This window comes from Orbicella faveolata, unplaced genomic scaffold (genome assembly GCF_042242905.1).
Source record: "Orbicella faveolata isolate gen_17 unplaced genomic scaffold, um_ofav_v1 contig_34, whole genome shotgun sequence".
Classification (NCBI taxonomy): Eukaryota; Metazoa; Cnidaria; class Anthozoa; order Scleractinia; family Merulinidae; genus Orbicella; species Orbicella faveolata.
This window is the reverse complement of record NW_028301563.1, coordinates 14,883,609-15,126,433: the sequence shown is the minus strand read 5'-3', so window position 1 is coordinate 15,126,433 and position 242,825 is coordinate 14,883,609. Positions and strand designations below refer to the sequence as shown.

Below are 242,825 nucleotides of genomic sequence, written 5' to 3'. Positions count from 1 at the left end.
ATTTCCAGGTTATTTACAGGCTCCCTTTTTCAATTTACAGGTTATTTACAGGCTCCCTTTTTCGATTTACATGTTATGCAGGCTCTCTTTTTCAATTTACAGGTTATTTACGGGCTCCCCTTTTCAATTTCCATGTTATTTGCAGGTTCCCTTTTTCGATTTCCATGTTATTTACAGGCTCTCTTTTTCCATTTACATGCTATTTACAGGCTCCCTTTTTCGATTTGCAAGTTATTTACAGGCTCCCTTTTTCGATTTACATGTTATTTACAGGCTCCCTTTTTCAATTTCCATGTTATTTACAGGCTCTCTTTTTCCATTTACATGTTATTTACAGGCTCCCTTTTTCGATTTACATGTTGTTTACAGGCTCCCTTTTTCGATTTACATGTTATTTACAGGCTCCCTTTTTCCATTTACATGTTATTTACAGGCTCCCTTTTACGACTTACATGTTATTTACAGGCTCCCTTTTTCGATTTACATGTTATTTACAGGCTCCCTTTTGCCATTTACATGTTATTTGCAGGCTCCCTTTTACGAGTTACATGTTATTTACAGGCTCCCTTTTTCGATTTACATGTTCTTTATGGGCTCCTTTTTTGATTTCCATGTTATTTACAGACTCCCTTTTTCGATTTACACGTTATTTACAGGCTCCCTTTTTCGATTTACATGTTACTAACAGGCTCCCTTTTTTGATTTACACGTTATTTACAGGCTCCTGTTTTCATTTTCCATGTTATTTACAGCCTCCATTTTTTTTATTTACATGTTGTTTACAGCTTCCCCTTTTTATTTACATGTTATTTACAGTATTATGGCAGCCTCCCTGTATTAAATTTACATGTTATTTACGGGTTTCCAGGTTGAATCACAAGAAATTTACAGGCTATTTACAGTATTTGCAGGAACAGTTACATGTTATTTACATGCTTTGAAACATTTACAGTGTTTTCTTCATCATTTACATGTTTCACTTGAAATATTTACATGTTTTTTACATGAAACCTCCAAAACATGTAAAAGGGGAAAAATCATGTAAATTAATCTTTACAGTCTCTTTTTGATTATTTACATGTTAATTACATGTTATTTACATACTCTGTAAATTTTCAACTTTTCCAGTGATGCAGATTTATAATCCTTTCATTTTCCTAAATACACCTCCCATTTTTTTTAACAATTTAACTTCATAAACTTTCATCCATCTTTATACCCTTTTCATCTATTTTCGTATCCTTTCCATTTATCTTCATCAGTTTGCGTTCTTTATCTTTATACAATTTCCAACACCTCACTCTATCTTTATACACCCTTATACATACACCTTCATCCGAATTCATAAACCTTCATGCGTGTACATATACCGTCATTTTCTTTCATTTATCTCCATGTTTCTTAATTTACCCTTATCAACCTTTACATTCTTATATTCGGCTTCATCAACCTTCAGATACCTTTATCAAAATTCTTTTTCTTCCATTTCCCTTCCATATACCTTCGTTTTCCTCCGTACATCATTTTTTTCGAAACACTTCTCCTCGTATCCCTTTTCTTTATATACCTTCACCCACCTTTATTTATCTACGTCATATACCTTAGTCTGATCTGAAATCTCGTAGAAATCTATTATTTAACGGGATCGGGATAAATGTGGGATAAATTTTGCATTCGGTGCCATAGTATCTGGCGCGTAATTGATCACGAATACCAAATTTACATTGCAAATTTAATTCAAAGAGCGCACGCTTGGGCTGATAATTATTCATCGCAACTCCAACTTGCCATAACCTTCGTTGGTCACTGGTTTATGTTTCTGCAAAGAAGAGAAACGTTTGCCATACAAAGCTGGTAAACCAGACGAACAGCGTTAGTAATGGAAGGCAGAGATGCTCCCAGGCGAATTATGGAAAATAGAACCGTAACAAGGATATAGATCAAGTGTAAACTGACTCGAAGGTACAGCACACGTGGTTTATTCTGGACGCTCCGAGACGAACTATTTATTTCTGAATTTAAATGTTAAGTCTTCGAAGGATGTTTCTTAGGTTGGTAGAATTACAGACGTTAAGTCTTAACAGCTTGATATTAGTTTCAGTGTAATTTTCTTACGCTTCAAGACTGGGGACTTGAAAGAGTACAATGTGAATGTTTGACTCGCTAAGTTATGCATGCACTTTTATGTTAATTTGAGGCAAACGATGTTTTCTCTTAAAAGAAGTTGAAGTATAATCTTTTCATTTTTCAGATGGACTGTGGACGACAGCTTTAAAGACGAAATGAACAGGCCTTTAGTGAACGTTTACAATAGGTAGGCTATTGAAATGGTACGAAAGTCTACATATAAGCAGCTAGTGATCAACAATGTTATAACATATAACGACTGTATCCGCATAAACACTCGATTATAGGCCCTGGCCTTGTATTCTTTCAAAAGACGTTTTTGGTAGGCTCAATATTGAAAGGGATTTTGAGTTTCAGAAATATTTTGGTTCATATTTGGAAGAACTTAGGGGGATTGTAAAACTCTTTAGCGATAGACATAACAGTTTGATGCACAAAGCATTTAAGTTCTACAGTTATTGTATGAGCATCACAAATCTTTGAAGACATAACAGAAACACAAGATCTACAATGGTGAGCTTAGAACTGCCAGCCGGTTATATATTTCTTAAAGAGTCAAAACTAATTTTGTGCATACATTTGGTGGAACAGGGTGGGTTGGGCAGGGAAGGGGTTACTTGTTTTGTGAGGTATCCTTGGTGGAAGGGAATAAATAATGTCGGGTATCATCAGCGGAAAGGGGAACTTGTTATGTCGGTTATCACCAGTTGAAAGGGGCGGGGGCTTGTTATATGGGCTATTATGGGAAAGGACTTTGCATCTGAGATTTTCCGAGGTTTTGCCTGAGAGAGATAGGGGAACTACTAGGAAACGTATTATGATTCCATTATTGTCTAAATCTGACAGATGCTAGTTCTCTGTTCATTGTTTTAATTCATGTTGACAAGGACATCACAACTGGTAAGTTTACAATACTTTTTTTTATTATTTAATTGATAAAATATTTGTTATTTTGTAATTGATGGACAAATTTTTCGGTGTAGGCCTTTCAAAAATATTTATCGAGACGGTCGATGATTTGGAATTCTTTTGAAATTATTTCATCTTTTTGAAGGAAAAATTCAAAGCAGTTTCAACCTTCAAGGGGAACTAGTTCGGAATATATTTGAAATGAACATGTGGTAGTTCGTATTATCACACTGTTTAGAGCTACCATTTCGTAATATATTTTTATATGTATGTTTTCATAGCAGAGTTCTCGTTTTCCTATTTTCTAAATTTTTCTGGTGTTTTCAATATTTCGTCAAGTGAAGGTTAGTACTGACATAGACGACAAGGAATGAATTTTTGGAGCTCTGCTCAGCAGTATTATTGTCTATTATCACTTTTTTCACTGAGCTAAACAATTTAATACCGGGAGCCCATAAGTAGGAGTAAACATGTGTCATATCTGAGCCTCCTGTGGTCCAGTACACAATTAGATTGATTGAGCTATTTTTGGCAGTGTTTCCCAAAATAACTGCCTTTTGCTCGATTTAAGGTTTATCCAAATAAATCTGGTATGTTCTAAATAGAACGGTTTACAATTGATTGTAGTAAAACCAAAAGCAAACTAACCACTCTGGTCAGTCATAAAGGACACAGGCAATCAGTAGTGAACCAATCATATACAACTGGCAGCAAATACAGTCAGGTAGCTGACGCGAAGCATGGTAAAACGTGTACGATGGATGACAAATTAAGAGTGGGCGAGTTTTTTGATTCTTTATTTTTTGTTGTTGTTTTAAGCCAATCGCTTTAGCGTAATAATGTAGAAACAAAGCACATACAAATTACGTTCGACTATCAAGTTTCCAGCAATCTACCTTTTTTGTACTGCTTACCTGATTGGTTGAAAGTATGTCGAGATCTGAATTGTGTGTTCAGTCCGCCACTCTTTTTTTTATAATTTTCAAGCATTCTTTCCATTATTTTTAATCTTTTAAAATGTCTGAAAACTCGTGGAAAGTCTCTTTTTCGTGTGCCGTCATTTCTCGCGAAAATCTCTCAAAATCGAAAAACAAACAAACACGATTGTAGCTATATAAAATAAATAAATAAAGTAAAGAAGAATTGAAAAGTTGCAACCAAAAAAAAAACCTCCCGCGAAATGGTCAGGTGATACTGATCAGCGGATAGCTTGTTTTGACAGCTGTCAATTAACCATAACACGGATACCCAAAATCAAAGATGATAAGAACACTGATAAGGATATAATAGAGAATCATAAATGGGGCATACATCATGTGAATATTGAATTCGGGGAACTTTAAAACGCTTCATTTGTCTTATGCTTGTTTTGTATAACATATTCCTTGCATACAGCTGGCGTGCCGGAAATTTGAATTGACCAATCAAGATTCAGCAGGCGGGAAATTTTACTGTCCTGACGTCAATGTACGTTAACAAGAAAGACATTGAAATCAGGCTACTTTACTGACTTTTCCACCACTGGAGATAGCATTAAATACTCACGAAAAAGGATTTACAATTCCAAAAACCATATCAAATTGCAAAAAGTGAAAATTTTGAAACATTTTGTGTCTCCAAGCTTCTAATTTGGCGCCAAAAATGGGTCACCGGTGTCCGGCATGGCAACCTGCGCGCAGTTCGTCAGGTAGGACATTAGTTGTGTCTTAAGGGCAACTCTCTGGTATAGAAGGTCACCTTCATACTATGGACAGTCAACCTTCTACCAAAAAAAAAAAGAATTTATGAATCTGTCTATATAATAATTATGGACACCCCATCCTAAAATACTTCCCTACGGTTACTAATATGCTGACAGTATATATCGGTCAGATCTTCAATTAACCCAGCCCGTCTATTAAGAAGCCTCTAATTTCTGATTTGAAAACCCTATCCCCCTTATCAATTATCTGTTATCTAATAAAATAAATTTCTATTTTTGATAGTTGTGTACAGTGGCAGTGAACGCCATCAATCAGTGATATCTTTCACACCTTCTCTCTACAATTAATGTATCTTGACTTGGAAACATTACATAGTAATTTATTACATGTGGGTTCCCAGTGAAGAAGCAGTCACCCTTTACCCAAATCTAATTCGCTTCCTCACAAAAATCCCAATTTCAATCTTGGGTAGACGCAATGTTTCAATCATGTGGGTGTTGACATTTACCATCAACAAGAGTCCCACTCACGCCCCCCTCCACCTTCCACCTTCCACCTTTTACCTCTCTAATGAAACCACCATTCAAAAAGATCCCCTTCCAAGGTTAAAGATGTTATGCAAAAAACACAGAGTAAAGCTACACGTTAAAGCTATACCAGAAACAACTCCATCCTGTTACAAGTAGTCCAAGAGGGGGAAGAAACGAAGAACAAGTCTAGAGCTACCATTTCGTAATAAATTTTTATATGTATGTTGCTAGGAGTTAAGAAAGAGACACTAACCAAACAAACTAGCTTGCTGAATGACCAAACATTAATGTACAATGTACCTGTAAGTTAACGATTTGAACCTAAAAGTATCATGTGCCGACTAGGCAAGGGTTGTCACCTGCAAATGATTCATACACTGTCAGGTTTCCATTGTTTTACAGAAATCAGTCAGATTTTTCAGAATGACTCAGAAACCCAAGAAAGAGGACAAGAGGGAATTAAATCCAAAACACTGTGTAGGGGAACATGCCCATAAACACATGGACCCCAGTTTTGAGAAATCGGTCACCATTTACTCTAGATCCGTACCCAAGGCTGTTGGTCTAAGAAAAATTATGAGTAGCCCAAAGGTTCCTAGCCAAGAGATCCTGGGTGCTCAGCACTTAAGCTTATGTGAAAAAAAGTCTTTTATTTCCAGTCGCCCAAAGGCAAAAGCTAGTCGCATGTGGCACCCGGGCGCTTCTAGAGGACAGTCCTGGTTCCTGGCTATGCTGAACAGCATTACTGTTAATAATTATTGAATTTTGACAATCTGGCCAGAAGCTATCTTGTGTTAAATCAGCTCTGTTAGTCAGTCAGTTGGTCAGTGGGTCAGTCCGTTACATTGATATCCTCTCACAATGTTATCCTGTTCTAAAGACTAGCACATAGTTACTTATCAGGGATAGTATTCAGTTATGGTCTAAGGTAGTGTAACAACATTTTAGTCCCAGTTACAAGTTGAAAGTAATTTGCACAACAATCATGTTAAAAAAGGTGTATTCAACGCATGGATTTACATTGAAATCCTGGTGAAAGAAAATTAAAGTAAGCAAATCCATGGAACCATTGGGAAAATGCTTGGAAAAACCAGTGGAACTGAGCAAGGCAACTCTGGAAACGATTTATGCGTCCAAACATGTACATCATTAATAAAAGTACCATGGGAGAAATTAAAAAAATTTTAATACAAAGAAGATTTAGCTGATTTTTAGCCAGGGAAATGGAAAACCATCTAAACTAACATATGATCAGTAACAAATTAAAGCAGACAGAAACGAGCTTTATCTAAAAATTTGACACACTCTGTTTTGGTTTTTGATGAAGTTTTTTGGATCTTATTGGTTACCTGATTTAATTTTTTGGACAATAATATTATCAGCGCACTCTCGTTCTTTTGCAATCTCTCCTTCATTTTTCCCACTTTTGGTTTTCTCTTTTTCTTTCCCCGTAATAAATTAATAAGCCAAAATTATAAACCAAAAGTACATTCTCACCATAACACCCATCTCCCATCCACGAAAATGACCTCACCGAATTATTCCGTCTCCAGGCTCTGGATATACATGCATATGTACACCTTTTTAAAGAAAATTCCTGCTGAACCGCTGGCTAAATTTCAGTAATGTCATCTAACATTTCTCAGACTAAGCCCAAAGAGTACTTTGGTACATGTGGGATTGTAGAAAATATTTGCTTTCGAGTACACTTTTATATGTTATATTTCTCAGATTGAAATCTGGGTATTGTAAACGGTGCCTTTGGACTGTTTTTCTCCTACAGGTTGGTCACCATGTTAACAAAATACTGCTCCATTCTTTGCTGATCGGCTTCTAAATGTCTATTGCTTTGGTCATCTCCTATATATTCCTTCTTTTGGAAATTGCAGCTACTAGCTAAAAGAATAATGATATTTATTATTATCATTAACATTGTTTGAATTGTTTGAATTGTTGTTACAAGCCGTGTGCGTAACCGTATTTCTATTGGATTGACTTTCCTCTTTCACCATCTGAGCGTAGTAATTTTTTTTACCTTTTTTCCTACGTTTCGGTTAAATGGAATAGCGCGTAAGGTAGTATTCTTTAGGAAAAATTTATATGTGAAAGCGTTGTCCCTGAAGGCCGAGTAAAAGTTGAACCTGCATGATTATTCATTACCCTTATTGAATAATCAAATGTGCAGATAACCCTCTTTGCTTTGGTTTTCCACACTCAATCGATCGCAGTGGGTTTTGCCGAATTAATTTACACTTCTTTGATACAAATTTATGCTTTAAATCCTAAAACAAGGCATTACGTGACACTCGCCACGCCGAGAGCTGCCCCGGTAGGTGAGCCAAAGTGTCCCGCTTGCCAGGGAAACCCTACCAGCCGAGGCGATACAACTCGCCCAACGAAATGTCTTTCCCCCTCCCCAACCCCCCCCCCCCCCCCCCTCACCTACCCCCTCCGAGACGGGTTCGCGATCCTTATGTAAACGGTTGGTTGAATTTTGCAAGGAAATAAGTGAAAAATTAGATTGGCCAGGGTAACTCGGGGAAGGGCTGTCTCGGGTATCCGAGACCATTTCAACGGGCCTTTATATGAGCCATTTTGAAAAGCACAGAATACCACCGCCATCAAGGTATCCAGAACTTGAACTTTTTCTATCTAGTGTTAGGCGTGATTTGATAAACCCTCGCAACATTAAATCAGCTAGAGATAATTTAACCAAAGGGGAACGGGTTGCGTTAAAGCAATTTAGAAATTCTGATGTAGTAATTCGGATACAAGATAAGGGTTCTCGTTTCGTCTTAATTGATAAAGGGGAATACGAGGATAAAATGTTTGGCCAGCTTCATAACCAGCTCCATTATAAATCCTTACAGGAAGATCCTACATATAGGCATTTGGCTGTAGTTGAAAGTTGGTGCAACAAATGGGTCAGAAAAGGTGAAATTTCAGACCAATTAGCTAATTGGATAATTAACAAAAAAGCCAAACCAGGGGTCGCCTTCGGTAATATTAAAACCCACAAAGCAGGGAATCCACTCAGGCTTATCACATCGTGTTGTGGTACGGCCATAGAAAATCTTTCAGCCTTCAGTGAATTTTACTTGCAACTGTTGGCTCGTAAGTTGCCATCTTTCATCAAGGATACGACCGATTTACTTAATAGAATTGAGGATCTTAACAGGAGTGGCCCTTTTCCCGAAGGCACCCTTTTAGTTTCTTGGGATGTTGTGTCAATGTTCCCTAACATAGATAATCAACTCGGTCTTACTGCAGTAAAGAGGGCACTGAATGCCAGAGAAAACCAGCTTCCATCCACTAATTGCATTTCAGAAGCAGTAGAAATTTGTTTGAAGAGCAATCACTCCGTTTTTAAGGAAAACTTTTTCCTACAAATTCATGGCACAGCCATGGGCCCAAAGAACGCCTGTAGTTACGCGGATCTTGCCATGGGGGAAATAGATTATCAAGCTAAATTTTCTGGCCCCATAAAGCCGACTTTATGGTGGCGATACCGTGACGATGTTTTTGATCTCTGGCAACAAGGCCTTCCTGCACTGCATGAGTTTACTGACTTTATAAATTCCCTATATCCTACCATTAAATTTGAATTAGTTTTTTCTGAACGCGAGCTTCACGTGCTAGATTTAACTTTACATCTCATCGGGGGTTTCATCCAGACAGACGTTTATTCAAAGCCAACTGATAGCCACTTGTATCTTCCACCATCAAGTGCTCACCCCAAACACGTTTTCAAGGCTATCCCTTATGGCATAGCAACTAGGTTACAGAGAAACTGCTCTGAACAAGTATTTCTTGCCGAGAGAACAACTGAATACAAGGGTTATCTAGTCAATCAGGGTTATCCCACAAAACTAGTGGAAGATCAATTTTCTAAAGCCTTAACTACATCTAGAACTGACTTACTTAGAACTCGTGCCAAAGCTGAGAAGAAATTGTTTCCATTTGTAACAACATTTAATCCAAATTTACCTGATGTTGGTCGCATCATCAGAAAACACCTAGGTATTTTGGAATCCAACCCCAAATTAAAAGAATTTTTTCCGCCAAATTCCATCATAGCCTCTTTTCGAAGATCTAAAAACCTTAAGGAGTTGTTAGCGCCATCTCGTTATGGCTCTAACACTAAGGTTGAAGAGGTTGTTGAGGTTAAGGGTTGCTTTAAATGCAAAAGAACAAGATGTGATCTCTGTCGCAACTACTTTGTTGAATCAAATTCTTTCCAAAGTTTTCAAACGGGCAAGAGCTATAAGATACGATTGAAACTTTCCTGTGATTCAAAAAATGTCATTTATTTGGCTTCGTGCAAGAAATGTAACTTACAATACATTGGCTCTACAACAACAGATTTTAGAGTTAGATTTCGCAACCACAAGTCTGCTATGCTGACCAAGAAAAAGACTTGTGAGGTAGCGGTGCATTTCAACAGAACACCGCACGACTTAAACGACTTTTCTTTCCAGTGTATTGATCAAGTGCAGATAAATGCAAACAATACAAGTAACATCGAAAAGCTTTTAATCACTAAAGAGGCATATTGGAGTGCACAGTTGTTCTCTCTGGCACCTTTTGGCTTGAATAAACGTCAGGAATTCCACTCGAAAAAAAGAATAAACTACAATTAGCGCAAAAATAACTTGCAAATTTGGCGGTTATCTTAGTTCAGGTGTTCAAAGGCCCTGACCTTGGATCTTGTTAGCTTTGTTAGCGCTAGGTTTTCTCAGGGGCCCCCATCGGGGAATTTATTACATTGTTGTTTAAGGGCCCTGTTTAGGGCGCCTGTTGTGCCTTGCCGCGGCATAGTTTCAAGGGCTTTGCTTGGGGATTTTGGGACCGCCATTTTTGAACATTGAATATTTTACACGCGGGTCCCTTCACACTTTCGGCTGACTCGACGAATCGCGTTACTTTTTTGATATTAATCTTATTTGTATTATATTCGATTATTTATTCTTATTTGGTTTGTGTCTTTTGAGTTTTGTACCGCATTGTCATAGTATCTCGCTTAGTAATCACCGATTGTTTATCATTGGTTAATTTTTTCGTTTTCATGTGTTACCACGCCCTGTTATGTAATCATCTTTGTAATATTATGTCATTTTTTATACTGTAAACTTATTTAAGGTTATTGTAATTTATTATTCACTTGCACTGCAACTGATGAAGGTCTTTGACCGAAACGTTTATTTTTATTAAATTTTTAAACTTTTTTTTAGATTTCTTAGATTTTTTACTGTATATATATTTTTTTTTCGCTCGAAGTTGTCCGTCCTCGTTTTCCACAATTGCCTACAAATTTCATTACTCGAGGTTTGGACTACGAATCCTTTTGGATCCTTCTGGCACGTGGCATCCCTGTTGGCTCGAAGCATCTTAACTTTATATATATATATATATATATATATATATATATATATATATATATATATATATATATATATATATATTGGGGGCGTTTTTAATAAAACAATCATTCCACTCGCCCTTGTTTAATATGAGGTGATTATAGCCATCTCGGCGCTGCGCGCCTCGTTGCTTATCTATCACTGATCTCGTATTCTGATCTTGGTTGTAATTAGGTTAATTATAGCTAACATTCTTTTGTAGTATGTGCATAAAAAAGAGGTTTGTTAATTGATATTCTTAATCTTTTTAATCTATGGCCAATCATATAACGTGTTTTCGTAATTCGCAAAAACGAAAAGAGATATTCCCATTTGAAGTATTTATCCATATATTGTAAAATAAAGCTCAATTGCCCTGAATTCCTCCTATTCTAGCCACACAACAGATTCTTGGGCAAAAAAATGAATTCCTTTTATCCTAGCCGCGCAACAGTCGATTCTTGAAAAAAAAATTGATTCCTTTCATTCTAGCCACGCAATAGATTCTTGAAAAAAAGCAAAAACAAAAACAAAACTAGCCGCCCAGCAGATTCTTGGAAAACAAAAGCACTTCCCTTTGGTTAAGTTACCAGACGCCGGGGCAAGAGTGGCACTTCCTCGCTCATTAGTAATTCAATTCGCTTTGTTTTGCGGAATTTTGATTTAAGAATGAGGCTGCGTCTACAGTACGCCGGAGAAATTTGAAAATGGGGTTTCATTCTGAAAACGGATCGAATGTTTTCCGCCCACACTTCGCACGCCTGAGGAATTTAAAACTGGAACAATCACCGGTTATTTTTTATTCGTGTTTGTGGAAAACTCGATCAGGGAAATCACGTGATGTTCGTGGCTACATCGTTTTCGAAAAGCACCGTTTTCAAAACGTTTTCCGTCCTCACGAAAACGAAAAGCCGTCGTTTTTAAATTTCTCGGACTTGAAGAGCGTTTTCGATAAGCTCCTAATGGTTCTTTGGTGATTCATAATAGCTGATCGAATCTCACGGCCTTGGGATGGCGATGTTTCATTTTCAGTCTACCGTCCATGAGGACGGTAGGCCAATCCGTAAGTATAAAGCTGTTTTCAAATTTTTCCGGTGTGGTGTGGGCGCTGCCGAAATGATTTGAACTCACAAGTCATTGTAAATGTCAGTGTCATTGCAAATTTCACTGAAAACGAATTTTTTTTCTGGCAACAATTGTTTCATGGCTTGATATGACACGTGCATTGACAAACTTTAAAGATAACAACGGATAAACCATATAACCTTGCAAGGCTTACGTTCAAAGAAGCTTACGTATAGATTATCTATAGACATCGATTTAGCGCTTCTCAGGTTAAATAACTAATATGCAACCTAGACAGTCAGGTCACTGCCAGGATTTTGCATCGTAAGTCAGCCTGTAAATTGACTCATTTTCATATCCCAGCACAACAAACGACCAAGTTCAAATCTGCTTCATTTTAGAGAAGAGGGCTAAATCAGCGTTTTTTCAAAAGTAATTCACAAGTAAGATATTCCCTTTTGTCAGTTTGCGGTCAATAAATGACACAACACTGTCTATGATCATGATTAAAGTTAACTTAGTAGTTAAATTACATCGGTTAAGGTTACACCAAACCTTTGTGGGTGTCCTCCAGAAAAAAAAAAAAAAAAGATTTATACGCGCACTTTTTTCAAGGAAACCCTCAAACTATATATATATCAACAAAAGGTTATGAAATCGATAAAATTGTATTCTGTTTTACCGATTGCTTTCCTAAGGCGGCAGAAGCCGTTAGCGCCAAAACGACCGACTGAAATTCCGGCGAATTAGTCGGGCATCGACTGCGATCGATGATGCAAAAAAACTGTGCAGTGTTACGAAGCATCAATCTGTCAAAGGGTGTCAGCATTTTTCTTTATTTCCATTGGTTATCTTTTTTCAGATCTGTCAAGTTCCACTATCGAAAAATTCGCGTGACGTGTTGCGTTAGAGGCCGCCACGAGAAAAATATTTAAAGTAAAAGAATTATCGTTTCTTATCTGTCAGTGAATGTTCTGACCAAATTTCACGGAAAACGGTCGATTCTACATACCCTTTTAATTCATTTAAAGAGGACGGATTCTCTCTAAAATCAAGTGCAAATTTTCGCGTTCTAAAGATTTATATACATGTCACGCCTTCTCAGAGGGATATGTCAACTCAAAAAGTCGCCAGCCAATAAAATAACAAAACCCCTAGCATTCACAGTATGCAAACTAGAGATTCGCTGGAAAGCGATAGTTTTACAGTTACGTTTTAGGCGCACATGGTTTAGGCCAGTGGTCAACAATAATGGGCAAAACAGAAAGAAAGCGATGTGCAACAAAACGAAAAGAAACTGAGGAGCGATTGCTGATGCGTGACTACAAAGAGGCACTCTTGACGAAGTTGAAACTAAAATAAAATTATTTGAGATTAAGCCGTTTGCCGAGAAAAGGTCGCTGAGGAGTCCATGCCTTTTTGGGGTTGTGACACCTTAACGGTCTATTAACTTTTACTGAGAAATCTCTTTTTCCCAATAACTCGCGCGCATTTTAATATATTATCTTAATTTTTTTTGGAAAATGATACCTTAAATAATGAACTTTAATTTGTTTTAAAAAGGAAAACTTGGTAAAAGGAGCCCCGCGAAGGTTTGGAGTAACCTTAAATTACAGTTTGATTGATCAGTGTGTAGTCGCCACTGAGCCGGTTAAACCTGAGGTTGGCTCACTACAGTTTTAATGGATTATAACAGTCCAGCTTCTAACTCTTTTGAAAAATGTTGCAAGATGTTTTTTCCTTTCGCTATTTACTGTTTGCTTAAGTCTTTTACCATTCTATGCGAAACTTGAACAATTAAACGTGAACAAATGGCCAAAATGAACGACCGAGTGGTCCGAGTACCTAAGGAGAGACTGGGCACTTGTAGGTTAAATCACGTTTTTCTCAAAATCCACCCGTATGACCCCACCTCAAAATTTCAGGAATAAGAAAATGGCTCTGATTTACCATTAATGCAAAGTAAAGTAAAAATCTGCAAGACAATTTTTTCGCAATCTAAGAAAATGTGAAATCAAAAATAGCTCAAGATTTTTTTTAAATTTTGGCCCTAAACGTGATTCACCCCTACAAATCAACTGTTAAAATTTCATCATGGGTTGTACGGTAGGTTGTCGAGCAATCGTCGACCAAAGACTGGCGTTTACAACTTTGGACGAGAATTGAATTGCGCATGCCCTTTATTTAAGCGCTCGTTTATGTGACGCCATGTATCTCGTGCGAGAAAGAAAGAGAAAACTAGAGCTCTTTTACCGGTTGTTTATCCAGTGTTTTTGTCATATATTTTGGCCCTGGGCTTAAACACATGTTTGAACTGAGTTTGAAACTATTGCTCCGTATACCAAAATGATTTAACGCCTGTAGATGCACGTGTGTCCCTGTTGTCGTGTTGCCAGCGTTACTACCGCCCCTTCCCAGATCTAATTAATTTTGCCAAATAGACGATGCTGTTCCCTTGTTTTCTAAGAAAATAACGCACTTCTGAGGTTTAGAGAAAATTGCTGAACGATCTTGCGTACCGCTCATGCGTTCACTAGCCGTTTTGTTTTAACCTCAAACGTGCTTTATTTTCTTAAAGCGAACATGTGACATCATCATCTTCTTTTTGGTAAACAGAAAACAGAAAACAGAAAACAGAAAAAGAAACAGTGTCAGATACTACCTTAGGTTTTGTTGTACCTCAGCTGATCGTACCACAAATTATTATTTGTTTTATTAGTTTCGATATCATCCCGAAAAAAAATGACAAATGCCGGAAATTTTCTCTATCTTTTTTTTTCGGTTTTCTTTCTTTAAGCAATTTGATATTTAGCAGATCTTTAGAGGTCGATCGTGATTTCTGGTTGTCAGTTTGACTAGTCTTGCATGGTTCTTGTTCATTTAGCTACAGATTACAACTTGAAGGAAAATGACAGTCCAAACTATTTTTATCTCAGTGTTAATTACCTCGAATCAGGTCACATGTCATTAATTACAAAGTGATTTGTCCTGGAATACAACTTTCAACGCAAAATCCAAAATAGACAAATATTCAATCCGGATCCATAAAGTAAATATTTCCTTAAAATTTATCAAATCTTCAGTAAAAACAACAAAGATGACACACGAAAAAAAATAGGGGCACTTAAGTGCGGATTCTTTTTTCATAAATAAACTAACATGAATTCTCGTGTAGAAAATCAGGTCACGAATCGCAACAAAAAAATTCAAGTCCAGTCTGGCCTTTGTGCAGTAAGCTCCAAGATTACTGTCATCACACGATTTCTGTCCGTTAGACGAGTCGAGTTTCAGTGTCTTTAACGTAGCACAAATGCCATTTGAGCCAGACAATAGGGTTATCTTGATAATTCAAGAACAAGCTTGAGATAAACAAACAGCCTTTTTTTTTCGTTACAATGAAAACAAAAGAATGGTTAATCTGCCAACATACCATATACACAGTTAAAACTTACAAAATGAAGACTGGATGCCCTGAATCATTCTGAGCTGTTTACCTGACGCCAGATTCTAAAGCATTGCATTACACCAAAGAAAGAAAAACAAAATTCAAGGTTAGTAATGTTAAATATATATATATTTACATCTGAATTATATTGATTTTTTTTCTGTTAAAGCATTGAGCTTTTATTTACAAAATTAAGACAATACTTTTAAGGAAACCATAGGAAAATAAAGCCATATGGTGGCTGTAATGCCTCGTTTATGAGGTATAAGGGGTTTGTGGAAAAGGTCTTCATTACAGTAATATATAATACGAGAAAGAACCTAGCTTCCAAATATTTTTTGCGAACCAGTAGCATTAATTGTAAGGTTCGGACAAACAATGACACGATCATTAGACAATTCAGTGTCGCTACATCTGTAAATAATTCGAAAATCGGGACATTAAGAGGCACAGTGCCAATCGGACAAAGCTATACTTGTCCTGAAGTTGAGTCGTTTCATCAAAGTTCTTGCCAAGAGGACTTTGCTTAAATAACTTCTCTAAACTGGCGTTGGGCGACAAAGCAAATCTGTGAGGTTTCTTCGATTAATATTTACAGAAATTTGTATCCTCAGTTAGATAAAATCGCTCTCAGACAAAGCTAAAAATATAGAGCGGCTGAAAAGGCCAGAAGGTGATATTATAAAGCAGACATCATGGCTGTACATAGTGGCTTATTTCTTCTCATTTTCACTCCACAAATTTCTTTAGCTTATTGAAGATACAATTGTGGTAGTGTATGTTGAATCCATCATGATTTCTTCTAAAAGTAACCAAACTGGCTTTACACTTTCTCCATTCAGCGAAAGCTCTATATGTCAAAATATACTTTACCGCCTAGTGTTTTCATCTCCAATGCAAACGCTTGTTAAATTTTAGTAACCCTTCAGCAGGAATGTATAAATTTCTCTCCGTTGCTATTACCTGTCATGTTTTGTTTCATGTAGAACGTGTAATTGTTTACATATATGCGGTGAAAAGGAGCAGACTTACTCACTTATTCATTTTCTTTTTTTTCTGATATAATACCCAACTTTTCAGGTTATTTTTGGTCAACGTGTTATTGATTTAAACCACATTAGAGTAGTAACCAGTTACACTGCTGTCAAACTAAGTGGGTGATCTTAATCAGCGACCTTCATCATGGTCTCACATGCATAACTTTCTTTGCTTCAAAGATACAAATCATTTCATATGGTAATTACTTTTTGACCGTAGGACGACAACTTAGCATATGTTTTCAGCGTACATATTTTAACGATGGCTTGCAAAGCACATACACCAACATTAATTTATTTCTGCGAAACGAGTACGAGTTGGAGTAAAAAAAAGTGTGTAAATATAAATGAGAATATTAAATTTAGCTTGATAATGAAGCACTCTCTTAATGTGCAAGGTGGATGAGATTCCTGAGGCATTTGTCTGAATGAGCCTGATCTGAATTAAATGACGCCGTGAAGCATTGAAAGAGTTTATTTTTTAATCCTCTCTCCAAGACCCGTATAAATGGATGACCTTTTTCACACAAGGTAGTTCGTCTCACTAACACGCATTTTTTAGTGATAAAATTATAAAAGGTTGAGGAAAGGCCAACTTCAGTGTGCAATTTCGTAAGATAAATTAGGATGATAGATAATCTGGTGCAAGTCTCTCCATGTAAAGTTTGGAACATGATAATCAATGGTTTTGGAGAAAAACCTCTAATTGCTTAGGTTGTTACAATTATGTTTGAGAGTAAATATAGTTGTAACAACCTAAGAAATTAGAGTTTTTTCTCCGAAACCCATTGATTATTATGCTCAAAACTTTACAATGAGCTGCCAGATGAATTTGTACTGCTATGAATCGTTCCTGAACATCAGGTAAAGAGTTCAAATACGTTAAGATAAACTGCTTATCCTCTCTTTTCCAATTCCCTATAATTCACTCTGTTTGCCCTCCACATTTTCCATAAACTATTTGTGTGAAATGCTTTTGAAAATACGCAGACCTCCCAAGAGCATTTCCTAACGACAGTTTATGCAAAATTTGGGGGACAAACAGAGTAAGTTATTAGGAATGGGAGAATAGAGAATACTCTTTAAAAACGTCTAGCAAAGTTTGTATATTAAAGAATTCCACTCTAAATATAGAAAATATTTTTTTTATCAAGCTCAAAGTTAAGAAATACCAGTCTCTATTGCAAGGCCGTAGGAAGACTAAGATTATTAGAGAGACAATATCAGAAATAAAGCTTCTTCAGATTAAGAATAGCCTTTTCCTGGAAATAAATAAATAAATAAATAAATAACTATAAATAATTACATTTAGACCATTTTCCCTGGCAATAGGCTCTGTTCGTTGTTACTGTAGCTACAGCTCTGTATTGTGTTTGATATTCAACTGCAAATGTGGCAAAGTTGTCTGTCTTGAGGCATTTTTGTGTATCATAACTAAGAACAGTATTATATTCCCTGCTGCTCCAAGCATTGTGATAGCTCTCACCACATTGCATCAAAAGCTTACCATGTAAACTCCAGCATTTGTGATGTAATCTGAGTCCTTAGTGTTCTAATCGTGCGGTAAAATCAAAGCGAGGAATCTTCATTGATGGTGAGCGTTTCCGTAATTTGGGCATCTGGGGCACAGAGAAACTCCAAACGACATGAAAAATTGTTGGTAAGAATTAATACAGTACGCACACAAATTTTCTCTTGAAAAATAAACTGAATACGGAATATTCAGAGATAAATACTGCTTTCAGCAGCTTATACAAGTTATGAGGAAGGTTTATGACATTTTGGCGGGATCCTCGTGATTTTAGTTTTCATTGAGAAGTTCTACTACTCTGGAATTAACTGTACGTTACAACTTATTCTGCATAGCAAACATAAATCATCGCTTGGTACGAACTTTCTTCAGATACAGTTAAAACATTATACCGTGATGCAAGTCTTTAGGAAAATGATTAAAAGTGGACTCTATCGAATTCCTCTTTTCCTCATCTTCTTCTTCTTCGACTACTTCTTCCTCTTCTTCTTCTTTTTTGCTACGTTTTTTTGTTTCTTTGTTAGTATTTCTGTTTCTTTACACACCCCATCAAGTTAAGTTCACCTTTTCCATAAAGTTTCATTCCTATGAAATATCTGTTCATGTTAACATACAGCTCTCCCGATCAGCGGTAGGTGCAATTAGCACTGTTCTGTCTTCTTTCCATTTCTGAGGAGAAACTAATCAATGCCACAGGAAGAGGGAATTTAATCCTATCGTTCTTTAATCATGATAACAATACTATGCTGTAAAAAACGCCGGTAGGTCAGAAAAGTTTCCCAGATTCTCGATGCTTCCCTTTTTTATGCGCCTTGGACTCTATCCTTTAAGTGGAAACACACTAAAACCGCTTTGGAGCGGTGCGATTGATATCGTTATTGATCACGTTCTAACGAAGGCAAATGCATTCTGTCTGATTATGAATGACAAGGTTAATTATCATAAATTCCAAAGCCTTTGTTCCTATAGCCCGTGCCCTGTTACACGCCTAACTGGGTAACATTACTCCCAGAACAAGAAGCATAATGGCGACAACAGGTATCGCATCTTCCACACATTTCATCTCTTCATTTTCAGCCAGTGAAAATTCATTCTCCATCAAAAATATCTTAAATTTATCGGATGAAACAGTGGAGGAGCAAAAGTGGATTTCTAAAGATAGCGCGCAAATTAACATGGTCGATGCACCGTGTTCAATGCCACCATTGCTCGCCGCTCCTCGTGCGATGTTCCCTCCAGGGTACCACCATCCACTTTTGTCATCTTGTTTGCCAGTTGGGATTTTTTCACTTCCATCTTCTCGACCAGTTGCTCGGATAACTCCATTTAATTTTCCGGTCCACGTATTTTCCCCTGGTAAGTAGACAAAGGGATCGGTAATGGAGCTAACAGGTTAACAGCAATTGACATATTTTTGGGCTCTTGTTGTAAAAGTGGTTTCGCACTGTATAAACCATTTAGTGAAAACCAGATTAATTAAATCCATTACACTTAAGATTTCATTTAACTAGCCTTGGGACAGTCCTTCATGATCAGGTGATGTTTTTTATCAAAAGATATCGAGGGGTGACGATAATTGGTTTATACCGGCATAAAAACAACCTCGCTGCTCTCGCCGGTTTTCCTTTAACTTTCAAGATGAACATAGATATCGTTTATGAAATATATGAAACTTCTCTTAGAAACCTTTCATTTAAAAGTCTGTTGTTGATAAGCCTATGTACGGAATGAAAGCTTTGGTAACTTTTTTGAAATATGTTTATAAATGAATTCGTGGCACTCTTCGGAATAGTGTCTCGTACTTGTAGAAATGGGTAAGATTTTATGTTCACCAAATTATTGAAAGTACAAGACGCTTTTGACTTCATTTCATAGAAACTAATTTCACGCCTGCTTGTTTAAACTGTTGTATAATTAAGTGTTATTTTGACTGAATCTCGGTTCATGGCATTTTCTTTCCATGGCACGCTGCCTTGCAATGCTTGTAGCTTGGATTTTGACCGAAGCAGCTGATTTCTTCTGCTTTTGTGAGGGACTCCAAAGATTTTAAAACTCCAAGTCATTTTTCGTCTAAATTCCTTCTTCGTAAACTAGTCTCCGCAGACATCGTTTTGAAAGAATGTTACGGAACTCGACATAGTAAACATTCTTATAAGATACCTTCAAGGTGTAAAATTGTTTACTTCCAAATCTTGATATATTCAACTTCGTTAACTTGCCCTCGAAATTGACCGTGCGTATTCCTCCTTCTGTAGCCTCGTAAAATGCAATTACTTTTTAGAATGTCTACTTCTCTCTATTTTAAAATACGTAATACCTAGTTTGATCGAACTAACAAATGAGACAGGCTCGAGATATGTTAACACCTAGTTATTTTCACACCTTCGAATCAGACATCAGTTTATACACACTGATCGTGTACAACCATACAGTGGCAACTTCCCCGCTTCAGTTTTACGCATGTGTTTTCACAAAAAATTATGTTTCAGCAAACGCATTTTAATAAAAGAAATCGTTTGAAAGAGAGCATTTTGCCCCGTTAACAATTCCATTGTTAAGCAGTGTTGTGCACTTTGCTTTCTACTTTGCATACTTCGCTGGCTTGCCAGAAGTATCATCCTCTTTACCTAATTTCCTACTGAGCTCGTAAAATGTTAACATTTTATGACTTACGCTAATAAAGTTTCTTTCTAAGGGTTTTTTTCCAACTTTCAGGTATAATTGTTCAAAAGAAACGAAGACGTCCAATGAAGAAAAGGAAATTACGTCCCTTGTTTTCCGCTCATCAAATCCAAACAATGGAGAAGGAGTTTGCAAAATGTCGATATGTCTCGGAAGATAGACGAGCAGAGCTTTCATCAGACCTTAATCTAACAGAAATGCAAGTGAAAACCTGGTTTCAAAATCGACGAACAAAGTGGAAGAAAGAAACCCAAGAAAAAGTCGAAGTCCAATCATCGGAAATGCCACTCTTTTACGAAGGAAGTCGCGAGCAAGGTTTCCTTGGGACAAACACGATGAGCTTTTACCATGTGAACTGCATCAAAAGTTTCGCTGTATTGTGAACACCAGCCTTTCAGTAAGGTTCGTCAAGAGATATTTTTGCTGCATATGTATATAGATATAATAGATGAAGAGTATCTTATGAAAATCTAAATTGAAAATAGAACAAATGTGGACTGCAGAAACACACTGGGATTCTTTGTTAGCATTAGTGCTCTTTACGACATAGTCGTTTTAAAACTTAATTTTCCTGAAAATATGAATATATCGCTTCACTCTATTTACGATAATATTTTTATAAACGAAATAATGCGTTTGGTGGAGGTGATTAACAAGAATTCGCATTCAAGCACGTCGTGTAATCATTCAATTCTGTTTGTACTCATTTTTGATCACAAAATCCACATACAATCGCAACAGAATTGCTGATTTTGTTTATTCCCTCTTGTGCTCATCACAGTCCTGTTTATACTACAAGCCTGAATTATGAATTACATGTATGCGTAAGAAATTCAATTTTCTTCGGTTGTCTTTATGTTAGTTATGTGTTTTTGGAGTGATACCCTTCACAGTATATTCCACCAATTTGTTCCAGTATATTGCGACATCATATTCTGTGGGTATTACCTGTTTTTACATACTTTTTTTCGACCTTCATCGATTAGTTCGATGTGCTAATAACGCGTAAAGATAAATTATATTGCCAATACATGTTGGAGGCCTTCTGTATTTCTTGTGTCTGTGGGTAGCATACACACTTGAAGTAATAAAGGCTGACTGTTGTGTTTCAAGCTTGTCAAGATGATTGTTTATGAAAGTTCAGCAATACATTATAGAAAGTTGTTGTCTAATAATCCCAGAATAGCAACTTTAATCTTTAGCTTTAGAACTAGTGATTGGTAATTTTTCATAGTCTTGGATTCAAAATTAAGAATGAATCCATTCTGACAGTAAAAACGTCTGGGTCACCTCTTCTACTCATTAAAAATTTCCTTTAATTAAAACCATTCAAGAATAGAATCTAGCACAGCATGGAAAAACAAAAGTGATTTTTGATTGCTTCTATTGACTACCTCTGGCGAAAACAGCTCCTATATCATCAGTTTACATTACTACCTTTGGAAATTAAAGGAAAACCAAATTAGCCATATTTTGGTTTATGCAACAACTCTGCCATCCAGATGGAAGTGGAATTTCTGTCAGCTCGACAAAGAAGGAAGTTGTTCCAAGTTTTTATCGATATATTTGTGGCGGCTTCTGGGGACTCAATGAACACATTACTAGTTCACTGAATTAAATAATTACTAAGAATATTTTGAATTGATTCTAAGAGTATCATACATAAAGTAAATAAGTCACCCTGGGAAATGGATCTTCTCAAATACACGTTAAAAATATACCGCGTATTTTAAGTGCAAATAAACAGTAAATCAAAAGAATTCTTGTGAAAACCACAGGTTTTCGATCGTGTTTGCCAGTATTTTATTGTAACCAGAAATTGATTTTATAGTTTGATGATTGCCCTACCGCAATACCCTGATAAACCAAACAGTCGATCCACAAAGAAATTTTTTGCAGTCTTTGCCACCGAGCACTAGAAAATTTATCAGTGTACAGGGAACCAGGAAATTCTGTTGAAAATCGACTTAAACATCACACAGAGAGGCATTTATCGCATTAACACCTTGTTTTCTCTTAGTAAGTCACATTTTCGTACTTTAGTATGCGGTCAGGACAAACACTTGGAAACGTAAATATCTCGGGAAGGTTGCCAGATTGTTTGATGTGTACATTAGTAAGGCGCGGTTGCCCAGTTGTTATAGTTTGCTGGACCCTGGGTCCAACCTGCTCGGTAGTGTCTTTCTTTCTCCATCCAGGAGTGTAAATGAGTCCTGGAAAATTGTTAACTTGGGGGAAATATAACAAAATACCAGAATTAATCAGAACTTAGTTTTTATTCATTATAATGCACGCCCATAGCAATGTTTCTTGTGACGTACGAGTGCATCACGATCATTGCAAACTGTAACGCGGCATCGTGGTTGGCAGATGGCGTGGATGACAAGAGAACTATATGAAATTCGAGGGTTCTTCAATTGATATAGTGATAGTTTTGCTTAATATGTTTATTGATATAATAAATGAAGAGTATTTTAATCAAATAAAATCAAATAAGAGCAAATATGGACTGCAGAAACAAAGTAGGCTTCTTGGTAAGCATTAGTGGTCTTCGCGCCATAGTCGTTTTAAGTTTAATTTTTCTGAAAATATGATTATTTTGCTTCACCCTATCTACTATATTAATGATATAAACGATGGAACGCTTTTGGTAGTGATGATTAAGAAGTCTTCGTATTCAAGCTTATCGTGTAATCATTCAATTCTGTTTTTACTCATTTTTGATCACAGAATCCACATACAATCGTAGCAGAACTGCTGATTTTGTTTATTCCATCTTGAGCTCCTTAAAGCCCTGCTTATACTACAAGCCTGAATTATGAATCACATGTATGCGTAAGAAATTCAATTTTCTTCCGTTATCTTGATGTTAGTTATGTGTTTTTAGAGTGATACTCTTCACAGCATATTTAACCAATTTGTTCCAGTATATACCTACATCTCTCTCTGCGGGTAGTTTGGAAGCAAGAAACCCAAGACAAAGCAAGAGTACGGCCAACTGCCCAACGGTAGCTTTTCACAACATGGCCGCGGAGCTGTTCTTGAAAAACACCCTGGGACAGTTTATGCCGCTCGCGAGTTCTCCACGCGAGTCCTCAGGGGTCCTCACATAGTTCCTTGGAATGAGTTCAAAAGATCGAGCTGTATCGTAATATTCTCAGACCATTCACAGATACTTTTCACAGCATACACATACTATTCACTGCATACCTCCCAACTACTTATCAACCGGAATAGTTTGGAAACCAAAAAATTACATTCTCACCATAACAGCCATCTCCAGTCCCCGAAAATAACCTCACTAAAATATTCTTTTCCATGCCTGTGGATATACCCTCATATTTCTTGAAATGGACTTTTTTAATGTTATTTTCAGCTTGGAATCTGGGTATTGTAAATGAAGCCTCTGGTGTTCCCTTCTCCTACGGATTGGTCACCATGTCAATGACATATTGCCTATTCTTTGCTGTTCGGCTTGTAAACGCCCATTGGTTTTGTCATCTCCTATTCTCCTTTTGTGGAAATTGCAGTTACTAGTTAAAATAATCAATCTCGAACATTGCTTGAATCTTGAATTGCTTGAATTATTGTTTTTCAGACTGTATACGTATGACATATTGAATTGACCCCCTTCTTTCACTATCAGAGTGTAGTAGAGTGTAGTAATTTCTTACCATTTTTTCTACTTTTCGGTTATGTAGAAGAATACGCGTAAAGTAGTATTCCTCCCAATTGTGCCATTTTGAAAAGCACGGTAAAAACTAGTTAATTTGCGGTTTTCATAAAGCTTTAGAATGACTGTATTAGGTGAAGGAAAATAAAGAAACATTACCGCGTGAGAAGTTGAGTTGTTTAACTATATTTAGTTCACTATTTGTCCCTTTTTATTCCTTATTTAGTTCCTTATATCCACATGACATTTTTTTTATTTATAGTGTAAACAAATTATATTGAACCCCTTTCCGTTCCTCTTTAGGTCACTGCCGAAACTTAAAGAGGTTTCATGACCTCACATTTTCTCCCATGGAATGAAATATTTGGTTGCGTATCGTTTACATTTTATCGTCAAAACCATCTGTTGGGGAAAGGTTTCAAATGCATTTTCCTCGTAGCGTATTAGAGAATGATAATGCATATCAGGTCGACGAATCATCAATATATACAGGGTTACTGCATCAAAAGTTGTCTTAAGACAGGAATTTGTTAAAACACTTCGATGACTTAAAATAACGTTATTTATCATATTTGTCAGTTACTATACGCGCACTGTGAATGGTAAAATTTAACCTGCTCGTGGAATAGTCGTTAATTATATGGCACTCGAAAACAAAAAAAAACACGGCTTATGACCTCAAGATTACCTTGCCAAATAATAAGTTCAATTATTCTTGGTTATAATTAGATTAATTACAACCAATATTCTTTTGTAGTAGTTGCATAAATAAGAGGTTTCTTAATTAATATTTTAAATCTCTTTAATCTATAGCCAATATATATCGTATTTTCGTAATTCGTTAAACTGAAAAGGGAAAGTCCCATTTAATGTGTCTACCCTGATACCGTAAAATACCGGATATAACATCAAACCTCGCCAGGCTTACGTCGAAAGCAGCTTATGTGTATACATATAGTTTAGAGGTTCTGGGGTTAAATAGCTGATATTCAAACTAGACATAAAGGTCACGCCAGAATTTGATTACGTAAATCAACCTATAAAAATTATTCATTTTCATATCCCAGCATAACAAACGTACGACCAATTCCAAATTTGTTTAATATTACAGAGGGCTAATCGAGCTTGTTGTCAAATGTAGTATTTTCCTTTGGTTTTGCAGACAATAAAATATATATACTACCCTAGCTGTCTCTGATCATGTTAAGAGTTAACTTAGCAGTTAAATTACAGCTTGATTGATCTGCAGTAAAGCTGTGAGTGAAGCGTTAAACTTTAATTTCAGGCTATTTTCCGGATGTTGTGTTGCCAGCCCAATCACCGCCGCTTCTCAGATGTAAATCTTTTTACTTTTTCATGCAAGATTCTACACTAAAAAGAAGATGGTGTTTCTATGGTTTTTTAGAAGATAATGCTCTTTTGAGGTCTAGAAAACTGCTGAACGGTCTTTCGTTCCGCTCGGGCGTCTACTGATTAATAACAGTTTGATATTTAGCAGACCTTTCCAGGTCGATCGTGATTTCTAGCTGTCAATCTAACTAACCTTGTATGGTTCTTGTCCATTTCGGTTACAACATGCCCCGTGTTGGTATTTTTTTTTTTAGATCAGTGTTATATAATTAACTCGAAACATGTCACATGTCATTAATCACAAAGTGATTTGTCCTGGAATACAACTTTCAACGTAAAATCCAAAATAAACAAATATTCAATCCGAATCGAAAAGTAAATATTTCCTTAAAATTTATCAGATCCTCAGTTAAAACTAAGAAGATGACACACAAAAACGAACAATAGGGAAAGTTAGCTGCAAAATTACATTCCGTTTTTTGATGAATAGTCTCGCGTGAAAAATCGCGGGTCACGAATGGCAACAGATCACATGAAGTCCAATCTGGCCTTAATACACTAAGCTCCAAGATTACTGTCAACACACCACTTTTATCCGTTAGATGAGTCAAATTTCAGGGTCTCAAGGTGGCTCAAAGGCCATTTGAGCCAGACAATTGAACTATGTTGATAATTCTACTACGCCAGAAAAAGGTTTTAGATAAACAAAGACTTTCTTTCTTAAATTGAAAACAAAAGTAAGGATAATCTCCCGACATACTAGTAAACACAGGTGAAATTTACAAAATGAAGAGTGGATTCATTGAATTATTCTCAGTGAGCCCTTACCTTGACGCCAGATCCTAAAGCTCGGCATTAGATCAAAGAAAGAAAAAAAAAACATCAAGGTTAGTTGTGTCAACTATATATATTTACATCTGAATTATTGTTAAGTTTTTCTGCATTAGCTTTTAGTAGCTTGAAGCTTTTATTTACAAAATGAAGACAATACTACTAAGTAAACCTTAACAAAAGAGGCCTACGGCAGCAGAAATTCCTTATTTATGAGGTGCGAGGGGTTTGTATAATCGAAAAGTTTGATAACTGTAATAAATAATACGAGGACGAACCTTCCAAATATTTTACGAAGCAGTTACATTACAGGGTACGGACAAGCAATTAGACAATTCAGTGTCGCTACATGCATCTATTAGAAAAGTAATTCGAAAACGGCGGCAATAAGCTAAGTAAGGTACCAATGGACAACGCTATACTCACACTGACGTTCAGTCGTTTCATCAAAGTTCTTACCAAGAGGACTTTGCTTAACTGCAGTGGAACCTCTGTTTAACAAAGTTACTAAGTTTCATGGGACTGACAAAATATGTTCACTTTAACGAGGTTTCGTTGTATCGAGGTTCTTTTCCATATATTTCCCTATTACTGGAGCGAAGAATATCGTTGGTTATACCCATCGCACTTCGTTATATAGAGGTTCGTTAAATCGAGGTTGCAATGTACTCTAAATTGTCCTTACAGTACAAAGCAAATCTGCTGGGGCTATTCAATTCTTATTTGTATCCCCGTTTAGATAAACTGTAATCGCTCCCAGACAAAGCTACTGAAAAATATAGAGGAGCTGAAAAGACCAGGAGGTGAAATTATAAAACAGACATCATGGTTGTGTATGGTGGCTTATTTCTACAAGTTTCACTCTCCTCTCTGACCCATATCAATGGATGGATGACCTTGTTAATGCAGGGTAATTCCTATCAGTAACATGCATTTTCTTTAGTAAGACAATTATAATAGCAATTAATAAACATATATAGGGCTAATCTGAACTAACTACATATTCAAATAGAAATAGAAAAAGACAAACAAAAAGCTCTAATTTTCAGGGATGCCGTGTGTTTCACTCAAGTCCGAAAGAACGTATTCTGGTTTGAAATTCGCCTAACGTATTAAATAATCTTATATTAAGAGAAAGGCTTTTCTACAACGCAGCACCGATATAGGAGAGACGTTTTGAACATAATTGGTGTAAGGCTGAGGAAGGGCCAACTTTATTTCACAACTTGGTCATATATATAATTAGCTGTATCATTAAGAAATATGAATTTAAGATGATAGATATATAGTCTGGTTTATTTCCATGAAAGCGGCTTTAATTGAACAGGATAGTGGCTTTGGTAGAAAGCCTCTGATCCCTTAGCTTGGTCCAATTACGTTTACCTTCTAGTTGCCAAATCAATTTGTAGCGCTCTAAATCTTTCCTCAACATCAGGTAAAATGATAAGATAACTTTGGATATGCTGTAAATAAAAAGATTTTGCAACATGTCAAAACTTCCTTCAATCTTAAAAGCTTCTAGGAAATTTTGAATAATACAGACTACCATCCTGAAGATAGAACAACGATTTTTTTTTCCCATCAAACTCAAAGTTAAGAAATACTAGAGATTCTATTATATTGCCGTAGGCGGACTAAAAATGTTACAGAGACAATATCAGAAATTATGCTTCACTAATATATATATTGTAATTGTTTAATAAATAGCCTGTTGCGAGAACTTTAAATTAATTAATTAATTTCTTAATTAATATATAAATAAATAGATAAATAAAGAAATAAATTAATACATTAGAATATTTACCCTGGTAACAGCCGCGGTTCGTCTGTTACTTGGTAAGGCTCTGTATTGTGTCTAATGTTTAACTGGAAATGTAGAAAAGCTGTCTCCTGAAGCCCTTTTCTTTACCGTAACCGATAACAGGATTATATTTCAATAGCTAGTAATCACGTGACCATATTGCGTCAAAAGATCATTATGTACACTCTACCATTTATGATACAATCTAAGCTCTTAGTTTACTAATCGTGCGGCGAGGAATGTTCAGTGATGGTGAGTGTTTCCGTAATTTGAGTATCCAGGGCAAAGGCACTCTAAACAATATTAAAAACCGCTGTTAAGAGTGTTTTAAGTAATCACAAATATTCTCTTAAAAAAATAAAGATACGACACACACAGGAAAGGCGGATTTTAGCAATTACCACACGTTATGAGAAAGGTGGACGACATTACGTTGACCGAGACCTTCATGATTTTAGTTCAGTCAGAAGCTCTAGTAATTTAGAACTAACTGTACGTTACAACTCATTTGGGCATAGCAAACTATAATCATCGCTTAGCACCAACTAATTAAGAGTCCCTGTCCATAAAAATGGAAAATAACTCGGCAAGGGTCGAAAATTCGATTTCGCTCATATTTTCATGGTAGATTGGCTAGGGCATGGCAAAAACTACTGGATAGTTTTTTTTGGCAAAACATCCTTTCATTTCAAAGAAATATGCAAGTTACCAAATTCCGTTAAAATCGTCATTTGACGCACCATTTTATTAAACAAGTTTGAGAGCCTCGCATGCAAAACCGCATCATTCTTCCGTCTTTAAAACACTCAAATATTTTTGTGCAATGTTCAAATGTGTACTGGGTTGGTTTTAGGGAATGTTGCGTTGTCTTTTTGGGTGCAAAATAATTAAATTTCGAAGACATGTATTTCATTCACTTAAAAGTACTTCGTGTATATAATTAATTTTCACCATGTGCGAAACCTTGAAATGGATTAAGCTTCTGGTGGTTGAATCGCAGAAGGATGATCTACAGATTCCTGTAAAAATTTCTTCGGGCAAATGATTGTGAGCGACGCGAGAGCTTTTCGAAGTACGTCAAAAATGCACATATTTGACCATTCTCTCATCAAACTTCAATTTACGGGTTAGACGTATATTTTAGCATGCGCCACATGACTTGACCAATGTTAAGTTGAAATAGACACAGAGCTGATAATTTCGAAATGCTCTTACCTCATGTGCTGTAAAAGGCAGGTCCAAAGCCGATTTGACGTGTTTCTCTCACCATTCGTCGCACATAAAGCAGAAGTTTGCTTTTGTTTACACAAAGTCCGATGTACATCGCCAACTGTCAACTTATTTAATGGTCGAATACCATGAATCTGTGACCCTCTTTCGACACATATGATCACCACTCCATCTAAGTCAAAAACGGCTAAGTCATTTGTAGATAGTTGCTTGCTTTGCACTACACCAAAATATTACGTTTTGATCGTCATGGTTTGATGGCTTGAATCCTTGCTTGCAGCGGTTCCTTGTTCGTCACGCAATGCTGTCATCCCATTTGAGGGGGTAGGGGTAGGACAATTTCTATCCTAATACATAAGGCTCCGTAAGGCTGGGAACCACTGGGAGCACACAATCGTGTTGAGTAGGAAGAGATTAAATTAAGAAATGAGAAGAATGAATAGTTTACCATTGCCCCTGTTGTTATCTTTCACTCGACCACCGCTACCTACATGCCCTGCGTAATACTGTAACGCTAAACTCATACCTAGGTCTTTTCGCGCTGTGCAATTATTTTTAGTTTACATGTAATACAGTGGGCTACCCCCGGGGAAATGGGTGGTGACCGCTTAATGGGGCTAGCCGCTTAAATAGAGGTTGGTGTACCTTGAATATTTAATTTTTCACTATCGGGTTATAAATTTCTTGGTGAACATGGAGTCAATTCAAGACAATCATGATCGACGTGTATTTGAATTATCACTCGTCATGCACCTTCAATTTCAGACAATAATGAAACCCTTATCGGAACGACCAAATGGTGGCCGCGGAGGTAACTGGTCAATAGGTGTTTTATTTACAATATTTTACTGACAATAATTTTGGACTGTATTGACAACAGTCCTCTGTTTCCTGTTACAAACATACCAATGCCTCGCCACAAGGCAAACAAAATACGCCAAATAAAATGGCATGGCCAGGGCTATTTACTCACGTAATTACTAACTAAATTTAGTCTGTTTTTCTCACGAATTAGACATGTTGCGATTTTCTATTTTTATTTCAGCTAGTTCTTGCTTCATTGATCTATAATTTGTTTCATAGCGATTTTTTTAAAATTCTAGTGAGTACAGGCACTAGCTTTATCAGCTGTTGTCTGAAACATCAAAACGAACAACAAACGTGATTTGGACCTAGGCCACGTACACTTTAGAATACGATTATATAAATATACACATGTTATTATACATATGAATAAACGGATGAACAATGATTAAATTGTTTCATTTATCCTGAGAGTGCTCTATACAAAATAGATCAAAATGTGCAGCATATGCCGTGACAGCATTGCGTGACGAATAAATAACGACTGTAAGATTGCGGCTGCGCCGACACGCTTATCAGCAATGGTCAGCAATCGATCAAACGTATTATTTTGGCGCAGTGCAAAGCAAGCAACTATCTACAAATGACTCAACCGTTTTTGACTTAGATGCAATAATGTTCATATGCGCAGAAAGATGGTCACAGATTCATGATATTCGACCAATAATAGGTTGACAGTTGGCGATGTACATCGGACGTTAACCTTGTGTAAACAAAAGCAAACTTCTGCTTTATGTGCGACGAATGGTGAGTGATCGACTAGAAACACGTCAAATCGGCTTTGGACCTGCCTTTTGCAACAAATAAGGTTAGAACATTTCGAAATTATCAGCCCTGTGTCTATTTCAACTTATTATAGGTCAAGTCATGTGGCGCATGCTAAAATATACGTCTAACCCGTAAATTGAAATTTGACGACGGATGGTCAAATATGTACATTTTTGACGTACTTCGAAAAGCTCTCGCGTCGCTCACAATCATTTGCCCGAAGAAATTTTTACAGGAATCTGTAGATCATCCTTCTGCGATTCAACCACCAGAAGCTTAATCCATTTCAAGGTTTCGCACATGGTGAAAATTAATTATATACACGAAGTACTTTTAAGTGAATGAGATACATGTCTTCGAAATTTAATTATTTTGCACCCAAAAAGACAACGCAACATTCCCTAAAACCAACCCAGTACACATTTGAACATTGCACAAAAATATTTGAGTGTTTTAAAGACGGAAGAATGATGCGGTTTTGCATGCGAGGCTCTCAAACTTCTTTAATAAAATGGTGCGTCAAATGACGATTTTAACGGAATTTGGTAATTTGCATATTTCTTTGAAATAAAAGGATATTTTGCCAAGAAAACTATCCAGTAGTTTTTGTCATGCTCTAGCCTATCTACCATAAGAATATGAGCGAAATCGAATTTTCGACCCTTGCCGCGAAATCAAGAATTTGTCTGATTTTTACAGGCAGGCACTCTTAAGACATTTTACAATCCAAGTCTTTTGAACCTCATCGAATACCTCTCCTTTTTTCTTCTTTTTTCCCCTACCTTTTTTTAAAAAAAAATAATGATAATAATAATAATAATAATAATAATAATAATAATAATAACCCCTTTTTGGTTACTCTTTTTGTTTAATTTATCTGTTACATAAAGGTTCTTCAGTTTGCTATGAAATATCTAGTCATGTTAACTTACAGCTCCCGCGATCAGTGGTACTTTGCAAGTAGCACTATTCCGTTTTCTTTTCATTTCTGAGGAGAAGCTTATCAACGCCACAGGAAGAGGGAATTTAATCCTATCGTCCTTTCATCATGATAAAAAACACTATGCGAAAAAAAAAATCGCCGTAGGTCAGAAAAGTTTCCTAAATTCTTGAAGCTTCCCTTTTTTGATGCCCTCAGTCCAGTGACTATATTGTTTTAGTGAAAACACATTTAAAAGCCTTTGAAACGGTGCAGTTGATACCGTTATTAATAACGTTCTAACGACGACATATGAATTCTATCTGATTATGACTGACAAGGTTAATTATCATAAATTCCAGAGCCTTTCTTCCTATAGCCGGCGCCATTTTACACGCCCAACTGAGTAACATGACTCCTTACAGGAATCATAATGGCGACAAGAGGTATCGCATCTTCTACACCTGGCATCTCTTCATTTTCAGCCAGTGAAAATTTATTCTCCATCAAAAATATTCTGAATTTATCGGAAGAAACAGTGGAAGAGCAGAAATGGATTTCTAAAGATGGCGCACAAATTAACATGGTCGATGCACCATATTCAACGCCACCATTGCTCGTCGCTCCTCGTGCGATGTTCCCTCTAGGATACCACCGTCCACTTTTGTCATCTTGTTTGCCAGTTGGGATTTTTTCACCTCCACCTTCTCGACCAGTTGCTCAGATAATTCCATTTAATTTTCCGGACCAGTTATGTTCCTCTGGTAAGTAGGCAAAAGGATCGGTCATGGCTGCTCACAGGTTAACAGCAATTGACATATTTTTGGCTCCTGTTGTTAAAGTGGTTTTGCGTCGTATAAACCAGTTAGTGAAAACCAGATTAATTAAATCAATTCCATTGTGGATTGGATTTAAACAGCTTCGGGACAGTCCCTCATGATCAGGCTATGTTATTACCGAAAGATATTGAGGGGCGACGACCATTGTTTTATACCGGCAAAAAAAATCTCTCGACGAGTCTGTTTGGTTTTCCTTTAACTTTCAAGACGAATATAGATATCGTTAATCAAGTATATGAACTCCTTTAAGAAATCTTTCTTTTTAATTTATTGCTAATATGTTTAGTTCACGTGTAGGGAACGAAAACTTTGGATTTTTTTTTTTAAAGATTTGTACAAAAATATTCGTGGCATTATTTGGAAGAGTATCATGTACATTAATGGGTAAGATTTTATGTTCACTAAATTGTAGAAAGTACGAGATTTTTTTGACAAAATTTCATTTTAACAAATTTTACGCCTTCTTGTTTAAACTGTTGTATAACTAAGTGTTATTTTGACTGAATCTCGATCCATGGCAAGCTGTCTTGTGATGCTTGTGGTCTTGGATTTGGACAAAAGCATCATTTCTTCTGTTTTTGTCGCAGATTTCTAAGATCTTAAAACTCCAAGTCATTTTTGGTCTAAATTCCTTCTTCTTATGCTATTCTCAGCTGATATCTTCTGAATAAATATGACGGACCTCGGGATAAAACATTAGAAAATCCCTTCAATGTGTAACATTGTTTACGTCCAAATCTTGATAGATGCAACATCGTTATTTTGCCCTCGAAATTGACCGTGCTTCTGGCTCCTAGTGAGTAGTAACAGCGTACCCTTGAACTCGTAAAATGCGATTACTTTTTAGAATGCTTCCTTTCTTTCTATTTTAAAGTAAGTAATACCAAGTTTGATCTAAATAACAACTGAGACGTGCTCGAGATATTTTAACACCTAGTTATCTTCACACCTTTAAATATGACATCAGTTTACACACTGATTGTGTTAAGCCATACAGTGGCAACTTCCCCGCTTCAGCCTACGCATGTATTCATTCTATTCATTAAAAATTTCGTTTAATTAAGACCATTCAAGAATAGAATCTCACGCAGCATGGAAAAACAAAGTGATTTTGATTGCTTACATTGACTACCTCTGGCGAAAATAGCTCCTATATTATCGGTTTAAATCACTGCATTTGGAAAGCTAAACCAACTCAGACATATTTTGGTTTATGCAACAAGTCTGCCATCCAGATGGAAGTGGAATTTCTGTCAGCTCGACAAAGAAGGAAGTTGTTCCAAGTTTTTATCGATATATTTGTGGCGGCTTCTGGGAACTCACTGAACACATTACTAGTTCACTGAACCAAAGCATTACTGAGAATAGTTTGAATCGATTTGATGAATACCATACATGAAATAAATAAGTCACCCTGGGAAATGTATCTTCTCCAATACATGCTAAAAATATACCGCGTATTTAATGTGCAAACAAACAGTAAATCAAAAGAATTCTTGTGAACAGAATCTCTTAAGCATGAAACCAGTGGCACAATAAGAACCACAGGTTTTTGATCTTGTTTGCCAGCCTTTTATTGTAACAGAAATTGATTTTATAGTCTGATGATTGCCCCACTGCAATACCCTGATAAAACAAACAGTCGATCCACAAAGACATTTTTTCAAGTCTTTGCCAGCAAGCACTAGAAAATTTATCGGTGTACATCGAACCGAGAAATTCTGTAGAAAATCGAATTAAACATTACGCAGAAAGGCATTTAATCGCATTAACACTTTGTTTTCTCTTGATAAGTTACATTTTCGTACTTTAGTATGCGGTCAGGACGAATACTTGGAAACGTAAATATCTCGGGAAGATTGCCAGATTATTCGATGTGTAAGGCGCGGCTGCCCAGTTGTTATATTCTGCTGGAGACTGGGCCCAACCTGGTCGGTATAACGTAGTGTCTTTCTTTTTCCATCCAGGGGTGTAAATGAGTCCTGGAATATGGTGAACTTGGGGAAAATATAACAAAATACCAGAGTTAATCAGCCATGAACTGGGTCTTTATTCATTATAATATATGCCCCATAGCAATGTTTCTCGTGACGTCTCGAGTACATCACGATCATTGCAAATTGTAATGCGGCATCAGGGTTGGCAGATGGCGTGGATGACAAGAGAACTATATGAAATTTGAGGGTTCTTCAATTGATATAAACCATCAGCAGGAAAATTTATAATTTGAGAAACTTACCTGTCAAAAAGCTCCTCGATTATGATTGATTACACGTGGAAAATCGCCAAAAGGGTATGTAACTGTATTTTGACAAGGTTTTAAATGCTAAGGTGTAAGACATTCCACCAAGCATTAAAAATGCCACTTATTGTTTGTAAATATCTGCATTAGTTTCGAAAATTTTTAAGTTTAATTAATGTGTAAAATATGCCAACGAGAGGACTGATGACGTCATGCCTTCAAGCCAATATAACATGAAGAATGTAAATAGAATATATCTTGTTTAATTTGCAGCAGAGACCATTGAAACTTGGTAGGCTAATAGTTCTTACGGCTATCTAAAATTATGTTCCTAGAGCAACTCAATCTTTTACCGTCCCTGCCAGCCTGATTTTAGTATTTTAGTGATTTTCAATTCTAAAAGCGTTACAAAAAGCCACAAATTTAACCAAAAAGATTTATATGCTTGCTTAATCATGCACATGAGGCACCAATGGCAAATCCATCAAGATGGAACGCCGAAGGCGGCCAGGAAACGCATCAACGGCAGTTTTCACAACGTGACGAAACTGTTCTTGCAAAGCACCCTGGGACAGTTTATGCTGTTCGCGAGTTGTCCACGCGAGTTCTCAGAAGGTCCTCACAGTGTTACTTGGAATCTGTTTAAAAGATCAAGTTTTATCGTAATATTCTCAGACCATTCACATATAACATACCTCCCAACTACTTATGAACCGGAACAATTTCGAAACCACAAATATACATTCTCGCCATAACAACCATCTCCAATCCCCGAAATAGTATTTTCGATGTTCAGGATATACATGTACTCATTCAAGAAATTTCCTTCTGAACAACTGGCTAAATTTTAGTACAATCTTGTCACATTTCCTAAAACTAAGCCCAAAGATTATTTTGGTGTATTTGTGATCGTAGAAAATATTTACTCTTGGATAAACTCGTGGATACCCGAAGCGTAGAAACGTGTTTTGGGGGGGGGGGGGGGGGGGGGACTCCGATATGCAAATGTGTCACTCACTCACTCATGTGTAGACACTGTTCGCAATTAGTCGGGCCGAAGGAGAGCGCCCAAGCCCGACGCCATGTTGGAATAGTAACCGAGCCCGACGCCATATTGGAACAGTAACCGAGCAGTCAGTGCTAGCCTCGCTATCGTGTTTGCGTGGTTACTACTCAATGCGTGCATCGAGCCCGCCCGAATGATGATTTTGTGGCTTGTACACGACCATTAATTTTAGGTCTTTCGCTAAATTGATGTGGAGTTGGCTTCGAATGTTCGAATTAGTACTATGGCCAACTTGAGGGCCTAATTTCATTAGCATTTGGCTCGTCCAGGCGTTAAAAATGACCAGGAGATGTGCATTTGTTTGCTGGAAAGTGACCTGAAAGTGAGTAAATCTTATGCTAATGTGGTAACCTTTGATGAGAATGTGTCTTATTCGTCGACCGTAATGAACTTATATGAGCGAAACGAACAATATTTAATGAACGAAACAGCTATTGAAAACAGGGCAAACATCGGCACCATTATATAATGCTATAATTTCATTTTTATGATTTAGTAACATCTGAGCCTGAGGCCAGCCGAAGTATTGTTTTAAATATAAGCTAAGCTTACGACGTTGTGTCAGCCTTGCAGTAGTCTTTGACTTATTATCGTTTTACTTTTCAAGTTTGGTTCATTAGATCTCCTGTGAGATCCAACGTTCAATCAAGCAGGACCTTCGTTCACAGCTTTGCAGTTTATAGCACTTAAGTTTTCCATGTTGAGTTCTCCACGTTCAACCGACATCGATTTAAGTTTACATTAAAGTTGTGTTCTCTATACTTGTCTTAGATATTTTAGTACATTGATCTGAACTCTGAGTGGGATGTGAAATGCACATAAACTCGGAAAAAAAATTCCTAAATACTTGATTTTGATAAGCTTAAATGATTTTTACCCTGTCTTTTGTTTACACTTTTGCTTCCTGATTGAAAAGATGACAAAGGGAAAGAAACCCCCTTTGAGCTTGTTGGAACACATATTTATGGGTCGACAAATTTTTTGGATCAACACTGAAAATGTTTGCAAAAGAGGCTACTTATTTTGATTTATTTTACATGCAATGTATATAGAGACAAGCGGTCCCACATTGGAAAAGAAGTGCTGTCTCATAAGAAACCTTACCTATAGCCTTGAGTGAAATGCACAAAAACAGGTCTGTAAGCTCGTACGACTTGAATACATGCAAATTTTCCCAGCAGGCAGACAAAGAGTACTCTATGAATTTTTTGGCAGGAGTGCCCTCTGTGACCCAAGAACCCTTAACCTTTACCACTCCATGTTCAGCTGCAATTTTGCCACCCTAGCTATTCTGGACGTATGTGTTTGTAACATGTGTGCAACAAAAGCCAACAAAAAAGCCTACGTTTCTGAGATAAGTGCGACCTTGCGTGGAAGGAACCCGGCTTGTTTTAACAGCCTTTAATAATAGACCAATAATTGCAAGTTCACCAACATGTTTCATCTCTAGATTACTTAATCCACGAGTTTGGCCATGGGTCTCCTTTGATTTATGTTATTTTCAGATTGGAATGTGGGTATTGTAATGGAGGCCTCTGGTGTTCCCTTCTCCTACGGATTGGTCACCAAGTCAATGACACATTGCCCATTCTTTGCTGCTCGGCTTGTAAATGCCCACTGATTTTGTCATCTCCTATTTTCCTTTTTTGGAAATTGCAGTTACTAGTAAAAAAATAATTTCATCATTAAAATTGTTTGAATATTTGAAACGGTTTGAATTGTTATTGCAAACCGTATACGTATGGCACTGCTATTGAATTGACTCTCATCTTTTACCATCGGAGTGTAATAATTTTTTTACCGTTTTTTCAACGTTTCGGTTATGTAGAGTAGTGCGTAAGGTAGTATTCTTCCCAACTGTGCCATTTTGAAAAGCACAGCAAAAACTAGTTAACTTACTGTTTTTATAAAGCTTTAGAATGATTGTATTAGGTGAAGGAAAATAAATCCACATTATCGCATGAGAAGTTAAGTGCCTTAACTAAATTTAGTTCCTTATTTTTTCCTTATTATTCTTTATTTACCTCTTTATATCGCCATCACATTTATTTTTTATCTATAGTGTAAACAAAGTATTCAACCCCTGTCTGTTCCTCTTTATTTTACTGCCCCAACTTAAACAGTTCCTATGCCCTTACAATTTCTCCTGTAAAATGAAACATTTTGTTACGTATCGTTTACGTTTTATCGTAAAAGCATCAAAAGTTGTCTTCAAAACAGGAATTTGTCATAACAAAAGAGAAACAAAACGCTTAGATAACTTGAAATAACGTTATTTATTATATACCTTGGTTACTACACGCGCTGTGATTGGTAAATATTAAAGCCGTTTTTGTTGCAAGAATGTTTCGTGATTTATCGTCAAGTGTTCTTAGTTTTTATAACAAGTAAGAGTTTAAAAAATTCTTTTACTTTAAATTGAGTATTAAAACGTGCTAATGACTTTGAAACGACGATTTTCAGTGGCGGATCCAGACTTTGAGCTAAGGGGAGGGCCCGGTTTAGTTTTACTTGCCCTGCCGACTTTTCTTTTTTCGGTCATTTCTTCTTTTCTCACCCAAAATAAGGGGGGCCCGGGGCCCCCGGGCGCCTCCCCTAGATCCGCCACTGATTTTAAATTGATTCCTTCCCCTTTCGACGTCAGAAATATGAAACCGTTCCGCGTGAATAGAAATCGTTCCCGAGCCCGTCAGACACACAGTATACTGACATATAATAAATATCTTACTAACTTTGTCGTCGTTCAATAAAACAATTATTCAGCTCGCGCTTGTTGGATATGGGATGATTATAGCCCACTTGAGGCTGCGCGCCTCGCTGGCTATCTACCATCTCTTATCCAACGTGCGCTCGTAGAATAATTATTAGTTATATATATGGCACTCGAAAGCAAAAAATACACGGCTCATGACCTTTTTCCATGGAAACGGTCCGTATGGCGAGAAAGAAGCAATCAGCACGCCCGGATTTACATCAAGGTTACCTTGCCATATAATAAATTCAAATATTCTTGGTTATAATTACGTTAATTATATCCCATATTCTTTTGTAGTATGCGCATAAATAAGACGTTTCTTAATTAATATTCTTAATCTTTTTATTAATCTATAGCCAATATACAACATATTCTCGTAATTTGCAAAAACGAAAAGGGAAAGTCCCATTTAAAGTGTCTACCCTTATTAAAATGAAGTTTTAATGCCCCGAATCACTTTTATCCTAGCCACATGACAGATTCGTGGAAAGAAAGAAAAAGTAATTAATTTTAATAGTCAAGTTACAAGTCGGCGACACGAGAGTGGCATTTCCTTGATCATCAAGAATTCAAATCGTTTTGGTTCCTTCCTTTGTCTTTGTTTTCAGAACAAATGATTTGAACTTACAAGTCATTGCAAATGTCAATGAAAACGAATTTCTCATTAATACCAAAGCCAGGCAAATTTTTTTTTTATTCGATGATATGACATGCGTATTGTTTAAATAGATAATAACGGATATAACATGAAACCTTTCAAGGCTTAGGTCAAAAGAAGCTTATATGTATAAATATAGTTTAGAGGTTCTGGGGTTAAATAGCTGATGTGCAAACCAGATCAGACATAAAGGTCACTGCCGGGCCAGGATTTGATAACGTAAATCAGCCATTAATGATGACTCATTTTCATATCCCAGCATTACAAACGACCAATTCCAAGTTGATTTAAGCTTAAAGAGAGCCAATCACGCGTGTTGTCAAATGTAATCGACAAAATTGATATTTTCCTTTGGTTTCGCAGAGAGTAAAATACATACAGTACACTGTCTCTGATCACGATAGGAGATAACTTAGCAGTTAAATCACAGCTTGATTGATCTGTAATATAACCGCGCCCGGATGTTTTCACTTGTTCATGCTATATTCCACACCAAAAAGAAGATGGTGTTTCTATGTTTTCCATGCACTTTTGAGGCCTAGAAAAGCTGCCGAACCGACTTGCGTTCCGCTCGGCCGTCCACTAGTAGTATTTTTAAAACGTAAACCGTGGATTATTGTCTTAAACAGAACTTATGTTTGGTAAAATAACAGACAACGAAACGGTGTCCCTTATTACCTTAGGTTTTGTTGCTCTATTTTTAAACATTGATTATATAACGAAACTGACTGTACCTTAAACTATTATTGGTTTGGTTAGTTTCGCTTCTATCCCGACCAGACCGGCTGACAAAACTGCTGGAAATTAATATATATCTCTCTTTTTTTTTCTTTTTTTTTACTGTTAATGTTATATCTGATTAATACGAGTTTGATATTTAGCAGACCTTTCCAGATCGATTGTGAATTCTAGCCGTCAGTTGAACTAGTCTTGTATGGTTCTTGTCCAATTCGGTTACAACATGCCCTGTGTTCGAATTTTTTTTTAGATCAGTGCTAATTAACTCGAATCAGGGCACATGTCATTAATTACAAGGTGACTTGTCCTGGAATATAACTTTCAACGCAAAATTCAAAATGAACAAATATTCAATCCGAATGTATAAAATAAATATTTCCTCAAAATTTATCAAATCTTCAGTAAAAACTACAAATATGGCACACAGAAAAGAACAAAAGGGAAAGAGAAGTGCAAATTCCTTTTTCGATGAATAGTCTCTTGTAGACCATAGCGGGTCACAAGTGGCAACAGATGCCATGAAGTGCAGTCTGGCCTACACTTATCTTATTACTGTCAACACACCATTTCTATCCGTTAGACGAGTCAAATTTCAGTGGCTCAAAGTGGTTCAAAGGCCATTTAAGTCAGACAGTTGAAGTATCTTGATAATTCAACGACCCCAGAAAAAGCTTTCAGATGAACAAGCATATTTTTTTTCTTAAAAAAAAAAGAAAAGTAAAATTAATCTCCCGACACATCAGTAAACACGGATAAAATTTGCAAAATGAAGACTGGATCCACTGAATCATTCTGAACTGTTACCTTGACGCCAGATCCTAAAGCATGGCATTAGACCAAAGAAAGAAAAAAATTCAAGGTTAGTAGTGAGAACTATATATATTTACATGTGAATTTCTGTTACGTTTTTCTGCATTACTTTTAATTAGCTTTGAGCTTTTATTTACAAAATTAAGACAAAACTTCCAAGTAAACCTTAAGAAAAAAGCCCTAAGGCAGCAGGAATTCCTCGTTTATGGGGTGTAAGGGGTTTGTATTATCGAGAAAGTTTATGATTGCTGTAAGATATAATGCGAGAAATAACTTTCCAAATATTTTGCGAAGCATTTACATTATATTGTAAGATACGGACAAACAATTCCACAATAAGACAATTCAGTGCCGCTACATGCATCTGAAAATAATTCGAAAACAGCGACAATAAGCTAAGTAAGGTACCAATCGACAACCCTATACTCACACTGACACTCAGTCCTTTCATGAAAGTTCTTGCCAAGAGGACTTTGCTTAACTACAGTGGAACCTCTATTTAACGAAGGACCACAGGACTGGCGAAAGATGTCCGCTATAACGAGGCTTCGTCGTACTGAAGTTCTCAGTTTCCATATATTTCACTATTTAATTACTGGGGCGAAAAATGTCGTTCGTTATACTGAGTACTTCGTTATAAAGAGGTTCGTTGAATTGAGGTTCCACTGTACTTTAAATTGTCCTTTAGGTTACCAAGCAAATCTGCGAGGCTTCTTCAATTCATAATTGTATCTTCGTTTAGATACACTGTAATCTCTTTCAGACGGAGCTTAAATTATAGAGCGGCTGAAGAGACCAGAACGTGAAATTACGAAACAGGCATTGTGCATGGTGGCTTATTTTTACAAGTTTCGTTAGCTTATTGAAAATACAATTTTGGTAGTGTAGGTTTAATCCACCCTGATGTCTTCTAATAGTAACCAAACTGGCTTACATATTCTCCATTCATCTAGAACTCTAGATATGTCAAAAACTGAGATACTTTGTTGGCTGACGTTTTCCTATCCAATGCAAACACAAGTTCAATTTAATCGTTGCAGCAGGAAAGTAGAAAGTTTCTCTCTGTGACTTTTGCCAGTCACGTTTTGATCCATGTAGAATGTGTGAACTGATTACATGCTAAAACGAAAAGAGTCTTAATCACCACTGTGTTTCTAAGTGAGTGAACTCCCAATATTACCAAAGCACAACAAACGAGTGGTCATCAGTTTTCTTCGGGTAACAGCGGAGTGCAAAAAAAAAAAAAAAAAAAAAAAAACACACAACTTTTTTTCCAGTTATCCTTGGTCTATCTCTAATTAATCATGTTTGAACCACACTAGAGTAATACTGCTGTCAAAAAGAGAAAGAAAAGTTGATACTGCTGTCAACTTCAGCGACCTTCGTTAAGTTTCACGTACGTAGCTTTCTTAGGTTCAAAGATAGCAATGATTTCATGTGTTAACTGCTTTAGGAATCGTTTATTTTCCTAGCCTCCATATTCTAACGTTGGCTTGAATAGCACATACACCAGCATGAATCCATTTTAACGAAGCGATTAAATTGGAGTAAAAAAAAATGTAAATAATGAGAATATTAAATTTGGCCTGATTATGAAGAACCCTACCACTTTATTTAATTGCAACCTGGACTGGATTCCTGAGGCACAAGAACTGATTCAGTGACATCATGAAGCATTCAAAGAGTTAGCATTTTTTTGTTTTACTCTCCTCTCCGACCCATATAAATGGATGGATGACCTTGTTTATGTAGGGTAAGTTCCTCTTAGTAACATAGAGTTTTTTAGCAAGACAATTATAACAGCAATTAATAAATATAAAGGACTAATGTAAACTAACATACCTATTCACTGAAATAGAAACAGAAAAAGACAAACAAAACACTTTCACGTAGGGGCCAAACCATCCCCCTAATGTTTCATGAAGGCTATATTTGCTTGGTTTATATATTTCTGAACCAAGTTTGGCAGATGAGCTTTCTTTGTTCTCCAATTTATTTTAATTTAGAAGTTGTGACAAAATGTCAGATTATGACGTCATAATTAATGACGTCACCAAAACGGGCTATAATTTTTTGTAAAATCTTATGTAAAGATTATGGCATTGGAAAGGCCCTGACTTGAGGAGTAAAATGCCGGAAACCGTTTTTTGCTATGATGATTATTTTTTGAGATATGGTAAGTAAATATTTTTTGTTGTCCCCCCCGGAATTTGGTTAACCATACTGTCCTTCTTAAGTCAATCTCTCTGGTTTATTTTTTTCAGTTTTATTCTAGGAAGGCTAATAATCTAGAAAAATAGAAAGCTTGATGTTGTCAAAAATCGTATGGTTTTAGAAATTTGATTTTCGGCTTTGTTACGATGGTATTAACAGTAAAAAACGGGTGACGTCACAGGTTATGACGTATTATTTAACGCAATAACACTAGAGGGATAATTTTTTATTCCGATTTTCTTCTTTATTTTTGCTTTAGTCATCTGGCACATCACACGTGCAACATAGCTGCATTTGCTGGAACAAAAATACAGCTCCAATTTGGGGATTTTTCTCAAGGGGGGGACCCCATATTTTGCAGAGTTATTTTTCATATTTAAAAATGCCATATTTCATTTAATTTTTGTGATATGGACAAAATTTTTTCAGGTTTCAACTCCCTTTGATGTGCTCTTTCGAACACATTGTAAAAAATAAGCATATTAAAAACTACAAAAGTGGCAAAAAAACATGACGTCATCTCTGTGACGTCACAACTTTGACATTTACCGAAATTTTTCACGTAAATATAATTGACAATAGGTCTCCTGCTCATCTGCCAAGTTTGGTGTAGAAAGAGTCAATACTTTTTAAGTAGTGCGAAATAATGTGAAATACCCAAGAACTGAAGAAACATTTAGGGGGTGGTTTGGCCCCTACGTGTTTGATTTTCAGGGATGCCGTGTGTTTCACTCAAACCTGAAAAAACGTAGCCTGGTTTGAAAGACTTATATCATATATAGAATTAGCTGTATCATCAAGAAAGATGAATTAAGATGATAGAGTCTGATGTATTTTCATGAACGCGGTCTTGAGCTGGATAATGGCTTTGGTAGAAAGCCTCTGATCTCTTAGGTTGGTCCAATTATGGTTACCCGCTAGTTGCCATATGAATTTGCAGCGATCTAAATCTTTCATGAACATCAGGGAAAAAATTAAGATTACTTTGGCTATGCTGTAAATAAAATGATTTTGCAATATGTCAAAACTGCCTTTGATCTTAAAAACTTCTAGGAAAGTTTGAATAATACAGACTTCCACTCTGAACATAGAATATACGATTTTTTCCCATTAAGCTCAAAGTTGGGAAATACTTAACTCTATTGCATGCATGGTCGTAGGTAGACTAAAATTGATTAATGCTTCTTTAATATGTATATTGTAATTGTTTAACACGATAACTTGACATAAATAAATAAATAAATAAATACATTTAGAATATTTACCCTAGTAATGGCCTCGATTCGCCTGTTACTAGCTACGGCTCTGAATTGATAATAAATGATGATATTAATAAATAGTATTTTTATGGGTCTATCCAAGCGTGATCTAGGCGCTTTAGGCGAATTGAGTCTGATATTCAACTGAAAATGCAGAAAAGTTGTCTCTCTTGAAGCCTTTTTCTCTACCATAACCAAGAGCAGGATAATCTTTCGGTAGCTCGTAATCATGTGACCACATTGCGTCAAAAGATCATCATGTACACAGTACCATTCATGATACAATCTAAGCCCTTAGTTTACTAATCGTGGGGCAAAATCAAAGCGAGGAATGTTCAGCGATGGTGACAGTTTCCGTAATTTGAGCATGCGGGGCAAAGAAGCTCTAAACAATATGAAAAACCGCTGTTAAGAATTTTCTAGTAATAAAACAAATTTTCTCTTGAAAATAAGGTACGGCACACGCAGGAATGGTGGATTTTAGCAACTAGTACACGTTATATGAGAAAGGAGGACAACATTACGTTGGCCGGGACCTTTGTGATTTTAGTTCATACGGAAGTTCTAGTAATTTGAAATTAACTGTACGCCACAACTTAATTTAGGCATAGCAAACTTTAATAATCGCTTGGTACAAACTTTCTTCAGATTCAGTTAAAACATTTTACAATCCAAGTCTTTTGGACACTGATCGAAAGTGGACTCTATCGATTTCCTCGTCTTTTTCTTCTTTTTTCCTACGTTTTTCGTACGTTCTTCTTCTTTCCATTTCTCAAGAGAAGATTATCAACGCCACAGGAAGCCGGAATTTAATCCCATCGTCCATTCATCATGATAAAAAACACTATGCTAAAACAACGCCGTAGGTCAGAAAAGTTTCCCAGATTCTTGAAGCTCCCCGTTTTTGATGCCCTCAGGCCAGTCCCTTGACTATATTCTTTTAGTTGAAACACATTGAAAAACGGTGCAGTTGATACCGTTAGTTACTGATAACGTTCTAACGACGACATATGAATTCTATTTGATTATGAATGACAAGGTTAATTATCATAAAATCATAAATTCCAAAGCCTTTCTTCCTAAAGCCGGCGTCATGTTACACGCCCAACTGAGTAACAAGATTCCATGAGCGAGAACCATAATGGCGACAAGAGGTATTGCATCTTCCACACCTGGCATCTCTCCATTTTCAGCCATTGAAAATTCATTCTCGATCAAAAATATTCTAAATTTATCGGAAGGAACAGTGGAAGAGCAGAAATAGATTTCTCAAGATGGCGCACCAATTAACATGGTCGATGCACCGTGTTCAACGCCACCATTGCTCGTCGTTGATCCTGCGATGTTCCCTCCAGGGTACCACCGTCCACTTTTGTCATCTTGTTTGCCAGTTGGGATTTTTTCACTTGAACCTTCTCGACCAGTTGCTCAGATAATTCCATTTAATTTTCCGACCCACATATATTCCCCTGGTAAGTAGGCATGAAGCATCGGTCATGAAGCTAATAGGCTAACAGCAATTGACATATTTTTTTTGGTTCCTGTAGTAAATGTGGTTTCGCATTGTATAAACCATTTAGAGAAAACCAGATTAATTAAATCATTCCATGGTGGATTTGATTTAAATAGGTTTGGGACAGTACTTCATGATCAGGCTATGTTATTACCGAAAGATATCGAGAGGCAACGGCCATTTAATTACTTTTTACCAGTAATAAATCAATCTCTCGACGATTCTGTTTTCGTTTTCCTTTAACTTTCAAAATGAATATATAGATATCGTTAATAAAGCATGTCAACTCTCAGAAACCTTTTTTTCTTAATTTCTTGACGATATATTAAGTTCAGTTGTATAAGGAACGAAAGCTTTGAATTTTTTTAAATATATGTACAAATATATTCGTTGCACTATTTGGAAGAGTGCCATGTACATGAATGGGTAAAATTCTATGTTCACTTAATTTTTGAAAGTAGAAGATTGTTTTGACAAAATTCATTTTAACTAATTTCAAGCCTGCTTGTTTAAACTGTAGTATAATTAAGTGTTATTTTGATTGAATCTCGATCCATGGCAAGCTGTCTTGTAATGCTTGTGGTCTTGGATTTGGACAAAAGCATCATTTCTTCTGTTTTTGTCGGAGATTTCATAGATCTTAAAACTCCAAGTCATTTTTGGTCTAAATTCCTTCTTCTTAAACTACTTTCAGCTGACATCGTTTTGAATGAATATTACGGACCTCGAGAAAAAAAAAAACAATTATAAGATGCCTTCGATTTTTAGAATTGTTTACGTCCAAATCTTAGTAGATGCAATATCGTTATCTTGCCCTCGAAATCTTCCTTGTGGGTAATAACAGCGTACCCTTGGTCTCGTAAAGTACAACTGCTTTTTAGAATGTGTACTTCTCTCTATTTTAATAGGAAAAACTAACTAGTTTGATTCAAGTTACAAGTGAAAAACGCTCCAGATATTTTAACACCTTTTTATCCTCACATCTCTGAACCTGACATCAGTTTATACACACTCAACGTGTACCGCCTTGCGTAGGCATCTTCCTTCACTTCAGTTTGTAATTGTATTTTTAACCTTGTGTGAACTAAAAATTAGTAAATTAATCATCTTGCTAAAAAAAATTCTAACTTTTAGGCATGATTGTTCAGAAGAAACGAAGACGTCCAATGAAGAAAAAGAAACTACGTCACTTGTTTTCAGTTCATCAAATCCAAACAATGGAGAAAGAGTTTGCACAATGTCGTTATGTCTCGGAAGGTAGACGAGCTGAGCTTGCATCAGACCGGCCTGAATCTAACAGAAATGCAAGTGAAAACCTGGTTTCAAAATCGACGAACAAAGTGGAAGAAAGAAACCCAAGAAAAATTCGAAGTCCAGTCATAATCGAAAATGCCACTCTTTTACGAAGGAAGTCGCGAGCAAGGTTTCTTTGGGTCAAACACAATGAGTTTTTACCATGGGGACTGCATTAAAAATTTTGCGTTACTTTGAACATCAGTCTTTCAGTGAGGTTCGTCAAACGATAGTTTTGCTAAATGTATATAGATATAATAAATCTAAATTCAAATACGAGCAAATATGGACTGCGGAAACAAAGTAGGGTTCTTTGTGAGCATTAGTGATCTTCACGCCACGGTCGCCGTTTTAAACTTAATATTCCTGAAAATATGAATAGTTTGCTTCACTCTATCTACGATAATAATGATATAAACGAAGGAACGCGTTTGGTAGAGATGATTAAGAAGTCTTCGCATTCAAGCATGTCGTGTAATCATTGAATTCCGTTCGTACTCGTTTTTTTTTATCACAAAATCTACATACAACCACGTTAGAAATGCTGATTTTTTTTACTCCTCTACCCTTGAGCACGTCAGAGTCCTGTTCATACTGAATTATATGAGTAAGAAATTCAGTTTTCTTCGGTTCTATTTATGTTAATTATTTTTTAGAGTGATACTCTTCACAGTATATTTAACGACGTTGTTCCAGCTGTATATACCGACATCTCGTTCTGCGGGTATTATCTGTTTCTTCATACTAGTATTACGATCTTCATCGGTTAGTTCGATGGGCTAATAACGCTTAAGGATAAATTATGTTGCGAATACATGTTGGAGGCCTTTTTTATTTCTTGTATCTCTGGCTAGCATCAGATACCTACTTGAAGTAGTAAACGGGGTGACTGTTGTATTTCAAGCTTGTCAAGATGACTGCAGTTTATGAAAATTCAACTTGAAAATGCAGTATGGAACTGACATCAAAGTTGAATGTTCTTCGCTAATATTTTCGCTCTAAGAATGCCAATTTTAATCTTTGGTTATTAGAACTAGTGATTGGTAGTTTTTGATAATTTTGGATTGAAATAAATTTATCTTGACAGTAAAAAAGGTCTGGGTCACCTTTTTCTTCTGATGATTAAAAATTTTGCTTAATTAAAACCATTTAACAATAAAATCTCACACGGTATTGGAAAACAAATGTGATTTTTTAACGCTTCTACAGACTACCTTTGGCGAAAACAACACCTATCTCAACAAATAAAATTCCTACGTTTGGAAAGGAAAACCAGGTAAACCATATTTTATTTTCATGCAGCTACTCTGCCATCCGGATGGAAGTGGACATTACTAGTTCACTAAATCAAATCATTTCTTAAAATAGTTTTAATCGATTTTAAAAACACCATACATGAAATAAATCACCCAAGGAAATACATCGTCCCAAATGCATGCTAAAAATATACCGGGCATTAAATTAATTTGCAAACAAAACTGGTAAATTAAAAGAATTCTTGTGAACAAATCCGCCGAAAGAAACCAGCGGCCAGCCATGCGAAAACAATTTTTTCAGCGGCCTGTTTGCCATCCTCTGACAATGAAACAGAATTGACCGGTTAGAGTTTTATGATTGCCCCTTGCAATGTCCCGATAAAAGAAACGTCGGTTGATTGTTCCACGAAGACATTTTTTGAACCGCTTCCCAACGAACTTTAGAAAATCTATCGTTGTGTCATGAACGAGAATTAAAAATATAGCGGAGAGAGGCATTATATCTCATTAACACCTTGTTTTCTCTTAATAAGTTATATTTCCGCCCTGTAGTATGCGGTCATGCCGCAAACTTGGAAATCCAAATATCTCAGGAAGATTGGCAGATTACTCGATGTGTACAGAAGTAAGGCGCGGATTCCCATTTGTTATAGTGTTATATTAAATGCTACTGTGATCAAATTTTTACCCCTTGAGGTTTTAGGTGTATCACATACACTTTCCACGAAAGACTGAAAACGTCATTTATCGTTTGCAAATACCTGCATTAGTTCGGAGATATTTAAGCTTGATTGTTGCGTAAAATATGCAAATTTGCAAATATGCACTTTACCCGCTATCCGCACTCGATCTGCAGTCTTCGTTTTACACTGACCAAGTGTCATGCAGGGGGAATGGCACGACGTCTGTTTTCGAAATATTAATACAGAATGGAACAATACAACAATGAAACGTAAAACAAGAAAAAATTTTAACTTGGAAATTAGAAGTTACGTTTTATATAAAGAAACAAAAGAGGACTGATTTTGCGTTTCTATATTTAACAATTATTCGCCGAAGGCGAAGTTAATATTGTCGAATAATCCGCGAGACGAAGTCGAAAGGATTATTCAACACTATTCGCTGAGCCTGAGGCGAATAATTGTTTTAGAGACGCAACAGAAACGCAATCATGATTCTTCGTTTGCATAAACGTATGCAGCCGTAGTTTTAATAAACTTACATCTAAACTTACATCGACTGTGAATCAATTTACTCATCGTGTTCGGCAGTAAAACAAACAAGCGAAACACTGCGAAAAATAAATTCATCCGGTACCTTTGTTTTATCGTTGTTGACTTCATTAAGAGCTGTCATCATCGTGTAAGAATGAGTAGTTTTAGTCTGAAGAAAAATTCATTTCGGTCAATCGATCTGTCCTGCTGGCCTCAACGTAACCACTGTGCTTACGATTCTTAAATGTCTTGAATACGAGTTCTTGAAAGGATGTTTGGTCCAAGGGTGACAGCAGTCATTTTGAAAATTCTTCATCCTTTCAAATATCCTGGACTTGGAGTGATGTCTTCCGAATAGATGAAAATCTCATTGAGCAACTGTCCGCCATGTTTAATTACCTGCCGAGATGGCAAAGGTGGCAAGCTTAGTAATCAAGCTCGGAAATATTATATTCGCTGCCTGGCGCGGTTAATATAACGTCATACATGTATAAGGAATCGCTCAACCAATGGGACCACTGGAAACTCTTTGTTCAGATCTGAAAATTTAGCCAAGTCTAAAAGCGGAGCTACTGATCCCAATAATTAAACGTGAAGGAAAAAGAAGATTTGTCTTTTCTTGGATCAGAAACTTAAAAATGATCAATTGTAAGCATGTAATTATTCAGCGTGTGGTTTCGCTATTTTTTCCAGTGAAATTTCAACAGACTATACCCAATAAGCGTAACCAAGACTACAGAAACTACGTACGCAATATATCAATGACTTTTCAAGAGACGATTCTGCAAGGAATGTGTCGGAAGAAAAGTCAACAACGCGCCAGGGGTAGCCTACGAATGCAGACGTATTTCCGGCTGTCGCTTGTCTCCGCCGAAAATAACGTCTGCAAGCCCGAGCCAGGAAACGATTTCTGTGACGTAGGAATTTTAAGCCAATCACAGTTTAGCTCCAGTAGCCCCAGAACTACTGCGCGAGGTATTCGCTGCGAGGAGCACTCGAGTTTCATTCTATCATAGAATCTGATTGGCCAAAGAGAAACAAAAGTCATTACGTCACAGAAATCGTTTCCTGGCTCGGGTTCGGAGACGTTATTTTCGGCGGAGACAAGCGACAGCCGAAAATACGTCTGCGTTCGCAGGCTACGCCAGGGGTGAATTTGTGCAGAAATATTGCCTTTGCATGTACTCCCTCGTTTTCCCCCAAAGTAATAACCTGACTTGAGCCTGCGATCCAGTCGAAAACCAGTACCAAGTCATCTTCAAAAAACGCGCGACCGAGCACACGACCTCTTGACCTCGATGAGCTCTAAACCTGAGCCCGCGATATCGTTAAGTGATACTGTTCAGCCGATTCCTGGTTTGGATAGCAGTCAATTAGTCATAACATGGATGTCCAATATCAAAGATGTACCTACAGTCAAACCTGTATTACGCGGACCCAATATTAGACCGACGCCCTCTTTAAGCGGACAGTGGTGCAAGTCCTATTTTTTTTCTTTTCCCACCTGTTCACTGTAAAAAAATAACTGTAATCAACGGACACCTCTATTAAGCGAACGGGGACAGCTTAAACTTGACTTTTATGGTCATTTCTGCTGTTAGAAACTTGTATTAAACGGACACTGCAAAAATGATTCATGTTTTTTTGACCACGTTTTAATAGATCGGTCACTTAAGCTTGCCGACAAAGAGCTGTCACAGAAATGCGATATTTTATATATTATTCGGTTTTCTTTTTACAGAACGTTTGTTCTTGTTTGATTTTGTTTACCTTTACATAATTTGATCAATTTAGATGCTGTTGCTGTATACTCAAATCGCTTTACCTCATATACTTGCCACTGTTTATGGAAATACGGTATTAACGGACACTCTGTATTAAGCGCACACTAGCACAGGTCCCGAGGGTGTCCGCCTATTGCATTTTTGACTGTATTGTAATGGGCTACTCTCTTATTTTTCAAAGTATTGGGCCTGGCGTACGGACGAATGGACCTACAGACCGACGGACCGTCACGTAACAAACAAAATTTTTGAGATCGATGGGTTATTAAATTTTCTTAGGTATGGGGCTCCCCTTGTTCGTTTTCCTTCAACGCGCACGAGCTCCGCTGATAATTCCGGCTTGATGCGTACAAAATTTAAATGTGTGGCCAAATTTGTCACTAGTATCATGACAAGACTTTGATTATTAAAACAGTTATTGATTACATGTGTGTCAATTTCTATTATAAAATAGGATGACCTACCCCCATGAGCACCTGAAATTGATCAACTCACCCCTTATCAATGACTCAAATATAGATGACTCACCCCCTCTCTGCTCCGCCCTCCCGCCCCACCCCTCCACCTAATTGTTTAGAGATATGAGTACCTTTGTGTTTATGTCAGGAGCCCTGGTTTATGTCCATTGTGTTCGTTTGTCCACTAAAGTGAGCCCCAGATGGTTACGCTATTTTCCAGCTGCCATGTTGGTGCAACCTTACATACGGCAGCCGCGCCCGCAGTACGTGCGGCAATCAAAACTTACTTGTCCTGCCGAAACGACACAATAAAAGTCATTTTCTGCGCAGCCAATACAAATAAAGAGGATCGCAGAGGGGGTTCTCTGACACGGTTCACGAACGGAAAATGTAGAGGATCACGGATCATGGATGTAAAATTTCGTTTTCCCGAATCACGAAAATGAGCAAGTAAGATACTTTTTTTTTAATTGCTTGTTTTCAGTGTCACGCCATTCAAAATAGATCAAAATAAAAATCAAAACCGTTCAATAGATCAAGTCCAGAATCTGGGAAATGAAAGAAGGTAAATATGCAAAGACTCTTGCCTAGATTCTGGTCACAATAATTTTTCTTACGCAAGATATGCGGAGAAATTTTTTACCCAAATTTATAGAGATTTGTATGGAGACGCCATGCTGGTGCCCATCCGTATGGGCACCAACATGGCGGCCGGAAACCAACAGAAACATCCGCCACTGAGTCAAGTTGCTTCAAAGGCGTGAATTTATCCCTCGAGGGACTCTAAAACATTAAAATAATACCTTTTCTAAGACATGAACTGTTCAGATAGCCAAATTCCCCAAAATAAGTCAATTTTTTAACCATCATGACAGCTCTCTAGGCCGTCATGTATTATGTCGCGTCACGCAAAAGCTTAGAAATTCAAGCGTAGTGTATCACAAAACCAAGAACCCATTCGGAGCGAAAATTTGTATGAATAGTAGTTTTCAGCAGCCCATATACATCATTAAAGTAAAATCTCAGGACGATCAATAGTTTTGTCGTTTGAATTTTAGTGACGTCGTGTGAAAACCAGCTATAATCTGTTCTTACACCGGAAAGAGTGTTTGAAGAAAGCAAAATCGTGAAAGGCTACGTCAAGGCTCCATATTGCAAATCGCACACCTAAGTCACTCTCGATAGATGACTCTAACCATTCGGAGGACTCGTGTCTCAAAATAACGTAGAATAGAGAGGTGAAATCACGAATATCGTTTAATAATTCAAGATATGTTCTTCACGAGTCACGGAAAAACTTCTGGTCACGATCGCGAAGAATAATTTCTTAAATTCATGTTTAACGGAAAATAAAATCAGCTAATCACGCATCACGAAAATACCCCTGTACGACCGTCAATGAAAACAGTGCAACTGATGCTTTGGCCTGTTCTAATAATTAACTTGAGGATTTCCGGGTTTAATTTGACAAGGAACTACATATTTTGTTCAGAATAACACAACTATCATCCTACCTGGCGATACTCGACGAACTGCAAGCGAGTTGCCTGACGTTGGCGCCAAATTAGAAGCTTGGAGGCTCAAAATGTTTCATAATTTTCACTTTTTACAATCTGATACGGGTTTTGGAATTATTAATTCCTTTTCGTGAATATTTGATGCGGTTTCCAGTGATAAAAGTTGCCCGACTTCAATGCTTTTCCTGTTAACTTATATTGAATTCAGGACAGTAGGGGGGACAGTAGAGTTTTTCCCGCCTGCTGAATCCTGATTAGTCATTTCAAATTTCAGGCATGGCAGCCGTATGCAAGAGGTACACCAACATGGCGGCTCCATACTTGGCTCTGTAAATTTGAGCGAACATGTCCGAAGTTTGAGATGGCGCACAGATCATTACTCATCGTCTTAAATATCTTATTTTCTTGGCTTCATCCTCTTAATGATTTCGATTTAATTTCTTTTACGATAACTGCAGAAATTCTTGCGCGCTCACTGGCTAATTTTCATTGTCAATAAGTGGACAGACAAATGAATTTATAATTTATGCGATGCGAGCGGACAATTTGACAATTTGTTATCGTAAAAAAACAATTGACGTCAGTTTTTCATGCGTCTGTCATGTTATTGACAATGAATTTCGTCATAACATTGTCAATGTAGTCTGCGGATCCAATCGGCTATCGCCTCATGGACAACAGCTACTTTGACAATGTTATAACGAAATTCATCATCAATAACAGGAAAGACGCATGAAATACTGACGTCAATTTGTTAATTCGAGCCCAGAGTCTCCTCGGCTGTTGGGTTACTGGATGGACAACCGCTGACCGTGGGGTGGACAACCAGACTGCGTGGGATTGCGCGGAGTTTCGTGACGGTGAGCGACGGAGGGACAGCAAAGCTCTTGAAATGTCCTATTTGCACAGCAATTGGAGAGATGTCGACGTGAGTATCGTCTCATAACGCCCTACCTTGTTCAATTTTATGTCAGTAGAAGGCTTAGGAGCGTCATCTTGCCCAAAATTTGCCAGAATGTCTTACGTTTCCCGGTCACGCTCTCTTGGTGTTCTGCACATAACTTAAAGTTAATCTTGTGGAAACCACTCTCTTATGATTTTAACATTAGCTATAACGCTACTTAAGCTTAACTAAATTTCATCACATTTCCACGCAGGGCTTTGTTGTTGTTTAAGTTGTTTTAGTTGTTGTTTTGAAACTCGAAAATTTTTATTTGTTTGAAAGTACATGTAGGTTGTCATCGAGTGAGATTCCGTTATCGCCTCAGGGTTCTAGATTAGAGGCGAGACCTCCTTAACAAATTTCAACGCGTGAATTCCAGTTCAATTAAGCTTGTTCGTTCGATTATATAAAACCGAAATCAGCGTTCGATAAAACCAATAGGAAGCAATATACCATTTTACGATAACTGCAGAAATTCTCACACACTCATTGGCTAATTTTATTGTCAATAAGCGGACAGACACATGAATTTATAATTTATGCGATGCGTCAGCGAGCGAGGGTGGACAATTTGACAAATTTTTATCGTAAAAGACAAACTGACGCCAGTTTTTAATGCGTCTTTCCTGTTATGGACAATGAATTTAATTTAGTCATAACATTGTCAAAGTAGTCTGCGGATCCACGCGGCTATCACCTTGTGGATCCACAGCTACTTTGACAATGTTATGATGAAATTCATGATCAAAAACAGGATAGCCGCATGAAAACCTGACATCAATTTGTTAATTTTACAGTTGTATGCTCATTGACCTAGCCTTTGAATGTCAAAGTGGCTTGTTTTGATACAGACTTCACTGCTTTTGTTTTGTAAATCAAGTTGTTCGCATGCTAACTAGTTAGCATTTAAATGAGAAAAGCAGAGAAGTTTGCATCAAAGCAAGATCAACTCCAGCCTTTCTTGCATTCATAGGCCAGGTAACTGATTGAGCATACCATAATTTGTAAAATGGCCTATTCTGGAGGTATCCATGGCAATTTTAGGCAAGCCTGTGTCAAGTGTCAAGCAGCAGGCACCCTCAGACTATACCTAACTGATACTTACATGTACCATAAAACAAGGGTGATGGTTTAAACCTATCTGCATTAACCTACATGTATTCTGCACTTACATTCATTAAACTCACCTACGGAAGAATGACACATTATAGTTTTGTAGGAGGGGAATGGTTATGAAACTCGACAAAGTTCTCTGTTGTATGTTTTTGTTCTCTTTTTTGGCCTTGACCGTGCACAAAACACCATGCTGTTTACTTATAGTGACAGAGGAACTAACCAATAGAAACATTTTGGTTACATAACTCTTGCATAGTGTATGAACACAAAACAAAAGATTGTGCACAGTCGTGGACCTTTCAACATAAATCTTGGCATCTTTGTTTGCTCCTTTGATGTTTGCTGGGCTTCATAACCATTCCTCTCTATTAACTATGGATACATGTAGAAAATACTTGTCAGGTATATGGAATTGATTATCACAAAATGGAGTACAGTACTTGTAAACAATTTAATTAATTTGTACTGTACTGTATGTGTGAAGTATATACCACTTATGGTCAGATATGTACAGTAACACTCACTGTGGTTCAATCATTCATGTACAAAAAAGGTTTTAGAGATTTCCAAGTTTTCCTTGCTGGCAGAATGGAGTACACTATAGGGCAATATTCCATTTACATGTACATTTTTTGCCAGTATCTTGAGTTTTATAGTCAAATTCAGTAATCTGTTGGTTACTTGTTGGCCAATGGTTGACCAAAGTTCCTTTCAGGGAGCCATTCCTCTCAAATTATTGCCTAAAAAATAGTAGTTAACCTTAGGTGGTGGTGATTTTTGCCGATACCTTGAATGGAAAGCTAAAGATTAAGGTTGTGCATATTATATTGAATAATTTGAGGAGTTAATTAATGTACAAGAATGTATATCCCATCATTATTAAAGCAATCAATAGGAATCATTATTTTATGGCAAGGTACATGTAGTCTTGAGGTTAAACTGGGCATTCTGATTGGTTCTTTCATGGTCAGGATTTTGCCATAATTATTATGTAGTAATTAGTAGTTATATAGACTGTTTCCCTGGAAATGGTCAGAAGCCATGTCTTTTTGTGTTTTTGAAAGCTGTCAATTTCAAAGTTAACAACTTCCATGGAGTGCCATATATTACACAACGTAATAACTTAACTTGCTTCAATTTTACTAGGAAAAATCACCACTCAATTATTTTTGTACAAACTTCGCTCTGCTTGCTCCATACTGCCACAGCCTCAGGCCAATATTCCCCAATATGGCTCTAGAGCTCAGTTAGTAACAGGTTATTAGCATTTATATTTTATTCAATTAATTTAAGGCTTGGAGAAGTGAAGGGTTGCCACTGTCAACGACTAGCAATGAGGCAGCAAAAATGTATGATGCTACTTTAACACAGGTTAGTTTATATGTGTACTGTACACCTGGGTGGAGATAAAGGTACATGTACTGTGAGAGTGATGTGTCAGATTGCCCAAGAACACCACACAGAGACCCCATCGCCCAGCAAGGGCTCAAATCCAGGGCTTCATACAGAGTCTAGCACTTGCACTAATATCTAGGTAGCCCTGCCTCCCTTACATACCAGTAATGCATATATGCATGATCCAGTTTTTGGCTTTTATGTGATGAGTGTGATAAGTTATAGACGTCTCTGTAGGTTGATGATACTGTAAGCACGCTTGAGAGATCTTTACACAGGGATGTCACTAAGGGCTGGCTGGAAGAGAGCTTGAATGAGGCTGAAATTTCACTTGATTGAAGCAAAGACTTGCAATGGGCAAACCTTGGAGCTGTATAATGCCATAGGAGCTGTGAAGGCCTGAAAAGCCAGCTGGGTTTTTAATGAGCTGGCTTATTGTTTTCATAGATACTTTTCTTTGCTGATTATGCATACAATCATTTTCTTCAGTACACAGGATGGTATGATGAACCTACTGTGGGTGGGATTGAGGGCTCACTTTCCAAGATGATGAAAGCTGATCCTGATTTTGGTAACTAAAGAGTTAGACAGTCCTTATACAGCAAAGAACTACAAGTTTAATTTACACCATTATATTTATTATATCAGATCTTCAGTTTAACCCTATGACTCTGGGATTGCTTAATGTCACAAGTCAAAGAGTATTTTAATATTGAATTTAATGATACTCTCCCACTTTCTACTTGACAATTTGATTATGGGCTCAAGATTTCTATCACATGATAGTTGACATTAGGGCACAGCCCAAGTCATTGACTTGGGCTGTGAACTATCGTGCACATAGAGACAAATAGCAAATACAGTGTAATCTTATTATTAACATAAATCTACTAGTCATTCAAAACTGTATCTAAATCCTCTTCACAGACACTTCGAAAACACAAAGAAGCAGCCACCAGTTTGTTAGCAAGCACACACTGCTGGGCAACCCACTATCTACAACAGAATAGATAGTGCCTTGCACTCATTATCTAATTGTTAAATAGTTCTCCAGCAATTCACAATTTAAGGTGGCTCAAAACAGTAATATTTCCGTGAGTCACCTGGGCTCTAGCAAGCACTTCAGTGCAAGGCATCACATGATCATGCAAGGGTTTGCAAGATAGCATGCCAGGTTTAAAGTTTCCAAAAATCAAAACAAACATAGTGGCATGAGGCCTTCTTTGTAAAACTTCTGCGCCAAGTTTAGTAATCTGTTTGCGTTATCAATTACTTTTAACTTCGAAAACATCCATCCTTCGGGCAATTTCAAAGGAAAACATCCCTCTAAACTGCTGTGCTGGAACGTAAAATGAAAATTGTGATGTTGGTTTTGTGATCGATCACGCCAGCTATCAATCTAAAAAACAGCAGGAAAAAAAACTACTCTTCAGGTTTTCTTCGTTCTTTGTACTTGGCTAGTCTCACCTCTAGGTATTTATGGTACTCCTCTTTTACCACTTATGCTGTTAATGACAACAGCGAAAAAGAAAATCCTATTTATGGACTATTCACATTTATTCGCGTGGAATTGTGGGCTTTACTAATCAGTGGACCACCTTCACGCATGCAAAAGGGCGATCTTGCAAAGTCAAGATTTTAATTTGCGTGTAGAACGCACGCTAAAATACCCTATCCACGAAGCTAATATCTCAAAAACTGATCTAGTGACCCTACTTCTTTAATGCATAAAAGTATTCCACAGCAAAAGCGGAATGCATTTGTGAAATTGTAAAAATAATTCTGGAGTGGAATTTCCCCAACTTGGAAATTGCCATTTTTCTTAATTTAAGAAAAATCCACTCCACAGAATTTTTTGTAATTTTGCTTGTTTCTTCTTCTGTGTGTAATAAAAAGATTTTTATAAAAAAATATGGGGTCACTGGCTTAATTTTTAAGACAGATTCAATTGATGGTAAAAAGTGGGTCAAGTTTGTTGCTTATTATGCAACAGGACAGTGCAACCTTAAACACAATGAAAGGCACAGTGAAGAGTTACTTTAAAACATGGCACAGCCATTCAATAAAGTACAGTTCCAAGCCTGAAAAACTGTGCCAGTTCTTAGTAAGTAAAAAAAAAAAAAAAAAAAAAAAAACAAGACAGAAAACTGTTTTGGGCCACCTTAATGTGAGAGATTGAGCACTGTGTGCTTAACAATATTGTTAACATTAAATAACTGCATGTACATGTAGTTGCTAAAAAAATTAGCTTGTACAGTAACTATCCTAATTGAACCATTGGGAAATGGCTCTATAAAAATTTCAAAATAGTTGTTACTATTATGTATTTTTTCTTTAACATTTCTACAACATTTATTCTTTCCTCTATTAAAAATAGGGACATGTAGGGTAGGAATTGCCTAGAGTATACATATTACTATCATTTCACATTAATTTACCTTTACTTGTGTACATAGCCACTTATGCTTGTAAATGCTTGAAGAGTGTGCAAATTATCTAGGTACCTTAAGGCTATTGAATTTTTTTACAGAAATTATTTTAGGGAAAAAAACTTAAGGAACAACAGAATTTCTGAATTTTTTCCTGATACATGTAAGATTCAAGTTTGTATGGAAAAATACTCAATAAAGTTTGTTTATTATTATTATTATTATTATTATTATTATTGTTATTATTATTTAAAAAAGCTATCATTATTATTATTATTAATTAGCATACATTTGTTAAGAATAATCATTGGAAGTACAAAATAGTAAATTTATTTAATAAATTAATTAATAATCATAGACATTTAAATGTGTTTTTCTTCAGTAATGGGGCATGTGGTATCTTGTGGTTTGGAACTGATTGCATCTGGCAAAGGGATTCATGTTGATCAAGAACTTAGGAATAACATGCAGGTACTGGAGTCTTTAGCTGCTAAGAGTGACATCACAAACCGAGAAAAGCTCCATGTCAAGGCTGTGAAAGAGTGGGCAGAGGGGTAAGAGTTAACTTAATTATAATATTTAGTTATAATACACAATCATGTTAATTTGCTAATTACACCCCCTGTATTATCATCCATCAGCACAAATTCTTGAGAGGTTTTTTTTCCTAAGAGACTAGAGAATATTGAATTGGTTTTCCATACACATTTATTCCTCATTTACGTTCTTCTAAAGTTTACACCTAACCTGGATTTATATTGTTTATTTTATTTTATTTTATTTATTTATTTATTTATTTATTTTTTTTTGGGGGGGGGGGGGGTATGGTACATGACTAGGTACAAGACTAAGACAAATACTAAGTGGATCAGTACAAAAGGTGGACCCCTCAATCTGGACCCCCTAGTGGAGCTCCTTTTGGACCCCTCTGGACCCAATCTGGATTCCCTTCTGGACCCCCATCTGGACCCGTTATTTTTTTCTTCCAAAAAATACGTGCTCCTGATTTAAATAATTAAACTTAGAACATAACATGATGAAGTCTATTTAATCAGTGAGCAAAATGTGAAGAAATTAATGAATTCACATAGCATTGTGTGAATAATGGCAGGGCCGCATTTTTGCAGCTCATTGCACTTAAACTGGGTTAATGGTTCCCATGGAAATTAATTGAAGAACAATAGATTCTTTTAACTGAGTTAGGTAAATTTTAAACCACCTTTCTGCGTGGTCTGACCCAGATTAGTGACCTGAACAGGAAGTGCTCATTCACCTTAGAACAGAGAAATTTTAAGACGGATTCTGCTCAAAGTTCAAGCAATAAGTGTAAAACTTATTTACTAAAAATCTACTCACAGCACGGCACCTTTTTGAATACTATTTAAAACATCTCATGGTAATTCATTTCTCTAGGTAACCCCACGATTAAATCCCCGTGCATTCTCAAAAAATTTAATGTCCAACCTCATAAGAATGCTTAATGCTTGTGTTATTGTTTTTTCAGCTAACGTGAAACGTCTGTTTTTATTGAAGTATGGATAACTTCAAGTTTAATTTTCTCTCACGGGGTCAGCTTGAGAGCTGAAGTCTCAATAAGATCTTCTTACCTTCATTCAAAATATTACCATCCTGTGAGGCTTTTTTGGTAACTTAATTTTTGCCATTATATGCTCGAAGGTTGTGCGGAAATCATCTTAATCGACCTGCACAAGGAACACAAGAGTATGTTAAACTGGAAAAGGCAGTTAATTAAAATGACAAGAAATGCATATGAATGAATGACTTCATTGTGTTATGTTCTGAAAATTATTTAAATCAGGAGCCGTACTTTCTGGAAGAAAATAATAAGGGGTCCAGGTGAGTGTTCAGAAGGGGGTCCAGATGGAGATCCAGAGGAGGGTCCAGAAGGGGGTCTAGAAGGGGGTCCAGAAGGGTTCCCGAAGAGGTCCAGATGGGGTCCAAAAGGGAGTCCACCAAGGGGTCCAGATTGATGGTCCACATTTTGTAGCAACCCATACTAAGTTACATGTATAGGTGTCTTACCACAGTTTTTTTGGTTCTGCTATGTACAGTGCAGTGTGCAGTGTGAGTGTCAATTGATGCATTTTTTCCTTTCTTTTTATTCCCTTGCAAAAACATCCTTTGAAGCCCAGCTGGCCTACTGAAACTACATTTACAAGTAGCAACCTTCTGTTGTGGTATACAATTTATGCTGTAGTCCTGAATGAGATGCTACATGTAGTTTTCCTTGTTACTAGTTTCCCTGGCATTATTTTACCATGTTCTCCATGTCAGGTGGAAAGAGGGTTGAGGAAGTTCAATCCATGCTTTAATTTAGATTAAACAATAGATTTTTTTGTTGCATCCAGACATTAAAAACAGACCATACTATCAAAGTCCAATTACTCACTTACTGGGCATTACAGCACCAAACGTCTTGTGCATCCCTTCATATCAGATTATGTAAACTTTGCCATATTTTCATTTGATCTTTCTTGTAGAAATACTGCCCAAGCTTGTCTAACCTGGGAGGATATATTAATAGAGAATCCAACTGACATGTTTGCATTGAAAATAGCCCATGACTCGTACTTCTACCTTGGCTATCAGTCTCAGATTAGAGATTCTATTGCGCGTGTGCTCCCACGTTGGAAGGAAAATATCCCGCTTTATGGGTGAGAAATATTCATGTAGCTACATCGTATAATTAAGTGATTAAAAGCTAATAAAATTCTTGAGAACAGAATACAGATTCATTGTCAGGCAGACTATCCAATTAGCAAAAGGAGACTGGTTCAGTTAAGATGGATGTCGATTGAACATACTGGTACTCAAAATAATTACAGAAAAATTCAAACAATCAGATGCAAAAGTGTTACTTATGGCTACCAGAGGCGACTACTAAGGAGAGATCTCTGACTTTATAAATAAATTCGACTCTGACGGTTACAATCATAATTATAATTAATTGGTATGTGTTTTTGGCAAAGGGTCGTAGCCCCCTTTACAACTGTAGGTCAGTGGAGAGGTTTGAGTGCATTTAGGTAGGAATAATCACTAACTAAGATCAATTTGCCATAACTGAATTATTTTGAAGTCTCATTGTTAGTCTTTTTATTTGAATATTAATTTTAAAAAAATAACTGTAGAAATTTATATGTGAATGTAGCACAGCACAATATCTTTTAACTAGTAATCAATGCCATTAATTTATTAACACCTGTATCACCACTGTCCGACAGTTGTAGTCTCGAATAATATATGCACATGTAATTTAAATCACTAACTACACACACCTTTGTGAATTATAATTTTTATCTTCAGTCGATAATATTTTTATGTTGTCAACTTTAGATATCTTCAGGGAATGTATGCATTTGGCTTGGTAGAAACTGGATTTTATAAGGAGGCAGAAAAGCATGCACTGAAGGTAGGACTCACTTAAGGTGGCCGAACACAATTTCCACACGCACTGTTGCTAATGTGATTCAGTGCGTGCACAAGGATTACACAAAGCAAACATTGCGTCGATACAGCACTCATTTTATTTGGTCAATGCCCTTGCTATCTGTACTTTTTTTTCTTCATAATTGAACACGTACAGTGTATTTATGGCTTTACTCTTTTATTAAAAATGTATGTTAGAAAAGGTAACGATGCAAAGAACCCAGCAATTCTCAGATTTTTCATTTTTACCAAAAGAACCCAGTTAAATGCAGCGCATGCTTAGTAAGGCAAAAAATTGTGATTGAATGCGGAATAGCTTTCTTGGAAATACGCCTATTGCTCGAGAAACACAAGTTAGAATTTCATGAACTTTGACACAAGAATACTTTAGAAATCAAGTAACTGGAATATTGAAAACAAATTGAAATTTAACAGAGGCAATTCTAGATATTCCAGTTACATGTAACCTTCTACAAGGGATAATTAAAGATCTCTCTGTTATACTATTATTAAATTAGTGTTAACTTGTGAGCATTGTTACAATCTTGTTGCATGCAAGTGAAAAAGAAAATCTAATGACTAGATTTTCTGCAAACAAACAAAACCAATTTTAAAAGCCTGTTTATATTTAATCATGTTGCCATGGCGATGGCACATACGTCAGCTTAGCCATCAAAAATCCGAAGTTTGTGTTGTTAACTTGCTTGTTGCAATTTTCGGCGACCAAGGGATCAAGGATTTTAGAGAAAAAGGAGAATGAAACACAGGTATCAAAGCTGTGTTCGGCCACCGTAAATTCTCTGTACATTTCGTGTTTTGATTGCCATACAAGCATGACAACTCTCTCTCCCCCTGGAGAAGGGGGGGGGGGGGGTGTTGGGACTCTAATGAGAAAAGGTTGGAGTTGCTTATTGGAACATTTGAATTAGACCCTTTAATTAGATCAATCTGGGAACGGCTCAAACTTTATTTGACCCCAGTGTTTGCTTAACATATTTATATTTGAGTGCAACCCTAAAAGATACCATGACAGCTGAGAATAGTGATATTTCCTCCTAAACACCCTAAGATACACCAAAGTCCATGATTTACCTCCCTAGGCGAGGAAACGAACCTCCCCAACCTTTTCACCTGGGAATTTTCCCACCCCGCCCCCAAGGATGACAGCCTATAGTAACTGATAGTGTTTTAGACTCCGGATTCAGTGATCCAATTCGTAATTAAAATTAACAATGCAGGCTTCAGGCTGGGATGTATGGTGTAACTGAATCATTTTAAAGAACAAAATTCACGTATTTCAAATGTATCAATGGGAATTTACACTAACAATTTATGACGAAGTTAACTGACCACAAGAGGGAAGATGCCAAATTTGTTTACAAGGGAGAGAGAGACATCATCCCCTCCCCATCCCTCCCCTCAAGCCCTTCCAATATTTTATGCTGAACTGGCTTTGAAATGAAACGTACAATGTATACCTTTGTGAAAAGTTTGAAGGTATTGTGTTTTGATCATTGTCGTTTAGGGTTTAGAACTGAATCCAAGAGACTGCTGGAGCACTCATGCAGAGGCCCATGTTCTTGAGATGGAGGGACGGCAAGATGATGGCATTTCATTTTTAAGCAAGACGCTCAATGACTGGACGGTAAATAAAGTCTGCAGTCTTTTCCCCGTAGGGCTAGCCAAAAACGCAAATGACGAGCGGTACTTTACAGCCACTCTACACGCCAATAGGTCTATTACCCAACATTTTTCTTTCGGGACAAACAAGCTTGAATTCTGCCTTTTTTTTCCTCCCCCATCATGCCCGTTCAGGGGAACTCAGGGTTAGAACATATGACTTTTGAGGGAAGGGGGGTGATCATGCTCTAGGAATTTTCCTGGGACGTGGTACGTTATGCATATTATTTTCTCTGTGCAGCATGCATTTTATCAGCTCTCTGAACGTGTGAGAATTATTTTTTCTCGGCAGTGGTTATGTGCATGAATTTTTGTAGCATGCTTGCAGAACAGTTTTGTCAAAACGCACACTAATGGTCTGTGTTACCTTATTTAGATGGGAGCAATGCTAGCCTGTCATAATTACTGGCACTGGGCTCTCTATCACATCGAAAAGGTAAATATGACATTTCATCAACTAGTTTATCTTTAACTCAAATGCTCTTGATGCACTGTGTTCGCATAAAAAGATCAGGAGTTTTCAAGCCTATTGAAGTAGTATTAATCTGCAGTATTCACGCGGGTAGGATCTTTGTGGTGTAGAACATTTTGTTAATATAACTGACCCATGCTAACGCCATGGTGTGTTATCCACTCTAAACCTATTTTGTATATAGAGTTGGTGTACAATTGTACGTTTAATGGTCATTATCTTCATTTGAAGGACACTACAACTTCGATTATATATATATTTTCAATTTCGTTTTCTTCAGCTCTCCACCAAATTTTGATTGACTTGCCGGGCTCAAATAAGTTGTCGTTTGTTTGATTTCTCATTTTCACTTGACGTACATGTACGCTCTGTCTCTGTCTAAACTTATACACTTACTTTTTTTCATCTGCATGTTTATTTGTTTGTTTGTTTGTTTGTTCGTTTACAGTTTGTGTATTTCTCACTTTTTTATCAGGGAGAGCATCAGGCTGCAGTAGACATTTATGATGAGGAGGTAAGAAGAACTTTTCGGTTTGAACTTTCCGATGATTTTTCATTTCGTTTTTGTTCTTCGTTCCCATGTAATTTTGAAGGAAAAAAGAAAGGAAAATACACGTCTCGTGAGGCGAAGTTTGTAATTGGGTACAGAAATTGAGGTTGCAGGAAGCAAACCGTCCCTGCAGTCGACCAGGGTAACAATTGCCGCTCAAAGGGTTTCCAAGGTTTATAAGCCAATCAGAAACTAGTCCGAGGAGTCGCTCCGTAATGATGTCGTGATAGGTTGCTTAGCTACGTCGCGACGAAAACCGCTGCCTTCCAACCTCGCTCCCAGAGAAATTACCTGAAAACGAGGTTGGCGGCCCTTGGCAATTCATACCGAAAAAGATGTACGTCTCGACTTGTGCAGTCCACCAGCACTAGTTGTACTCTCGACAGTGTCAACCCGTGCGAAGATGCCGCGTTCATTTCGATCGTGATTGCGTTTCTGATAGTGCTTCAAACTTGCCTACTTTCACAAGTGTTTGACGAAAAGAGCTGTTTCCAGACTGGCGTTTTGGTACAGTACTTATACCTAATCTTACTGTCGTTTGGTATCACCATGGGTATTTTGGTTGGCTCGACCAAACTAGCCTGATATGCCCCCGAAGCGTACCAAAGAGATACGATTTCCGCACCCAAATTCGGCCAAGCGAGCATGATATCGTAGCCATATCAGATCAGGGACTTGATATCGTTGGATATCAAGACAGTAGACACGGCTTATGATTGACTTTTTGTGAATTTGGTTGCGGTAATTAACTGTAGTGCTAACTTGTAAGAGTTCCGCACTGTGAACGCTTTTTTTCGTGTTTACAAGGTTGGAAAGCGCTGCCATTCTGGTGCCATGCTCGATTTAGTGGATGCCTCGTCACTTCTTTACAGACTTCAAATGGAAGGTTAGCGTAAAGTTGGTTGATCCCCCTCTAAGGTGCACACCCTGGGGAACAACTCTAGGTGTCGCCTCAAAGAGAGTTCAGAACAACAAGTAAAATTCAGTCAGGAACAGCGAGATGGCCATGTCCGCCTGTGGGAGATGTCCACCTTAAACTTAGATCATTTTATCCTTTTAGCTTTTGATATTTCTATTTTTTCAGCTGAATACTTGTAATGGAGGCTCACGTGGGGGAATATCTCTGACAAGAGGTTAATGTCATTTGCACTTGAAAAGACTCCTCGCCTTAGCCTCATTTGCAAGCTAGGTCCAGTCCAATACCGAGGATACAAATATGGCCTATTCACTGTAAGACGAATCAACTTCAAATCCATCATATACACTGAACATTACACCAATTGACTCATGGTCAAAAAATTGATATGAAGAGTATATGGATAATAACTGCTCTAACCTCATTGCGACGATTTTGAACTTATTTTTTAAAGAAAAATTCACTTTTCTCCCTGCTTCTTACTGCAAGATGCATTTAGGGATGATGCGGTTGTAAGGGTCTGGCAATATTTAATCCTAATATTGGTTGGGGGCGGGGGCACAGGTACATATATGAAGTACCTTTAAATCCAAAAGTGTCTTGAATGAGGACCTTGGTTGGGGGCGTGGGTTCATGTACATATATGAAGTACCTTTAATTCCAAAGCGTCTTGAATGAGGACCTCACCTTCTCCTCTTGAAAAAAAGGCCACTATTTTTAGTTTCTCGTCCGTACAAATAGTGTAGTTGAATGTTTCTTTTCGGTTTACCATTACTGCTAGCTATTATTTTTTGGCTTTCTTCAATGTGAAGTAATTTTGTACGTAGAAAACTGAGTTGAATATGGTGACATATATGTAGCTTTTTAGACGCTTAATTTCTCTAGTTGTACATCACAAAGAGCTCTTGTGGCAACATCACTGTCAGCACATTTTTTATTCTTTCTTGTTATCTTTAAAACGGTCATAGAACATTTCATTACAAGTGTCCTTAGTCAGGTTGCAAGAATTTCTGTACATAGTAGCAAGTGACGACTTTTTTTTCCTCATTGTTGCGTGATAAACAGATTTTGTTTATTTTTACTTGTAGGTGTTGATGTTGGTAGTCGATGGAAAGATCTCTATCACTTATGGGAGTCACACACGGATGATCATATTTTGGTACGTGCTGTTATTTTATTGCGCATGCGTTTCAATTTCTTATAGTCTCCTTCACAGGCGTTATTCGGTCGTCACACAACACTTGGACTCCACTCTAACGGCTGCTTAAAGGAGCTCAGTCACGGTATTTTGAGTTGTTTGGGCCACGTACAAAATTGCCTTTAAATTGAAAGAAACCTGAAAATAATAATTTACTAAGATAGAAAAACACCAAAGAGATGATAATAAACTGTAAAAGAACAAGGATGGCTAAGGATGGAGAAGATTATCACGGATTACAAACGACCAACTTGAAAAATTTATGCTAAACTTTTCAAGATTTCCAAACCGAGACGTAGGTCCCTCCAACACGAATAACACTCCTTCGCTCATTTTATCCAATGGCAGCTTCGCTCATATATTTCTGAGTCGCGCCAAATCCCGCCGCTCCACCAATCCAAAGTCTTGTCCTATCGTTGCCCAAAGCGTCATTGATATTGTCTTTGAGTTTTTGCACACCAGGTATCGAAATATAACAAAGTTTTACCCAAATATAGAAGTAACGAGTAGCGTTGCGTGACGATGGCTGCGAATGAGACTACTGTGTCTATTACGCCTTTTCATCAATACGAACTTCTTTTCCCTCAGGTTTTTAATGATGTCCACATGCTAATGTGTACATTAGGAGCAAAGAATGAAGATGCTACAGTAAAACTCATGGAATCCTTGAGAGACTATGTCAGGTAGAGCTGTAGCAGAGTTTTAATCTGCCGTCGTTTTAATTGATGCGTTTTCAGCAGGCGTAGAAGAGTATTGTGGGAGAGGCGCGATGGACTCGGGATTGAGTGGTCTGGGTTCGAGCCCTGGCCGGGGACATTTCCTTATGTTCTTGGGAAATTAAAACGTTTTACTCTCACACTGCTTCTCTCCTTCCAGGTGTATAAACCCTAGCTATATAGATGGCATCATTAACAGTTTGTTGTTATTGTTTTTGTTTTATATTACAAATAGATTCCATGTTTCTGTGCGTCTATTTAGTAATTGGTCATAGACGACATCAAAATGTGGTAAGAACATTCGTGACATCGCCTCGTGTGCTATTTTCTTTCTTTTTTTTGGTCTTACAGTAGCACATTTTGCCGTTAACTGTGATCAATTACTGAACAGATGCACGGCAGCACGCAATCTATTTGTTAAATAGTGGCGTCTACACTCTTATATGTTACTAATTCCCTTACATTGTATGATTTTCCAGGGATGGTTCAGGAACTAACTGTGATGTAACCAGAGAGGTTGGACTGACCCTCTGTCAATCATTTGTACAAGCTGACAGGGTACAATAAGCATCTTCACTTATAAGCTCCAAGTAAAAATCCCCCTAGTAGATTTGATGGTACATTGAGATGTCCAGTGTCCATGATAGATGAAAAGCAGGAGGGGGACTTGTCTATCGCCTACTAAATTACTTAATAACTTAACGCAGTTTGCTTTGTTTTGCTTTGTTCTGTTGCGTCGTCTTCATCTATGTCATGACTCATGACTGCTTCTTCTTTCTTATTTTTTGTTTCTTTGTTTTTCCGTATAAGAAATTGAAGCAACTTTTAAGTTCAAATTAGTCACCTTGTGTTTGATGAACCTTTTGGTGGTAAATGAAAATTGGTTTCTGCAAAAGATTATTATGAAGCAAATTTAGTCTGTGTTGGGGACTGTGCAATAAGTATCAAAAGATGAGGGGGGGGGGAAATGAGCCTCACATATAGAAATATTATATAGGGCCCCCCCTGCCCACAAAGGTAAGTTATGCTCTGACCCCCCTCCTCATCCACCAAAAACTATGAGCAGAATCTCCCCCCCCCCCCCCCCCCCTGTGATTTTGGGTTGCACAACTTATTTTGGTGAAGCATGTCACTGACTTTGTTCAGTGTTAGTGCTAGAGAAAGTTCCTCGTAACCATAAAACTGTGCCCCAGTTGATCACCAAATGTAAAAACGTGACCGTTTAATGGAGGTGAATTACCATAATGTTAGCCAATTTGGAAGTCCAAACGGTGACCGCGTCCGCTTGATAGAGGTGACCACTTAATGGAAGTCAAATATATCAAATATACAGTAAATTTGTGAAGTGAATTTCGGGAATTTGAATAGTGACCTCTTAATACGGGGTGACCGCTTAATAGAGGGCTGCTTAATAGAGGTTTGACTGTATGTTCGACAAAGCCGTCCATTTTCGAAAAGTCTGATAGTGCATCGTCTTCCGAGTTGTCTCCGTCGTCTTCAGAATTAAATCAATAGATTGCAGCTCGAGTCAGTAGCTGTGTCATTATCTCGGCTTTCCATAAGGAACATAACACAACGCGAGCCACTAGTTCCGCTTTTCCCCTTTTGACTTGTAAAAGGAGCTTCTGCATGTACAGTTTAAACTTGTTTGCCGTCAGCAAGCTGAATGGGCGCTCGTTGTTCCAGTCTTGTTTGGCAGTGTGTTTCTTTTAGCTGCTCTTTTTTGTGCCTTAAGTGCAAGAAACTCATGGGTACTTTTCGTTCGCTGCTTATGGTCAGTGAAAACATCTGCAATAAACAGAAACGGATACGATTCGGGAAAAAAAATAAAGTACGATCTTTACAGTTTGACAGACCGTGCAAGACATTTTCTTTATTGTGGTTAAAGAAAACTGGTTGCAGCAAATGAAACTACTGTAACATATTTTGGCTAAATGGTAAAGAGAATTTTCAAGTTTATCACTTTTGGGAATCAAAGTGTTTGCCTTACGTTAGTGCATCAAACGTTACCAGAACATGTTTACAACCCCTACATGTACACTTTTTTCTTTTTTTGTCACAGGGTATTTTTGGCAATGCTGTTGAAATCTTGAAACCCCTCCGTTACAAAATCCTTAATATTGGAGGCAGCAACGCTCAAGTAAGGGAATGTTTCGTGCGATAAGAATGCTTACTGTGTAGACACTAGTGTTTTGCAGGAAAATGCACCACTCGTAAAATACATACGAAACCACATCCCGGAACCGAGTGGCCTATTTTCCATATCATCCTCACTGTTGACTTTCCTACGGTTGTTTGTCCAAACAGTCAGTTTGTCTCTATATAAAATGAAAATTACACGCTGTCTTGAAGATGTGAGTTTCATTTTCTCGTGTTAAAAACAATATTTTACCTCTCGAAAATAAAATTCATATCTTTCTTTCCTCCGTGTAATATACTCCATATATTGGCCCTCGGTCCTTTTTGTGCTAACCTCGCTGCGCTCGATCCGATAGTACTCAGAGGGGCCCTCGCGCTCGGTTAGTTAAAGGATATTGTCTATCTTTATTATATCAGTGGCTTGTTCCTGTAGCCGACGTCTCGTGCGCTCTGATTGGCTAATTGTAGGGCATTATTCTCCCGTAATGCCCACGGGCCGATTACGGGCTTGCAAAAACAAAGCAAAAAGCCACATAACAAACAACTTACTAACCTCGAACGTTCAGTCTCTACGGGAAAATCTCAGACCTCAACCTTGCCGTATTGATCTCGCTATCGCTCGGTCAATACGGCAGGGTCTCGGTCTGAAATTTTCCATAAAGACTTCAGTCTCGGTTAATAAGTAGTTAGTAATATTACTGATATCGCGTTTTTTTTTTGTTTTTTTTTTTTTCATACAGAGAGACATTTTCAACTTATACCTAATTTACGCAGCTTTGAATTCCCCGCGAAAACAACATCATAAATTGGTTAGGTAAATACGTACTTTTGTTCAAGTGTAATACTTTCCAGGTTTACCACATGTCAGGAATTAAAATGGTCAGGAGTAAAAAATCGTTTGTGTCAGGGAAAAGTCAGGGATTTTGTCTTGAGAATGGGAAAATTGACATTCTGGAAAGAAAAACAAACGGAACAAAAAAAATAGTCAGGGATGATTGAAATTATAGCGTCGTTGATTTAATACCATCGATGGCTAAAGGAAATGTGAATTTCGGATCACAGTGATCTTAACGATGTTTGTCCTTGATGAAGAAGGCGAATTTGTTGAAAACTAATCCTTAAATGAATGGGGGGAAGGACGGCTGCAATGGGAGGCATCTGACATTTGTATTTATTTTTAAAGGAAAATTAAATCTTATCAGGAAAAAGCCAAGGACAAGTCAGAGAATTTTGAAAAGCGATATCTGTGACAACCATGTTTTAAAAAAGGATATTTTATTATGTTTTTAGACGAACTTAACAATACTATTGTTTTCTTCTTGTCTAGGAGCTTATTAACAGAGAGAAAGGCAATGAAGGAAAACGCGCCGATGACAGACCGACTCATGGGCAAGGCTTTAGCACTGCACGTGGAATAACGAGAACGTCTGGTTTTTGACTCCTAGTTAGGCACTTAATATTAGGTACGAACTAAAAATTTATTTAAACAATGCAATATTCACAATAACAAAATTACAGTTGTCCGACGTTTCGATGTTGCTGACATCATTATCAAGGTAAAATGACAGTTTTATCACGGTGTGAATAAGTGAATAACGTGGAAATATTGTTTATTTGCGTTCGTGTAAGTCAAGTCAAGTCAAGTCGAGTCATCTTTATTTAGGCAGGGTAGCCCCATCAGCCATAGGCTGGTATCAAAAGGAGCCCTGCGTATGTGTAAAACATTTTACCACTCCAAAATAAAATTCATATCTTTCTTTCCTTTGTGTAATATCCTCTATGTATTGGCCCTGTATTTGGGTGTGTTGCCCTGTATTCGGGCCGCAAATGTGTAGGTCATTTGCGGCCTGAGCGCGAAGCAAAGCCAAGTGTACTATCAATATACAAGGCCAAATGACATCAAGAAAGCGATTTTTAATAATACAAGTGAATAATGAATTCAAAATCACTTCAAATCATCATGTAACTGTTGATTCAACAAGCTACTAAAGAATCAACACAGTTCAGTGAACTTGTTAAAAATTACAGAAACTTCAGTTTTCATTCGGTGACGATTCGACGACTGCAAAAACTGCAGTTCAGCTAGAGTAAAGGTTTTCCCGCGTCAGCACGTGCACAACGCTCTCTCTAATTGGTTTTAAAATCCGGCTGTTCCAAAAGCGCGGAGTGTGGAGTGCAAAAAAAAGAAGAAATTAAAAATCAAAAATTAAAAAAAAAAAATAGAAATAAAAAAACTTAAAAGTGAATTAAAAGAATAATTAAATACATAAATAAACTAGAAATAGAAATTTACGAAATAAAAAATAATAATTATGAAAAAATTCACACCACCTGAAGTGGACTGTTCATATCACGTATATTTCATTCAGTCCAAATGGTACATTCAACTCACGATTTTCATAGTTAGCAGTTCACTTTTAGGAAAAAAGTAAAGAACAGTCCAGTTTTGACCATGTTTAGAAAATGTGAGAAATTACACCTTTGGTTTCCTTGGAAAGCCGTGTTGCCTCGAAACAAACTCACGCTTTGCTTCCCAAAAATAAACTGCCCGTGTGAATTAACCCCTGAACTTGCCAACTGCGTGTGTCAAAGAAGTGTCTTCGCAGTCAAAGAGGTGTCAAAGAAGTGTCCGCAGTCCGCAATCCGCAGTCCGCAGTCCGCAGTCCGCAGTCCGCAGTCCGCAGTCCGCAGTCCGCAGTCCGCAGTCCGCAGTCCGAAGTCCGCAGTCCATAATTTATACTGTCTGGTATGTGCCCTATGAGACCTGGGAAGTAATGGCGTCCGTATCGAAGAGAGCACGTGTCGATTTTGTCGATCCAGAAGATGAATTGGACTTAATTTTAAACGATGAAAACTCACCCAATGGGATGTCTAGTGATGAAGAAAGCGATTTAGACCGGCAGCTGGAAAACGAGACCGAAGAATCAAGGTAAGCACTCAATAAACTATGTATCATACCTGATCATACAGTACACGACCACGAGGCTTCGAAGATACAAGCTTACTCTTCAAGCTACCTGTTTTTTACGTTTGAATTCTTGTCACTGCTGATATGGTTACTTGCGGTCACTTCAACACAAATAAACAGTTAGCTTCAAGCTGCAACATCCAAAATATACCTGCCCAGTGTAAACTGCAGGTTGCAGGTTACAAATTATAGGTTCAGCTGTAGGTTACAGCCTGGATTACAGCTTTTAGGTTGCAATTCAGAATTTCATTAACGCATGGAAGGAAATGGTCAAGGGTAGGGTGAACTTGGGGAGGGGAGGGGAGGGGGAGGAGGGAGTGGTATTGCTGTTTTGCAATGTTTGTAATTCTTAGGACAATGAAAGAAATGGCGGCAGTGACAATATGCCTGTCATAATTAATAGGTTGGGCAGAAATCTTTGGGGAATATTAAATTAAGAGGATTTGCATAGACGCTGAGGGATTAATGTGACCTCAACCCATCCTGCTGGTTAAAAAAATACAAAATGCCCATTCTAACTGGCGTCAAATATAAGGGTTTTGTTTATCAAAAAGTATTTAACACTTGCAAATGATTGACTTACCGTTTGTATTGAAAAGTCTAGTTGTCAGAGTGTTTAAGATACTTCATCATACTGTACATGTAGCTGCTCAACTCAACTAGGGGACAGATGCTTGCCTCATTTAGTCATCAAACCATTGTTGCTTTTTGAAAATTTGAACTGCTGTTATTGTGGTGTCTGTGGAGCGGTTTTCAAATGAGTGTCATAAAACCAATAACTCACCAATTTATAAGATTACTCAACTACAATCTCAAACCATTGGTGGTCAGTATAAAATGCAGACTGAGCACTGCATGCAGACTGAGGGTAAAATGCAGACTTCAGACAGATTACAGACTTTGTAAGTATATAGTGTGTTATTTCCATCAGCAAGTTCTAACCATAAACAGGGTTATACAAGCTAATCATTATTTTACTTAAGTCGATGCACCTCAGTATTTAGCCTGAATATCGATCACTATGGTAAGCCTGAATATCACTCAGGCTAGTCTGAATAACACTCCGGTTAGCCTGTTTATGGTTTGCTCTCAATAACGGAAAATGGTAATACAATTCAGTTAAAAGCTCTGTAATCTGCATTTTACCCTCAGTCTCCAATTTACCACCTGTCCACAATTTGCAGACTGCAGTTCACACTCAGTATTTCACATTGAGTGAAACACTTAGTAAAACACCAAAACCAAAGTAATTGCCTGATTACTTTCGACGCTCAATTGATAAACATTTGTTATTTTGATTCTTTTAGTGAAGAAGAAGACGAAGAAGTTGAAGAAGATAAAGAAGTTGAAGAAGATGAGCAACAAGAAGCTACTCCTGGTGAATAAAATGTTTTTCAATTGGCACAAATTTAATCAATTCAATCAATCAATAAACTTTATTTAAGTGTCTAAAACTTCTAGTCCGTCTGAAAGCCACCTAATCGGGGACAGTCCCAATAAAATTACTCACAATAAAGTGCATAACTATTACAATTTTTGAATGAAAATATTTATGACTAACTTTAAATGACTTTGATTTAAGTAAATATTTTGAAAGGAAGCAAAACTATGCGTGTATTTACATAATTTTTCTTCTATTTCCCTGTGCATATCAACATAATCATATCTATATCTGATCTATGGACTAAACACATTCAATTTTAATCTTAACTTTTTATTTTCATATACATTTAGGTTCCCATGCCCCTTGTCAGTTCCCTGGTGATGGCGCTGCTGTCCTCAGTGGTCATGGGGGTCGTGGTGTTCATGGTGGTCGTAGCATTAGTGGTGGTCGTAGCATTAGTGGTAGTCGTAGCATTCATGGTGGTTGTGCTCGAGGTCGTGGTGATCCTGCAGTGGCCACTAAGTCCTATGGTGACCTAGATGTTGGAAATTGCCTCCCTCCATTCGCCCCGTCACGCCCAGTTGGTATTCACCTTGGCAGGCCTCTTCTCAGGAATACTATGACAAGGGCTGTTGACTTTTTTTATCTGTTTTTTACAGCAGACATGATCGGTAATATTTGTGATCATACGAATAGTTACGCTTATGAGAAAATCTTTGAGGGAACGCATCAGACTTATGCTAAAACTGACGGGAGCTGGCAAGATGTTACAGCTGATGAGATTAAACGACTGATTGCTTTACTAATTTATTTTGGTCTTGTCAGGGTGGGGGTTGGAGAAAAGTATTGGAGTGTGAAGACCCTCTACCATGGTCTCTGGGCACGAGCAATCCTGTCTAAAGTCAGGTTCAAAGCCCTATTGGCCATGCTACATATTGTGGACCCAGCAACTGAAAAGCCTGGTGATAAGTTAAGAGAAGTAGAGTCATTTATTGATTATTTTAAATCCAGATGTCTTACTTTATATCAACCGAGACAAAATTTAGCTATCGATGAACGCATGGTTAAGTCTAAGCATAGGTCTGGTATACGTCAGTATATCAAAGCCAAGCCCAACAAATACGGAATCAAACTCTGGGTGCTAGCGGACAGCTCGAATGGGTATACCATAGACTTCAATGTCTACATTGGTCAAACAGCAGGGCGGGATGTTAGTGCAAATGGACTGGGCTATGATGTTGTAATGAGGCTTATGTATCCTTTACTGAATCAGGGTTACCACTTATTCGTGGATAACTTTTATACTTCTGTGACCCTGTTCAAAGATTTGTTTTCCCGGGGGGTCCCTGCCACAGGTACCATCCTGGAGACCAGGAAAGATTTTCCAGCTAGTCTTAAGAATAGCAAGGAATGGGCCAAGGGACGAGAAAGGGGAAGCATGCATTGGGAAAGAGATACCCCCTGCTTAGCATTGCAGTGGATAGATAATAAAGTAGTTTCAGTCCTAACAACTATTGATAATGCCAATGATCATGTCCAGGTTACCCGAAGAGCTAGGACTGCTGGTGTGTGGAGTACCAAAGTGGTACCGCAGCCCCAGACTATTAGTAATTACAATAAGTACATGAATGGAGTTGACCGGTCTGATCAGATTATAGCCACTAATAATGTCTTACGCAAGTGTATGAGCTGGTGGAAAACTTTGTTTTTCCACCTCATAGATATAGCTGTAGTTAATAGTTTTATTCTTTTCAAGGAGCACCAGGCGAAGTTTCCAGATACTGAAGCTCTTCAAAGGTCAGCTGGCTATTCCTTAAGTAATTTCCGCGAGGAGATTGTCAGACAACTCTGTGATTTACCAGAATATGATCAACCGCCAGTATACTCCAATGCAAAACCAGCTCCCTGCCTGGAAGAGTTTGAAACTGTACATATTCCAGTTTTCTCTGATAAAAAGAGAAACTGTGTGGTGTGTTACAAGCAGGGCAGAGGTGAAAAGAAAGTACGTTCTTACTGCAGTGCACCACAGTGTCTTGGGAAGTTTATGCATGTTTTGACAGACAGGAATTGCTTCGCAGAGTTTCACACCAGGGAGTACCATAGCTGAATTCGTTGTGTATAATATTGCTATTATTGCTGTTCTTGCTAATTTTTTTACATCTTGTGTTATTCTCCAAAAAAAGTAAAATAAAAATAGCTCCCCAAATTAACATTTTTATTTCAGTAACAACTTATATTACAACTATTGTGATTTAATTTTCGCATTGGCAGAAGGGCCTGCCAGTGAATGGCAGCAGTGGAGGAGGGCCATCGAGGTTTCCTTAGCACTTCCAGACCCATCCCTATGCAGACAGAGATAAGCTAAGCTGCGAGCTGCGAGCTGTCACTGCCGTCACTAGATGTACTTGCTTCTAGGAATTTACAAGGTTGTTATCATAGTTCGCGTGGCTTCAGCAGGACCGTCGGTGTCAATTCTTAACGAATCTCTTTTCAGCTACTGTTTGAGGCGTAACAACCTTGGTTTTGATGTTTTTTAAATATAGGGTGACGAGTTTCTCAATTCCGTTCCTCTATGTTGCATTTTCATAACGTAAGCTGTGCAAATAATTGGAAATTGCTCCTTGCAAATACGTGAAAGTGTTACAAAACAAACTGAGATCACAGAATGACTAAGATTTTTGTGGATATGAAAATTGCTATTACATACTTCAATGGCATCGTGGATGCCATTGCTGCAATGAATAGTGGACCATCTGGTCAGTGGTATATTCGGTGAACGCACCCGTTGTAACTTTCAACTCGCAACTCGCGAAATAGGGAATCCCATGCCAAACATTTTTGTTGATTTTTTTTTTATTATAATTTATTATTTTGATTTTTTTATCTTCGGTTTTATTTTTTTTACTTTTATCGCCTTTACAACTAAATTAAAGAAAAATTAATTTCCAAATAAATTACTTACATATTAAATGGCTAACATACTAACAATAACATAAGTAAATGTAATTACACTACTGAACACTTACACTAATTACTAACACTAAAGCTTAGTTCCTTGCCCCCGAGTGGGGGATAGGGCCGGAGATCAATGCTCGCCATCTGTCCCTATTCTTGGCCACAGCTGCTGTTGCGGCCACGATGTAAGTCCCAGCTCAGCGCGTTCCTTCTCCACAGTTCTCCGCCATGTTTCCCTTGGCCGTCCTCTACTTCTTTTTCCACTTGGTGCCCAGGATAATGCCACGTGTGGGTTTCGGTTTGGTGCCATACGCAGAACATGACCTATCCACTTCCATCGCCTGCGTCGCACTTGTGTACTGATCTTTTCGATTCCCGCTCTTCTCCGAATTTCATCATTGGGCACATGCATGGGCCAATGGACTTTCAAGATTCTCCTTAGGCATTTGTGAAGAAAGGTGTCAAGCCTTTTTTCATCCGCTTTTGTCATTCTCCAAGACTTGAAGATCCTCATCTTAGTTTCTCGGCGGAATTCACCTGTTCTCCACACCTTTGAAAGTCGATGAGAAACACTTCTAGCTTTACCTAACCTACTCCGAATGTCCTGTTCGGCACCACCCAAGTTGTTAACAGTGGCCCCCTAGATAGACAAAGCTGTCTGTATCCTCTACATCAGTGCCGTTTATCTTTATAGGATCTTGTCTCCTAGCATTGAGTCTGAGTACCTTCGTTTTGTTGACATTTATCTTCAAACCCGTACCTTCACTGTTGCTCCCCAGTCTTTCTAACTTCGTTTTTGCTTGCGTCCATGTGCTGGAAATGAGCGCAATGTCATCGGCATAGTCTAGGTCTTCAAGCTGTCTCCTCATCTTCCATCGAATCCCTGTATTACCTTGCTCTGTAGTCCTACACATAATCCAATCTATTATCAGCAGGAAGAGAAACCCTGACATTACACAACCTTGTTTCACTCCTGCTTTCACGGTAAACCAATCCGATTTGCCTGCTCCATCGATCATTGCACACTTGGTGTTACTGTAAAACAATTTGACAGTTCTTATGAATTTTGATGGTATTCCATAAGACTGCATTATCCTCCACAGTGTTTCACGGTGGACACTATCAAGTGCTTTCTCGTAATCTACAAAACAGGTATACAGACTTGCATTCCATTCCAGCGATTGTTCGATGACATTTCGCAGCACAAAGATGTGCTCAGTCGTGCTTCGCCCAGTTCTGAAACCTGCCTGTTCTTCCCTTAGCATCCCATCCACTGCATCATGCAGTCTGGTAATAATTGCTCTTCCCATAACTTTCGCTGGTACAGATAACAGCGTCATTCCACGCCAGTTGCCACAGTTAGTAAGGTTCCCCTTCTTGGGAAGCTTAACGATCAGACCACAATTCCAGTCCTCCGGGATTTCCTCTGTCTCCCACACCGTGCGAAATAGGTCTTCTAGCAGGTACGCAGTTGTCTCTATGTCAGCCTTCAGTAGCTCTGTTGTGATTGAATCCAATCCAGCTGCTTTGCCATTCTTCATGTTCTTCAGAGCTTGCTTTATTTCCTGTCGGGTGATACATTCGTCGCTGACATCTATTCGTTTTGCTGCCTATCGTCGACAACTGCGGGGGCTACTGGATCAGGCCGCTTCAGGACATTGTCGAAATGTTCTTGCCATCTATGTCTGATCTCTTCTTCTGTTGTTAATAGCTTTCCATCCTGGTCTTTCACCATGTTCATTCTTCGTGGCTGGTCGTTGCATAACGTCTTCGTTACCTCATACACCTCTTTTAGGTTGCCATTCCTTGCAGCCTCCTCGACTTCCCTTGCAAGCGCATTTGCCGATTCCCTCTTGTCTGCTCTCAAGCTTCTCTTTACTTCCTTGTTTTTCTCATTGTATTCTATTCTCCTTCTTTCTCTTATCCTTTCTGATCTTGTCTCTTCCATCTTCTTCTTCAATTTCCTTCTTTCGTCAATTTTTCTCCAACTTGTTACACTTATCCAAGTCTTGCTCTTCCTTTGTCTATGACCAAGAACTGACTTTGCCGTTTCGCAGTAGGCCTTCTTGATTTTCGACCATTTCTCCTCGACGCTTTCGACATTCTAGGTGTCATCATTTCCTGTTTCATCAGACTCAGTTTCTGTCAAGCAGCTAAGTCTGTTCTTAAGCTCTAAGACAAACCTTTGTTTAATCTCAGGCACCTTTAGCTTGCTCAGCTTATATTTCCGTGCAGTCGTTTCGCCTTGCTTTCTAACCACCCCACTTAGCTTCAATCGAATATTTCCAACAACCAAGTTGTGATCACTTCCAATGTCGGCTCCCCTGAAAGCCCTGGCGTCCTGTACCGATCTCTTAAATATTCCATTAACAGCTATGTGGTCGATTTGATTCCTTGTTCTTCCATCTGGAGAGGTCCAAGTGTACTTATGGATGTCTTTGTGGGGGAACATGGTCGTTATGATGGCCATTTTGTTGGCCGCACAGAACTCTATGAACCTTTCACCATTATCAGATCTGTCGCTTCCTAAACCATGCTTACCAACCACTCCGTTTTCGCCCTCCATTTGGTGCCCTAACTTTGCATTCCGGTCGCCCATAGTTATTATGATGTCATGTCGAGGTGTCCTGTCATACACCTGTTGCAGTAGTTCATAGAACCCGTCTTTTTCATTGGTGTCAGCGTCATTGGTCGGTGCATAGACTTGAATAATGGTTGTTTTTATGTGCTTGGATTTGAACCTGGCTGTTATTATTCTGTCGCTCACAGGGTTCCAGCTCTCCAGGGCCCTAGATGCCTCCTTGCTCATCATAATGGCCACACCGCTTTGGTGTTGGTTATCGTGTCTGCCAGCGAATATTATATTCACTCCTGTTTGTGTCCTAACCTGCCCAGACCCTGTCCATCGACACTCACTGATCCCTAGGATCTCCACCTTGTACTTTGCCATCTCTCTACAAACCTGAGCAGTCTTTCCGGTGCTGTACATTGTACGCACGTTCCAACATCCCACTCTCATTGTCTTCTTAGGGTGAGTCAACGCCCTTATCCGCATGCAAGTTTCCTTTCGGCTTTCACCTGCATTCCTCATACTGCCGTCCATCAGGATGACGGAGTCGTCTCCCGTAAGACAGCAGGCCGCTGATCTCGCTCCTTGATAGTTATCGGTACACTCAAAAGAGTGGCCTTGACATCAATTTCCGGTTTCCGTAATCACCTTGCTTTTACGGGATGGGGTGATTGGCCCCATGCCCAACCCCCAACCTGGAGGACCAGGGATTTTCTGTCGGGGTGTCCTTCCCCTAGCCACGGTTACCAGATATTTAAAGGCGCTGGAAGCTCGCCTTTCGCCATTGTCACTCAGCTACATCGTATTACCAAGGTCACCAAACGTGGAGGTGTGACATATGACTTGCTGGCAGAGCCTTTTTGAGACGGTAGGCATTTCTCGGCACTTACGAGAGCTACCTAGTGGCAACAGTAGCTCTCACCGGGACCTTTTACCAGCCTTTGACCCCACTAACACTAAAAAGTAACGTTAATTATGAAATCTCATGTACATAACACAGTCAGCTAGATATATACGATTAAAAATTAATCTCAGAAGGCATGATTGATTCCAAGAGTACTAATATTGACCTCTGATTTTTACTATTTACAACTTACATATTTTGCCATTTTTCTTAATGAACAGATTCCTTCTTGTTCCTTTTTTTGCAATTGAAATTCTGACTAGTTTTCGACCGGAGGTTCTTTTGTTTTGACCTTCAATAAATATAAAGATGGCTTGATATTTTTACTCCGGCCTATATAAATGGTATATTTTCCTAGAATGATTGTGTGATTTAGCAAATAATTATTCTCAAATATAGTTACCAAAAAGTAAGGATGGTTATTTCATCAAGCTTGTCAATCAAATACTTAACCAGGAAATGACAGAAAGCCAAAAATGTTTGGAATAGGCACAGTTAATTGAAAGATGCTTAAGAGTTTCTTCGTGATCTGCACAAAAATGCATGCACAACGAAGAAGGAACTAAATTCATTTACGTAATATTCTAAATTTTCGTGCGGGACAAAAAAAGCGCGTAATTCCGAGCGGGCAATATAGCGACGTCTTGCCCGCTCGGGTAGCCAATCACATCGCATAATTTGGTTCATCTTGCCCGCTCAGCGAGCAAGCCATATAACAATTAGCTCTTATTAACCGAGCAGGAGGTCTGCATGGGAGAATCTTGACCGAGGTCGGGAGTATAGACCGAACGCAGTGAGGTCTGTACACACGACCGAGGTCAAGATTCTCACTTACAGATCGACTAAGCTCGGTTAATAAGATGTTTATTATATGGCAGACAAGAAAAAATTAATTTGTTTAATGTAACTGGTTTGTACTAGCTGACATTTTGCTTACGAACTGCGATGAGCTGAACTTAATTCTGCCAAACTCGTGCTCTTTACTTTTTTTCCTCATCAGGCTTCACACTTCCATAATATAGATATTTTCTGGAACTAATATTTTGGAAGAAAATAGTTTTTTACGGCAAAATGTAATCGGTCGAGGTGCCGGTCTAGATGGGAAAATCTAGACCGCGGTCAATATCGATCTCAGCCAATCAAATTGGTGAATTCGGTAGTTCCCAGTCCTTGTGAGACACAGCCATATAATAATTAACAATTAGACCCGTAGCCCGCAAGAGGTACGTGTCAATAGCCCATGAGGCTAAGCCGAATGGGCTATTGACCCGTGGCCCCTGAGGGCGAAAGGTCTAATTGTTTTAGTATCACTCACTTAGTCGGACAGAAAAGGTAATAATAAAGTTAGCAAATGCAAGTTGAAGAAATATTTGGGAATGAAACGAAAGCAAGCGTCACGCTCGATTGCGCCAATTTCGCTACTCGAGGACTATTACTAAATAGTCCTTTAGAATCGCAGCCAATTAAAATGCAGGATTTGCATTAATCCACTAGTTGGGTGATACAGTTATTACATAATGCCCTAAAGGAGTAACGTCCATAAAAATTCCCTCTTAAAGGATATTTCCATGTTCTTTCCATTTCTGATAACATTATGAATTACCAATGACTAAATCAGTGTGTTCCTGCAAAGCCCGTCTCGTGGCCAACTGTTGCAAAAGGGGTAATGCGGTGCCCAGTGCTCGTGGGGACGTCCTGATACATAGCCAACGAAAAACAAACAGTTTTAAAACGATCTTATGCTGGTTATCAAGGAACAAGGATACTTTACAATAAAGCGGAGGTCTTACTGACTTGTTAAACAAACAGAACACGATACTCGTCAATAAAAAGCTTAAAGTTATCTATGCAGCATTCGCATGCGCAAAGCCTATACATGATCTGGAGGAAAGTAAATCAGCGACTCTGGAATCAAAAGTCGGTTTCATGAGAAGTTCTGATTTCATCAGCGTGTTAATAAATGGATTGAAAGCGCTTAGCTTAATATACAACTCTACTATTGCCCGGACGACACTCACCCATGTGATTCGATAATTCAACAGCCAAGTGCTCTTTCACTGCGAGGAATAGTCGGCGTTCGGGTTTAAAAACAAGTTCCGCTTAAGTGTTAAAGGAAGCTAGGGTCGAGAAAGCGGTTGCAGAGTTACGGTTGAAGCAGCTCACGGAACGACTGGAGTTACAGGAAAATGCGATACCTTGCTTCCATAACACGAGCTGTTGGATGCGGTGAATTTTCATTGAAAGAGCTCCACCTATAGCTGTAGATGACACAGAAAGCGTTCAAATTCAGAAGGATTAAGTTCAGACTGCGGTGTCTTCCAAGTCCGCAAACGTTCAAAAGGATCCATCTACTGTTGGAGAACGACCGACGAAATCACCCGATAAAATTCATTTGTCAGAAGACAGCTACTTTTAATTCAGCCCAACCAACGACAGAAGAAGCCAACGCCTACACGTGTGTTTGAGAATTGCTGGCCCTGTGAGAATGTAAATGTGTTTGCTAAAGAAGAATTTTTTTGCCAACAAGAGCTCTTTGCAAGACACAATTGAACTATGAAAGACTACATTAAAAAGGGCTATGCTCAACGAATACCTAAGGTAGAGCTTAGGTATTATAAATCTCTCATCCTCACAAACCAGAGAAATGGGGAGTGGTATTTGGTGTACTGTGCAGCACGATACCAAGCAACACCGCTTAACGACGTCCAGCTACATGTACTATAGCTAAATGGTCCAGATTTAACCAACAGCTTGTTTGCGGTGTCCAAGTTAGATTTCGTCAAGAACCAATTGCTCTGCCTTCAGACATCGAAGCAGGTTCCATCAAATAAACGTCGATCTCAAGGCTTCTAATGCCTTAAGGTTTTTATGGTGAATATAGAACGCCTTACGAGGCCAGCGAGTAATGGCAAATCTACCCAGGGACCGGTTGATTCCTGGCAAACCACCATTTTCCTACGTTGGTATAAATTTCTTTGGCCCTTTGTATGTAAAGAAAGGTAAAGATACAGCAAAACATCACGGATGTCTTTCCTCGTGTTTATCTATGCGAGCAGTCAACAATGAAGGGGCTAAATCTCTTGAAAGAGATTCATTTTTCAAGGCCCTCCGGCTCCGCAGATTTATCAGCCAGAGGAATACCGAAGATGATAAGAAGCCACGAGGGAACCAACTTGAGTGGAGGAGAGAGAAAGAGAGAGAAATTCGTTTAGCCATCAAAAACTGGAATCAACAAAGGATTGATAGTTTTAAACACCTGGGGCCAGTTTCTCGAAGGTCCCGAAAAGTTTTCGCATCCGGAAAGCCATAGCAAAATCTCGAAGCTTATGATTACAGAGCTGTTTTATTCACGTATTCTAAACATGAACAGAGGTTCTCTTCATACAAGAAGTTTCAGGCGTATACACTTCTCCGTTTTTAGATACAGATGAACTAAAAATGGCTTTACGGGCCTGAAAAGTTTCCAGGGCTTTCGAGAAACGGGCCCCTGGCCCCTGTTGTTCAAAGGGTGGATAACGCTATCCACCGGATAAATAGCTATCCAATGGTTGAGTGTTACTAAGACATTCTACACTATCCACTGGATAGTGATTTATCCGGTGGATAACGTTATCCGCCCTTTGGACAACTGGGGCCAGAAGAACAATAGCGGGATGTTTAACCCTCGTGGAAGCTTATCAGTTCTTATTTCACCGTGAAAACGACCTCGACGCAAGCATAAGCGCAAGCACAAGCGTAAGGATCAAAATTTTTCCTTTTCCTATGCTTTGGCTTGTGCTTGCATTCACTTTTATATGCCGTGTGAAAACGAAACACCGCACAAGCCGAGCACTGGGGAATTTACTATATCTGGCCAATTAAAGCACTCGTTCAAGATTGCCCCGCGTCTGAACATTTGAACAAAATTTCCGTGCGCTTTGTTGATTTTGGTGAAAAGTTTGCGATCTCGGATTGTTCGGAACTATAGGATGTTGTACGACAAAAAGAGTAGGAAATTTAAAGACGGAAATGAAAAGGCCCAAGTGTGAATTAAGCTAGTAAAATTCACCATCTCAAACTCAGCTCCTCCGCGAGGTTCTAAAAATGCTTCTGATCTCCTTTCTTTAAAAATGTCCATTATCCTAAAGCGTTTTGTCTTCCACCTTGTTTTGAAGTGGCTTTCGCTTTCTTTCGTCGCAAGGGTAGAAGGAACACGCGACGCTTGAGAATTTCTGCCGCCACATTGGTCGAGGCGAGAACGGAGCCTTGTAACCAGTAAACATCGTGTTCTCATGCTTGTGCTTCTGCTTATGTCGACGTTCGTTATCACGTGGCATAGACACCTTGTACTTGCAATTGTGTCGTCAGTGAAAACCAGACTTAGCTGCGACGTATACTTATGCTACAATTTCTGGTGTCAATAGTGACTCGACCCGGTAGTTGATAAATATTTGTCCAGTCTAGAGTACCGGTAATATAATATACAGAATTCAATTTAGATTGTCACACCCTTCGATGTTCAGATTTGATCTTTTTGTAGCTCTATCGGAGACTGAAGTGTTTATGCTAATTAAACTATTATTGAAACAAAGAATTACCTGTGAGGTTATGGGGTGATGATAGTGAGTAAGTGCGACCCATATTGAGTGACCTTAGCTCAAAGCTATTAAGTCAAACCTCCTAATGGAGCTACCTCCTCAACCACTCTACAGACAGACTAGACAGGTAAACAGACGGGCAAACAGACAGACAAACACAGACAGACAGACAGACAGACGGACGGACGGAAGGACGGACTGACGGACAGACACCGCAGTTACATGTGAGCTAGGCAGCCCAAATTCCCAAAACCCAAATTATTCATTCTGTAACAAGCAGAGAGACAGACAGACGAACCGACAGGAAGACAGACAGACGGACTGACTGACGCTACAGGTTAGACAGGCAGCCCAAATTCCCAAAACCCAAATTCCTCCGACTGCCCAGTTACTCTCCCCCGGAATTTAAGCTCGATGTTTTGAAATAACTGATTATTCTGTGACACGGCATAAAATTCCAACATGCAAAGAGCTGCAATCTTAGAGGGCTTCTCTAGTCTTCTGGGAGCAGGGGCGGATCCAGCATTTTCCAAGGGGGGAGGGGTCGCTGGTGTATCAGGGTTGCAGAATAAGTAAGACCTGTCCCCAAAATGTTGCAATTTAAGAATTGGAACCAAACAAAAAAACTGTTTCACCAGAAATACTAGCAATGCCACCAAGAAGAAATGGCAATTAGGCATCTGTCCAGGTCGGAGACTGTTTACCTTAATTTCTGCTTCAATATTCACAATCTTTTTCATTTTTTTTTTAGTTTTTGCTTTTCCAATAAAGGGCTGGCTAGCCGCCCAATTTATCTTCCCGTTCCTCGGTCTTTCTTTGTTCCCCAACCCCACGGAAACGCTTGCTACGCAGGCTAGACAAAGATCCGAGCATATGTTCGCGCCAAATGGAGGCTGTTGTTTATATAACCGTAAACTGTCGCTTATGAACCCTCCCACCCGTTATAGTCCCATCAACCTGTATACCAAAACCAGCATCCGGATATAAGCCCTCCTCTAACCTTCCTTGTTTTGAATTCGTTTGATTAAATCAAAAAAGTAAATTAGAAACCTTTTTTTTTTGTTCCAGTTACAAGCCCCCTCGGAGACAAGCCCCTTCGTTTATAAGCCCATCTAAAAGCCCTTACAAAGTTGTTGTAAGCCGAGGCCTTAAGCGGCACGGTACATGGTATTTCCTCTGAGGTACCAAGAGAAAATGACGGAATTATGACGTGTTTAACGTAGAAATTACGTCATTGTTTCTAAATGCAAATGTGCACGAGACCGCAAACGAAAATGCTGGAAGTATAGGGTCTTCAAAGATGTGAACAGCCGCCATCTTGGATGTCATGATTCTTACAAAACGTTAGTAAGAGTTACCTTCCTTAGGTGGACCTGTCTGGACCCATTTGTGTTGGACTTGCACTGTATTCAGTCGCGATGGATTAGAAGTCTGCAGCCATTGCACCGCCCGAAAGGGAGCCTTGCCGTCTACCTTAAATACAAAAAAGAAAAAAACCGTTATAAAACCACCAAAAAAGGGGGCTAAATTACTGCAAGAATTTTTTTTATTATTAAAACGAGAAAAAAAAAATCATTATTTGAAAAAACATGTTAGTTGACGCAGACATAACGAGCCAGACGTTCTTAGCAACCAAAAAACAGACCTGGGATCCCGTGGAGATGTAGAACTTTTAGTCCTACATCTCCACGGGATATCCAGTGGCTTACAACATTCCAGTGTAATCATATCCCTGTCGGTGATCGATTATGTTCCACAAAACGCGTCAAGTTTTGCACGAATGTGTCATAATCCTAAAGTGTGAAATTATATTTACTGTAAGACAATTCCATCGTGTCAGAAAGATACAAAACATTTTAATAGTCGGCGATTCGGGAAATCGCGCACTGACGTGAAGAATTTGGATTAAAAGAAAAAATAACGTTGAAACAATGTGTTTTCTAGGTTGGGGCGCAAACGCCAGTTTAAAACTTAGACTTTTTGATACGTTTCTTACTCTTGTAAAGCTACGGAGCACGTATAGATGAAACGTTTTCGCTAATCTCAGTTATCACTGTTATTCAGTAAGCGAAATGACTATGCCCAGCAGCCCAGAAATGCCCGAGAGTCAGAAATATTCTCAGATTTTCCGCGGAAAGCCTCATTGAAACCTGTTTAGGGTATTCTCTGTATACATGTTTGTTGCTTAGCGATTCCAAAAATAATCTGAATTTTCTAGTATTCGAATTCGAAGATCATGTGCACCGACACTTTGAAAATCAGTTAATGTTATGGGCAGTCAGGAAATTATCTCAAAAAATATGACAAAGCTCTCAAGAGCGATAGAAATCTCGAGTACATAATGCAATTCTTTACGAGAAATGCCGAGCGATTCTGGAAACAGCACGACGGAAAAATGACAATCACGATTTTGTTGCATATCCCGAAGCACTCAGCAACTGTATTGCATGGACTTCAGCCTGGATGAACCAGAAAAGGATATGTAACATGTTCCTATAATGTCACGCACGACGGAAAAATAACTATGACGATTTTGTTACATATCCCGAAGCATTCAGCAACTGTATTGCATGGACTTCAGCCTGGATGAACCAGAAAGGATAAGTAAAATGTTCCTATAATGGCACGCACGACGGAAAAAATAACTATGGCGATTTTGTTACATATCCCGAAGCACTCAGCAACTGTATTGCATGGACTTCAGCCTGGATGAACCAGAAAGGATATGTAACATGTTCCTATAATGGCACGCACGACGGAAAAAATAACTATGGCGATTTTGTTACATATCCCGAAGCACTCAGCAACTGTATTGCATGGACTTCAGCCTGGATGAACCAGAAAGGATATGTAACATGTTCCTATAATGGCACGCACGACGGAAAAAATAACTATGGCGATTTTGTTACATATCCCGAAGCACTCAGCAACTGTATTGCATGGACTTCAGCCTGGATGAACCAGAAAGGATATGTAACATGTTCCTATTATAGCACGCACGACGGAAAAATAACTATGGCGATTTTGTTACATATCCCGAAGCGCTCAGCAACTGTATTGCATGGACTTCAGCCTGGATGAACCAGAAAGGATATGTAACATTTTCCTATAATGTCACGCACGACGGAAAAAATAACTATGGCGATTTTGTTACATATCCCGAAGCGCTCAGCAACTGTATTGCATGGACTCCAGCCTGGATGAACCAGAAAGGATATGTAACATTTTCCTATAATGTCACGCACGACGGAAAAAATAACTATGGCGATTTTGTTACATATCCCGAAGCACTCAGCAACTGTATTGCATGGACTTCGGCCTGGATGAACCAGAAAGGATATGTAACATTTTTCTATAATGTCACGCACGACGGAAAAATAACTATGACGATTTTGTTACATATCCCGAAGCACTCAGCAACTGTATTGCATGGACTTCAGCCTGGATGAACCAGAAAGGATATGTAACATGTTCCTTCCTATAATGGCACGCACGACGGAAAAAATAACTATGGCGATTTTGTTACATATCCCGAAGCACTCAGCAACTGTATTGCATGGACTCCAGCCTGGATGAACCAGAAAGGATATGTAACATGTTCCTATAATAGCACGCACGACGGAAAAATAACTATGACGATTTTGTTACATATCCCGAAGCACTCAGCAACTGTATTGCATGGACTTCAGCCTGGATGAACCAGAAAGGATAGGTAACATGTTCGTATGATACGAACGAGCGAGGGGAAAATGACGACTTTGTTATTGTTTTTGTTTCCTATAGTGTCACGCATTACTGAAAAATTATGTGGTTTTTGTAAAATATCCTGTAGCACTCGGTAACGTAGAAATACCGCGAGGACGTTTGCGTGGGAAAACCAGAGCGGATTTATAATATATGGCTACATGGTGATTTTACTATATATCTGGATTCGTCTTTCAGAAAACTAGTGTACCATGGACTTCAGTCTAGGGTCTAACCCACGAATGAAAATAGTGATTTAACATTTTAGTAGCTATCTAGTCCCCATACAATCTAAAAGCATGACAATGGGTTTAAGTTATGATATAAATAAAATATTAATCGGAAGACTTAACTTGGTGCGTTTGACTTGTTGAGTTTTGAAGCTGTTGTCTTGATTCGATGCCCTGGGAGGTTGGTCACGGGCAGCGCAAGCTGAAAACACTTTCTGGTTCTCTCCGTCGTTCTTGGGTGAATGAATTCATGTATAAATCAATTGTGGCTGGCGGTTTCGTTTGGTTTTTAACGACTGTTTTATGGTTTAAGCGAAAACCAATCCAAATGTATAATCAGGGCAGCTCCTTTGTTTCCCTTCCCGTGAAAAGAAAACCCACGCGCCTTCTTTAACTCCTCAAGACAAATTCGATTGGAAACTGGCTCAATTTCGCACAAATGCGTCAGAGACACCATATCTTCTAACTCAGAGGCACATCTCGTTTTGTGTCCGTTTTCAACGACCGATAACGGGTTCATTCGAAGTCGAAGTCTTTTTTTTTATATATATGACCGCGCAATATTCCCGCGTTATGAAAATTTATTATAAAATATCAATTATGTGGCCAGATCATATCTGAAAATAACCAGGTTACTTTTGTACACAATTACTCTCACTGAAAGCAATTATCGCTAACCACAATAGAACCGCAAAAGTCTTGCGATGACAGCAACCTAACAGATAAATGACATCACCCCATAGCAACCGGACCTGGCGAATTTTTGAGCTTCCGGTTAGCTCTGGCTCGTGATGAAAGAACTATTTATTTATTTTTATTGATTTATTATTTTTTTTAACCAAAAATCAAAAATTTATTCAGTTTGTAGCAAAACATGTTTCGATATTTCAACGATAATCAGTTATGAGTTCGTTTATGGTTGTGATTCACAAGCAGATTGCAGAACCAGGGCGCTTTGTGACGGCCAAGTGTTTCGATCTGTAGAAGGGTTTTGCGATTTGTGAAAGTGTTTCTTGTTTTATAATTTTTTTGGTTTATTTGATTTGATTTGTTTGTTTATTTGTTTGTTTTTTGTTTTTTTGTTTGGGGTTTTTTGTTGTCTCCTTCACCAGATTTGGTCGAGGTGTTTCTGAGTTCTGTGATTTGTGGCCACACTGGCCCCTGTGGCGGTGTCACAGTGATATGTGTATCCCCGTGATATGTGTATCCCCGCACACATATCACTAGTGATATGTGTATCCCTCGTGGGGATACACAAAACACTGATACGCGCCTGGGCATTCAATGAACAAAATGGCGACTCGGTTACGAGGTTCCGACGAGCACTGTAAAGAGTAGAAGAAACCAGAAATGAATTCGCGCCCAACAGAGCAGATTCGGATTTCTTGAGTTTCGTTGAGTTCCAACCGACTCGATTGTATATCTGACTAAAACTTCGAACAGCGGATACGCATATCACTAATTATTTCATGGCGCAGTGATCTCAGTGTGTATCCCCTAAACACAGCCGTTAGATTGGCTATCTACCTGATCGAAGAAAATGGCCAATTATTGCCGAAACGTGCTGGCTGCTTACTCGCTACGACGTTTATACCCAGGTTGAGGTTTGCGGAGTTTGCAACTCGAATGTCTAAATATCTAAACTGAAATCGCGTGCAGGGGATACACATATCACTAATTATTTCATGGCGCAGTGATATGTGTATCCCCAGAAACACAACTGTTATAATACAGCGCATCAACCTTGTCAAAACTGCAGGCAATATTAGCACCCGACGTTTTTACACGGCTTGGGTTCACTGAAGTTTGAAACTCGATAATTCCACTAAAAACGCGTGCACACGTGCACGGGATAATAAGGGATACACATATCACTGATTATTTCATGAACTAGTGATTTGTGTATCCCCATGGACACAGCTGTTATATTGGCTTTCTACCCAAGAAGAAAAATGCCCATAACATTTGTATTTTCAAAACTGGCTTGCTAGAAATATTTACACCCGGCATTTATGCATAGCTTGGGATTTCTGGAGTTTCACTGACCTCGGTTGTACACCGTCGACGACCGCATGCAGGGGATAGTCGTTCGTCCAGTAAGCGACCGGACGACGAGAGCGCTTTCAAGGAGGATATTGCTTTTTAAAGTAAAGGGGAAGGGGGTGGGGGATACACATATCACTGGTCGCCATTTTGGAGGGGATACACATATCACTAGTGATATGTGTGCGGGGATACACATATCACGGGGATACACATATCACTGTGACAGCGGCATATGTCAATCGTGGAATCTGTGTGCCCGCAGTCATACCAGCGGCTATCCCCATCATCGAATGTTCACTGGGTGTCACACACACAACAAAACAACACAGGCAAGTGTCTCGGCTGTTAAATTTTTTTGTTGTTTTTGTCCGCCACCCCTATTGTACTTCTCTGCCTTCAAAAACAAGCCAACGATTCATCTAGGCCTTGAAGTTCCCAGCCTCTCTAAAGACCTCCTCGACGAGAGAACATTTCTTGGAGGTAAGAAAGGGCTCGAACTACCGTGAGAACATCGACTGACGATTTAAGACCTGTGCCATGTGTCACTCAGATTCTTTTGTGTTCTGTCGGTCGGCTCCTAAATAGGAGATTTCAATATGTTAAAAAAATTAAAAATTAGCAAAATCTTTTGTAGCATTAGGGTGGTAAAGATATATTCCGTCGCAGAATGTAGTCACAGAGCTTTAAACTTTTCCTGACGTGTGCTATGAACAGTGAAACTTCGTTCTTCGACGGGTGTCTTAAGCTCAGATTCGCTAATGTTTGACCAGTCATTTAAGCTTTAATATATTTCGTTTTGTTAGAACAATTTCAACGTTTCAGGCCTTCTTCTTGTAGTTATGGCCTCATGGAAGGGCCGTCGAATTATCGCTTTCTTTCTGTCTCAGGAAGTCTTGTTATAGCGCTTAAAAGCAAAAATTATTCATCTGCATTTACGTTTTGCAACCGTGGACAGCTGTCAAATGAGTGTCGGACAGATGGCTGAATTTTCATCTTTTGTGTCTATATCAAATTTAGCATGATGTACTAAATCTCGCTCACTTTCTGGGAAAATTTCCTGGTTTGAAAACCCTAAGCAGTTCGCTTTCAGGGTTTGAGTTTTATTTTTAGAGTTTCGTTTTCCCTGTGGTCAAAACCGGTTGCTGCCATTCACTGTAGACACATTATTATTTTAATACATTATTTACACAGCTTGTTTACCAGTTATGACTGGCTGGGTGGCTAGTGGAAATTTTAATAGAACATGTGTATGGACATCTTGTAGGTGATATTTGATTTATTTCTGTCTGTCAAAAAAAAAAAATACTAGAAAGTTTACATATATATACAGTATAGGTACATTGTCTGAACAAACCTGAAGACTTCAAGCTTCAATTTTGGAAGTGGATATTACGGTGTATGAAATCCAGGTTTTTTTTTTTCCCAATGAGTGTATGTACTTCTTGTACGTGATCTTTTGAATGATTTTAAATACCTTCATGTGATATAAATTTAAATGTTAACCATTACTGTCTGTGAGAATAATATTATTATAAGCTATTTATAAGTATAATGTAAATATAATAAACAGGGTGAAAGATTTATTCAAATTTTTTAGTCAATCATTTTAGTGGAATTATAAATGCTTAGCCAGCTTTAAGCTTATTCTATGTAATTATATTTATCAAGATGCCAATCTTTATAGATATTGGAGCTCGGCAATTTTATTTTCTTGACCCTAATACACATGTGGTATAAATTTAAAAATTACCCATTACTGTCTGTGAAAATTATAAGCTATTTCTAAGTATAATGTAAATATTGAATTTTAACAAGGTGAAAGATTTAATTGAATTTTTTAGTCAATCATTTTAGTGGAATTATAAATGCCTGGCCAGCTTTAAGCTTATTCTATATTAATCATATTTATCAAGATGCCAATCCTTATAGATATTAGAGCTCGCTGGCCAAGTTTACTTTTTTGGCCCTAAACTAAAATTGTTTGAAGTAGTGCTCTACTGATTCAACCACTGAAAAAGTGTTGAATATTTATTTCTACATTTTCTTACTGAAAATATGCAAAAAAAAATAGCTGATTAATGGTGTAAAGTATACTTATATTTTGGGACACTGTGAGGTTCAGTCTGGATCTGGGAGACTCTCAGACAATCCAAGAGAGCTTGGCAAAGTTAAATCTCTGTTTCAATTGTAGACTAGCTAGGTGGGCTGTCTCCTTCCCTGGTGTGCAGCACGAATGTGCGTGATCCAAATGAAGTAACATTAATTGAGTGGCAAGGAGTGAGGCTATGAGTGGAGTCCGGTGCATAGTTTTAGTCAGCTAACCAGTGATGAAACAGATTTCAAGAATAAATTAATAGCAATTGAGTGGTATTAAGCAGTGAAGCTGGCAGCCATGTGCATACAATGTACAAGTCGTGTAATTTTAACTTTTCCAGTCATGCAAATGATCCACAATTCAGGAACCACAGGTGCTGTCAGTGACCGTTTGTGTGTGTCTCATCAATTGACAATGCTTGCTTTGGTATAAACATGAAAGTGCATCAAATGCAGAGATAGTAATCAGAAGGTTTTCTTTTTAAATGTATAAATTTATAAACGCATGCATGTTCATTTCAATCAAGAAAATTACACCTATGTAGAAATAATTGTTTTAGAGCATAAGATGAGCATACATGTTAGAGCCTCTGTATAATTTATATGCACAGTTTATTAGGATGACTTGAGCTGACTGTAGTTAGGGCCATAAGCAAGGAGCTGGCTAAAGACTGTATTGAACTGCAGTGACAATGATGGATAAATTTAATAACGAATATGTAACAGCATATATTGGGCAGGTACATAAGACAGATTACTTTAAATTTGAGTACTTGAGTGTATTGTTTCATTTTCCAGTTCTGCGAATGTGCAGTTATCATGGCTGAAGTTGATGATCCCATCTGTGATATGGAATATCAAAGTTCTTCTTTTAAATCAGATGGCAAGTGAATGTACACTGTAGATTGTACTCGTACATGTACAAAACATTATTTTATTATTACATGTATACTTGTTGTAAATAAATCATTAAATCTGTGGTTCCAGAAAATATCCATACCTCCTTGAAATTTCCAGTTTAGCTTCATACTTTCCCTTTAACAATTTGGCTTAATTGAGACTCCCTACCCCCTCAGAATTTTCAAAGTGCAGTTCCAGAAGATATCCATACTCCCCCCACGGTAGGGTTTGGAATTTCCTGGAGGGGGCAGGGGGGGATGGTTTTGCAAGACCAAAAAATTTGAAGAATTGTATGATGCTTAATTGGAATTTCCAGAGGGGTGGAGGGGTCCGTTGAGGAGGTACATGTATGGATATTTTCTGGAACTACACAATGACTATCCTTGGTGGTGGGTATGGATATATTCTGAACCCACACACTTCAGATTTATTTTATGCATGCGTATGAGTTCATACATACACACCAAGAAATGCGTTCCAAGCTTTCACAAAGTTGGGAATTTTGTTTTTCTTACTTTTCTTTCACTTAAATATTCTGTCAGTGTTTACATGTGCATGGCTAAGTTAAAGACCCTTATTATCACACATTTTCATTTGGTTGTACCTGAATCGCAGTCTAGTGAATGTCAGGCAATACATGTAGAAGTACACTACATAACATGTATTGTACTTATTTCATGTACAAACCAGCTTTGGTCTAACCACTTCAATGTAATTGTATAAGGAAATAGTTAAGTAAAAATGCTTAAACTTGTACATTGTTGAGTTAAAAATGTGGCAGAATTTAGTTTCAAGTTAAATATTAAGTAAGCCCAAAAGAGAAATGCACAGAGAAACACAGGGACTGAAACCAAGTGCAGGTTCTTCTTGATTGATCTTAAAATTCACAAACTTGTGCTAAGCCTTACATTTTGTATGTGAGTCAACAAAATTTGCTCACGGAGCAAGTCAATAAGTATTATTACCTTGAATCATTATAAAGTGTCCTGGAGGCAATAAATTATTGCTTCAGCATATTTCGTGAAACTGTGATGCTCCAGGTTAAAAGAACTTGGTCGGATTTTAACATGATCATCCGAGATCTTAACAAGGTACATAAACTTGTAGTAGTAAGCCAGCGTTCACAAATTCATAACTACATGTAGATACGGTATGCGCATGGTGCTCCTTTAACTTAATAAGGAACTGCAGTGTACACATATAATCAGACCAAACTAACAAATAGGCCACTCTCAATATATTAAAATTCAGTTTGACACATGTAGTGAGGCCTAGAGGACACAAACAAAAGAAATGAATAAACATGGTCATTCAATTTCCTTTGTTTGTGTCCTCTAAGCCTCTCACATGCCATGCTGAATTTCGATATAGTGAAAGTGGTCTTTTGTAGTGGCTGTGGGTTCCTTGAATATTATTATTAATATTTATCTTATCACTGCAGACTTGGTTTATTAGTTTGTCGTTTGATGTATATAATGTTTATAAATAAATATAATTGCTTTCTACAGACATACCAGTGGTTGTCTCTGAAGATGAGTTTTATAAGGTTGATATGAAGCCAATTGAGACAGCAGGAGTCAAGAAAAAGTGTGAGTTACCCTTTTTAGTTGATTAACCACAAATGCTTCATTTAATGCAGGCTTTTTGCCAGAATTTGAAAAGTGGCCATCCAAAATGTGCTTTATAGGGTCTGCTCAAATGAGCAATTTATAAGGCAACATAGGAAAAATAAAACAATTTTCTTGAGAAAGTGGCCATCCGCAGGACGCCTGGCTAAAAGCTGATTTAATGACTTTAATTGTACGGTAGTCTGGCTGCCCCCATGGAATTATAATTAATTAAGAGTTTCTTTCTCTGGTTGAGTTGTGGTAAGCTTTCAGATAAAATGGCCTAGGACCAAAGAACTTAAGTTGGCTTACAGTATTTATAAACTTGAAGTTGATAAAGGTACATGTGCATGTAAATTAACAGCCGTATGTACATGTACTAACAAGTTTGTGTAGGTGACATTTCAAGCATCACTAGCCCTTCCTCAGAGCAGAATTAGTAATAATTTGGCCTGGGATCATTTAAGGGCTAGACACTAAGACTGGCCTATTGTGTTCTTACTTATCTTTACAAGACTGTTCTTGGCCAAGAATATGGCTATTATTGCAGACATTTGGCTGTATTTTTGCTTTTTTTAGAAAAGTGTTAAAATGACAACTGAGTACATGTACCTTCCACTATGAGCCACAGTTTCATTAAAATGCCAAGGTCTTGAAAAAGCAGTGGAATCATTTTCATGCCTGCACATATATCTAGATAGATTTAAAGTTTCAAGGTTTCATCCAACACCATGATTTTTGCTCAAAATTATACCACTTTATAGTTCACCACTAAATTGTCTCAGATTCTTATTGGTTTAAATTGATCACGTGACGCGATAGTGTTCATCCACGGAGAGACACTATTAGCCCATAGTGCCTGTCCGAGGAAAATACCCGGATGGATAGTACCTGTCCGTGAAAAATTTTCAGTAAACAAGCGAGCTTATGAAAAAATAAACAATTGAAATTGTATCAAGTGGGTTTTGTTTATTTTCCTTTTTAAATTTTACCTTTGGCTTTCACAGCTTTTATCTAAAAAAGTTGAAAATAATTCAATATGATTTTTGAACTGGCGTGCAGAAGGAAATTTAGTGGTGAACAATAAAGACAATATCTAGTGTTTTTGTCTCGGAACTATCAGCCTGATAGTTGCCCCTTGGAAATTTGATGTTCTTAAAACTAGCATATTTGCCTTAGAAGCTTCCCTTCTTGGGCAAATATTTGTTTGAAGAGCATCAAATCTCCACGGGGCAACTATCAGCCAATAGTTCCTCAACAGAAACACTCTATTGTTTAAATAGAATTGATTCCTGAACCATAAGTGTTAGAAAATCAAAATTTCATTTCCTATGAAAAAAGTGATTTTTCGGAACTGAAATTGATGGGTCATGAAATTTCCATGAATGGTATCCTTAAGTCTGACACCATTACTGACATCCATAATACTACTTGTTAGTAGTACTTTTCATCTCCCTTCAACATTCAGTGGAATCTTGTTGATCCAGTCAATAATGGGCCACAAGAATCTGGTTGTATTAATCGGGTGGCCAGATTAAAGTGGTTCAGTTCTTTAACTAAGAAAATGACCAACGGAGCCTTTTTTAGGGCCAGAATAAAGTAGCTGCCATAGTAACTGGGTGGTTGTATGAATGGGGTTGGTGCAAGGTTCCACTGTATAAATCATTATCATGTGATGTTTGATTTTTTTTCTTTTTTTTCTCTCTCTCTCTCTCTGTCTCTCTCTCTGTCTCTCTCTCTCTGAATTACTCATTAAAACTTATAGATTCAAAGGGACCCAAAAGACCCCAGCAGAAGAAAGAGTTGTACACAAAACTTGATGAAATCCTGTTTGCAGCACTTCGCCAAGAGTTTGAAGTCTCCCCAGGGTGCACCATTGATCGACTCGACATGGTCAAATTCCTGACCAGTGTGGTACATCAACATTTAAGTGACTGTCCAGATCTTGACAAGCTTTTGAACCTTCGTGACACTGTTCTAACAGGACGTGTCAAGAAGGTCTTTCCAGAGGTGGAATATAAGAGAAAGCAGATCAAGCAGGACCACTATAGAAAAGCGTATCCTTAGCAACAAAACTGCGAACTACAATTGCTTTACATTGTACAAGGCTATTACAAGCGTACCTGTTCCAGGTGCTAATTTTTGCTTATTTCATTTTTTCGGAGCTTAACATTTGGTACAATCATGTACTGTATCAGTCATTCTGGCTACCCTGTAAATCTGAGGTGAAACAAAGTTTGATCTGCATGTCTGTCTGTCTGACTATTTGTCTGTGTCTGTCTGTCTGACTATTTGTCTGTGTCTGTCTGTCTGTCTGTGTGTCTGTCTGTCTGTCTATCTGTAATGTGTTCCATTTCAAATGTTCACAGTTTTAATGCATAATTATTAATACATGTAGGTTTCCTTTTGAAAAGACATTGACCTTTACTCTAGCAAATTGAGGACGTTTGCAAATACCTTCAAAAAACGTGAACATGTACATGTACCTGTTGATTTGTGGTCTTGCATAATTGTAACTAACTAGTTGCAATCAAAGTCATGTTCCTTGACTGTTAACTAACTACACAGTTGGCTTTATGTCAACATTAGAAGAAAACCTTCCAGAATCACTCATCATGGAGAAGGTAAACAATCGTGTAAATGTATAATTGAAACAAATACTACACATTTATCTTCGTGTTGTTACTTTTATGACTATTGATAAAGCGCTCACAAACTTTGACAAATGCCGAACTACATTGTTTATTGGGTTCATTAGGGACTTAACACTTCAAGTTTTCAAATCTACCTGGCTTGAAAATCGTACCCATGGATAATATCCTGCGAAGATTGCTGTTTTGAATCCAAAACATATGATTGTTTATGGCTTTCTGAAGGCGTTGTAATCTGCACGCTGACAGTTGAACATATACCTAAATTCGGATTGATCGAAGCAACGATTCATATAGCTGAGAGAAAGTGTTGATGAAAACAACTCACAGTTTTATGTTTAAAGGGGAGTACGTATACATGTAGAGCGTTCTTGGCTTGCAAGTCGTTCACGGTTTTCAAACACTATTGAGTGTTTGAAAGGAGCCTAAAGATGGGTGTACAGTGGTATTTCAGTTTATACAGGTACACGAAGCTTACATTTGCGTGAAGCACAAGCATAAACATGATTTTGTGTGTAGGTATTGCACAAGTGCAAGTGTGAACGTAGCCTCTTCCAGGCGTTCAGTTAGTTGAGGTGCAGTTTTTCGCTACCATCCAACTAACTGAACATCTGGAAGAGGCTAGTGTGAACGAGGCTTAAGGAGCTGCTTCATGTACACATCATTGAAGAGTCTAAATGAATGAGCAGTAAAGGTGCACACTAAGGAGGGACCATGACTTTTCACAACTGTAGTTTAGTTGTAGCTTACTCTCTTTTTAAATGTAGTAAAAATAGTAACCGTGAGCAGCACAAGGACTTGGACTCCACCCGTCGCACCAGGAAGTGCACCAGTGAGCCATGCATCGTCGTCACCATCATCACCAGTTAGTGACGATCAGCTGCCTAGTCCACATGTTTACACCAATACCACATTTGAACACTGTAGCACCAAAGCAGACAGTGCAGGAGCAATTCAGTACCATGAGTCTGAGCAGAATAGCAGTGGCTCTGATGCGGTACCGTCCTTTAGTTCTCAGTTTAGCATCGGGTGCGTAGCAAGTGAGCGAACTGGTGTGGTGTTTGATAACTCGACTTTACAGAAGTGGTAAGTGAATCACGACGCATTCCCGTTACAAATCAGCAAACTGCCATGAAATAATGATTGACTACAAACTACCGTCTCCCTGACAAACGCCTCATACCCATTAAGCATAACCCCGGTCCCCCTCCACAAGAGACAATTTGCGTCAAATTTCTTGCTCTAATAAACGTCCCAGTGTATCTCCTAAATGCACGTCCAAGCAATTGGGAGTCAAGTACAATCTGTTACAAAATGCCCTCTCAAGATATTTTGTGATAAGCGTCCCACTCTTTTGAATGTCTTGTATCCAATAAATGTCCGCATTCCTTTAAAAATAGATACTGTTTTTTTTAACTGTTAGTACTCCTCTCCAATCGAGTTCCCCTTTGTATATATTATTATGACACCTCTTTCAAGGTCCTGTCCACACTACGCTGGAGAAATTTGAAAACGCAGCTTTTTTTTCTACGGTTAGGCCTACCGTCTACACTAATCCGTCACGAAAACAGAGCTTTTTGAAAACGCTCTTCAAACCGGAGGAATTTGAAAACGCCGTCTCAGCGTTTTAGTGTGGACGGAAAACATTTTGAAAACAGAGACTTTGAAAACGATGGCATCGCGGCAATCACGTGATTTTCGTTACCGAGTTTTCCGCAAACACAAATTAAAAATGACCGGTGATCGTTGCGTTTTCAAACTTCTCCGGCGTTGTGTGGGAGGGACCGTAGGCAAGGTTAAAGTTGTATTTAATTCGCACAGGGTCGTCACCAACTATGTTCAAGACAACGTGTCGTACGTTCCTGTGCAAGACGTGGTTAAAGCATTTAAGAGAGACTTTGGCGTAGACATCTCTTATAAAGAATGTCATCAAATGATTCTGTCCGCTTACACCACTCCTAAAAATCGTTTGATTCCTAAGAAGAACGTACGGGTCTCGTCCATTGGTCAACAGTATGTTTATAGAGGGATCGCTGCGATAGACAAACCTGCGTGTACCTCAGTGGAATCTCAGGTAATGCGCAGAGAAATACAATGTGTCAAGTAACTAACTGTATGTAAAACTCAAACGAAAAATAGAGTCGACTGTGTATTTTAGTGAGGTGAGCAAAGCCAAATAGTAAACATTTTATTTTAAAAGTAAAGTCTACATCTGAGTATTTTTACTTCCTCCTCTAATAGAAGGCTGCATACGGTTGATACAAGGGTACTTACAGATTGAAGTGAATTCGCTCAGTGTCCATTTAGGCGTCAAGGTGTATAAAGTAATGTTAAGTGAGAGGGGGTGAAGCAACTTGCTCAGTAGCCAAGGACAAATTGGATTAAAAATCAGTAAAAGGATTAAGAAGCAGTAGAAGACCATACCTGAGTTGACAGTGTCGTGGAAGATCAGTTTTGAGTGTTTTAAGGTCAACTCCCACCGCGTTCAAAGATGTTTTTCCAAACCTGGTCGAGTTTCAACCGCTAGTTTGTTGTTAACAATGTGGTTTTGCCTTGCCTGCAGCTGTACCTCAGTCTCTTCGGATAACCTAATCCCCCGATTCATTTCTCGCAGGGTGTCGACGAATCTGAGTGTGCACAATCCAACTACCAATCAGAAGACTGCCAAGGAGAATCAGAGGAGAACTGGAAACAAAGGGTCAGAGAGATAACCACTGAACGTGACCAAGCGCTGAACGAAAGAAACCAGGCCCTGGCGACCTTAATGGAACTAGAAAAAGAACACGCCGAGGCACTGGGGACGATAGAGAGATTGAAAAAGGAAAGTTCGTGTAGCAGATACGTTGAAAACTCGCCTAAAACATTTAAAGAAGTTAATAATATTAATAGCATGGTCCGAGAGACGACCGCGAACCATCGCGAAGGATCCTCGTTTGGTAGCTTGCTGCGATTTGGCGACGCAAAGCGCGATTTACTTTCCCAGATTGATAAAAACCCGGATCGTCTTCAAGACCCGTGCGATTTTTCGTTCTTGAAGGAGGTTGTCACGCAAGCGAAGGACGAGCGTGACAATTTACTCAGAAGGTTGGATGTTGTTAAAACTGAAAGGAATTCGTATTTGGAGCGGCTGCATTCCTTTGAAAAAGAAAACCAGCGACTCAGGGATGCTGTTAGCGTCAGAGACTCAGATCAGTCACGCAATCGATTGTTAGATGACATTTCAATGCATTTTCAGGCCAACTGTCACAGTGAGCATGATACAAAGGAAGCGCTGAGTTCTGTGCTGGCTCACTTGAAGTCCAAAAGGTATGTACATGATCAACATTCAAATTCGCCCAACCGAATTCCTCGTTTTTTTTACGGTGTTGGAACAATTAATAAAATAGCGTCGACGCTTTTGCAAGCAGACACCTCACATGATCTTTAGGAGAGATCTTGTCGTGTTTTCAAAAGGGAATCTTGCCTACAGCTCCTTCACGGCTTTTTTCGTTTTTACTTCAACTCCCCGGGATTGGTTTGGTACACCGACATGGCCGCCGTTTCATTATTTTAGAACACCAATATGGCTGCCATGACTTCATCAGTGTGAAAACGCTTAATAGGACTTATCAGTGGGTGGGCAGGACCACTGCTCTATTGTCCACTCGAGAGTCGATGTCCACGCGGGGAGGCGAGGGGGACTTCATTTCCCATGCTGATCATTTTGTGTATTCTCATTACTTGTACTTCTGACTAAGTATGTATTCAGAACCTGTGTGTACTGTCTTGATATCAGGGCCACTTTAAAGTGTAGTAATGTTTTCGTGAGTTAAGTTGAAAAAAAGGTTTTTGAAAAACAATATCAAGCTGGCAACTAAATGTTAAGCGTTTGCTTTCAGGGCTTAAAAAATGTCGAACCTTTCCCGCAAAAGCTATACTGGCGGGCTCTCGTAAACTGTGCAACGTTCGCCGACAATCGCGGAACTTTCCAAAATGACCGGAGCCGGAGTTTCCAGATTTCTCGAATTTGTGTGCGGTAACGACCTTAAATGGTACTTTTCGGCGGCATATCAGACTCATCTGGTCTCGCCATGGCCACTTACAAACCATAGCTACACCAAACTCGCCTGATATGTCACTGACGAGAACCAAAAGGTACAATTAGGTATAAGAATCTCGAAAGCTGGTCACTCGACTTCCAAGTCACTCGCCAGGATATGCAGGCGGTAGGCAAAAATGCGTAGCGCTGTTAGACTAGGCTCTGCCTCTTGAAACTGGTTCCGCCATTTTGTTGCATGCGCTGTTGCGAGACAAGCGTCCTTGGGCTCGTCACGAAGATCGCGTGACGAGCCTTAAAGAGACTATTGCGAGAAAACGTGAACAGGGTGTTACCTAGCGTAACACCCCTAGGTTACGCAAATATAGGCGCAAAAAAAATTTGTTGCAGTGCTGTCACAATCTTTGCGAGAAGTAAAACCTGATCAGTTCTATTTTGTGCAAGGCTTGTAGCAACGAAAACGTTGCGAAATGTTTTCATTTCAGGCTCTGTTACGTTAGCCAACTTGTGTATCACAACATAATTGTCAGTTCTTTGTTTGTTGTTTGTTGTTGTTTCTTTTCTCGGTTCATTTAGGGGTTTTTTGCCTTACTTTTATTTTCTTTCTATAGGAAACAAGTCGCCCCATCTCGTTTAAACAAATCACCCAAATTTGACCATGCCAATGCTAATGAACAGAACAGCTTCGAAGATCAAAAACCTCTCCCGGGCGACTGCCAATCGCCTGCAGGAGCAGTGGACAGCGGAATTCCGTCCCCTGAGAACTCGGGCGTTTCGAATGGTGATCTTGTCAGCGAGAAGGAGAGTTTACTTAATGGCGATATTGACAAGCTAAGTAGACACACAAGCAGCGAGGAACCGGGAAGTAAACAAGATTTACTTGTTTTTACATCCGGGAGCGGGATGATTGGCTTTACGCGACATCCGCTTGAAGACTAATTGTAATCCTGCGACCTCCTTCCCAGGTTTCTTGGCAGAAAGATGAAGGACTCCGGGAAGGTCTTTTCTCCTTGACTTGCACTAATGCCTTTACATTAGTAGGGAACTTATATTTCCAGGGGCCCGTTTCTCGAAGGTCCCGAAAAGTTTTCGGACCCGAAAAGCCGTCGAAAAATCTCAAACCTTATGACTTCAGAGCTGTTTTATGCACATATTCTCAACAGGAACAGAGGTTCCCTTCATACAAGAAGTTTCAGGCGAATACACTTCTTTATCTTTAAATACCGGTGATCTAAAAATGGCTTTGCGGGCCCGAAAAGTTTCCGGGGCTTTCGAGAAACGGGCCCCAGGTTTGAAATTTCTATGTAGCTGTTTCAGTCCTTGATCTGAAAGAGAGAATACCCAATAATGCGAGTGTACCTGTTATTTTTACCAAGCAAGGATTTGTTTTATCAGGTTTTACCGTGTAATTGTGAAAGTTCAGGGAATTTTCTTCTCGCTATGTCAGGGAACTTGCACTGCATACACCAGAGATATAGTATTTGGTTCAAACGAAGGCAGTACGCCGGAGAAATGGGTGAAACGTTTTAATTGAATTCTTTTTTAGTTGTATATGCACCTTAATTTCCAGGACATTACCTCTCACCGGTCTTGGACTAAGACATGGTCTTCGGCAAATCCTTGTAAAGGCCCCCAAAGAGCTTCCAACTATTATTGTCCAATAAGAAAGCAGCAGTAGCACTCTAACAAATGTCACGTGAGCCTGTCAGTGGTGAGGGAACTTTATGTTGCTTAAAAACGTACTTGTTTAAAGCCGCGGGTTCGGTCAATTCTCGGAGATGGGAAATTGTCCTCCCCCCTTTCATCCCCCCTTACTTTCCTGTTCTTCTCTTCCTTCGGCCCTTTCCTTCAATGTTTTAGTGGTAACGGGAGTAGATAATGAGCTTACCCTAATTCAAGTTTTGATAGTTTAGGAGTTTGGGTTCATTTTAATTTGCTTCTTACAGTTGTACGTTACGTTCTGTTACTTTATTTAAACGAAAACGTGAATTGGGAGCTCAGTTTAAACCTGAACCTTGTCGTGAATTATACCGTAATCATATGATAGTCTCATCTCATTCGTGCCAGAATCGATACGAAGTCGTATCGCTGTCGCCCTTTTGTCGTGTCCCAGTCGTCATTAGTCGTGCCGCAGTCGTCGTACATGTACATGCATAATCGCACCGCAGTCGTAGTACAATCGTACCTTACGGCAGTAACTCTATTGCCGTAGAGCACTCATGTACAGTCGTGTTGTAGTCGCATCGCAGTCGTTCCCTACTCGTGCCGCAGTCGTAAAATGCCCGGTATCCGTAGCGTAGTACCGAGTACCGATACCTCCACTTGCTCGCACGTGCGATCCACGTTGATTGTTGTCGTGCCCAGCTTTCATCCTAGTCGTACCACAATTTTCGGTTCTTGTTCAAACGTCAAACTGCTCAGAAATCTTTTCTGCACACGTTTTTCATGATTCATAAAGGGTTGATAACGTGTTTAAATCGCGTAAGATCGTGTAAGTCCTGTATCATGCTCGGAAATTTAGACTTTGCAACGAGACTTGTTCAAACGTCAAACAGGTCGCAAATCTCTTCTGTACAAAATGTTTCAGTTAAAACGCGACTCGCCCGCATATGCTGAACCATACTTGAAACTACAGGGGTTTAACTTAAACGGGTCTAAGTTTGAATAATTATTCCGAAAATTGTGGGACAATTGAATAGTTTTCTCATTTCCGATGGTTTATGTATGTTAGGATAGAGTATAATCGGTTAATATGTATAGTGTGTTATTCGTCCGTAGCTTATTTAATATAATATTTGGTTGAATTCTTGCAGTTATCAGGACCCAGTTGTTTACAAGGTGAATAACACTATCCCCCGGGTAAATGAACAGAAGAGTATAGCTGGTCTTGTTCACACGTATGCCCTAAGTAATCATTAATCGAGGCACCTGGTTGTTCGAAAGCCAATTTCAAAAAGGTAATGCAGGGTTTAAAGTCAATCGAGACTTATAATTTCTCTTTTCTGAAAAAATACTTCACTGTAAATATTTTGCGGAGTTTGGTAGTCTAATGAAAGTCAAAACTGTGTTAGATTATACTTTGATTGTTGCGATCGGTGGGCATTGATTATTTGACTTAAATATATCTGATCTGTTGGTTTTTGTTCACTTAATTTCGGTGGCAACTGTCCACCTTCATCAGAGTAAAAAACCAACCTATTTAATGTAACTATTTATTGTCGTAGATTAGTTTAGTCGGACATTTGAACTACCCGGTTGATAGAGTTATCCACCCTTTCAGCAACCAAGGTCCAGTACTCTGTACAGTATATAGCACCAAATTTAATGTAACTATTTATTGATGAAGACATGTAGCAGTTATTTAACGGGGTTTATCTTCGGTGGTCATCATTTCGATGTAAAGTAAGAGTAACAGATCAATGATGTAAAGTGGTAACACTAACGTTAGTATTTTGGGTTTTCCGGGATAAGATATATATTACAAAAGTTACTAAATTAATAAAATGATGAAGTGCAAAAGTAACTGTAAGACTCGTTACTCTAACCTTGCGATGGACTAGCATCCCATCCAGGGAGGAGTAGAAATACTCCTAGTGGGATCATGCTACAGAAAGCGGGATAAGTCTTGGCTGAATGGACCACTGGCCTGACGCAGCTATTGCCTTTTAGAAGAACTGAACTGAAGTCGATGAATTACATAATCGGTTTGATTCTATTGGTTAGTTGTAGAGCACACATAACCACCTTGAAGTTGAGTTGAGTTGAGTTGATAACTTTATTTATACACGGTAAAACTTCCTTCAGCATATTTAAAAGTATAATATCTAGGTCTGCCTAACTAAATTAAGTAATAATTAATATAGAATTATAAGAATAATAACCTTTTCAAGGATGGCGTGTCTCATTCAAAGCTGTAATGACGCAGTTAACCTTTAAATTCGCTGAAAGAAGCTGTAGATCGGAGTTCATGAGGAAGGCTGATCCGCAAGATAGCGCCCCTGCTGGAAAAAAACGTTTCTTTAAATAATTGGTGGGGGCTGTGGAAGAGCAATTATCAGATAAGGTTTTTGTGATATCTAGAATAATCAAGGTCGAGGTAGGGGTTATCAGCCAAAGCCGAACCTTGATTATTCTGGATATCACAAGAACCGAATCTAATAATTGTTTTATTACACACTGAACGACAAAAAAGCAATGGAAGTCATGTTTTTGCTTCTTCACTGACGGCAAGCAAGAAAAAGCACGCGAACTTGACATAATATTACCGTTAGAAATCATGCACCGCGGTCATACATGACATCATTACCCGTGACCTTGAGTGTCCTTGACATGATTATTGTATAATCTGCAGCTAGATGACGTCACAGGCGCTGAGTTCGAAAATTCACTGAACGCTTTCGGCCAATCAGAAAAGAGATAGTGAGTTCAATGTATAGTAATTATCAGAATTCCACAGTAAATACGAAGAAATATTATTTCGAGATACGAGTCGAGACTTTAGATATTCATGGGTCAACCCATGTAAAGTTTTGAACATCATAAAAGAGGTGGCTACCAGCCGAGTGCCTGAAACAGCTTATTTTTATCAATATCGTCTTCATTGTTGCATACAAACACACACAACAAAGAACTTTGCCAGGATTCATAACCATTCCCTCTATTAACTTTGGTCTAGTCAATTAATCAACTGGAATTATCAACGTATATTGCATATGAAAAACGTTTTTTCAGTGCATTATAGCTTCAATGCAATAAGTTGTTCTTTCGTGTTTTACTGAATAGAGGCAGAATAACCAGCAAACTCAGATAAAAGGCATCACCACTTGATGAAATGGAGAACCAGACCGTGACAAAACTTTCATTTAGTTTATAGCGGAGCTCCGGCGGCCCAAAGGGCCCCCAAGCGGAGCCCCATACTCATATAGGAAAGAAAAAGAAACCCATGAGTTGATTTTCTCACGGTTATCATGGCTAGCGGTATTGCTCGTGGGCGCGTACGCACGACGGCGACGACGACGGAGTTGTCCAACATGGCGGCCATACTCCAAATAATAGGTTGACAGACAATGCAGCCTTGGTTTACAGTGTACTTCCTTGATATTGAACATCCACGTTATGATCAATTGACACCTGTCAAAACAAGGTATCCGCTGACCAGTATCACGTGACCATATCGCGGGCCCAAGTTTACAGCTACTCGAGGTCACGTGTTTTTTTTTAAGTTGACCGCTGACCAAGTGCTGGTTATCGATTGGATCGCGGGCTCATGTTAGGTTAACTTGTTGGAAACAGGGCAAGATTATTCGGAAGCCGGTTGAAGCTAACCCAGGATTAAAAGTTAACCAAATTATAACTTCTTCTATACAAATGTTTTTCGCTGTTTTGTTTTGTGTATAGGGTGATTATTAAAACTCAAAACAGAAGGCCAAACAATATACAGAAAACCTTACCGCAAAGTTACAAAATTCAAATCAAAATTCTACCGTTTTCTGGATTAGCTTAATCGGGCTTTGAACAACCTGGCCCAGGAGCTACGCTTTTAGGCTGGCCTAAATCTATATATTAATTTTAATTTGTAATAGTAATTGGACCGAGTTGAGTGCAATTCAGGGAGTAATCGCGCGAGTAATTTCAAAATCGGACGAGTGCGAAGCGCGAGGACGCTTTAGAATTACGAGCGCGGTTACTCCCTGAATTGTACGACACGAGCTCCAATTACTAATTAATCGTATTTAGAACTAATTTTGGAAATAAAGATTTCTTTTGAGAACTTCTTTTGAGCGAAAACGCATGTAGCGTGTTTCATAAGCTTTGAAAACTGTAGGAAGCAGTGCAAAGAAAGCAATTAAAGCGTACGCAATTGACGTGCGAATCACGTGGGTATCCAATTACAGGCGTCCAATTACAAAAAGTTCCAATTGGATACCTGTAATTGGACACCCACGTCATCGCGCGCCGATTACGTCGCCCCTTTTCGATCAGAAATCATCTCACGTAAACACAGCAAGCGAGTCGAAGACCTAAATATGAACCAGCGAGCTCACTTTAATAGACTTTAAGCACTCTAAGCGATGTAAATTTGAAAAATGACTTGAAAAGCATCTAACCTTAAGGGTAGGTGGACTTCTGAAAATTGCTATCTAATAGCCAAAATAATATCGCTAAATTCATGGCGGGAAAGTCGCATGTTTTCAATGATTCAAGTAATTAATTAAAATTGGTCGCCTTTAATAATTTTTTTACGTACATGTATAAAGAGATCAAAACTCTGTACGGTCACGCTGTTGGGTGAAATCGTGGCTTGAAAGCTGTATATAAATTTACTATAAGAACTTTGAGTGGTGAATTCAGCGCTCCTAACGAACCAGTGAAATCCCTGATGAATATATAGCGGAATAACTATTTTACTAAATCTTCTGAGGAGGGTGACGCGGTGACCTCATGGTTAGTACCTTGAGCAGAAGAGAACGCCTGCTAGGTGCCTTTTTTCAGGGGCTTCTTTTACTTAAAGTGAGGATCCAGAACAAGATGAGGTCACAAAGCATAATAAGTTGGCGCGCGCGGTCTTAGTTAATTTATTACGAAATAAATTACGTCGAAGCGCGCGAAGACAGTCAAAAATGACAATGATTGTTTGAGACAATATTGCTCAAACCCAATCCTGATTGGCTGCCGTCAATCTATTGTATAAAGCAGGTAAGTAAGTGAGAACTTTATTTAAGTGTCAATGTATTTAGCCCATGTGGGCTAATTGGGGACTCTACTAACCCTACCTAAAAATTTTCATTAATAGTATTATAAGATTCTCTTAAAAAAATTGAAATTGAAATACTGGCAAACAATGAAAGGAAACAAAAGAGTATATGTTGCCCTAGGAAACTTCTTAATTATAATGTTGTATATTTGAATGTATATTTCAATATAAAAGGCCGATAGTCTAATGTGGCTCATGAATAAATTAAACTGCGCGGGAAACTTCTTAATTTGTGCGGAACATCTCCATGTCTGAGCAAAAATTACTTGTTATGTGGATGAAATTTAAAAACCTCTCTGATAATAGTAAAAACAACTAATCATGAATAGAGGGAACCGCCGGAAAGCAATTTTTTTTTTTTTCTAAATAAGAAGTCTCTCTTCTTTTTTTTTTAATTAATCAGTGTAATGAATTACACTGAAAGTCAGAAAGTCAGTTCTTACAGCAGAGGAAACCAAACTGTTTATACCTCTTACTGGCATATACAAGGCTGCAGAGCAAAATACAGACAGATGAGACAATATATTGCAGTTAGACTGGCTTTATTTGGTTTTAGTTCACAATGTAATCCCTAAGTCAAAGCCAGGGAGAGGATTACCTGGCGTCTGTTATTTATTTCTTAAGTTCTAGTGGCTTAATTAGGCTGATTTAGCAACAAGACGGGAACGTCAGATGACGACTGCAGGGCGGGCGGAATAACCTGGATTCTGTTCTAATTTGACCATATTTGGGTATTTGTACTGCGCGCGTCGTCGTCAAGTGACGTTCACGTTCTCTTGCTAAATCAGCCTATTAACTTGCACGCAACGGGTTCGCATCCAGTCAAGATCTCGATAAGTACTTTCAGTCCCGAGTCGGAAAAGCAAAGCCGAGTTTTCTCTTTGTTTCTTGTGTTTCAAAGCAGCCTTTTACGCTGGTTCTTTAAAGATCTCAGGTAAATTTTGCATGGTCAATTCTACGTGAAGACAATATACAACTGTAATTGAAGATGGTGCTTTTGTTATTGCTCAGATGCTATAATTAGGTCCGCCTCTGTTTGACTAGACTTGAAACTTTCTCAAGTGCAATGATTTGCAAATAAAGTATGTCATGGTAGAGTAACTAACCAGCATGTCTCAAAACTCTGAGACCTGACAACAGGCATCAACGAAGTTTACTTTTAGGCTTCAAGAAATTTGACAAAATGATTCTGTACATGTACCAAGCCATTTGAACCGGCAGATTTTCAATAAACTTGTTTATTGTACCGATATACCATTTAGAAAATTGGCAAATAAACCGTCAGGCCTGGTTTAGCTTGCTTGAGTCACCATGATCCGGCTGGAACCCAGACCGCTGGATCCGTGCTCCATCGTGCTAACCATTCCGAGTTGTGGTTTATTCATCAGCAGCTCAAAGCTGATTGGTTTTCCCCAAAGGCGCAATAACATTCGACAATTGCTCAGACATATTAAAAATTCAAACAGTTTGGAATTCAAGGTACAGGATTTTATCATATGACCCGTACAGCCCCGCGCGCTATTTACTAAGAAAACCATTAGTAAAATGGTCCCGCATGAAGGCCGCACCCGTCGAAATGATAGGGCCGGGACAACGCGTAAAGCCCCACAAGTGAAACGTAAATTCCCGCAAAATCGATGCGGGTTAAAATTAATGACAGAAAGAGATTTGTTTCAGCAAAATTTTGATTTTTTTCAAAATGAGAGATGAGATTGAACATTCTGACAGCGAATTTTACTATCAGTCTCGCGAAAAGGTCGATGCCGAACTACTTAAGTTGCCAACTTACTCCGAACGCACAAAAAGAAAGGCAGAATGACTCAAAATTCATCTAAATAACTTGTTCTAACATGTATTGGGATACTTTTTATTTTCATTTGGGATCATCTTTTATATCTTTAATATTTCATACAATTGCTTTTTAAATATCTTTCAGATTATTTCGTTTCCAGCATTTTGATATCATGAGGACTCTTTGAGAAGCGACGCTCAAGTCAAGTTTGACAGTGGCGTGATTTTCCTGGACCAATCAAAATTCTTTGCTACGCATAGCAACCAATGAGATTGCTTCAATTTGTATAGACAATAGATTACGTCAAATGGCTTTTTTCGTGTTCGCCAAAGTGGGCAAAGGCCGGCTTTCGAGTTATGCTGAAAGATTTTGAAATAAAAAAAAGCTTTATCTGTAGTAGTTTGTTTCGTTATTATATAAAACAAATAGATTTCATGTTGCCGTGCGTCTGTTCAGTAATAGATCACAGAAGACGTCAAAATGTGGTAAGAACACCAGTGACACGCTGGGCTATCGCCTCGTGTGCCACCTTTTTGTTCTTACCACATTTTGACGTCATCTGTGATGTATTACTGAACAGACGCACGGCAACATGGAATCTATTTGTAAAATAGATAGTGAGTAGTGTAGCCAATCAGAGAACGGCATTCGTGATAGAACGCTAGAAGATTTATACTAATAAACAATTAGATTATGAGCTCGAGATTTCTATCGCGTGAGTCGAGAGCGAATAACCTAATTGTTTTAGTATAAATCTACAAGTCATTCAAAACTTTACTTAAATCCTCGTCACAGACACTTCGAAAACGCCAGGAGCGGCCGTCATTTTGTTAACAAGGGTACACTGCTAGGCTACTCACTATCTATCACAGAATAGATAGCGAGTAGCGTAGCCAATCAGAGAACGGCATTCGTGATAGAACGCTAGTAATTCGTACTAAATGAGCAATAGCCCCCAGGCCAACTGGGAGCTGTTTACATTATGAGTCTGTAATAACGAAGGATGCAAGTGAATATATGAAAGACCAATCTTCCACACAACCTAAATACCTTGGAAAAAATCGGGCTTGAACGGGATTCGAACCCATGACCTCTGAGATACCAGTCCAGTGCTCTACCAACTGAGTTATCAAGCCAACTGGAAACTGGTTAAAAGCCTGATATTGAAACTGATATTCTCTTCGCGTGTCTCCGAATATTATATAGAGTACCAGTTGGGAGAATTGAACTATGTCTATCTTTGATCTGCACATGTGAAGTAGATTAAATTCTAAGGAAAAATAAGATGTTAAGCGATAGAGCGGTTTACAATTGGGTGTCGTAAAACGAAAAAAAAAAAAAAAAAAAAACACCAATTACTTACCAGTTAGACTACTTAGCCAATCTGAAACCATAGTAAAACCAAAACCAAAACCAAAGTAATTGTCTAATTACTTTCGAGACTCAATTGAAAACCGCCCTACAAAGGTTATCATAGCATCTTCCAGGCCGGGCGCTGCGCGAAAAACGGCGAGCGGAAACTCTCCTATCTTTTTCGCTCGCCGTTTGTCACGCTGCGCCCCAACTAACTGAACGCCTGGAAGAGGCTAAGGTTGTCACGGTATCTCACTTTACTAAGAACTTGCTTTACTTACCCTTTCAGGCACGTGCAGAGGAGACGCACACAAGACTCACGGATCCTTCAACATGGCGTGTTTTATTTTTGTAATGTGAACACAACTTTATAAGTAGTGTGCAGGGAACCTTGCAAGCAGTGACATCACGACCTTAATGAAATTTAGGCAGAATTGGCGAGTCATTTTCTATGGTTTTGCATTTTTTCTTGAATAAATTTATAAGAGTGCGGTAGTGTCGGTTTGATGAATTTGATTTTGCAAATGTTTTCGGCCATACGAAAATCAAGAGTGGAAACGGCTAAGTAGTGAGTGAGTAAAGTAATATATTTCGGCTATGAGCATATTTGAGCACGAGAATCCCACCTCTCTTAAGTTTACCATTTTTTTCCTCGTGAATTTCTGATAGATGGTGAGCGAGGGCTATAAAGTCTGGTGTTGATTACAACTGATAAAATTTTGTTGTCTTTGTTTTTTCGCTGACTAGCTCTCCCCAGGAGTTCAAGATCATAACCATGTCATCCAACCTCGTTTCCAGGGCTTTTGCCTGCTCACATACCAAGGGAAAAACCCTCAGGGAACAAGGTCAGGTCGCGGAGAATTTTTCAATACAATTTAGATATAGTGGAGAAAATATCTCATGAGGGGCTACAATCCTTCATTTACACCGTCTGCGTTGCAAACTTATGTCAGATGTCAGATTAATTTGAATGGTTAAATCCGACACTCAATTTAAGATGAACTGATTATTCTCATCCACAATAAAGATAAACAACAATAAACTGAGACGAATAAACAAAGTAGAAGTATTAAATCCGCTTTTTCCACTTCGAAAGCTCCTGCTTCCTTCCTCTCCACTTCCGCTACCCAAAACAGCAAAATCTTTGAGTTTTTGGACGTATATAACGCGAAAAGCAAACCAACCGCGGACTTGTAGTGGGTGATGGTGAGACCCCATCGAAGTCCTAAAGAAAAAATCCCACCCCACCGGAAAGCTCGCCCCACCCAACGGACGTATACGCCCGGGTGTGACCCTAGGGAAATTTCGCCTGCGGGTAGGAGTGCCGCGGGATATAACCGTGCTAAGTCTTGATGGTGACAGATCTAGGATCGGATAACTCTCGTAACTGGATTTGTAAAGTTTTTTTTTTTTTAAAGTTTCGATCGAGACATTCTTTGCGAGGTAAAATTATGCGTTTTTAACAAATGCTTTATTTATATTTAAAAACGTTGTCTGGCTTAAGGTATTGAAAAAAAACCACAAGCTTTTGACTGTCTAAACTACAGTCTTCAACAAGTGAAGTGGCCGCTAATAAATCCCGAAAGTAGCCCCCCTCCCCCCGCCGAAAGTAGCGAGCCCAGTCCCCCGCACCTCGAAATTAATGAGACCAAAGTTCAATGACAGTATATATTTTTTTCTAATCAATAGTCAGGGGAAAATTAAGCACAACAAGGAAAGGAAGCGCTTACGTCACGAAGCGTTGTAAAATGTCAATTCGTGTTGATCAGTTCATGTTGCGCCGTGTAGGTAACAGGAACGTACTAACGTTAAATTAAAAACTCTGTGTCATTTTCAACAGCTAGGGGAGTATTAAAAGGAACGTTTCTTCGAATTTAATTTCAAAACTCACTAACGCACTGAGTTATTGCGAAAGCAGACTAACATGGCAGTACGTCATGAAGTACAAACAGTTTACGGTATCTGGCTAGCTTTTCTGCCGACCACTGAAAACACGATCTAGACATGAAGAGCTCACCCATGTGGCAGCAACATAGATTTAAACTGGAATGAAGAATTTAATACGGATTTCTAAAAAACTGGTATTTACGAATTTCCGTCTTTTATTTCGTAACAAGAGCTCAATCGCACCAACTTTACATATCATGATTTTTGCTCCCCGCAAGTAACGACCCTCCGAAAGTAAAGACCCTACAAAATTAAAGTAACGAGCCCCAAAGGAGGCTGCTGACTCCGAAAGTAGCGAGGGTCGTTACTTTCCGAAGTTTACGGTACCCCCAGCAACCCTAGCAACATTCTTTTCCCCAGAGGCTGCGTTCCTTTTGGTCAGCACTAAGAATCGCGACTTCTGTCCGGATCTGATTTTCTGAGCATGTGCAGAGTTTCTTTTCATATTCTCAGCAATCAGACTTGTCAGCTTTGACGGAAAGTCCGTGAATCGCGGGCTTCTGGTGTTGAACCAGCCAAGAGGTCGCGATTCTTGGTACTGACCAAAAGGAGCCTGGGCGCTAAGGACGAAAATGCCCCATCAAAGTCTGGAAATTGTTCCGAGAACCCAGTTTCAGGCGAGAGGAGGCGCGAATGTGGCGAAAGATTATACGAATCTAGTCTGCTTATCGCCGGTGTAGCGTTCCCGTACCTAGAGTTTTTCCGCATTCTGGCCGCGCGCAAATTGGAGCGATCAGCGAGAGCAAAACAATATCCCCACTGATCCCCACTGATCCCCCTTTTTTTTTTTTTTTTTTTTTTTTGCTCTCACTCCAATCTATTTGCACGCGACCAAAATGCGGAAAAGAATCCAAGTACGGGAACGCTTGCTATGCAGGAAAAATACTAATACATATCCCCGGTTGATGTCACGCAGACTTTCCCCGTCCCAGGAGCAAGTGAAGTTCGTCCCAGGCTTTTCTGGCCAAAGTAAAAGTGTCGAGAATCGTCGGCAATACATCAGCGGTTTGGGCTTGAACGCAGGCGTACTGAGTATATTGAGAGAAAGGGGACGAAAATTCCTCCTATAATCACAACTTCGGAGCTGAGCGGAACTGTCATTTGGCGACAAAGTCGGAGATTTCATTATGTCGACCTCGCCGTACCACATAGCTTCTCTCCTGGATAAGGTAAGACATGTTAAATTTTGCTTTTTTACTGCCATTGTGGCTTGTGCTCGCGGACGTGTACGAGCAGGTAAGAACTTATAAAATGTAAATGCTGGCTTTTTTGATCGATCAATAGGCTTTTATGTAGTCTTACATGCACCTCGTTATACCTTAGTGTTAGCTTTCAGTTTTGCGTAAGCCGAGATCTTTCTCGGTCTGCTTGTTGAATCTGTACCTGTGGTGTTCTTGTCAAGTCTGCACTGTGTAAAGCAAAAGAGGAACTGTCAATTTAAGAATTATTCATGGTACGGTGCACACGTGAAAGCGAGACCTGCTTAGAGTTCACGATAAGCTGCGTGATATTTAGTGTAAAATGTCCCAGTATTTCCCTTTCAATGCGCGGGTTGCAAGCTTAAAAATCGATGAATTATGACCCGATTCTTTTTGCTGTGCATGTACAAAAATGTTGGGTCTTTAAACTCTGACCTGATCGAATCTGGACATGAATTAGAGGCCTTCTGTAGCACAATTTGTAAAAATGGGCTATAAAATGATTATTTTTATATCCTGCTGGTGAAATTTATTCACTGCACAAACTTGTACAGTAATTTATCCTACTCAACCTGTCAGATACAATGAATTGTATTTGAGCTACATGTACCAGAACCTGTCCTGGGAAATTCAAACAGTATCGTTAGGGCATGTACTAAAACCTGAACTACATACATGTAACAAGCAGCAACACCTGAAGTGCATGAGACCATTTGTGAGTGAAAGCTGCACCGTTCAAATCTACCAAGCTCTTATACAACCACATTCAGTCCAAACATGTGGTATGCTACCAGGTACTGTTATTAAACTTGTCCTTAAATTATACAATTTCCAGATGACATCAAGTGATAAGGATTTCAGGTTCATGGCAACAAATGACTTGATGGCTGAACTACAGAAAGACTCCATTAAACTGGATGACGACAGTGAAAGGAAGGTCAGTCTGCCCTGCAATATAGACAAAACTTAATCATAGTTATTTGTTTTTTTCTTTTTCGTTCCTTCCACTTACCCATGTTCAGAATCTAATTTCATGTTGTGAGCAGTAAAACACTCTAAAGAATGAAAGTGACACTAAAATTACTGCTCACTGTGATGACAGTGGTATAAATGATGATTGCTTACACTGTATGCCAATGTTCATAATAATGTACAATGCATGTACACATTCATTCATATTGTATAGTTAGAAATTGCAAATGATTTTAATAATATGTTATAGCTTCATGTAGAAAGAGCGTCACAAAATTTAATTATTAATACTCAGTGGTGTATTACTTGGTGACATACATGTGGAGAGGTACATGTAAATCAGTGTACATCGTACATTAATCATCCATATTTTGAAGAAAAAGCACAAAACCCTTGCTGCTGTAGCAAGTTTTTAAAAGAAACATGTTGATTAGGTGTGAATCATAACTACATGTAGCTGATTCTTGTTCTGCTCTCTTAGGTCGTGTTCTATTGGGATCAACTGTTTCTGGTTGGTTTGGTAGATCAACTTTTTCAACTGGCCTCAAACCAGGTTGAAACAGTTGAAAAAGCCTTTGTGTGATTGTGTCGCATGATTGAGGCTCGCATAAGGACTGTTCCTAGGAGTTACTGCATTTCAACCAAAGACGGTGGGACAAGTGTTCTATTGAGAAACATCAACGTATCAACCCAAACTGGTTGTGGTTGAAACAGTTTAACCCAAAAACTTGTCGAATCCTTGATCTGATTAGGATCAAGGATCAGGATCAAGGATTAGGATCAAGGATCTGATTAGCATCAAGGATTCAACATCACTTGGAGGATCCTATATCAAAGGAAACAAATGAATCCACCTGACAAGGATTCATCGATTCCTTTGATACACCATGATCCAAGTGATCTTGGATCATTGATCGTGAACCAGGTCATCTGAAAGGAATGCAACCTACAGTATGTTACAAGCAAGTGTTTTGTCTATGTGTAGGTTGTTCAGATGCTTTTGAAATTACTAGAGGACAAGAATGGTGAAGTGCAGAACCTCGCTGTCAAATGGTAATTACATGTGTCAATTTAAGTTGCAATCTCTTGTAACATGTAGCTCTTAAATTTCGTCTCAGCTGGTCAATTTGCCCCGTGCCCGGTGCCTGGCCCTTAATGAAACCCCTGCTTTGCCCATCCAGTTTCGGCAGATTCATGTTTTCCTTCTCTCAAGTCATACTGTGGAAATCCATCCCTACCCACCTAACTTGTCTCTCTTCCTCTACTGCTCCTGCCTTTCTTCCCCCTCTCAATGTCCCCCTCCCTCCCTCTCTCCTCCCTACTGCCCTCCCCTTTCCTCTATCTATCTGTCCCTTAACTTCCTCTATCCCTCCTTCTCTTCCTCCTCTCCCTCCATCCCTTCATCCTTCCAACCTTCCATCTCTTCGTCCTTCCGTTCATCATTCTCCCTGTGTCCTTCCCATCCTTGCATTTGTGTGGGTTCTATAAATGTAAAACACAGTTGTTGAAATTATGATATTAATGGCTTGGTGTCTTTGACACCTCTAGCCTTGGCCCTCTGGTTAGCAAAGTCAAGGAGCACCATGTGGAGACTATAGTGGATTCTCTGTGTTCAAACATGCTTTCTGATAATGAGCAGCTAAGAGACATCTCAAGCATTGGTGAGTAATTCAGAGAGGACTGAACTGATCGCATGATGGGCATTTAAAAATTGTACACATTGTTTTTGTTCTTTTCAAAAAATCAAATCAGGTTGATTTTGATTTTCCTTTGAGTTACCACACAGTTTTGTAGAGACAAGGTTAAAGGGGAATACAAGTCAACTCAATAGCACAAAGAAGCCAGTGGGATTGAAAAGTGTTGAAGACTGTTACAATCTCACCCCAGAGCATTCTTGCTTTTGGTCAGCAGTGACCTACATGTAATGTCTGACACTCTAGACAAATAAAAATATGGAATCAGACAATGTTGGTTGGTTGGCATGTATATAAGTTCAGTAATGGTTCTGAACATGCATATAGAGAGCAAAAGCAGTCACTTTTGCTGCCTCATCTGCTGATTTCCTTCAGAGGTTTCAATTCTAGGTGCTACAGTACATGTACATGGAGCAAAAATAATTTTGGCCTATGGGAGTAAGACTGAACTAGTCAAGGACCAAATGCAATTTAGTACAATGTATTCTGGAGTCACACATGTTGAAGTCTAAATACACCATGGAACTTTCCTCATCTTCTGTGTTTCCGTACTTGCAGGTTTGAAAACTGTTATTGGTGAATTGCCTCCTGCTTCTTCCTCATTGGCTGCCAACATCTGCCGTAGAATAACTGGTCGGTTAACAAATGCAATTTCCAAGGTGGGTAATGTTAAAGAAAGGATTTAGTGATAACTTATTAATATAAAAAAACTTTCTTTCCCTCTGCTCTTTTTGAAATCACACTGTTTGTGAAAGAAATGGAAATCCCTTCTCTGTGTTTCTATAAAGTTACAGGAACACACTCGTAAAAGTTTGGGAGAACTTTAAAAAGCTACATGTATCAATGGAAACACCCACCTGTGGTGCATGTCCCTGTAGCATTTCTCATTTAAGTCTACAGGGAAATTGTTTTCTTTTTTGTCTCTGTACTTAGTATTAATGAAGCCAATCCACATGTAGTTCTCATTTGTATTAACCATGATAAGGCAAACCAGGTTGAACATTCACATTTTTTACATTTAACGGTAGTTACCCCTTTGCCGCAAAAAGGAAAGTGAACCCCATTTTGTAATGAGGTATTATTTTACTTCCAAGCACCAAGGAAACATGCAACTTTAGTTTTGCATGCCACTTTTTTTTTTCATATGTGTACAGTGTACAATTTAATATAAGTTATTTGATCTTCATGTTAGAGTACTGATGTGTCCGTTCAGTTGGAAGCCTTAGACATTCTTGGAGATCTTCTGAGCAGGTTTGGAGGTAAACTGATTTCAAGGACATTAATGCTTAATTGGAGATGTTACAGGGTGGAGGTTACACATTTGAAGTACATGAATATACATGTATCACAAGGATCCAAAATAATAATAACAAGACCTACATGACATGTAGCACAATGCTTTCCTACCACCCCATTAACACAAAAAGCCTCTTCAAAGGTGTCAAAATTTGCTTTGTTGCTGAGCTTTTGACTTAGATAAGCCCTTTTCCATTTATTACTTGCTGCACCCAGAGTGACTTGGAAGCAGATGACCCATAAGCTGGATAGAATTGCAATCAATGGTACTATTATGTGACACATATAAGTAGTAATGTTACGTGATGTACATTTAGAGATGTGTTAACCGGTCTTGTCAGTCTGCTTTGGCTGTTATTTAAACCTAATGGGTAAATATAAAGGGTGAGAATGATTTTACACCAGTCAAATACAGTACACTGTACATGTGTGTATATCCTTACAACCTGTATTTGATGGCTTAACATAATATTGTTTTAGTGATTCGTGTTGGTAGTATTTTAGTAATAGCACAAAAATATGGTCAATGAGCAAAACGTCTGCAGGCACATATTACATGTACAGTGTATATGCTAAGCCATCGAGTGAGGGACTTGTTATTCCACTATTACGTTAATCTTAAATGGTGATGGCTTCACTGAGATCTTGCCTACATGTGGTAATGTGAGATCAAGCTTTGTTTGTACATTTTTTCTGTAATAGAGTGAAAATGTACAGTACATCGCATATGTGAAAATCTGATATTTTCAGGTCTCTTGGTATCATATCACCAGTCCATTCAGCAGGCTTTGTTGCCACAACTAACGAGTGCAAGACTAGCAGTCCGAAAGAGAACAATCATTGCACTTGGTATGAAAGTTACCTCTAGTTTGATTTAGTTAAGTAAACATGGTTTCATTACCATCCAAGCTAAGGTACATTGTAGAATCCTAATTTTTCAAACCACTCTGGAGAAAGGTGATTGGTTCAAAACATTAAGAGATTTGAAATTTTAGGCTACATTTCTCAAAATGTTTTTTTTTTTCAAGGGAGCAGACATTGTTTCGATGATCAGGAGGTTTGAAAAATCAAGCCGTTGAAAAATCAGCATTCCAGTGTGCAGTGCAGTGTAATGATGGGTGCAACTTTGGGTCTTTCATGTGTAAATATAAAGAAAAACATCATCTACACTGGGCTCGAAATTAACTTTTTCGTTCGGGAGCCAGCTGGCGACTAACGGAAAAATTTTGGTTGCCAGATCGTAAATTTTGGTTGCCAACTTATTTTATAAATAACTTACACAAGAACACGATTTTATACGTTACTTTGCATGTAAGAAAAGTCACAATTGAAGAGCGAAAACAATAAGAAACAACACGAGTAACCCTTAGTTATAAAGCTACCGTTATTCTCAGGTCATATGTCTCTGGTCCAAAGGTGACAGTTGTCTCCATAGTCATTTTATTTTGAAATGAAGCGAAGCATAAAACGTTTTTAAGTCCGTGGTTTTCATTGTGAGACAGACACGGATCCTTGCGTATTTTCCCTTTGCTACTTCTTCAAAATGCCGTTCTTTATTTTCGACTTGCTTTCCTCGAAGAATTCAAAGTTTGGATTAACCTTTTGGCTGAATCTTCATTCCCCGCACGTAAAAACTCTCGTAATTCCTTCAACTGATTGGTGTCTGCTGCCATTTTTGCCGCAAATAAAAGCACATGGTGTTGAAGTGCACCTGCGATCCCAGTTTTGGAAGAAGCCGCTGAAACAGTATGGTGCACCTTGAAAGCAGTATCGACCTTTTGAAATACATTCAATTTTTTCGATTATCTTGTAATATTCAGACATTATTTACTGGGAACGGAAAGGTGAGTTGTAAACTAGCTACCATATCCAATTGATTTCCTAATATAAAGATTTAAAAACAAAAGTTGTGTCGTGGTTTTCTTTAGTTACCGGACAAAATGCGAGTCACCAGCTGGCGACCAGTTCTGAAAATTTAGTTGCCAGTGCTCAATTTTTGGTCGCATTGGCGACCAGTGAGTTGCAATTTCGAGCCCTGTCTACAACATAAACTCTCTGTTCTTCTGGGAATATTTCCTGATCATTCCTTTATTAATACTAAATCTTTGTTCTTGAATTGCAGGCCATCTTGTGCTAAGTGCAAACAGTAGCTTGTTTGTTGAATTGATGGATCACTTGTTAGCTGAGCTGAAACAAAATGCCTCACATTCCACCACTAGGACTTTTATTCAATGTATAGGAGCAATATGGTAGGAGAAACTCATGATACAACTTTTAAAAGACATATTTCGGCATGACTAATGCTTAGGGTGGATCTAGGGGACTTCGGGTGGCTGAACCCCCTAAATGAAAAAAATGAGACCTTATAACACGCTGACTTGACCTCAGAATGCTGGAAATCCCATTTCCAAGGACCTCAATTCCCCTGGAACCCCCCTTCAGGGGACTGCCTTCAGCACTCCGTATCTTGAACCCCCCACTCTATAATCCTGTATCCGCCCTGACTATGCAGTTGTCAGTTTCTTGAAAATTAATCCAACAATGCTTTATACCTAACTTCACTTTAATATTTTTGTATGTAATGTAATTAATATATATCTTGAATGGCAGTCGCCAAGCAGGCCACAGAGTTGGAGAGCATTTGGAGAGGATCATACCGATGATAGTGCAGTATTCTAAAGTTGAGAATGATGATGAGTTGCGAGAATACTGCATTCAGGTGAGATGAAAAGTTAACGACCAGTTTGATGGGATTTTTCAATTCCTTGGCAACTAGACTGAAAGTTAAAGTAAGTGAATGTTAACTAAAGGTACAGTGCACTGTACATGTACATGTAAATCCTCTTCTACACATGTAGACCCTCTTCACCCTCAAATATCAGCGCCTCCCTTTTCGGGCAAAACATTTTGTCATTATAGTGTGGACATGTACTCTAAGCTTTAGTTTCTGTCTTGTTAGCCTCTCCTAAATGTTTTCCTCCACAGTCACAACTAAAGAAATTATTATTAATAATGGATTCATTTTGAGCCATGCCAATCCAGAGAATAAGACACATTTCATAAATTTAAAGTACTCCACTTGCTTTGGGGCCCACCCTCGACAATACCCAACTTCCAGCCCCCTCACTGACTCCTGCAATAAAATACATTGTATATTTACTGTACATGTACATGTAGCTTCTGGAGGGCCTAATAGAAAACTCGCAGTACTACTAAAGATACATGTAAGACAGTAAATGATTGTATAACAAAGTTTGTTTTATTGTTTTGCAGGCTTTTGAGTCCTTTGTGTGCAGATGCCCAAAGGAAGTTACCCCATACATTCCAAAGGTAAATGCAAGAAACTGATATTTGGTAGTCTTCATGTGCATGAATTTCCAGGGACGTAGCTAAAAGCCAGCTGCTGGCTAATTTCACCAGCTGAAAGAGAACTAATCACTGGCTGAAATCTCACTGGAAACCAAACTTAATATGAATTGCAAGGTGCAAATTAGGTCAGAAAAGCCATCCATGGTTGTTAATAAGCCTGATGATTTTTTTCTTAGTTGCATCCCTGAATGCCCATTGGTAATTGAATAGTATTCATAAACAATTTTCTCAAGAATTACAGTCAACAGAAGTTTTCACTTTTAGACTGTTTTTACTTGACAAAAAATAATAATTTATACTGTATATGTTATGCTGTGTGATTGACTTAAAAAACTTGTACCACTTTGTCATCCAATCAGAAGTACAAAAACAACAACAAGAACATTATTCCAGAATTCCCATTTCTATGCATGGTATTACTTAAATACAATCGTGATAAATACAATTAATAACAGTTACATACATGTACACAATTAATAAATAAAGAAGAAAAATTGTGTTGTCTCACTCACACTCATTTTTCAAAGCTTGGCGTCAGCTACACTGTACATATATTTGCTGCCAGTTTGGATTGGTTTGTTGGATTATCTGTGTCCTCTGGTTGGCTATCTGGAGTGATTACTGGTTTTGGTTTTCAAGACAGTCACCATTCAAAATTGCACGAAAAAGTAAAAAGTGTTCAACCATGTACAAGTTGCGGAAAAAATATTTTGTCCTGGTACTATACGGCTATTATCATCTACAGCTGATTCTTCGGTACACGTTATTTGTGATGGTTTGACTTGTGGTTTTCATGTAGTTTGCAGTTGTAACAGCTTTGTTGTTGTTTCACAGATTACAGAGCTCTGCTTGGATTTCATTTGCTACGATCCAAACTACAACTATGGAAGTGATGATGAAGATGAATTCATGGAAACAGACATAGAGGATGATGAAGAAGAGTAAGTGACCCTGTACTGAATTGTTTTCCTGGATTCTTTCAGTCTGGACCTCATTATCCATATTGGCAAAATTTTGGAATAGTACATCACAGTGCAGTATGTACGTAATAATTAATATTCCACAACCTTGTTACCACGGTCTTGTCTCTTCCTCCCTTGAGAAAGTATGGTTCCATGTAGACCTTAAAAATGAACATTTTGTTCTCCACATGCACCCATATTTTGGCTTTTTCCCCCAAAATTGCAGCAGAATGTTCCAAAACATCATTTGAAGAAAGAAACTAACATTCCCTTTCATCTTGATGCAAATAACTTTGGTACAAGGAAATGGCACAAAATTGTACATACAATCCATGATCACATACATTTGTGGGGGAACAGTGGCCAAATAGTTGCTGTACTGTCCTCCAAATCCTCATGTAGAGTGAGCAGTCCTGGTTCAAGTTTGTACTTGGGAAAGACACTATTCTCACAGAGCCTTTTGCCAATCATAATGTACATGTATGAACGGGTTCCCGCCCAGTAAAGCATCGGGGCTGGGTGTTCCACCAATGACAACCCACCGATGGACTGAAATTCTAACCAAGGAGCCCAGGGGAGGGGGAGAAGAAACACTGCCAGTTGCTTCAGGCTATAGAAACTGAATAAAATGGCAGTCATGTGGGCCACTAGGATCCTGGGAAAGTCTTGCTTCTTGTGTATTAACCAACTACATTCTGTTTATTTAGGGAGGAGGATGATGACTACAGCGATGATGATGACATGAGCTGGAAGGTAAGAAGACAAAACTTTTGCGTACAGTGGACATTCATTTTCGTGTAATAACAGACTGACTCAATGAGTTAGTGGTGCATTGGAGATAGAGAATACATGTACATGTACATATAGTTGTAGAAAAATAGAAATAAAATAATGACCTTTACACTCCATTAGTGTCTTCTGTGAATCCACTCCGTTCCAGGTAGTGGTCAGAGCAGGACTTAAACCTGCACCTCCAGATTTCAAGTCCAGCTCTCTAACCACTTAGCCACACTACCTCAAAGGCTTGTCCATCGTCTGTTGTGTTGTGCTGTGTTCTTAGGCAAGAGACATGAATCATAAAGAACCTTTCTCCACCCATCTGTTCATAATAGTAAGCTACATGACTTGTATTAGCATTCCTCTTTTCCCGTGTTTCAAAAACTGGCAGGAGATGGTGTATGCACTGCAGTATGAACTACTAAAGCTTGCCACTGGTGTCAATCACTGAACGATTTCCTGTTGGTATTTTAGGTTCGTAGGTCTGCAGCTAAGTGTTTGTCAGCCGTGCTGGGATCACGACCAGAACTACTGTCCGAGTTTTACAAATCGGTTTCTCCAGCACTGATTGCCAGATTCAAAGGTATGACAGCAAACTGATGTATGTCATAATTCAAAAGTTCTGTCACTGCCTTATAATCAAGAAATTTTCACCGTACAACATTCACACCAACATAACGATGATGAAATAATATTTGAAAGGACCTTTAGGAAGTCTTATACATGTACTATGTGCTGATTGTGTTTACAATACAATGGTTGCAAGAATTATTTGGTTCAAATGCTTATACATGTACCGTGGAATCCTGAACCAAAAGTCGATCCCTCCCCTCAGTCGAACACTATAATTTTATCCCTGATTTCTGGAGCCACCAGATGTTTCAAACCAATTGTTGTTTCCCTTGGAGGTTCAAAAAATATCAGGTTTCTACTGTAGGTTGTACATGTATATCCTTTTGTGATACCAATGAGCAGCTGCTGCTCTCTTAGTCAGTGCTTTCTTTCTCAAAAAAATAAATTGTACACCTCGATATTATAGACAGTTCATTTGGTCTCAGGGAAACCAGAATTAACACTGTACATATTTATGATATTGACCTCTTTAATACGGAAGTTCGGAGCTGATTATTGGTATTAGAAATACCAATCTAAACCTCATCCTTGTGCAACCACTGTAAATGTCAAAATATTTGCTCCTCTAATTGTAGCATGACATGCTGAAATATACAGTGTGTACAACCACGCACTTTCCTCAAGAAACAGCAGAGGGAGGTCATCCATGTTGTACTATTGATTAATTGTGTTTATGACCACATAAGATCACACGCCAAGGGCACTTTGTTGTCATGTGAGATACTCTGACACATTGACACATGCAATCAAGTGGGTTTAATGCGTGGATAATCTATGCGACTACACTACTATTAACGGTAACATAAAATGCCCAGTTGGTCTTTGGAAGACTGAGTGGCTGTACCCAGGCTGTCAGGGTAGATAATAAAGGGAAATTTTGAAGGAAATATTCATTTGAATTTCTCTTTCAGAGAGGGAAGAGAATGTGAAGGCTGACATATTTGCAGCCTATATCACCCTCCTGCGGCAAACCAGACCTGTGGCCAGCCAGACGCTTGATGCTGATGATATGGAGGATGATTCAGGGTACGATGCAAAATAATATGTACATCATAGACATACTCACTGTAAACAACAGCAACAAAAAAAAACCTACCACTTACAACTTACCGTTTGTTGCAGTTTTTTGTTACCGTTTGCTGTTTTCTAATGCTTGGAAGTTTCCTTACTGCTCTGACTTTGAATCCAATCCACTTGGAAGTACAAATGTTACAGTACCATTGCAACATGACAAAGTTCTTGTCTTGAGTGATTTTTGGCGACTTTTTTGCATCTTTCTGACTGTCTTCTGATGGTTTCTCTGTAAACTAGCAAAGTTAATTGGGAAGACTGTTGGGGACAGAAACTCATACATTATTTCTATAAGTAAATCGCTCATTTGACCATTTCACCAGAAACTTTCAGAATGTTATCAGAAAGTAGTCAAAAACTGGTAAAAACTTTGACGAGTGGCAACAGTATGGCAGTCTTTACTTTAACGGCCTCTTGAGCTTGAATTCCAAATACGTTACAAAGGAGGGTAACTTATGTCAGATTAATAACTGCGGCTTCTATACAACAGGTCATTTTAGCTGTAATTATACTACTGTGTCATACATGCATGTACTTTTGTTCTTGTGTTTTAGACCAGTGAATCTCTTAACCAGCCAGATACAGTCTATTGTCAGAGCTCTGCACAAGCAGCTCAGAGAAAAAAGTGTCAAAACCAGACAGGTAAATACAGTTTTCTGTCAGGGGCATTGGGTGTAGGGGGTGGGGCAAATCATTCTTTACAACGAAACGTTAGCTTAAAATCTGGGAAGATGGGAAGAGTCCAGTTTCTCCTTGCTCTTTGTCCCTTCCCCCCCCCCCCCCCCCCCCCCTCTTCACCTCACCCAAGTCCCTTCCATCTGCTGCCTGACCTTCATAAAAACCACTATCTCTTTGGTAAACTGAATGTACAGTTGCACAATTTGCAGATTTATGCTAGAATGATAACCCACGGCTTAACCAATGCTCATTTCTTCAGTCAAGTTGTAGTTGTAGTGACTATCTTCACCTACTTTTAACCAGCTCTCTGTCCATTTTAGGGATGTTTTCATTTGCTGCTAGAGCTCGTTGCAGTTTTGCCTGGAGCTTTGTCTGACCACATTAGTGCTATTGTTCCTGGAATACAGTTCTCTCTGGGGTAAGACGTTGTTTTCAGCCAAGCATTGTGCTGAATGTACCTACACTGTACTTTTAGGCAGTGTCCACACTACACCGGAGAATCAGAGATTTGAAAACGCAGCTTTATTTCTACAGTTAGGCCTACCGTCCTCACTAATCCATTACGAAAACGGAGCTTTTCGAAAACGATGGCGTCACGATAGCCACGTGATTTCCCTGACCGAATTTTCCTGAAACACAAATCCAAAATGATCAGTGATTGTTGGGTTTTTGAATTCCTCCAGCGTAGTATGGACTGAAAACATTTGATGCGTTTCTTGAATGAAACCTCTGGGGCCTTAAACTGTAGCATTTACATGTCAATCCTGCTTTAGGTAGCATTCTTTTTAGCCAATCCAGTTTTGTATTTAGTTAATCCAGATTGTATCGAAGTTCATGGAAGCCGGAAAAAACTCTTAAAAAAGATCATAGTTAATAGAGGGGAATGGTTATGAAGCCCGGCAAACATCAAAGGAGCAAACAAAGATGCCAAGATTTATGTTGGATGGTCCATGACCGTGCACAATCTTTTGTTTTGCGTTCATACACTATGCCTGAGTTACGTAATCAACATGTTTGCATTGGTTAGTTCCTCGGTCAGTAGTAAACAACTATTGGGGTTTGTGCACGGTCAAGGCCAAAACAGAAAACAAAAACGTGCAACAAAGAACTTTGTCGAGTTTCATAACCCTTCCCCTCCATTAACTATGAAAAGATTGAACTGACAATCGAGCCACGACGACAGTTGTTTACAACACTTCCCTCATTAGCATAAGCGATTAAGTTTCTGATTGAGGTAAAAATTATCAATTCTGAATATTGAAAGGGTATAGCACGATTAATTGTCGCAAGGAATTTGTGCCCGATGTATTAGTAATGGAGCAAATTTCCTTTTATTTGACCAGTTGGGTCTGAACATTTCTGCAAGGTTGCTTAATTACGTAATCACCATACAGTATCTCCTACTGTATAATTAACAATTAGACCCGTGGCCCTTGAGGGCGAAGGGTCTTCCTTCTATGAATAAAATATGTTTTTGGCCTTCTTTGCTTTCTCCATCTTAGAGACAAGAGTTCAACATCAAACATGAAGATCGACACGTTAGCATTTCTTGGCTGCATCTTAGCTCAGCATCCTCCCAAAGTCTTCCATCCACACATTCACGTGCTTGTCCCAGTAAGTGCTTGTATCAAGTGTTTCATCAGTCATTAGAAATAAAACTTAAGTATCAACTGTAAACCTGCCAGACTCGACGCGTTATCAAGGTTCATTGTCACGATGTTCAAAGCCATGAGATAATTTTGAAACTTTGCGAGAAATCTCTAGCTTTGAAGGAAGTTTTTGAGGGGTGATTGAGAAGTCCTATCAAAGCCAGAGATAGGACGTCTTCTTTTGTGGACAATTAAGCTAAAGGACGTGGCGAAGGAATGTTTACTTATGTTTTTAAATAGAATCCGTGGCATGTGAACCTGCAACGTAGAGAAGTCACAGAGTGCATGAGCCCCTAATTTGTTGTGTTACAAAACGTCATGGAAATTGGTGTAATCTACACGAATGGAACATCGCTTATTGACAAGTATTTGCAGGTGACCTGGTGATCTTTCAACCAATCAAAAATCAGGGGAAAATAAAATGAAGTAATGCTTGTTTAATTAATAATGATAATTATTTGGTTTTGTAGAGAATACTAACTGCTTTGTGTAGTGGATAATTATTTTGCCTGTCTAGTACATCTAATGCATTGTTGATGTGTTTAAACGTAGCCTGTTGTAGCAGCGGTCGGTGATCCATTCTACAAGATCACATCAGAAGCCTTGATGGTGACACAGCAGCTAGTCAAGGTCATCAGGCCTCATGGTAAGTCTACATGTAGTTGTTTTGCCCTGATCCAGATGTATTTTCAACATTGTGCATGTACATACCAGATATGCAGCTGCATAAATTTTACACAAACCACTTCCAGGAACAATCATGGGGAAACAGACAATTTCTTTCAAAAGAGCTTTCGACCCATTTTAAAGAGCTTAGCGTGTTTACTTTTACAAAAGCAATAAAGCATTATTCACTCAGACCAATACCTGGCATAACGTTTTTGTTTAACTGAAACGAAACTTTGATTTCTCTCTCCTGTTCTTCAAAAAGACATGACAAGTCCGTAGGCTAACTCGAAAACCTAACATTTCAGTTAGTCAATGTCCTATTTTGAAAAATAGGATTTGTTCAAGTTCGACTTAAAAATTACATGTATACATGGGCTCAAGCAAAACGTTTTTTTTGTTCTTTTTTTTTTTTCCTTCTTGTTGTTAAACTAATACTTTAGGAGTTCAGTCAAGCTCTTTTGAGTTCAAACCATATGTGAGGAATATCTACCAGTGTACGCTCACAAGGCTAAAGGCTGCCGATATTGACCAGGAGGTCAAAGAGAGAGCCATATCGTGCATGTAAGTTGATGAGATATCAATATATCCAGGTGTAAGACAAGATGAAAATGATTTACACTTGTGAACGGTCCATGTTGCATGTTTCATAGTCTTTGTTCATTATGTTAAAAGTCATTTAAAAGCATGAAATGCACATAATACTGAATTTACTGACATTTCACGGGGATGTGTTTTTGGAGGATCGAATGTTACTCACTCGCTATGGTGTACAGTGCAAGTTTTCTGTAACAGTTACAGTAACTGTATCTTCATTATTCTTCCATGTGCATAATACCGAGCCAGTCAAATCAGAGGGTTTATTTTGTAAACTTTATTTTTGTGGATGTTGTGGTTCAATTTTACCTGAGGTGCAATTTGGTATATACAAAATTAAAGGAAAATACAAAATTTACCTCGGGTAAAATTAAGCCACAACGTATATACCACTCAGTAAAGAAGTGTATTAGGAGTTCATAGGTGTAAGTTAATTTTTTTTGTGGTACTGCGTATTGGTTTTCCAAAGTGGTCCACGTTTCTTGAAAGCGAACAAGCGTGGTCTTTGGAGGGAAATTTTTTGGAGAACCCCTTACGGCAATACGCAGATGACTTCTCACTTTATACCTCCTTTAACAGGCCGTTCTAGGACAGTAAATGTTAGCATACCATCTTGGACACAAATGAAAATCTACATGTATGCATTTATTTGCATGCTAAAAGTAATTTATTGTATGTTTCGAAGTTACATCAATTATCTTGCATAATTGACCTAGCTCGCATTTAGATCACATGTCTTTTTTAAAAGTGCTGTAGGTCACTAAATGTTTATTCATAGATCAGTTTCAGTTGAGTGTCGAAAGCAATTAGGCAGTTACATTGGTTTTGGTTTTTGTTTTACTCTGGTTTGAGTATAGTTAAGTACTCTAATAGGTAAGAAATTGATCTTTTCCGCATTCCACTTCAGTGCGTTCGAACAATAGCACTAGAACGAGGTTGGGGTAGACATTTTCATACATTTGCTGTATTTTTGTTCACCCTGACCTCAACTCAGCGCCATTGTTTGTTGGAATGCGGGAAAGGTCTATTGGTTTGGTTTTTGGTCTTATGACAATCGATTGAAAACCACTCTAATTATGTCATAATTATTAATTATGATTGTTATAAATGTTTTTGATGTAGGGGCCAGATTCTGTGTAGCCTTGGAGATGAGCTTGGTCAGGAACTGCCAAAGTGCCTTCCTATTTTCCTTGATAGACTGAGGAATGAAATAACCAGGCTGACCACTGTCAAGGCTTATTCACTCATTGCTGGGTATATTTGGCTGACCTTTATCCTCCTATAATCAAACCAAAATCATGTATTTCTATCAGTTGTTACTCTTGAGTTTTTGTTTGCCTGTGAAACACCTCGACTCTTTCATCCTTTGCTCTCCCATCAATTTTAATTTAGATTTTCTATCACTGCCCACCAAAAGTGTCCATATCCGGTCGTTTAATTGGTTTTGTGGATGGCGAGATCAAAGAATATTCGATCGGCGCAACAAATGTTCCCTCCAGGGGATTGAGGCATAAAGTGAAGTGATTGAGATCACCAAATGGCGTTATAGAAGGGATTCACCCCTCTCCACCCCCCCCCCCAAAAAAAAACGAAACAAAAAAAAAAACAACAACAACAGCAACAAAGCAATACCCGCACCACAGCCCAATTCTTGCATCTTTCATTTATTGCATCATTTAAAGTTCATAAATTGGCCAATCCACGTACCTTTTCCTCCCTTTTCATTTGGAGATGACATGTAACGATCCATGCTTTATTTGTCAGAAGACTACACGTGAATGGTGCACGTGAATGCCATCTTTCTCAAAAATAAGATTTAAAATAAGATTTAATGGATGTGGTCTTTTATGGAACATTTATTGGCTCATTATGAAACATGCGTGCCCCGTTTTTTCCAAGTGTTAGCTAACAGCCAGCTGCCAACATTTCTGAGGATTCTTTAACACACATGGAAATGTGTCTAGCATCTTGTTGCCTTTTTCGTTCATAAGCGGACATTTTTGTACACGTTGTATCGTGAAATTATTTACTGAAAAGATTGTTCTTCCAACATTTTTTGTTTTCCTTTCAGATCACCTCTTAGAATTGACCTTACTCCAATACTGGTAAGTTTAGAGTTTGTTGTAAATGTAAAAATGTAAATCGCATTTATAGTGGTCATGCACTTAGCTATACAAGCACTAAGCTTAGCTAGTTTACAGACATGCCACTGAAACAAAGGAAACAAATATTTCAAATAAACGTAACATAGTTAAAAATCCCAACTGGTAGGAGGCAGACCAGTTGGCTATTTACAAAGCGTGACCGAGGATTTGAACTCGGGACTACCGAGAAACAAATTCCGCTAGTGGCAGGGTGGAGGCCTTGAATCCGGAGGTCTCGGGTTGAAGGCCTCCACCCTACCACAACACCAGCGCCTTAATTACTCTCCCATGCTGCCTCCTGAACCATTTTGAACTCTGTCCCGGAATGAAGACGTTCATAATTCGTCTCATTGCCATATGTTTTGTGTATTTTCAGGGTGACTCTATGCCAATTCTCGCATCATTTTTGCGCAAAAACCAAAGAGCACTCAAACTATCCACGTTGACGACCCTGAATGTTTTGGTTACAAATTACGGTAGGTTAATTTTCTTGTTATCTATGCGCTTTTCTTTTCTTATCGCACTTGTCCAGGTTCATATTTTTTCATTAACCATTTGGTAAGACTTGCGACAATTTGGGCACCAACTGTCAACTGAAGACGTAGTGGAGTCCGTATTTCTCAAACCGTTTTCGAAACTCCTTAGATAAATCGAACCAAAAGTCGTCTTGCTTGGATTTATTTAACTGTTATTTCTTCCCCGATATCCTGAACCCCTGACTTCTCGAACCATTTTTCGCTTCCCTTTGGGGCAGAGAAATACCTGTACATGTAGGGATTCCACTTTGATTAATTTTGTCAAATTCGAGAATCTCCCACTTGGAATCTTAACTAATCGCCAAACAAAACTCAGCTAGTGACTGTGAATTATCATTTTGTTTTAAATCTTGAAGGCCTAGTATTCACGTTGAAGATTTGTGTGTGTGTGTTGGTGTAAGTTGCGTCCATTATGGTTTTCAAAATATCTTGTGTCTGTTCTCGCAGGTTATTTATTGACACAGGAGAACATTTCAGGAGTGTTGACTGAGGTGCCACCACTAATCAGTGAAAGTGATCTTCATATTTCTCAGGTACATACACCCTCTACTGGAGCCAGCTTGTCTTTCATAATCATTACTTGCATAAATAGTTTTGCCTTTTTTCCAGAGAAGCACGCTCGTGTGCATTCCATCCCCTTCTTCCGTCCAAGATAATAAGCTAAAACGTCATGTGGTCCTATAAGGTGCTTTTAAGTTCTGTGTTCAATATATGAGGATCTTTATATAATCATTCAGCATAAACCTCTTATTCCCATTGCATAAGCAGCTAGGGGAATTTACGTCCGGAGCTGCTGCCTGGCGTTTTATAATGTTGCCCCACTGATTTTATTTCCCATCCCCATTTCCCCTGATTACATTGTGCCAAGTTAAAGACACGTAGCAGTAACCAAAGAAAAAAAATTACCTTGCTAAAGAAAGCACAAGAAGGCCCGTCACAGTTAAGACCGATTGGTCGTTCACTGTTTGTTCTTGTACCCTGCGCAGGGGCGTAGCCAGGATTTTTCAAAGGGGGGGGGGGGGTGGTGGTCACACTGTGTCAAAAATGAGGGTACTCACCAGATTGTCATGTCGTTTTTGCCACCTGTTGTAGGTTGTTTCCTTAAAAAGGCTTACAAAAGGGGGGTCACGGGCACCCCAGGACCCCCCCCCCCTAGCTACGCCCTTGCTGCGGAATTTCTGGCCCACAGTAAACATAATAAATGAGCGTCAATTTGTAGTCTATAGAAGCGTAATTTTGCGAAAGTCGTCTCACACACCTTTGTTTATTCCTTGACTCTTTCAGCTGTCCCTTACGCTGTTAACTTCTGTTGCTAAGATTCATAAGGACAGCATGGCTCAGGTGAACTAGGACTTATATATCAATTGTTATAAACTGTAGATTGTGTTGTTGACAACAAGCAAGAAACAACAAGTTCACTATCAAAGAGACACCTATCATGATTTTGCTGCAATTCTGGTCGAAGCAGTGCTAACAATTTTGACCAAGTACCTTCACTGGTACATGAAACGCCCATAGAACATAAAAATGAAGATATCAAATGATTTATTTAAGGGAGAGCAAATTGAAGTTCCGGAACAGACAGAACAACTGAAAAAGTCTGAAAGAAAGACAGAACTTGAAAAAGTCTGCTAGATTGTTTTGAGGTGGACACCACAACCTTGTGCATGCATAACCAATTACACCACTCTTGTTTAGCTTCGATACTTGTATAGTAATTTTTAATAAGACTTGACCATTATATTTAAGTTTTTCACTTTTCAAAGTCATGTTGGTGATTAAAAAAGTCATGTTTACGGCAGCTCAGATTCAACCAGTGGTTGATTTTGCAAGTTCTCTGTTTGTTATTTCACAAAAAAAAAAAAAAAAAAAAAAAAAAACAGTTGCAGAACTGTAAACTTGCAGAATTATGAAAACTCTTACATTGCTCTGAAACTGTTATATGTAGTGTCATTTTCTCACCGTGATAAAGTTGTTGTTCTGTTTTCTCTAACAATAAAATACTTCTTTTCGGTTTCCAGGCTTGCTCTTCAACTCTACCTGCAATAATGGGCTTAATAAGATCACCACTTCTCCAAGGTTAGAATACTAAAGAATGTATTTTGTCACTCATGGTTCTCTGATTCGCAAAGCTTGCTTTGTGTGGGTTAGGATTTATCCAGGTATCGTTTGAATACAAAAGGTTACTGTTATAAAACCATTTTTAACTAAGAGATGCGTGTTAACGTAGGAGAGCTTCGTGAATCTGGCCCCTGAGTCGTGGCCAGTTATGTAGATCGTGACTATTGCGTGGTTTGTTGTCTTTCGTATGACCTCTGGCCATCGTGCAGTCTTTCCTGATAAACTTTAGTAACAATGTCATATATTGTAATGTAATTTTCTAAACTCATAATGTTTTTAGGCGGTGCATTGAATGCCACTCTGACCCTCCTGACTGAGCTGGTCATGTCTGGCATGAAAGGAATGGGATTCAAAGATCTCTTCCAGGTAACTCGTATACTACTTTTGCACTGTAAACACTCACTTAAATGGTAGCCCAGTGATTGAAGTCTGAATTGCAGTTACCTTGCAAACCGTAAATCATTAGTTTATTGAAGCGGCGTAGCCAAGTGGTTTAGATTTAAGTCCCCTAGCCTGCCACTAGGTCCACTAATACACCGATTCCAGAAAAAACCGGAAGTTGCACCGAAACGAGGCTTAATAGCCCTCGCGGTAATTAAAGCAGCATGGCGAACGAAGAAGAAAGGCCAATCTCTCTTCTGATGATATTCCCGGCGTCAGTGTGAGCGAAGAACATTGAAAACTTGACTCTCAGCCAATCGAAATTCTGGCTTAAAAGTCGCCGTATAAATCAAAGGGGCAAAATAAAGGAACTTTTAGACGGGTATGTTTTCCATCCTTCGATTGTCTCGATCTCCAATATGCGCAAAAACAACCTGTCCTCACCATTTTTATTGCCTAAAAGAACTTTGTTCATGGTCGGTTGAGGAAAAAGAATCTGAATGAAATGAAAATTGTAAAAGTTTACGACCCTGACCCGAAGAATGCTTTACTAAAGCTACAGCAAGAGATCGAAAGAACATACGGAAGTAAATTTAAAAATTGTGTCGGATATCGGGAATATTGCAACAAAACACTTTAAAAAATTTCCTACGGCTGATTCATTTTTCACTGACGACTTCAGTCTTCTCAAGTTTGAGAACATCCAATCTCTCTTCATAAATTAACAATCGGTGTTAGAGAATAAAGGGAAATCCTTTTAAAAATTCAAAAGATGCTAATCAGAGTATCAAACAAGACCACGATCTACTCGCCAAGAATGGTATAAGCAAGGGTTCGGTACAGTGACAACATCATTGCGTTACAGGGTAGGACGCAATCACAAAGCTGATTCATCAGTCAAATCACCAATAAAATTATCAGTGACGTGTACTACAGTGTAACAAAGACTATCAGTCACATGCCATGAAAGATGGCGTAGAAAACTAGCAACTAGTAATGAACAAGTACATTGAAATAATGCATCAACAGGGATCGACGAAGGTGCAAGTAACAAAATGCTTTTTTTGTTCAAGAGAAAAGGGAAATTTTGGGGGCCTCCCCAGGGTCCCCCAGCTGGACTGAGGTTACAGACCCAAGTAAGGGCAATCTCCATGAAATAATTTAAGCTAGGAATGTCATTGTTATGGATAGTGAGACCCTGAAAGATTGCCTTATAAAATCAATAAGCAAAATGTTTGACACTGGTTTAAAAGTAAACAAGAGTCATATGAACTTCAGTTTATGATGTACAATGTACAACAACTACTCTTTGTTGTGAACAGACCTTGGAATGTCCTGGCTATAAATTGAAAGTAACTGCAAATTTTTAATGAGCAAAATGCCTTGGACATAGAATGGTGGAAGGAGATGCTAAAGAATATTGAACAATTTATGATAAATATATTATATATGAATTGGCTTACCTAATGCTTAGAGATGGCCTTACACGATGTGATTATTGCTTAAGCCAGAATAAATAATGTACATCAAAGGTCCAAAAATTTTGTCCAGCATCTAATATGAGAAAATTCAGCTACTTCCAGTTTTTCTCTGGTGATGAATATTTGAATAAATATTTCAAAATAGTTCAAAACAATTGGGAATCTATAAGATCATACAATGTAGAAAATTCTCAATGAGGTCAAATTCAATTGCACTTTTATGTTATTAACAAAATTATACACCAGCTCTACCATGTGTCCTTCTATGTTACACCCTGTGCCAGAAAATAGAACATGAAGCCACATAATGCACAATTTCAGTATGGTGGAAATCACCAAATATTTAATTACCACTGATGAACAATATCATGTACTCTGTTTAAAGTCACTACCAAATGACAAATAAACATCAGATAACTTTTTTCTGCCAGTTTACAAGCAAATAGCTCACTATCCAGGGTTGATTAACAACTCTACACAACCTTAGTGGAGTTACACCATCAAATACATGCCATCCATTTATTCTCCTAATAGTCATTTCAGCTTGTATTCTTACATTTGCAGTTCTGGTTCATGGTTGGAAAACAGTCTTCCTTAGAAAATTGGCATTAAAATTATAGTCAGTTCTGATTTACTTGGTTGCATAGAATGGATGAAGATTATAACCTTCCTGCTTGCCAGTACAAGCTGTCTATCAAATCTATGACATTAAGGAAAATTCCTACTAGGCCTTAAAATGTGTTGTCAGTCTTATTCAGAGTAAAGTTCACTTTTGGATGTCCAGGTCTTGGGTGTCTGACCTGTTATCTCTCTGCAGTCTATTCTGCACCTTATGTTTTCAAATTCAGCCTAGGAAAACTTCAGGTAAATAATTCATGGGCTGGCTCCCCAACATCAAGTACAGGAAATTGGCCCATGCAATAATTTATCTGACACTACTAGTTCTGAAACATTAAACCTAAAAGCCAGATCTTGCTGAAATATTAAGCGAGTAAAAAATATTCAAAATTCATCAATGGCTGTATTTAAATCACCAATGTCCTTCCACATTCAACATTGTTTTTGGGAAACTTTTTTTGTTTACCTCAGAGGCATGAAAACTGATTAATTCCTAAGTTGATCGAAGCTGATGGGTATTCATATGCCAGACTCAGATGCATCATATATTTTGTTCTACACAGAGATTCCTCATCAACGTTTGCCCAAGGGAAAGCCGAGGGTACGACTCCCAGTTTCAAAAAGTGTACTCAGTTTAAAATAACTTGGCAAGAAGTGCTCGGAAAAACAAAAATTATTTCCTACCGAGGTAAAATAGACATCTCCCCTTTGCAGAAGTATTTCCCACTTTTTTCTTCTTTGTTTATCTGGCTAGCTTGTCCGAAGGAAACTCAGTCGTGGAAATGATAAATCAGGTCGGTTTTTGCTTCGATTATTAGAGTTTGCAGCCGCACAACACTTGTGTCCAACTCTTTTCCTTTTCTTTACCACATTTGCTCCAGACAAGTAGCTCTAACCTACATACATTCGAATTTTTTCGTTCTTCCCCAGCATTTCGTCCGCCATTTTGAAAGCTCGAGGGCTATTAAGCCTCGCTTGCGTGCAACTTCCGATTTTTTTCTGGAATCGGTGTATTGGGTTTGGAATTGCTTACGGACATGTAGAATTCAACTCCTGGGTCTTGCGTAACTAGGCAGCTAGCCAGACCTCCCATCCACCAATTGGGTAGTCTCCTGCGCAGCCGTCGTTTGGAGTTGTCACGCAACTCTTCCTCCCGTGGGGCATTGTGTGATGACGGCTGAGAGAAGACTGAAACGTGACTGTCACTTGCTGGGATTCTTAACGATTTTGCTGCAATGTTTGTTTTTTAGCTATTGTGTCCTCAATTAGCCCAGAAGTGCTAACTACATTGATTGACATTGTAATTTTTACTATTTTTGTTATAATTTAATTTTGTGGGATGTTTTGAGTCGGAACAATTTCTTTTATCAGCAGTCCTTGTTTAGTGAAGCTGTTTGCTGACGTTCTGGTTATTTTTATTTTCAGATGTTAGTATCTCCGATTTATTCTTCAAGCCATGGTAATCAACAGACAGTCATCCATAAACAGGTTTTTTACTTTAATTTTTATTTTTCGTGTTGACTGCCAATTTCAATTATGTTTTCTTGGGTTTTGTAACTTTTTGATTTGACATGCCATTTGTGTTTTCTTGCAGGCTTTCCACTCCATCGCTAAATGTGTTGCTGCATTAGCCATGTCATGTCCATCTGATGGCCAATCTGTCGTGAACCAGTTTGTTAAAGATATTCAGGTACAGTCAGTAATCTCTTAAACGATGCAGCCTTTTGGTGGTGTTGTGAACGCAATTTGGTTTTTGCAAAAATAAAGCTCTTCCATTTCCTGCGTGATTTTTATGAACAGCAGCCATGCCCGTGATTTTTTTGTTATGACTTCTTATATTGTAGGAGCTGCTTTTGATCGTACGAGGCAACTTGCAGTAGACAAACAGTCATTGACTACATTAAATTACATTGTATGGCCTATACAACGTAATTCAATGCAGGTTATTCTGGGGCGAGACTCCTCTCGCAGTTCCTTGTGGAGTCTTACCAGGGGCAGTATGACTTCTCGTCTTTCGTTTTGTCCCTATAACGGTCTATCAAGCGACTGCGAGATGACACTCGCCTCAGATTTTTTCTCGTTTCTAAAGTGGTGATTGGTTGTTGAAAAAGATGAAGAAGGATATTCACAGTGTAAAATCTCTGTCCATTAGACAGCGTACTTTTAGTTGGTTTGATAGTAAATGGTTTGAACTCAGGAGTATCAGCAGCTCGTCCACTGCGATCATATGGGTGTGGGTGGTTGGTGACTGACGTTTCTTCAACCTTAATGGAAAGCCAAAGTCATCTTCAGAGTCAGGGAAGATGACTTTGGAACAGGGAACAGGGAACAGATAATGTCCAAGGAGAAATTTCCGAGCTTATTTTCCCCCCAAATGGAGGCTATTGTGTTTATTATTCTTCAAATCTTTTTCGCAACGCGCGCAGTTTTGAAAATTGGGGAATATCTAACAATTATTCACCGAAGTGCGAACAATTATTCACTTTCACCGACACTGAGGTGAATAATTGTTTTAGTATATACCACACAAGCTGAATAATGTGTGACAAGCGGTCGGAAATTTTAAAATCTCTCCCGCCGGTTGCTCGAAGGTGAAATATAATTTTTCACGTTGTTATTGTAAGAAGTTTTGTACTGGTATGTAGATTCGTTGGTATGCAGGTTACGTAATTATGCTAAGAAGTTATATTTAAGGAGTTTGTCCGTTAGGAGTTGTCACTTCGACGGCATCTCCGCTTTTGATCAGTTCATTTTGGAAATTTTGTTTTAGTAAATTTCCGTGTTTTTGTTTACTACGTTTATTGTGTTAATAACTATCCTAGGGCAATTTATGTCTGATCAATAAACGAGATGCCCCCTCCTATATGACTGATGTTTTCTTACTTATACAAAGTTAGAAATTATTTTGTTTTCGTTTCACTGCAGAGTGATTAGACAACAATAGTACTTGCTAATCACCTCCGAGTTAACCAATCAGAGCGCGCGAAAAACACTATTCACTTGTGTGGTATACACTAGTCTCGGATATTCCCCAGTTTCACCTGGGGAATATTCGGTCACGTGACGTGTTTAAACCAATCGCGCGCGAGCGAAAATATTTGATGGATTATAAAGGAGATTATCCAGAGGATAAAATTATCCTGTCTTTGAACAGTCAAGGCCGAGCGTTGTAATTCTCATACTGTGAACATCGCTTTGTCTCTCTTGCAGAGTGCAAAAGTTTCTGATCCAGTCAGGTTGTTTTCGCTGCTCTCACTGGGTGAAATAGGAAGACACATGTATGTACAAAATACAGTTCTTGTTTTCCATGCTCCGACTTCCTGTTTTCAATCGTCATGGCAACTTCCATATTTGTCATTGAAAACCTCTTGAAAACCTCCTGTTCTCTTCATTGTGGCAACTTCCTGTCATATTCGTCACGTCCAACGTGCTGTTCTCTTCTGATTTTCTTATCACCTGACATCAATGACAATGTCATTGCTTCCTTTGCGTTTTAGGCGTGGTAAAGCATAGACTTATGTTTCGAAGTCAAACAGTGAATGTGTATGAAGCTATTTACAGCAAACTTAGTCCAAGCGCTTTGTTCCGTAGAAAACAAAATGAAATTAAATCTCTTTTTCTTGCAGTGACCTCAGCAGTCACCAGGATTTGGCTGAGGCCATTTTGGATTGTTTCTCATCTCCATCAGAAGAAATAAAATCAGCAGCTTCCTTTGCACTAGGTTCGTGTGATCAAGTTGGTTACACTGACATTAATATTGAAATAACTATTGAGATAAAGACCAAACTGAGATCAAGGTTAGGTAAAAACTGACATCAACATTAGAGGGTAGTGCAGGAATTTGGGTAATATTAAGCTGGACATTTAGGCCTAGATGCAGTTAATATTGAGATTGAGACGTCGAGAGATTAAACCTGATCAGTGCCTTTGTGTTGCGTCTCGTTTGGCCCGTCACGCACTCATCGTTGACGAAGAATGACAGGAATGCGTGACTTGGCAAAAGGATGTCTGCGTAAGATGTTTCGTGCTTGTTATTTGTACAAGACACTTCATTCTTACTATGCTGTTACAGATATATAAATGTTTTATGTTTTGTTTTTGATTGTGTTATACCATATATTTAATATACTAAATTAATACTTCACGATGGTTAAATGGTTTTCTAAACTGAGTGAGGATTGTGGAGGAAATAACCTGCATTTGGCGGATTTGGAGTAGCGTCACATCTAATGGAAATTACCGATACTTTTGCCAACTTGATGCTACAGCGTCTGGGTTTATATGATCTGGGATACACCAGCACAGACACTGGTGTGCAACAAAGTAGGTGTCTGTTATTGTCAGTTGAATAATTGAAATTGTACGTACATGTAATAGTTTGCTTCTTCTTTGGCCAGGTAAAATCGCTGCCGGTAATTTGAAGTTGTACCTGCCGTTCCTACTCAAGGAGATTCAAGCAAATCCCAAGAGACAATATCTGTTGCTTCATTCTCTCAAAGAGGTACACAAAGCACTCGCTTATCACCCCGCCAATCAGAAAGGACATAGACAATCCAGTGAACCAATCAACACTCGAAGCAAATACATGATGTAGCCGGCGCAAAGCGCGGGAAAACTTGTATGAACTACTTACGATTGGTTTGAATGTCACCTTCTGATTGGTCGAGAAAGTGACGCGATTTTTAAACCAATCACATAGCTTAGTAAATCGACAGTTTAAAAAGAAAAGTGCTCTAACACCTGTTTCTCTCTGTTTCATGATCATGCAGTATTTTTGTGAAGCGATGCACTTTCCTCTGGCTTTATTAAACGCAGTGCTTTCTCGTAACCTAGTTGTGATTGCCCCTTAAGGAAATTCTGTAATCTTAGTTCTTCTTTCTCTTCCAAGGTTATATCATGCGAAGCGGGAAGCTCGAGGGGAGTTGAAGCTCTAAAACCATTCATTGGTTCGATATGGTAAGACTTTACTATCGTGGAAGATAATTACCAAAAAAAAATTCTGCACAACAAAAATTGCCGAAAAAAATCTTGCGAACGGAGCCATGGGAAACAAAATCGAGCAAGTGCTTTCTGCTATCATTATTTCGATTGTTGATGTTAATAAAAATCTTGCACAAGCTATTGCTTACCAAAAAAATATGCACAACCTAAGGGTGAGAACAAAATTCATGCCCCAGAAAACTGCCTAATCCCTCCTCCCCCACCCTTTCCCTAAAAAAAGGGCTCGTCCTTTATTACAAACTTTGCTTTCTCGTCCAGGACCTTGTTGTTCAGTCACTGTGAAAGTACAGAGGAAGGTACAAGGAACGTTGTTGCTGAGTGTCTTGGCAAACTGACGCTTGTTGATCCACTGCGGCTTCTACCACAACTTAAGGTTTGTGTTAATCCGCAGGAATTAGGGAGCTTAGATCCCGTCCACACTACTGTGGAGAAATTTGAAAACGCAGGTTAGGCCTACCGTCCACACTAACCTGTCAAGTAAGCGGAGCTTTTCGAAAACGTTCTTCAAACCGCAGAAATTTGAAAACGCCGTGTGGGCGGAAAATATGTTGAAAATGGAGCTTTTCGAAAACGATGACCTCGCGATGTTCATATGATTTCCCTGCCAGAGATTTCCTCAAACACAAATCTCTAATGACCGGTGTTTGTTGCGTTTTCCAATTTCTCTGACGTAGTGTCGACGGAATACATTTGATGCGTTTTCAGAGTGAAAAGGTCGTTTTCAGATTTCTCCGACGTAGAGTGGACACTGCCTTAAGGACGTTCGCGCTAAAATTTTCCAGTTGACAGATTTCTTTTTAATTTTTACTGGAGTGGGATAATGACTTACTTGTGTCAGAAATGCAAAAAAAATGGGGATCACCGACTTCGTTTCAGAGATAAAGCGTGTGGAAAAGTATCCTGATTTTGACAAATTTGCGCACGCAGTTCAGCATGGTCTTCAGGGGTTTATAGAAAGAAAAAAACATAAAGGCAAAACCAGAATGTAGCATTACGTATTAAATTATGCGATCTGTTGAACTTTAGATTTTACTTTCGGCACGTTTCAGATGAATTTTCTGAAAAACTCTTTCTGTGAACGTTTATTTAGGCCCCGTCCGGACGTATCCGGATATTTTTGAATCGGAAACTTTTTCTTTCCGGATACGGCTTCCGTCCACACGCATCCGGCGAATTCGGCAGCGAATCCGGATATTTTTGCTACGTGTGGACGGGGAAATTTTTGAATCCGAAAGAGAAATTTGCGGAGTCAAAAATATCCGGATACTTGTGGACAGGGCCTTATTTACAAACATGTATAAAAGTGATCAATATTTATAATATTCTCGATCTACAAAACAACTGAGAAATAATGTTATCGCTATAGACTGGACCATCCGGTACTGAATCAAGGCTTTTTGAGCAGGTTTTTAGGCCGATCGGTTCCTTTGTGCAACCTTTCCAGACCCATTTTCTAGTAGTAATAATCAATTCTAACCTGTTGTTGTTCCTTTATATTTACCACAGGATTATTTGAACTCGGACTCGGCCTTCGCCAGGAGCACTGTAGTAACAGCTGTGAAGTTCACCATCTCCGATCATGTAAGCAAATGCTAACTTGTATGAATTGTCAAATCTCTGGACACGTGTTGATCATTGAATGGCCAGTCAGCGGCGGATCTAGGGAAGGGGCCCGGAGGACCCCCCCCCCCCCTCCCCCCTTTATTTTGGGTAACACAAGAAGAAATCACAGAAGGGAGAAAAGTCGGCAGGGCAAGCAAAACAACCCCCCTCCCTCCCCCCCCCCCCCCCCCCATCCTTAGCTCAAGGTCTGGATCCGCCGATGGCAGTGATAGCATGCGTGTGACAACTCTTAAGATTGGCTCTCCATGCCAACAAGTCAAGAATTGAGTGCTGCGGGAATTATTCTACCATGGCATGCCTTTCCAGAATGCTTGTTATTTATTAACGTGCCAATACCTTGTAGCCTGGGAGAATCCCATACTTATTTTGGGACACAAAACAAAACTGTTACAGTTGTTAAAATGAAGAACTGATTTCGGCACAAAACTAGTGATGTTTCGTCTGAACACCCTAAGTGAGACCAGAATCGTTGATGTATACTCTTAAGTGAGAAGACGAGCATCCCCCTTCCACCCACCCCCACCTGGGTCATCGAGTTGCTCATTGCCCAGGAACTCTTGTGAATAAAAGAGACATTATATCTAACGATTAGATTATGAGCGCGAGATTTCTATCGCGCGTAGAAATCGAGAGCGAATAATCTAATTGTTTTAGCATAAATCTACCGGTCGTTCAAAACTGTATCTAAATCCTATTCTCAGACACTTCGAAAACGTAAAGAAGCGGCCGCCATTTTGTTAACAGCCACACACTACTAGGCTACTCACTATCTACAACAGAATAGATGGTGAATAGCGTAGCCAATCAGAGAACAGCATTCGTGATAGAAGGCTAGGAGATTTCTGGTAATGTAAAGTATAGTTTAAAGATCATAGAGAGAAAAAAAGCTCCAAGCATGCTTGGCTTTTTCCCCTGGTTTTTACCCTACCTTTACTTTCATTTTTCCTCAGCCTCAACCGATAGACAGTCAGCTCAGAGGATGTATAGGAGACTTTCTCAGGACAGTTCAGGACCCAGATCTGGTGTGTGTTTGTTTTACATGTCAACTGACCTTACCTGCTCGTTTACCTTTTTGAGAAAATTTCAGATAGCTGCTATTGCAGCTGAGTCTGCGGTGAAATATTCTTTTGTTTAGAAGGGCATGTGAATGAAGCGAAAGGGTCGTTTGTATGTCAAACCGCGGATAATTGCAATATCAGCTATTCAGTATGAAGACAAAGTGGTCAATGATATGTTCAGTTCAATATCAAGTAATTTGTAGCATCGTTGGTGAAATGCTGCCAGGCGTCCCTCTGGCAAGGATTCGTTGCTTATTTCAAGAGGACGATAGTTCATTGCAGTTTATCGTGGCGGAAAGGATGAAGAACATTTTACACTTTCATTTATTTACATGTGTACTTATGGTAATTTTTGAGTTATAAAAATAGAACAAATGGTAAATAAAAACCTTTGTAGATGTCGAACTGAAGTTATAGAGCATTGTTTTAAATTTTCAACGACACCAAATTGATGAATACACTTCACTGTACAATTATTACAAGCTGCGGTAACCACTCTTCTTCAAGTTTTGGTTGTTGTTCTTGTTCTTGTTGTTGTTGTTGACGATTATGATGATGTTTTCATGATGATGCTGCTGTTGTTATTGATGTTGTTGTTGATGCTCGTGATGTTGTTGTTGTTATTTTTATACTTTTTGTTGTTATTGTTGCTTACCAGTGTCTTCTTCTCACAGAATGTTCGCCGAGTGGCTCTAGTTACATTCAACTCTGCAGCTCACAACAAGCCGAGTCTAATCAGAGACCTGTTGGATCAAATACTTCCTCAGCTCTATAATGAAACTAAAGTCAGGGTAGGTTGATTAAAAGCTAGTCCTGTCCTTAGTGAAATCCTGTCCTTAGTGAAATCTTGTATGTAAATTTAGTCAGCGTCCTCCGAAGTTAAAACTAAAAACAATTTGCTCTCCAGACAGGCGGAAAGTGTACAGTTATTATGCTATAATTTGGCAGCAGAGTGAAGATGCTGATAAAGCGACAGTTTCTTTATTTCATCATCTTTGCCTGAACATAATTACGTACTCGCCAAACTAGAAGTTTGGACGTGGGCATTGGCAGTAGGGCGTGCTTAGCTGATAGCTCTTCTTTTAATAGCGGGGTTTATTGGTCAAAATTAAAATAATTTATTACTAATTGGGGGAGTTAATTCAAAGGTGAAAGAAAGTTCTTTGCAGGGGAGCATAAATGGAACCGTATGGTGTTTGTGTTGTATTCACAAGAAAAGGGGTTATTTTTCAACAAGATAAGTTGTTTGTACCATCCCATAAAAAAATAGAGCCAATCAGAACACAGGAAAGCCATTGTATATTCGACGGTATTTCATCCAACCTTCCCATCGCATGTCACGCATCTCAGTGATTGTGTTGTCCACTGTATTTTCTATTGAATGGTATAACATAATTATGCAACACTCTCTTGTGGTATACCATGTACTGTGCCACGAGCCACTTGTATCTGCATCAGTACAAACACGAGCCTCAAGGCTCGTGTAGGTGAGAAAATACAAGTGGCTCGTGGGATGTTGCATGGTATACCACTCGAAAACGTTAGATAACTAGTATGTAATTTACCTCCCCTTAATATCTTGTATTGTAAGGAGTTCAGTGTTATGGATCTCCTTAACAAAGGTCAACTATAATACTTGTACAGATTATTTCCATAGTCAAATCTACTTGGTGTTTAAAGTAGAAATCTGTTAATATTCCGTCTGTTTCGTTTCTTGTAGAAAGAGCTCATCCGAGAAGTTGAAATGGGTCCATTCAAACACACGGTGGATGATGGCTTGGATATCAGAAAGGTGTGGGCTTGTTCGTTGTTTCCTAGGGCGCTTTGCATTCGACCAGAACTTTACGGCATTTTCGAAACGAGGACAAGTGATACGGACTTTTCCTGAGAAAGTTTCCGGGGAAAATCTAAGAATTGTTGAATTTTTAATTGCGAACCATGCAACCGAAAATACCGTGAGCAAAATCAAAATGGAACGAAATTTGCGGCAAGATAGTTTCGTAAATTTGGGCATTCCTCTCGAAATTGTCCTCTTTTGGGGAAATTTCTGGAAATGTTGTTCCACTCGCCATTGAAAATGTCCGGAAATTCACGTGCCGGAAGCTTTTGTCGAATTGAAAGCCTGAGCTCCAAGTCAATGTGTGCCTGTGTACAAAACGATACAGAGGGCACAGATGGTGCATTGTTCATCTCTCTTCAGAATTAAGGTGTTATTGCAAAGTGGAATATCTCCTAAGCAGGTACAGTGTATGGCTCAAAGGGGCTTTGTAGAGGTCACATATAGCTGAGTGATTTAGGGAGGGGTTAAAAGAGACCTGTTATAGCGTACCTTTTGTATTTTGGACTGGGGTTTGAGTGATGAATCTCATGAAAGATGAAAGATGGTACAATCTCCGTTTGTTTAACATCAGGCCGCGTTTGAATGTATGTACACGCTTCTCGACACGTGCCTTGACCGGCTGGACATCTTCGAGTTTCTTAGTCACGTGGAAGACGGGCTTAAAGATCACTATGATATCAAGGTTAGTACAATCACGTGATTGTTAAACGATGCGATCCTGACAAAACAAACTGACGTTTCCTTATTTGAACCCAGCTCTGCTAAGGAGGGTTGGTGGGCAAAATATTTCAACCCCGAAGAAACAACTGGGTTGCTACTTGAACAGTTGTTCCACACTACGCCGGAGAAATTTGAAAACGCAGCTTTATTTCTACAGTTAGGCCTAATCCGTCACGAAAACGGAGCTTTTCGAAAGGAAAATTTGAAAACGTTGGCTAAGCGTTTTTGCGTGGACGGAAAACGTTTAGAAAACGGAACTTTTCAAAAACGATGACGTCACGATGATCATGTGATTTGCCTGCCAGAGATTTCCTCAAACACAAATCCAAGATGACCGGTGATTGTTGCGTTTTCAAATTTCTTCGGCGTAACGTGCACGGAAAACACTGGTTTGACGCGTTTTCGGAGTGAAATCGCCGTTTTCAAATTTCTCCGGCGTAGTGTGTAGTGACACAGGCATCCCTTGTAATGAGAAAACTAAAGACAAGAAGCGTAAGTTTTTTCCTATTCTTTGTTATTTAGATGCTGACGTTCCTGATGCTAGTGAGGCTTTCGTCGTTGTGTCCAAATGCTATTCTACAACGTAAGTAACCGCATTGTACTTCAGGCATTCTCGTTAATAATGTTTTTGTTAACTGGTCTCCTGTATGCCAATATTAAAGGAGCTCGGTCACGGTATTTTAGCCACGAATAATATTACTTTGAAACTGAAGGAACCTGAAAATGGTAGTTTGCTAAGATAGAAAAACATCAAAGAGATAATTAGAAACCATGAAGGAACAAGGATGGTTTAGGATGTAGAAGATTAACACGGATTACAAACGACGATCTTGAAAAATTTAGGCTAAACTTTTCAAGACGCGCAAACCGTGACGTAGCTCCTTTTAGTACCGAGGTTTATGATGAAGCCGGATTTGGCTCATGGATACTGGGACTTGGACACAATTCTTCGGAACTGATCTTACTTATCCCCTGGGAATTTCATTCTTTGAGTATCCCTGGGGAACTCACATCTTTTTAATCTGGAGTGAGATGTTCCAGGCACTTAGACAAGTTAATACCCTCGGGAGCGCATTCCACTTAAACGGCAGGTAATTTACCCCAAGAACTCGCTTAATTTTCCTGATCGCATTCCTTTGTCGTTGTTTCAACTGTGATTATATTTTCCTTTAGGTGTGGATATCCTCGTGGAACCTCTACGTGCGACGTTACAAACTAAGGTGAAGGCAAATTCAGTTAAACAAGAATTCGAGAAACAAGACGAGCTTAAACGATCTGCGCTCAGAGCTGTGGCTGCGCTGCTGTCGATTCCGGACAGTGGTGAGTGGTTAAAATAACCAATTTCCTTGACTCTGATTGGCTTAATGCCGGTGAATTATTTTGTAATAGCTTATAATAACACTGACATGGCGTAATCTCACCTTTCTGAGGACATCCAAAATCTTGCGAATAATTCCGAAGACAGATTTCCGAATACTCCCGGAGGTGTCGGAAGATGTTTCAGAAATCTCGCGTGATTGGTCTAAACACGTCACGTGCTACAGCCAAAATTGGGGAGTAGATGACGATCCCAAGTGATATTCCCAGGTTTCCAGATCTCCGTTTTATGTTCATATATTTTGTTTTCATTCCAACTAATTTGTTAAACTGAGTGGTATTATATATTTTGAACAAACTAGCAGTATTATTTTTGAATGCCTACAGAATTATTTTGACACTACAGATTACAAAAGAGCGACCTTAGCGATCCAAATATAAAAATATTTGATCCACAATAAACACAAGATTATAACCTTCATTTGTCGCCAACATCTATCTGGCGAAACTGTGCTCGGATATTTGTCCGCGGACATTTTCTTTTCCGAGAAACGAACAGTTTTCCCATAGCGAAAGAAAAACTGTGTTCGAAGAACAGATAGTGTTCAAGAACAAATATCCAAGCTGTTTTTAAAGACAAACGGAGACTCTCGTGTTTATTATCCTTCAAATATTTTTTGCAACACACGGTATTTGAAAATTGGTGGATTATCACTCGGATATTCCCCATTTTTAGCTTGCGTATTCAGTCTCGTGACGCGTTCAGAAGGAAAATATTTGGTGGATTTTTTGTACGGAAATTTTTTCAAGCGGATTTTCTCTCTTCCAAGAGGCAAACAGCAACTTACAAAACAGCAGACATTTGCAGAATTGGCAGATAATTTTTTGAATGTGACTTGATGTACGAGTGTTACTACTTTTTCTACTTTCAGTCTTCCTAAGTTAGACAATGTTGTCGGATTTGTTTCAGATAAAAGTCCATTGCTCAGTGAATTCCTCGCACAGATCAAGTCCAGTCCCGAGTTGTCCTCCATGTTTGATTCCATTCAGAGGGATGCCGGCTCCGCAGAGTCCATGGATACCAGCTGAATATCCTGACCTTGTGTGACGATATCAAACGACAAAGGAAAAAAAAACATTAAACAAAAACGATATCCCGCTACAGGGAGATGTAGTGCAGTATCGTGTTCAAACGATTCGTAATTCTCTCTGCGCAAAGGAAATAAGGCTGTTGAAGACTGTTGTAATTCGCCTGACTTGATAACACTTGAGCCATTTTAACTCTTTCAGTCCCAAGTTGAAAATGTAAATTCTCCTACTCTCAGCCATACAGTTCTTTTAATATCAGTTCAGAGAATTTGATTATACATCAAGGCTATATCACGTAGTTGATGATTTTCTTTGTTCTCATCACCTGTTTAATGGAAATGTATTGGTGATTTAATGAGAAATGAGAGTTTGATCATTCCTGGGATTTAAAGGGTAAAGAAGCTATGTCACGTTACAGCTTGCGATGTTAAACTATTAAACTTTAAATCAAAGCAGACTGAAAAAATATCAGTTTATTATGGTAGAAAAACACTAAAGAGGTAATAAGTAAACAACCACCGCCCCCCCCCCCAAAAAAAATGGCTAGTGTTGAGAAAGACTAAGAATTTAAGACGAACCTGAACAAGACAAATGCGTTAATTTTTCAAGTTCTACAATTCGTAACGTAGCTCCTTTTATCCCCAGCCCTGATCAAAACCACCTTTCTCCTTACCTTTGTAATGAAATTTTCCACCAAGCAAGTCAGGGGAATAAAGCATATCATCACTTGTTACCGGCCCTTTTTTTGTGTGTAAAGCTTTGCGGAGGCCTCGCGTTATTCGCTATAAAGGTAGTTAGTGAACATTGCTTTTTGCACTCGCACGTAATTTGTGCGCTGCTTATTTCTTGTGAGGACTATTTGGCAATTTAAAAGCATTAAACATTCTTGGGACGTATCTTTTTTTTTCCATCGTCTGCCTTGGATCCGAATGACCCGTTCTGTTTTTCGCTACTCTTTGCCAGAGAATGTGCGTAAAGTGTTTCCACTGTTAATCGGCTTTTGAGCGGTGTGGAAGGTTGTCTTACTCCTGAGCTAATGATGCATGGAGATTGCCAAAATTGACGCTTGGGCCATCAGCCGAAGAATAAACTTTAGAAAAAGGTTTTAATTTGTTTTGTAGTTGCTTGTTAAATTTCTACGATCTATCAAACCTGGTATTTTTTTTCCCGAATAGTTGGCTCTTTTTCTGTTTTTGTTGCAAGATTTTTCCCGGCCAGGAGGTTCGAACACAATGTAAAGAGAGGGAAAGACCTGATCTTGACTTGAATTTTACTTTCATATTTTTGGCTTCCACTTCTTTATGGATTTATGGTGACTCAAAGAGCGGTAGACAGCGGGGTAGTGCGGGGTGGGGGTGGGGTGGGGAAGGGAGTAATTTCCGTTCGTCACTCTTTCGTGTCCTGCTCCCCCACCCTCCGCCCCCCTCTATAGTAACTGTTGATTCCAGGGGGTGTTTTGCGTATTGAAAATCCCGGTAGCGGTGCGAGTGATCAGTGATCCTAATCTGGATCATCTTGTAGAAACGTTCCCTATAGTATTTATATATAGGATTTACAGACTGCTCCGGGTACAATTTGGAGAACTTCCCATCACCATTTTGAAAGAAATGAGAAGAAATTTGACACAAGCTTAATCTGACGTTTTTTGATCCCATGGCAACCGGGGATTCCCCTTCTCATGTCCAAATATAGTTCCAGACTTTCTCGTCCACTTGGACATGATGAAGTAAACAAAATGGCGACTGGGGGAGACGAGGACGCCGCTTATTCCTCTTTTACCGACTCTTTCCCTTCCAGTTCGTCGTCATTCTCAAGTAGGTCTGTTTCAGAATCTTACAGCAGCTGTGGACTCACAAGTGGTTCTGAAGGTAATAATTGATTTTGAAAAATCTGAGTCAATTAAAACTTGTGTCAAGTAATGTTTTGATTTTCCGCAATTCTTTCGACTTTAATTTCCTACTTCAGGTGACACGCAGTCGTTTGCAGACGAAGGAATATACGGCTGGATCTGTTCTTTGATAGAAAAAGGGAAAGTCGCTCGATTTATAAATCGCCAAGTGGGAATTTACGAGCTGGACTGGCAAGATGTTGTCTGGAAATACTGGTTTGAATTTCGAGATCCAAAACGTACCAAAAACGTCAAGTTTAATCATAGAACGGCGAGCAATAATTTAAGAGCTGCTCTGTTAAATTCCTACAAAGACAAAGGTGCTGAAGAATATCCAGAAAAGAAGGTGTTGGATAGAAGAAATAAGACGATCAAACGCAGCTTTAGAATGCCGTCAACTGTGATCGAGAAACTATCAAATTGCACGGGACCAGATGTAAGTCTTACGTTTATCGAATAATGTTAGCTGGTACAGTGTTAATTATCTATACTTGTGCAGGTATTTATTTAATTTAATGTAAATTATTTACCATCCTATCTACTTTCGTTCGCTCTCGCACTTGAATAACTTCGACACAATTTCTAACGTTTGTCGAATCATGAAATGGGTGTTGACATCCAAGTGGACTAGAAAAAATGTGACGTGTACATATACGTAATAGCCTACGTCACGTAGGGTAATTCTTCTCATTTTCCACTCAAAGTTGTCTCATGTGGAAAAATTCCATCTTTCATCTGTCATCGGAGTTTTTCTTTCTCCCCAGGCTTCAGCAATAAGAACGGAGAAACATGTAGTTGTATAAAAAAATTTCAAGTGTATGATATGGTTTCCTTTAGAATGTACATACTTCAGTTGAGCAATTTTTTTTTTCCAGTCTATAATTACTCATTCACTCGGCTTGCAAGGGGACATTCAGAAAATTCAGAAACAGGAGGCCATAGCTAAAAGAAATAAATAATTTTAAAATCTTTAAAATTTTGCTAATGAAAGAGTACTGGGATGCAGCCTTCTTGTTCGCTGTCATTAATTCTTGTCCCCAGATAGAGGCCGCGCTCCTTTTGGTCAGCACCAAGAATCAGGACCTCTGACCGGACCAAATTTTCTGAGCATGCCTAAAGTATTTGTTTCATATTCTCAGCCAATTAGATTTGTCAGATTTGATGGGAGTCCATGAATCGCAGATTTCTCTATATCTGTGCATGCTCAGAAAATCAGTTCTGGCCAGAGGTCGTGATTCTTGGTGCTGGGTCAAACTATAAATCCATTCTTGAAAATGTAAATTTGCACCATAGCTTGCCATCTCTAATACAGTTGTTACTGTACCCAAGTGACAATTATTTGTGATTTATCTTTTTGAAGAAAACTGCTAGTACTAAAGTTGGTTTGAAGACCTCAGTGCACGTGGGAGGAGAGCCATTTTCACCAGATTTGCTCACAACAGAGCAACCCAATGAAGGTGCATTTTACAAGCTGTCGTAGATCCACTGATATATTTTTATTATTAAATTACTGAATATGTTCACATCTTTGACCTTGAATTGCATTCATTTCAAATTCTGATGTACATTATAAGTAGCCCATGCTATTATCCCCCTGCATATTGCAAATAAATTAATTCAATCACATGTAATCACAATATCAGCTGATATTCACTGACCAGTTTGTAAGACATGATGCGCCTTGATTGTCTAAAGATTTCCTGCCAGTTCATGCTACCATTTTTAAGTATTTTTAGTGAAAGGAACTTAAATGTAACATGAAATTATTGTTTTAACAGAAGCTACGTATAATTCAACACGCTCCCGTTTGGTCTCTCCCATAAACTTCAGTCCCCTCAAAGTTGATAAAGAGGTAATGATATTTTATGTAATTTAAATTTATTTGACTTTAAAAATGTGCTTCATGCATGAAATTTTAAAAAGCTGTGTTGTGTGTTAAGTTCAGTCCCTAATAAAGAGCAAACTTGATTTATACCTGTCCACGAAACTGTACAATTTATGAAAGATTTGAATAAAACGTGGGTGTTGAAAGAAGTCATACTGTGCATTTCAAAAAAAAAAAAAAAAAATTATGTGGGAACAATATTGCGCTAACATTATGTATTTTTTTTGTTGGTACTATACAGCATAAACAATTCCTAAAAAAAACCGTCATCTTTATCTGGTTGTCCAATTTTGTAAGACTTTACCCTAAGCTTTGAGCACCAATGAGCTTGTTACACAAAGTTTACAGACAGCCATGCATAACACCTGAACAGAGATCTAGAGAACAAAGTAACATTACAAGAATTATCATGCTTAAAATTTGTTCTACTAGTCAGACAAATGACCAGGCTTTTGCCAAAATGTGACTAAAGAGGTAAAGTTGGAGTTTGAAATTAAGGCTGGACCAAGGATTTAGGGAAATAGACACTAATAATGTTTTGATCAAAGAAATGTGCTTTTGGAGAAGCTTTTGACTTAAAAGACCTAAGTCCTCTAAAGATTGACCTCAGTAAGATTAAACTTGTGTACATAAAGTAGTATTAATTGAAATAGATTTTACAATAGCTGTTTTTGTCTCCACCTAACTTTATGAAATATTCAAATTTGGCCTTAGAGTTATATACACATTTTATTACAGAAGGGTTGTTATTTATTTGTTGTCATTTCTTGCTGTATATATACCATTTATGAAAAATCATTCCAATCAGTACCTCGAAAACTCCAAAATACTGATATTGTTATCTTGTTGGCAATTTTATTTAGGAATCAGATCAACTCATCAATTTCATGCTCTTTAATGAACAACGTCATGGAGATGATCCGAGTTCATTGATGAGTGATCAGGATTTGATGCAGTCCTCATCATCCGATTGGACGGCAGCAAGCCGATATGATGCAGGGTCATCGGGATATGAAAGTATGCTTTTTTAGGTTTTCTAATGTATAAAAGCAGGTTAAAACATAAATCCAGGTGCTATTTTCTTCCTGTAATTATGTCAAATGAATTTATTTTACTATTTGTGTTAAAAAAAAAAAAACATTTTCTTGATATTCATTCTCACAGAAAAATAAATAAATATTCTTATTACCTGTTCTATTTGCTATACATGTATGGCTACCATCAGTACTTTCATATTTTTTTTATAAAATATGTTAAAAATAAAATTGATCCAGAAATGATATTATTATATGTCATTAATAATTATTTGTTACAAGAAAAATTGAATCCCAAGAAAGATTAGCTTAACAGCTATTTGCATACAGTCTAGTCCAAATGTCATGCCTGATCAAACTATAATGTGCATGCATATATATGTAACTCAGGGAATTAAGGCATGCGTATTATAACACGTACTTAGCTATGTGTAAGGGTTCTCAGGCCCAGCCATTCATTTAGAGTACACGACAGGCACTCATAATTTATTCTCAGTCAAACATCTTAAGTTTGAGATAACCATGAATACAAAATTACTGTCCACCGAATTTTAAAATATTTGCTTTTACCCTTAACAGGTGCAGAAGAAAATCTGATAAAAGAGATGGATCCAAATGAAGGCCCATACCAGGTTTGCTATGTTTTAATGAATAGGGAACCCATTTGGAATGATACAATTTTAATTTAAAAATCACTTATGTAAATACTTAAGGACGGTGCATACTAAATACAAAGGTTTTTGCGCCAGGTTAGGACCATGCGGAAAAAGTAGATCTTTGCAAGGGCTATTGGAATTCACCAATTGAAAAAAAATGGGGGTGGCCATGCATTTTTTTTGAGATAATTAGCCTTGAATCTCAACAAAAATGCTGACAGCAGCATTTTTCTTAAAAAAAAGAAAAAGGATATTTCTTCACAGATTTCTTTAGAATTCGCCTTTACATACAGAAAAGCAAACACACTTATAAAGGTCTTAACCCTACACATGGTAAATGGTAACATTAAAAACCATTTTTGGTATGTTTTAAATAACAAAATCGTTGCAACAGCACTTTTGGGATCTTTGACAGCCTTCCTCTGGTTCAACTAAAATACAGTCTAAAGACCTTTTGCTCTGTGGCAACCAGAAACTAATCATGTGTTGAATAGGCTTGCCACTTCCATTTCATAACATAAAAATTGTAGGGGTAAACCATGCATTTTTTAAAGTTATTGATCTTTTTTTGAAAAGTTTTACAGTGCCCGACACATTTTTTCCTGTCACCTTCCCAGTAAGTAAAACGTTTGCGTATCTTGCACTTGTTTTGCGCGCTCACTACACCATCTGCAGGTACACGTTTCAGTTGGATTTCTGTGTAATTTTCGACAGACACCAGCTGGTTTTTCAGCTGGAAGATGGTAACAGTTAATGGTTATAAGTGACATGCTGCTATTCTGGTGTTCCTGCAGTTTTTAAAGCACAGGTTCATTAAATTTGGTTTGGTCACAGAAGGAAAATTTTGCTTTCATTTTAGTCATGTACATGGTAGTGTAGCTGATTGCATCAATGTCAACCCAGCGCGCATGTGGCACTTAAACCATGCCTTGCATGATGGGCAGAATGCGTGCACACTAACAAAAGTCAGCACCGTCCTTAATAGGGGTTTCATTAAGGGCTGGGCACCAGGCAAACCGACTGGCTGTGAGGATGATTTTGCCCACCTGGTCTGACCATCTAGAGGAACGTTTTTCTTAATATAGAGGGTCAGAAGAAGTTTTGTCCACCTGTGAAAACCAGTTGCCCTCCTGCCGAAAACGTTAATGAAAATGCTGTAATATCAGTATACATGTATTAAATAATTAAATTTAACTGAATTTTTGAATAAGTGATCAATGGAAAGTCTGGTTTTGACTTTCGACTCCTGAAATTCTGAAACTCATACCGTTCGAAAATAAGAATATACACTATCCTAGGTGATTGCCAATATATTGCTAAAATTGAGTGATTCACATGTTAATAATAACTGTTGATGAGATATTAATGCTAATGTAATCTCCAAGCTGCAGGATACTTACATACATACATTGTATTATTTAAAAAAAGGTCGAGTTGAAGGTAGCACCAGGCTAACGTGCACCATTACAACAATAATTAAGGAGAACTAAATAATAAATAAATAATAAAATTTGTTAATCAATTAATAACTGTACATACATAAATTTGTGCATATTAACAGTGAGAGAAATTTACACAAAATACATTATTTACAAATTATGTGCCTTGCATTTTAAAATTATTTAAGATAAATTTATTGACCATTGAATATCAATTTAAAGATATACAGAATCTTCAATGTTTATATATATATTTACTTACATTTCAATCCAGGTTGGCAACAGTACATATGCATACTTTTGTGGTATCAAAACTACTAGTGACAAAACATTTTGTTGTGTTTTTTGCAGGGAGGGACTATGTCCTTTATTTTCTTGGAGCAATCTCTTGAGTCTCGTGCACCTGGGGCTGGAAACAGGTGTAAAGTGATTTTCTCTTCACCAAAACACTGCCTTACTCCTCGTGAAGTAACAGCAACAGTAAAAAATCCTTTCACAATTAAAGTTCGTGTTCCTCATTGCCCAAGTAAGTCTCAGTTTGACAAGCATTAATTCATTTATTATACGTCTGACAAAATTTCTTCAATGTGATTTGCTGAGAGCAGCTAATTTCTCGTCAATTTTTAATTTGCACTGCAGTGCAAATTAATGTGCACATGCTCATAATTTTTCCAGATATATAATAAATGAGTAAGGCTCGGATTGTGCAATTTTGGGAGAATTTTGATTTATCACTCTCAGTGTAAATCCTTCATTGTACTCACATTCACACGATAACATTATGATTATTCATACTTATTTTTGTAGGAATTAATTTTGCTGCTGCTTCACTTTTGAGCTTTCAAAAGTACACTGTTGGTTGGGGTAGTATTTATTTTTCAATAATATATAAACAAACTAAAAGAATACCAAACCTGGAAACAACAATATTTCTTTGGTAATTATCATGTCTCAATCAGTGACAACTAACTTTTCTTCAAATTAATTAGGACTTTCGGGAAGACAGCTAGCTTGTGGTAAGCTGACAGTTCAAGTCCTAGTGAAAACCATGGAAGATTGCTACATTGGTGAAACTAGCTACACTTACACTGCAAACCTACTGACTCAGTTTGAGCATTGTGTCAAGGCCCTTGATGATGAAGATATGGAGCTGGGCTTCTCACGCACTGCAGATGAACAAGTTGCACTGACCTACAATAATTCATGTAAGTGTGGTCAAGAATTTAATATCTAAGTGGAATCATGTATATGGGAGGTGGAAGTTCCAGCATATTAATGTGGTGTTGTTGCATGTGGTGCATAGCTGGCTAGCTGGCCGGTACCAGTTGTTTAAGTCCTTATTGCACAGCAAGGCATATGTCCCTGTTACTCCCTTGACCATTACACTACCGCGTCTTCCTCCCATAGGGTAGAGATAATTTGAAGCAGTATTTGTATATTGGTGTCCTAAACTATATTGCTTTACTTATACGAGTCTGCTTATTTAATGTTTGACTATGTTGGAATTGTCTTGCCACGTGTGCTAATACATTTTGTATATGGGTAAAACAATAACCTTAACATTAAGCCAACCACCTTCTTTTCCAGACATGGATGTTGGTGGCTGTCATTTGTTTAATTTTGCCACTCTGCAAGTGCTGACGTTTGTGGCAGTCAAGGAGAGAGCTTACAACTTACTTTTAGCATTTCTTCAGAGCCCAGTTGTGTCGCCAGTATTTCAGCACTGTAAACACGAGCTAGTGCTATTCATAGAGTTTATCCAAACACGTGGTGAAACGACACCAGCTCTTCAAATGTGCAAGGAGTAAGTATCAGTAAACTGAAAATGCCGAAATGAACCGTTCAAATACATGTACCAGCCGCCTATAGCAAATAGATTATAGACTGCTGTAGATAATTTATAGCGGGTACGTTTTTTCACTTAACTTGAATTGACCAAACGTAATTGCTGTATGTCTCACAGAATCATAATTCCAATCTGTTTTGGTGTTATCCAGAACACATCAGATGCTCTTTTACTAATTTTGCTGTGCCATTGCAACGTTTTGTGCCCCGTTTATGTAACATAATTACGTAAAATGGAATGATGTAGGACACCCTTTGAAAAGTCATTGGTGAAGTTTTAGATCCAGAGGGAAATACTGAGTACAGCGTCTTGTAGTGCTACATACGTCCTCAAACCGTATCCGGCTTTGAGACAAATCCTGGATGCCGTGTAAATTACACAATCGTGTTAACTAATTTTCGTTTTGTCCAACTTAGGCTTTTACTGCAAAGTGTAGCCAGCCCTGCACCCATGGAGCACTGCAAGTCGTCTCTAGCAGCATCACAAGGTGACTGTAACATCTTAACGAATTAGGATCTAGTAATTGACGTGAACATTCTCCTTTGTATTTATTCAAACAGTTTGTATAGTCTGTTAGCCAGATCAGGACAGAAGGGCCTTGGCGACACAATGTGCGACACATTTATGATGTCTCAATGCTGTAAAGCATTACAGCATGTCTCGTGTGTTCCCTAAACTATCTACCCTTCAGCGTGTGAAGGCAGTTTTTAGGGTATTCCTAACATCCTTACAAAAACCCGCCTAAAGCAATATCATGGGCGTGTTCGTGCTTAGTAAAGTATCCAGGCCTGTCGGGGCCACTTCGAATTTTCCCTTTGCAGAAGCTGTTTCCCTAAAGGTGGCCCTTCGGTAGATAAGTGGTCCTCCCTGTCAGTTGCAATTAAGGGTGTCTTGCGCGTGCCTTTTTCTTGGATATTATGTATGGTAATTACTATTGTGAGTTTCAGTAAAACAACTTGTTCGAAATGCTTGTCAGAAAAGACAAGTGGGTTCATTCCCTGACCAAAAAAGAAACAGTGGGGTTTTCATTAGCTGTGTGGCCCTCTGCGTTTTAGCGTTTGAATATTGTTTCATTTGGAATTTCAACAGATGGAAACACAGGAGAACCTACGAGAACATCGGAAAATGGGTACGATGGCGGTTCAGAATTAGAGACTATCCATGACCTGAAAATGTCACTAAATGATTCGAACGAGTTGAAACAGAATGAGGGAAAGATGGAGAAAGACTGCACATCAAATGGCAGGGTGTGTGAAAAGGACGAGAAAGAGCTTGAAGTTAAGTGCAAAAAAGAGATAGAAGAAAAAGATACCTCAGTTCAGTTCATTGATATTCTCACTCCAGAAAATAAGATAAGCAAGGAAGGCAAGGACGAGAGGAGCCAAGTCAACGACAAGCCATGCAAACCGAAGATTGTTGTTCTCCGTAAGCCATGTTCTCCAGTCCCAATCAGCAGAAGTCGATCTAGTTTTCCAGATCCAAGAACAGACGTCTTTGTTGAGCTGCAGGTTCGTAAAAACCAACGAGCCTTAGGAGATAGCGACTGCCAAGACGAACCCATTGGTGACATGACGGTTAGCAAACAACTGACAGTAAAGCGCGTGCCAGTCGCAAAGCATCAGGTGGCCGTGGACGTGAAGCACATCGGGACTGAGCAGAGTGCGAGAGACTGGGAATCAAAGTACGTCAAGCGTGTCAGCGGTAAGCTTGGGTACTGGTTCAGATTCTACGAACCAAACTGTGAGTTATTGCTCATGTTTACCCTCTATGACAAGCCTCACACAGCCAAGTGCGAAGCGAAGTTGAAGACGGCAGTCCTGGATTACGTTACAGTTGTTGTGGAGACCATCAATCGGAAGGGACCGTTTTCAAGAGAGGGAAAAACGGAAAAAGAGCATGAACTTGCGCTTACTCGTCAAGTACCCTTGGTGTCCCTATCGCGCTCTCAAACGCGTGTGTGTGTGATCATGAACGAGCTGCATAAATTATGCGATAATGGCGAATGGGCAAAGTTTGAAGCTGCGTGCAAAGAGCATCGCCATTCCCGCGATGTTGATGTTCAAGTTGCAATTTTACTTGAGAAAGCTATCGCATTTCTTTACAAACATGACCTGGAGAAAGCAGAGCTTACAGCAATAAAAGCGCTCAGCATTGTCTCTAAGGCCGACAACCACCAACTCCTGGTCGGACGAGCGTACTACTACCTCGCTCATATCTACCGCCGGGAGAAGAAGCTGGGAGAAGCAGTGCGCTGTATTGACCTGTCTAAGCAGAATCTTCACTTGATGGATGTGTGCCTTGACCAGAGCTTCATGGCGTACGAGGAAGGCAACGTCATGAAGGAGTTCATCTCCAGTGGGACAGTCTTGAGGAGGAAGCTGCTTCTCCAAGCAAAGCAGTGTTTCGAGCGGTGTCTTGATGTCTGCAGGCGGCTGCCTGATAGCGACAGTCAAGTGATTCCTCACACGCACAGTTTTGCGCTGACGAAGATCGCCATGCTGCTTCTAGACTGCGGGAGCACCTCAGGACGAGAGAGGTGCGTGAGTGGCACCCACGTCGCAGAGGCCAAGAGATTCCTCGATCTGTTACAGAAGCAAGGCCTGGATGAAATCACCCAGAGGAGAAAACTCCAGTTCATGTTGGCGTGCTCTGATCTTCAATACCGACAATCCAACTACCAAGCTGCAGCTCAGCAGGCCCATCAGGCTTTGGAGAAGGCCAAGAAGTTGGGATTCTCGCTTGAGGTAATGCCTGCCAACGATCGCATCAAGCACATCCGCCAACTGCTCGCAAGCGAAATATGTACAGTGTATGCTCGTCCCGAACTCTAAGTTGGGATAAATGATACCCTGCTGTCACCTTCACGAATATTAATTCTTCATTGATCAGCATTAGTTCAAGCTTTTAAATTTTTCAAAGAAACACGACAAATGACGAAAGTGGGGGGAAGGGTGGAAGACAAATACCAGTGAGTGCAAAATTCCGTCTTCAGAAATTGGCTACGCCTGCTGTTTCCGTAACTGATCATTAGTTGCTAAGCAACAGGACACGTCCTTATTTCGATCGTTAGTTTTGAATTCGTTACTGACTGGCTAATGAGAGTGGCGACGATTATATTCGTTGTCTAAAACGGCAGATTTTCTCCAGTGTTCTGACGATGTCGCTGCTCGTTTGCATGCTGAAACAGCGGATTAAATTACTTCTGAATAATAATGCTACCTTTGAAAGAAAATATTCTTTACACAGAAACACAGAAAGGGCTAACCAAAGACCTAACGAAGGACTACGGCGTTTAATTTATCTTATCAATTTCAAGTTGATAATTAGCTAATTGTTTCCCTTGACCACCGACGCAACACAACATGTTCTTTAGATTTTTAAGCCCCGTGCACGCTACGTCGGAGAAATTTAAAAACAAAACAGAGTTTTTCGAAAACGCTCTTCCAAACCGCAGGAAATTGAAAACGCTGGCTTTTTGTTTTGGTGTGGACAGAAAACGTTTCACGACTTAAAAACGAATCGAGCTTTTCGAAAACCACTTTTTCAAGATAATCTTACGATTAACCCTAACCTTCAAGGGTGTACCCAATAAGCGACTCTACGGCGTGAAAATTGGATGCGTTTTCGGAGTGAAATCTCTGTTTTCAAAGTTCCCTGGCGTAGCGTGGACAGTGCCTTAAGTTGATAGCTTGGCTTAGCTATCCGTAAATTATCATAAATTATGATAAAATATACCAAACACGAACACCATAGGGGTAGAGATGAGTAATGTAAATATTATGGAGAGGTCTGCAACATAGACTCACCGACTCATTCACGCTCACTGCCCGTCATGCCTACTGCCACAGAGGGCTAACAACAACTCACCCCCACCCGCACAACCCCGTAACATAGACCTAGAGTTAATTAAATTCTGGTTTCCCTGGAACCAACTAATGGTACAGATGTGCACACAAGAAAATGTAACCCAGTTCGAAACTAATGATAAATACAATGTAAGATAGATTATGCTAGAATTCTTGAACGCATTCAACTGACGTGGATTAACACTTTTTTTAACACTTTTATTTTAATTGTTAAGGAAAATAGCTTGCGATGAAATTAAAAGGATTTAATGGAAATTCGAAACACTGCGGAAGAAGCAAATTCCTCCCTGTTAACGTTGAATGTCCAGTTCCAACTTCCCATGTCGTTTCTTGACAACAACCCTGCCTTGCCAAGAATTTGACGCGCGACCCCACCTGGTAGGCAGACCTGGGGATTCCCGGTTGCTACAGGCGATTCCCAGGTTTTGGCAAACATTCCCTGGAATTTGGCATTCTCACGTCAAATTACTAAACGATTTGAAAGCTTATTTTCATCAATTTGGTGAAATGTGTCCTCTCAAGATTTCAGTCAGCGGACGTTTTCCCAGCCGGGTTGTTGTTGTTTACTTGTTTTCTTGATGGAAATCGACCTGTTCAAAAACCTTACGTGGTGCCTCGGGCCGAGATGCAAGAGTCCGGATATTTAGTTAGGATCTGTCGACGTGCTTAAAAAATATTGTTTTTACCTCTCGAAAATACAATTCATATCTTTGCGCCGCCTTGTAATATCCTCTATTTATAAATCAGCCGCGGGGTGCTTTCAATATCTTGCGGAAATTAACGTTGTCTGCATGTTTCCGGCCTTCGTTTGAAACTAAAAATACCGTTTTTAAATGGCACAATGATAATTAATAGCTAGGGGTAAATTCTAGTACTTTCAATTTGTCATTTCTCCGAAAAATGGAGTGATTATTCCGGAGGTAGGAAGAGAAAAGATTGTTTAATTTGAACTCCTTAACGTTGGTCACGAACTTAATAGAGCCTTTGCATAAAAGGCGCCGATACTTGAATAACAATACTTCCTCATCCAAAGCCTCGCATTCATCCTTTGTCCGGAAACATAAGCACGAGGCTGAAGATGTACAAAGTATATTGTTATTCAATATTTGGGCGCCAGCTATGTCAAAGGTTTATTTAATTTAGCGGGCGGACACCTTCTACTGAAGCGGATATTAGGGAACCTACATGGGGTTCCGTTGACAGATTTCATACTTTTAAAGACTCTTTAATGTACTATTTTGAAAACGGCACAATCACTCGCATGATCACTGACTATTATATTTAACAATTAGATTAGGAGCTTGAGATTTCTATCGCTCATAAAAATCAAAAGCGAATGATCTAATTGTTTTAGTATAAATCTACTTAGGGCTTGCCACAAGTTGCTCGAGATTTCCCAAAAAGTTGTCCGAAATTTCTCAAAAAGTTGCTTAAAAGTTGCTCCAAAAAAAGTCCAAAGTTGCTTTTTGAAAAGAAAGTTGCTCGAAAATTGCAAAAAAAAAAAAAGCAAAAACTGTTTTTGTGTTTCTCTCTTCTTTTATTTGGTTTGATGCAAAAATATGCAATCTGTACAAGAAAAGTAACATTTCTAAGCATTTTTGAGCAATTTTGCGTTGTAACCAGCCGGTCGCTAAATAAATTTGTTCACAATACGTATGAGTAAATACCACGCATCAATATCAACAATTTTTTTTTTAAACTTAGAAATAAAATAAAACATTTAAAAAAATTCTTAAAAAAAAGATATATTAAAAAAATTTTTAAAAAATTAAAGAAATTCACAAATATGGAGGCATGGCCAATTAAAGCACTAAAAGCTGCTCCGATATCTAAAAAGCTAGAAATTGCATAGAATGCAAAAACTTGCTCGAAATACGAAAAGTTGCCAAAAAGTTGCCGAGCAACTTGTGGCTAGCTCTAAATCCACTAGTCGTTCAAAACGTTATCTAAATCCTTGCAAATATATAAAAAGAAGCGGTCACCATTTTGTCAGCAACCGCATTATATGGCTATGTGCGTGAGCGGGCAAGATAAATCAAATCCTGCGCTGCGATTGGCTACCCGAGCGGGCTCGGGACTACCCGCCGTATCCCGCAAGAAAAAATTTGCCGAAAGCCATATAATAAATCCTTTATATTTTTGACCAAGCTTGTTCAGTCAAAATGGCTGGATGTTATCCTCGTTCTTTTTTTTTTGCGAGTTTATGGACCTCGACTCCGCCTCGGACAATAAACACACAAAAAAAGAACTTGGCCAATATCCAGCCGTCTTGACCTCACACTTGGTCAATAACTCATATATTTACAACAAAAGAGAAAGTGAGTAGCGTAGCCAATAAGAGAACGGCATCCGTGATAGGACGCTTCGTATGTTTATCAGTACTAATAAGTACTAATAGTTATAGCGCTTTCAACTGGCCAATAAATTTCTGTCCCACCGCATTCTGTCAGCCAATCAGAATGTCAGAATTAGAGCTAGCGTAAAAGGCTAAGTTGTTGCCTAGCAACACAGAAACTCTTAACCTGTCGACCCTTTCTTCTCCGTTCTGAATCATATATTAGTTAACCTGTCTTTTTTATTGTGATTAATGTAACTTGAAGTATCACTCGTCTAATATCTTCCCAAAGTGTACGAGATTTTTATTACAGGAAATATGTGGAGGTTCACGAATTGGCAGAAAAAATGGAAACAGCTGGTTACGTGGCACATTCAGTTCAACGTCACGTAATTATAACGAGTTTTAGAATCGTCGAATCTAGTCTACCTCTTCACAGAATACTGTTTTTCTCGGCGCAGTTAGAGGTCTTTCGAAACAGGAAAATTTCACGTTGTCACGTCCGCAGCATTCAATCATGCTTCTTGTTTTGCCGAACGCGCTGTTCAGTATCCTAATTAGCAACAGGAAACTGAATTGCATGACAATAAAAATAACTGCTTTGTAGACCTCAAGGTTCAAGTTCCAATCCCACTCAGTCGTTTCGTAAGCACATAAACACCAGTCGTGGAGCGAGCGCTATCGTCCTCCGTGTGGTAAATGTCTTTTCTGCCCGACTGACTGAAAAAGCTTCCCTGTTCTTGGCAATCGATGCAGAAACGAACGACGATTTCTAATTAAAGGGTGAGTGAATCGTAGACATAACAATTTTAGCGAAATATCGATCAGTGTACCGAGTGCTCAACCGTTCTCCTAAGCTCTTGGACGAGATGAAACTGGCTCAACCATGTTAGTCACAACGATTGTTCTCCGTTGTAAAATGCAATTTAAAACAAACAGCTGTGGGTTAATATAATTTTAAAACACGGTTTAAAACTCAGCCAAACGAGCTCACCCACTCGTATCCACGTTTATTCAAAGTTGAGTGCTCTACTTTTGTGTTTGTCTAATCGCGTGATTCGTAGATAATGCATGAATTATATTGTCTGGAACTTGCCGCAGCGCGAACAGGAAGTAGCAACATGGATATCGTAGATCAGGTAACGTTTTCGTTGCTAGAGATTAGATTTGCTATCAGCCTTGAGTCAAATCATTTCAGGGAATAAACGGCAACTTTTTTTCCCCTTACCTTAACAGACTCTTAACAGGCTTCGAAAACTACTGATCGCACAATAGAAATCAGGTTTTATTTAAATCGCAGGAATCTCATAATCGTAAACTGATGCTCGCCAATTTTCCGTGAGCGCAACGTAAACAACTTTTATCGCATATTTATCGCTTTCACTTTCTATAGCCCATGAACAAGGAATTTTTTTCAATTGCTCAGTTTATAACACCTGTGATCTGTCTGCTCTTCCTTTTTGTACAACTAGTAACCGGTCGTATCGCCTAACAAAGCACTCTTCTCTCCCCACCCCCTTCAGGATGCCCGCCCCCCTTACTTCCGCATTTACGCCCCTCGCCCCCCAGCCTGTGTAGCCTGTAGCCATGAGTTTGTTTTAATATTTTTCTGGGACAAAAGAAGAAAAGACGAATTACGCTCGGATTAACCTTGGCAAACAGTCCAGGCTAAGAGACTTTCGTAGAATATATACGAGTATTTGACTTTTTTAAGTTGCGGATTAGGAATTAACTCCCGAGGATTTTAAAACAAGCAACCAACAGGAACTTGTCGATCAGGTTCGTAATCGATATGCAGCTGAAGTATCTGTACCAATAGACTACGAGTAGTCCCTCTTTCGCTTAGTCCGTGGTGCGTGACGCAAAAGAAAAAAAAAAAAATGGCCGCGCGAAATCCTCGTCACTAGGATTTCGCGCGGCCATTTTTTCTCGCGGTTTCCTTTCTCGTCATGCACGACGGACTAAGCGAAATAGGGACTACTCGTAGTCTAATGTACCAACGATGGGGTTTTTTCTAGAAAAAATATTCAGCGAGAAGGGTACTTCTTTATATTTTAAGAACCCTGCAGTGAGCTAAATTAGTTGTTTGAAGCAAAGGTATATTTGTTCGTGGCAAACGCGTTACATTCGTGACATCAATACTCAGCAACGTTTCATTCTAAACGTAACATCGCGTCACGCATCACAGACTCGATTCAAAAGCTCGTCAAAATATAATATTTTTAATGATTTTAAAAAATGACCTCAAGATTGGCAAACATTTAAGAAGTACATGACTTCATTAGTTAGTACAACAGCGTAATAATTTAGCCAAGGTGCATGAAAGATTACGAGAGGAAAAAGAGGTTTGGAAAATCTTATGAGGGCCGATAGCGCGGGCTCATTTTCACCACCTTCGGCTGGTCGGCTGGTCGGCTGGTCGGCTGGTCGGCTTGGTCACCTATACATCGACGGATGTAACCCCATGATCGTAGTCTTGGTTGCTATTTATTTATTTTTATTTTTATATATCGGAAGTCGTTGTGTTGCTGAAACAGGTTCTGTCACGTTTGCTAGATCTTTCGATTCGTAGTTCAGAAGCGAGCCAGATTAAATGAAATGAGAAGCAACTTTCATGCGAAGTCGATCTGAGAGCAAAGGCCATCGCAACTGATACATTGCTATTTTTAAAACAAAGAGAAAACGTCCATTTGATATATATTGGCATATTCTATGCAAACATTTAAGTGCGTGTAGAGAAAATACTTAGCCGAGCACTCGAGCGTACGAAATATTTCGAGTTCTCCTCCGCCTTCCCACCCCCGCAGGGATTTCACGATCAGCGCACTCAATCACGTGTTTGAAAGGACAGCGCTGTTCATTATTTAAAAGTCTCCGGCCATCTAAAGCATGTCGGCCTAGCGACCTAGAATGTGCTCTCGCATCACATTAAAACTGGAAATAACAGAGGGAAATAAAATCATTACAACACGAGGCAAGCGCGCGGCGACCACACGATCGATGAAAAATAAAGAGTTCACTGCCGGATAAGTTGCCAAGGTAACGTTGTTTTGCCCACGAGCATCGCACTTTCGTTTCAGACGTCAAACGCAAACGTCCTATCATTTACCTAAATAGGAAAAGAAAGGAGATTGTCTAAATTTGTAAAAGTCGATGGAATTTCTTAAATTTTTGGCACACGTATCACGTTTTAATTTACACTTTTCATGATCTGCTACCAGCACCGTCGATGAAAAGTGATTGTTATTTTAAGAGTGCTTTCAGTGTTATTCAGGCATCAAGCATGAATCAGCATAATTTTTTTCCCCAAAACTATCATCTTCACTGTGGTGTTGCAATCAGATTAGGTGGGCACGACGGAACGTGTCGACCGACCGAATAATTTAAAAGAAGTGTTATTTGCCCGTGATTGTTGTCACGTGACGGTGCACCTCTTTGTACTAAGTCTTGTTGTTGTCACAGCGCTTGGTTCAGCGGGTTGAATACTAAACGTTTGAGTGTTGGCTCGAAAGTCAAAACTAGAAGTCGTTAAGGAAGAGCTTGGTTCACAATCGATTCAGCCGAGTCCAGTTAACATACAGATATCATAATCTACTTTCACCGCGTCACTGCATACTCAAGGTAAGCGAATATAATGTGAGAATGTGCGGTTTAAAAATCTCAATTTCCGATCGCGAAGTGCATACACATTAAAATTCACACAAAGCATATCTTGTCAACGCGCGTAAAAACGATTCGATCGCCAAAAATCAAGAGTACTTTTACTCGAGGACCTTGTTTGAGATGTTCTTTGCACTTAATTTCGAAAACATGAGGGCAGAAGTGAACGGGACATTAAAAACGATCTATGCTCCTTTGTTATTGTAAGTCGCTGTAAAATATTCATCATCAGCTATCATCGTGAGACTGTGAGTTATGGTGCTTTGTCAGCATTTCTGGAATACAATAATATCTCGGAATAGCAAGAAGAGCGAAAACGTGTCAATCTTTGTTAACGTTGTGATATTATGATAGTCGTTTTCACTTTCGATGGAAGAATAATTTTGAAACGCAAGAATTAAAATAATGTATTTCAAGTCCGTTCAGACTCTTCAACTAGAATTTTTTGCATATTTTACCCCACTGACATTTCAAACGTGACATTTCATGACAATAGTTACTGCCTCTCAGCTATTTCGGATAAATTTTGTAGCATACCTATTTAAACGGAAACCAGGTGAAAACCTTACAAACTAGTATGAATTCTTCAAGAAATACGAAATTAAATAAGAATTTTAGCCTCCAATATCGACAAATTAATTCTCATATGCACATCGTTTCCTCGTTGGAGTTTTTGCTTAAAAATCTCAGTTTTAATAGTTTTATGATCATCTGTCTTTTTTTGTTTTTCTTTTGTTTTTTTGCAATTTTCATGATCGGCCCCTATCAGCTAATGTATTGGCAATGTCGTTCTGAGATTCTCTCCCATGATGTATTCAGTGTTTGTTCACCTAATAAATTCGTACAACGTTTACTACTCATTTGGCCAGGCCCGACTCAACCGGAAACCATAAAATATGTTGAACTGCGGTTTGCTCGATACCTCATGGGCAATGTTCTATTCGTGCATCAATCTTGTGCTACTTTTAACACCAGTTAAATGATCCAGGAAGTAGCCTGCGAACAGGCTCCCGGTACGGTTGGGTTTAGTGCGAGCTAGCCGAGTGTGGTCTAGGGCGAGCGGGGCTAGCCGAGAGCGGTCGGTTGACGAAGGGGAGCGCATGGTGGCTCTCCCGCTCCCATTCACTTCGCTCGCTGATTCCGCCACTCGCTTCGCTCGCGAAATTCTTTATTTCGCGCTAAACGGCTCACTTTGCTCGCCGGATTTTTGTTCCGCCCTCACTGGGAGCCTGTTTGCAGCCTATTCAGGAAGACAATCGGAGCCATGATTTTTTTTTTCCGGGAGGTTATATTAGACAGGCGTGTGAGATTCTGGTCACCAAGGAATGGTCAGGAATTTCACAGTGTGGGATCTAAGACAGCCTTTGTTGATGGATCATCAGTTATTTCCAAAGTTTTTAAAAAAGCTGTACTAACGCTTATAAAAAAAATCTCACAAAAGACTTTAAGAGTGAAATAATTTTGTCCTCAAAAATATGAACTCCCTTGATAGATAATTACCTTAGTCCTAGGATTTCATAACGATAATCTTTCATTAACTTGAAAAAGGTTTTAGAATTTGAATAATTATCTATGTCCTAGGGTTGCTCACAGTGTAAAATTACTTAACTAAACTTAAATATACAATACAATTTCCAGCAAAAAACTGGAGAAGAAAATTATTTTGACAAAATAATACTGATGACATAAAGGGAAAATAATTCAAAACATAGAAGTCTAATGGACGGATTCGGTTAAAGCGTTTACATCCTTGTTGCCACGCAATTTAGATATCACCTGATGATTCATTTGGGAGGTTACAATTGTTCTGTTTGTACATACTCCCATGCAATCAGTTGAGTGTGTGACAAATTGCACAATTGAAACCTCCCAAGTGAATCATCACGTGGCCTGTAAACGCGTTAGCAAAATCCGTCTATTGACGCCCCCCAGGGTGGGAAGCTAATACTGTCAAGGGATACGTTAACCTCGTTCCCAGGGTCTGATATATCCTGGGAACGAGGTTGACGGTAGGTGGCAGAACTAAACGCTTAATTAACATACATGTATCTTATTAAATGTTTTGATATGTAGTATCGCCGTATATCTTTACGAGTTGTGCCGTATTTAAACGAGCCCGTAGGGCGAAATGTATTATCCAGCTGCTGTAGTCAATAAATTTATCAGTGAAAGAGGGAGAGTGTGACAGTTTTGCATGCGCGCGCCGACCTGTCCGACAAACAGGTCTTCTACCATACAAATACAGTACAACATCGCTGTATATTTGTACTGGTGTCGCGCGATATTTGGACGGTATTCGCTGCAGCTTGTATCGGATACGTTAATAAGCAGATTACTCCCAAGTAAAAACTACACACCAAATTTGGTCAAATTCGGTATAGCTAAGTAGCCTGACGCTATTTACATTCAAGAAGCCTGATATCATGAAATAAGTTAGCACTGCTGATGAATTATCTCGAGTTGTATTCACTCCAGCGCCCCTGACATGCCTTAATTGGTTTGTTATTTATTTCTTTTAAAATGCAAATCCTTTGAAATATTTCCTCTACAGAAACGGCGTTATACGTTTACGGTTTCAGGCAAAATGAGAACAAAATATCATAATTGGCAGGTTTTGATTCCTCCTATTAGGCGAATGGAGCAAGCAAGCCTTTCAATTTTTTTTCTTTAAATTAAGTTGGATCATTATCACATTGCACCGTCAAACTGATAATTTTTCTTCCTGAGTAGATGACGGTAACCAGATCATTCACATTGTGACATCTTTCAGATCTTTCAGTAGTCACGTTCCCCAGTTTTAAACAAAGCTGTTACACTTTTCCTGTCACGTAACCGGATAAAAATCTCACAATAATAGTCTCCTTGTACGTGTCTCCATATTTTTCTTCCGCGTTTTCCAACAAGTACGAGAATTTGTTACGTGTGATAAATATTTATTATGACTGAAAGGCTTCGGTCACGAACACGTGCCAGTACGGCGCGCGTGGCACGGAAAAACAAAATTCGCTGTGTCATGATCATGATCTAACAACATGAATCGTTCTACAGTCATTTGAAGTACTCTTTTTGTAAGTAGTCTTCTTTCGCATGATGTGGCATTTTTTGATAATGAGGTGCATGTAGTTAAGGCCTACACCGACACATGGAACCCACTTTCCGGCAATGTGAGTCATCACGGCAAAATGTGGTAACTGAGGTAAAACTGATCCTGCCGTTTCGTTGCCCTTTCAGAGTCAGTTACTTTATTTTAATCGATAAAAATCTCAGAGGTATTTTCAGCGCCGTTTCCTTGGATGTTTGAGCACGTTTCGAGCTCGTACATGTATTCTACGGTATTTAAAAAGGATCGAAAAGTTGAATCAAGCGACTAATTGTTCATGCAGCTGCTTCGTCACGCCACACTTCATAGTCAAACCGTCGAGCGGGTGATTTTTATTATTCCCACATCAACCAGTTGATTTACTTGATTCGTTGTTATCTCTGTCATCCAAAACAGCAAGATTCGAGCAAGATGGAAGGTTTTGCTTTGCCAGATTTCACTGATTGAGTTCATACTATTTTATTTGCTCACTTTCACCATAGAGATACTGTTGTTTACTCGGGTTTCCCTTCTAGCTCCTTCTGTGTTTAATTTATATTTCCGTAAGAAGTGTTGCTGAAGACAAGACGAACTAAGTGTATACAGAAAGGAGGATAATTCCGCTAGAGTTTGGTTTGAAATGTTAATTCCGATAGATTCTTCCAATTTCGAAATAATTTATTGTTTTTCACGCCTTCATAACCAGTATTCCGCGTCTGTCTGCCTTCGACAAACAGAAGTTGAAGTAGCTGACCCGTAGCTGTTTTACAGTCTTGCGTGTTGTACGTGATAATCCGAGTTGGCATTATTCCAGTTTTATAAAGGTCTGCTCACATGGAAAGTGAGCAGCACATATGCCTGTGTTCGAATCAACCTATGGAAGATTAAAATATCTAATTTGGATGTTGTATTTCTCTTCCAAGGGATGTACTTGGAGAAACACATGCTTTCGTGTGCTTGCCTAGGGACTGTCGCCGGTCATGTGTTGAAAAAGCGAAGAATCCTTGAAACAAAAACGCAAGAATGAGTAAGTAGGCACTATGTGACTTGACATATTAATGTTTGAGCTTATAACTTAGTGTTAACAATGTTTAACAATTGTATTATTCGCTGTCAATTGCTATCGCGTGATAGCTGTCTCGCGCGCGAGGGCGTAGCGTGATCGCGAGTCAACCATCACGCATGGAAATCGAGAACAAATAATCTTATTGTTTTAGTATAAATCTACAATCGGATAAACTGCAATGCAAGGAGAACTTGTACAAACGGCAGCGGAGTGAAGGCGGATCTTGGTTTAGATCAGGATTAGCAGGGTAAAATATAGCATAAAACCAATTGAAAGGCTGACCGGACGGTTGAAAAGGGTAAATTTGATACCCAATATTTCGGTTAGACAGGACTAACCTTCTTCAGGGGCTACACTGAAGCTAAGTACTTAATTCAGTGTAGCCCCTGAAGAAGGTTAGTCCTGTCTAACCGAAATGTTGGGTATTAAATTTACCCTTTCCAACCGTCCGGTCAGCCTTTCAATTGGTTTTATGCTATAAATCTACTAGTCTTTCAAACCTTAAACAAGACAGCTGCACGTTGTTATAATAGTATAAATACGTCATACCACCCAGTGATAATTGAAGAACAAATTCACTAAGCGTTAGACTCTGTTCATAAATGGCTGCCAATTTAAATTTTTTTGTATGTATTTAAATTAGCCCAACTAACCTCGTTTGAAAGTAAACATTTTTTTTGAATTATCAGCTCAAAAACAAGGTTAGTTGGGCTAATTTTAATACTTACAAAAGAATTTTTAATCGGCAGCCATTTATCAATAAGGTCTATACGTCCGCCATCTTGTTTAAATGTGGGTTCGTGGAGATCGCAGCTTAGTGAAATATTAACCTTGCGCGTGGGCAACACGCACTAAAGGCTGGGGAAAGATCAAAATAGAGAACTTATGGAACCGAAATCAAGGCTATTATCCATTCTGCGCTTGCTTATGTGCTCATCATATATGTGCTTATGCCACCCACGTAACCAGAGTCTCCGTTCGTCTTGACCGACGGTCAGGAAACGAACGAAAGGATCTGATTTCAGGTCCAAAAATATCAGACATCCGGTTAAATTGAATTGCGCATTCGTAGCTGAGAAACACGTGGCTCAATCAAGATGCTGGTGTTTTTTTCTTCCTTCCCCTCCCATTCCCATTGTTTTTTAAAACCAATCAAAATCTAGCCTGTAAACGGAACTATCGACTGTCGCTCGTTTCGTCGAGCTTGCGATGTAAGGAACGAACGCCTCAAGGACGAATTGTGCCTATGGTTGTGTTGTGGGCGTCCTCACTACCGTTATGCTTATGATTAGATTGTGCTCCCCCCTGGGGGTAGGGAACTTCCATATGGAAAGGGCGGGGGTGCGTCGTGTCTTTTAACTACTTCTTAGGGTGTTCCAATCTCGTTCTTGTTCGCGTTTGTATATGGCGTATATGGGTTTACAAAGCACGCCATATTAGATATCACACTCTGTATAAAATATTTAGTGCAAATATTTGAACAAGCCCTGCCGGCAGGCAGAACTATCCAGAATTTTCAAATGCCGGATAATTAGGTCATTATTTGGGATAGTCTGCTTTCTGTGTGCAAACGCCTGCCGCATCCCACTTCCTTCCTCACTCAGGGTCATGAGATTTTTTTTAATCGCGAGTTTAAGTTAGGTTCGATTTCCGCCGCTCTCTCGCGTATCGTCGGTCTTTGCCGTTCCCGCGGGATCGTCTCCCGAAACGCGGCTGGAACTCGAGCTTAGTTTAGTTGACTTTTAAATTAACTGATATATTCGATATTTATTGTCTGGAAGGAGTTGACTGACTGATACATGTAGTCCGGGGAGGGGGGACTTCGCATATGAAAGCGTAGGGATGCTAGTCGGAAATTTAAAATAAACCCCTAAAGGAGACCAATCATGGCGTAATAAATAATAATAATAATAATAATAATAATAATAATAATAATAATAATAATAATAATAATATGATCAAGATCTAGCAAGAGAAGTTCGAAAAATGTGGGGTGTGAGGACAAAGGTTATTCCAGTGGTAGTGGGAGCATTGGGATCAATACCACTGAGATTGAATGACAATCTGAGAGCCATTGAGGTGGGCATTCCTGTTGGACTGATCCAGAGATGTGCATTGTTGGGGTCGGCAAGAATTCTTAGAAAGGTGCTGGAGATGTAGAAAGAAGAGAAAAAGCAAACAAGGGGTGTTTCTTGGCTTCCCTAGGCAACTTGTTGTTGTCCGGAGCCAATGACGAAACCAGCTTCAATATCATCAATAGCTGTGCGAATCTTTAATAATAATAATAATAATAATAATAATAATAATAATAATAATAATAACTTTATTTCAGTCTTAAATGTATTAAACACTAGTGGCCCAGGATTTTTTTGACCCCTAAAAGAGACCATATTTAAAACATATTAAATATATATATTTCTTAGTGTGAAACCCCAAACTGAGACCTTCACGGCTACATATGGGCTACATATGATGGCGTTTGCCCATAACACCGGAAGTGAGACCAAAATCCGAAATTTACACCCCTAAGCGAGACGACGAACATCCCCACCCCTTTCATGTGCAAGTCCCCCACGGACATGTAGCTGAGAACAGGCCAAAGTTTTAACTTTCGGTTGAGAACTGTATAATTTAATGGTAAATGAAAAATGGCTAGAATTTTGAAGTGATAGCTGAGATTCCAGTACATCCATTCAGATCAGACTACACGTCTTGTTTTCTTTCGCAAACAACGACACAGAGAGAGAGATTTTAATTGCATGAGAGTTTACAAGTTAAGTACTGGGACTGCCTTTGACAGTAATATATTACAGCAATGTATTTCACATCTATATTTTAAATTTTTCGCTACTGTGGCTTCAAGAAAGTTGTTATGCTAAGCAGTTAATCACCCTACAAAGCTGTTCTTGCGAGCGATATCATAAACGTATTAAAATATCATGTTAAACAATAGTGATTAATGTTTGACCAATCCCTAAAGAGTTCTACTGTTTTGACAAGATGGAGTTTACTTTAACTTTGCAAGTTATGCTCACACTTTCTATAGCTATACCCTGAACATAAGTGAGTAAAGTTATTGAAGCCCGTTTGTGTTACATTTAGAATGGGGAACTCGTACCTGGAAAGGGACTTCAGATTCCAGCGTGGAGTATTTAGGATCCAAAATGAAAGCTTTGTCGCCGCCACTTGCTGAAGGACAACTAGAGGAGGTTTACAGCGTGCAATGGAACTTAGGTTCCGATATGTATTGGCAGTTTGGCGACAAGAAAAGTGCTCTTTTGGCGTATTTGACAGAGCACGGGCCTCGCGAATTTCCACGCTTTAAGAAGGGGCTAAAACAGTTCAAACGAACATTAGAAAGGCTTGCAGACGGTGACCCAGTCCCAAGCACCATCGAATTGACGAACGAAAAACCCAGCAACCTTAAGGCGTTCATCACTGAGGTCGCCAGCCATGTTAGCGTGGCAACAGTCTGTCTAAGACAGCCAGGCCTGCGCAAGTTCTTCGCCGAAGGTATCGGTAAGCACGTGTTGACCGCTTTAGAAAAGAAGCACTCGTGTTCGATCGAGACGCTCGATGAAAAACCACTAGTTGTGTCCGACGACGAAGCCCAACCCAGTGTCCTTAGGCCGCCTCTGTGTATACTTGATTTCAACAAAATCATTGAGGATTTGGAGGTTAGTGGCTAAATACAGTACCTAGAAGCAGAATATCAGAGTGACAGTTGCATGTAAGGCGACCTGTTCACCTCCGGGAGTGGGGCCACTCCCTATAATTCAGGTATATAAAAGGGTAGGGATTTTACAAGTTGAGGCATATAAAAAGATAGGAAAATCCATTCAGTTAGTTATTTTAAAGAGCCTTTTATTAAAATATTGCGAACAGACGCACCTTGTGGCTGTATCATTTCATTTAGTAGGCACTACATGAAAATGACAAGAAGACTTCCTTTTTTGGCGATATATTCATAATACGGACCGGTTGTGAAAGTATGTGAAAGGGGTGCCTTCTTCAATTAAAGGTATATGAAAGGGGAACGTACCTTTTCTGTCAAAATGGTATGCAAAATGGCAAGTGGCTGGACCCCGAAGGGGGAAGCCTCTCCGTATAGAACTTTGTAAAGTACCCCCCCGGGACATCCCGAGGTTTACATATTGATCGAATTGAGTAATTTTCCCATTTTAAAGTCAAACCAAGTGAAGCGTACCCCTCAAGATTACATTAATGAATTGATTACTTGAAAATTAAACCCGCTAGTCGCTTCAAGAATGCAATAATGGATTGATCTTTGGAAAATTGAACTCACTAGTCGGTCCAAGAATACGGCTAATGGATTTAATGTTCAAAAAAATCAATTTAACATTGATATTTGAAATGACTGGCGAGTTCAATATTCAAATAATCAATTCATTATTGCATTTTTGAAACGATTAGCTGGTGCAATATTCAAATAATTAATTCATTAATGTAATCTTGAGGGGTACGCTTCACTTGGTTTGACTGTAAAAACAGACCTGGTAACGCTAGGAAGACTTTGCAAGCTTAAGCAATACACAGTCTGTGCAAGTAAAAATGCGTTAAAAGCTGAAAACGGAGGCTTCGCTCAGAAAATTCATCAAATATTTTCCGTCCACAAGCCGGAGGAATTTTAAAAACGCAGCAATCACCGCTCATTTGAGATCGATTTGTATTTAAGGGCGCCACGGTGAGGGAAATCACATGATTTTCGTGACGCCATCGTTTCCGAATTGCTCCATTTTCAAAATGTTTTCCGTTCACAGGAAAACGAAAAGCTGGCGTTTTCAAATTCTTAAGGTTTGAAGAGCGTCTTCGAAAAGCTCCGTTTTCGTGACGGATTAGTGTGGACGGTTAAGGCCTAACAGGAGAAATAAAGCTGCGTTTTCAAATTTCTCCGGAGTAGTGTGGACGGGGCCTAAAACTCTTATCGTTGTTTTTATCTCAGTTTCATTGTTATTGATGGCGTGTCCCGTGCTTATAGTATTACAGCGGTTTTCACTTGATTGTCCAAAGTAATTCGCATTTGATTGGCTTTTGCATTTCTACGCTAAGTGATTGGCTTCAAAAAATTCGCGCCACTTCGTCATCCTATCAATGATAAAACCAACCTATCGCGAATCGCTAGCAGTCTTTTTCCCGCGCTTCTACCGAGTCACATGTTTTTGCTTGGAGTTTTGATTGGTCAACTGCGTTTTTTGTGATTAGCTAGAGTGATTTGATGCTTTCGTTACTAGGTGTTAGACAAATCTCGAAGGTGGGCGCTTATAGGACTGAGGTGGATAGAATTTTACAAGAGCACTGATCGAATTTGTGGTATTTGTTTTTAAGGTGGATCCTCCCGAGATTGTTGATGAGGAGGCTCCCTTCGCCGACTGGAAGGAGATGATTTGGGAAGGCGCTTTAACAGAACTGTCACAAAGTGAAGTTCCAGATACGAATGACACTCCGTTACCATCTGAATCAGTAGTAGTCGTAAATGGTGCGTTACCATCTGAATCAACAGTAATCGTGACTGAGCCTCCCTCGACGATTGCGTTACAAAGCAAGGAGAGGTCTGAACCTGAGCCAGTTGACTCGTCCGAGTGCACGTGGATCCAAAACACGCAAATTCGTGTTTGCGCCGGTGACTTAACGAAAGAAGTGGTAGATGCGATATTAATAACAAATAAAGATAACCTGGACTTGAATAAGGGAGGTCAGTTAAATAAGCATATTAACCTAGCAGCCGGGCCATCTGTGAAGAGTGAATGCAAGCTTCTCATCAATGAAAATGGTGCGCAGCTTCCTGGCAACGCTGTGATGACGTCAGCAGGGAACCTCCCTTGTAAGAAAATTGTACACGTTATCGCTTACCCAGGCCCACCACAGATCCTCGACCTTCAGCTGGGCGTGAAAACTGGGCTTCAGTTGGCTGACGAAAGGGGAATGAGTTCCATAGCTTTGCCAACTATAGGCGCAGGGTGCATGGGACTGACACCGTCAAACTCGGCCCGGGTTCTTTCAGGGGGAATTTTGAGCTTTTTGGAGCGTCGCCCCCGAAACTTGCGCGAGATCAGGATTGTCCTGTATGACGACAGTTTGTTGCCGATATTTGTCCAAGAAGTGACGAACGACTTTGCCCCTATTAAGGCCCTTCAAGAGTATTCTCCCCTCTCTACCGAACGGCTAGACGAAGACTGCATCCCTCAGGTAACCAACCGGAATACCACGATCAACGGAGGGAGAGCAAAGTATCCGCCCGATAATACCTCGGCCGAGTTTCGTGTGTATGGTAAAGATAGGAAGACCGTCACAAGTGCTGTGAACAGTTTGCGCAATGTTTTCGCGAAGCACCTAACAGTCCAAAGAGTTACGCATAAGTTAGTCCCTGGTCTGTTTGAGAGCTCCTGGACGTGGCTTTGTGAAGTGGCATCGAAACACCAGACAGATCTCAAGAATGAGGCGCACAATAGTACCATCATCGTAAGCGGCATTTCGGACGATGTCGCCTCAGTGGTGGGATGCATTTGGCAAGAAATCAGCAGGCTCGCGGAAAGTCAAAACAACCTTGAAAAGCGCAAACTGATGTCGCAATATGTTCGATGGCATTACGTTATTCTTGACAAGGAAATCGCTGTCACTGAGAAACTCAGCTCTACGATCGAGGAGGCATTTAGTCAGGAAAAAGAAGGAGTGACGCTCTTTATGGATGACCACAAATATTGCGTGGATTTTAAATCGATGACGGTCAAGGAATTATGTTGTAGCAAGTACCCACCGCTTCGATTGAGACGAAAAATACAATCAGATACTGGTAAATTAACTCATTTGGTCGTAGCTTTTATATTTCCTTGATTTCTCTACTTACAGCTGATTCGTTTACAGGCTTTTTCTTGATTATTTTGTGATATTTTGCGCCCCACCGATAGGCGCCTGGGCGCGGGTATAATCCGTAGATTCCATCTTCCTTCGAATTTGTGTGTTTTGTTTCTGAGCCTGAGACTGACTGGCTAAATCACTGACTGACTGACTGATGGACAAAGACAGACAGACAGACAGACGGACTGACGGCTGACGGACTGGCTGACACGCTGACTGACTGACAGGCTCCCTGGCTGAAAGGCTGACTGCCTGACTGGCTGACTTGCTGACAGGCTGCCTGGCGGACAGGCTGCTTGGCTGACAGGCTGCCTGACTGACTGACTGACTGACAGACAGGCTGTCTGACTGACTTACAGACAAAGACAGACAGACTGGCTAGCTGGCTGACTGACTAGCTGACTGACTAACTCACTGACTGTCTGACAGACACAGACAGGCAGATAGACAGACAGACGGACGGACTGACGAAATGGCTAACTGGCTCACTGGCCGACTGGTCGACTGACTGACAGGCTGCATGGCTGGCAGGCTGGCAGGTTGATTGGCTGACAGGCTGACTGGGTTATTGGGGGGCTTGGTAACTGGTTGACTGGCTGACGGACTAACTGAATTGCGCGGAACTTTATCGAAATAGACCTCTGCCCAATTTCTATATTATATTGGCAAATGGCACCAAGTATACAAATAAATGAAATAAAAGATGTCTACAGAGTATATTACAACAAATTTTTTGCGGATGAAGTACAGGATTAATTATAAAGACTGAAGTGGATTACTGTTCATCGATTGGACTTTAGTGACGGGATGCAAAGAAATGAAAATTGCCATTTTGGTGATTGTTGAATCTTTTACTCGTTACCAAGTTTTAATCATCCTCTCTAGTCGTCATATATGTTTTTCTTTTTAGTCGATTTGTTTTGCTTTCACCACTTCAGTTCTTTTCTTCCTGTTGAAAGATAATGACGTAACTTTATAGCAAGCCGGTCGCGATTATTATCTGTTGTTATCAAACACGATGTCTTTGCGGAGGCAGTGCGCTCTTAACTTTTGATGGATGTTATGTGCTGCCCATTCTTAATCTCACAGTTCAACGTCGCTGCATTTTAGTGGCTCAATCGTGATTGATCTAAAGTTCCTTTTATCTTTAATCCAAGGTGCTTTAATGCCTGATTCCTGGTCAGCACAACCGTGCTTCCCAGACGGAAGTCCACATCCCGTGGCCTTGGTTCCGGTAAAGATATCGGATGAAGTGGAGTACAAAACCGTTGCCAACTTGTTCTACAACACTGGAGGTTACGGCGATATAGTCAGTATTGAACGGGTCCAGAACCTATGCCTTTACAAGCAGTACATCGCGTACAAACAGGAAGTGGAACAAAATAACTGCAGGTATGGTAACAACAGAAACGAATTGCAGCTCTTTCATGGCACCAGTGGATCAAACGTGAGCGCCATAAACAGACAGGGATTCAACAGGACCTTTTGCGGAAAGACGCACGGTTAGTTGAATGTTAACAGTGATACCACTCACTTGTGGTGGTAAATAAATAAAAAATGGTAATTTTTAGGCTCAGCAGTGAAACGGGAAAGATCTAATGTTCATGGTAATCAGAGCTCTCTCCATAGCTCAGTGGATAGAGCACCCTGCGTGCCGGTGTTTGGAAGGGCAGATTCGAATTCCGTTGGAGACGCAGACTTTTCAACGAATTTTATTTTAATCTTTTTTCATTTTACTAGTGAGTTTAAAATTCAACACGATCTTTCTTTATATGTTACGATCTATGACGTATACACGGTTACTTGCATTTACGCTCAAGATAAGGTCAAATGTGTCCTAGTTGCCTAATATCTTTCTTCGCTCAAGCTCTGATGGCATTTTTTGCGGAATACGAGATTCTTCTACACTCGCACTTGGGGTGGATTGAATGAGAAAATGAAAAAATGAAAAAAAGGAGCAGCGTGTCCGAGTGGTTTAGGGCGCTGGTGTTGTAATACGGAGGTCCCGGGTTCAAGGCCTCCACCCTGCCACTGGCGGGATTTGTTTCTCGGTAGTCCCGAGTTCAGATCCTCTGTCACGCTTTGTTAACAGCCAACTGGTCTGCCTCCTGCCAGTTGGGATTTTTAACTATTTTCCGTTTATTTGAAATATTGTTTCCTTTGTTTCAGTGGCATGCCTGTAAACTAGCTAAGCTTAGTGCTTGTATAGCTAAGTGAATGACCACTATAAATAAGATTTACATTTTTTACAATGTTATGGAAGAAAGAAAAGCCAGCACTCTGAACAGGTACCTCATCGTATTTTCCTTTTTGTGCCATTGCCAGTATTTCTGGTATAAAAGCTTTCAATTAGGTCCCAGTTCTCGAATTGCTACATTTCGGGGGCATTTCCCACCGATTCCACAACTGCCAAGATAATAGCCCCCCACCTCCCTGAAAAATCCATTATCCGCCCCTGAGGCCCGCAAGCTAGAGACCCCGAAGGAAGCCTGTCCGATGGAGAGAAAATGACCCAATTCTAGAACTCAAGCGATTTTAGGTGATGATGTGAAAATATAAACTTACTCTTTACTTTTTTTTCATAAAACCTCTATTTCTTGTTGTGTTTTTCAGGAGCTATGTACGGGAATGGAGTATACTTTGCTTCAAGGGCCTCTTACTCCATGGGCTATACGGTTCCGGATATTTATGGACTAAGGCACATGTACCTAGCTCGAGTTGTGGTGGGTTTTTACGCCATAGGTTACAAGGGACTTCTTGTGCCGCCTCCATTGTTTGCTCAATCACCCGAGGTGCTTTTCGATTCGGTTGTAGACAACACGGCAAATCCAAACGTGTATGTGGTGTTTCGTGATTCCCAATGTTACCCGGAATATCTCATTACTTTGAAAACTTAACTAACAAGTGCACAGCTCGGATTCACTGCCATCTCCCACGTGACTGGAAAGCTGTTGCGTGACACCATCGCTTCTGACTACCGTTACTACACATCCTTCCCACTGTAGCGAAATATTTTAACAAAACATGTAAATGAGAACAAGAGTTTTGTTATGATTAAGTGGAATTGTACATTTTTAGCTATTCTAACCCGTTTGGTTTTTAAATTCGGTAAACATATGACAAATTTTCTTAAATTTTCTCCTTCTTTTGCATGCACATATTTCAGTCTTTTTCATTCAAAGTTCAGCTTAACAACAGGTATGTATCGTAGCTTTTACTTGTGTCACACAAATTTTTTTTTTCGACTTCCAAAGCTAGTATAATCATACTATGCAGTTTAATAAATACATTAAAGTACTCTTCAAGAACTTTCGTTTGAATGGTCACACACTGTGGTTCCATTCTCAGACTTAAAAGTTAGAACCACCTTGTGCAGCATAATAAAAAGTACCACATGAAAGTATTGCTCAGTAACTTTAATTTGAATGGTCACACATCGAGGTTTCATTCACAGACTTTAAAGTGAGAACCACCTTGTAGAGCACAACAAACAGTACCATATGAAAAGACTGTTCAAAAGCTTTCATTTGAAACACTAGGGTTTCATTCACATATACAAATTAGAACCATTTTGTACAGGATGATAAACAAAATCAATCAACATTACCACTCATTTCATTTGAATGCTCACACCAGATTACATTATAAGCACTTGTTCTTTTTTTGTTTCCTAGTTAGCTCTACAGAACATTCAGTAAGATTAATATTATCTGTAGTTTTCAAAGTTCCTAAACGGTAATCTGACTATGTTAGGTGTTGAGTTAATACTAATATTAAACAATAATCAAACTATTATTGTATATACAATGGAACATGGCTTGATAGACACAACTAGGTATTGTGGACAGTTTTCTTTGCCCTGTTGGTGTCCATACAGACTGGATTCCAGGGTACTTGAGAGGAAACGGATGTTAGATCGTTAAATTATTAAATGTAAGATAACTAAAAATAAAAATAATTTTATGACTGTTTGAATTAGATTTGTACAGTTCATTGGGCATGTCTTATTGTAAATTACTGAATTTGATTGACTTGTCAATGACTCATTGGTGGATTTGAGCCAGAGGAGCCACAGCCCCATATCGGACATTTCCCTTCTCTAAGTGAAAACATAACTCCCAAATATTTCAGTCACAAACCCCTTCAAAATGCAGGAATTACATCCGAGGAGACAAAGGTTTTCAAGTTCTCTAGGTTGGGGGGCATAACCAACTTACATGTACCTCTAAGTTGTTTAACCAGCTGCTGTGGCCCTATTTCTGAATTTACTTGGTCTCCTCTGGTAAATTCCCCAGAAAAACAATGACACATATGTTGACATCTTCAAATGTATATGTATTTAGTATCCTAAACAGGTCTTATACATTACAGCCAACCTGTTAGTTTTCATATGGCACAAAATAATTAGCCAGCAGGCACTCAGCCAGAAGACAATCACTGGAAAGAAGACAATGATTTTCCTCATACTACAAAAACTACAGTTTGTAATAGTCAAGTATCTGTACCAAGTTGTACTTTAGAGTCAGGTAACAGACCATATCTGACATCATAGACACTTGAACTCTAACTGCAAGTAACAGGCTTTAGTTAGTTTTAGCTCTTTGTACACTTTGCATTCCTATGAATCTGGGTAATAGCAAAAGATTAGACGGATTAAAGAAAACGAATCAACTGTTCATCCCTTCTTTTATTCCTGTTATATGAAATTTCCAAGTCAAGATGTTGTTCTAGGCCTCATATCTGGTATAATATGCATGTAAAAAGTGCTAACAAAGGGATATAACGGTAGCTTCAAAGTACATACAATGATGCTAGATTTTAGTTAGTCACAGCCATTAGTTTTGATTTCTAATCTTGACTTGCTAAGCAAACAAGTCATGTACCGTAATTAATATTTACAAATATAAGGTAAAACTTACTTCAACAGCTTTACATTATCTATATATATGTTATAGCTGCATCAATTTCATTATAGGACCACGCCCCTTCCCTGGGCATTTGTACAGCATTAACAGATCAGTCTCCACCATGTTTAGGTAAGGTCTGCATCAAGGCAGTGGCCCATACAACAGGAGCTTATCCCTGTTTCTGTAGCATGAAGCGACTACAGTGTAGGAGTATTTCTACTTCCCCCTGGATGGCGTGCTTGTTCATTGCAGGGTTACCCTCTCCCCTCTCCAGCATTAAATTTGTTGGTACCTATTTAGACGTCTGGTTGGGGAGTGGCAATGTGTGGACAAGTGTTTTGCCTAAGAACACAATGCAATGACCCTGGCCAGGGCTTGAACCTAGACTGCTTGATCCAGAGTCCAGCGTGCTAGCCCTTACGCCACCATGCCTACACCATGCAGGGCTGTCATTAAGTTTTGAGTCACCTGTAGCCTTGTTCTCCAGACCTGTAACAAACTTGTTACTTTGTGGTTGAATTCTATCAACAACAGGCAATTTCACTCCTAGCATCAAGAGAAAATCAAGCATACTCGGCCGTAACATGTACTATGGATTACAGCCCTTAATGAGAGCCCTGCCATGGGGCACTTGCTACCAACTTTCTGCCTGGGGTGGGCATTTCTCATTTAAGTCATCAACAACGAATCTTACAGCGTACATCACCCATGCCGCAAGGACGTTCTACAGATGTATTCATTATTGAATGGATTAACTGTAAGTAAAGACTGCAGATACTCATCCCTTTTCTAAGATCTGACCCATCTGAAGCTATCTCATCACCCTACACATTCATCTTTGTCGTCCATGTGTACGAAGATAAAGAAGGATGGTGGGCAGCCAGTAAGAGAATTGTACTGGCACTTGGGATGCTTTTTAGGAGGGGCGGGAGTACTTTTTTTTTTTTAAATTTAAAAACTAATCCAGAGAGGGAATCACATGGAGCTGGGCACTAATTTTACATTTACGGTAGTCACCTTTCAAATTGACAGAGCCATACATGTAGACTAGCTGTAAAAAATAAATCAAAAGAAAGCTAAAACAGGTTGGAATTTTTGGTTACTTCCTATGGTTACCATTAAATAGTGATAAACAGTGTAAGAATAATTTGTAGTTCTTAACCATATATTTTGTCACTGATATGATTAATAATTATTAGATGTCATTTTGGGAGTACATGTATCACCTACTGCTATATGCAGATCATAAAACTAAACATACATGCACTGATTACCCAAGATATGTATTGAAATATTTTACTCCCCTAAAAATTACTTTTGGGAAATACCTGATGATTTGTAAAGATAATTCTCATGTTTGCACAGGAATAGATATTTAAAATTAAAATGTCACTCCATCTCACAGCCTGAAGAGTAAGGAGAGTTTCTCCGAGATGGTGCAGTACTGGACGACAGAGAGTCCATATGCTCATCTGAATGGGGGATATCCAGATTCATGGTTTCTGTTGTTGTGATCAGTTTGGAAATCTCATCTTGTCTTTCCCTGATGGCAGTGACTTCCAAGCTAAATCCATTATCTTCAGCAAGATCCAAAGCCCTGTGGGCATGTTGCAAGGCTACCTCCAAATTGTTCTGCCTATAATTTAGGTCACACTGAGCCACCAAGAACTGTATTTTCTGGCCCTCCTTCATCTCATCTTCATATTTTTCTTTAATCGTTTCGAGACAATTCTTTGCCTCTTCAACAGACCTTGTGCATGTGATCTGGGACCGGGCTGCGTTTGTGCGGCAGTTCAGGTCAAGCAAAGCCAGCTTAACGAGACCAAAGTGGTGTTTCTTAATGTAAACACTGCCATCATCGAGCTCAATGCAGAGGTCTATGCATTGTTTCATGTAGTTCTTCGCTTGTTCCACGTACTCCTCACGTGCTGACCGCCCTGACCGGTCAAGCGGAATGGAAGAGACATATTTTGTCAGGTTACTTGCCATTTCATAGAAAATCAGAGCCTTGACAAAACGAGAGTTTCCATTTCGAGAAAACTGTTCAGCGATCGCTATACTTTCTTTTGCCTTTCCGTGCTTGTCCTGGCGCCGGTAGAAGCCGGTCAAATGCAGGTGGGCCATGGTCACAAGGTAGTTACTCATTTCCACTTTCGTTTTCTTCAGCGTTTCCAAGGCTCCTAGAACCATCGCTTCCGCTTTCTCCAAATCGTTCTGATAACTAACTACTACGCTCTTTTCGATCGCCATTAAGAGTTCGATGGCTAGGTCGCCTTGCTTTGCCTTTATGATGCCATCTGCAACTCTGTTAAAGTCCTTCCAGTTCCCGCTGTCTCGCAAGGGATGAAGTATCTTTAGGACAGCGCAGAATTCGATCGTCTTTTGTTTGGAATCACACGAAGCGGCCGGAAAGATTTCTGGCAAATCATACCTAACGAACTCTTCCTCACTCTCACTGGAACCTCTCTTTGAGCACAACTTAGGATCTGGTCTCTGTTTTCGCTGGGGAAATCTGATCTTACTCTGCTTTCTCTTTGTTCCACGACATTCCCCGCCATCTTGCAATTGGATGGCTGTCGTTCGAAACCCTGTTCCTTTCGATCGAGACGTTGTTGACCGCTCCCCATACTCAAGACGTCTACAACAATTATTTACGGTATTCCCATCACCAATAACCAGTGTTTCAAAGGTACAGTTGGTCAAATTTAATTGAAAATCGCCTCCTTTCCGTCCGGCTAATTGGTGAACCGCCATTTTTCAGACGCGCGGGAAAGTTGAAGTTAGACATAAGAATGACGTCATGCGTGTTTTGATAGATGGTGGATTTTGATTGGTTTGGCGCAGAAATATTGAGCCCGCATACTGAAATCGAAAGAGAAGCGAATGAAAACAAAACACAAACCGTCCCGTGATGGCCATGGAGAGTGATGGCGGATTGTGGATGGCGGGAAGAATTAAGTTGAAACGTATATAAACTTAAGCCTGAGTATTCACGCTTTTGACGAAAGTCGCCACTTGTCAAAGGCGAAACGTACTTCAGTGGATGGAAGATAAACGGTAGGTATGATTTCTTTGCTTACAAGGCTGTAATTTATCGCTAGAGTTAGGTTCTACGTTCAGGAAGTTTGAATACCGTCAATATCACAATCGGGGAATCGAAATATATTTTTGGAGGAGAAAAAAAATTCGAGGACTTTCTTGAAAGGTGCTATGTTGAGGCTTATGGAATAATTTTTGATAACCTTTTCTTCTGCAAATCTTACTTCCCGCCAAATAATATGACTTACGCTGACGTGACAGGAAAGTGTCACGCAATATCGTAGTTTCATGGTACCTACAATTGTAGCTGTCATTGAAATCATAGTATTCTACTTATATTTTGTGGCTCTACATGATTCCAGGATTAGAATCTGAGGTATTTTACACATTGCCGGATAGTCATGCACTAAAGTGCTGTTTTGGTCCAGAAAATCACAAATCATTTGGAAAAATTGAAAGTTGCTCACTGAATAGACGTTGTGCTCTATAGGTTGAATGGTGGTATATTCATCCACAGTCGTACAATTAAGAACCATTTAATGAATGCCATGTGAACAGTACCACTTGAAAAAGCTGCTCAGTAGCTTTCATTTGAATGGTCGCAGACTGGGGTTTAACCCACAGACTTAAAAGATGAAACCACCCCTGTACAACATATTTAAACACTGCAACATGAACATATTGCACAATAGCTTTCAATTGTATGGTCATGCACTAGGATTTAAAAATTAGAACCACCCTGTACAGCATAATAAACAGTATCACATGAAATTTCATTTGAATAGTCACTCACTAGCGTTTCAGCTTGAGTTTGTTTGAGACTAGAATCACTTTGTACAACATAAACATAATCACATAAAAGTACTGTTAATTATATTTCTTGTTAGTGCATACACAACTCCATGACTTGGGTGCTTACCATTTGTCAGAATAAACCAGTTGGGATTACCATTGAATAATGGTAAGGGTTTTTCCAAAATCAGCAAACCAACTGAACGAAATGGTGCTTAAATACCATTTGCAATTCTACTTCCTGTAATTGTTTTCAGCTGATGAGAGGCTGGAAACTGGAAAATTAAGCAAATGGTAAGGAAATTTCCGCCCTTCCGTTCTTAACAGAAAAAGAGAACTACCTCTGAAGGTAGTCTACAATTTCCAAACTGATTTTCCTAAATCTCTGGATTTTTTCGCTAAATGGTAGGCACCCATGATCTCCAATGATATAATCTACATAATATTATCTAATGAAGCCCCTACCCACCTTACAAATAGTGCCCTGTCCGTATTCCCTTTCTCTGGCAACCCGCACACAAAATCTATTTATATATATGCCACCCCCGCTCCCTTGCCCTTGAAAAAAATATAACATGTTTTTCCTAGGTTGCTAAAATTATGGGATTTGTTGTTGTTGTTTGCCCTCTACAGGTTTTTATGCATTTCCTCCATTGCAGTAACCCAGCTTCCAATAACGGATACCTCCAGCATGAAGTTCCCCATCCACTCCCTGAGGACCGTCCTTGATAAATATCCCTGGGGGATACCTATGGAAATTTCAGGTATGTATCTAGTAAAGTGAATTTTAACACTTCTGATATTTTCAGATTTTATTATTTATACTATTTACATATTTTTTTTTACACTGTTGAAATTACAGTACATGTATGACAAGTAAAATATGCAGAGATAAGTGAATATTTTTTTGGTTTCAATTTTGCATAAGATGTAGTTAGTGCATTGTCACAAGAAGGACCAAACAAATGCTACTTAATTGTGACAAAAATAATTTTGGTCAGAAGGAAGTCCATCATTTTAGTGCTTGGTAATTTGCACAACAACTGGGTCTCCTGTTCAAAAATAAATGAGTAATTGGGTTGAAAAAAATAAAGTATGGATATTCACAAGCTAGTGTAGACTGATGGATGATGATTACGAATAAACGACTGAAACATACAACCTCTTTGGTACCAGAGTAATATGTACAAAAAAAAAAAAAGATAAATACCTATATACAAATATACAAAGATAAAACTAAAGATAAAGCTATACGCAAATCACCGAATAAAACTATAAGAGAAAGGTTAAACTACAGCCTGAAAATATAATAACTTAATTTTAAAATAGAAAAGTATTGTGATGTCGCCCAGGGTCAAGGCGAAAATAACAGGCCATCATGGAATATGGATATTTACAAGCTAGTCAAGATTTTGAATACTGATGATGAATAAACGACTGAAACATACGAGATCTTTGATACCAGAATAATATGTCCAGACACTTTTTGGCCTTAAGATAAAACTATATATACAAATCAACTACTAAAAACTATAAGAGGAAGGTTAAACTACAGCCTGAAATAATCTGGTAATAACTTAATTTTTAGGAAACGTATTGTAATGTTGCCCAGGGGTCAAGGCGAAATAATTTAATAGACCATCATTGTCACAAAGTTAGGATAACTTTTCGATCAGAGCCGCACTGAAAATCTCTCATAAACACGCGAAATAAAGGCTATAGAATGATAAGCGACAGAGGCGCCTTTTTAACTCACTTGTCAGGAAAATCTCTATTGCAATCTATAACCACAGGAAATTCGGCCCAAAACAAGAATAGCCGACTGTTTCTGATAATGTCACAAAGAAAACCCGAAAATTCCCAGACATGGTTAACACTCGCCTCGTAGCTTCGCTACAGTGTCTTTCAGCCTTTTCAGATTACGAGGCTCTTTGTGAGCCAGTTAAGGCAGTGTACTTCCGATCAGAATCGGTTGTAGTTGATGAGCTGTGGCCACTTGGTAGAGCCTTCACTACTGGAAGCTTGTCTTGCCTTGTCGTGGAGGCACAGTGACGACATATTTGATCCAAATGAATTTGGGCTGGGACGGTTTCCAGCTGAAATCCATATTTCACTGCGATTTCAAGAGCCTGACAGGCAAATTCCTTGGCTGAGGCATAATTGCCCTTCATGAAGCAAAGCTCTGAACGTGTCATCGAATACTTTACTCTTGCAGCTACCGGAGAATTTTCGAGATCACGATGGCTGCGGTGATATTCGTCGAGGTGCTTTTCCGCCTGTCTCGCTGACCCTTTCTTCACTCTTTCACATTGACCTGGTTGGGAATGGCAATTAGTCGTTGGAAGAGACAGACGTGCCAAATACAGCAGCGCAAAACTTTGTCTCGCTGTGTACAAGTGACTTTCATCCGACAGTTTCCTACACCTGTCGATGCATTGACCAAGCCTTGTGCATGCCTCTTTGTTGCAGTGCTTTGTATCGTTTGTCAATGTTGCGAACGCCATATGCGAGCGTGCTACTTCATAATCGAGAAGGGCGAGAGCGAACTTAGGCATGGTTGAATTGACGTTCTTTAACCTCTCACCACTTTCCTTTGCGTCTTCCACGCATTTAAATGCCTTCCCCAACTTCTTGGGCAGCCTTCGAAATATGCTTGCGGAAGCAACATTTCCAAGGACTATCAAAACATCCTGTAACGCTCCACTGATCGCACTTGCTTCATTATTTACAATGTTTAGACACTGTTTTGCCTTTCTCTTTGCTGCTTTTAAACTTTTCTGATATGTTAACTTAACACTTTCTTCCAACAGGAGAAGGCATTTAATCTCTGGGTATCTGTCGTATTTGGTTTTACGTCGAAGTAAGGCTTTTTCGAATTCCAGCCATTCCCCTCGGTCGCGCAAAGGATACAGCTTATCCACTATTCTGCACATTACGGCAAACACCTTTGCCAGTCGAGGTTCTACTCCTGCGGACGGTAACTGAAGAGGTGATGGAAATAACAGATCAGTTTGTTCAGGATGGCTTGTCTGGTCGCTGGTAAATGTTATGTTTCCAATAGCCACAATATATGAATCTTGCACACTGATATTATTCACAACAGCAGTAACAGTGGGTCGAGTGCTAATCTGGGTTTCTGCACCGACTGTATTCTGTTCTTCTGGCTCTATAGTGGCATAAACCACCGTGATATTCTTCATTCTTTGCTCTGATGTCTGAATGTTGATCGTAGTGTTGTCGCCGGTCACCACATTACCGACTTTGGAAATGTTGATGTTATTTGTGCAAGTTACTGCATTCGGCGACTCAATCAAAGCCCTTTCGCTTCTTTTGGCACAGTGATCTCCCTGATTTCTGTGCCTTTCCGAGTCGTCTCCGTTTGGTCGATCTTCAATTTGGATGTCGTCCTTATTTTCGTCTTGTCTTGAATCGGCATCAGCAGGATGGTTCGAAAAAGGGCAACAATCAACCACGCCAAATGCATTTCTACTTCTTCGCAAGAAACCTGACAGTGAACTGAAAGCTCTTCCCATTGTTTCTGTAGCCTGGCAATGCTTGCAGATTGACCACGGACAGAAATCGTACAATTGCTCAGTGTGACATGGGATGACAAACGTAGCTGTAGTTTAACTAGTCGAATTTGAAAGTGGAACTGTTCCTGGAAGAAGGATTTGTTTTTGTAGACGTGAAAATATCGAGCCCACGCAGAGACCGGCTGATACTTGATACTTAAAGGCCAATCATTTTACCCTATCAGGGTTTGGAACGTTCTCCCCATCTCAGGCCCCCCATTTCAGACCCCCCATCTCAGACCCACCATCTCAGGACCCCATCTCAGGCCCCCATCTCAGGCCCCCCACCTCAGACCCTCCATCTCAGACCCCCCATCTCAGGCCCTAAGCCCCCCACCTCAGACCCCCCACCTCAGACCCCCACCTCAGACCCTCCACCTCAGACCCCACGCTTTTCGTGTGAGACTACTATATCAGGCCCAGACAATGTCAGTTATTACGTTTTTCGCGCAAGACTACAATATCAGGCCCCGAACATGACACCTACAATCTCAGACCCCACGCTTTTCGTGTAAGACTATCAGGCCCCGACAATGTCAGTTATTACGTTTTTCGTGCAAGACTACAATATCAGGCCCCGAACATGACACCTACAATCTCAGACCCCACGCTTTTCGTGTGAGACTACAACAGTGATCAGAAACCCTCGAACCATCGCCAAAGATTCATTTTTCTGGCAATCTCTCAGCCGCGTACATTTATGAGCCGACATACCAGCCTCTTGAACGGGTTTATTTATTTGATTAAGAAGAGGCCAAATGTGAAACTTCATTTTAAAATTTCAGTCAACGACATGTATTTACGTGGAATAAATTGGTCATTTAATGGGAGGATCAGGGTTTGGAACGTTCTCCCCATCTCAGGCCCCCCATTTCAGAGCCCCTACCTCGGACCCCCCACCTCAGACCCCCACCTCAGACCCTCCACCTCAGACCCCCACCTCAGACCCTCCACCTCAGACCCCACGCTTTTCGTGTGAGACTACAATATCCGGCCCCGACAATGTCGGTTGTCACGTTTTTCGAGCAAGACTTCAATATCAGGCTCCGAACATGACACCTACAATCTCAGACCCCACGCTTTTCGTGCGAGACTACAATATCAGGTACACGACCCCACAAGCTTGTTAGCTTTGACGTCTTTTATCGTGTATAAATAAAGGTTGTATGTATGTATGTATGTATGTATGTATGTATGTATGTATGTATGTATGTATGTATGTGTGTGTGTGTGTGTGTGTGTGTGTGTGTGTGTGTGTGTGTGTGTGTGTGTATGTATGTATGTATGTAAACCCGACCTGATATGATCGGGGTCTGATATGGTACGTTGGGGTCTGATATGGTAGGTCAGGGTCTCGTATTGTATGTTGGGGTCTGATATGGGGGGCCTGATATGGTAGGCCACGTTCCAACTCTAATAGAATGGGAGTCCATACCCTCTGGTTGCAAGTAGACGACTTATTTTCACCTATACGACATTGCTTAAACCGGTATTTGAAAATAGTGAAAGAGGCCTTCCACTACTGTCGATGAATATAACTATAAAAATTTCGGGCGTGAAATTATACAAATATCCCAATAAAGAAATGCTATAAAATCACCTTACGCTTGATCTTTATCAACGTGTTATACACTTCTCGTCAGTCTACCTTATTGCATAGAAAAGCTTCGGTACAGTAAACGAGTAATGCATCAGTCAATTCCAGCAGTGCCCATCCCCCCCCCCCCCGGGCAACCGCGGGGCATTTGCTCACGTTGTCAGTCCCGGGGGTGGGGCATCTTCAATTTTATCGCGGCCCGGGGGCTGGGCATTTGCGTACCTCGGGGCGACCCCCGCACATTTGACATACGTGAATATGAATTCATCGGGAAAGACGAGGCGCTTGTAGAACAATGACTTGTCCGTCAGGGACTAGAGAAACTTGTAGATGTTTTAAAGGTGTGTTTTCTCAATTTTAGGTATTTCTTCATTACTTGGAAGCATATAAATATAAGCGACAAGGTGACTATATTTTGTTTATCACAAAATAATCACTGACGTGAACACGACTATTTTGCATTTCGCATTCAAAACTAGCCTAGCATTTTTTAAAGTCATGAAAGTGGAGTTAAAATACTAAGGTTGGCGAATTCAAATGATGCGATCTTCAAGACAGATCTTGCGAGCTTAAAATGTAATGCATCATCATTTAAAATGTCTTGATTCTTCACAGAAAAAGTAGCCTGCGAAAACAGGCACCTATCATCGCTCGCGGCTGGAAGCACGTCCGCCGTGATCCTAGCTATCCTCTAGCAAACTGTTAAAAACAAATATAAAGAAATAAATATAATCAGAATCAACTAACACGTACTGTTGTCCTTGAAGTCTTACCGTTGCATTAAAATACTGAACAGTTGAACGTTTTATTCACGGATTAGTAAAAAAAATCTGTAGAGGGGTTGGAAGGCGACGATCCCGGGGGCGGGGCATTTGCCCTCTTTCTTCGTCCCCACCCCGGGGCATTTAGACAGCTTATGTGTCCCCACCCAGGGACACATAGGGACGTCCCACCTAGGGACGAATGCTTGCTTCAAAAATGTATTTTAAAAGTATTTATAATTTATATATTTCCTAACAAAATAGTACCAGAATACGGTAATAAGAAACGCGATGCTGTGAAGTTTATAGGCTAGAAAGGAAGTTGCAACAATGGCGACTTTCTCTTCCAGTGAACTTGCAGTTTGTTATTCGTAATAGCCATATTTCATAATAATTTCAGTACATTACTGAAGAATTACTGTATTTCTTAGCACAACAGTTAACATAAAGTTAAACCCGACACAGAAAACAGTCAATCCCGACTGATATGATCGGGGTCTGATATGGTACGTTGGGGTCTGATATGGTAGGTCGGGGTCTCGTATTGTATGTTGGGGTCTGATATGGGGGGCCTGATATGGTAGGCCACTTTCCAACTCTAATAGGATCCCATTTTAGCTCTATAGTGACGTAATTTGCAGCATATCCAATCTCGTTCCCAGACATAGCTGCCTCTCTTAGCCGGCGAAGCCTTGGCAAGAGGATAAGGTGCTAATTCAACGCTGGTTTCGTCTCGGACTAAAACCTTTTGATTACAACACCTACAGAACTTTTAAGACGAAATCGAGCAATTTCAACTTTTAGTGGACAGAAACCTTGCACCAGAATAATTTTATACGTAAGTATATTACAGTCCATTTTGCATTTTCGAAAAGCTAAAGATAAAAATGTTTGCCTCAAATAACACCAAAAACAATTTCCCATGGGAAGGCGAGGAAATAAATTTCAAAGTCGAGAGAAACTGTACAAACATTGGTAACATTTGGTCATCAGTGTCATTTCACCAGTACTTTCAAGTGTTTCATATTAACTTCAAGATATGTTTTCGACATTTGGTGTTTTTAGAAATTATTTCTTTTGAGAAGATATTTAAAACAGTCGCATAGAAGTTTTCAATGCATTGTAACTAATGTTAGTACAAAGCTTTTGTCCACTTCGTATTCGAACTTCTGGTGGATTCCCTCTTAACAGAGTTGACAAAGGGAATTTAAAACAGAAGTGAAATTCTGGTCGTAATTGTTTTCATATGTTTCTTAATAGAGCAATTCAGTAAAAAGTCTCCCCTTTAGCCAGTTTTTATATTTCTGAAGACAATGGTGGTGATGTCTGTAGGATTCCGACGCTTCCCCCACCCCCTTAAATCGAACTTTAAAGTTCTCCTTTAGCCACACCTATCCAAGATGACCAAGCACACGGAGCTTGGTATTCAATGACGTCACTTCTGATAGTGTTCATGAACAAGGCGTTCGCTGCTAAATAGAAACGTAAAAACTATGCTTCATAGTTTGCGTTTTCAACAATTCGTAAAAGCCGTTTGAAAATGCTTCAACTGCATGCATACCGTTATGGTAAGATTTGTTTACTTTAGGTATTTCAAGAGAGAGAGCTTATTGAGAGGGGATGCCTATCAGGTACAAGCGCTTACTTTTTTTCGATTTTTACATCTGATTGTGGACAATACGTAACAAAAAAACAAAACAAAACAAAAACAAAAAACAAAAAAAGAGAATACCAGTAGAAACCTGAACGCAAGAGCTGTACCAAAAGTGGCTGTGATAGTCATAAATTGTGAACAACAGCCTCCATTCGGCGTGAAAATATGCTCGGGTATCCGTCCGCGGACATTATCTGTTCCGAGAAGCAAGCAGTTGTCGAGAGCGGTAAAGGAGGTAAGCTATGACCTTCGTTTATATTTAGTATCCTTCGGAACTCGCGAAATCTTGTGAATATTATGGAATACTGCTCGGATATTCCCCAGTTTTAGCTGAGACATATTTAGTCAGGCAACGCGTTTAAACCAATAGCGCGCGGGCGGAATTATGTGATTGTTATAATGTGCAGTATTACCTGTAGATGAGAAAGCAGATTTCACAATTCATTCGTCTATTCAGTCTACTCTATGTCAATGTCTTCAATGTCACTTTTGATATGTCGGCGCTTTTTGGAATAGGGGCGCTTATTCAAAAAAAAAAAAAAAAAAACAGCACTCAATTGGGAGCCCTTATTAGAAAGGGCGCGCTCCTCGGAAGAAAGGCAAGAAAGTGCATCATTACGTAATAACGTGCTGGAAAAAAATCAAAAAATACATCGATTTACTGGTAATCTGAAATGGTCTTGGAATCGAAGGGGTAAGAGTTGTGATATCTGCCAAGATAACCTATACTGTAGTTGCAGCATTCCAAGGCTTCATGGTAAGAAATGGTTACGATCTTGACCTCTTGAGCAGGGCTGTTTGTGTAAGACAACAAGACATGTACAACAGAGCTTTAACAAACCAACACGTTTATTGCTGTAATTCACCGTCTATTTAAAATTGACAATACAGCAAACTAATAACAGGGCGGGATTAATATTTTGCGAAAAACAGGAGATTCTTATTAGGCTACATTAGAATATTAGAATATTAGAAAGTGCATATAAACCAACCATTAATATAAACATTAACCATGACACCCCTTACACTAATCAGTATTTCTCCATAGAAAATTGATTTACTTAAGTTGTTCCGATCATATTGAAACTGATAACTAGTCAAATTCTCTCACTTAAGGCACGATGGAATATAAGAAAACTTGTGAGGAGAATTTAAATCTTGAGTTAAAGGTAGTTGCTTGGCAATGGCCAAATTGTTTTATCAGAATTAATCATAAAGCTATTTGGTATCAAAAGATGAGCGGTGTTGGAAATCGTTTCAATCTTGTAAAACAGAAGACAGAAGTAGTTTCTTATACAAAGAGAGGCCTTTTTTCTAGTTTTAACTTCTTAACTAGTTCCACAGAAGGCAGAAGAATCATTTCTTATCTTCCTGAAGTTATTGATGGCATAAGCTTTTGGGCCAGCTTTGGCTCTGAGAACATGCAAGATTTGAGTATTCAACTTATGCACAAAAATTGGCGATCTCTCTTTTACATAACCAATGGAACACAGTAGAAATATCATTGAGGTAACTTTTTATTTTTTGCCTCTTCTAAATCTGCCCCTGTTGTGTGATGGTGTACCCACATAATATAGCTTGACTTTGCTTTTATTAAATCTGTCTGCACCCGACTCTTTAAAATTATTATGCATGTTCTAACACTCACTGTTCTTGAACCACGGACAATTAACAGTCTGAACCACAATGGTTACATCTCGGGATTTGATTATTTCCTCTAGCTTCTTCGTGGCAATTTTCGTAGCAGATTTCATTACAGGGTTCTCGTGGCTTCAAAAAGTAGTTAGCTTCTTTGCTGTCCTCGCGAACATCGAAGTGATTCATTCGTTCTGGAAAGACAAGAGGTCGATTTCATGTACTTCGAATACTTGTAAAACTATTAAAACTATTTCCTCAATGGTGACTATTAAAATAGCTTAAAATTTATGATAGCGTGTTTAGTTTTAGCTGAGGGATAGTTTGAAAATAGTTTCTGCCTTGTCTGGTTATCCCCGTCAAATCCAAAGGCAGAGTTTTACAATACTAAAAAGGTATTTAAGTCTTGTTATGGTTGACGAGCCGTGTCTATTCTTTATTATAACAGCTTTAGATGCAGACGAGCGATGCTTGTACAAAAAAGGCAGTTTTGCTAATGAACTGTGTGAGTTAATGGTAACTTGTTTCTGGGTAACGAATCCACTTATTCACTGAAACTTTAAATTTTCAAGGTGACTGGGGAAAATTAGATGTCTACAAGTAACTGTCTTTCTTACGCCCTCACTTCGTCCCGCCCCTCCCCCCTCCCCAAAAAAAGGAATAAACGAAATAAAATAAAACTCCTCTTATTTTAGCGATAAGGGTACAGTCTGCAATGCAGTGATTTACGATGATTTACTTCATCATCATGTACATCCTTTGGGAGCAGCCTTCTTTCATATGATTTCCAGTCCGCACTGCTCACTCTCGAGAGTGTGTTTACGATTTTCGTTTTGTTTCATGTAAGACATCACAAAATGTAAACATTTCGAAACTACTAACATGAAGTAAATTGAAAGTTTCATGTCAAAACCGTCATTATGGATGCGAAGTTGTATGCTTCGTTATTTCTCATATCACTTGATGAAACAACTTCGCAGTTGTAAAAATCAATGAAGCCGTTGGAATGAGATTTTGAAAGGTCTCAAAGATAAGGTATGTGGTTCGTAACGAATAACATCGATTCGCATTCCAGCGAGTGAGACTTTTTATGTTTACAAACATTAGAGTGCTGAGACTGCGCAGTACGGACTAGAAATTACCTTTAAGCATCTTAATTTTATCCCTTTCATACTAATTAGGTTGTGTTATTTTAGTGTTATATTTTCACTTTTTTTCTGTTTCGCGCATTAATCCTTAATTGTTCTTATTTTCATCACACACTATTAAACTGTTCATTGCTCCTTTTCTGTTGGTATTCTTGTAAACTGATGATGGATGATGTTTCATCCGAAACATGTCTTGTTAATATAATGTCAGTGAATTTCAAACACATCTTGCGTGGTTTTAAAAAGCATATCTCATTTTGCACAGCTAAAAAGCCTTGGAAATCTTCTTTTGTAGTAATCGGTGAGATTTTGATGTGTTAGTAGTAACGACAAAAGAATGGTTGCCCATTAATAAAAAAAATCAGTTCCAATGAAAGGAAACATACCTCTTTTATCTGCTAGTTTATACTGGTAACTGGGTCCTCCATCAGATCGTCTGTTATTGTAACGCGGTCCGTCGTCTGATAGTTTATGGTGGTAACGCGGAATGCGTGACGTCACGGCGACAATGAGAACCGCAAGTATGACAACACTGATTATAGTCTTCATGATGACAAAATGCAGCTTAAGATGAAATCAAGGTCAAAATCTGAAAGAAATGTATAAATAAATGTATCAAAAACATAATATTACATATGATTTGTATCGCAAACCTAGATTATGGGCTTGAGATTTCTGTGAGGTGATGGTTGATGAGGCCAGGGGCTGAATCGACATGTATAAGCAGTATTTATTATATTTCACGCTTTGCACGTGGACTGTTATTTAAAAAATACAAACATGTACCGTGTTTTTATCGAGTTATAGAAACACGAGTTGAAGTTTGGGAGAACGAGAGAAATTTTTAACCAATCAGCGCGCGTATTTTCTTAGGACTGTTTTGTAAAGTGTATGTATGGGTAATCAAATGGCGACAAGTGAAATAGGAAATAATTTCACGTGCTTTTTGTCAACACAAACTTTTGGAATTTTGGCATAGCGTGAGTGATTTTTTTCAAAATTATTTTAGGAGCATACCATTTCATTAGCTTTTCATATCATGGGTGACAAATTTTGCTTACAATCGTGGATTGTTGACTTGCTTATTGTGTAGAGAAATTTCGCGCCAAACGTTGCCATGGCAATTTTGTAATTTCACTCGTGAAATTATAAATGAACGCTAAAATTTCGATTCAGTGTTAAGGAGTAACTTGTCACCCATGATATGAAATGCATAAATGCTGCCGTAGCCAACCATGCATTCTAATCTTTTAGCGAAAAAATGTGAAGCGAGAAAACGACGAGCTGGGAAGTATCTGTCCTTATCCGGGTCCATTCTGTACTTTGCTTTAACAATTAGATTATGGACTCGAGATGTCTATCACGTCATAGTTGACGAAGTTAATTCTCGCGTGTGCAAATCAGGGTCGAATAATGTAATAATTGTTTTGGTGTAAAAATCTATTAGACAACTGGTAAATTGTACAAATCTCCTTCACAGACAATTCGAAAACTCAAAGAAGCGGTCGCCAAGTGGTCTCTTATTGGTCGCCGATAAGAGAACGGCATTCGTGGTCGAACGCCATTAGGTTTATACGTATTGCAAGGTTAGTCAATCGATAAACCGATAATCGATGTTAATCGATAAAAATCGTATCGATGATATCGATTGCCGATTGCAGTCGATGAAAATCGATGAAGAAAAAAAGTTGTAATTTATCGATTGGCGATAATAATCGACGGCGATTGATTCATCGTTTGGTATTGACTATTATCGATTGTTATCGGAAATTATTTTTGTCCTTTTACAAGTTACACTGATAAAATATTTGACAAAATTTGTCTATAATAGTTTATAATGGTCTTGTTGATATCAATCTTCGATTGATATCGGTTATTATCGATTAATATCGAATGTCATTTGATCGATTGACTGCGCCTGGACTTGTTAGGTGGTATCTCTTTCATATGGAAAGCCTTATGTTCTCTGGTTCAGTTGAACGTAGTCTTACTAACGAATTTTATGTTGAAGAAACTTCTGTACTGTGTTGGCAGGAACTCGCTGACAAGAGACAATGCCTTAACAATAAGGTTTGCGCAGTGTTGAAATTCGAGAAGCTTACCTTATGTGAGCGAGTGATCTCAAACTGGCGGCGTGAGGTTCAGGAGTTGACTGCAAGTGAGCTGATATATGTCGTAAAATATATTTCGCCTTAGAGCATTTCATTAATAAAGTCTGTTTTCTGATTGGCCACGGAGTTGGTGTTGTAGTAGCACTAATTGAACGAGAGTGATTTGTTCTCATTAGGCGTTGGTCTGTTAGTTGGGTTCAGTGATTTGTTAAGAAATCTCCGTTTCGGGTCAAAACTCACTAGAGATGTCGCAGTGGTGAAAAACGAAGCCGATTTCTAAAGTGTTTTCTTCTTTTGTGTTTTCTGAATGACAGTGCGTTAAGGAAAATTATCCCTGGAGGGGATGCATATATTTAATCTCTGAACTAAACCTCCAAATGTTTTCTACCGGTATTCAATTTCTATTACATTAAAACGGCGAAAAAGAAAATCTTTTTTTGTTCTAAATGGACGGAAATATAAACACGTAAAAATACAGTTGGACAGTACATTATCCTAATGAGCTGTTGGCAAATCAGTTCTTTGGTTCAGCGATTCGCTAAGAGCTTTTGCTAAGTAATAAATAAATTTGATCTCCATGAGGTAGGGTGTTGCTTTTTTGTGTTTTATAGACAGCGAGGCGCCTACCTCGGCGATTATTTTTAAAATTTGAGCTTGAAATTAAAAAAATAAATAATAATAATAATAGCAATAATAATAATAATAATAATAATAATAATAATGATGATGATAATAATGATAAATCAATAAAAATAAGAATATTAAAAAATCATAATAATGAAAGAACTTTTGAATTGAATACAACAGGGAAAACATGTTGACTCTGATGTTATGTGTTCTCAATTTTTACTCTGACGTTCATAGTGTGATATTCTACCCTGAGTATTGTTACTTATGACATGGTAATAAGTTATAATGGGGAATCGCTCTGGCTTGGGACAAGACCGGGCCACACTAGAAGCAGGCAGCTAGATCAAGCCCGACTTACTCGTTGGGTAGAAGAGTGGGTCGCCAACCTCTTCGCTTTCGCGGCTCCGAGTAGAGTTATGGGTGCAACATTCTTTACTGTTATTTGCATAATCCCCAGAGTATCAATTACCAATGCAAATTGAGTGTTCATAGTGATCAGCGATCAATTGATGGTCTTAAGGCAGCGATGTCCAAACCCCAAGCGACCTTAAGACTCTCTAGGTTTGACATTTTACAGTAAAAGCTTAGTTCCCTGCATCTACAAAATCCAAGCGATGTTTAACATCCCAGCTCAAGAGGTGTTCCGCGAGGTCGATTTCTTGGTAGTTATTGCAAAGAAACAATACACTGATGTCAGTTCAAAAGACGAAAATTTCCATTACCCAGCGCTACGTTTTTCATTTCTCCGCTTCTTGCGAAGGTAGATAGTTTCTACAGAAGTAACATCAATTGACTAAACTTTACTTTGATGCGTTCGAGATTTTGACTGAACTGGGTGTACGGGTCAATAAAACTTTTTAGAACTTTGAGCAGGATTTGCGGATTCTCAGTAATCTGAACCCTCCAAATTACAGGTGCGATTGGAACTTTTGAAAACTTTTACTAACTGCCCCAGAGATAACAAAGCGTATTTTGAATTGGAGCGGGCTTACACGCGAGCGCCAAGGGCGCTAACTTGTAAGGGGTCTGTAGATATTTTATGTATGTTTTGCTTGAAAATGTGAAGGGGGGGGGGGGGGGGTTAAAGCCCTCCCCCAGCCTCTTCACTCCGCCGTCCCTGTGCCTTTAGGGGAAATTCCTTACCGCTGGTTGCATAAGCGTGGCATGGTTTGTATTTACAAGTAAGGAGAGCCGCCAAATCTCCAACAGCACCATTAGTTTCTTTTACGGTAAAAGGAGAAAAAGAAAAAAAATGAAAACAAGTGAACGAACGCACAGAGCAGGTGAAAACCTACTCACGGTTGATATTGTTTGCCTCTCTGGCTCAGTGATTGGTATTAGAAATTGTCGATGCGAATCAAACACTGTAAAGAGGTCCTTAGAATAACAGAATGTTGCTTTGGCGTCGATTAAGGTCCGGCTAAACACACGCAACGTTTTAACGCAACATATTACAACAATTTTACGTTCAACATGTTGCACACGTTTGGCCAGCCTGTTACAAGATGTTGGATGGTGCAACTGGTGGCCAAGTGCAATATGCTGTGCGCAACAATGTTACAATCATTCGTTGAAATGTTTCGTGCGTTTAGGCGGGCGTTTTAGATCAAAAGCGCAGTGTGCCAAGACTAGATTGCGATTTGAAGAATTTATTATTACTGACATCCAGCGATCTATCAAAATCTGTATATTACAAACGACAGAATAACTCAGTTGATTACGCTCATCACAATTCACTATAATCTCAAATTTGATTGCTGTTTTGCCTGAATAGCCTTTATTTTCCACCAACTTTCCAGAAACCTAACAAGTTAACGGAGTAAATAATTTGTTCAGGCTCTTCCAAACAGAGTATTCGTCTCAACTCATTGCTTAAAGTGATTTAAATTTTGCTGCAAATTAAAGACATTTTCTTAAAGTTGACGTGGGTAAAGTTAGTTTATTTCCTTGCAACGCGTTGATATGACAAGAGCAAGAATAATGATCAACGTGTCCAAAAAAAAAAAATGTCTAAAAATAGGAGACAAGTATAGGAAAAGCAATGGCGTTTGGGCACTTTTCTCACTCCTACCGCATTGAAGATTCACGACTGGGGATTTAAAATGCATGCAGAAATCATAACATTGCACGAAATGAAAAATACGAAATATTTTGGGCCTCACAGCTTTGATTTTGGTGCAAAAACAGGGTCTCGTGCGTCGTGCTCAGCAAGTAAGTGTCGCTTGGAGTTGTCTCAATCTTAACAAAATATCTTATTCCTAGTTAAATTTAAAACTAGAAGAGGTCAAACCGGACGTTTTTATATTCAAGCGATGAAAAAATGGTCTTAAGCCCCGGCCAAACGATCGCAACATTTTAGTACAACATATCGCAAAAAGCCTATAGTTCAGTCAATGAAGGTTTATTTATGCGTCTCAAGAATCTAGTGCGTATCTCGCTGTGCGAGAAAGGTTTATTCAGTCTGTGAAAAGGCTCATTCATCCTAGTAATTATAATGAAGTTATTATCTTCGCTTTAAGAACTAGAATTTGAACTCGAGATTTTATGAGGTGTTAGGTGATGAAACCAAAGACCGAATCAACTATCATTTCCTAGAAATCGAGAAATTTCTAGTTGACGAAAAATAGCGCGGACTGAATCGTTTAAATTTGCAGTTTTGTGCGTGAGCCTCAGTTTTTAAACGATTTCGAGATTTTAACGACAGCAACTCGTGATTGTCCTTCTTTTTCAATCTAATCAATCATTTGTTCCTAACTGTTCCTTCGAAACTTCGGGAAAACGAGAAAACGTTGCCATTTTGTAGACCTACAACCACTGCACACCGATGTACGATTAGCTCAGCCAATCAGATCGCAGCATTTGCATTAGTATACGAAGTAACGAGTCGAATCTTTCTTATTTGTTTTATTGTCTTGAAGCTGCCCAACAAGATCATTTGCTTAATTAACACACCAAATTAATGAGTCTCAAAAAGCGCAGTTTTGGCGCCACGAAAAATCTTTATTACGTTTGGTCCGACACACACAAGCTTGTCGCAAATAATTTGCGCTTTCTTCTCCGAAAGAATCATGAACTCGCGACATGAAAAGCTAAAAGTAAAAGGCTCCTCAGTTTTTCAACTCTTACGAGAAACTTTATGCTTCTGCGGCACATTCACGGTGGTGGACACTGATAACAATAATATTCTGCGATCCCAACAAAGTCGACAAAGAAGAAATTTCAGTTTAGCACTTGCTCTGACTTCAATGCCGTTTGGCTTGGTGTGGTGGACAAAATTGAAAAGTTTTACTTACCGTGCAAGATTTTCAACCACAAAATGGCAGCACCGCAAACTTCTATAACGCACCTCAAGCCCCTTTGAAGTTCTACTGCGTTTTGACATTCGACCATGGCTTTTATGTGTGGAGCAAATTAGTATGATTTTGAAGTCAGTGAACCAGTTTATTATTTTTCTTTTGTAATTTGAGTATTTATCACTTATCATTTCCAGCCATTCTGCGCTGTGCACCAAGAGAAATAGTGATAATTTTAGAGCAGCATAAATTACCAGTTTAAGCGCTGATATTATGATGTGTTTGCATCACGTTAGCGCATCTCGAGCGTAACAGAATGAATCTCCGAAGGAATGATCAAACAAACGGATTTTAACAAGTAGCTATGACTTTTTGAGTCGACGAGCAAGGATCACTTAGTTGTTTATCAACTCGATGTTTCTAACAATCAGTTCAGAAGATGAATGTTCAAGATGAACAAAACGAAATAAAATGTTCTCCCCGGTTGATGCGCGACACTTAATGGATATAAAAATTCAAAAGAAAATTAGAATTGAAAACTTGTAAGGTAGAAAATTTTAACGTGCCATCTTGAGAAAAATTACATCAGAAGATGTACTGTTGAAAACAGTTTCTGATTTTCGCAGAGCGCGTGCATCACGGACGTAACACAAAAGGAAAATATAATCTCCCAAGGAATGATCAGACAATAGGATTTTAAACAGTTGCTGTGACTTTTTTCAGTTAACAAGCAAGTTTTGAGTTGATGAAGGTAAATTAACCTCCATAGCGAATTAAAAGCCGACGTTGTGAGCGATAGCCCTTTCACAGAGCAAAGAAGTTCTATATTCCAACACGTTGAGTCGCTGGTCCTATTTAGCGCGCAGTTATTTATCAATTACATCTATTCTGCTTTGCCCGCCTGATTTATGATAAGCCTAAATCAGCATAAATTACTAGTTTTCGCAAAGCGCGCGCATTACGTGTTTATGTTTTTTCCAGTCTCGCGAGAACTTCAACTTTAACGAAGTGTGACTTTAGAATGATAAATCTTAACTAGAGACTACTTCTTTCTGCCAAAAACTGTGAGAATTTCAAATACAATCCTAGCAGTCATTGCAAAAGATGTACTGCTGTATTCTAATACCGCAAAATTCCGAAAGTAACGACTCCCCTTGGATCCCCCGAAAGTAGCGAGCCCACCACGGCGCCACACATAACCCCACCTCCAAAAATAGCGAGACCAATGTTCAACAGCTCTCAGATTTGAATAGCTATTAGTGTTGTTTTTTTGGTTGTCTGGTTGGTTGGGTTCAGTCATTTTCAAAACGAATGTCCGTCTCGGATCATAAATCAGTGAAAGGTTTGTAACCTTGCGTAAGGAAGGCGAATTGTAAAGTGTTCTCTATCCTAATGCGCCAATTTCTGATTATCATCGTCCCTTGAAGGTATTCCGTACATCGAAGGCATATCTCGTAAATAAACGAATAAAACTAGTCATTATTCCTAACGTGCCTCAAGAGCAGGTCGATTACGATGAAAGAGAAGACAGAAATACCTCTTATAGTTGAAGTAATATTGAATACACGTAAAGAGTTGGAAGTTTTATTGCCGGGCCGTTTTTGATACCGTAAAATGCCAGGTTTAAGCCACAATTACTTATGGTTTTTGGGACGAGCTTATATATGGGTGTGGAGGGGGGTGGGGGGAGGAGGGAGGGGTTGCTATAAGCGTTATAGGAAATAATGTTCTTTGTTGGGGATTACGAGTTTGGATTAGTCAAGCGGATTTAAAGCGATTGGTTCCGTAGGTGATTTTATACGCGTTTTGGAATTGTTGAGCGAGTAGTCTCACCGCGACCCGGAGCAGACAATTTTGAATTGAACAGAATAAAATGTGGCGTGGTTTGTCACAGTCATTTGCCAGAGGGCTCCAAAGAAACTTGTGCGTTGTATCGGTAAACAAATTGTGTTATTTTGGATAATTCACGAAATCGTAGAACAGAAAACCCAGTCTTCACCGGCGTGAGATCTGTTACTCTCGATAAAACCGGTCTATCTAATAATGAAAACAAGCAAAGCTGAAGTTAACTTCGAAACTTAACTCTAGTGATCAGGCGGTCTCAAAGTAACAGTGAATTCACAAGCAGACTGACAGAGGGTCGATTTAGTTAGCACAATATATATGGCACTGAATTTGTATAGCAGTAGCACTAATTAAACGAAAGGAATTTGTCCTCGTCAGGAGGCTAGTTGGGTTCAGTGATTTGTTAAGAAATCTTCGTTTCGGGTCAAGAATCACTAGAGACGTCGTTCGATGTGCAAAAGAAGGCGACTTCTAGAATCTTTTCCCTTTTCTCTTCTGATGATAATGTTGGTTTAAGCTAAGAATAGAACGATCTTAGTGACAGTTTGGAACGTAATTAGTCCCCAATTTTGAGTAGTTATCAGTGGTTGATTAGTTGGGTTCAGTGATTTCCTAAGAAATATCCTTTTTGGGTCAGAATCCCTGAAACAGAGTGTTCTTGAATTTCGAAGAAAGGTTTACGTTTTGTAGAATGTAAGGCGCCAATTTATGATTATTCCTCGGGGATATTCTCTACGTCTTGTTCTTTCACAAATACATTACAGCCGAACCTCCGGTTGCTACCACCTCTCGTAAGTAACCACCTCTCCTCAGCGACCAGTTTTCCAAAATACCAAACGTTTCCCAGCCAATCACTATATTTGGAACCTCTTGAAAGCGACCGCGACCAATTTTAGAGCCAAAAGTTTGAAATTTTCTTTTGTTTTTCACCTCCCGTAAGCGACCACTTGACAGATAATAGAGCAGAAATTAGATAAGTAGTACAAGAGACGGAAATTTCTCAATGTGAAGTACAGGATTTTCTCTAGAAATTGACTTTTCACATGAATAAAACATTTCAGTCATGGGGTAAGTCTCTGCAGTTACCATATGCTAATGAAGCAAAATTTTGACTCAATATTTTCTAAGCTCTCGTAAGAGACCACCTCCCATGAGTGACCACCTAGGCTTGACATTTTGGATGGTCCCTTACGGAAGGTTCGACTATAATAAAATCGGCCAAAGTTTCTTACGTGCCTTAAGAACAGGTCATTAGGATAAGGTGAGGAAAAAAAAAGAACAGGTTTTATTGCTGAATAAAATATTAAATACACGAACAGAGTTTGAAGTCTGCTTGGTTATGTTGATATTTTAGACGCGCGTAATCCTCTGGACGAATATAGGCAAGCGTTTTCTTGGTGCATCTAGTTTTCTTAGAGCATTTCAATAGGTCTTTCACTGGCCTCGGAATTTGTGTAGCAATAGCACTATTTCAAGAAGAAGGTCACCCACAAAACGTATATTTTTTGTCAACGCTAATAAAAACCTTGCACTAAGTTTAGCCATTCACCGAAGTTTCAGCCTCTAAAGTGCAGGTTTTCCCTATGAAATTCGTCTCCAAAGAAGCCCAAAATTCGAACATTATTGCCGCCACTTTGAAAAGTACTCAGCAACCCGGCCGCGTTTTCGTGACGTCATTCCATCCGAGAGATTTTACCCAAATGGCTTCCGACAAGCCTTTCAACTACCACTCTGGGTTATGGCTGCTCTAGAGCCATATTATTTTGAGCCAAACGCCGAAATGATAGCATTGAAGAAAGTGAAGTGGATAATCGCTCCGAAAAAGTAGATTTTGCTGAGCTTGTGAAGGATGCCAAGTCAGTTGCAGGTTTTTCTACTTCCCGCCAAGTTCGAATAGGACGGAATGACGTCACATAAACACGGTCTGGCTGCCAAGACAGTTTCAAAATGGCGGCCTCCGAAGTCGCTTCTTTCGAGACAAATTTCTTCAGGATAGCGGGCACCTCAGAGTCTGAAACTTAGGTGAGTGGAAAAGCTGAATGAAATTCCTTACCGCTGGTTGCATAAGCGTGGGATGGTTTGTGTTTACAAGTAAGGAGAGCCGCCAAATTTCCAACGACACGATTAGTTTCTTTTACGGTAAAAGGAGAAAAAGAAAAAAGTTAAAGTAAGTGAACGAACGCACAAAACAGGTGAAAACCTATTCACAGTTGATATTGTTTGCCTGTCTGGCTCAGTGAGTGGTATTAGAAATTGTCGATGCGAATCAAACGCTGGAAAGAGGTCTATAGAATAACAGAAGGTTGCTTTGCCGTCGATTAAGGTCCGGCTAAACACACGCAACGTTTTAACGCAACATATTACAACAATTTTACGTTCAACATGTTGCACACGTTTGGCCAGCCTGTTGCAAGATGTTGGATGGTGCAACTGGTGGCCAAGTGCAATATGCTGTGCGCAACAATGTTACAATCATTCGTTGAAATGTTTCGTGTGTTTAGGCGGGCGTTTTAGATCAAAAACGCAGTGTGCCAAGACTAGATTGCGATTTGAAGAAATTACTATTACGGACATCCAGCGATCTATCAAAATCTTTACATTACAAACGACAGAATAATTCAGTTGATTACGCTCATCACAATTCACTATAATCACAAAATTGATTGCTGTTTTCCCTGAATAGCCTTTATTTTCCACCAACTTTCCAGAAACCTAACAAGTTAACGGAGTAAATAATTTGCTCAGGCTCTTCCAAACAGAGTATTCGTCTCAACTCATTGCTTAAAGTGATTTAAATTTTGCTGCAAATTAAAGACATTTTCTTAAAGTTGACGTGGGTAAAGTTAGTTTATTTCCTTGCAACGCGTTGATATGACAAGAGCAAGAATAATGATCAACATGTCCAAAAAAAATGTCTAAAAATAGGAGACAAGTATAGGAAAAGCAATGGCGTTTGGGCACTTTTCTCACTCCTACCGCATTGAAGATTCACGACTGGGGATTTAAAATGCATGCAGAAATCATAACATTGCACGAAATGAAAAATACGAAATATTTTGGGCCTCACAGCTTTGATTTTGGCGCAAAAACAGGGTCTCGTGCGTCGTGGTCAGCAAGTAAGTGTCGCTTGGAGTTGTCTCAATCTTAACAAAATATCTTATTCCTAGTTAAATTTAAAACTAGAAGAGGTCAAACCGGACGTTTTTATATTCAAGCGATGAAAAAATGGTCTTAAGCCCCGGCCAAACAATCGCAACATTTTAGTACAACATATCGCAACATTGTTGGTCCAGCATTTGCAAGTTCCGGCCAAACGATCGCAACATTTGAACGCAACACTGCTGGGCGTAACATGTTGCGCTCGTTTGGCCACCCTGTTGCAACGTATTGCTACGTTTTGCGGCATAATGAGTATTGAAAATCGAACTAGTGCGCTTGCCCTGACGCAACATTTTCGCCCGAACCTGGCTAAACGACTAAAACATCATGCAACATCCTCAAATGTTGCTTGAAAAATTTGACCATTTTTCAAATTCGAGCCAACAACACCCAACATGTCGCAACACGTCGCAGCAGGGTGGCCAAACGCGCGCAAAATGTTGCGCCCAACAATGTCGTAATGCGTTGCGTTGAAATGTTGCGATCGTTTGGCCGGGGCTTTAAGTGAGCTCATTCTTTCTTACGACCATTAAGTCAAATCAACTTTAGGATTGCCTTGAGTTTTGTTAGCTAGTAAGAAAAGGACTCTTATCGTGCCGTTTCGGTCGCACAGTGTGGTTTTGACTGCCGCTGCATTTGCGGTTGCAGGTGTTTTTTGCAAGGAGGGGTTGAGGTTTATTCCAAGCCAATCTAAAATGTATTGGTAGTATTCCATGGCGTCAAAGTATTTAATAGTTATCATCTCGACCTCTTGGGCGGTGTGCAGTCGTATGTGGAAGACTACAAAACGTGTGAAAATTCATGTTAAAAAAACCCACACGTTTATTACAGTAATTCCCGTATTTGACAAGGCGGCACTAACCGATACTAATTTTTCGCGAATATAACACAATTGTTGACTGGTTGCATCTTTAATTTGCTTGTCCAAAACGCTTGCTGCATACATTAACTCTCTTGATTCTTACATGGAAGAAATATTTTAAAACTCTTAATCGAACATCAATCTACGAAAACTAAAATGTACTAAGGAAAAAGTAAAAATACATCAAAATTGCGTCATTTTGTAGACTAAGTGTAACGCTGTGTTTGCATTAGATATAACGTTGTGTTCACACTTCATATAAGGTCGGGTTCACACTTCAAGAACAAATCACTCCACGCTGAAGGATCTGTGTCTCTTGCGCATGCGCCTGAAAAAAGATATAAACCACTCATTAGTCTTTCATGGTTGCCAATCATTAGTGTTCAAATGTAGTCGTGACAGCCCTGAGCAGCATCTCATTTCTCCTTAGAGAATCAGCGCAGTTCTACCGATCTTAAGAACAAAGAAACCGATAGTCCAATTATTTCAACTAGTGCGCTATAGAATATAAGCAGACTTGTGAGGAGAATTTCAATTTTGATATAAAGTTTGTTATAATCGGAATTTCTCTATTCTGGCTTTCCTTTTCCTTGCCCTGTGCTATCAATTACCAGTAGTGAATTAGTCATTGCCCCTACAATAACTAATTGAAGAGGATTTAAAAGAACTTTCGCTTTGCAAACTAGAGAAAGCTTGTTCCTGTATTTAAGATAGGACAGAAAATTACTCCGTTATGATTGGCTAAGAGTAAGTAGAATAATCATTTTCAATCTTAGTAGATTTTCAAGGAATATAAAAAGGACTTATCCCACAAAGAGAGACCTTTTACTCGTATTTATCTCATAACGATGTTCGACGGAAGACAGAAGAATCATTTCCAATTTTCACAAATCTACTTATGGTTCGAGCTTATATTTCAGTTAATGCTCTGATCTTGCTTCAAATAAAACACCAAAAAATATTGCAATCTATTTTTTACATAATCAAGGCTGTTGAGAACAACATAGGGTTACGTTTATTGATACACAGAGAACAAAAGGGCAGATCTTTTCAATGGTGTATCCACGCAAAATAGCTTGACTTTTCTGATAGTAAAATCTTACTGCACTCGACTTTCTAAAATGATTATGCATGTTACGACACTCACAGTTCTTGAGAGACGGCTAATTAACTGCAGTCTGAACCACAATGGGAGCAGGTTCCGCTTGAATGGCCTCTCATAACTTCTCTCATACAGTTACTGTAGCAGCTTCGATCACAGGGCTCTCGCGGCTTCAAAAAGCCTCTTGTCTCTTGACTCTCTTTATCGATTGCGCGTACTTCAAAAGCATCCGGTTGTCCTACAAGTAAAAGATTCTGATATCATTTATTTCGACTACTTGCGCGAGTGTACTTCCAGGTTTTAATCATGAGGGACAGCTGTTTTTACTTGAGAGTCGAAAAGTAATTGGCATTACTTTGGATCACCATTGGCTTAAAAAAACTCCTGCCATTTTTTCATTTAATCAGATGTAAAACCAAAACCAATAGTGAGTTGTGCTCACACGTTTTCCAGCGCTTCATGTGAGCTTCAGGTATTTATTTCGAGTTTTGAGTGGTTCACTGGATTGTTCGTGTAATTTGTGACTGGCTGGGCAGAATGCTTTGGTTTTGATATTAATTGCGACGCTCGATTGAAAACCGCTCTATGTTGACGTATTTAGTTTTAGCTAAGGATTAGCCTGGAAACTATTTCTTCCTTATCTGTATATCCTTTTTCAAATAAAGGGGCTATGTCGGACCTTTTCAATGGCATGTTACGTTTGGTGAGCCGTGTCTTTCTTGTTTCTTCTTTCTTTTAAGATAAAGAGCTTCCGTTACAAGCGAGGAATGCTTGGACAAGAGGGAAGCTCAACAGGTTAAGTCAAATTGTAAGTAGTTTTCTTAAGAGTTGATGATAATTTATTTCTTGCTAACCCATCTTCCTAATTACCCCGGTGAAATTTCTCATTTCCGAGGAGAATGGTAAAATCAAGAGTGAAAAAAAAAAAAAAAAACCAGGGTAGATGAAGTATTACAAAAATTAATAACGTCTTCTGTGCTTATTACATACGCGCTAACTTCCACGCAGGAAATGTTTTCTAACGATAAACGTTCAGACTACTTTGTAGAGAATTTCGATGAGATTTCTTCTGCAATAATGACAAAAGAAAAGAAACCTACCTCTTTCATCTGATAGTTTATACAGGTAACGAGGTCCGCCATCTGAGAGTTTATACTGGTAACGCGGAATACGTGACGTCACGGTGACAATGAGAACCGCAAGTATGACAACACCGATAGTCTTCATTATAACAGAATGTTGCTTAAGATGAAATCAAAGTCAAAATCTGCAAGAAATTTAGAAGAATGTTCATCGAATACAAATTATTGCTTATTATAATATAAACACCAATGAAATACCAGGTGAGCTTCACAAGTGAAAAAGATCACTATTGCTATGGTTACATAACAAATCGCGCCATCAGCCAGTCACGCTCAAAAATAAGTTTAAAGATGATTTCCAGTCGGCACTGAGCACTCTCGAGAGTTTGAATTTACTTCATGTGATTAGTTTCGAAATGTGAGATTTCGTGATGTCTTACATGGATCAAAGCAAAAAAACGTAAACAAAGTGTCATTTCAACCGCCATTATGGACGTGAAGCTTTATGCTTCGTTCTTTCCGATGACGCTTGATGAAACAACTTCGTAGCTGTAAAAATCAAAGAAACTGTTCGGAAAAGAATTTAAAATGCCTCAAAATTAAGGTAGGCGGTTCGTAACGAAGAACATCGATTCAAATTCCATCGAGCGAGACTCACAAACATTGGGGTACCGAGACTGTGCAGTAAGGACTAGAAATGGTATGATTTATTTATTATTTATTTATTTATTATTTATTTATTATTATTTATTATTTATTTATTATTATTTATTATTTATTTATTTACTTATTTATTTAGAAATGATTTAAAAAAGTTACATATCACCTCTGCTTCAGGGCTATTCTAGGGACTTCTGAAAACAGCATGGTATTTGTATTTAAATAAGCGATTACTGGAATCAGTCAGCTGGTTTTGGTTCATGAATGATCCGACATATGCATAAATTGCTGAAAAGTTAACATTAAACTCTGTAAAAGGAAAGAGGCACCACTATACAAAGTGACATAAAAAGGACAACGGGCAGCCTTGAAAATAGGAGTGACCACTGACTATTTAAAGGAGCTACTTCACGCTTTCTGCATCTTGAAAAGTTTATCCTAATTTTGTTTTAGGTTCGTCGTCTGTAATCCGTGTTAATCTTCTAGATCCTTAGGGACCGTTCATTTTTTATGAGGGAGGGGGCGCTGGTGGGATTTGGGAAGCACCATTTAAAAATCGCGTGACCCCCCCTCAGCTTACCAATTTTTTCACATGGCCCCCCCTTATAGCAGTCATTTTTTGGGATGACCCCCCCCCCCCAAAAAAAAAGTTGAACAAACAATATTTAGATTTCAACTTTTTTAATGTTTCTCTATTATCCCCCTACTTCACGTTATTGTGCTCACTATGAAGACAATATTTACAATCTCTATACGACAGAGAGCTGTTGTTTAAAAAACAAATCAAAAGCCGAAGAGAAGTCAATTTCGGATCTCCTAGTTATGGCTCGCCCTGAGCGTGTGGCATTTGGCCTCTCATTGGCATCTTCCTCATCTGAATGGATGAATGCAAGAATGACGTCACTTGAGTCATCTTCTCCCCCAGAGTCAATGGCATCACTGTCATACTCATCATTGTCACTTTCATCCGTTTCACTGCTGTCAGCACTTGCCCTGTTGTCATTTTGTGTCAATGTCCTGGCATTTCTCAGTGTTGGTTGGCCAGCTCTGAGAGGACTCTTCTGCTGCAAGCATGAATGTCTTACAATTGCCTTTACTTTCTCACTCTTGCTGCTTTTCAAATGCTGCTTCAGCCCGTGGTGGTTTGAGTACTTGTTTAGTTCTGGAACACGTAGCTTTTTAAGCTTGGTTAGACCTTCGCACAACTCAGTCCAAGGATAATCCTCCTCCCTACTTAACTTTGCCTTTTCTTCTGCTCTCTTTTTCCTTTTAAATTCCAGCACTTCAAGATGCTGAAGATAATCCACCACAAACTTCGATTTGAGAATAAACTTATCTGCAAATAGAGCAACGCTCTCTGGGTCAGATAAAACCAGCCTGCCACTTCCATGCTCTTTCTTCTTTATATTGTTAATCCAATCGGGGAAAGAGCGCATTACTACATGAGCATCATGAAAGAGGCTCATTCCAAAATGCGCAATAATGGCGAAAGCGACGAGTCGTTTAAGAAAAGGTTTACAGCTGAACGATCCAGGCAGTTTGACATCTTACAAGCAAAAGAAGCAATTTTTCTAGGTGCGGATTGCTGTTCAGAAAGGGCGAGTGAGTTTTCCATGCAAGGGTACCAGTTGAGGCCCAGTGATGGAAGAAAACTGAACTTCTCCATCAAAGAGCACAGAGCAATGGTGGAAAAGTTGAATGTCATATTGAAAGATGTAAAGGAACACGATTCCACACTCTTTCAGTCGAATGGGCTTGCTTTAAAGTAGGGCGAAGAATTTGCCCACAGTTTTGATGTAAAACAGATCAAATGTACAGAAGCTAAGTTGACGAAGGTCACGCAGGACATGGAAGCACTAGAAAATAAGAAGAGCAATTATAACAGCATATTCAAAGGCATACTCAAACAGCACATCAACAAAAGGAGAAGGAAAAAAGAAAACCGCAGAAAGTCAAATGAAAGAAAGAGGAAGCGGACTGAAAACAACGTCCAACGAGTTTATGGAATCTGTGTTGGAAACCCGCTAAGAAATGATCTTCCACAATGCCTTGTGTACCCTCCTAGAACGGCCGTCCCGGAAGAGTGTCTTAAAGTTGAGGATGTTGCCATGTCGATATTTAGAAGAGATGGGCCATACATCGCCCAGCTCTTGGAAGGGAATTATTTCACCAATGCTGCAAGAAGCAGAATCACCATCAACCTTGAGCGGGAAGTCAGAGATTATGTTTACACCTTCATGTACCCTGAAGAGTACACTCTGACGGAAAGCATTGCTGCTTCTTGCAGCATTGGTGAAAGAGACTCCCATAGCAGCACAAGCGGCGACGAAGAACTCGACGACAGCGGAGATGAAGATGAGTGCCGGTGAAAGTTGCATTCGAAAATAACAGTGTTAAATACTTCTTTTCAGTAGCTACAAATGCTTTTTGTCGCCAAACGTTTTTTTAAAGCAGAAGGAAAGTTTGTAATAAATTTGTATCTTGCCTTCTATGTTTATTCTATAGCAATTTTTTTGATATTCAAACATTATGCCATTTTAAAGTTTTACTAAAATATTTCACGTGACCCCCCCTTTTTCCCTTATTTTTTTGGGATGGCCCCCCCTCGAAAGCCATTTTTTTTCGCATGGCCCCCCCCCCAAATCCCACCAGCCCCCCCTACCTTATAAAAAATGAACGGTCCCTTAACCATCCTTGTTCCTTTATGGTCTATTACTTATTATCTCTTTGTCGTTTTTCTAACTTAGTAAACTTTTATTTCGAGGTTTCTTTCTTAGTTTAACTTTTATTTCGAGCTTCAATTTAAAGGAATTTTGTACGCGGCCAAAATAACTCAAAATGCCGTGACTGAGCTCCTTTTAGCTAGATATGCAAATGGGATAAAATGAACTAAATCATTCCCGAGAAAAATAACTTAATAAGGGGCGTACTGATCTTGCAAGACAATAGCTGGACAGGCTGATTAAAAGAACAAAACAACAATGATCGTATTCAAAATAACTATACAATGGTTGTAATATAAATTATTAATATTGAATTATCAGCGTTACTTTTGTTATAAATTAACGCTGAAATTTTGGCGCCCAAATTAGAGGTTGTAATAAGCTTCCAAGATAAATAATTACCGAGATCGCATTCAAATAACTATACAATGGTTCTAGTAACCTTCTATGGAAAATAATTAGCGAGATAGTTTGACTGGATAGACCAAAAATACAATGACCTCATTAGTATGGGTAAAGTAATTAGTCTGGGAAATCAAATGGTGACGAGAGAAATAACGATTTAGTTTCACGCGCGTTTTGCCAAAATTCTTATAATTTTCCCAGCCTTTAGTTGAGCGAAATCATTAGAATTTTGACAAAACTCAAGTAAAATTAATCGTGTGTTTCTGACTTGCTTATGGTATCGAGTAATTTCGCGTCAAACGTTGCGATGGGAATTTAGTAATCTCATATATGGAATTCTAAATTAACGCTCCAATTTGGCGCCAGAATTAGAGGTAATAAGCTTCCAAGATAAATAATTACCGAGATGGTTTGTATAGGTAATCATACGGTTTCGAGTTCAATTTGGAATTAATTTGCACGAGTGAGTTTTGCAAAAAGCTGAAATTGCACGAGCCGCTTCGGCGAGTGTAATTTCAGCTTTTTGAAAAACTCACAAGCGCAAATTAACTGCAAATTGAACGAGAAAAACCGTGTGATTACTTATTAATAATATAAACATGAAAAAATTCGCGCGGAGGAAGTGCCGGAAGATCTTTCTTGAAGCCTTTTTTTCTCATTTGAGAAAACTTTTTTCAAAGTTTCAGCACAACATTTTCGTCATCCTTTTACGTGATATCATTTTCTTGGAAAAGTTCCTATTTTCTTTCAGTCAATCATAATCCAGAATTTCGATGTGTAATTTGCACTGGTGTTACACTTTTTGCACTGGTGTTACACTTGACCTACACTGTTATTAGCCAATCAGAATCGAGTAATTTTTTCATGTGTATTATTAGACTGGAAAGAACAAAACAAGAATGGCCTCATAAGTGTTTTTGCATGTTTTGTCGAAATTCTTATAATTCCTCAAACCAGCTTTTTACTTCAGTTGTGAAATTATAAACTCACGCTAAAATTTCGCTTGAAAATTATGTCACCTGTGATATTTAGCTCGTATCAGAGGATTTCTTTCAGTTTTCTACCACTTATCAAGTTAAAACACTGTCGCGGCAAGACATGCCTCAGCAAGAGAAGCAAAGCGAAGCGAAGTTTAACTTTTCCCATGACACGAGCGTTCATCATTGTTATGATGCATATCTTAAATTATATTGAGGATGATTGTGCTGTCTTAAATTTAAATTAGCAAGATGGGATAAACTGAGCTCTTCTCGAGAAATATAACTGCACAAGAAGCGTGCCATTTTGCAAGAAAATAGCTGGACAGGCTAATTGAAAAGAACAAAACAACGATGGTCGTATTTGACTGGAATGAGAGGTTTTTTTTCTTCTTTCAACCGCATTATTGCCCAGCAAAAAAAGCTGTGGCGGCAAGACATACTTCAGAGAGTATACGCAACCTGAGAAAATCGTTCTGAAACTAAATAAATGGCGATGCTGTGGTACAGCAACTTCAACCCAGCCACGCTGCTCTTGTCAACCAATTAAAACGACGGTATGTTCTGAAGACTCTGTTAAGTAGCTTTGGTTGTTAAAAAGAAATCAAGAGTTTTCAAATTATGCAAACTCGGGACGCGCCTCCTGTACGCACATCTCAAAATGTCAGCAAGGTCATCTTCGAGTTAGAATAGGTGATGCATGTTTCCAGGGTCATTAGACCTTTGTGGTCGTAAAAACCGTTCACATCTTTTTTTCTTATTTAGAGGAGACATAAACGTAAGAAATGAAAACGTCTAAGGAACAACTATAGTTACGTTGTCTAGGGTTAGTGCCTTCTTAGAAACTGGGTTCGTTGCGTAGCCAGGTTCATGTTAGCTTAAAGTATGGACCTACCTGAAACTGTGGAACTAAGTGGCTCAATACAAGCTGAAGCAAATGATGATCTCGCTGGTGTGAAAATAGGGGTGAACTCTTGCTTTTCATTTGGCAAGGTATGCTGATTAGGAACTGAATTAAAGCTCTCCTGGGAAAACATAACTGAAAAATGGTTGTAAGAACCTTTCAAGACAAAGAAAGAACAAAACAAATGCAAATTTACAATGTATGTTGACACCTCTTTTCCCAAGAAGAGCATTACTGCTGGTACGTTGCTGATACGCTTTTTTTTTTAATTAACAAAGTCAGGCTATACAGCCACTCCTTAGTAGAATCTTTATAATTTATATTTAACTCGGTAGTCCAGCAATGTGGGACTCTCGGAGTTTAGAGAAGCACTCTGTTCGAGCGCTGATCGACCGACGAGCGCACTGACCACGAAGCCACCGCACCTTCCATCTATTGCTTTCTATAGATCGAAGGCATATCTCGCAAAAAAAAAAAACAACAACAACAACAACAACAGCAAATAAAGCAGGTCAAAATTCTTTGCGTTGCCTTAAGAACAGTTCAATTAAGATGAAAGAAAAAGCAGACTAAAATGGGAGTACCAGACAGGGAGTACAAGAACTTCGCCAAGAATTAGTCTCACTAATTTTTCTCCATCCAATTAAAAAGGCACTAAAAACCTTTGAAAACTTGTAGGAACTGCCCACAGACGAACTTATTGGTACTAAGTGCAGATATGTGGTGCGATTTTATATTGACAAGTAAAGGGAGCTTAACATTTCCAATCACACGATAAGTTTCCATTACCACAACAGCAGGAGAAAAAAAAAAAATTAACGCAACACGAGCGCACGAAACAAGTGAAAGTAAGTTGATCTTGCATTCACGTTTAATAAATTGGGTGCCTGTCCGGCTCAGTGATTTTTATTAGAAATTGTCGATGCGATTCAATCACTGTAAAGAGGTCTGTAGAACAACAGAAGGCTGCTCTGGTGACGGTTAAGGTCAGGCTAAACACACGTAACATTTCAGCGTAACATATCGCAACATTGTAACCCTCAACATGTCCGGCACACGTTTGGCCAGCCTGTTGCAAGAAGTTGGATGGCGCAGCAGGTTGCCTAATAAAGAGTACAAAATGTTGTGCGCAACAATGTCTCAGTCGTTGGTTGAAATGTTTCCTGTGTTTAGGCGGGCCTTTAGATCGAACGTAGGGTGATTGGAGGAATTCATTATTTTTGTTCTGTACCAATCTATCAAATTCTCTATATTACAAAACGAAAGGATCATTCAATTGAATACGTCCATCGCAGTTCACTTCAATCTCAAAATTATCTGATGCTTTGCTTTAATACCCTTTACTTTCCGCAGATTTTCTAGAAAACTAACAAGTTAACGGGGTAAATAACTTGCTTAGGTTCGCCCAAACAGGGTATTTGTCTCAACTCATAGTTTTAAAATTATTAAGTTTCCTGAAGTTGATGTGGGAAACATTTAAAATTCATTTCATTGCCACGCGTTGATAATTATGATAAGGGATAGGATAATGATCGATCATGCAGTTAACATGCCATAAATATGAAACAAAAAAAAGAAAGAAAATGGAAAAAAAAAATAGAAGGCATGTATAGAAAAGGCAATGAAGTCGGACCATTTTTCTCACTGGAAACCGCACAAATGAGGATTTAAATAGCCAGATACTGAATAACATTGCACCAAATGAAAAATATGAAATATTTTGGGGCTAAAAGATTTAAATTTTGCGCCGTAACAGGGTCTCCCGCGTCAAGTAAATTGCTCGGCTAGTTTCGCTAAATAGAATACTAGTTGTGTTATTCTTAGCAAAATATCTTATTCCTCGTTAAATTAAGTACTAAGGGGGTCAAAACAAGTTTAGCATTGTCTTGATTTTGTTAGCTACGAAGAAAACGACTCTTATCGTGTTGTTTCGGTTGGACAGTGCGCTTTTGACTCCCGCTAAAACTGCAGGCGCAGCTGTTTTATGCACGGAGGGGCTGCGATATATTCCAAGCCAATGTAAAGTGTGGTGGCTGTTTTCCTTGGCCTCATCTTACGAAATAGTTACGAGCTTGACCTCTTGGGCAGTGCTTGTTTGTGAAAGACAACAAAACATGTACAATTCAGCTTCAGCTAACCCACACGTTTATTCCGGTCATTTTGGTGTATTTAAAATTGACAAGACAACACTAATCGATACCATTTTTTTTTTTTGTTTTGCAAAAAGCACGAAATTCTTAATGGGCTATATCTGAATATTTGCCAACTGTTGAACTGTCCAACACGCTGAAGTTTGCTACCTCAATAATCTCTCTTGATTCTCACCTGGATGAAATATTTTAAAATCTACGAAACCAAAATGTACTAAGAAAATGTACTAAGAAAATGTACTAAGAACTAGAAGAAATGCTTCAAACACGCCACGCTGAAGGATCCGTGGTTTCTTTGTCTCTTACGTATGCACCTGAAAGAGTATGTAAAACCAATCATTAATATTCAAAGTAACCGTAACAATTCTTACAATTCTTCGCGGTTGTACAGATCACGAGAACAAAGGAACTGATAGTCAAATTCTCTCAACTAGTGCACTATAGAATACTAGTGGACTTGTGAGGAGGATCTAGGACTTGTTAACAGTTGCAACTTGGAGGCGCGGTGGCCTCATGGTTAGTGCACTCGCCTCTGGATCGAGTGGTCTGGGCTCGAGCCCTGGTCTGGGATATTGTGTTGCGTTCTTAGGCAAGACACCTTACTCTCACAGTGCATCTCTCCGCCAGGTGTATAAATGGGTACCGGCGAATTTAATGCAGGGGTTAATCCTGCTATGGAATAGCATCCCATCCAGGGGGGAGTAAAAATACTCCTATTCTGTCTCTCTAATTTTTCCTTTTTCTTCCCCTGCGCTATCAATTACCAGTAGTGAATTGGTCATTATCCTACAATAACCAATTGAAGAGAATTTAAAACAAGTTTCACTTTGCAAATGAAAGAGAGAGCTTGTTCTTGTATTTAATATACGACAGAAAATTAGTCCGTTATGATTGGCTCAAAGCAAGGAGAATAATCATTTCCAATCTTAGTAGATATTCATAAACATATAAGAGAGTATAAAGGAAGTTTCTCTTGCAAAGAGACACCTTGACTTGTATTAATCTTATGACTAGGTTCAACAGAAGGCAAAAGAATCATTTCCAGTCTTCAAAAATTTACAGATGGTGCAAGCTTTTATTTCAGCTAATTCTCTGATCTTGCTTCAACTTAGACACAAAAATATGGTGATCTATCTTTTACACAATCAAAGCTGTCGAAAACAGCACAGAGTTGCGCAGAGAATGATGCGGCAGATCTTTTCAATGGCGTATCCACACAAAATAGCTTGACTTTGCTTTTATTGCAATTGAATCTCACTGCACTTGCCTTTCTAAAATGATTATACATGTTATGATACTCACGGTTCTTGAGACACGGATAATTAACAGTCTGAACCACAATGGGAGCAGCTCGAGGCACGGCCTGCTGCTCTCTCTCTCAGACAGTTACTGTAGCAGGTGTTATCGCAGGGATCTCGAGACTTCAAAAATCCTCTTGCTTCTTTATCGTCAACACGCACTTCGAAAGCATTCAGTCTTCCTGGAATTGAAATAGAAGATTTTGATGCCCTTCTGTAGGCTAAATCACGATGAAGTAAATTTATTTTAAGGTGTTTCTTTTTGGCTAAGGCAGAAGAGTTTGATTTTGGCTTGGAAACAATCCATCTACATTATCTAGATATCCTTATCAGTAAAGGAACTATGTTAGTCTTTCGCAACACCATTTTATGTTTGGCTAGCCGTGTCTTCTTCCTTTTAAGAGCTCCCGATGCAAGTGAGGAAAGCTTGGACAAGAGGGTAGCTGAACTTACAGTCTAAATCAAATTGTAAGAAGTTTTGTTAGGAGCTGATGATAATTTTTTTCTTGGTAACGTACCCTCTTACTCACCATGGTGAATATCCCATTTTCAAGGAGAGTAGCCAAAAGAAAAGTGGGAAATATCCAGGTAGACGAGGTACTAGCAAAATAAACAATGTCTTTCTGCTTATACACGCTCACTTTCACTTGGGAAATTTCTTTTAACCATTAAGGTACAGACAACCTTGCCGTGATTTTCGATGAGATTTTCCTTTGTTAGTGGTAATGACAAAAGAGTGCTTGTCCATTGATATATAAAAAAAAAAAAAAAATCAATTCCTATGAAAAGAAACATACCTCTTCCATCTGATAGTTTACGGTGGTAACGCGGAATGCGTGACGTCACGGCAACAATGAGAACAGCAAGTATGACAACACCAATAGTCTTCATGATAACAAAACAGTCCTTACGATAAAATCAAGACAAGGATCTGTAAGACATTTTGAAATATTTTCATTGAAAACAAAATAGTACCGAAATACAATCATCTCTCTCTTAGACATACACCCTGGAAATTAAGTAAAGTTTTTTCATGTCTTTGTCTGTTTTTTTTTGTTTTTGTTTTTGTTTTTGTTTTTTTTTTTCATTTTGCTCGACTGTATTTGTGCATGGCTTCGACGATTTACATGACACTTCCGTCCCAGCATGGTTAATTTTGTGCCATGTGACCGGGTCGTGCAAAGAGCCTATAGTTCAGTCCATCAAGGGTTATTTATGCGTCTCAAAAATCTAGTGCGTATCTGATTATGCTAGAAAGGTTTATTCAGTCCGTGAAAAGGCTAATTCATCCTGTAATTATAATGAAGTCAGTACTATCTTCGCTTTAACAATTAGAATATGAACTCGAGATTTTATAAGGTGTTAGTTGATGAAACCAAAGACCGAATCAACTATCACTTCCTAGAAATCGAGAAATTTCTAGCGCGGACTGAATTGTTTAAATTTGCAGTTTTGTGCGCGCGCATCAGTTTTTATTCAACAATTTCGAGATTTTAACGACAGCAACTCGTGAGTGTCCCTCTTTTTCAATCTAACCATCCACTTGTTTCTAAATGTTCCTTCGAAACTTCGGGAAAACGAGAAAACGTTCAACCACTGCACTACAACCACTGCACACCGATGGCTGATAGTGTACGATTAGCTCAGCCAATCAGATCGCAGCATTTGCATTAGTATACGAGTAACCAGTCAATCTTTCTTATTTGTTTTTCGTCTTGTAGTTGCCCAACAAGATCATTCGCTTAAATATCACACCAAATTAATGAGTCTCAAAAAGCGCAGTTTTGGCGTCACGAAAAATCTTTATTACGTTTGGTCCGACATACACAAGCTTGTCGCAAATAATTTGCGCTTTCTCCGAAAGAATCATGAGCTCGCGACATGAAAAGCTGAAAGGAAAAGGCTCCTCAGTTTTTCAGCTCTTACGAGAAACGTGATGCTTCTACGGCGCATTCACGGTGGTGGACACATAACATAATTCTCCGATAAATCCCAACAAATTTCTGTTTAGCTTTTGCTCTGACTTTAATGCCGTTTGGCTTGGTGTGGTCGACAGAATAGAAAAGTTTTACTTACCGCGGAAACTTTTCAGCCACAAAATGACAGCACCGCAAACTTCAATAACGCACCTTAAGCCCCTTTGAAGTTCTAATGCGCTTTGACATTCGACCGTGGCTTTTATGTATAGAGCAAATTAGTATGATAAAGTCAGTGAACCAGTTTATTCTTTTTCTTTTATCATATCAGTATCTATTACTTATCATTTCGAACCATTTTACGCTGGGCGCCAACAGAAATTTGTGATAATTTTAGATCAGCATAAATTACCAGTTTAAGCGCGGATATTATGATGTGTTTGCATCACGTCAGCGCATCTCGAGCGTAACAGAGAAGCAAAATGTTATCTCCGAAGGAATGATGCAATAAACGGAATTTAACAAGTAGCTATGACTTTTTGTGAGTCGAGAAGTAAGTGGATCACTTAATTGTTTATCAACTTGAAGTTTCTAACAATCAGTTCAGAAGTTAAATGTTAAGGATGAACAAAACGAAATAAAATGTTCTCCCCGGTTGATGTGCGACACATAATGGATATAAAAATTAAAAAGAAAATTAAAATTGACAACTTGTAAGGTAGAAAAATTTCAACGAGCCATCTTGTGAAAAATGACATCAGAAGATGTACTGTTGAAAACAATTTCTGGTTTTCGCAGAGCGCGTGCATCACGGACGTAACGCAAAAGCAAAATATAATCTCCCAAGGAATGATCGAGACAATAGGATTTTAACCAGTCTGTAACTGACTTTTTTTCAGTTAACAAGCAAGTGAATCACTCAGCTGTTTATCAACTCGGATTTGATAAAAGTAAATTAACCGCCATAGCGAATTAAAAGCAGACGTTGTGAGCGACAGCCCTTTGACAGAGCAAAGAAGTTCTATGTTCTAACGCGTTGAGTCGCTGGTCATACTTAGCGCGCAGCTATTAACTACTTGATAACCGAGAGTGAGGTCGTTACGGGAAAATCTCAAACTGAGGCCTTGCCGTATTGACCGAGCGATAGCGAGGTCAATACGGTAGGCCGAGGTTTGAGATTTTCCCGTAACGACCGAACGGTCGAGGTTACTAAGTTGTTTATTATATGGCTCATGAATAAAGAGAAAAAATCATTCGAGTGGAAGTCGTCAATTTACATTCGCGATGCGCGCATTTACCGATTCATTCATCGTCTCAAACCCAGGGCAGAAGTACACAGTCAGTGAACTTCACAGCTGTATTACGTATTCCGTTAAAAACACTCATTTCTTTAAGGGAAAAGTGACTGTCACAGCCTCAAAAAGGTATTTTAGTATCGTGGTACCACAAGTTGATGGGGGAGTTATTCCGACTTTTGTGGCGAAACGTCAACGCATACAGAAAAGACAGAAAGTGCTTCAGAACTTTGACGGAGTTCAATACTTCGGTAATTGTTGTGACTAAGATGATAACTTACAAGTTTCTTCGTGGTGTTCTGTTCAAGATGCACGACAGATCTGCCGATGGTGTTTTACACTTAGGGATTTTAGCTTTACTTAAGACACGGCAAACTTTGATTGTTTTTCACTAGTGCCCCCCAAGGTTACCGGCTGGTAAGTCATCTATATAAATTTTATTTAGGAAATATCTATAAACTTTTAGCTACTTACATTCTCTTACTGATTTTCATCGGCTTTCATCCCTTCAATGCGCTTGAATTTTCAGAGTCGGGCTCCTCCTAATTTGCATAATCCGTAATCGGCCCGTGGGCATTACGGCTGCATAATGACCGCTCAGATCTCGCGCGCGTTATATCGGCCACAAGCCAAAGCTATATAATAATTATCATTAATTACATCCATTCCGCGCTGTCCGCCTGATTTATGATTAGCCTAAATCGGCATAAATTACTAGTTTTCGCAAAGTGCGCGCATTATGTGTTCATGTTTTTTCAAGTCACGCGCGAACCTCAACTTTAACGAAGTGCGTCTTTGGAGCGATAAGTCTTGACCCGCGACTACTTCTTTCTGCCAAAAAAAGTCAGCGTTTTAAACACAATCCTAGTAGCTCTTAGCAGTCATTGGAAAAGATGCACTGCTGTATTCTAATACCGCAAAAATTCCGAAAGTAACGACTCCCCGTCCTCCGAAAGTAGAGACCTTACGCAACAGGACGGTTCGATGTGGACGGCGACCTCAGATCGCGCGAGGACTGGGCTGAGCACGCGAGCAATGATGTTGCCGTCCTAAACGTAAACAAACCTTACGCAACACAACACGACATGGAGATGACTTGAAGCTAAAATGGCTACATTTAGGGAAGCAAGAGAAGCACTTTTACTCGCTAATGACCTGAATTTGATTGATGACGAAGAACTACTGTTGCTTTACGATGTGAACACTTCGAAGAACCTCGAAATCCCGTACTGGAAATACGACAAATTTGATCTTGACAGTCTTTCCGACGACGAGTGCAAAAGCGAATTTCGCTTTTTGAAACATGACATATACGCTTTAGTCGATGTGTTTAATCTTCCGGACAAAATCACTTGCCCAAATCGTTTTTCCGTGTACAGCGATGAAGTACTGTGTATGCTTTTACGTCGATTTGCGTATCCGTGTAGATACGAAGACCTTGTACCGCGTTTCGGAAGACCTGTTCCCCAGTTGAGCATGGTGGTGGGAGAAGCGATGGATTTGCTTCATGTGCAGTTTGGACGTTTACTCTCACGTCTGAACCAACCGTGGCTGTCTCAAGCACAACTGGCTCAATTCTCTGAAGCAATCTACCGGAAAGGAGCGGCCCTTGACAACTGTTGGGGATTTATAGATGGGACGGTTCGACCAGTCTGTAGGCCTGGCGAAAATCAAAGAGTACTTTACAATGGGCACAAAAGAGTCCACGCAATTAAGTTTCAGAGTGTTGTTGCGCCCAATGGACTTATCGCAAACCTTTTTGGTCCCGTCGAGGGAAGAAGACACGACAGTGGGATGTTGGCGATGTCTGGCCTTCTACCGATGTTAGAAAACCACTGTGTTTCCCCAACTGGCCAACCACTCTGTGTGTATGGGGACCCTGCATACCCACTGAGAGTCCACCTTCAGGGACCATTTAAAGGCAATGCCTTAACACCGCAGCAGCAACAATATAATTTGTCCATGAGTAAAGTAAGAACAGCTGTGGAGTGGGTATTTGGAGACATTTTGCAATACTTTACTTTTTTAGATTTCAAAAGGGATCTCAAAGTTGGACTCAGTGCCGTAGGCAAAATGTATATTATTTGTGCCTTATTAAGAAATGCCCACTCATGTCTTTATGGGTCAAATACTTCCTCGTTCTTTGGTGTCGAACCGCCTTCATTACAGGGTTACTTTATTTAAGATATTATTTTTAATCAATCAGTACCTGGGGACTCCCATATGAAATTGATTGGAATGCTTGTCATCTCACTTGCATGTACAGTAGGGTGCAAGTCTTGGATGTTGTCTCAATTGGTGATAAACCACAAATATTTTCAGCTATTTTTTAGGATTGCAAACAAAGATCAAATTAAGTTCAAGCAACATCCGGATTTGTCTTCTTTAAGGGCATGGTTTATTACAGACAAGCAGCCTTATTCCTTTCATATGGGAGTTACCCAGGAGAGTTACCCCCTGGTCATCAGTAAAAAAGAAAGTCTGTATAGGAGCCTAGTGGCCCATCAGGCCGGAGCTGATCTCGGTTTCTGTAGCATGAAGGGACTAGGAGTATTTCTACTCTCCCCCGGATGGGATGCTAGTCCATCGCAGGGTTACCCCCAAGCAGTAAATTCGCCGATACCCATTTATACACCTGGGTGGAGAGAGGCTCTACGAGAGTAAAGTATCTTGCCCAAGAACACAACACAGTGCCCCAGCCAGGGCTTCAACCCGGACTGCCCAATCTGGAGTCCAGCACACTAACCATTAGGCCACTGCGCCTCCCACCCTGGCCATTAGTTAAGCTTAATACATGTCAGTTTGAAGAATTTTTAAGCCATGCTGATTGTAGGCTTTACAAAATGAAGCATCCATTCTATTTGTTTTGAGGAAGTTTATGGACTGGGGGCACAACTGAGTTATGTCAAAAACTTAAATGTTCTCAGGTTTTCCTGTAATTTAATTGCAAAACATTGGTGTTTCATTTTTTTTGCTGTCAGATTTGTGGGTTTAGTCTTTTCAAGAAATAACAAATGTAACAAACTGGAATTTCAAATCGTTTACCAGGCATTTCTTTTCTTATTTCATTGTTTGAGGAAAAGTTGTGCAAGGTTGCTGCTGTGGGAGTTAAGTTTTTGCACCCCCCCTTCCCCCTTCTGATAATGTTCATATGAAGTAATGGCATAATTAATTGCAGAGTGTTCTTAGAACCATAGTTGATTATGAAATGGCTTTGCTGTTTCGTTAAATGCTGCGATGTAACAGTGAAATGAGCATCAAAAAAGTTTGATATTCAACTTGTCTTAAATTTCAGTGTGGCAAGACTATGGTTTGCAGGATTGAGAGTACCCCAGACACTCAGCCCCTTCCCCTGTATGTAGAGAAGGTTTTTCTGAACCTAAATTCTTACTTAAAGGGTATTTAATTCCCTTAGTTTTTTTTAACTTTTCCCCTATTGGAAAAGTTTAATTGACAACATGATGAAGGTTCTTATAAGGAAATATATATTTTATTGTATAAATATGTGTTAAATAATGATCACAATGTTCAGAAGCCTTTTATGTGTATGAATGACTAAAAATTATGAAGGTGAACTTGTTCTTAAAGAATATTTGAAGTTTAAAGAAAACACCAGTCTAATGTCTAAATCCGTAAAAAAAATTGTTACAATAGAGGATGAAGACACATTCAAAGCATTGTACAATATTACTTTTTAAACCTTCAAATTATTAATATTAATTAAATAACTGATTCACATTTCAACAGACATTCATGTTTGTGGTTCAATCAAATCATAAAACAATTGCATGATATGAACCAATAAAAATGTGTACCCAAAACAAACCTTATCCATGTCTTAAATTATACACTTATTTATTAATTTTTTCAATAAGTGTCATGAGAAGTTGATTTTGAAGCTGCTGCTGCTGCTGTTGTAATTGCATTTGCTGCTGCTGCTGTTGTTGCTGTTGCTGTAGTTGTTGTTGCATGAACTGAAACATCTGTAGTTGTGCAGATTGTTCATCTTTCTTAACTTCCAGTTCTCCTTTCCTCAGGTCAAATTCCTTTTCAGCCTTTTCTCTCAAGTACACAAGGGTTTCCGACCCTGATGCTCTCTTTCTGGGTGTTACTTCACCGTCCTCAGCCTTTCTTTTCTTGGTCTCTCCAAGTTTCTCCATGGAACGCTTCCTCATCTCTTCTGCTTTTTTTCTGTCATTTTCTTTATTTTTCTCGCCCTGTTCTGAATTCTCACAAGCCTCCCTGTCGCTCTCCTCAAATCTCTCAATAATCTGGTCAAGCAGCTTGTCCGTTTCTGACATCTCGGGTGAAATTCCACTCGCACTTTCCTCTTCTGCCATTCTCTTCTTAAATTTCTTGGCCAACAGGGCATACCTGTCTCTCACAGCTCTTTTGTGTCCAAGTCGATTTCCAAATGCTTCAGTGGCATTCAACCTTTCTGTGATATCTTCCCATATCTTTCCTCTCTCCCTTGTTGAAGCCTTGTACTGGTAAGGTTCGGACACAACTATTTCTTGCAATAGAAGTAGATCACATTCTGTTTTCCACTCCATCTTTCTGTTCTAGGTTATGAAGAAACAAACATGTTGAAATTCTTGGTTTTTAATTATATAAATTAAGATAAGAGGTTGATTACTTCACATGCAACGGTCTTTGGGATCAGAATTTCTTTTGCGAAAGGCACACTGCATTATTTTTGAAGAGGATTGAAGTACAGCATGTTGGCCTTATAATTCCGGACACTTTTTGCAATAACCACAATATCTTACCTCAACAGAGCACTAACAGAGTTATAGCAAGGGGGGTCCTGGGGTGCCCATGACCCCCTTTTGTGAGATATTTTTTTCAGTAAACAACAAGCAAACCTTTTTATCCAGGTGGCGAAAAGTGTGAATCCGAAGAATCAACATGCCATAAATTTTTTCTAGTGCTAGGTAGTTATATACTCCATTTTCAGGAGTGAACATCTGCAGTGGACTATGTAAGTACCCTGGGCGTGACATAGTGTGACCCCAAATCCTAGCATTACGCCCCCGATTAACGAGCGGAAATTTACTCACAATGTAGCTTTCACTGCTGGTAAGTAAGTCATGAAGTTTTATCGCCTAAACCTGCTTGGTTTCTTAGTAATTACGGAAAAAGTTGGCCAAATTCGGTGCCCTAATATTTCTGACGATCGATTCGCTTCGAGATAAATACTCCCTTTTTCTTGGAATTATTCTTTTCGATCATTGCAAAATACGTCTAATAAAGTCAAATGAAAAAAGATTCACTTAAAAAGTTACCTATTTTCCGAAGCTTAAAGCATTTTCTTTCGATTTTAGCGAAGAAGTCATCAGTGTAATTCGACGTGCGATACGAATCACATTAGAAAACTTTTACATACCTCGACAAAAACTTGAATCTTTCTGTCTAAACGGAGCCCAACTCAGCCACGAAACGAAATAATGAAAGCAGACTAATCAACAAGTCTTCGAAACGTATCGTTCAGATTTCTTTTTATCTTTACTACGAAATACAGAATCGTAAGAGTGGAAGTGTCCGTAAATAGGGCAACATACTGTACAAATGTAATTTATATTTCAAAGTTGGTTTACAACAAATAAAAATATATCCCGCACTTACACTGCTGAAAACAACTCTCAAAGGCAGAAAAAGATTAGTTTACACCAGAATTGTAATTCGGACGATAAAGATGAAACAGAAACTGCCATAAAACTGTAAAATTACAGAGAAATAACTTAGAAAGAAGGAGAATTAAATTTTCACAAATAAGCCAGTCTGAGCACTTCGTCATGCGTTTACAAGTAGGCTTCATTTTCGTTTTAAAAAAAGTTATTTCCATATATACAAAGGCTGGTAACTAAAAAGGTAGACTGTTTCTATCGTTCAATCCAAAAAATTAAAGGTTAAGATGAAAATAAATGGATAAAAATACTCACGTTTTCCTCAGAACTTCAAACTCCTTGTTTTCACGTCGTGAACGCTAAGAGGACGGCAGTGATAAACCGGAAATGGCGTCAAATAGCTTACGAAGCAAGCAGTCACGCACGTCACACAATGAAATTTTGCCGTCCTCTCCTTGAGCCGTCCTGTTGCGTAAGGTCTCTAGTAGCGAGCCCACCACGGCGCCACACATAACCCCACCTCCAAAAATAGCGAGACGAATGTTCAACAACTCTCAGATTTGAATAGCTATCAGTGTGGTTGTTTTTTTGGTTGTCTGGTTGATTGGATTCAGTCATTTTCGAAAGAAATCTCCGGCTCCGATCATAAACGAATAAAACTAATCATCATTCCTAACGTGCCTCAAGGGCAGGTCGATTACAATCAATGAGAGAACAGAAATACCTCTTAGAGTTGAAGTAATATTGAATACACGTAAAGAGTTGGAAGTTTTATTGCCGGGCCGTTTTTGATACCGTAAAATGCCGGGTTTAAGCCGCAACTACTCATGGGGCTTGGGGTGAGCTTATAAGCGACGGGAGGGGGGGTGGGGTCGGGGGGGAGAGGGAGGAGGGAAGGTTGCTATAAGCGGCATAGGAAATAATCTTTGTTGGGGATTACGAGTTTGGATTAGTCAAGCGGATTTAAGGCAATTGGTTCCGTACGTGATTTTATACACGTTTTGGAATTGTTGAACGAGTAGTCTCATCGCGACCCGAAGCAGACAATTTTGAATTGAACAGGATAAAATGTGGCGTGGTTTGTCACAATCATTTGCCAGAGGGCTCCAAAGAAACTTGTGCGTTGTATCGGTAAACAAATTGTGTTATTTTGGATAATTCACGTACACGTAAAACAGAAAACCCAGTCTCCACCAGCGAGAGATCTGTTACTCTCGATAAAACCGGTCTATCGAATAATGAAAACAAGCAAAGCTGAAGTTAACTTCGAAACTTACCTCTAGTGATCGGGCGGTCTCAAAGTAACAATTTTTTTGTTAACACCAATAAACACCTTGCAATAAGTTTAGCTACTCACCGAAGTTTCAGCCTCCAAAGTGCAGGTTTTCCTTATGAAATTCGTCTCCAAAGAAGCTCAAAATTCGAACATCATTGCCGCCATTTTAAACAGTACTCAGCAACCAGGCCGCGTTTTCATGACGTCGTTCCGTCCGAGAGATTTTACCCAAATGGCTTCCGACAAGCCTTTCAACTACCACTCTGGGTTATGGCTGCTCTAGAACCATATTATTTTGAGCCAAACATCCTCCAAACTCCAAAATGATAGCATTGAAGACAGTGAAGTGGAAAATCGCTCCGAAAAAATAGATTTTGCTGACCTTGTGAAGGATGCCAAGTCAGTTGCAGGTTTTTCTCCTTCCCGTCAATTTCGAGTAGGACGGAATGACGTCACCTAAACACGGCCTGGCTGCCAAGACAGTTGCAAAATTGCGGCCTCCGAAGTCGCTTCTTTCGAGACAAATTTCTTCAGGATAGCGGACACCTCAGAGGCTGAAACTTAGGTGAGTGGAAAAGCTGAATGTTTACTTGCTATAGGCGAAGACAAAAAAGTAAGCTTTCTGGAGTGACCTCTTTTAAATGAAAGTAATTTGTCCTCATCAGGAGTTGGTTGGTTGGGTTCAGTGATTTGTAAAAGAAATCTCAGTTTCGGGTCATAAAACAGTGAAAGATTTGTAAAATAGACAAGAAAGGCCGAATTGTAAAGTGTTCGCCATCTTAACGCGCCAACTTCTGATTATCATCGTCCCTTTAAGGTATTCCGTACAACGAAGGCATATCTCACAAATAAACGGATAAAACCAATCAATGTCCCTAACGTGCCTCAAGAACTGTTCAATTTCGATAAAAGAGAAAACAGAACGTACTCTTATAGTTGAACAAATATTGAACACACGAGAAGAGTTGGAAGTTTTATTGGCCGTTTTTGTTACCGTAAAATTCCGGTTATTAGTCCCCCGGTTTAAAATATATTTTACGGTATGTACCAACATCTCAATGCAGTGCTCTGGCTGTCGGCAACTTTGTTGCTTTGTTGAGCAACTACATTCAGTTAATTCAGTCACACAATTTATTCTTTATTGAACACGTCAAAGACTTTAAATGTGGTTGCGTTCACACTACTTTAAGGGAACAGCTTCTAGTTGAAGGATCCGTGTGACTATGGACTTCTGATCATACACCTGAAGGAGCAAGGGAAGACCAGTCATTAATATCCACAGTAAGCATAGCAACGTTCACACTGATATCAATATCTACATTAATATTATCTAGTTACAGCCGTAATATGCATGCAGAATAGCGGCCCTCATTATCGGGCCGATATTCTCCCAGCCCAGAGCAAGGAGCAAGGAGAATAATCATTTCCAATCTTAGTAGATGTTAATAAATATATATAAGAAAATATAACAGAAGTTTCTTCTAGAAAGAGAGACCTTTGCTCGTATTAATCTTATGACTAGGTTCGACAGAAGGCAGAAGAATCATTTCCTATCTTCTTAGATTTACAGATGGTGCAAGCTTTTATTTCAGCTAATGCGCTGATCTTGCTTCAACTTAAACACAAAAAATATGTTGATTTGCTTTTTACGTTTACATGACCCAAGTTGTTGAGAACAGCACAGAGTTGTGTTTATTGATACCCAGCGAACAACAGAGCAGATCTTTTCAATGGTGTATCCACACAAAATAGCTTGACTGTACGCGACTTTCTAAAATTGCTATGCATGTTATGACACTCACACTTCTTGAGACACAGATAATTAGTAACAGCGTGAACCACAGTGGGAGCAGCTCGTGGCATCGCCGACTGCCTTCTCACTCATACAGTTATTGTAGCAGGCTTTATCACAAGGTTCTCGCGGCTTCAGAAATCCTCTTGTCTCTTTATCTCTCCCTTTATCGTCTACTCGTACTTCAAAAGCATCCAGTCGTCCTGGGAATAGAAGATTTTGATGCCCTTCTACGTTTTAATCATGACTAGGTAAATTTAAGTTAACATGTTTATTTTTGGCTAAGCGGATTAGTTCGGTTTTCTAGTATTGTTTTTCCCGCCGAGACTGAATATCGTTATTTTTCTGCCGATTTTAGGCTGAAAATATTCTTGTGATTAATCTTAGATTATAGCGTATGTGATATATGTTTTCGAATGTATTTGATGTTTGGAGTTTCTGATGGAGCTACAAATGAATCAGTTCTGATTATTGAAAGGTCATAGTAAGATTGACTCTGCCAATGAATATGAGCCTGATACATTGAATGCTCTTTTAGCAACACGGGTTTAAAAACTCAGAATTTTACAAAGAATGTATGAACTCATTAGCACTTTTGCCACCCAGAAATTTTGCAGTTTTTGAAAGACAATATCTCCTTGAATATCACATTCAAAGAGCTAAAATTTTCACGACGTATTAAGGTGGCTGAACACAGTATTTGATACCTGTGTTTCATTCGTCTTTTTCTCTAAAACCCTTGATCCTTTTATCACCAAAAATGGCAGCAAGCAAGTTAACAACACAAACTTTGGTTTTTTGATAGTTAAGCTGAGGTATGTGCCGTTGCCATGGCAACATGCATAAATATAGACAGACCTTTAAAATCGGCGTTGTTTATTTGCAGAAAATCTAGTCATTAGATTTTCTTTATAATTTGCATGCAACAAGCGTGTAATGATGCTCACAAGTTGACGCTATTTTGATAACAATTTAACAAAGAGATCTTTAATTATCCCTTGTTGAAGGTTCGGTGAAATATCTAAAATTTCCTTTGTTAAAGTTCAAATTTTTTTCAATACTCCAGCTACTTATTTCCTAGAGTATTTTCGTGCCAAATTTCGTGAAATTTTAAGGAGTGGTTCTCCGAGAAAGCTAATTCTGCATTCAATCTCAATGTTTTAACTTACTACGCATGCGCTGCATTTAAGTGGGTTCTTTCGATAACAAAGAAAAATCTGAGAATTGCTGAGTTCTTTGCATCGTTACCTTTTCTGACATACCTTTCAAGTAAAAGACTAAAATATCAACACACTGGGTTCAATAACGAAAAATAGCACAGATAGTGCGGACATTGAGCAAATAAAATGATCGCTGTAGCAATGGCATGTTTGTTCTTGTAATCCTTGTGCTCGCGCTAAATCGCATTGACAAGAGCGCGCGCGAAAACTGTGTTCGGCCACCTTACGTTTTACTAGCTCTTTAGCTGCCTGGAGTTAATTCATATCAAACATGTTTCCTTCTGTACGCAAAGCCGTATGCAACTGAGCAAAATGTGCATGAGTCCCCCTATACACGCTCAAACTTCTTTTAACGAGCTAAGATTGTAGTGATTTTCGATGAGATATTCTTTGTTAGTTGTAATGACAAAAGCATGCTTCTCCATTGATATATATATCTGACCGTATTCGCAAAAACATGCCCGCATTGACTGAAAGACAGTCCCACCGGCCAGAAGTCCTCTGACCACCCCGCTGGCCAAGCGATTGGCCCGTCACGCATGCACGTGGCATGGACCACTCCAGCAGGGTGCCATCTCGGCACAGAACCCTCAAACAAGGTTAAACAACTGAGTAAAATACCCAGAAACACAGTCAATATCAAGGCTATTTAACGCTGAAAACTCAATTAAGTCTAGCTAAGTGGAGGTGTCAGTACAAGACACCCTCCTCTCCCACCTGCTTTCGACAGCTGGTCCCCAACTAACCACCAGCAGGTAGGCCAGTGCCTGGGCAATGTCCCCAGCCTGGCCTCGAGGAAGTCCCCCCTGGGTTTAAGGTCGCTACCTTAGCCTGGATCCGGGCGCCGCCCGGATCCAGGCGAAAACCTAGCGGGCATGCTTTTGCGAAATCCTCCATCCTATGAAAGAAACATACCTCTTCCATCTGATAGTTTATGGTGGTAACGCGGAATGCGTGACGTCACGGCAACAATGAGAACGGCAAGTATGACAACACCAATAGTCTTCATGATAACGAAATAGTCCTTACGATAAAATCAAGGTCAAAATCTGTGAGAAATCAGTTTATACATATTTTCATCGAAAACAAAATATTACATTTATCATGTATGTAACAATAAGATTATAAGCTTGAGATTTCTCTGAGGTTATTAGCTCACAGAAATTCCAGGCGAAATACAGGCATCTCTCTCTAGGACATGCATCCTGGAAATTAAATAAATTTTTTGAATGCTTTTCTCTGTTCTGTCATTTTGTTCCTGTCTCTATCTGTGCATGTCTCCGACAAGCTACAACAAACTACAACAAACGTGCGTCCTAGCTTGGTTGATTTTGTACCAAGTGACCGGGTCGTGTAAAGGGCCTATTGTTCAGTTAAATTAAGCATGGGTTATTGACCAAGTGTGAGGTCAAGATGGCTGGATATTGGCCAAGTTCTTTTTTTTGCGTGTTTATGGACCGAGACGGAGTCGAGGTCCATAAACTCACAAAAAAAAAAAAAAAAAAGAACGAGGCCAATATCCAGCCATCTTGACCGAACAAGCTTGGTCAATAAGGGATTTATTATATGGCTTTCGGGGAAATTTTTCTTGCGGGACACGGCGGGTAGTCCCAAGCGGGCAGGATAGCCCCATCTTGCCCGCTCGGGTTAGCCATTCGCAGCGCAGGATTTGATTCATCTTGCCCGCTCACGGAGCTAGCCGTATAATAAGGTTTATTAATGCGTCTCAAGACTCTAGTGCGTATCTGATTATGCGAGACAGTCATTGAAAAGACTAACTTACCCAAGTAATTATAATGAAGCTATGATCTCCTCTTTGACAATGAGATTATGAACTCATCAGCTGACGCCTATGAGGTGTTAGTTGATGCGGCTAAAGACCGAATCACCTATCACTTTTTAGTATAAATCTACTAGCGTTATATCACGAATGCCGTTCTCTGATTGGCTATACTGCTCACTGTCTATTCTGTTGTAGATAGTGGGTAACGTGGCAGCGTACGCTAGGAGGCGCTACTGTCTGTTTTTGAAGTGTCTTTCAATAGGATGTAGATAAAGTTTTGAACGGTTACTTAATTTATACTAAAACAATTATATTATTCGCTCTCGATTTCTATCGCGTGATAGTTGACGAGTGCGCAGCCGGCAACTATCACGCGATAGGAATCGAGAGCGAATAATCTAATTGTTTAATAGAAATCGAGAGCGAATGATGTTATTCTTTTAGTAGAAATCTAACTGAAACATCTATTAAATGACTCTTTAATAATATGTCTACGTCAATTTAATTGCTAGTTGACACAATAGCACGGACTGAATTGTTAAAATATGCAGCTGTGTTCGCGCGCATCAGTTTTTTTTTTCAACAATTTCGAGATTTTAACGTCAGCAAATCGTGAACGTCCTTCTTTTATTCTTTTTAACAGTCTTGAAGTTGCTAACAAAATCATTTGCTAACAAATAAAGAACACACCAAATTATTTAGTCTCAAAAAGCGCAGTTTTGGCGCCACAAAAAATCCGTGTTATGTTTGGTCCGCAATACACAAGCTTGTGGCAAATAATTTGGGCTTTCTTCTTCGCAAAAAGCATGACGTTGCGAGATGAAAAGCTTAAAGTAAAAGGCTCTTCGGTTTTTCAGTTTCACGAGAAACGTTATGCCTCTCCGGAACATTGCGGGTGCATGGTTGTACACTGATAACATAATGTCTTTTCCGATATATCCCAAGAAAGTCGACAAAGAAAATTCAGAAATTTCTGTTTGGCAATTTCTCTGGTTGCCGTTAAAAGGTTTCACGTTGATTGACTTACCTCGGAATATTTTCAGCCACAAAATGACAGCGCCGTAGACTTCAACACCGAACCTCAAGCCTATATCTGAAGTTCTAAAGGGTTCTGAGATCTGACCGTGGCTTTTATGTGTTAGCAAATTAGTATTATTTTCCAGTCAGTGAACCACTTCTTTCTCTTTCTTTTTTCATATCACCATTTCGTATTTATCATCTGGAACCGTTCTACGTTGCGCGCCGACAGAAATTTGTGATAATCCTAGAGCAGCATAAATTTCTAGTTCGCACAAAGCGCGCGTATTTTGATGCTTTTTTCTGGCCAGTCGGCGTATCACGAGCGTAACACAGAAGCAAAATGTTATCTCCGAAGGAATGATCAGAGAAAAGGATTTTAATGAGCAGCTATGACATTCTTTTAGCTGACGAGCAAGTGGACCACTTAACTGTTTATCAACTCGAAGTTTCAAACAATCATTTCATATATTGCTGAAAACATTTTTTTTGCTCTTCGCAGACAACACGTGCCGTCGTAACACAAAAGCAAAATATACAGCTGTTTATCAAGTCGAAAATGATAAAGGTAAATTAACCTCCATAGCGAATTAAAAGCCGACGTTGTGAGCGATAGCCCTTTGAGAGAGCAAAGAAGTTCTATATTCCAACACGTTGAGTCGCTGGTCATATTTAGCGCGCAGTTGATATTTATCAATTACATCCTTTCCGCGCTGCCCGCCTGATTTATGATAAACCTAAATCAGCACAAATTACTAGTTTACGCGAAGCGCGCGCGTTTATGTGTGTTAATGTTTCTTTCAGTCACGCGCGAACTTCAACTTTAACGACGTTTGACTTTAGAGTGATAGGTGTTAACTAAAGACTACGTCTTTCTGCCAAAAACTGTCGGTGTTTCAAACGCAATCTTAGCAGTGATTGCAAAAGATGCACTGCTGTATTCTAATACCGCAAAATTGCGAAAGTAACGACTCTCCCACGCTCCCGAAAGTAACGAGCCTACCAAGGAGCCACACGTAACCCCCACCTCCAAAAATAGAGAGACAAAGGTTCAACAGCTCTCAGATTTGAATTGTTATCAGTGGTTAGTTTGTTAATTGGTTGGTTGGTTGGTTGGGTTCAGTGATTTTCAAAAGAAATTTCTGTCTCGGATCATAAATCAGTGAAAGGTTTGTAAACTTTCGAAGGAAAGCCGCATTCTAAAGTGTTCACCATCTTAATGCGCCAGTTTCTGATTATCATCGTCCCTTGAAGGTACTAGGTACGACGAAGGCATATCTTACAGATAAACGAATAAAACCAGTCAATGTTCCTAACGTGCCTCAAGAACCGTTCAGTTTCGATGTAAGCGAAAACAGAACGAAATCTTATGGTTGAACTAATATTGAACACACGGGAAGTCTTGGAAATTTTATTGGCCGTTTTTGATACCGTGAAATGCGGGGTTTAACCCCCGGGCTTATACAACTACTTAAGGGGTTTGGAGTGAGCTTAAAAACGGGAGGTTGGGGGGGGGGGGGGGGTGGTATAAGTGGTATAGGAAAAACTCTGCTAAATAAGCTGTGAAACCAATATCCAGGACTCTATTAATATTCAAAAACAAAGGGTGGAGGTGGGAGGTTGTCCGTGTTTTTGTTGTCATATAGATGGGCTCCTACAGTATAAATCCGGTTTTTACTCCCCCCGTTTATGATATATTTTACGGTATGTACCAACATCTCACAGAGCTCTGGCAGTCGGTTACAAAGAAGTTAGTCACAATGCCAATGCTTTCATCTCTGTATTCAGGCAACTTTGTTGAAGCAACCTTACTGAGAGAGAGTGCAACTACATTCAGTTTAGTCACACAATCTATTCTTTATTTTGAACACGTCAAAGACTTTAAGTGCGGGTTGCGTTCACACTACTTTAAGGGAACAACTTCTAGTTGAAGGATCCGTGTGACTATGGACTTCTGATCATACAACTGAAGGAAAAAAAGAAACCAGTCATTAATATCCACAGTAACCATAGCAACGTTCACACTGATTTCAATATCTACATTAATATTATTATCTAGTTACAGCATAATATTCTCCGATATTCTCCTGGTCTGGCCCTCGTGCTTGGTTAATTAGATATAAATAATGTACTCAGATCCGACTATTGTTCTCTTAATTAATAATGAACAGAAACTGACCAGTCGTGGCGCGTGAAACATTTCGTTTGTTCCATAAAAACAAAAAACAAAAAAAAAAATAGAACACATATAAGATATACTCACGGATTAGTCACAATCGCTACCGCAATATGAACATGACGATGGTTTGCCAGTACGCGACATACAGGAGGCATAGCATTGATAGTCACAGGTGGGATCTCGTTTTACCTCTAGTTCATCCTGAAGTGCCTCGAAGGGGCTCATTGGCTCTGAAAATGAACAATTGTGATGTAATGATCTTGAAGTTTGTAAGAAAGACAGGGAAAAAGGACAAAGAATATGGACAACTAGAGGACATTTTACGTCTTATCAAAATCGCTCAGCGGGGTACTAAATGGGTCGAACTAAACACATCTGAGCATGTTATTCCTAAGGCTTTTAATTCCTTTTTTAAGAGTGATTTTTAATTTTTGCCAGGGAATAGTATGAGTATGCGTACGTCTGATGACGACAAGTTGATTCGGATTACATAATTATAAACTAGGATAGCTAATGGATAGGAAAAGAAATATACACTGTACCTTCTCTAGCTGTTTTCCGCACATAAGGGTGACGCGGAATTCGTGACGTCACGGTGACGATTAGTACAGCAAGCATGACAACACAAACAGTCCTCATGATATCAAAATGGCGCTTGAGAAGCAAACTGAAAGAAGTAAAAACGTAAATGACATCAACTGATACAGCTAGTTATCTTTAATGATACGAAAATATATTTCTTTTTCATTATCAAGTTACCCAGGTGGATTTTGTGCTCTCTATTGCCAAGAAGTGCATAGGCCGTCAAGCCGTCAAGCGTCAAGCGTGAAGACATGCAATTAGGAGAGTAAGGTTTACTTCTCTTTAGGTTTAACTGCAAGATGTGCACGTTGTTTCTGCTTTATTTTCCCCATATATTCAAGTTGTATAGTTTTATCTTTACATACGTTTATAATAGTCAGCCTTTTCTTTTTCTGATCATAACCTCGTCTCTCTCATCTAGTCATCATTTTTCTCTCGTATTTTTAGTTTTGAAAATTATTTGCGGACAGTATGTGACACCTGTTCCTTAACTAAGCCACCATATGTGTTCTTTTATATACGCAATAGTCTAAAATGTTATCTCATTTGGTTTGTTTCGAAAAGGAAGGTCTTTAAAATAAAGAGACAAAGCTTTGCACAACATGGAATCGTTTCACGCCTGAGCGCGTGCTCAAGCTAGCCTTAGCTAAAAATCCACTGAAAATTTCACAGTCATGCAGTCGCGAAAACTCGGTGATGGAGGTTAAAATGGTAAATTCGATATTTTCTGAGTAACTCTGATTACAACTTTCATCAAATTTAGGCATTATTTAGTCTGCTCAAACAGAAACTACAAACTGGGATTACTGCGTAGCCTACACTTCGTTAAAGGCATAAGCATAAGACGCTTATGTCGTAGTGAAAACCAGGCTTTGAAGTCACCCAAGACCTTACACAAGTGCCCAACCGTGAAACTATCTCTAAAAGAGCAGGGAATAAGTATACTTATGCGTCCGGTGAAGTTTGATAGCTGGTCAGGTATCATAAAATTCACTTACATTGGGCTTGTAGTAACTGTTGCTCGCTTGCACAAAGGCTTGTTAGTTAAAGATGCAGTTATGAACAGTTATCTCGAATAATCTTGCATGGCATTATAAATCTTTTGAACACTACATTTGCTCTGACGTTCATGGTCGAGTGGCGATCAACTTATCGTCTTAATGTAGTGATGCACAAGAACGAGTGATGCTTAGGCTCTTTCGACTAAATGTTTTCCAGTAAAAGCTTTATATTTCCTTGTTTGTGCAAAATCCACCCTATTTTAAACAATTATTGGATGAGGTTTTTGAGATATCCAGAATAATCAAGGTCGAGATGTTACCGAGACCTTGATTATTCTGGATATCACAAAAACCGAATCTAATAATTGTTTTATTATACATTGAACGAAAAAAACGTCATGTTTTTGCTTCTTCACTGATGGCAAGCAACACAAAGCGCGCGAACTTGACATGATTACCCTTAGAAATCATGCACCGCGGTTATACATGACATGATTACCCGTGACCTTGAGAGTCCTTGACATGATTATTGTATAATCTGCAGCTAGGTGGCGTCACGGACGCTGATTTCGAAAATTCACTGTGCGCTTTCGGCCAGTCAGAAATGAGATAGTGAGCTCAATGTATAATAATAGTTAGTATTCCACTTCAAGAGGCGTTTGCGCTACATTGATATCTGGGTGATTATTGCTAAGACGCAATACAATAATATTATTT

General features: G+C 39.0%; 12 protein-coding genes, 6 long non-coding RNA genes and 1 pseudogene across 28 annotated transcripts; 11 read left to right on the top strand and 8 right to left on the bottom strand.

Moving 5' to 3' along the window:
• Window positions 1-7,863: 7,863 nt before the first annotated feature.
• LOC149104993 (uncharacterized) lies at window positions 7,864-10,499 on the top strand. The gene has a single exon (XM_089271806.1). It carries the CDS (start codon window positions 8,095-8,097, stop codon window positions 9,907-9,909), a length of 1,815 nt encoding a protein of 604 aa, XP_089127932.1. The 5' UTR covers window positions 7,864-8,094; the 3' UTR covers window positions 9,910-10,499.
• A 4,002-nt stretch (window positions 10,500-14,501) lies between these two features.
• LOC110057485 (homeobox protein ceh-19-like) lies at window positions 14,502-22,188 on the top strand. Of its 3 annotated transcripts, none has more exons than XR_016201412.1 (2): window positions 14,502-15,284; window positions 20,462-20,508. XR_016201412.1 is itself a non-coding variant. In XM_089271341.1 (2 exons), the coding sequence occupies exons 1-2, from the start codon at window positions 18,772-18,774 to the stop codon at window positions 20,809-20,811; spliced, it is 363 nt and encodes a 120-aa protein (XP_089127467.1). In that variant the 5' UTR covers window positions 18,725-18,771; the 3' UTR covers window positions 20,812-22,188. The 3 variants fall into 3 exon arrangements, 2 of the variants coding, with proteins under 2 accessions (XP_089127467.1, XP_020619736.1); XM_089271341.1 differs by lacking the exon at window positions 14,502-15,284 and adding an exon at window positions 18,725-18,784 and having other exon boundaries at window positions 20,462-22,188; XM_020764077.2 differs by lacking the exon at window positions 14,502-15,284 and adding an exon at window positions 18,772-19,102 and having other exon boundaries at window positions 20,462-22,188.
• Window positions 16,677-30,072, bottom strand: LOC149104991 (uncharacterized). Its single transcript, XR_016201413.1, has 3 exons — window positions 29,299-30,072; window positions 26,280-27,745; window positions 16,677-19,099 (listed from the first exon to the last, which is right to left on the bottom strand). It is a non-coding gene; the product is annotated as an uncharacterized LOC149104991 (long non-coding RNA).
• Window positions 26,275-28,094, top strand: LOC149104992 (uncharacterized). The gene is made up of 2 exons (XR_016201414.1): window positions 26,275-26,338; window positions 27,022-28,094. It is a non-coding gene; the product is annotated as an uncharacterized LOC149104992 (long non-coding RNA).
• Window positions 30,073-45,099: 15,027 nt separating the features above from the next.
• LOC149104990 (T-cell leukemia homeobox protein 3-like) lies at window positions 45,100-47,449 on the top strand (annotated as a pseudogene).
• Window positions 47,450-54,308: 6,859 nt separating this feature from the next.
• Window positions 54,309-72,242, top strand: LOC110057465 (tetratricopeptide repeat protein 38-like). Of its 2 annotated transcripts, XM_089271211.1 has the most exons (16): window positions 54,309-54,408; window positions 56,833-56,910; window positions 57,424-57,505; window positions 59,746-59,917; window positions 61,865-62,038; window positions 62,718-62,793; window positions 64,336-64,455; window positions 64,867-64,926; window positions 65,438-65,476; window positions 66,320-66,398; window positions 67,517-67,587; window positions 68,215-68,309; window positions 68,822-68,900; window positions 70,405-70,482; window positions 71,222-71,295; window positions 71,809-72,242. In XM_089271211.1, the coding sequence occupies exons 1-16, from the start codon at window positions 54,373-54,375 to the stop codon at window positions 71,897-71,899; spliced, it is 1,404 nt and encodes a 467-aa protein (XP_089127337.1). In that variant the 5' UTR covers window positions 54,309-54,372; the 3' UTR covers window positions 71,900-72,242. The 2 variants fall into 2 exon arrangements, with proteins under 2 accessions (XP_089127337.1, XP_020619710.2); XM_020764051.2 differs by lacking the exon at window positions 70,405-70,482.
• Window positions 72,243-89,959: 17,717 nt separating this feature from the next.
• On the top strand, window positions 89,960-106,665 carry LOC110063091 (uncharacterized). Its single transcript, XM_020770040.2, has 9 exons — window positions 89,960-92,338; window positions 94,751-94,835; window positions 96,361-96,441; window positions 98,225-98,516; window positions 99,028-99,083; window positions 99,878-100,196; window positions 100,932-101,184; window positions 101,725-102,416; window positions 103,758-106,665. The coding sequence occupies exons 2-9, from the start codon at window positions 94,772-94,774 to the stop codon at window positions 104,083-104,085; spliced, it is 2,085 nt and encodes a 694-aa protein (XP_020625699.2). The 5' UTR covers window positions 89,960-92,338; window positions 94,751-94,771; the 3' UTR covers window positions 104,086-106,665.
• Window positions 106,666-115,752: 9,087 nt separating this feature from the next.
• LOC110063106 (cullin-associated NEDD8-dissociated protein 1-like) lies at window positions 115,753-150,950 on the top strand. Its single transcript, XM_089271210.1, has 41 exons — window positions 115,753-116,161; window positions 117,027-117,128; window positions 118,149-118,216; window positions 118,712-118,824; window positions 119,416-119,516; window positions 120,050-120,116; window positions 120,904-121,002; window positions 122,276-122,402; window positions 122,764-122,872; window positions 123,427-123,483; window positions 124,357-124,463; window positions 125,192-125,237; window positions 125,736-125,844; window positions 126,806-126,920; window positions 127,520-127,607; window positions 127,964-128,061; window positions 129,146-129,257; window positions 129,845-129,938; window positions 130,402-130,522; window positions 131,678-131,809; window positions 132,627-132,660; window positions 133,076-133,175; window positions 133,683-133,768; window positions 134,520-134,576; window positions 135,257-135,314; window positions 135,637-135,722; window positions 139,262-139,324; window positions 139,431-139,526; window positions 141,047-141,114; window positions 141,463-141,557; window positions 142,234-142,337; window positions 142,725-142,792; window positions 143,096-143,210; window positions 144,344-144,418; window positions 145,411-145,482; window positions 146,193-146,309; window positions 147,239-147,310; window positions 147,930-148,040; window positions 148,601-148,661; window positions 149,252-149,398; window positions 150,366-150,950. The coding sequence occupies exons 1-41, from the start codon at window positions 116,120-116,122 to the stop codon at window positions 150,482-150,484; spliced, it is 3,711 nt and encodes a 1,236-aa protein (XP_089127336.1). The 5' UTR covers window positions 115,753-116,119; the 3' UTR covers window positions 150,485-150,950.
• Window positions 150,951-151,075: 125 nt separating this feature from the next.
• On the top strand, window positions 151,076-163,360 carry LOC110065657 (uncharacterized). Its single transcript, XM_020772815.2, has 11 exons — window positions 151,076-152,352; window positions 152,450-152,808; window positions 153,733-153,829; window positions 154,151-154,224; window positions 155,121-155,274; window positions 155,871-155,923; window positions 157,738-157,912; window positions 158,376-158,591; window positions 158,974-159,190; window positions 159,649-159,719; window positions 160,322-163,360. The coding sequence occupies exons 1-11, from the start codon at window positions 152,163-152,165 to the stop codon at window positions 162,061-162,063; spliced, it is 3,348 nt and encodes a 1,115-aa protein (XP_020628474.2). The 5' UTR covers window positions 151,076-152,162; the 3' UTR covers window positions 162,064-163,360.
• Window positions 163,361-166,054: 2,694 nt separating this feature from the next.
• LOC110065651 (protein mono-ADP-ribosyltransferase PARP14-like) lies at window positions 166,055-184,089 on the top strand. Of its 6 annotated transcripts, none has more exons than XM_089298923.1 (6): window positions 166,055-166,216; window positions 173,096-173,199; window positions 176,341-176,915; window positions 178,585-180,049; window positions 181,272-181,616; window positions 182,728-184,089. In XM_089298923.1, exons 2-6 carry the CDS (start codon window positions 173,196-173,198, stop codon window positions 183,009-183,011), a joined length of 2,673 nt encoding a protein of 890 aa, XP_089155049.1. In that variant the 5' UTR covers window positions 166,055-166,216; window positions 173,096-173,195; the 3' UTR covers window positions 183,012-184,089. The 6 variants fall into 6 exon arrangements, with proteins under 6 accessions (XP_089155049.1, XP_020628464.2, XP_020628462.2 ...); XM_020772805.2 differs by lacking the exon at window positions 166,055-166,216 and adding an exon at window positions 167,415-169,054; XM_020772803.2 differs by lacking the exon at window positions 166,055-166,216 and adding an exon at window positions 172,043-172,161.
• Window positions 184,090-184,428: 339 nt separating this feature from the next.
• On the bottom strand, window positions 184,429-187,775 carry LOC149104989 (uncharacterized). Its single transcript, XM_089298928.1, has one exon. The coding sequence runs from the start codon at window positions 187,773-187,775 to the stop codon at window positions 186,411-186,413; it is 1,365 nt and encodes a 454-aa protein (XP_089155054.1). The 3' UTR covers window positions 184,429-186,410.
• Window positions 187,776-187,911: 136 nt separating this feature from the next.
• LOC110065645 (uncharacterized) lies at window positions 187,912-213,133 on the top strand. The gene is made up of 4 exons (XR_016210097.1): window positions 187,912-188,078; window positions 189,486-189,616; window positions 198,520-198,587; window positions 212,962-213,133. It is a non-coding gene; the product is annotated as an uncharacterized LOC110065645 (long non-coding RNA).
• LOC110065703 (uncharacterized) lies at window positions 189,647-192,559 on the bottom strand. Its single transcript, XM_089298925.1, has one exon. It carries the CDS (start codon window positions 192,383-192,385, stop codon window positions 190,772-190,774), a length of 1,614 nt encoding a protein of 537 aa, XP_089155051.1. The 5' UTR covers window positions 192,386-192,559; the 3' UTR covers window positions 189,647-190,771.
• Window positions 197,268-205,405, bottom strand: LOC110065647 (uncharacterized). Of its 2 annotated transcripts, none has more exons than XM_089298949.1 (3): window positions 205,254-205,405; window positions 199,606-199,808; window positions 197,268-198,265 (listed from the first exon to the last, which is right to left on the bottom strand). In XM_089298949.1, the coding sequence occupies exons 2-3, from the start codon at window positions 199,766-199,768 to the stop codon at window positions 198,105-198,107; spliced, it is 324 nt and encodes a 107-aa protein (XP_089155075.1). In that variant the 5' UTR covers window positions 199,769-199,808; window positions 205,254-205,405; the 3' UTR covers window positions 197,268-198,104. The 2 variants fall into 2 exon arrangements, with proteins under 2 accessions (XP_089155075.1, XP_089155076.1); XM_089298950.1 differs by lacking the exon at window positions 205,254-205,405 and adding an exon at window positions 201,322-201,397.
• A 7,961-nt stretch (window positions 213,134-221,094) lies between the features above and the next one.
• LOC110065650 (uncharacterized) lies at window positions 221,095-223,311 on the bottom strand. The gene is made up of 3 exons (XR_016210098.1): window positions 223,218-223,311; window positions 222,425-222,602; window positions 221,095-221,436 (listed from the first exon to the last, which is right to left on the bottom strand). It is a non-coding gene; the product is annotated as an uncharacterized LOC110065650 (long non-coding RNA).
• A 2,888-nt stretch (window positions 223,312-226,199) lies between these two features.
• On the top strand, window positions 226,200-229,456 carry LOC149104988 (uncharacterized). The gene has a single exon (XM_089298934.1). The coding sequence runs from the start codon at window positions 226,739-226,741 to the stop codon at window positions 227,813-227,815; it is 1,077 nt and encodes a 358-aa protein (XP_089155060.1). The 5' UTR covers window positions 226,200-226,738; the 3' UTR covers window positions 227,816-229,456.
• On the bottom strand, window positions 229,100-231,740 carry LOC149104987 (uncharacterized). Of its 2 annotated transcripts, none has more exons than XM_089298938.1 (2): window positions 231,574-231,740; window positions 229,100-230,188 (listed from the first exon to the last, which is right to left on the bottom strand). In XM_089298938.1, exon 2 carries the CDS (start codon window positions 230,182-230,184, stop codon window positions 229,483-229,485), a length of 702 nt encoding a protein of 233 aa, XP_089155064.1. In that variant the 5' UTR covers window positions 230,185-230,188; window positions 231,574-231,740; the 3' UTR covers window positions 229,100-229,482. The 2 variants fall into 2 exon arrangements, with proteins under 2 accessions (XP_089155064.1, XP_089155063.1); XM_089298937.1 differs by having other exon boundaries at window positions 229,100-230,193; window positions 231,574-231,738.
• A 1,773-nt stretch (window positions 231,741-233,513) lies between these two features.
• LOC149104986 (uncharacterized) lies at window positions 233,514-236,555 on the bottom strand. Its single transcript, XR_016201704.1, has 3 exons — window positions 236,462-236,555; window positions 234,337-234,529; window positions 233,514-233,777 (listed from the first exon to the last, which is right to left on the bottom strand). It is a non-coding gene; the product is annotated as an uncharacterized LOC149104986 (long non-coding RNA).
• Window positions 236,556-240,183: 3,628 nt separating this feature from the next.
• On the bottom strand, window positions 240,184-242,169 carry LOC149104985 (uncharacterized). Its single transcript, XR_016210104.1, has 4 exons — window positions 242,106-242,169; window positions 241,068-241,192; window positions 240,610-240,755; window positions 240,184-240,312 (listed from the first exon to the last, which is right to left on the bottom strand). It is a non-coding gene; the product is annotated as an uncharacterized LOC149104985 (long non-coding RNA).
• Window positions 242,170-242,825: the final 656 nt, after the last annotated feature.

Excerpts from the sequence above, each read along its gene's own strand:
- LOC149104987 (XM_089298938.1), bottom strand. The coding sequence starts at position 230,184 with ATGGAGTGGAAAACAGAATGTGATCTACTTCTATTGCAAGAAATAGTT.
- LOC110065703 (XM_089298925.1), bottom strand. The coding sequence starts at position 192,385 with ATGGGAAGAGCTTTCAGTTCACTGTCAGGTTTCTTGCGAAGAAGTAGA.
- LOC110065651 (XM_089298923.1), top strand. Across the intron at positions 180,050-181,271 it reads AAAAATACAATCAGATACTG|GTGCTTTAATGCCTGATTCC; the intron begins GTAAATTAACTC and ends CTTTAATCCAAG. Across the intron at positions 181,617-182,727 it reads CTTTTGCGGAAAGACGCACG|GAGCTATGTACGGGAATGGA; the intron begins GTTAGTTGAATG and ends TGTGTTTTTCAG.
- LOC110057485 (XM_020764077.2), top strand. The coding sequence starts at position 18,772 with ATGGCGACAACAGGTATCGCATCTTCCACACATTTCATCTCTTCATTT. Across the intron at positions 19,103-20,461 it reads GGTCCACGTATTTTCCCCTG|GTATAATTGTTCAAAAGAAA; the intron begins GTAAGTAGACAA and ends TCCAACTTTCAG.
- LOC110063091 (XM_020770040.2), top strand. The coding sequence starts at position 94,772 with ATGGCTGAAGTTGATGATCCCATCTGTGATATGGAATATCAAAGTTCT. Across the intron at positions 96,442-98,224 it reads AGCAGGAGTCAAGAAAAAGT|ATTCAAAGGGACCCAAAAGA; the intron begins GTGAGTTACCCT and ends TAAAACTTATAG. Across the intron at positions 99,084-99,877 it reads AATCACTCATCATGGAGAAG|TAAAAATAGTAACCGTGAGC; the intron begins GTAAACAATCGT and ends TTTTAAATGTAG.
- LOC149104993 (XM_089271806.1), top strand. The coding sequence starts at position 8,095 with ATGTTTGGCCAGCTTCATAACCAGCTCCATTATAAATCCTTACAGGAA.
- LOC149104988 (XM_089298934.1), top strand. The coding sequence starts at position 226,739 with ATGGCTACATTTAGGGAAGCAAGAGAAGCACTTTTACTCGCTAATGAC.
- LOC110063106 (XM_089271210.1), top strand. The coding sequence starts at position 116,120 with ATGTCGACCTCGCCGTACCACATAGCTTCTCTCCTGGATAAG. Across the intron at positions 116,162-117,026 it reads TAGCTTCTCTCCTGGATAAG|ATGACATCAAGTGATAAGGA; the intron begins GTAAGACATGTT and ends TACAATTTCCAG. Across the intron at positions 133,176-133,682 it reads TGTTTTGGTTACAAATTACG|GTTATTTATTGACACAGGAG; the intron begins GTAGGTTAATTT and ends CTGTTCTCGCAG.
- LOC110065647 (XM_089298949.1), bottom strand. The coding sequence starts at position 199,768 with ATGAAGACTATAATCAGTGTTGTCATACTTGCGGTTCTCATTGTCGCC. Across the intron at positions 198,266-199,605 it reads TAAACTAGCAGATAAAAGAG|AACGAATGAATCACTTCGAT; the intron begins GTATGTTTCCTT and ends TTGTCTTTCCAG.
- LOC110065657 (XM_020772815.2), top strand. The coding sequence starts at position 152,163 with ATGTCCAAATATAGTTCCAGACTTTCTCGTCCACTTGGACATGATGAA. Across the intron at positions 155,275-155,870 it reads AGGGTCATCGGGATATGAAA|GTGCAGAAGAAAATCTGATA; the intron begins GTATGCTTTTTT and ends TACCCTTAACAG. Across the intron at positions 159,720-160,321 it reads GTCTCTAGCAGCATCACAAG|ATGGAAACACAGGAGAACCT; the intron begins GTGACTGTAACA and ends GAATTTCAACAG.
- LOC149104989 (XM_089298928.1), bottom strand. The coding sequence starts at position 187,775 with ATGGCGGTTCACCAATTAGCCGGACGGAAAGGAGGCGATTTTCAATTA.
- LOC110057465 (XM_089271211.1), top strand. The coding sequence starts at position 54,373 with ATGTCCTATTTGCACAGCAATTGGAGAGATGTCGAC. Across the intron at positions 64,927-65,437 it reads CTCTCTATCACATCGAAAAG|GGAGAGCATCAGGCTGCAGT; the intron begins GTAAATATGACA and ends CTTTTTTATCAG. Across the intron at positions 71,296-71,808 it reads CAACATCATAAATTGGTTAG|GAGCTTATTAACAGAGAGAA; the intron begins GTAAATACGTAC and ends CTTCTTGTCTAG.